This window comes from Saimiri boliviensis, chromosome 12, assembly GCF_048565385.1.
Source record: "Saimiri boliviensis isolate mSaiBol1 chromosome 12, mSaiBol1.pri, whole genome shotgun sequence".
Classification (NCBI taxonomy): domain Eukaryota; kingdom Metazoa; phylum Chordata; class Mammalia; order Primates; family Cebidae; genus Saimiri; species Saimiri boliviensis.
Window position 1 is genome coordinate 37310103 of NC_133460.1, and position 222955 is coordinate 37533057.

At 43.4% G+C, this 222955-nt stretch overlaps 2 long non-coding RNA genes across 3 annotated transcripts; both read right to left on the reverse strand.

Moving 5' to 3' along the window:
- Nucleotides 1-46095: 46095 nt before the first annotated feature.
- Nucleotides 46096-53925, reverse strand: LOC141580714 (uncharacterized). The gene is made up of 3 exons (XR_012513006.1): nucleotides 53827-53925; nucleotides 51750-52628; nucleotides 46096-47621 (listed from the first exon to the last, which is right to left on the reverse strand). It is a non-coding gene; the product is annotated as an uncharacterized LOC141580714 (long non-coding RNA).
- Nucleotides 53926-56945: 3020 nt separating this feature from the next.
- On the reverse strand, nucleotides 56946-201976 carry LOC141580715 (uncharacterized). 2 transcript variants are annotated; one of them, XR_012513007.1, is made up of 4 exons: nucleotides 201800-201976; nucleotides 167505-167588; nucleotides 58884-59096; nucleotides 56946-57385 (listed from the first exon to the last, which is right to left on the reverse strand). It is a non-coding gene; the product is annotated as an uncharacterized LOC141580715 (long non-coding RNA). The 2 variants fall into 2 exon arrangements; XR_012513008.1 differs by lacking the exons at nucleotides 56946-57385; nucleotides 58884-59096 and adding an exon at nucleotides 165668-167127.
- Between the last annotated feature and the right edge of the window lie 20979 nt (nucleotides 201977-222955).

Consider the following 222955-nt stretch of genomic DNA (forward strand, 5'->3'; position numbering starts at 1 on the left):
AAAGTGGGGAAGGGAATTAGGTTATATTTCTAAGGTGGTCTGTTTCCTATCCAGGTAATCTAGCTGCCCCTGATCCCACTACGGAACTCCCCGCAAACCAAGGTCTATTAGACCATTTTCACACTGCTGATAAACACATACCCGAGTCTGGTGAGAAAAAGAGGTTTAACTGGACTTACAGTGGCACCTGGCTGTGAAGGCCTCAGAATCATGGCAAGAGGTGAAAGGCACTTCTTATGTGGCCGTGGCAAGAGAAAATGAGTGAGATGCAAAAGCAGAAACCCCTGATACAACCATCAGATCATGTGAGACTTATTCATATCATGAGAACAGCAAGGGGAAGACCAGCTCCCATGATTCAATTACCTTCCCCTGGGTCCCTCCGACAACACATGGGAATTCTGGGAGATACAATTCAAGTTGAGATTTGGGTGGGGGCACAGCCAAACCATATCACCAGGCTTTCTCCTCCAGACTGAAACTAATGTTGGCATCTACTCCATCCATTCTTCTCCTACCAGAGCTCATACTTCCATGGAGACTTCATGGACTTGGAAGTCAGCAACACCTGAGTTCAAATCCTAGCAGTGGGGTTAGGGCTTCCACGTATGAACTGGGGTGAGGGCTGGGGGCTAAGGCTTCCACATAAGAATTTTTCAGGGACACTAACATTGATTCCTTAACACTCTCTGAGTCTGTCTTCATCAAAATTATTTCAGTTACAAGTGACAAAAAACTCGGATCAAAGACTGGATTATGCGTGAAACCCAATGTGTGGATCAACAAACTGAAAAGTCCAGTCTGCTGCTCATTAGCTGTGTGACATTACACAAGGCACTTATCCTCTCTGTCTCAGTCAGTTCAAGCTGCCATAACAAAATACCATAAACTGTATGGCTTAACAGTTATGGAGCCTAAAAATCTGAGATCAAGGTGCAAAAGTGAGCTTGGTGAGGGCTCTCTTCATATCTTACAGACAGCCACCTTCTCACTGTGTCCTGACATGGTGTAGAGAGAAAGTTCCAGTCTCTTCCTCTTCCTGTGAGGACACTAATCTCATTGTTTGGGCTCCACCCTCATGATACCATCTCAATCTAATTACCTCCCAAAGGCCCCACCTCCAAAAACCATCACTCTGGGCGCTAGGGCTTCCACATATTAATTTTTCAGGGACACTAACATTGATTCCTTAACACTCTCTGAATCTGTCTTCATCAAGATTCTTTCAGTTACAAGTGACAGATAATCCAAATCAAAGACTGGATTAAGCATGAAACAGAATGTGTTGATCAACAAACTGAAAATTCCAGGAATATCCAGGTATTGGGCATGCCTGGATTCAGAGGCTCACATGATAATGACTGACACCATCCTCTCTTTTTGCACCTCTGTTTCCTTGGTGTTGTTTTATTCTCAGGTAGGCAAAGACAGCCCTGTCTCCTCTAGGCTCATTCTGCTTTCTTAGGCCCTCTAAGTCAGAAAAGGCACATTCCTAAATCTCCAACAAAAGTCCCAAGTCTGGCTCTCATTGGCTTCCTATGTCCATCCCTGAACCAATCACAGTGGCCAGTGGGGTAGATTATTTAGATTAGTCAGTTCTCAGGCACAAGAGTCAGGGAGGATCAGTCCCACATGAGGTTTATTAGGCTATTCTCACATTGCTATATTTAAAAAAACCTGACACTGGGAAATTTATAAAAGGTTTAATTAGCTCACAGTTCTGCAGGTAGTACAGGAAGCGTAACACCAGCATCGACTTCTGGGGAGGCCTCAGAAAACTTCTAATCACGGCGAAAGGCAAAGAGGGAACTTGAAGTTCACATGGCAAGAGGAGGAGCACAAGAGAAGTGGGGAGGTGCTACACACTTCAACAACTAAATCTCACAAAAACTCGCTCACTATCGTGAGGACAGCACCAAGGGGATGGAGCTAAACCATCATGAGACACCTGCCCCCATGTTCCAATCACCTCCCACCAGGCCCCACCTCCAGCATTGGGGGTTACATTTCAATACGAGATTTGGGCAGGAACACAAATCCTAACTACATGATGAGCTGTATGCTAATAACAAAAGAAGGGGTAGGGAGAATGTTGGATAAGGAAAAACAACAGTGCCCCAATACCCACTAAAGGGCTTCAATTTCTTCATCTACAAAATGGGGAAATAATACCAAACTTTTAGAACTGCTGTGAAAACAGAAATAATATGTGAATGGCACTGGCTAGGACTAAATTGCTTATCACACACACATACACATATCCCTATATTGCAATATTCCAATTCCATAAGGATCTGCCCTTGACCTTGCTTTCCCCTACCCAAAAATACAGTGCCTGTGGTAACCCACAGTAAAACTGATCAGTTGAAAGCATTGTTCAGGCACGCTGGTCCTCCTGAGGTGAGATGTTAATTAATGAGACCTCAGCAAGGTTGAATAGCTCTTCCAAAGGGACATCTTCAGGATCTCCCTAGAGGAGAAAGCAAAGCCCCCTAAATGCCTTGAATGAGGGAGCCACTAGGTTCTCAGGAATGCCCCCATTGAAATGCAAATTGCCTAGGAAAGGCCTTATCTTAAATACCAGCTAACAGCTCAGTTATCACTTAGCACAGCAGCCGGGATTATCTGGAATGGGGCCTCATACAGACTCTGGAAGGGAGAGGAAAAGGAAGACATGAGGTGATCAACAGAGGAAGGAAAGACTGCCTAACTTCTGATTTTAGTTTTTCCTGGGGCATTGTTTCCACATACCTCCCTCCCAAATGTGAGCTAACGAGCCACTTAAAAGAATAATAGCAGCTGCAATTTGAAGACCATTGTATGTGTACCAGGCTCAGTGCTGGGCACTTAACAAGCGTGATTTTATCTAATACCAGCTCCCACTATATCACAGTTGTTTGCCTTTTTTTTTCTGGAGACAGTCTTGCTATGCCAGCCAGACTGAAGTGCAGGGACATGATCTCAGCTCACTGCAACCTCTGCCTCCTAGGTTCAAGCAATTCTCCTGTCTCAGCCTCACAAGTAGCTGGGATTACAGGTGCACACCACCATGCCCAGCTAATTTTTGTATTTTTAATAGAGATGGGGTTTCACCATGTTGGCCAGACTGGTCTCGAAATCCTCACCTCAAGTGATCCATCCACCTCAGCCTCCCAAAGTGCTGGGATTAGAGGCGTGAGCCACTGCACCCAGCCAGCTGTTTGTTCTTGAGCAAGTTACATTAGCTCAATGAAACCCCACTTCTTTTTTCAGCCAAAACATGTAACAATCAGGGCCTGACATGTATTGAGTATTTACCATATACCAGATGTGGTTTTTGTATATATTAGCTCATTTAAACTTCATAATATCTTTATGAAATACTATTATTATTTCTATTTTACAAATGAGAATACTGAGATTCAGAGATAAGAAATTTGCCCAAGGTCACAGAGCCAGGAACGCACAGAGTCTAGATTTGAATCCAAGCAAAGCCAAAGCCCTTAGCCTTGACACTGTCTCCTAACACAGAACTTAGCAAACAGTAAATGCAAAATAACATTAGCTATTACTGCTATTTCTCTGTGATAATGAGAAGATATTAATAAGAAGATGATATTGGGAGGCCGAGGTAGGTAGATCATGAGGCCAGGAGATCAAGACCATCCTGGCCAACGTGGTGAAACCCCATCTCTACTAAAAATACAAAAATTTAGCAGGGCGTGGTGGCATGCACCTGTAGTCCCAACTTTTTGGGAGACTGAGGCAGGTGAATTGCTTGAACCTAGGAGGCAGAAGTTGCAGTGATGCAGTGAGCCAAGATCATGCCACTGCACTCCAGCCTGGGTGACAGAGCCAGACTTCATCTCAAAAAAAGAAAAAAAAAGATATTAATAATAGCACCACCATTACTGGAATATTCAAAGAAGGCGTTTTCATTTTGGGAAACAAAAATAATAAACTATCATGTACTATCTACATCTGTATAACTTAGAGGTATTTAAAAACAAGTAACAGAAACCTATCCTAACACAGGCAAACAAGAACTAAATATTTATTGAAAGGATATTTGGAAGGTCACAGAAATGAAAGGGACTTTGAAAGCAGAGACTCATGAAAAGCCTCAAAAGTAAATGGCTTTGCTTCAATCACCTCTGCCCTTGTGTAGCTCAGCTTAAGAATCAGATTCCCGCCTTCTGGGATGGATCCAAGACGTCAGATTAGGAGCAGCTCAGGATTGCAGCTGCCAGTGAAAACATGGAAGGTGGGTGGACGCTGCATTTACAGACAGATTTTTATTGCCCACAGACCCGGAGATTCCCAGGCACAGGAGCCCCATGGGCTGCCAGCGCTGCTGTTTTTTGGCCAGCGCCCTGGCGCAGTGGGTCTCTGCACAAAATACACGTGTCTGGGCCCTTTTAAGCTGGCGATTGGAGCTCCTGGGAGACAGAGTCACCCATTCAACTGATGAAAAGGGGGATTGAAACAAGGAGCCAGACCAGGAGATTCCCAGACAAAAAAAAAACCCACGAATCTCATCGCAGTTGTTTCAGCCGGTGCAGTGGGTCACCACACAGGAAATCACACATATCCCGGCACCTTTTCAACAGGCGACTGGAACACCTGGGAGACAGTCGCCCATTCAACTGAAAAAAAAAAAAAGGGGGGGGGTCTCAGGCAGGGAGCCAAATGATCAGGCTCAGCTGGTCCCACCTCCACACAAAAAAAACAGCAATCAGAAACACTCTGAATTGAGAGTTTCACAGAAAGCACAACTGAACCTGGGACGGTCCAGCTCGGTGAGGGAGGGGCATCAGCCATTGCCAAGGCAGTCCACCACTATGGAGGCAGTCCGCCATTGCTCAGGCAGTCCACAATTGCCAAGGCAGCCCGCCATTACAGAGAGAGTCTGCCATTACAGAGGTGGACCACCATCGCCGAGGCAGTTCTAACTACACCCATATAAATAGAGCTGCAGGGAAGTTCACATGACAGCTGGGCAGAGCCCACAGCAGCTCAGCAAAGCCTCTGCAGGCAGACAGTGACTAGACTGCCTTCTGTCCGGACAGAGCAGCCCTGAAAAAAGGAAGCAGCATGACAGAAACTTATAAATAAAGCCCTAACTCCCTGGGACAGAGCATCAGGGAAAAAGAAAAGGGGGAGTTATGCTTTCCACTGCAGCAGACTTAAACATACCTGCCCAGCAGCTCTGAATGAACAGAGCTCATAGCTCAGCACTTGAGCTCCTACGAAGGACAGACTGTCTCCTCAAGCAGCTCCTTGACCCGTATATCCAAAGAGTTACCTCATAAAGGAGAGATCAGACTGACATTGGGCAGGTATCCTTCTGGAACAAAGATAACAGAAGAAACTGGCAGCAACCCTTACTGTTCTGCAGCTGCTACAGGTGACGCCCAGGCAAGCAGTGCCTAGATTGGACCTCAGCAGTCGTACAGCAGAGAGGCCTGAATGTAAAAAGGAAAACTAAGAAACAGAAAGAAATAACTTCATCATCGACAAACTGAACGTCCACTCAGAGACCTCATCTGAAAGTCAACAACTACAAAGACGACAGGTGGATAAATCCACAAAGATGGGAAGAAACCAACATAAAACAGCATGAAAACACCCAAAACTAGATGTCCCTCCTCCTACAAGGGATCACAACTCCTCACCAGCAAGGGAACAAGGCTGGATGGAGAATCCTGTAATGACTTGACAGAAACAGGCTTCAGAAGGTAGGTAGTAAGAAATTTCTCTGAGCTAAAAGAACATGTTCTAAGCCAATGCAAAGAAACTAAGAACCTTGAAAACTGATTTAATGAAATGTTAACAAGAATAAACAATGTAGAGAGGATTATAGGTGAATTGATGGAGTTGAAAAAAACCCAAGAACTTCACGAAGCATACACAAGTTTCAACAGCCGAATTGACCAAGCAGAAGAAATGATATCAGAGGTCAAAGATCAACTCAATGAAATAAAACGAGAAGGCAACACTAGAGAAAAAAGGGTAAAAAGGAATGAACAAAGTCTCCAAGAAATATGGGACTATGTGAAAAGACCTAATCTATGTTTGATAGGTGTACCAGAATGTGATGGAGAGAATGAATCCAAGCTGGAAAATACTCTTCAGGATATTATCCAGGAAAACTTCCCCAACCTAGCAAGGCAGGCCATTATTCAAGTCCAAGAAATAGAGAGAACACCACAAAGATATTCCTCAAGAAGAGCAACCCCAAGGCACATAATCGTCAGATTCACCGGGTTGAAATGAAGGAGAAAATGCTAAGGGCAGCCAGAGAGAAAGATCGAGTTACCCACCAAGGGAAGCCCATCAGACTCATAGCAGATTTCTCAGCAGAAACCCTACAAGCCAGAAGAGAGTGGGGGCCAATATTCAACATCCTTAAAGAAAAGAACTTTCAACCCAGAATTTCATATCCAGACAAACTAAGCTTCATAAGCGAAGGAGAAATAAAATCCTTTACAAATAAGCAATTACTCAGAGATTTCATTACCACCAGGCCTGCTTTACAAGAGCTCCTGAAAGAAGCACTAAACATAGAAAGGAACAACCAGTACCAGCCACTCCAAAAACATACCAAATGGTAAAGAACATTGACACCATGCAGAAACTGCACCAACTAATGGGCCAAACAGCCAGCTAGCATCAAAATGGCAAGATCAGATTCACACTTAACAATATTAACCCTCAAAGTAAATGGGCTAAACACCCCAATCAAAAGACACAGACTGGCAAAGTGGATAAAAAGCCAAAACCCACTGGTGTGCTGTATCCAGGAAACCCATCTCACATGCAAGGATACACAAAGGCTCAAAATAAAGGGATGGAGGAAGATTTACCAAGCAAATGGAGAGCAAACAAAAAAGGAGTTGCAATTCTCATCTCTGATAAAACAGACTTTAAAGCAACAACGATCACAAGAGACAAAGAAGGACATTACATAATGGTAAAAGGATCAATGCAACAAGAAGAGCTAATGATCCTAAATATATACACACCTAATACAAGAAGACCCAGATACATAAAGCAAGTTCTTAATGACTTACAAAGAGACTTAGACTCCCACACAACAATAGTGGAAGACTTCAACACCCCATTGTCAATATTAGACAGATAAATAAGACAGAAAATTAACAGGGATATCCAGGACTTGAACTCAGACCTGGAACAAGCAAACCTAATAGACATTTACAGAACTCTCCACCGCAAATCCACAAAATATACATTCTTCTCAGCACCACATCAGACCTACTCTAAAACTGACCACATAAATCACTCCTCAGCAAATGCAAAACAACGGAAATCATAGCAAACAGTCTCTCAGACCACAGTGCAATCAAGTTAGAACTCAGATTTCAGAAACTAACTCAGAACTGCACAGCTTCATTAAAACTGAACAACTGGCTCTTGAATGTTGACTGGATAAACAATGAATTGAAGGCAGAAATAAAGATGTTTTTCAAAATCAACGAGAATGAAGATGCAACATACCAGAATCTCTGGGACACATCTAAAGCAATGTCTAGAGGAAAATACATAGCAATGTATGCCCAAATGAGAAGCAAGGAGAAATCTAAAATCGATACCCTATCATCAAAATTGAAATAGAGGAGCAAGATCAAAAAGACCCAAAAGCTAGCAGAAGACAAGAAATAACTAAGATCAGAGCAGAACTGAAGGAGATAGAGACACAAAAAATCCTTCAAAAAATTAATAAATCCAGGAGCTGGTTTTTTGAAAAGATCAACAAAATAGACCACTAGTCAGATTAATAAGAAAGAAAAGAGAGAATAATCAAATAGATGCAATAAAAAAATGATAAAGGGGATATCACCACAGATTCCACAAAAATACAAATCATCATCACAGATTATTACAAACAACTCTATACACATACACTAGTAAACCTGGAAGAAATGAATAAATTCCTGGACACGTGCATCCTCCCAAGCCTAAACCAGGAAGAAGTCGAAACCCTGAATAGACCAATAGCAAGGGCTGAAGTTGAGGCAGCATTTAATAGCCTACCAACCAAAAAAAGTCCAGGTCCAGATGGGTTCACAGCAGAATTCTACCAGACATACAAAGAGGAGCTGGTACCATTCCTTCTGAAACTATTCCAAATAATCCAAAAAGAGGGAATCCTTCCCAAATCATTTTATGAGACTAACATCATCCTGATACCAAAACCTGGCAGAGACTCAGTAAGAAAAGAAAACTTCAGGCCAATATCCATGATGAACATAGATGCAAAAATCATCAATAAAATACTGGCAAGCCCATTGCAACAGCACATCAAAAAGCTTATCCCCCATGATCAAGTAGGCGTCATCCTGGAGATGCAAGGCTGGTTCAACATATGCAAATCTATAAATATAATTCACCACATAAACAGAACCAAAGACAAAAACCACATGATTAACTCAATTGATCAGAGAAGGCCTTTGACAAAATTCAACAGCCCTTTACGCTAAAAACCCTCCATAAACTAGGTATTGATGGAATGCATCTCAAAATAATAAAGGCTATTTATGACAACCCAACAGCCAATACCATACTGAATGGGCAAAAACTGGAAGCATTCCCTTTGAAATCTGGCACTAGACAAGGATGCCCTCTCTCACCACTCCTATTCAGTACAGTATTGGAAATTCTAGCCAGAGTAATCAGGCAAGAAAAAGAAACAAAGCATATTCAGTTAGGAAAGGAGGAAGTCCAACTGTCTCTATTTGCAGACAACATGATTGTATATTTAGAAGACCCCATCATCTCAGCCCAAAATCTCCTGAAACTGATAAGCAACTTCAGCAAAGTCTCAGGATACAAAATCAATGTGCAAAAATCACAAGCATTCCTATACACCAATAACAGACTTAAAGAGAGCCAAATCAAGAGCAAACTGCCATTCACAATTGCTACAAAGAGAATAAAATACCTAGAAATAAAACTAACAAGGTATGTAAAGGACCTCTTCAAGGAGAACTACAAATCACTGCTCAACAAAATAAGAGAGGACATAAACAGATGGAAAAACATTTCATCCTCATGGTTAGGAAGAATCAATATCATGAAAATGGCCATACTGCCCAAAGTAATTTACAGATTCAATGTTATCCACATCAAGCTACCTATGACCTTCTTCACAGAACTGGACAAAAAAAACACCTTAAATTTCATATGGAACCAAAAGAGAGCCGCATAGCCAAATTAATTCTAAGCAGAAAGAACAAAGCTAGAGGCATCACACTACCGGACTTCAAACTATACTACAAGGCTACAGTAATCAAAACAGCATGGTACCGGTACCAAAACAGAGATATAGACCAATGGAACAGAACAGAGGCCTTGGAGGCAACACCACACATCTACAACCATCTTACCTTTGACAAACCTCACAAAAACTAGCAATGGGGAAAGGATTCCCTGTTTAATAAATGGTGTTGGGAAAACTGGCTAGCCATGTGAAGATGGCAGAAACTGGATCCCTTCCTGACACCTTACACTAAAATTAACTCCAGATGGATTAAAGACTTCAACATAAGACCTAACACCATAAAAACCCTAGAATAAAATCTAGGCAAAACCAATCAGGACATAGGCATAGGCAAGGACTTCATGACCAAAACACCAAAGGCATTGGCAACAAAGGCCAAAATAGACAAATGGGACCTAATCAAACTCCACAGCTTCTACACAGAAAAGGAAACAGTTATTAGAGTGAATCGGCAACCAACAGAATGGTTGCAATCTACCCGTCTGACAAAGGGCTGATATCCAGAATCGACAAAGAACTAAAACGGATGTACAAGAAGAAAACGAACAAGCCCATTCAAAAGTGGGTGAAGGATATGAACAGACACTTTACAAAAAAAGACATACATGAGGCCAACAAACATATGAAAAAATGCTCATCATCACTGGTCATTAGAGAAATGCAAATCAAAACTACATTGAGATACCATCTCACGCCAGTTAGAATGGCGATCATTAAAAAATCTGGAGACGACAGATGCTGGAGAGGATGTGGAGAAATAGGAACACTTTTACACTGTTGGTGGGAGTGTAAATTAGTTCAACCATTGTGGAAGACAGTGTGGCGATTCCTCAAGGACCTAGGAATAGAAATTCCAATTTGACCCAGCAATCCCATTACTGGGTATATATCCAAAGGATTTTAAATCGTTCTACTATAAGGACACATGCACAAGAATGTTCATTGCAGCACTGTTTACAATAGCAAAGAACTGGAACCAACCCAATTGCCCATCGATGATAGACTGGACAGGGAAAATGTGGCACATATACACCATGGAATACTATGCAGCCATAAAAAACGATGAGTTCGTGTCCTTTGTAGGGACATGGATGAACCTGGAAACCATCATTCTCAGCAAACTGACACAAGAACAGAAAATCAAACACTGCATGTTCTCACTCATAGGTGGGTGTTAAACAATGAGAACACATGGACACAGGGAGGGGAGCATCACACACTGGGGTCTGTTGTGGGGAAACAGGGGAGGGACAGTGAGGGGTGGGGAGTTGGGGAGAGATAGCATGGGGAGAAATGCCAGATATATGTGATGGGGAGGAAGGCAGCAAATCACACTACCATCTGTGTACCTATGCAACGATCTTGCATGTTCTTCACATGTACCCCAAAACCTAAAATGCAATTAAAAAAAAAAAAGAATCAGATTCCCAGGAAAGAGAGAGCTTGGATTTACCAGTTTAGATTGCAGACCCAGCTCTGCAGCCTGGGGTAGAGTTTCATAGATGGCAGCCCCAGAGTCATGCTGCATAGGTGAGGGGCAGTTCACCAAATGAAGTGACACTGAGCAAACAGAAACAACCAGTGACAAATCTATATACTCCCCCAGCACCAGGACTCCTTCTAAAAATACCAAAGCCCACCGAGAGGGAACCTCCTCATCTAAGCTTTGAGATCTTTCACCAGATCTTCCAGCCAGGCACAAAGGACTCAAATCACAGCAGTAATGTTATACTCAGTCAAGAGCTTGAAGTGCCTCTGAACCTTCTTGAGATTCAAGGCCAGAGCTGGATAAGGACCTTCAAGGTGCTTAAGAGGCTTCCCAAGGTGCAGCACCCAGAAGAAAATGCTAACTGGATTTATGGGGCACATTATTGATAAACCCAACGATCGTGTGTCAGAATTCATACTGAAGCAAATGGCACTAAAGTCGTTGTATTAATTAGATAGACCCTGAACCTGATTTATGTGTTATGTGCAAATTGCTCCCAGGAGCACCCAGGATGACAGCTCTCAACTACCTCTTCTGACTTTGCCATTTGCCTCCTTCCTCCTCTGTGTCTGAAAGAATTCACTATTCAGTACAGCCTTTGCAATGGCATCACAGCCTGTTACGACTGTGCTAAAAGGCTGGACCTACAGGTACACCAGGGACAAAATCACACCCAGGACTATTGCCTTTGAAATGGGACACGGTCACCACTGGACATTGTTAAAATACGTTGGAAGGAGGTATCATTTCCTCTGCCTTTACATGAAAGCTGCTTTCAAGATGTAACAAGTTACTTATTTATGTGTTTATTCTTCTAACACTCATTAGTGATCCAAGAGAAACAAACAGTCTGCTAGGCATTATGGTGACAAAAAATATGTAAGATTGTAGCTTTTACCCTTGAGGCTCTCACAGTCTAGTGGGGATTGAGCATACTAGAAAATGTACTAAAGTAGGAGTGAAAAGACAGGTTCGTATCGTAACTACTGCTTAGCTATCCATTCAAATTTCAGCATATCACAAAACCTCTCTGATCCTCAGTTACCTTACCTGAAAGACACAGATGAGAGTAAATCTGTATCTTCACTAGAGAGAAAAAGAATTGCATTCTGTATTAAAAGGCCATTAGGAAGCTCAAAGAATCTACAGAACACAGATTGTGCAATGCATAACACTATGAAGTCAGTATGATTCCCGCATTTGTGTTCACTATCATACCTTTCTTAAGCATCAATTATTTGCAGGCTCAGGGCAAAGACTTTAGGTCTGAATCCACTACAATGCTTCAGAGTGCAAATAAAAGACATTGTTACTCAAACTAACTAAATTGGTTGGGCACAATGGTTCACACTAGGAATCCCAGTGCTTCAGGAGGCTGAGGCAGGAGGATTGCTCAAGCTCAGGAATTCCAGACCAGCCCAGGCAACAAAATGAGACACCTGTCTCTACAAAATAAAAATTTTAAATGACCTGGGCATGGTGATGTGTGCCTGTAGTCCCAGCCACTCAGGAGGCTGAGGCAGGAGGAGCACTTGAGCCCAAGAGTTCAAAGCTGCAGTCAGCTATGATGGTACCACTGCACTCAAGCCTGGGTGACACAGCAAGACTGTCTTGAAAGACAAACCAGAAACAAGAGTGACTAAATCAAAAAGTGCATTACTTGTTTTAACATAATAGAAAGTTGAAAGGGGAAGGGGGTTTCATTGGTTGACACGGCAGCTCAAGGCTGGCATCAGAAACCCAGAATTTCTCTGCTCATGGTACCCTGTCTCCACTTGCACAATGTGAGCTTCATCCTAAGGCTGATCCCCTCACCAATATAAGGTGGCTGCCAGCAGAAACTGGGGCACCAAACCTTTAACTCCTATAGAGTGAAGGATGAAAACTGATGTCCTTCTCCAGAAGCAGTCATCAAGTCCCTCCTAGCATTTCATTGGCCCAGATTGGCATGGGTTCACCCATCCCTGAGCCAATCATTGACAAGGGGGATGGGCTTCCCATAACTGGTGTGGGTAAACCACAGGAGAGGAATAGATGTGTGGAGTCCCTGGTGCTTCCTGTCCTCAAGGAGTTTACATTCTAAAGACGAAAAAACAGAAGTGTCTTTGAAAATGGGATGCTTGGAAGGATAGATTTTCTTTTCAATTTTTCTTAATCTGTACACCCAGTCTCTGTAGAAAAGTGTATTTTGTTGGGAAATGGTGTGGCTGTTTGACAAATTTATTAGGACTTCACTAGAGAAGAAAAGGAACTGCATTCCGAGTGCTTTTGTGTGCCAGTCACAGTATTCATTACTAGTTTGTGATGTCATTTTGTCTTCTCATCACACCTAGAATACCAGTAGGATAAGCATTATTCCCACTGTATAATTTTGAGAAATGTGTTCAAGGTGACACAGTTAATGGTGGAGTCAGACCAGAACCCACATGAGAATGATTCTACAACCACGTTACTTCCAGAAAATCATGACAACTCATAAAGACATTTAGAGAGTATCTCTTTTTATTTTTCACCCAGTTATAATAGCTACAAGAACGACAATAAGTACATGGTAACAACTATATCTATATATAACTATAGTTATATACAGTTGCTATATATTTAAAACTATAAACTTATATGTAGTTCTATAACTATATATGGTTTTATACATTGTTAGATATATAATTATATAACTATAGTTGTTTATATACTTACATATATATACTTTTTATATATTTATATATATACAATTATATAACTAAATATATATACACATATATAATTATATATACATATATAGTTGTGTATATAACTATATAGTTATATGTAGTTATATAACTATATAAGGTCTTATGTATAGATATACAATTATATAACTATACATAACTACAAAATTATGTATCTATATATAGTTATAGTTATATATCTATGTCTAGTTACACAGTTAGGCTATAATTATATAACACCATATACTTATATAGTTAGATATATAGTTATGGTTATATAACTATATGTCGTTAGATATATAGTTATGGTTATATAACTATATGTCGTTAGATAGTTATGGTTATATAACTATGTGCAGTTAGATAGTTACGGTTATATAACTATGTGTAGTTAGATAGATAGTTACGGTTATATAACTATGTGTAGTTAGATAGATAGTTACGGTTATATAACTATGTGTAGTTAGCTAGATAGTTACGGTTATATAACTATGTGTAGTTAGATAGATAGTTACGGTTATATAACTATGTGTAGTTAGATAGATAGTTACGGTTATATAACTATGTGTAGTTAGATAGATAGTTACGGTTATATAACTATGTGTAGTTAGATAGATAGTTACGGTTATATAACTATGTGTAGTTAGATAGATAGTTACGGTTATATAACTATGTGTAGTTAGATAGATAGTTACGGTTATATAACTATGTGTAGTTAGATAGATAGTTACGGTTATATAACTATGTGTAGTTAGATAGATAGTTACGGTTATATAACTATGTGTAGTTAGATAGTTACGGTTATATAACTATGTGTAGTTAGTTACGGTTATATAACTATGTGTAGTTAGATAGTTACGGTTATATAACTATGTGTAGTTAGATAGTTACGGTTATATAACTATATGTAGTTAGATAGTTACGGTTATATAACTATGTGTAGTTAGATAGTTACGGTTATATAACTATGTGTAGTTAGATAGTTAAGGTTATATAACTATGTGTAGTTAGATAGTTACGGTTATATAACTATGTGTAGTTAGATAGTTGCGGTTATATAACTATGTGTGGTTAGATATATAGTTATATAACTACATATAGATATATAGTTATAGGTATATAACTACAGTTAGATATACAGTTGTATAACTATAGTCAGATATATAGTTGTATAACTATATATAGTCAGATATATCTGACTATATAGTTATATAACTATAGTTATATATATAGTTATATAACTATAGTCATATATATAGTTATAGTTATATAACTATATATAGTCAGATATATAGTTATAGTTATATAACTATAGTCAGATAGTTATATAACTATATATAGTTATATATCTATATATATCTATAGTCATATAACTATAGTTAGTTAGATAACTATGTAGTTATATAACTATAGTTAGATATATAGTTATATAACTATAGTTAGATATATAGTTATTTAACTATAGTTAGATATATAGTTATATAACTATAGTTAAATACATGGTTATATATGTAGTTATATAACTATATATAGTTAGATAATAGTTATGATTATATAACTATAGTTATACAGCTATAGTTCTGTAACTATATATAGATATAGTTCTGTAACTATATATAGTTGCTATCATGCTTACATATACATATAGCTGTATTATTTTTTAAACAGTTATACATATAACATATCTAGGAATTAACCTAAAAATGAATGCATAGAATGTCATGGAGAAAAGCAAACTCTTATAAAGACCACTTTTAAAAACCTGAGTAACTTAAGACAAACACTGTGTTCTTGAATAGAATAACCTGACATTGTAAGAATATTACTTTTTCCTGACATTAATCCATGGATTTAATGCAGTTCTAATCAAGATTCCAGCACACTTTGAGAACTCTGACAAACTAATAGTAAAATGTATATAAATATATAAAAAGCAGGAATATCTAAGGTAATTTTGAGAAATGAAGGAAAAGGATTCATTATACTGAATATCATGACCTATTACCAAGCCATAGTAATTTCAAAAACTGTGGTACAGACAGCAACAGCTCAAGAGACCAATGAAGCAATACAGAGATTCCAGAAACATCCCCACATACATAGGAGACATGGTGTCTTAACTCAGTTGGGAAAGAATGAATAACTTGTTAGGTTTGGGGGAGGATGGTTTACTGTATGAGAAGGATTAAATTGGATTTTTTCCTTTACATCTGAATGTGAAGGGTAGATCATAAAAGTAATCAAACAAAATTTAGAAAATAGTTTTGCAACTTTAGAATTGAGCAGGATCTTGAGCAAGATTTAAAAGAACAAGCCGTAACGGGAAAAGATGAAGCATTTGACTAGATTTCAATTGAGGTTTCTGCTCAGAAAAGGACATCATCTACACGTTTAACACACTGGTAGACTGTGAGAAGATTATCTTCAGTGTCTAAAATGAAACTAGCATTAACATGGAGAGAAATTCCTAAAAAATAGCAAGAAAATCTCAGGAAACCCAACTGAAAAAATAGGCAAAGCCTACGAAAATAAAATTAATAGAAGAGGAAACACTAATGGCTAATAAGCATATGAAGAGATACTCAACATCGGTAATAATCAGAGAAAAGCAAATTAAAACAATGATATGCCACTTTACAGCCATCAGATGGGTAAAAATTACAAAGTCAGAGAACATTAAGTGCTAGTAAGAAGTGTAAACTGAGCAGCCATTCTAAGTAACAATTTCTCAGTATTCAGTGCAATTAAGTATTCATCTACCCAACAATCACCTATCTGGATATATATGTACAGTAGAGAAATTTGCACAAGGCCGTAACAACACGAGCATTAGAAAGTCTGCCACAGTTTTGCTTGTGACAGCACAGACTTTGATGTTCCGATACAATAACCACTCAAGGAATGGATAAGCAAATTGTACTTTATGCATACATTGACTTTAGGCCACTGTTGGGATTTAATTAGGTTTATACAGAGCAACATGAAGGGATTTCAAAAATACGGTGTTGAGTGGGGGGAAAGAAGGTTTTTGGCCCCAAACTTTTTATGTAAAGTAATCAGAAACACATTTTAAAACTCTTTTACCAACTATTTAGACATATCTAAATAAACAAAAGGAAAACTGGGAAATGTATATTACATATATTAGAAAGTGCTTATGGTGTGGGAGAAGAGTTAAAGGGAGAGCTGGGGACAGAGGAGAAAACAAAATCAAGAGAAATAAAAATATGAGGAGCTTGCTCAGACCAGTGAACTAAGGAATATGAATAAATGTGCCCTGTGCCACAGAAGTAGCAAGCTTGCTCCACTCAAAAGCTGGGAAATTGCTTTACATGCATTATGTGATTCAATTCTTACAATTAGATTATGAGGCAAGTATTATTTTTCATCCCATTTTACAGTTATGAAAACTAAGTCTCAGAGAGGGTAAGGAACTTTCCCAAGGCCACAAAGCAGGTCAGTAATAGGAAGCAGATTTGAACTAGGGCTATGTAACTCTTACCAACACACTCTACCACCTCTGTTCAAAAAACTCTACTCATGTTCAATGTGGTGTCATGTAACAAAGTGCAAGTGCATTAAATTATTTCCCTCACATCTGAGTTTTCTTGGAATCTAAGATGTTCGCTGATACAGACTTATTTTTAGCTGACTAGCAACACCTGACCAAGCAAAACAACAACTCGAGCTCAACAATTTCACAGCTTTTAATGAAACACAAAGCCTAAACAAAAACTGTGTCTTGCAGCCCATCTTTTCGTATGATACAGCAACTCATACCATAGACCATCTATTCCTGGATAAGTTGCATAGGTTTTCAATGCCAAGCATACAGTTATATAAGAGCCAAAGTCTATATAAACTTGATATTATATTTTGCTTCACTTTAACAAAAACCTCAAGCAAATTTGCCTTCCAAAATTATAGTAAAAAAAAAACTGCAGTCTTGGAATTTCCTGAGAACCAAGTGCTGGCAGCCTGAAACAACACCCGGCACATTATATATGCTTGGTAAATGTTAAGCAGAAGGGTAGATGGATCGATAGATGAATAGGTGGGTGTGTGGATGGATGAATGGATAAATACGTAGGTGGATGGATGGATGAGTGGGTGTATGAATGGTGGGTAGATGGGTAAATTGGTGGATGGATGGTGGGTGGGTAAAGGGATGGATGGATAAATGGATGGATGGGTCAAGTGGATGGGATAGTGGATAGATTGGTGAGTGGATGGATGGATGGATGAAGGATAGATGGATTGATGGGTAGATAACTGATGGATGGTGGATAGATTGGTGAGTGGATGGATGGATGAAGGATAGATGGATAGATAACTGATAGATGGATGGTGGATAGATTTGTGAGCAGATGGATGGGTGGATGGATGGGTGGGTGTATGGATGGTGGATAGATGGGCGAATAGATGGATGAATGGATGGACAATAGATGAGTAGGCTGATGGACAGATGGACGGATGGATGGATGACAGATAGGCAGGTAGATGGACAGATGTATTAATAGATAAATGGGCAGAGAAGTGAATGGATGGATGACAAATGGGGTGGATAGGTGGGTGAATAGATGAATGAATGGATGGACAACAGATGAGTAGGCTGACGGACAGAAGGATGGATAGATGACAGATGAACAGGTAGATGGACAGATGTATTCATGGATAAGTGGGCAGATGAGTGAATGGATGGATGACAAATGGGTGGATAGGTGGATAGATGGGAGGTTGGGTGAAAATGTGGGTGAATTATATGTACTCTTGTCTTCATGGCTGGGAATTTCAACTAGTAACCTAGATTCTTCCATGAGTATGTCAGGGTGATTATCATATTTCACCCTCTCACCCTCCCCCATTAAAAAAACACTTTTGAAAAATTTAGTGCTGCTTTAAGCTGGTATTTTCTCTTAACTTTTAGGAAACTTATTAATCTGCCAATGACTACTCCAAAAGTACAAGAAGCCCGGAGGATGACAGCAGTGTGACGGAGGCCAAAAACTATCCTAGAGACCCAAAGACCTTGGAAACTGCCTCTTGTTCTTTGTTGCCTTGCATTTTTGCTTGGTCTTGGTGTTGGGAGGAAAGACAAAGAGAAAACTCATCATTAGCTTAACAGAATGTCAACGCTTTCAGATAGAGTGAGCTACACCAGACCCTTGGCTGGGCTCCATGTTCTTAAATGCCCCAGGAAATGTGCTTCCTTGAGGTGCTCTTTAGAGATGTCAGTCCATCTAGCAGGGTCCCAGCTGCTGCCTCTACTTACCTACCTCACTGCCTCTTTCTACACATTGAGCTCAACTGCCTCCCTCTACAGTGCTCCTTGCACTGGGCAAAGTCTCCGGGATTCCGTACCAAATTTGTTCATGACATAGACAAGGACTCAGACCAGAAACCAAGAAGTGAAAAATTGCAGCTCCGATTCCTAAAATAATCAGTTCAATTTCCACAAAACATTTCCCCACTGGATCGTTTTCACTTGAGCTTTGTCCAGTGCCTTTAAACAATGTTCTGCCTGCTTGCAAGTTATAAGGAGCTCGAATACAGATGCAGTAACAGAGATGTAGCTTTCTTTCATAATAATGCATGTGCTTTTTTCTGCATGGTAGCCCAGCCTAGCAGGGAGTTCATTAAGAAAAGTGGTAAATTGCTTCCGTGTTTCCACATAAACCACCTATGTTGAAATGCAGAAAAATACCCAAAACCCCCCTCTTTAGCTTAGATAATATTTTTCCTCCATTCTCAACTGAAGGAGGAAATTTCAGGATTATAGGATTATATTTCATGAATTCTAGTTCCTGGCCTTAAGTAATTTGCTTAACTTTCTTAAGCCTAAATTTGTTCATGTGTAAAATGGAAAGAAAACACTCACCTTCTGACATTGTTATAAAGATCCTTTAATTCTGTAAAGAGTTTTTGAGAAACTGCTCTAGGCAGGTTCTAAAGTGAAGATTGGAGATCCAGACATAACACAGAGTGCATGAGATCAGGAAGCTCACAGGTGAGAGGAATGCGCAGACCAGCAAGACAATACAGCAGGTGCACTACTCACCACAGCAGAGACACAGACTCAACCTAGATGCCTACCAACAAGACAATACGACCAGCGCACTGCTCACAATAGCAGAGACACCTAGATGCCCATCAACAGGACAATACATACAGTAAGTGCACTATGTACAAGAGCAGAGACATGGAATCAACCTAGATGCCCATCAGCCGTGGACTGGATAAAGAAAACCTGGTACATATACACCATGGAATGTGACACAGCAGTAAAAAAAGAATGACACTGTATCCTTTGCAGCAACATAGATGGAGCTAGACACCGTTCTAAGCCAATTAACACATAAACACAAAACAAAATACCACATGCTCTTTTTCTTTTTTTAAGATGGAGTCTCGCTCTGTTGTCTAAGCTGGAGTGCAGTGGTACAATCTTGGCCCACTGCAACCTCCACCTCCTGGGTTCAAGTGATTCTCCTGCCTCAGCCTCCCAAGCAGCTGGGATTAGAGCCACCACACCTGGCTAATTTTTGTATTTTTGTAGAGACAGGATTTCACCATGTTGGCCAGGCTGGTGTCAAAACTTCTGACCTCAGGTGATCCACCCACCTCAGCCTCCCAAAGTGCTGGGATTACAGGCGTGAGCCACCACACCCGGCCTTAATACTGCATGTTCTAACTTATAAGTGGGAGCCAGACATTCAGTACACACGAACACAAACAAAGGAACAATGGACACTGGGGCTTGCTTGAGGATGGAGGGTGGGAGAAGGGCGAAGCCAGGTATCACGCCGATGACGTGTGCGACAAGATTATCTGTGCACCAAACCTCTGCAAGGTGCCATTTACCCATGGAACAAACCTGCGCATGCACTGTTTGAATGGAAAATAAAAGTTGGAAAGGAAAAAAGAAATACAAGCGCTAATGTCGGAGGTAAGAAAATTAGATTCAGAGTCATTGAGACCTGAATTGAAATCTTGCTTTTGCTATTTCCTCTTTGTATGATACAGGGAATATAAGCTAGAGCCTCAGCTTCTATATGGAGGTAATAACGCCTTTCTCTTGTTTTTATTAAGATTAAATTAGATATTGCCTGGTAAGGCACTTAACACAGTGTCTTGCCCATAAAAAGCCTTAATGTTATGGAAAACACAAGATGACGTGACACAAATGACCAAGCACAATGTCTGACAAGCAGTTGGAGCACAGGAGCACTGTGAATGTTAGACCATATCCCTGCCCACATCATCTCTTCCCCCACAAATCAGTTCCCTACTTAATTCAGGTAGGGCAAGGCAAGAGGTAGAAATGGACGGAGGCCAGGCACGGTGGCTCATGCCTGTAATCCCAGCACTTTGGGAGGTGGAGGCAGGCGGATCACCTGAGGTCAGGAGTTCGAGACCAGCCTGACCAACATGGAGAAACCCAGCCTTTACTAAAAAAACAAAATTAGCCAGGCACAGTGGCCCATGCCTATAATCCCAGCTACTTGGGAGGTTGAGGCAGGAGAATTGCTTGAACCCAGGAGGTGGAGGTTGCAGGGAGGTGGAGGTTGCAGTGAGCTGAGATCGCGCCATTGCACTCCAGCCTGGGCAACAAGAGCGAAACTCAATCTCAAAAAAAAAAAAGAGAGAGAGAGACACAAAAAAAAAGAAAAGAAAAAAATAGACCTGAGATCTTAGAGATGCAAAGTTGGGAGAAAATTCCAGTAGCTGACTGCCTGCAAATCGCACGCTGGTCTCTCTCTGGTGCAGAGAGAAGTATTCTTGCATTCATAAGGCTCTACTGATCTACTGCTACAAGGTAGGGGGAGGACAAGGCAGAGCAGGGGCAAATGCCATATCCTCAGAGCATGGATATAGGGCAATCATGATGAATGCTAGAAATGAGACTCTTTGGCAGGATTGGGCTGAGACCCTCTGAAGAACTATGGCCTGCAGCACTTACTCCAGCCTCAACACAGTGGCAAAGGGAGAGGACTAACATTTTATCATGGACATAGGCATTGCTGGTGCTGACCACACTCTTCCATCCATGAGACTTAACTGAAACTTGGAAAACACAAGTATTTAGGACTCTTGGAGGTAAGTGCCAGAAACCCAAGTTAAACGGACTCAGGAAAAAAGTAAAAATATATTAGCCTGCCTAATTTAAGGGCAAGACTTCAGGCATTGCTAGACACTGGTATCCAAGGGACACGATCAGAAATCTCCCTTCCTTTCTCAGCCGTTTTCCTGTTTTGACTTCCTTCAAGAATGCCCTTTTAGCCGGGCACGGTGGCTCAAGCCTGTAATCCCAGCACTTTGGGAGGCTGAGGCGGGTGGATCACGAGGTTGAGAGATCGAGACCATCCTAGTCAACATGGTGAAACCCCGTCTCTACTAAAAATACAAAAAAATTAGCTGGGCATGGTGGCACGTGCCTGTAATCCCAGCTACTCAGGAGGCTGAGGCAGGAGAATTGCCTGAACCCAGGAGGCGGAGGTTGCGGTGAGCCGAGATCGCGCCATTGCACTCCAGCCTGGGTAACAAGAGCGAAACTCCGTCTCAAAAAAAAAAAAAAAAAAAGAATGCCCTTTTTTGGCCAGGCATGGTGGCTCACACCTGTAATCCCAACACTTTGGGAGGCTTAAGAGGGAGGATCACTTGAGCCCAAAAGGTTGAGATTAAACTGGGTAACACAGTGAAACCCCATCTCTACAGAAAAATTTTTTAAAAAATTAGCTGGTGGTGGCTCAAGCCTGTAATCCCAGCACTTTGGGAGGCCAAGGCGGGTGGATCGCGAGGTCAAGAGATCGAGACCATCCCGGTCAACATGGTGAAACCCCATCTCTACTAAAAATACAAAAAATTAGCTGGGCATGGTGGCGTGTGCCTGTAATCCCAGCTACTCAGGAGGCTGAGGCAGGAGAATTGCCTGAACCCAGAAGGCAGAGGTTGCGGTGAGCAGAGATCGCTCCATTGCACTCCAGCCTGGGTAACAAGAGCGAAACTTCGTCTCCAAAAAAAAAAAAAGTTAGCTGGGCATGGTGTCACATGCTTGTGGTCCCAACTACTTGGGAGGCTGACGAGGGAGGACTGCTTGAGCATGGGAGGTCGAGGCTGCAGTGAGCTATGATCACACCGCTGTACTCCAGCCTGGGTGACAGAGCAAGACCCTGTGTCAAAAAAAAGAAAAATTTTTTTTTTTAGTTAGCCAGCCATGATAGCACATACCTGTAGCTCTAGTACACAGGGTGCTAAGGCAGGAGGATCTCTGTAGCCTAGGAGTTTGAGGTTGCCGTGAGCCATGATCATACCACAGCACTCCAGCCTGGGTGACAGAGTGAGACCTTGTGTCAGAAAAAATAAAAATAAACATTAAAATAAAAAACCTTTCCCTGGAAAGCAAAGATAACCAAGAGTAAGTTTATGTCTCGTTCTTTCAGGAATTCCAATCAAAAAACAAAAAATTATCTTTCCCAATAGTTATAGCAAATGTCTCAGAATTCTCATTGGTTTTGTTTGGCCCATTCTGATGCTTTTGACTGGTCAGGTCTGGGCCTTTTGCCCACCCTTAGCACCAGGAATAAAGCAGGCCCATCTGAGCCACCTGCCCTGGAGGAAGGGGAAGGGAAGGGTAGATCATCCTAGGAAAATAGGGGTGTTATTATTCAGAGATGATTAACTCGCGGACAGATAAGAACTCCAGGTATCAGCGACACTTCCCTACCACTCTTTTTCTAGGCATCCACAGCACATCTGAAGATGTATTTAGAAGCTAACCAATCTCAGATGATTTCAGCAGGGGTAAAGAAGAGAAACAGACTCAGAAACGCCATTACAACAGTGAATTATGTCAAATTTATCACCCTGATTGATCACGCAGCATTAACCTGAAGAACACCGAGCCAAGTTTTTTTGACAAATGTGAGGCGAGGTTTCCAAAAACCTAGCAGATATGACTGTGACTTACAAAATGGAAAAAGTAAACAAACACAATTTGATATGATTGAATAAAAGATTTGTTGCCACCACTTCTCCTGGGAAACTCGGCACATTTTCTTTCCACTGACAGTTATTATCTCTACCTTTATTGAACAAATACACCCGGAGCACAGCTGCTGAGGATCAGTAGAGAAAATCATTCTTTTATTAATAAGACTGTTATTAGCAGGGAAAAAAAAAATCCATGTTTGAGAGTTTGCACTGAAGTTACAGGCCATTTTGAAGAAATATGGCTGACTAGTGCCAACATTATTTCAGGCAATTTCATGATCAAATGTCTTATTAGGTTGTTTAAAATTTTTATAGAGACTGTAAATCAGAACTATTTTCTATTTGCCCTAAATATTGAGGTGCTACAGGGAAAGCAGATCAAATTAAAGGGTATTGTGCACATTTTTTACTGGGAACTCCCAGGGATGTAAATCATTTCACTTACAGCATGGAGCTCCTTAGTAAACATGCTTGTGGAAACGATGTTCCAAGCCCCTCCAGCACTCTCATTAAAGTGATGATTTGGGTTGCAATAGCAGTGTCAAGTTCTTCCCATGTTCAATTGGGGACCATGTGGCAAGACCCTAAAGCTTCCCCAGAGATCCTACAGGAATAAGTTTTGAGTCACCCTATTCCATTATTTCAGCCTGAAATAACACCATGGGACAAGAATCAGAAGACAGAGGAGCAGATAAACGTGTGTAGACATGCTGGAAGGAATCTTTCTTTTTAGGAACAGGGTCAATATCTATTAAACTTCAAGATATATATCTCTTGGCCTGGCAGTTTCTGTATTTGAGATTTAACCTACTGATATACCCATGCATGTGAATAAAGTATCTTGCTGCATGTAACAGGATATTTAATGTAACCTTGATTATAGTGGCAAATGCTGGGAAACAAGCCAAATATCTTTCAATATGGCACTGATTAAATAAATTACGGCACAGTCTCACAGTGAAAAACAAATGCAGTCATTAAACAGGATGAAATGGGTCTAGATAAATTGAAATAGGACTACCTCTAAGTCATGTTGTTAAATAGGAAAAAAGAAAGTGCAGAGGAACAAGCATAGTATGATACCATTTTATATTTTTTAACATATGCAAATGTGGTTGTGCCCACACAGAATACCTCTGGAAATAAAGGCAATATTTCCCTTAATGGATAAAAACAGGGACCAGCCTTATTTTCACCGTTACATCTTTTGGGACCGCTTTTTATTATGTGTGCATATGTAATTTTCAAAATAAATTTTGTATAAAAAAGGAAATATGGCTCCTTGCAATAAATCTAACAAGAAAGACAGAAGATTTGTTGAAGAAAATAATAAAACTCTTTAGACATACATGAGCATTGTTGAAAAATGGAGAAATACATTATTTTTTGGGTGGTATGATAAGCTGGATATTGTTCTCGACTCTTCATCCCCTCCCTTAACAGAATTATACATCCTTGCACCTTTGCAACTTTCCCACTGTGTGTGGAATGCACATCCTGACCCACTGATGTCAGTCTTGCTAGTGCCACGAGTGTTTATAAATATGATGCAAGTCCAGGCTTTCTATGTGCCTCTGTGGCCTGGTTTGGTCGCTTGCACTCCTGCCATCCACCCTGAGAAGTGCAAACCTTAGGGAGCCATTGGTCCCAGAATAAAAAAATATATAGTGCAGACCAGGACCAACCCACAGCCTGGAGTCAAGCCAGGCCAACAGAGCCCAGCAGAACCACAGCATATGCAGACCTGTGAAAGAAAAATAATGTGTTGTTACAAGCAAGATTTTGGGGGAATGTTTGTTATGCAACTTTATTGTAGCAATATCTGACAGATACATACAGGAAAACTACATTATTTCCTTTGGCTCTATTCCACCTCTACTAGGAAAACGTTCCTGATAAATCTGACTCCACACCAGACTGTGATCTCTTCAATGACAGGAGCTGGGTATTATTCATCCCTGTATTCCTCAGCTTCTTCACAGGGCCTGACAGAATTTCAACAACATAAAAAATTATTTCCCGACTATTGTCTGTAAAGTAGCCACTTCCACCCAACAGTTAATCTCTGCCAGATCACAGTTTATTTACGTCAGACCATGCATAGCCATCAGTAATCATCCTTCTATTCTGTTATATTATGTCTCCCTCACAACAGCGTAAACTTCCTACAAGAAATGAATCAATGAAGGGGGGAGAAATGAATGTACGACTTTCTTACTGATCTGTATAAGTACTCATACATTTTTTTTCTGCCATTCTCTTCAAACTTCTCAGTCTGCCTTTCAAAAGCCGGTCCCAAATGGTTTCCAGTTTGATCACCCACTGTTTCCCTGAGGCAATCATATGTAGTTATTCACCATTGCCCACCCATTACCCACACTTTTCCTTTCTCTGCAACATTAGCACCGCGTTCCCTACATCATGGATACCCTTCTCTACTATCCCTGCTTATTTAAATCCTGACCATCTGTATTATTTTGCAATAGGTTCAGCTATTAGTAACTGCAAAACTCAAAACAGCAAAGGCCTAGGCAAAAGTTTATTCATTTCTGTTGTTTAGTAAACGTAGAGGTATCAGAATAGAACTGGAAAGGTAATCTGTGGATTTAGAGAAACAAGATCCTCCTAGCTTATTTCTCTGCCATGAGAGTCTTCCATTCCTAAACCTACTTCATGATCCAAGACAGCTGCTGGAGCTCCAGCTATTACATTCTCATCCCAGGCAACAGAAAGGAAGACAAGTGGAAGGAGAACATGACTTCTCCCTGGAATGAAATTCCCCAGAAATCACACATACCGTTTTTGTATATGGAAACTTTAGTCACATGGAATCACTCAGCTGAAAAGGAAATTGTACTTATTTTGCTAGGTCACAAACCACTACTCAGCAGCTTTAAACAATAAGCATTTATTTAGCACATGATTCTGCAGGCTGGCAGTTTGGGCTGGGTTCAGCTGGGCAATTGTTATGCTCCTGATTGGGCCCATCTCAGGTACCAGCAGTTAGCTGCCTGGTTGGTTGGGTGCTGACTGGTTCTTAACTGGGCTGTCTCCTCTCCATGTGGTAGCCCATCATCCCAAAGGCTAGCTGGGGCTGGTTCACATGGTGGTTGAACAGGATCCCAAGAGATTGAATGGAAGTGTGCAAGTTATCTTGAGATCCAGGCTCACAACTGGCACGCTGTCACCTCCATCACATTGTATTAGCCATTACAAGTCACAAGACTGGTCTGGATTCAAGGGTGGGGAAATAGACTCTAAATAGGAGAAGCTACAATGTCACACTGCAAAGCGGTATGACTATAAAAAGGGGAACAATTGTGGCCATTGTTGCAATCACTATTTCACAGAACTATAGTCTTAACTGAGGGACAGCTTGCATTTTCTGTGACACCAACTTATACGTATATATTATACACACACACACATATATGCACATATATATAATTGCATTTTAGGTTTTAGGATACATGTGAAGAACATGCAAGAATGTTGCATAGGTACACACATGGCAGTGTGATTTGCTGCCTTCCTCCCCATCACATATATCTGGCATTTCTCCCCATGTTATCCCTCCCCAACTCCCCACCCCCCACTGTCCCTCTCCTAGTTCCCCCCGCCCACAGACCCCAGTGTGTGATGCTCCCCTCCCTGCATCCATGTGTTCTCACTGTTCAACACCCACCTATGAGTGAGAACATGTGGTGTTTGATTTTCTGTTCTTGTGTCAGTTTGCCGAGAATGATGGTTTCCAGATTCATCCAGGTCCCTACAAAGGACAAGAACTCATCATTTTTTATGGCTGCATAGTATTCCATGGTGTATATGTGCCACATTTTCCATGTCCAGTCTATCCTCGATGGGCATTTGGGTTGGTTCTAAGTCTTTGGTATTGCCAACAGTGCTGCAATGAACATTCGTGCCAACTTTTAAAGCCCAGTCCAAAATGCAGTCTCTCCTCCCAGAAGCCTTCCTTGACTATTGAGCTAGAATTCTAACCACCAAATATTTTTACCCATTTGCTTTGTGGCCTTTGCACGGCTAAACACAGAGAGAAACTGTCCTATCAATGACGGTTCAGGATAATAGAAAGTGAGCCTTTTGCCAGCCTCAGCAGCCACCAAGAACTTAGACCCCGTCTTCACCAACATACAAACATATCTGTTGAAACAACAGCCCTTTTAATTTAAAAGTAATAGATCCCCTGTTTCAGTGGCTAGGGTATGAAACTGTTACTTTTGCTTTCAGCAAACCCACAAGAGGCACAAAGAATCCACATGCCCCAAAGGTAAGATGTCAAATACTGAAATCTGGAAGGAATCCCTTAGCATCCAGAGCATGAATAGATATATAAATTCTTCATCAGAGAGGGTGTCAGAACTAGTCCATGCGTACATTGGCATTTTTTTTCTCCCTTTGTAATTTTTTATCCTCTCAATATGACTGGAATATAAATCAATAGCCTAGAGTCCTCCTGGTTAATGAGGTTCTCATTTGGGAGGTTGCAGCCTAGGAGGCTATTAAAAAGAGAAAAAAAGGCTTCTAAAACATTTCCTGCCAGCTCCTGAGAACTGGGATGGAAGGAGAGGACAGGGGTGACAGCACAAAACAGGACCATTAGGGGAAGAGATTCTGCAAAAGAGGAAGAATTCTTGGTCCGCATCCCTGGCAGAGGATCCATGAAGTCCGAAGCGCAAAAGAAAACCCCTGGGAAGAAAGGAGGAGAGGCAGGAGAGCCTTCCACTGATCCAAACAGGCCACTGCTGTCCAAAGGGAGGTGGGAGGGCACAATCCCTGCCTGCGGATGCTTCCGAAATGTTTATGACAAAATACCAGGACATTAAAAGTTGGAGGAGGGGTGGTCCTGGCATCTTCCCTTAACTCATACAAGAATAATAAGAGCTTGCATTTGTTGAGTGATCACTGTGTACTGGTCCATATAAAGCTTGCCTTTTTTTCTTTTTTTTTTTTTTTTTGGACTGAATTTCATTCTTGTTGCTCAGGCTGGAGTGCAATGGCACAATCTTGGCTCACTGCAATCTCCACTTCCTGGGTTCGGTGATTCTCGGCCTCAGCCTCCCGAGTAGCTGGGATTACAGGCACATGCCAACACACCCAGCTAATTTTTGTATTTTTAGTAGAGACAGGGTTTTGCCATGTTGACCAAGCTGGTCTCGAACTACTGACCTCAGGAGATCTGCCTGTCTCGGCCTCTCAAAGTGCTGAAATTACAGGCATGAGCCACCATGCCTGGCTAAAGCATTTTTTAAATTTTTTTAAAGTTGTATATATTTAGGGGGTATAGGTGCAGATTTCTTACCTGCATACATTGTATCATGATGAGGTGTAGGCTTTTAGTGTACCTATCACCCAAATAGAGAACACTGTACCCAAAAGGTCATTTTTCCACCCTCACTGCCCTCCTACCTTCCCACCTTTTATAGTCTCCAGTGTCTGTCATTTTGCTCTGTATGTCTGTGTGTACCCAGTGTTTAGCTCCCACTTATAAATGAGCACATGCAGTATTCAACTTTCTGAGTTATTTCACGTAGGATAACGGCCTTCAGTTCTATCCATGGTGCTGCAAAAGACATAGTTTCATTGTATATGCATTAATTACCTCAATTATCTCAATTTATCTTCTCCACAAGGCCATGAGGCTGGAGCTATTATTAACCCCATCTTCACAATGAGCCTGGTGATGCTCACACTTTTCCTGAGGCCACTTGGTTATTAAGTGGAACAGGTAGAGTTCAGATCAGTTTCTCTGACTGCATAGGCCTAACTTTTGGACCTCTGCACCATCCTAGTCGTTGACACCATGATAGAGTATAAGAGGAGATGTTTCAGAGCCTACCATAGAATCCTCTATCTTCAAGATTACCCACGGGATGAGGCCATTAATAGACACAGTCTCTTTCATTAAAGAGCTCCTGAACTTTATGAAAAGACAGCTGAGCGCTTACAAGTAAGAATGAAGCAACAACCACCATAATAAATTGACTCATTGTGCTGTGTTAGGTACTATGTTAACTATCTAGATTATCTCACTTACTGCACTGATGTAACAAGTATTGTCCCCATTTCACACATGAGAAAATAGAAGCTCGAGAAGGTGTGTCACATGGCCAGGATCTCACAGTCAAGGAGTAACAGAGCTAGAATTCAAACCCAGGTCTGAGAGCAAAGAGCAGGCTCTCTGCTTATCATTCTGAGGTGGGCAACCTCCTTAAGTGGGCAACTTGGTTCACTCATTGCTTCATTCGCCCTTCAGATATAAACTATTACTCACTGTGTTTGAAAAAAAATTTTAATTTCTGAAATTGAAGTGGGGGACTAGAAAGAAACTCATTCTATTTTTGTCTGACTGAAAGACACAAACCTTCCATTTGTAAAAAAAATGCAGTAACTGTAAAGCACAATAATGCTAAGGGCAACAAAATGAGATATACCTGTCATCATTTTTTATAAGCTAATTTCAGAATTGACAGCCATATGCCATTCAACAGCAGTGAGCCAGTAAGTCCAGCCCATGCTGAGGGAGGGGATGACACAAGGCCATGAATACCAGGAGACAGGGATCACTGCGGTCACTCCTAGAGGTTGCTTGCCACATTGTACCTTTCATAAGGCCACAAATACCTTTCGGTCATCCTATCACCTAATCCGTTACCATGCAATCCCCTTTCTCACGGAAAATCATAGTGTAAATTGAGTTCTCCATCATTCTCAAGAATATGGAATCAAGGGAAGGCCCTGGTTTTCAAGCTTTTTGATGACAAGGGTTTCTTCAAATAAAATCTTCCTCAAGGTGAACGGATATACTTACTGTGTTGTATTATAAAACAGAATACTTCTCAAAATGAAAAAACAGAAAAGAATGACTGATACACACGATAGCATAGATGAATAACCAAAGCATTATTCTAAGCAAAAGAAGCCAGCAGTACATAGTGTACGAGTTCATTCACACGAAACTCCTCAAAAGACACATCTAACGTATTGGGATAGAAAGTAGTTCAGTGGGCCAGGCACAGTGTCTCGTGCCTGTAATCCCCAAAATTTGGGAGGCCAAGCCTGGTGGATTGCTGGAGCCCAGGAGTTCGAGACCACCCTGGAAAACATGGAGAAACCCCATCTCTACAAAAAATACAATTTAGCCAGGCATGGTGATGCATGCCTGTAGTTCCAGCTACTCGGGAGGCTGAGGTGGGAGGATTGCTTGAGCCCAGGAGGCAGAGGCTGCAGTGAGCAGGAGTCATGCCACTGCACTTTAGGCTCCACGAGAGACTGAGACAGGACAGGGAAGGGGGAGTGGGGGAGGGGAGGAAAGGAAAGAGGGAAGCAGAGGAAGGAAAAAAGGCAAGGGGAGGAAAGAAAAATTGAAAGAGAAGGAAAGGAAAAAGGGAAAGGAAGCAAAGGAAGGTGCAGTGATTGCCTGGGGTTGGGGTGGAGATTAAGGATTAACTGGGAAAAGAAACAAGGAGTCCTGTCCAGCTCTTAATGAATCCCCACTGTTGGAGGTGGGGCCTGGTGGGATGTGTTTGGATCACGGGGGCAGATCTCCCATGAATGATCCAGCACCATCCCTTTGGTGGTGTTCTTGTGATAAGGAGTTTACACAACACGATCATTTACAAGCGTGTGGCACCTCTCCCGCGACTGATGTTCCTCCTCCCCCTTGCCTTCCACCACGATTACAAGCTTGGGGCCTCCCTAGAAGCTGATGCTGGAGCTAGGCTTCCTGTACAGCCTGCAGAACCATGAGCCAAATAAACCTCTTTTCTTATAAATTACCCAGTCTCAGCTAATTCTTTATAGCAATGCAAGAACAGTCCGATACATCATCATGAAAACTTCTCTGCCTAAGACCTGCAGGGATAGACATGTCCTATCAGGCCCTCCTCAGCCCAACTTCTAACACCCACCGAAAACCCTGAAAAACGAGAACCAAGCGAATGTCCTGAACATCCTCTGATGGCTGTGAAAAGATACTGCACTTCAACTGTTGTTAATACCTGATAACTCATTAAAACCAGACCAACTATTGACAAGCAGCAGGCTTCTTTCACACTCAAAACATACCAGCTCCATTCTGAAATGATGGCTAAATTAACCCCAGAGAAGCAGCCAATAATGTCTTCCAAACACCCTGTTCACTCTTCGTGTGAATAAGCACCTTCTTCATCAGCTGCCTTGGATAAATAAATGAATGGGTTATACATGTTCCTGTACTTGATATGTAAGCCTTTCTGTAGAATATGATAACAACATAAATAATAAAGATGGCCACTGCTTACTGAATTACTTACTGTATGTTGTCTTTTACACAGCATATAACACTGTATGCTGTGGCCTCTGTGTATGCTAGAGTTATAATCCTAACCCTAAGCCCATTTAACTTTATCAATGTAATAAGAAAACGGGATACAAAGAGTGTAATCTAGTCACCCAACATCATGCAGCTAGTGTGGTGTCTAAAGTGTGTTTGTTCCAAGCCCCAGGTTTAGAGTGAGACTAACAGGACCTGACCGTCAGGAAAAATGAATAAACAGATAAGAACTTTACTACTGAGATGCCCCAGGATAATTTGTACAAGTCTCCAAAGCCTAGCACACTGCCTGGCACATAGCAGGTGCTCAATAAAATCTTGTGCCATGAAGAAAACCAGAACTCTTTATGGACTGTTTTGTGGGTACAGAATATGACCCCTGGACCAAGTGTCATGATGTGACTAGAGTAAGCAGACTTGTTTTCTACCCCACAGGTAGTCAAATGGGGAGTGCTGGCATCAAAAATACATCGATGTATATAAGATAATCCACCTTTCAAAGGAGGCTGAATGGCAGCTCAAAGACACAGAAAGAACCGAGGGCAAGCTTACGCAACCTATGGTCCAGGACAGCTTTGAATGGGGCCCAATACAAATCCATCAACTTTCTTAGCTCATCGGCTGTCGTCAGTGTTAGCATATTCTATGTGTGGCCAAAGACAATTCTTCCTCCAATGTGGCTCAGGCAAGCCAAAAGATTAGATACCCCTGATCTAGGGAAAAAGCATATTTTCTCCCCAGTGTCACAAAGGGATGTCATAACAAAATATTCTAAAATCAGAAATGACCAAGAAAAATTGGGCAACTATCCAAAATGAAATAAAGTTCATTCATAAAATTATGAAGTATTAGTCATGGTTTTATTCTCCAGCCATATAGCATCACTGCATCAACAACACAGAAACAAAGTTCTTGGGAAATGAAAAATGGATACCTTCAATCAATCACGGCATAACCAGGAAATGGAATGCTTTGAAGCTATTAAAAAGTGTAATTGGCCAAGTGCAGTGGCTCATGCCTATAATCCCAGCACCATGGGAAGCCGAGACAGGCAGATCACTTGACCCTAGGAGTTCAAGACCAGCCTGGCCAACATCCCAAAACCCTGTCTCTACTAAAAATACAAAGAATTAGCCAGGCGTGGTGGTGCATGCCTGTGGTCCCCGCTACTCCAGAGGCTGAAGGAAGAGGATCACTTGAACCTGGGAGGCAGAGGTTTCAGTGAGCCAAGATCACACCAGTACACTCCAACCTGACCACCAGAGCAAGACTTTGTCTCAAAAAAAAAAAAAAAGGAAACTGTGTAATCAACACATATTTAAGGAGGTTTTTTAATTTTTTTTTGAGACTATTTGCTCTTGTTGCCCAGGCTGGAGTACAATGACGCCATCTCCACTCACTGCAACCTCTGCCTCCTGGGTTCAAGCGATTCTCCTGCCTCAGCCTCCAGAGTAGCAGGGATTACAGGCACCGACCACCATGCCCGACTAATTTTGTCTTTTTAGTAGAGACGGGGTTTCTCCATGTTGATTAGGCTGGTCTCGAACTCCTGACCTCAGGTGATCCACCCGCCTTAAGGAGTTTCAATAACTAAATGAATAAAGTCAGCAATGAAACAGAAGATGAAGTATAATCCCACTTTGCATAAAGTATAAACTGTTTAGGAAAAGAATCTGGAAGAATGTGGAAAAGAGAAATGTGTACAGTTTTTTCTAGATGGTGAGCTTATAGGTGATTTTTAATTTTTCTTTTCTTTTTTTATTATACTTTAAGTTTTCGGGTACATGTGCAGAAGGTGCAGGTTTGTTACACAGGTGTACACGTGCCATGGTGGTTTGCTGCCTCCATCGCCCCGTCATCTACGTTGGCGTGTCTGTGTTTTGAATTTTCATATAGCAAATGTGAATTGATTGTTGAATCAAAACTAAGTAAAACCTGTTGTCGTGGTGGCGTTTAAACAGAGGACTAGGGAGCAGTCACAGCCTAAAGTGGACCCAGGAGAGGAACAAGAAGCTGGAAATTCAACCAGGTTTGGCAATTAACAAAGGATCTGAGAGAATTTCGGTGGCAATTATAAACTGTTAAAAAATGAAAGAGGCGCTTCTCAAACCTTACACTACTATGGTTCACGATAACACCTCCCAAAACTGTCATAATTATTTTTCAATATGTCAATGAAGCAAATGTCATTTCTAGCTATCTAAAAATGTCTCACTGCCTGATACCTAGTAGAATAAAACAGCCACAGTTTGTCTACCGTTTTCAGTTTCTGTATCATTTCAGCAGCCTGGGAAGAACTTTCTTACTTTATCAGCTCTTGGGTAGCTTTCTAACTAGACAATTACATAACACCAAAGATTCTATCATGGAAAAGGAATAGGTCTAGAAGTCAACAGAGGCAGCCCAGCTCTGCCATCCAGGCTGTGTGACCTTGGGCAAGTCCCTCCGCCATGGTCTCAGCAGGTTGATCTATGGAGCCCAGGCAACAGGATTCTCTCCCCCAGGAATTTCAAACTTAGAATCCCAGTGGAAAATGAGACACATGAATGACAGAACTCAAGAAAGGTAGGGGCTGGGTGCTGTGGCTCACGTCTCTGATCCTAGAAATTAGGGAGGCCAAGGCAGGAGGACGGCACGAGGCCAAGAGTTCAAGACCAACCTGGGCAACATAGCGAGACCCTGTATCTACAAAAAAAAAAAAAAAAAAAAAATGGAAAAATTAGCCAGGCATGGTGGCATGTGCCTGTAGCCTCAGCTACTCGGGAGGCTGTGGTGGCAGGATCGCATGAGCCCAGGAGGTCAAGGATGCAGTGCACTGTGATGGTGCCGTTAGACTCTAGTCTGGGTGACAGAGTAAAACCCTGCCTCTAAAAAAAATAAAAATAAAAACAAAGCTATATTAGTATTTTCCTATGTAAATTCCTCTCATTCAGTGAGAGCACCTGTTATCCTAACAATCAAGAATTTATTTTCCTTACATTAATCAGTCACTTTCTATTGCATGAAACCAGCCAACGCTTAGCTACTGTGGCTCAGACAGAAGGAAGTCCTCCCTGCCGGCATGAAAGGAATTGGTCAGTCAGGCAAAGGAGTTTGACCCACAGGGAAAAGCTGTCACAAAGAGTGACTGTCATCCTTGGGCTAAAAAGCAGGGACCCAATGGGGCAAGCTGTCACATTCAATAAGGATTCTCGGTCAGCCCAACCACGCTCTCTGAGCATCCAGGCGCAAATTCCCACAGGGCGAGGCAGCAGAGAGGAGCAACAGTGAGCATGATGGGTTATCTGTCTCCCAGCTCCCCACAGCCCACTGACCACACTCACCTGAAGACCCAGCCTCACCCAGGGCACCAACCTCTTGCATCTGTAAGTTTTTGCAGCTGCCATTGGAATCTCTCTAATACATTGCTTCCCAACTGGGAACCATTTTTCTCCCCAAGAAACATCTGACAATGTCTGTGAACATTTTCGGTCATCACAAATTGGGAATGCGAGCTGGGAAGGGTGGCTCGTGCCTGTAATCCTAGCACTTTTGGAGGCCAAGGCAGGTGGATCACTTGAGGTCAGGAGGTCGACACCAGCCTGGTCAACATGGCAAAACCATGTCTCTACAAAAAGTACAAAAATTAGCATGTGTGCTGGCGGGCACCTGTAATCCCAGCTCCTCAGGAGACCGAGGCAGGAGAATTGCTTGAACCCAGAAAGCAGAAGCTGCAGTGAGCCGAGACCATGACACTGCACTCCAGCCTGGGTGACAGAGTGAAATTCCATCTCAAAAAAAGGGGTGGGGAACTCAGTATGACTGGCATCTAATTGGTAGAAACAATCATTTCTTACTGCAATTGTAAAAACTTGCCATGAATCCAGCTGTTTCATTTTTATTTTTTTACATTGAGACGGGGTCTTGCCCTGACACTCGGGCTGTAGTGCAGCGGCACCATCACAGCTCACTGCAGCCTTGACCTCTTAGGCTCAAGCCATCGTCCCATCTTAGCCTCCTGAGCTGCTGGGACTAGAGATGAATGCCACCACACCCAGCTAATTTTGTTTTTAGACATGCGGCCCAAGCTAGTCTCTAACTCCAAAACACTCTCTAACGTTTTTTAAAAGTTGTTTAAAGTTTGCAAGTGTTGTTCAGCCCAAGTAAGTAACAGAATTTCTGTTTCCCTAAAAAGTTTGATAACAGAAAGAAGCAGTCATTTATTAGAGTTGACATGTTTCTTGTGACTTCTAAATTTGGGGCTTTATGTGTTTGAAAGTTACTCAGAAGGGGAAAAAATGAACTCCTCAAACTCTGGGACAGAAAACAGGGAGTAAAAGCAGAGAAGAGCTGTCACCAACTCAGTGCCTCTTACCTGCCCATTTACTGTTTCTTCTTCCTGGGGGCAAAAGTCTTTAGAAAGGAGAAAGGGAATTAATGTTGATTTTACATGCCCCAAAAGACAAACATTGGGCTGTATGCCTTACATATATGACACTTCCAGGATGGTGTCATCATTCCCATTTTAACACGAGTGGTAAAGTGAATGGAGACAGCCAAGAGATATAATATAACTTCTCTAATGAAATAAACCAGGAGGCAGCAAGCGATTTCTGTAAAGCATCAGTTAGTAAATGTTTTAGGCTCTGTTGACCATGTGGTCTCTGTTGCCATCACTTAACTCTTCCCTTGTAGGGCAAAAGCAGCCATTGATAGTATGTAAATGAACAGATGTATGAGGCTGTTCCAATAAAACTTTATTTACAAAAATAGGCAGAGACCAGATTTGGCCCTGGAGCTATAGTTTACTGCCCCACGAGATACATTTTTTTAATTCCCAAAATAGCCTTTATCAGCAAATATTTCCCAAGCACTTACTATATGTGAGTGTAGAACTGAACAGCCCAAAACTACAAAGATGAATAAGGAAACCAGTAAGAGGCCAAGGGCGGCGGCTCACACCTGCAATCCCAGCACTTTGGGAGGCCAAGGTTGGTGGATCACCTGAGGTCAGGAGTTCAAGACCAGCCTAGCCAACATGGCGAAACCCCACCTCTACTAAAAATACAAAAATTAGCCAGGCGTAGTGGCAGACACCTGTAATCCCAGCTACTCAGGAGGCTGAGGCAGGAGAATTGCTTGAACCCAGGAGGCAGAAGTTGCACTGAACCGAGATCACGCCACTGCACTCCAGCCTAGGTGACAGAGCAAGACTCTGTCTCAAAATAAAACAAAACAAAAAACCCAGAAACCGGCCGGGCACGGTGGCTCAAGCCTGTAATCCTAGCACTTTGGGAGGCTGAGGCGGGTGGATCACGAGGTCGAGAGATCGAGACCATCCTGGTCAACATGGTGAAACCCCGTCTCTACTAAAAATACAAAAAACTAGCTGGGCATGGTGGCGCGTGCCTGTAATCCCAGCTACTCAGGAGGCTGAGGCAGGAGAATTGCCTGAACCCAGGAGGCGGAGGTTGTGGTGAGCCGAGATCGCGCCATTGCACTCCAGCCTGGGTAACAAGAGCGAAACTCCGTCTCAAAAAAAAAAAAAAAAAAAAAAAAAACCCAGAAGCCTATAAAAAAAAAAAAAAAGTTCAAATTCCACCACCCAGAAACAGCCACCATAAACACTTGGTATTTATCACGAATGATTTTTTTAAAACTCTGTAAACATATATTTTTAAGACAAAAATAAGATTATTGCATACATAATTTTTATGACCTGATTTCAAAATATATCCAAGACTTCTTTCTCTGTCACCAACTGTAAATGTAGATTTGACATTTAATATTTCATGACTATGCACTGATTTGCTGAATGACTCCCTATTGACAGACAGTGAGACTGTCTTCCTCTTACCACCAATAGCATTTCCCCTGCTTCCTCCTCTGCCCCCTTCTCCCACTCCCCACCTCCCACCCACTTTCTGGCATACCTTCCATTGTGGGTGGGGATACAAATCAGTACAGTCTTTCTAAAAACAGTTTAACAATGTGACCCAAAAATTCTAAGACAAGAAGGCAAAGATAGAGATGTAAAGATGTTCTTGGTAGCATTGTTTAGAATGATGAAAAAGGGAAGATAGCCTCACTGTCCATCCACCGGGAGTCACTTCACAAACCTGACTCTATGCAAGTCATTGCTTAGTTGTTCAATGTTAAATTTAAAATTTACATGGATAGTTAGTGACAAAGAAGTCCTGGATCTATTTTGAAATCAAGTCAGAAAAATTATGTGTACAAAAATCTTATTTTTATGTTAAAAATATGTTTATGGAGATTTAAAATAACTATTCGTGACAAATATCAAGTGTTTATGGTGGTTGCTTTTGGGTGGTAGAATTTGAACTACTTTTACTGGCTTCTTATTAGTCTTTGTAGCTTCTGTGCTGTTCAGTTCTACACTGACACATAGTAGGTGCTGGGGAAGTATTTGCTGATAAAGTGGAAAAAAAAAACACTATAGCATCAGGGGTTTCATGTGGATATAAGGAGGGTATTTTACCATGATGGCTGGCAAACACAGGAAAAGATCATTAAAGTCACATCTGGAATCAACTTCTCCGAAAGTATTTTTTTAAAGAATAGAATTATCTTATGATCTTGAAATGAGAAAGGTTTTTCTCAGATGTCACAAATCTAGGAGACCAAAACAAAACAAAACAAAATAAACCATTTGATTACATAAGTTTTTTTAAAAACAGAGCTGCAGAACCAAAACCACCCTAAACAAAGTCAAAATACAAATGAAAAACCAGGAAATAATTTTTGTGACGCACGGCATGAAAAATGGCTAATTGCCCTCATGTATAAAAATCAATAACCAGAAGAGCAGACTAATAGAAAAAGAGACAAAAGGTAAGAACAGTTTGTAAGAAAAGATAAGAACAGTTTGTAAGAAAAGAAATACAAGTGATATGAAACCATGCTCTGTACCATTCAGAGTAAGAGAAATGCAAATTAAAACTATGCTGAGATATCAATTTCCACCTATTAGATGGCAAAATTAAAAAGAACTCAATAATCCACAGTGGTTAATGCAACTATGAGAACTCAAACATTCCCTGAGGGATGGGGGTAAATGTGTTACAACCTCTATGGAGAGGAGTATAGCATTTGACCCAGCTATTACACTTTTAGAAGTCCATTCCACAGACATAGTTGCACATGAGCAAATTGCACTGTATCAGATTATTGATTACAGTTTCTTTTATAATAGCAAAAGAGTAGAAATAACCCAAACATCCACTAGTGGAAGACCACTTAAACAAATTATAGGGGACTATATGAAGTACTCTGCCACCGCAGAAAAGAGAGTAAGTTAACTATGTACTTATAAGGAAAGATCTCCAAGATATATATTTAAGAGAAAGGTGAAAAAGCATATATATATATAATATACACACAAGTCATCTCTCTTTTTTATATGAAAAACACCAACTTTTTTGTTATTTCTGTTATTTGCTATATTATACATATACACGTCATCTCCCTCGTTTTATATATATGTATATATATACACACCATATACACACACACATTTTGCTTATGTATGCATAGAATATCTCTAGAAGAATACCAAAGAAATACGTTCATTTGTTGCTTCAGAGATAAAGGTCAGGGGAAGGTGGTGAATGGAAAAAGACATTTCACTGCTTACCTTCTTTTGTATTTTTTGAAGTTTGGACCGTTAAAAAGTAATACCTATTCAAAACATTAATGGATCAGGTAAGGTGGCTCACTCTGGTAATCCCAGTACTTTGGGAGGCTGAGGCAGGCTGATCACTTGAGGTCAGGGGTTCAAGACCAGCCTGGCCAACATGGTAAAACCCTATCTCTACTAAGAATACAAAAATTATCTCAGCATGGTGGTATATGCCTGTAATGCCAACTACTTGGGAGGCTGAGGTATGAGAATCACTTGAACCTGGGAGGCAGAGGTTGCAGTCAGCTGAGATTGTGCCACTGCACTCCAGCCCAGGCAACCAGAGTGAGACTCTGTCTCAAAGAGAAAAAACAAACCAACATTACCAGAGGATCCTTCCAACTTCATAGCTTCCTACACACAGTTTCCACTGCTGGACATGATCTGGTATTGACTTACCCACACACACACCCCTCCTGGAAATATTTTATCTTTCAGACCTCTGCACAAATGTCACTTCCTCTGGAAGTCTGCCCTGATCACCTCCTCCACAGAAAGGGAGCTAGGTTATACCCATTCATGGTACCCTGTGGGATTTATCACAATTGGTGTCAATTAACAATTATTTAACATCTGTCTCCCTTACTGGAGGTACCAAAGGGACAGACACATCTGTCAATGAACCCCAACCACCAAGTCCAACATATGCCACATAAGACATGCATCTCAGAGACTTTCTTCCTTTGGAAGGGAGAGAAGAAAATAGGTAGAAATAACCACAGTTATCACACTCTAAGCATGAGCCAGACAGCGGTCTATGTGTTATATGCAGATCAGCACATTTAATTCTCACAACAGGGTGGTGAGCCTTTCACAGATGAGAAAACAGAAGCTCAGGGAGACCAAGCAACCTACCCAAGATCCCCAGGCAGAGGCATGATTCAAACCAGGCAGGCCGCTTCCAGAGCCTGTGTTCTTGGCTCCTGGAAGGGAAGACAGAAGAAAGGGAAGCAGAGGTGAGAGGGAAGGAGAGGAGAGAGGAAAGGAGAGAGGACACTGCGCAATAGCAGGAGGAAGCATTTTCCTGCTGTCTCCAGTTCAGGATCTCACAAGACCAGCAAGCCTTCTAGTTTTCGGGAAGTTATAAGAATACCACCATATTAGTCCATTTTCGTACTGCTGTTAAAAAAAAAAAAAAAAAAAAAAAAAAAAAAAAAACTGCCTGAGACTGTGTAATTTATAAAGGAAAGAGGTTTAATGACTCACAGTTCGGCCTGGCTGGGGAGGCCTCGGGAAACTCATAACCATGGGAGAAGGCGAAGGGGAAAGCAAGGCATCTTCCTCACGAGGCAGCAGGAAGGAGAAACGCTAAGCAAAGAGGGAAGAGCGCCTTATAAAACCATCAGATCTCACGAGAACTCACTAGCACGAAAACAGCATGGGCGAAACTGCCCCATGATGCAATTATCTCCACCTGGTCTCTCCCTTGACACGTGGGGTTTATAGGGAATGTAATTCAAGATGAGATTTGGGTGTGGACACAAAGCCTAATTATATCAACCATTAATGGGGATTCCGTAATGTATGTGAAACACTTGCAGACTGACAAGATTGGGCCTCAACGAAGAGACAGCAGACTTGAAATATGACAGCTGTCTTATCTAAAGAAGCAGGTAACATGCATTGTAGATAAATACACTATCTGATGTGGGTTAATAGGCTTCATTGAATTAACGATGACAAATAATTACAGCAACAAGCAACAGCAGCAGGGACTCTAATTGAGGATAATTCAAGCACACAGCAAGATCGGAAGTTTCGACTTCAGGACTGTGGAAACTTCCCTGAGACTGGAGATTTATTATTTCTATTATTTTAAATCAACAATAACCACCACTAGCAAGGTGCAGTGGCTCACGCCTGTATTCCCAGCACTTCGGGAGGCTGGGGCGGGCAGATCACTTGAAGTCAGGAGTTCAAGACCAGCCTAGTCTCTTTAGTAGAGATGATTAAACCCTGTCTCCACCAAAAAATACAAAAATCAGCTGAGCGTTGTGGCAGGTGCCTGATATTCCAGCTACTGGGGAGGCTGAGTCAGGAGAATCGCTTGAACCTGGGAGGCGGAGGTGGCAGTGGGCTAAGATCTTGCCACTGCACTCCAGCCTGGATGACAGAGCAAGAATCCATCTCAAAAACAAAAATAACAGCAGTATCCATATCTACCATGGCACATCTGAGCTCTCTGCTAGTCAATGGGAAGTTATCTATAGGATGGGATTTCCTTACTTTTGTTAATAAGAGAAATGGAAGGGAATGGGAAATCAGAGAAGCAGAGGCATTCATTTTTGCCATTTTCTTCTCACATACACTTGGTTCCTCATCCTAAAAGTTTGGACAGGATGCTGAAAAGAATAAGAGAATGGGGATTTCATTCAGGTAATCACAATAGCAATAATAATCATCATTTATTGAATCTTTACCTCCAGACAGGCTCTAAAGTAAGTACTATTTACACCTTAGCCCATTGAATTCCCAAAATAATTTTGTAGAGTGGGAACAGATGTGTTTGCCCATTTTATGGGTAAGACAACTGAGGCTTTGAGAAGTAAAGTAATTTGCCCAAGCTGGGAAAATGCAGTTAAGAAATAAAAGCATTAGAATAATGCCCAGGAAGGGGTCACTTCTGAAGGAGGAGATGGATTAATGAACAACCAAGCAGGTAGGCCTATATGTAATTTGTTGATGAGCATGAATTTATTTAATTAAATACGGATCTACAGGATACCTGTCACAGGCCCACTGCAAGGTCCTTGTTGGCAGATGCTTTTTTCCAAAAGTGGCCATAATGATATCTCCCATACCACGTTTCTCATAATGTGACCTGTTATTTGTCATGTTGAGTGATAAAGTCTATGATCCCTCCCCTTTTAACCTTAGAAACTGCTTCAATCATTAAGTTTACAGCAGAAAAGATGGTATTTGACTTCCAGGGGCTAGAGCATAAAAATCACATGCGCTTCCTCCTTCCTTTCTTGAGCCACTCATGATTGGATCCCAGCTACCATGTTGTGCGGAAATCCAACTAACCCCTCTGAAGAGACCACCTGGGGAGGCCACATGCAGGCATTTTGGCTAACTGGCTAGCTGAGGTCCCACCTAACAGTGACTGTGAAATATAGGCATGTGACAGATGATATCTCTAGATGCCTTTAGTCCCCAGCCATCAAGTCACCCTCAACTTTTGAGTTTTCCCAGCTGAGTCCCCAGACATGAAACAGAACAAGTCACCCCCTCTGGGCTGATTTGTGGCCTATAGGATCTGCGAGTGTAATAAAATTGTCGTTTATGGCACTAAATATTGGTGTCATTTGTTACCCTGTAATAGCAACTGGAAGAGCCCTCATATGTTTTTAATACAAAAAAAGTGTGTGAAACAGGACCTGCCCATCTGGCTAATTTGGAAAACAAGACTTCTATAACAATGTTATCAAAAAAATAACGTATCTTACAGTAGCCAAAAGGTGAAAATAATCCAAATGTCCATCAGCAGATAAACAAACAAAATGTGGTCTATCCATACAATGGAATGTTATTCATCCATAAAAGGATATGAAGTCCTGACACATTCTACAACAGAAATGTTGTAGAAATTAGAAAACACTGTGTTTTGTGAAGGAACCCAGACACAAAAGGCCACATATTGTATGATTCCATGTATGCGAAATACCCAGAATGGGCAAATCCATAGAGACAGAAAGTAAATCAGTGGTTGCCAGAGGCTGGGGGACAGGAGTGAAGGAGTGGCTGCTTAATGGTGGAAGGTCTGGGGTTGGGGGCTGATGAAAATATACTAGGACTAGACAGTGGTGATAGTTGAAAAATCTTGAGAATACACTACAACCTCTAAATTATACACTTTTAAATGGTGAGTTTTATAAGACATGAATTATATCCCAATGTTAAAAAAAAAAAAAGCAGTGTGCCATATTAGGACCTTCTGTGAGAATGGAAATGCATCAGCTTTGGGGTCAAGTAGATCTCAGTTGCTGTCCAGGGACTGCCAGTGTCTAATTGTGTGAACTTGGGCAAGTTTCTCCATCCCCCAAGGGCTCAGATTATCCATCTGATCTGTGAAATGGGAATAAGACTCATTTTGCAAGGCTGCTGTCAGGAGTAATAATTGTCTTTATCAAAGACGGTAACAGAAACTCACTCAAGCAGCATAAGCCAAAATAAGCATTTTACGAAAGGAATCAGGGACATTTTACAGAAGCCCAGGTCACTAAGAACAATTTGGCCATATGAGAAGCTTGAACCAGTAATTTAAAATCTATCAAAAGCCAAGGTTGATACTCTTTCTGGCACATATACAGTGAATAGAGAAATTTCTCTCAAATTATTCATTTGTGGAAAATCAAGATTTGGCATTGCATTTTAAAGTTAATCCATTCGAGTCACTTACTTATTTGCAAAATAACATTTTGGTAAAGGAGAATTTATTTGAATATCAAATAAGAAAAGGCTCAATACCCTAGCTGGTAGAACTGGGAAACAGTTAATGATCACAAGCTTGGAACACAAAATCAACCTCCTGTAACAAATTTAGTTTATGACTTTAAAAGGACAAATGGACTCTTCTGCAATAAACATTCAAACAAATACAGTTTCCAATAATAAATGTTTTTAAATCTCAAGGTCATAATAAATCAGTCATAGGGACTCTTAAGCTTTCTTATAGTATAGGAAAGTGCTTTCCTATTTTACAATCAAAATTAGAAGGAAACTAGACCCTATGTTGACAAGACAAAAATTTACACACAGACTTTAACTTAGTTCTTTAGGGTAGCCATTGACCTTCTTTATTTGTCTGAAGGAGTGATTCTCAGCTCTAGCTACACATTGAAATCACTGAGTACCTTTTTAAAAAATACCAATGTCACCGACTAGGCAAAGTGGCTCATATCTGCAATCCCAGCACTTCGGGATGCTAAGGCACGTGGATCATTTGAGCCCAGGAATTCAAGACCAGCCTGGGCAACACAGTGAGACCCTGTCTCTCCAAAAATATACAAAAAATTAGCCAGGCATGGTGGCACATGCCTGTAGTCCCAGCTACTTGGGAGGCTGAGGACAGACGGTTGTAACCTTGTATTTCTCATGTTGAGTGATGAACTCTATGATCCCTCCCCCTTGAACCTTAGCAACTGCCTCAATCATTAAGATCACAGCAGAAAAGATGCTATTTGACTTCCAGACCTAGAGCATAAAAATCACATGCACTTCCTCTTTGCTTTCTTGAGCCACTCACTCTTGCACGCCAGCCACCACGTAGTGAGGAAGTCCAAGTACCCCACGTGGAATGAACACCTGGGGAGGCCACAGGCATACATCTTGGCTAACTGGCTAGCTGAGGACCCAGCTAATAGTAAGTGTTAGAAGGATCACTTGAGCCTGGGAGGTCAAGGCTGCAGCCAGCCATGATCGTGCCACCGCACTCCATCCAGCCTGGGCAACAGAGTGACCCTGTCTCAAAAAATCAAATTAAAAACAAATAAAATACCAATGTCCCGATCCCACCCACAAAGTCTGATTTAATCCGTATGAAGTAGGGCCTGGCACGTTTGACGAACAGGCAAGGAGGCAAGAGTGGCTGCAGCAGAGTAAGCCATCGCGAGAGGGGCAGGAGGTGAGGCTAGGCCATGTGTGTGTTCTGGCATGCTAATGTGAGGGCTTGGGATTTTCATCTAAAGAAATGGTGAGCTATTACAGGGGCCACTGGGCTGCAAGTAGCAAAAACCAACTCAAATCAGTCCAAGTGAAACTGGGAAGTTACTGGCTCTTCTAAGTCCGGATAGAGCTGATCTAAAGCTCAACACTGCACTGTGTCTCTCTCTTTCTCTTCCCCCTTTCAATGGCCCTCTCCCTCTCCCTCTCAGGGATGTTCCATCTTTTGGCTCGTTCTCCCTATAGACAAGATTTCTCTTCATGGTATACGAGACAGCCCCTGGCAGTCCCTGACTCATTCACTTCTTTCAGCCCCATTATTTCAAAAGCCAAGATGCTGTCTCTCACAGTTCTGTATTAAAGAAAAAACAAACTTGGCCGGGCGCGGTGGCTCAAGCCTGTAATCCCAGCACTTTGGGAGGCCGAGGCGGGTGGATCACGAGGTCAAGAGATCGAGACCATCCTGGTTAACATAGTGAAACCCCGTCTCTACTAAAAATACAAAAAAAAAAAAAAAAAAGAAAGAAAGAAAGAAAAACAAACCTGAGTAGGTGGTTGGCTCAGTTAAGGTCAGATGCCCACAGCTGGACCAATCCACATGGCCAGGATATTAGCGAATTCTGACTGGCCTGGTCATTTGCCCAGTCCTGCTGTGGGAGTGAGGGAGAAGGCAGGATGCTGGGATTGGAAATTCTCAGGACTGACCTGAGTAAAAGAAAGTGGAAAGGGTGGAAACTCCCTAAGAAAGTGGAGATGCTTTCCTGGCACGGTGACTCATGCCTGTAATCCCAACATTTTGGGAGGATGAGGCGGGTGGATCATCTGGGGTCAGGAGTTCAAGACCAGCCTGACCAACATGGAGAAACCCTTTCTCTACTAAAAATATAAAAATTTAGCGGGTGTAGTGGCAGGCACCTGTAGTCCCAGCTACTCAGAAGGCTGAGGCAGGAGAGTCGCTTGATCCTGGGAGGTGGAGGTTGCAGTGAGCCAAGATTGTACCACTGCACTCCAGCCTGGGCAACAAGAGTGAAACTGTCTCAAAAAAGAAAAGAGCCAGGCGTGGTGGCTCACGCCTGTAATCCCAGCACTTTGGGAGGCTGAAGCAGGCAAATCACGAGATCAAGATATCTAGACCATCCTCGCCAACATGGTGAAATCCCGTCTCTTCTAAAAAATACAAAAATTAGCTGCGCATGGTGGCATGTGCCTGTATTCCCAGCTACTCAGGAGGCTGAGGCAGGAGAATCAGTAGAACCCAGGAGGCGGAGGTTGCGGTGAGCCTAGATCAAGCCACTGCACTCCAGCCTGGCAATAGAGTGAGGCTCCATCTCAAAAAAAAACAAAAAGGCAAGGAAAAGAAAAGAAAGTGGAGATATTCAACAGTCAAAACAACGCAGGCATAGTGGTGTGAAATTCTACTCATGCTTTGCTCATTTGATTCACCCCTGTGTGATGGGCCTTAGAGGACGGGTAACATTTTTTTTTCTTTATCCTCATTCTGCTACTAACTCAGGGCAGACCAGATAGAACACTTCGAGCTCCAGAGAACCTTCTCTTCCTCTCTTCTCTCTTCACTCCTCCTCCTTCTCTCTCTCACCCCACTTTATTCTCCTCTCTTTGAAGATTGCCTTTCTGAGCTAAAAGCAGAACTACCATTTAACCCAGCACTATTGCTGGGTATATACCCAGAGGAATACAAAACATTCTACCGCAAAGACACATGCACGTGAATGTTCATTGCAGCACTGTTCACAATTGCTAAGACATGGAATCAACTTAAATCAACATCAGAGACAGACTGGATAAAGAAAATGTGGTATATATATATACCACGGAATATTACCCAGCCATAAAAAATCAAGATCATGTCTTTTGTGGGAACACAGATGGACCTAGAGGCTATTATTCTCAGCAAACTAACGCAGGAACAGAAAACCAAATAGCATATGTTCTCACTTATGAGAGCTAAATGATAAGAACTCATGAGCAGAAAGTAGAAAATAACTGGTGTCTACTTGAGCAGGGAGGGTGGGAGGAGGAAGAGGAGCAGAAAAGATAACTATTGGGGAATTAGGTGATGTAATGAAATGTACAACAAACCTCTGAGACACATCTTTATGTAACAAACCTTCCCATGTACCCTCAAATCTAAAATAAAAATTATATAAATAATTAAAAATTTAAAAAGCTCACCTTTCCTGCTTTTCTGCTTTTCTCTCCAATGAACAGTCAAAGAAAGATGGTTTCCCATAACGTTTTTTTAACCTCAAAGTTCTAAGTCAACAAAGCAGAGAGTGGTCACTCAAGAAGGCTTGACATCATTTCCCTGTCTACACATCCAATCCTGAATGACAAATATCGGTGTCCAATTTCAAAATTCCAGGAGAAGCTTGACGATTGTCCTGCCTTGCTTCAGGGAATCAAGGTTCCAAGGTCATATGGTCCACTGTTTTTTCATCACAGGTATAAAGCAAACTCTGAGAAAGTAGCCAGAGAAACATACAGCTCTAATGAGTCATCAATGACAGAGTGGATAAAGAAAATGTGGTGTATATATATACCATGGAATATTATGCAGCCATAAAATGCAGCTGGTGAATAGTATATACTAACTAACTGCAGGCCAGAGGCCAGGCTAAAAGCTTTTTCATGTATTCATTCATTCATTCATTCTTTCTCTCTCTTTCTTTCTTTTTGAGACAGATTCTCACTCTGTCACTATGCTGGAGTGCAGTGGCGTGATCTTAACTCACTGCAACCTCCACCTACTGGGTTCAAGTGATTCTCCTGCCTCAGCCTCCAGAGTAGATGGAATTACAGGCATGTGCCACCACACCTGGCTAATTTTTGTATTTTTAGTAGAGATGGGATTTCACCATGTTGGTCAGGCTGGTTTCAAACTCCTGACCGCATGATCCACCCGCCTCCAACTCCCAGAGTGCTGGGATTACAGGCATGAGCCACCACACCTGGCCTCATGCATTATTTCATTGGTGCATCATAATCATAATACTTAGGTATTCTATTATTATCCCCATTTTATAGATGAGGCAGTCAAGACTAGGGAGGCCAAGTGAACTTGTTCAAGATCACACAACTAAAAAGATTTTCTGAATAAATGGCACTTGTTCTTTTTTTTTTTTTTTTTAAGAGACAGGCACTTGCTATGTTGCCTAGACTGGTCTCGAACTCCTGGACCCAAGCAAAGTGTTGGATTTACAGGTGTGAGCCACCACACCCGACCTCAAGAGCACTTGTTCTTAACCACCATGCTGTGATTCTCCCTGCAAAAAAATAGGAGGCTAAGGTAATGCTCTCAGCTGTGTGAACACACTGGGCTACCTTACTTTACATGAGGAATGACACCGAAAGGAGCAAATCCAAAGCTAGTGATAAAGAAGAAAGCAGCCCCTGACCACTGGGAACTGGCCTGGCACTGACAGGTAAATCTTGGTGCTTTCCTAAACATAAACAATTTCACAGAGGATCCATGTTAGAAAAAGCCACTCTGTAGCCATGATGACTTGGAACAGAAAGAAGACTCCCTAATGACCTGTGAACACAGACAAAACATGAACATTGTCCAAGCCACAAAATACCACACATGACCCTCTCCTGGTGAATGCGAGTGACGGGCGTTCTTCACCAGTCATAGTTTTAGCCTCGCTCTAGTCTGCTTTTCCTCCCTTCCTAGTAGATAAAACGCATTGAGATGTTCAGTAGTAAAACAGCCTCTCTTTCAGGCTACACCCAAGCCCATTCACATCCCAGCTTGCTTGGACTCTCCCCAAAATCACACAACCAAAGTCCAAATCCTATAACAAGTCCTTTCTAACATGTTCCATGGTTCCCCATGTGTGTCCTCCCTTGCTGCAATGAACATGAAACACAACTTGTTCAATATGAGTGTGTTCCTGGAGGTCTTTGGCTGGAAGGCATCAACACTGTCTACTTCTGCTTGTCAGGGGCCTGCTGTGATGGACTCAAGGCTGCTCTCTCTCCCTGGACCAAAGAGGTTGAAAACCAAAGTCCTTGGTCCTAGAGGGCAGCGCAATCCAAACAGATTCCAGTAACCGGAGACATTCAATAACCCTTCCCTCCACACATACACACATAAGGAAAGTAGAGAGGGCCATTTCTGCATCTTGCTCTAGAGCAGAGTGACCCCAACACTATCGAAGGGACAGAACGCAGTGAGATGGACCCAGGTGCCACACCTAGATCCTGCTTGAAGTTGCTCCAATTCTTTTCCTACCCCAAAGTTCTTCTCTGTTGCTCTGAGCTGCACAATTGTGGACCCATAACAATTGAATAGCTGAGAAAAAAAAATAAAAAAACCTAAAGGGTCAATTTCATACTTCCTCTAAGACCATGGTGAAGTTCAAGTTTTCCATAAATGTAACAAACCTTCACAGACTGAAAAGAAAATGGTTTTCTCAACCACTTGTCCTCAATCTAGTTGCATGGAGCTGACTCAGCATCTCAGGGAGGTAAAAATCAAGGATCATTGTTTTTTAAAGCACCCCTAAGTGACTCTCATGTGCAACCAGGGTTGAGAATCACTAGTTGTTCAACTGATCATCACTGAGCATGCACTGGGTTCCATGAGCTGTGTTGTATGCTGGAGACGCTCTGGCAAATAACACAGATGCAATTCCTGTCCTTGAGAGTCTACACTCTAGGGGGAAAGAAAAGCAACTAATAAACAAATAAACGTCTAATTATACATTGTGGTAAGTGCAATGAAGAAGATGTAGCGTGCCGGGGTGCAGAACAACAGGCGGACCTCTTCAGGTAAGAAAGGAATTAAAGGCTTCACTAAAGAGGTGAAATGAAGCTGAGTGTAGAGGAGTAAGAGGGAGTGAGCATTGAGGAAGGGAAGTAAGACTGTTCTAAAGGCTTGGTGGGGTGGCTCACACATGTAATCCCACCACACTGGGAAACCAAGGCAGGAGTATTGCCTAAGCCCGGAATTTGAGACCAGCCTGGGCAACACAGCAAAACCCTGTCTGTACAAAAAGAAAAAGATAAAAAAGCTGGGAGTGGTGGCACATGCCTGTAGTCCCAGCTACTCAGGAGGCTGAGGAGGGAGGGTTGCTTTAGCCCAGGGAGGTTGAGGCTGCAGTGAGCTATAATTGCACCACTGCACTCCAGCGTGAGTGATAGAGGATGACCCTGTCTCAAAACAAGAAAAGAAAATGGTCTAGGCAGAAAAAAACATACAAAGGCCCTGAGCTGGGAAAGTGTGTGCAAAGAAGTGAAAGGAGGCTGCCAGGGCTCAGGTGAGCCAGGAGCAGTGTGCAGGCATCTGCTTCCTCGAGCTGCCACACAAACTGCCACTGGCTGAGTGGCCTAAAGTGATCGAAATGTATTTTCTTGCAGTTCAAAGGCCAGAAGTTGAAGATCAAGGTGTCAGCAGGGTTGTTTCCTTCTGAGAGCTGCAGGAGAAGGATCTGTTCTGGCTGCTCTCCTTGGATTGCAGAATGCCGACTTCTCCCTGTGTCTTCACGTGGTCTTCCTTCCGCAGCTGTCTGTGTATGCCTTTCTTATGAGGATGCCAGTCATACCGGATTAAGGCCCAGTCAAACGAAAACATTTTAACATAATTACCTCCATAGAGGCCCTATCTCCACAGAAGGTAACATTTGGAAGGAAACAATGAGGGTTGGGACTTGGAATTTGGAGGGGGTTAGGTTGAGGGATACACAATTCAGCCCACGACATCATAGTAAAGGGATTTGGAACTTTTTAAAAGTGGAATGGGATTGGCGGGTTTTAAATGAGATGGCACATCTGATTTAAATGAATGCTCTGAGCTGGGTGCAGTGGTTCATGCCTTAATGCCGCACTTTGGGAGGCCGAGGTGAGTGGATCACTTAAGGCCAGGAGTTCGAGACCAGCCTGGCCAACATGGTGAAACCTTGTCTCCTCTAAACATATAAAAATTAGCTGGGCATGGTGGCGGACACCTGGAATCCCAGGTACTCAGGAGGCTGAGGCATGAGAGTAGTTCGAATCTGGAAGGTGGAGATTGCAGTGAGCCAAGATCGTGCCACTGCACTCCAGCCTGGTGACAGAGCAAATGCTCTGGCTATTTACTGTGCTGGTGGCAGACTGGAGGAAAAGATGAGTGGGAGAGTGAGACCTCTGAGCGACTTACTTATGTTCAGATGGCAGTCCTCTCCTTTACTTGTTATGTGACCCCAGGCATGTTATGTGACCTTTTCTGAGACTCAGTCTCCCCATCTGTAAAACTCGAATAATTATAGTACCCCACACACAAATTTGTTGAGAGAATTAATGAGTCATCCACATTTAGTATATACGAAATGCAAATGCTAGATAAATGTTAAATATTATTATATTTTTAGCCATCTTGGAAAGAGACAGCAGTGCCTGTGACAGGATGCCTCTGCGTGGCTCCCAATCCTCTCATCTTCTCGTATTTACGGCCTTGTGGAATCCCCTCCCTAGAGTGTGGGCTGAACCTAGTGACTTGCTTCTAAGAAATAAAACTGGCAAAAGTGGTGGGATGTCACTTCCAATATCAGGTGGCTGCCATAACACAATACCACAGACTGGAGGATTAAACAACAGGCACTTACTTTCTCACAGTTCTGGACGGTGGAAGTCCAAGATCAAGGTCGGACAGCAGGGTTGGTAGGACAGATTGGTTTCTGGTGAGGGCTCTCTTCCTGGCTTGCAGACGGCCACCTTCTTACTGTGTTCTCACATGGTCTTTCCCACCATGTTTCTTCCTCTTCTTGTAAGGACACAGGTCCCGTCAGATTAGCGCCCCACCCTTACAACCTGGTTTAAGTATCTCCAAAAGGGCCCTATCTCCAAATACAGTCACGTTAGGAGTTAGAACTTTAACATGTGGATTTGGGAGATGGGGAAGATGGCTGCAATTCTGTCCATAACCATTAAAAAAAACCTGTGAGTTCTGTCTTCTTTCTCTACATAGATACAGATAGACAGATAGATATAGATACAGGCATGTAGATATCTTCTCATATGCTTGCTTTGATGAAACAAGCTTCCCTGTTGTCAGGGAGAACCATCTAGCAGGAAACTGAGGGCAGCTTCTGGCCAGCAGCCAGCTATGAACACAGGCCCTCAGCCCAACAGTTCTCAAGGAACTGAATCCTGCCAACAACCACATGAGCCTAGAAGTGGAGCCTCCCGACATTGAATCTTGAAGTAACTACAGCCTTTTGGGTACCGTGATGGCAGCCTGCAAGAGACTCTGAGTAGAGGATCCGGTCAAGCTGTGCCTGGATGCCTGACCCCTAGAAACTGCATGTTGTTTTAAGCTACTAAGTTTTGGGGTGCTTTGTTATGCCATAATCGAAAACAAACACATTAGCTAGACACAGGGCAGCATGCACCTGTAGTCCCAGCTACTTAGGAGGCTGAGGCAGGAGAATCTCTTGAACCCAGGATTTCGAGGTAAGCCTGGGCAGCAAGGTGAGACCCCACTGCTATTAAAAAAAAAGAGAGAAAGAAAGGTAGGCAGCGAGGCAAGCAGGCACAAAGGAAGCGGAGGGGGAGGGAGGGGAAGGAAATGGAGGGGAAAGAGAGGGAGGGAAAGGAAGAGAGGGGAGGGAGAGGAAAAGAAGGGGAAGGAGAGGGAAAGGAGAAGAAGGAGAGGGGAAGGAGGGGGAGGAGAGGGGAAGGAGGGGGAGGAGAGGGGAAGGAGGGGGAGGAGAGGGGAAGGAGGGGGGGAGAGAAAGGAGGGGGAGGAGAGGGGAAGGAGCGGGAGGAGAGGGAAAGGAGGGGGAGGAGAGGAAAAGGAGGGGAGGAGAGTAAAAGGAGAAGGAGAGGGAAAGGAGAGGGAGGAGAGGGAAAGGAGGGGGAGGAGAGGGAAAGGAGGGGGAGGAGAGGGAAAGGAGGGGGAGGAGAGGGAAAGGAGGGGGAGGAGAGGGAAAGGAGGGGGAGGAGAGGGAAAGGAGGGGGAGGAGAGGGAAAGGAGGGGGAGGAGAGGGAAAGGAGGGGGAGGAGAGGGAAAGAAGGGGGAGGAAAAGGAAAGGGGGGGAGGAGAGGGAAAGAAGGGGGAGGAGAGGGAAAGAAGGGGAGGAGAAGGAAAGGAGAAGGAGAGGGAAAGGAGGGGGAGGAGAGGGAAAGGAGGGGAGGAGAGGGGAAGGAGGGGGAGGAGAGGGGAAGGAGGGGGAGGAGAGGGGAAGGAGGGGGAGGAGAGGGGAAGGAGGGGGAGGAGAGGGGAAGGAGGGGGAGGAGAGGGGAAGGAGGGGGAGGAGAGGGGAAGGAGGGGGAGGAGAGGGGAAGGAGGGGGAGGAGAGGGGAAGGAGGGGGAGGAGAGGGGAAGGAGGGGGAGGAGAGGGGAAGGAGGGGGAGGAGAGGGGAAGGAGGGGGAGGAGAGGGGAAGGAGGGGGAGGAGAGGGAAAAGGAGAAGGAGAGGGAAAGGAGGGGGAGGAGAGGGAAAGGAGGGGGAGGAGAGGGAAAGGAGGGGGAGGAGAGGGAAAAGGAGAAGGAGAGGGAAAGGAGGGGGAGGAGAGGGAAAGGAGGGGAAGCGGAAGGGGAAGGGGAAGGGAAGGGAAGGGAAGGGAAAGAGAGAAAAAAGAAGAAGAAAAGTGAGTAATTTGCCCGAATTCACACAGTAAATGGTAGAGCCAAGAAAAATAAAATAAAAAATGATAACAGGTCAGGCATGTTGACTCTCACCTGTAATTCCAGGACCTTGGGAGGCCAAGGCAGGAGGATCTCAGGAGGATCTCATGTCCAGGAGTTTGAGACCAACCTGGACAACATAAGGAGACCCCCATCTCTGAAAAAAAAAAAAAAAACATTTAAAGATTAGCAAGGCATGGTGGCATGCACCTGTAGTCCCAGCTACCTGGGAGGCTGAGGTGGGAGGATCGCTGGAGCCTAGGAGGTCAAGGCTACAATGAGCTATGATCATGCCACTTGCACACCAGCCTGGGCAACAGAGTGCGACCCTGTCTCAAATGAAAAAAAGAAAAGAAAAGAAAAGAAAAAAATGATAATAATAATAATAGGGAAGGACAAAAACAAAGAATCCTACCAGGTCTCTTGGATTCCAGAACTAGCAAGAAAAAAATCACGAAACCAAAGCAAACTACTCCTGTCCCAAAACAAGAATAAATAATCCACAGATCATAAAATCAGGGACTCTGGAGCACATACATTAATATAACTATATGTCCCTTAGAATAAAGTTCTATCAAAGCTTAATAACCAAACAAATTAGCTATTGGCATTATTTTGCCTCCACTAAAACCCTGAGCAGTAGCAGAAATACAGATCCACAGTTCTAAAAACCTTATCACGAGGGCTCCTTTCATAAGAGCAGGTGGCTGTGATTTTCTTCTTTCTTGTTCCCTTTTTTCTATCCTTTGGGGAGCCATCTGTAAGTGTTTGGTTTCGAGATTCAAAAACAAACCCCGTGACTTCGAACAATGGGTTAAAAGGGTTGTACAGATGTGAACTGAACAGAGAAACAAGTTACAGAAAAACATTACAAAAGAAATTTCTTCAGGCCATTTTCTTAGGAAACTTCACACTGCAAATTAATCCTTCCACCTGAAGTCCCATCTTCTAACATTTTACATGTGTATATGTGTTTTACATCGTTGTTGAATTGCTGTCATATTCAGTATGTCTTGGTACTTCAATGCCTCCAGTTCCTTCTCCAAAAAAAAAAAAAAGAAGAAGAAGAGATGGCGCCATCGTACTCCAGCCTGGGTAACAAGAGCGAAACTCCATCTCAAAACAAAACAAAACAAAACAAAAAAGTGCTTATCTCAGTATCTGGGCTGCTTGAATGACAGCACTGTTATTTATCATATTATCATTCATTCATTCAACAAACACCTAGGTAGCAGCATGAGAGCCAATTTTTCATCAATTCATGGTTCTAAAGTGGAGGACCCAGAATCTCTATGTATAGCAGCAGCAACCTAGCTAGAAACAGAAGACGAGACTCTCGTCTGGAAGCGGTGACGGGGAAGGGCAGCTGACAGATGCTTAAGGAGGCTTAAACCATCCTGCTGCTGCTGTTGCTTGGTCTTTTCAGAAAAGAAAAGCACTGGTTGGGTGCCCTGGCTCACATCTGTAATCCCCACACTCTGAGAGGCTAAGGCAGGAGGATCCCTTGAGGCCAGAGTTTGAGATCAGCCTAGGCAACACAGTAAAACCTTGAGTCTAAAAAAAAAGTGTTTTGTTTTTTTTTTTCTCAAATTAGCCAGGTGTGGTAGAGTGTACCTATAGTCCTAACTACTTGGGAGGCTGAGGTCAGAGGATCACTTGAGCCTAGGAGTCCAAGGCTGCAGTAAGGTGGAATCATGCCACGGCACTCCAGCCTGGGTGACAGTGCAACGCTTTACCTCTAAAAAATAGAAGGAGGCCGGGCGCGGTGGCTCACTCCTGTAATCCCAGCACTTTGGGAGGCCGAGGCGGGTGGATCATGAGGTCAAGAGATCGAGACCATCCTGGTGAAACCCCGTCTCTACTAAAAATACAAAAAATTAGCTGGGCATGGTGGCGCGTGCCTGTAATTCCAGCTACTCGGGAGGCTGAGGCAGGAGAACTGCCTGAACCCAGGAGGTGGAGGTTGCAGTGAGCCGAGATCGCGCCATTGCACTCCAGCCTGGGTAACAAGAGCGAAACTCCATCTCAAAAAATAAACCAACAAACAAAAAAAAAAAATAGAAGGAAAAAAGTAAAGACGAGCACTGTTATCACTATTCAACTGATAAGAAAGTTTAGGCTGGCATAGCTCCAGGGACTTAGGGTATGGAAAATCAGACCCCCTAAAAAGGCACCGAGCTGCCTTGGGGCAGAGACTTTGCCTGAAGGATTTAACCCTCTATCTCCAAGGCACAGATACAGTGCCCCATACACAGCAGGTCTTACACAGGTTCCCCAGGAGCAAAGCCTGAAACAGGGACTTATGCCCTGATTTATTGAGGGAGTGCCCTTGCTAACAGAAAGGGGTTCCATTCTAGACCCGAAGACAGCATTCTTCGATCTCACGCAAGAAAGAATTCAGGGCAAGTCCACAGAAGAAAGTGAACGTAAGTTTATTTAAGAAGTAAAGGACTAAAACAATGATTACTCCATAGGCAGAGCAGTCCCAAGGGCTGCTAGTTGGCTATTTTTATGGTTATTTCTTAATCATATGCTAAACCAGAGATAGATTATTCATGAGTTTTCTAGCAAAAAGGCCAGGAATTCCTGGAACAGAGGGCTCCTCTTTCTCTTAGACCACATAGGGTTAATTTCTGGATGTCGCCATGGCATTTGTAAACTGTTATGGCACTGGTGGGAGTGTCTTTTAGCACGCTAATGCATAATTAATTAGCATATGAGTAGTGAGGATGACCAGAAGTCACTTTTGTCACCATCTTGGTTTTGGTGGGTTCCGCAGGCTTCTTTATTGCATCTTATCAGCAGGATTATTTATTTATTTTATTTTTTATTTTTTTAATTTTATTTATTTATTTATTTATTTATTTATTTTTTGAGACGGAGTTTCGCTCTTGTTACCCAGGCTGGAGTGCAATGGCGCGATCTCGGCTCACTGCAACCTCCGCCTCCCGGGTTCAGGCAATTCTGCCTCAGCCTCCTGAGTAGCCGGGATTACAGGCACGTGCCACCATGCCCAGCTAATTTTTTGTATTTTTAGTAGAGACGGGGTTTCACCATGTTGACCAGGATGGTCTCGATCTCTTGACCTCGTGATCCACCCGCCTCAGCCTCCCAAAGTGCTGGGATTACAGGCGTGAGCCACCGCACCCGGCTATTTATTAAGTTTTGAGATGGAGTCTCACTCTGCCGCCCAAGCTACAGTGCAAGTGGTGTGATCTCTGCTCACTGCAACCTCAGCCTCCCTCATTTGAGCAATTCTCGTGCCTCAGCCTCCCAAGGAGCTGGGATTACAGGTACCTACCACCACCCCCAGCTAATTTTTGTATTTTTAGTAGAGACAGAGTTTTGCCATGCTGGTCATGCTAGTCCCGAACTCTTGACCTCAGGTGATCCACCCACCTCAGCCTCAAAGTGCTGGGATTACAGCTGCGAGCCACCGCTCTCGGCCATCAGCAGGGTCTTTATGACTTGTATCTTTTCCTGCTGACCCCCAACCTCATCCTGTGACTACGAATACCAGACTTCCTGGGAATGCAGCCCAGCAGATCTCAGCTTCATTTCACCCAACCCATGTTCAAGATGGAGTCACTCTTGTTTGAACGCCTTTGACACCCTGAGGAGAAAAGGAGTCAGGGAAGTGAGAAAGAAAAGGAAAGTGTATCGATTCAGCAGAAGCCTAGCCTCAGACCCACTCCAGAAGGAGCTCTGGGGCATGAAGCCATCACAGAGTTATCCAGCCTGTAACTAGGGGCCAGCTTTACGGATGGCCTCTCCACTGGCGGTGAGCTGCCCTTGGGGATGATGCAAAGTGTGACTTCCCAGGCATCCCTCAGCACCATCAACTGAGCACAATTCCCTGACAGCTGCCTTAGACTCCTAAATGGGATCCAGGTGGGAAACCAGTAGTATCCAGGACAATGCTCAATAAATATTTGTTGGATGAATGACTCATAACTAGAGCACAATTCTCCTACTCTCTCTGTATCTCTTCTCTATACCCAAGAGAGGACTTTCAACCCACAAACATTTCACAGTCATCATCTCTAATTCAGAAAGCTTCCCCAGCACAACTAAACAGCCTGGCAAGAGTCACAACGGACTGTGTTTGGTTACCACTTCGAAGGAGGAAGGACACGCTGTTGAGGTGTTTTTTTTTTTTTTTTTTTTTGGAGACCGAGTTTCGCTCTTGTTACCCAGGCTGGAGTGCAATGGCGCAATCTCGGCTCACCGCAACCTCCGCCTCCTGGGTTCAGGCAATTCTCCTGCCTCAGCCTCCTGAGTAACTGGGATTACAGGCACGTGCCATCATGCCCAGCTAATTTTTTTGTATTTTTAGTAGAGACAGGGTTTCACCATGTTTACCAGGATGGTCTCGATCTCTCGACCTCGTGATCCACCCGCCTCAGCCTCCCAAAGTGCTGTTGAGGTTTTAAGCTACGGACTAATACCTTCACCCATCATCCAAGGCCGCCACAAATTAACAGTTGCATGGGGTTTTTGTCTGACAGCTGGGCAAAGCCAATGCGTGTCAAGGGACATGAGACATAACATAAAAAGGCCACTTGAATTTCATCTCCTGGAGAGGGCATTTGCTTCTCACGTTCTTGGACCGCCCCTGGGTGGAGAACTCAGCCAAGGGACTAATATACCTTTTACACCAAATCGGTATTAAAGCCGGAATGTGTAGGATAATCATTCCTGGCAAGAGGAATCAAGCCAGGTCTTTCCACCTTTTTTGTTTTAATTACACCCATTTTCCATCCAGCTCTCAAGTGCCCTGCCATTCTGATAAAGTTGCTAGCCGCCCCCACAACCACCACTCTGTCCTTCCTCTTCTCCATCTCACAAACGAAAGCAGCCCATACAAGGGAAAGAGGATTTGGCAAGAGAAGGGTTACAATGTAATCCTTTCCCAAAGGAGAACTCCATCCCCTCTCCACCCTGCTGCCAGAGTAAGCCTCTGCTAAAATGAAAACCCTTCAATCTTTGGACAACATACGCAATCTTTCATAGGGCTCACAAGATTTGATGTAAGAGGGTTTACACCTGCTCTCCCTCCAGCCTGCCACAGGATCTTTGCATATGCTGATCCCTTGGTGGAATGCACTCACCTCCAGCTACTCCTTCAGCTCAGAGCTTAAATGTTGTATCTTCAGCTCCCTGTCTCACTCAGATCTGCTCTGGTTGTCACAGCACGTTTTCTTCATGGCATATCACAGATCGTTACTATAGTTTTGTGTCGGTGTTCTCCAACGCTGGTGCACCAGAAGAAAGCTCTTATTTTGATGGTTATCACGTAGCTATCTGCACTTTCCAATTAGTTTCTGGAGTGGAGGGAATAAAGGATGCACGCTCTCATTTTAGAGATGAGGAAATTGAACTGGGTAGGAAACAATATTTATCTGAGGTCACGTGGTTTGTTGGTAAATGGGTTTTTTTTTTTTTTTTTTAAGACAAATTTGGCTATTTTCTCCTGAAATACTCAGCCCTTTTGCAAACAGCCTGTGTTACTCCCACCTCAGCTGTAGGGACTGCTGTCTTCCTGATTCACTGCTGGCCAGGGAGGAGTGTCCTAGGATTCAGTGAAGAACCACATAGAAACCTCATAAGGAGGCTGGACACAGTGGCTCATACCTGTAATCCCTGCATTTTGGGAGGCTGAGGTGGGTGGATTACCTGATGTCAGGAGTTAGAGACCAGCGTGGCCAACATGGCGAAACCTTGTCTCTACCAAAAATACAAAAAAATTAGCTGGGCATGGTGGCACGTGCCTGTAGTCCCAGCTACTCGGGAGGCTGACGCTGGAGAATCGCTTGAACTCAGGAGGGGAAGGTTGCAGTGAGACAAGATCATACCACTATACTCCAGACTAGGTAACAGAGCGAGATGCTGTCTCCAAAAAAAAAATAAATAAATAGACACTGTGGAACCAGAGTCACTGGCTTCAAATCCTGGGTATGTCCCCAGACATAGAATGATGGGCAAATCATACAAGGCCACTGGGGCTCCGTTTCCATATACGTAAGCTGAAGATAAGAATACCTAGCTCAGAGTAGTTTGAGAATTGAAAGATTTAAGATCCCTAAAAGGGACCAGGTGTGGTGGCTCACACCTGTAATCCCAACACTTTGGAAGTCTGAGGCGGGCGGATTACTTGGGGCCAGGAGTTCAAGACCAGCCTCGGCAACATGGCGAAACTCCACCTCTAAAATGTACAAAAATTAGCCAAGTGTGGTGGTGTGTGCCTGCAGTCCCCGCTACCCAAGGGGGCTGAGGTGGGAAGATCACTTGAGCCCAGGAGGTAGAGGTTGCAGTGAGTTGAGATTGTGCCACTCCACTGTAGCCTGGGCAACAGAGTGAGACCCTATCACACACACACAAAAAGGGCATGTAAAGGGGGTAGGACAATGCCTGGCTCGTAGTAAGCCCTCAATTAAAAGTAAATTATTGGCCAGGCATGGGGCTCATGCCTGTAATCCTAGCACTTTGGGAAGCTGAGATGGGTGGATCACTTGAGGTCAGGAGTTCAAGACCAACCTGGCCAACAAGGTGAAACCCGATCTCTACTAAAAATGCAAAAAGTTAGCTGGGTGTGGTGGCAGGTGCCTGTAATCCCATGTACTCGGGAAGCTGAGGCAGGAGAATCACTTGAACTCAGGAGGTGGAGGTTACAGTGAGCCGAGATCGCACCACTGCACTCAGCCTGGGCAACAACAGTGAAACGACATCTTAAAAAATGGTAAATTATTGCTGTTATTATTATCTCGTTTCTTTCAAGTAATTCCCTTTTTCTTTAAGTTTGCCCAGAATAGGTTTCTATTGCTTGAAGCCAAAAAATCCTAATGATATACCTGCCTTTTCCTTTTGAACAGAGAAGGCGTGGTTAGCCAAGTAAAAATGAGATTCCTGGGGGCAGTGGTTTTTATCAGACAGAGAAGGGTCCCACTGAACGTTAGCAGGAGCAACAGAGAGGCTCTGAGGAAAGGAGGAAGGACAGGACACGGGGTTGCTCCTGCAAGGAGAGGAGAGACGCCCTCCCCATCCTCTCGTGGAGCAGGAAACACCGGTTCGCTCAGTCATGCTCCTGGGCTGTGGGGGAAGTGCAGCCACGCTGCCCACTGCAATCCCCTGGGCAGCTGCATCCAGCCCTAAAGATCCTCACTCCATTGGTCTGGGAGTGACACACCGAGCACAGGGACTTTTTTTTAAGTGTCCAGGTGGCTCAAAGGTGCCACCAAGATAGAGAGCCTCCACCTAGGATGAAAGAACTGAAAGATCATCCCTCCTGCATTCCCCTTGCCTTTGCAGCGGGGACTTCCCACACTAATGAGCATATGCATCCTCCTGTCAAAATGAAGATGCTGGGCCAGGCACAGTGGCTCACATCTGTAATCCCAATATTTTGTGAGTCCAAGGTGGAGGATCGTATAAGGCCAGGAGTTCAAGACCAGTCTGAGCAATACAGCAAGATCCTCATCTCTAAAAAAAAAAATTTTTTATTAGCTGGGCAGGTGGGGCACAGTGGCTCATGCCTGTAATCTCAGCACTTTGGGAGGCTGAGGCAGGTGGATTACCTAAGGTCAGGAGTTCAAGACCAGCCTAGCCAACATGGTGAAACCCTGTCTCTATTAAAAATACAAAAATGAGTCGGGCATGGTAGCATGTGCCTGTAATCCCAGCTACTTGGGAGGCTGAGGCAGGAGAACCACGTGAACCCAGGAGGCGAAGATCACACCACTGCACTCCAGTCTGGGCGACAGAGCGAGACACTCTCTTCAAAAAAAAAAAAAAAAAAAAAAAATAGCTGGGTATGTTGGTGTGTACCTGTGGTCCCAGCTACCCAGGAGGCTGAGGTGGGAGGATTGCTTAAGCCCAGGAGTTCAAGGTTGCAGTGAGACGTGATTGCAACCCTGCACTCCAGCCTGGGTGACAGGGTGAAACCCTATCTCAGAAAAACTTTTTAAAGACAAAAACCAAAAGTCAAAATGCAGATTCTGATTCTGTATGTCCAGAAAGGGGCCTGAGCCTCTGCCTTTCTTACGTGCCCCCAGCTGGTACTGGTGCTGCCAGCCCAGGCACCACGCTTTGGGTAGCAGGTGTCTAGCAGAGTGCAGTGGCTCCAGGGCTCCTAAGCACAAAAGCCACTCACGCATCGTCCTCACAGGGCCAGGCTCCAATGCAGGACAGATGCTGCTTTGGGTCAGTTTGCTCAGAACATCTGGGCCTTCCTACGATGAGAGGTCACCCCCTGTCTCCCCACTCGGATGGCAGAAGGTGTTCCCAGGGACACAGAAGGAACCATACCGTCACTCAGGGCCACCCCAGTTGCTCCCTCAGCCCCTGATCAAGTCAGTCTGAGACCCCCCTGAGTCAAGTCTCTCCCACTTATCCCTCCTTGTCCAAACCCCAACCCCTGTGCACTGAGTATCCTCTCAAAATAAACCCGATGATCGCCCCCTGCCTCCACTTCCTGTTGCACCTGAGGCAATTATTACTTGTCATAAACAAGAACAGCCAGCTGTGCGTAGCTTTCGGCTCGCTGTTCTTAATACGCCTTATAATCATTTGGCTCGGAGGAGAATTCTCCAGCCCCACAATGGTTCTGCACAGCCAATCACAGTGAAGTCCTGGGCCGTGCGTTGATAATACAATCTGACACTGTCAGTCAGAGGGAATCAAGACTCTTGCTGCAGGGAGGAGGGAGAGAGGAAGACGAAGGGAGGGGCGGAGAGAGAGAGGGTGTGTGTGCCCCTTCCCCCTCTGAAAGTGCAGGTGCCTGCAGAGTCTCCCAGGAGCCTGTCCCTGCAGAGGCCTTGACAAATGTCAATGGACAGGACAAGATTTCTCCTTCTCCAAGACCTGTAGGTCCCCTCCTACCCCAGCTATACTCACACTCATTTCTTGTTTATGTGTCTCTCAAGCTCCATTCGGAGAGAATGGAGATGTCTTCTTGGACTAAATTAAAGTTGAAGCCAAGAGGACCAAGTTGGAGGGTGCTTGGAGGAACAGGTAGGTCCTCTCTGGCAGCCAACCTGCAAGGTGACCGCAGCTATTCCCGCCTTCAGGTACTCAGCCCCTTTTGTGACATCCCCTACCACGCGCAGACCAGGGCTGGTCTGCATCGTGAATAGAATATGGTTGTGCGCTCGCTCTCGCTCTCGCTCTAGCTCTCTCTCCCTTGGAAACCAGCTGCCATGTTGCAGAGACATTCAGGCAGCCAATGGCAAGCTCACTTGGGGAGGAACAGCCCCCATGTGAATGAGCTTGGGAGCAGAGTCTCCTCTGGTTGAGTCCTGATGTGACAGCTGCTCCGGCCCACAGCCCGACTGCAGCCTGATGAGAGGTCCTGAGCCAGAACCACCCAGCTAAGCTGCTCCTGGATTCCTGACCCACAGAAGCTGTGACATCACAGGTGTTTATTGTTTTCAGTTACTACATTTGGGGTAATTTTTTTACACAACAGTAGATGATGACTACACTATCCCAAATCAATCCACACATTTGGTGTTCCCACCAGCATGGGATGTGTCTTTCATTTTTTTGACACAGGGTCTCGCTGTGTAACATAGGCTGGATGTAGTAAGTAGCACAATTACAACTCACTGCAACCTCAATCTCCTGGCTCAAGCAATCTTCCCAGCTCAGCCTCCCCAGTCGCTGGGACCACACCTGGCTAATTTTTTTATTTTTGTAGAGACTAGGTCTCACTGTGTTGTCCAGGTTGGTCTCAACCCCCTGGGCTCAAGCAGTACTCCCACCTAGGCCTCTGAACATGCTGGAATTACAGGCATGAGCCAATGTGTGCAGCAAGTATGGGGTCTTTCTATGGCAAGGGGCCAGTCACTATGAGAGAGAAAAATCATAATATTAATAATACTAATAAGCTGGTAATGGTGGCTCACGCCTGTAGTCCCACCTACTCAGGAGGCTAAGGTGGGAGGATTGCTTGACCCCAAGAGGCTGAGGCTGCAGTGAGCCTTAACCACACCACTTCACTCTAGCCTGGCAAACACAGCAAGACTCTGTCCCAAATAACAATAATAATAGCTAACATTTAAATAAGCCTTACTTGGACCCAGGCACATTGCATTGTTCTAAGCACATTGCATGCATGAACTCATTTAATCCTATATTCAAATATTATTAGTATTCCTGTCATGCTCATCAGCCAGAAGCCACCAGAAACATACCCGTAGCTGAACAGAAATGGGTTTAGTAACTTCTTGCAACAAGGGAGCTCACACACCATGGGGAGTGGGAGGTGTGTCCCAGTAAGGGTGTGCTGGGGGGCTTGGTATAGGATTCTGGTTAGTTGGCAGAAAGCAGTGTTAATTCTGTGGCTGGGCATCACCATAATTTTTATGTAGGAGGCAGGAGGAATAGAGTGGGGCTAAAGCTGTCATTGGTAAAGCAGCAGTAATGGCATGTGTCAGTCAGAAGAAGGGGATGTGTTTGCCCATTTTTGTGGTTTGCCCACTGCGCATGCGTTTGTGTTCAGGTGTGATTCGTTATAGAGTGTCTTATTTTTGTCTTGTTTCATCATGATCAGCATGACATCTTCCAATACAACCTTTCTCTGAAATTGCTTAAGTAGGAAATACCACAGCCTAGCAGTAGTACCAGGCCAGATACTAGCTGACAACAATCAAGACTGGGCCCCCGGCCGGGCGCCGTGGCTCACGCCTGTAATCCCAGCACTTTGGGAGCTCAAGGTGGGCGGATCACTTGAGGTCGGGAGCTCAAGACCAGCCTGGCCAACATGGTGAAACCTCATCTCTACTAAAAATGCAAAAATTAGCTGGGTATGGGGGTGCACGCCTGTAATCCCAGCTACCCAGGGGGCTGAGGCACGAGATTCGCTTGAACTCAGGAGGTGGAGGTTGCAGTAAGCCAAGATCATGCCACTACACTCCAGCCTGGGCAACAGAGCCAGACTCTGTCTCAAATATAATGTTAAAAAGACTGGACTTTTTTTTTCTTATCCCCACTTTACAGATGGAAAATCTGAGGCCAAGATAAGCTCGGTAGTTATGTTGCCAAGCCTGGATGGAACTGCAGAGTTCCTCAAACTGTCTGTGTTGCGGCACTAGCTTTGCTCTGTTTTCTTTCATTTGCCAATCCATCGTGGGCCAGTACTTTCATAAAATACAATAAAAATGAATTGCTGTGATAATGATCATACATTTAGATGTTTTAGCAATGTTAAATTGCTATCAAAGCTTCTAAACAGGTACTGTCAAGTTCTATATTATTTGGTCTCAGACAAGGACAGTTCTCAGGCCATTACTGACCACAGACCACACTTTGGGCGGCTTTAGAAGTTGTCTGATGAAGAGTTTTTCAGTCCAGGCATGGTGGCTCACACCTCTAATCTCAGCACTTTGGGAGGCCAAGGCGGGCAGATCACTTGAGGTCAGGTGTTCGAGACCAGCCTGGCCAACATGGTGAAAACCCATCTCTACTAAAAATGCCAAAATTAGCCATATGTGGTGGCAGGTGTCTGTAATCCCAGCTACTTGGGAGGCTGGAGAATCGCTTGAACCTGGGACACGGAGGTTGCTGTGAGCCAAGATTATGCCACTGCACTATAGCCTGAGTGATGGAGTAAGACTCCATCCAAAAAAAAAAAAAAAAAAAAAGAGTTTTCCAAACTTCATGCATTTATCTTCATTTTTATCATTTCCATGTAGCACCTCTACTATTGCTTACTTAATACTATCTTTAAATATCCTCATCCCATGTCAACTAGCACCCATTAGGATGGCCACAGTTAAAAAGAACAGAAAATAACAAGTGTTGGCAAGGATGTGTAGAATTGGAACTTTTGTGCAGAGTTGGTGGGAATGAAGATGGTACAGCTGCTACAGAAAATGGTGTGGAAACTCCTCAAAAAGTTAAAAATACAAATATCATATGATCCAGCAATTCCATTTCTGGGATTTCAAATTTCCAAAAATTTGAAAGTGGGATTTTAAAGAAATATTTGCACACGTATGTTCATTGTGGTGTTATTCACAGTAATCAAGAAATAAAAGCAACCCAAATGCCCACTGACAGATGAAAAAATAATGAAAATCTGATATCTAGGTACAATGGAATGTTATTCAGTCTTTAAAAAGAGGGAAATTCAGCCAGGGTCTAACCCGCTATGGCTCATGCTTGTAATCCCAGCACTTTGGGAGGCCGAGGCGGGCAGATCACCTGAGGTCAGGAGTTTGAGACAAGCCTGATCAACATAGAGAAACCTCATCTCTAGTAAACATACACACACACAAAACAAAAATTAGCCAGGCATGGTGGCACATGCCTGTAATCCCAGCTACTCGAAGGACTGAGGCAGGAGAATCACTTGAACCAGGGAGGTGGAGGCTGCAGTGAGCCAAGATTGTGCCATTGCACTCCAGCCTGGGCAACAAGAGCAAAACTCCATCTGAAAAATAAAGAAAAAAAGAGGGAAATTCAGCCAGGCACAGTGGCTCACGTCTGTAATTCCAGCATTTTGGGAGGCTGAGGCAGGCCAGTTGCTGGAGCTCAGGAGTTTGAGACCAGCGTGAGCAACATGGCAAGACCTTGTCTCTACAAAAAAAAAAAAAAAAAAAAAAAAAGTCCAAAAAAAACCAGGCATGGTAGTGTGTACCTATGGTACCAGCTACTCGGGAAGCTGAGGTGGGAGTATCATTTGAGCCAGGGGAGCAGAGGTTGCAGTGAACCGAGATGATGCTACTGCCCTCCAGCCTGGGTAACAGAGACCCTGTCTTAAAGAGAGAGAGAGAGAGAGAGAGAGAGAGAGAGAGAGAGAAATCCTGTAGCGTGCTGCCTCATAGACAAAACTCAAGGACTTTACATGATAAGCCAGGCACAAAAGGACGAATACCAAACAATTCTGCTTATATGAGGTATCTAAAGTAGTCAAACTCCTAAAAACAGAAAGTAGAATTGTGGTTACCAAGGGCTGGAGGTATTTAGTGTTTAATGGGTATACAGCAGGCATCCCCAGACTTTTTACACAGGGGGCCAGTTCACTGTCCCTCAGACCGTTGGAGGGCCGCCACATACTGTGCTCCTCTCACTGACCACCAATGAAAGAGGTGCCCCTTCCTGAAGTGCAGCAGGGGGGCCGGATAAATGGCCTCAGGGGGCCGCATGTGGCCCGCAGGCTGTAGTTTGGGGACGCCTAGTATAGAGTTCCCATTTTGCAAGATGAAATACTTCTGTAGATCTGTTGTACAACAATGTGAATATACGTAACACAACTGAACTGTATACTATAAAATGGTGAAGATGGTAAGTACAATGCCATGTGCTTTTCAGCATAATTATAAAAAGAAGAAAGTCCTCATAATAACCTATATTATGTATTAAGATGGCTAGTTGTATATGTTTTCTTTTTTTTTATATAAGAGATGGGGTCTCACTATGTTGCCCAGGCTGGTCTGGAACTCCTGGGCTCAAGCAAACCTCCCACCTCAGCTTCCCAAAGTCCCGGGATTACAGGTATGAGCCATCACCCCCAGCCGAGTTCTATATATTTTCTTACTTGCATTAACATAAAGGTATAATTGTTAAATAAGAAAATGGGTTTTTCCATGCACGACTGAAAATCATTTTGTATAAATATTGATCTTTGAAACTCGTATTTCTTCAATGCCTAGCATCTGAGGCCTGACAAGAGGAGGGGCTTAGAATCACTCCCAGGCTTCAAGGAGCTTGCAATTAAACTGAAAAGTTAAAACATTCTCCCACTGCAAAGAAGGCAGGAAAAGCTTAAAAGAAATCTGTATGTTCCTTGAAGGTCAGCTTTGTGTGTTCAGTGCTCTCTCCCAAGTTCCTAGCACATGCCTTGCCCACAGTGGGGTCTCAGCAGATACTTGCTGAATTCTATCAAATTAATAGAAATACTAAATAGGCCCAGCACAGTGGCTCATGCCTGTAATCCCAGCACTTTGAGAGGCCAAGGCAGGTGGACTGTTTGAGCTCAGAAGTTTGAGACCAGCCTGGGCAACATGGTGAAACCCCATCTCTACAAAAAATTACAAATATTAGTTGAGCATGGTGACTCACACCTGCAGTCTCCGCTACTCAGTGGGCTGAGGCGGGAGGATTGCTTGGGCCCAGAAAGCAGAGGTTGCAGCAAGCTCTGATTGTGCCACTGCACTCCAGCCTGGGTGACAATGAGACTTTGTCTCAAAAAAAAAAAAAAAAGAGACAGAGAGAAATACTAAATAACCAACACAAAGCAACGAGGTACCAGGCCAGAGCTCCCAACTTGAGTTTTGTGGATAGGAATTAGGATACAGACATCTCTGGAGGGCCATTATTCTGCTGGCCACAGCTAGGCTCTGTGGTTCCTGTTCTACAGACAAGGAAACTGAGATACATTGAGGTGAAATAACTCACCCAAATTCACCCAGCTCCTAACTGGTGGAGCTTGGATACAGAGAGAGTCTGGCTCCAGAGTCCATGCTTCGAACCCAGCAGATGTGAGATCACTTAGCACACAACACTGAATTTCCTCTGAGACCCTGATCTTGCCAATGAGCATATGTTTTTAGGAACATTTAATCCTGTGGTTGTCAGGGGATTTCTGCACATGAATGTTAAGCGGTGAATTCACTGTTCCTTCCGATGCTAAGTTAGCGTTTGCCTCCTAAAAGGTGGAAACAGTGGGCTTGTCCTTGGTTCAGTCTGTTTATTCTTAGACTCAGTTAGTTACTCACTGAATTAACCCCATGCTGGATCCTGACCTATTCTTGGTACCAGGCATGGTGGAGCACGCATGTAATCCCAACTATTCAGGAGGCTGAGGCAGAAGCATTGCTTGAACCCAGGAGGCAGAGGTTGCTGTGAGCAGAGATCGCGCCACTGCATTCCAACCTGGGTGACAGAGCAAGATTCCGTCTCAAAAAAAAAAAAAAAAAAAAAAAAAAATGTATTAGGTAGGCCAGGGAGTGATGGCTTATGCCTATAATCCCAGCACTTCGGGAGGCCAAAGCAGGTGAATCATGAGGTCAGAAGATCAAGACCATCCTGGCTAACATGGTGAAACCCCATCTGTACTGAAAATAAAAAAATTAACTAGGCGAGGTGGCATATGCCTGTAGTCCCAGCTACTCGAGAGGCTGAGGCAGGAGAATCACTTGAACCCAGAAGGCAGAGGTTGCAGGGACCTGAGATCATGCCACTGCGTTCCAGCCTGAGTGACAGAGTGAGATTCCATCTCAAAAAAAAAAAAAAAAAAAAAAATTATTAGGCAGGGCCAGGAGTGGTGGCTCATGCCTATAATCTCAGCTGAGGCATGTAGATCACTTGGGGCTAAGAGTTCGAGACCATCCTGGCCATATGGCAAAACCCTGTCTCTACTGAAAATACAAAAATGAGCGAGATGTTGTGGCATGCACCTGTAATCCCAGCTACTAGGGAGGCTGAGGCACGAGAACCACTTGAACCCAGGGGGCAGAGGTTGCATGAGCCGATATGATGCCACCGCACTGCAGCCTGGGTGACAGAGCTTATTACAGCACTATTTACAATAGTGGAACCAACCAGTGACTTTGAACCAACCCAAATGCCCATCAGTCATAGACTGGATAAAGAAACTGGCACATATACACCATGAAATACTATGCAGCCGTAAAAAGAATGAGTTCATGTCCTTTGCAGGGACATGGATGAAGCTGAAAACTATCATTCCCAGCCAACTAATACAGGAACAGAAACCAAACGCCACATGTTCTCACTCATACGTGGGAGTTGAACAACGAGAACACATGGACACAGGGAGGGGAACATCACACACCAGGGCCTGTTGTGGGGTGGGGGGCAGGGGAGGGAGAGCATTAGAACAAATATCTAATGCATGCAGGGCTTAAAACCTAAATGACAGGTTGATGGGTGCAGCAAACCACCATGGCACTTGTATACATATGTAACAAACCTGCACATTCTGCACATGTGTTCCAGAACTTAAAGTAAGATAAAAATAAAAAAGAAGTAAAAAACGTATCAGGCAGTAAGTAATCTGAACAGTGACTGGACAGTTGATGTTCTAAGGAATCATCGTTAATGTTTTGGGTGCCCTGACGGTATTGTGCCTATGTGTTTAAGAGTTTATCTTTTCAAGATACACATTGTAATATTTACAGATAAAATTTTAATGACTGGAATTGGCTTCAAAATAATCTATGTGGGGAAAACAGGTAGAGGTATAAGCAAAACCGGGCATGAGTGGCCACTGTCAACGCCAGGTAGTGAGTCCTGAGAATTCATCATGCTATTCTTCTGCTTTCATATACCTTTGGAATTTCCCATCATAAAATTGTTTGCAAGGTATATTTTTTAAAATCTCCTCTGTTAGCTAATCCTTCTCTTGAACCACATTCTTCAAATGTTCTCCTGTGGCTCCTAAGTTATAAAGAGCTCATAAGTTATAAAGAATCTGTGACATTTAGCAGTCACAGACTTGAAATCTCATGTTTTTCATGCTGGCATTCCCTCTGGTTTCATTTCTGCAAGTCTCAGCAAAATACTTTGTGTACCCACCTAATTATCACAGTCCTTAAGGCAGGTAGCCCTGGGCCCAGTCTTCTTCCTGTTGTTGAGATGTTTCCTGCACCTGAAATGCTTTTCTGCAGAACTGCTCATGGCTGGGCCTCCCCTCCCTTCTGCTCAATCGACCCTGCCCAGAGGGACCTCCACTGACCACCCAAGATAAGCAGACATTCCAGTGTCCCTCTGTGGCAATGCCTCAGAACACTGTCACTATCTGAGATGATTCCGTTCATCTATTCATCTGCTTTATTTTCTCTTTGTTGACGTACCACTCTCTCATTCTCCCCTTTATAATGTATTCCCCAGGAGGACAGAGACCTTGCCTGTTCATTGCTGCAGACTCAGAAGGTAACACAGTAGCAGGCACAGCACAGAATGAGGGAATAAATGAAATGAATGCCATAGCTGTGTGCATAGCTCCATAGACCTAGAAAATCAACTGCATTCTTACTACGAGGCATATACACAACCATGTATCTGGATCACATGTTTGTAGTCTTTCTCACCAATTCAGGAACCAATGGAACTGCACATCCCAGGCCAACAGAGCACTATAGCCCATTTCTTTTCAGAGAAGAGTAGCTCCCTATGAACTTTCATTGGACACCTGAGCTCTTGACTCACCGTAATTGATCACAGGAGGGTCTCTGTGCAAATCAGAGATGGTGGGACTCATGATGTCTGTGGTCACAAATCCAAATGCGCTACTCAATTATTTAGAAGGCCCTCAATACTCACCTAACTAACCCTACACCAGGGGCTAATCAAAGCACCGGGTTCTCCACTGAAAGCTGTGAGTCAGACTGCCCTATTGGAAAAGAAGGGTATGCATAAGACGTCACTCTGTATCTCAGCTTCATCAGCTATGGGCTGGAAAATGGTTATAGTGTCCTGGAGACTAGTGAACCTGGGATTGAATCTTTTTGCTTCTTCTTTATTAGCTGTGTGACCTTAGCTAAGTGATACCATTTCTGTGCTCCTCAGTGTCATTTATAAAATGGGAACAGCAATAATGCTATCTACCTTGTAGATTTGTTGTGAGAATTAAATGAGATGATATAAATAAATATTTCCTCTAGTGCCTGGCATAAAGTAAACATAATACAATTTATCTATTGCTGCTACTGCTACCACTGTCTTCTGATCTTGGGAAAGGCACTTAATTCCTCCAATTCTCAGAAGACTATTGTCTAACAAGAAATAACAGTGTCCTAGATCCACAGAAAGTCTGATGCCTCTCTCACCTACTTTCTTTGGTTGTCTGCTCAGATATCTTTTGCAAAGAGATCTTCCCTGACCAGTGTCCCCTTCTCACATAAAATAGCCCACACTCTCTCCATCTCATTACTCAGCTCGGTTTTTTCTCCTAGGATGTATCCGCCTGATTTCTACTTACCTGTTTAATGTCTGTCTTCCTTATCAGAAGGTCAGCTCTAAGAGTGAAGAGGCTTTGTTCATCATTGTGTTCCCTGCCTATTCCAGGGATCCAGAAGAATGTCTGGCATATAAAGACACATGATGAATATCTCTTGTGAAATGAATGAACGAATGAATGAGAGTGAAATTAGGTAACAGGATCATAACTAGCCAGTCCCTGAATTTCTGTTCAACAGACATTTCCTTTCTTCCTTCCTTCCTTCCTCCCTCCCTCCTTCCTTCCTTCTCTCCTTCTTTCCTTTCTTTCCTTCTAAGGCCAGAAAAAAGAACAGTAAGTGAGAGAGAAATGCCCATCGGCCTCTTTTTCCCCTGTTTCTCCTTTAAGGATGGATCATGCAAACAATCAAAACAAAAATGCAGCAACAGGTGCCAGGAAGTCAGGTGCATCCTTCATTCCCAGTCAGTCTTTCCTGGTTCTGAAATGTTTGCAGGAGCAAAGGGCCCCTGAGGCTCAGTGCTTTAAAAGAGCCCAGGCAGGATATGGACAGCTGCTCTGTAACTCCAATAAACGATGTCTGGCTAACCTTACATAGGGCACTGAGGGTTAGGGTTGTGCAGCTTTTGGGCGTCTCTGAAGAAGAAAATCAATGGGTTTGATGTATGGCCCCATTTATGGCACCTGAATCAGAACATCCATTATCAGTTCAGCTGCCATCAAACCTCTCCTAATAGAAAAATACAAGCCATCTCTGAGGCTTGAAAACCTCTTTACGAAGCCAATGGTCAAAGAGTAGAACCATCTTTTTCAACAGCAGCCAGTGAAGACGATCACACACCACTCCCTCATTCTCCCCTTTATAATGTATTCACCAGGAAGACAGGGACCTTGCCTGTTCATGTTCATGTCACTCCCCTGTGGACAACCCTCCCCTGGCTTCTGATTGCACTAGGAATAAAGTTCAAATTCCTCTCCAAGGATCCCACCAGGTCAGCACAGCCCGGCCTCACGTGTCTCTCCATCTCAGACCATCCTCCTGTCTTGCTCCACCCCAGCTGCATTCATCTTCTCTGTGTTCCCAGGAATGTGCCACCACACCTGCCTAATTTTTTCTTTTTTTCTTGGTGGAGACAGATTCTCAACATGTTGCTAAGGCTGATCTCAAATTCCTGATCTCAAGCGATCCTCCTGCCTCAGCCTCTCAAAGTGCAAGGACTGAAGGCATGAGCCCCTGTGCCCAGCTGGGTTTCATTTTTCTCTGAAGATGGATGGTGGTGACGGTTGCCTAACAATATGAATGCACTTAAATACACTTAAAAGTGGTTCCCATGGTAAATATTATATTATTTTTGTTTTACCACAAAAAAAATGTGTTTAAAAAAAGGAAGAAATTCTGAAACATGTTATAACATGGATGAAACTTAAAGATGTTATGCTAAGTGAAATCAGCCAGTCACAAAAGGACAGAGATCATATGATTCCACTTACATGAAGTACCTAAAGCAGCTGAATTCATAGAGAAAGAGAATAGAACAGTGGCTGCCCAGGGATGGGGGAATGGAGGGATGGGGAATTGGTGTTTAATGAGGACAGAGTTTCAGTTTGAGGTGATGAAAAAGTTCTGAAGATGGATGGTGGTGATGGTGGCACAACAATGTGAATATACTTAATGCCGCTTAATTGTACACTTAAAACTGTACACTTAGAATGGTTAAAATGTTAAGTTTTATATTACCTGTATTTTTGTAACAATAAAAAAAAAAATCACACTACCCCAGGCTGGGCACGGTGGCTCACACCTGTAATGCCAGCACTTTGGGAGGCAGAGGAAGGTGGGTCACTTAAGGCCAGGAGTTCAAGACCAGCCTGACCAACAGGACAAAACCCTGACTCGACTAAAAATATTTTAAGAAGCTAGTCAGATGTGGTGATGCACACCTTTACTCCCAGCTAACCAGGAGGCTGAAGCAGGAGAACTGCTTGATCCCAGGAGGCAGAAGTTACAGTGAGCTGAGATAGCGTCACTGCACGCCAGTCTGGACAACAGAGTGAGAGCCTCTGTCTCAAAAAAATTTTTTACATCATACTACCCAGCCTGGGCAAGATAGTGAGACCCGTCTCCACAAAAAAATAAAACAATTAGCTGAACGTGTGCTACTCTCACCTACTCAGGAGTTTGAGGTGGGAGGATTGCTGGAGCATGGGAGGCAAAGGTGGCAGTGAGCTGAGATTGTGCCATTGCACTCCAGCCTGGGCAACAGAGTGAGATCTTATCTCAAAAATAAAAATCACAATATAAAAACAATGTTAAGAAGAGGAGTGTAGAGTATTGTCCCCAAGGCATGAGATAAATTAGCTCATTGATTCACTTTCTTTGTCTTGGGCGATCTCTGAGCCTCACCTAGTAAGAGTTGATATTTATGCCAGGCACCATTTTAAGCACTTCACCAGTATTTCCTTCATTTAATCCTCTCTACTATCCTACAAGATGGGGAGCCTAATAATCCCCATTTAACGGATGAGAAAACAGAGGCCCAGAGAGGTTTAGTGATTCAACCCGCAAGTCTGACTCCAGAGTCTAGGCGTTTTTCCAGACCACTTTCCCACAAGACTTGACCTCACCCTTTGATTTTCAAAACAGGTTCCTCAGATCCACAGGTCAACAAAAAATATTCTAAATTATCAGGAATGTATAAGTCAGATTAAGGAGAATAAACTGTATTCACCCCATCTTTGTTGAAAAGTGGCTTCAAGGCCTGCAGGCTACATTGCTTAACACAGGTGTACTAAGTTAAAGTTCAGCAAACTTCTGTAAAATTCCATCAAAATTAATATTTGAGGCTTTAGGGGCAGGCGGTGTATGTTGCAACTACTTGACTCTGCTGTTGTAGCACAGAAGCAGTCATAGATGAGAAGTAAATGAATGGCCATGACTGTGTGCCAATAAAACTTTATTTACAACTACAGGCATCGAGTTTGGTGGCTCCACAAAAGGTTAAACATAGAATTGCCGTATGACCCAGCAATTCCACTCTTAGATATGGGCCCAAAAAAATTACAAATAAAAGTTCAAACAAAAACTTGTACACAAATGTTCACAGCAGCCCTATTTATAGTAGCTAAAAGGTGGTGAGAAGCCAAAGATCAATCAACTGAAGAATGGATGCACAAAATGTGGCGTATGCATCCAGTGGAATAGTATTCAGCCATAAACAGAAAGTATGGACACATGCTGCCGTGTGGATAAAGAACAATATGCTAAGTGAAAGAAGCAGACACAAAAGGCCATGTAGACCAAGCACAGTGGCTCCTGCCTGTAATCCTAGCACTTGGGGAGGCTGAGGCAGGCAGATCACCTGAGGTCAGGAGTTCAAGACCCACCTGGGCAAAATGATGAAACCTCGTCTCTGTTAAAAATACAAAAATTAGCTAGGCATGGTGACATGCACCCATCATGCCAGCTACTCAGGAGGCTGAGGCAGGAGAATCAGTTGAACTTGGGAGGTGGAGGTTGCAGTGAGCCAAGATTGCGCCACTGCACTACAGCCTGGACAACAGAGCAAGACGCCGTCATAAATAAATAACTAAGTAAGACACGGTGCAGTGGCTCACGCCTGTAATCCCAGCACTTTGAGAGGTCGAGGCGGGCGGATCATGAGGTCAAGAGATTGAGACCATCCTAACCAACAGAGTGAAACCCCATCTCTACTAAAAATACAAAAATTAGCTGGACGTGGTGGCATGTGCCTGTGGTCCCAGCTATTCGGGAGGCTGAGGCAGGAGAATCGCTTGAACCCACAAGGTGGAGGTTGCAGGGAGCCGAGATGGCGCCACTACGCTCCAGCCTGGTGACAGAGCAAGACTCCATCTCAAAATTAAATAAATAAATAGTCACATATTGTATGACTCCATTTGTATAAAATATCCAGAATAGGCAAATCCTTAAACACAGACTGTAGCTTGGTGGATGCCAAGGACTGAGAAGAAAATGAAGAACAATGCTCAAGAGTTGCAGGCTTTTCTTTTGGAGTGATGCAAATGTTTTGGAACTAGGTAGACGTGATGGTTGTAGAACACTGGAAAAGTGGCTGGGTGTGGTGGCACACACCTACAGTCCCAGCATTTTGGAAGGCCGAGGCAGGTGGATTGTTTGAGCTGAGATGTTCAAGATCAGCCTGGGCAACATGGTAAAACCTTGACTCTACAAAATAAAAAATACAAAAATTTGTTGAGAGTGGTGGTACGTGCCTGTAGCTCCAGCTACTTGGGAGGCTAAGGTGGGAGGATATCGCTTGAGACCAGGATGTTCAGGCTGCAGTGAGCCGAGATCACACTACTGCATTCCAGCCTGGGTGACAGAGTGAGATTGTCTCAAAAAAAGAGGAAGAAGTGAATGTCCTAGATGCTACTGAATTCATACACTGTATTAAAAACATACACTGAATTACATGTTTTTAAATGGTTAACTTTATGTTGCGTGACTTTTCTCTCAATTTTAAAAAATGTTTAAAATGAAAACAGATGGCTGATTGTTTTTGGCACACAGGCCAAAGTTTGTTACCCCCTATTCTAAGCTAATCAGCCATGAAGGAAAGAAACAGAAGCATACTATGACCTATGTGCGAAATATTCAAAGCCATTCATTTACCAGTGCTTGGTGAGGAAGCGTGTATCTTATACAGTCTTATACCTCCCTGAAATTAACATCTGGCACCACCCTTGGACCTGGGAAGGCAGGAAAGCTCCTAGGACTTGGTGCCCACACTGAGCCCCGAATCAGGGAGGAGAGGGCATTTCATTTACAGCACATGCTACAGTTTGAGATGAGGTAGCACAATCTCTCTGCAACACCAAAACAAGTTTAATATGATGGGACTGCAGAAGGAGGTGGAGTGAGGAGAGATAAGCCAGGATGAAGAAAAAAGGGTCACAGCATTAGGACATGATAAGAAATTTGGATTTTATGCTGAGGGTGATGGGAACCTATCAAGGTTTTTCAGCAAAGGCATTGGAAAGCCAGACTTGCTTTTTAGAAACATGATTCTCAGTGTGTCCAGATGATAGATTGGGAGAGAAAGATGCTAGAAACCAGGAGAGGTTTTGCAGAAAATCCTGAATGGCTTACGGTGCACAAATAAAGCTTCAAGACAATTCAGAAACGTTGGCCTACGGCAGGAGGTTCACTTGAACCCAAGAGTTTGAGGCTACAGTGAGCCATGATTGCACCAATGCACTTCAGGCTGGATGACAGAGCAAGACCCTGCCTCTAAAAAAATTTTTTTTAATTAAAAATTTTTTTAAATGGCCTGTTGAAGGTTTTCCACCTCTGAGAGACTCCTCTTTCAAACAGAAGAATAAAGAAACTTCTTTATAAAAAAAAAAAAAAAAAAAAAAAAACCAGCAACAACATCATAAGGAGTCAAGCTGCCAGACTTAGAAGAAATTGAGCAGAGCAAACATGGCAAGGAAACATGGCAAGGAAATAAAACATAAAATGAGAATCTATTTTGTACTTTTTTTTTTTTTTTGAGATGAAATCTTGCTCTTCTTGCCCAGGCTGGAGTGCAGTGGCACAATCTCGGTTCACTACAACCTCCACCTTCTGGGTTCAAGCGATTCTCCTGCCTCAGCCTCCCAAGTAGCTGGGATTATGGGCGCCTGCCACCACATCCAGCTAATTTTTGTATTTTTAGTAGAGACAGGGTTTCACCATGTTGGCCAGGCTGGTCTCAAACTCCTGACCTCGTGATCCACCCGCCTCGGCCTCCCAAAGTGTTAGGACTACAGGTGTGAGCCACCGGCTCTTTTTCACTTTTAACTGAGGCCAATAGATAGAAAAGAGCTTACCATTTTCCATGAATAACATCTGATGCACAGAATAATGCTAATTATTATTATTACTTATGTTAATAATGATATTCAATTGAACTGCATAAATAGAGGATGCCTTGGGGGGCAAAGATGGTCTAAGGAATTTCATTATCAAAATTTCATTTGCAGCCCATAGTCTCCTTAATATCACCAGTTAATATTCTCTCCCTACACAAATGTGGACGGAAGAGGTTGGCAAAATACAGAAGTACCACTTATCACAGGAAACAGAGGAGAATAAACAGGATAAAAGGACTGGGGTTATGTTTGTGATTATTATCATAATAAAATGCTCCTGAGGAACGATTTGGCAAAACTCACCTGCACCATATGGCTGGCAGATTAGGAGCTTCAAGACAATCACAAAATTACAACAAGTCTTTAAGTTCAGTTGCTGAATTTAAACATGAGGAAGATGCTTATTTTGCTCCAGTAACCAACACGTGGCAGGTCTTGTATTCTGGGTGTCGGGGATTTGGTTTTGGTTTCGTTTTTTCATTTGCTTGGTTTTGATTGTATGTTTGCTTGACATGCCAGCATTTAATTCTGTAACCAGGTTTTCTCTGTCTCGTTCACAATCTTTTTCAAATATATACCTGAGGGCACTGGATTCCTGGTGCCGCTGAGGCAGTGACTTACAGGAGTTAAAAGCGTGAGCTTTGGAGTCTGAGGGATGTGTTCAGATTCTGACTCATCCATTAGCCAGCGATGGCCTTAATCGCTGCGTGCTTCCATTTCCTCATCTACAAAATGGGTATGATAGGACCATCTAACCTTACAGAATTTTAAAGGATAATTGTGCTGAGACAATTTAGCCTGGCACTTGACATACATTTCAGTAAGTGGCAGTTATTAAGGAATTATTATGCTGCATCCCTTCCCCTGCCCACAGGAGACATTGACAAATAACCCAGTCTAAATGAGATCCTGCACCTAAACCACTGGCTTTCAATAAGTATGTTTTTTCTAGATGAATGAATACACGATCCTGGCAACTATTCCGGTCACTTCAAATCCTCGCCCAGCTTTTAGAACCATCTTACTTTCACTAGCGTAAATGATAAGTGGGGGGCACTGTGTGTCAATCACATAAGTCCCATGTCTCTCTCTCTCTCTCTCTCTCTCACACACACACACACACACACACAGAGAGAGAGAGAGAGAGAGAGAGAGAGAGAGAGAGAGAATCCCTGCCATGGGACAAAGATGTAACAGAGCCTCAGACCATTAACCTGGAGAGCAGGGGCCAGAGGAAGGGAAAATTTCAATCATTTTCTGAGTGTGCTCTAGGAAAACAATTTTAAAATATAGATAGTAAAGAATTCTTTGGGGTATTGGGGCAACAGTAAACATTGACAATCATTACTAATAATAACCATCATAATAACCACCACCCAGCAAGTGTTTACTATACGCCAGGTATTTCTTTGGCTTAGTGCTTTAAATATATTATGTCAGTGCTATCAGGTCTCTATCTATGTTATTCTCTAACTTATTTTAAGGAGATAGAAGCCTAGAGATGATGAGTAATTTTCTCAGATCACCCGACGGGGTGTCTGGTTCTGAAAACCCAAATACTTAACCACTAGGCTATATCCCCTCTCAGGTAAATAGAGACCTTTAGACAAACATCATAAGCATATCACCTATATTAGTTCCCTAGGACTTCTACAAAAACAAAGACCACAAATTAGGTGACTTAAACAACAAAAGTGTATTGTCTCATGATTCTAGAGGTTAGAAGTCTGAGATCAAAGTGCTGGCAGAGTAGGTTCCTTAAGTGGTGAGGAAGCACCTGTCCCATGCCTCTCTCATAGCTTTGGTGCTTTGTTGGCAGTTTGGGTCATTTCTTGGCTTCCAGACCTCTGTCTTCATCTTCACGTGGAGTTCTTTTGTGTGTGTCTATCTTCAAATACCCTCTTTTAATGAAGACAACAATCATATTGAATTAGGGGCCCAGCCTACTCCAGTACGACCTCATCTTAATGATGAGGTCAGTTTGGCTCCATTTTATTATTGGTTCAGTTTTATTTTTCTGTTCATAGAAAACAGGAATCAAACCTATAATTAATCATATCCCCAAGAAACCTGTTTTCAAATAAGGTCACTGAGGTACTGGGGTACTGAGTGTTTGAATTTCAATATATAAATTTGGGGCAGATACAATTCAACCCGTAACCTCACCCAAAAATCATTTGTCTCTGCTGGCTATTCCTCCATCTTCCAACGCAGGGGCACAGGAGAGGGGGCAGGGAGGGGGCCAGGGTCTCCACACACTCAGACGCTACAAGATGTAACTCTTCATTCCAAACCCCACGGTGCCATTTGTCCTACATGAGAAAGGAGAATTGAAAAGGGATACAGTGCAAAAGATGTCAAACCCAAGATAAATGTTGCCTCAGAGGCAATGACTTCCAGAGATTTGGAGTCGTAAGTGTTTGAAAAATAGACACATGAGGAACAAAGGTTGAGTTTTGTGAAATCATTGATAACCCCCAAGACAACACCTAGCTTTCTCCCATGGTTATAAATGGGGGGATTTGAAATGGAACTTCTATTGTGTGGCTTTCAAAGCCCACGATGGCCCAGGAGTAGTGAATCATTTCTAAGGTAAAGCACTTCCTCTGAACCCAGGGGAAGCAGAAGTAGGCAGATAAAAAATGGCAATGCAGAAGGCAGATTTGTGAACAACCTGAAATGTGAACATTGCTTTTTTTATATTCCTTAAGATGGACCATTCCCACGGCCCATGTGGGAGTAAGAGTGTAAGATTAAACACCAAAAATAAAATCTCTTAGCATTTCCCAAATTCATATAGGAAATGTCACATAGGCCCCTCCCCGGTAAACAACAGACATGATGTAAAATGTAGATTCCTTTGTCTAGCAATGAACATAAGCAAATGAACATTTGTTCATTCTTTCAACAATTGCCTCCTGAGTGATTGTCATATGCTGGGCACTGTCCCAGGTGCTGAAAATAAATATCTCAAGTAGGGTTTACAGATTAGGTGGATACCAAACTCTGAATAATTAACTCATAGCTCTACAGGGGAATTCAGGGCAGTCATTTATACAGACAGATGAATGGAAAGGGAGATAAAGTGTGTGTCCTGTATTTCTACTATGTGTCATCTAAGGAATTCCTCACAGTATCCTTTCAAGATGGTGTCTTTCCTGCAAACCAGTATTGTTCATCTCATTGTTACCATTTCATAGCAGTCCACAGTGACTGAGCCCCTCCTCTTTTGGTCTAGCATGTATACCACTAGGAACTATCTTTTTGCTTTTGAGCTTCTCCTATCTAGCGGAAGACAAAGTTATTCAAGGAAGAAGATATCTCCTTGCCTTGGGCAAACGGTCTTGAAGAAACCAAAGATGTATGAAAAGACTATTTCCAATAACAAAAGGAATAAGATCAGGAAATATTTTGGATCTTACTATACGACCTAAGCATATACCCTGGAGAAAATTTTTTTAAGTACTCAAACAAATACTTGCACATGAATGTTCCTGGTTGCTCTATTCACAATAGCCAAAAAATGGTAACAGCTCAAATCTGAGCCTTCCTCCTCCAGATTTCTTCTTATGGCCAGCAGCCTTTGTGCAGTGCACAAACTGAACATCTGAGGGTAACATAAATGGAAGACTGGATAAATACACTGTAGTATAGTATACACATGTAATTAAATATTACTCAGCCATAAGAAGAAGTTAAGTGCTAATATATGCTACAATGGGGATGAAACTAAAAAACATTGTAAGTGTAAGAAGCTAATAAGCCAGACACAAAAGATTGTATACTGTATAATTCCATGTATATGGAATATCCAGAATAGGTATATCCACAAATACAGAAAGCATGTTGGTGGCTGCCAGGGACTGGGGAAAGAGAGGAATGAGGAGTAAATGTTTAATGGATACAGGTTTTTATTTGGGAGTAATGAAGGTATTTTGGAAAAAGGCAGAGGTGGTCATACAACACTGTGAATGTACTAAATGCCACTAATTTGTTCACCTTAAAATGATTAATTTCATTACATGAATTCAACCTCTATAACACAGGACACTTCAAAAAATGGAACTTCCATAAATATTTGTAGAATGAATGAACAACAAACAAAGGAATGTATGTGGTCCCGGAGAGCAGCTGATATTAAAAGGTGGTCTACGACTTTGTAAGTGGAGACCGTATTGGTGAGAAGGGTCTAAAATGATTCTTAGTGGCCTTGGCTCAGTTTTATTATTCTGTTCATGGAGAACAGGAATCAAAGCCCAGGGTTCTATCAGGGGGGAAAAAAATCCTCCTGTCTTGGAATTTTCAGAACCTAGTGTCTTCCTACATAGCAAAAGACATTTCCGACTGCCAGGAAGGAATAAAACCAGTGGGAGTTAGTCCCATCTGCCTGCAGAGAGGCAGGAACATTATCTGTCTAAATTCTTCTTCATCAGAAAGTCTTATGGCTGGGGGGCCCTTCCCAGCTCTCACTGTGACCTAGCCTTAGGACCACATTAAAGAGCATTACCATGCCACAGAGAAGAGAAGGGGTGGAAGGGAGGAGGCTGGCTGCCAGACTGAAACAAAATTAAAAATAAAGCTCCCCTGATTAAATTCATAATTATTGTGAAGCTGTGAAATCTTATTTTAAACCTCCGGCTCCCTTCTTTGTCCAGAGTACAGGCTGCCTGCTTCTGAATCCCTATTTTGCTTTATGGACAATTTCTTTTTAGCATTCTGAGCATTTAACCTTGAAAAATAGTGTTGTTTTGCTGCCGTATTTTCTGATTGTTAGTCTCCAGGCATCTCCATGGCATCTTTATAAATCTGCAGGAGCTGGTAAATATTTCTTGCCGACCAGCAGCTGAAATCTGAAAATACCAGCTCACTTTTTAGCTGTCAGGCAATTAATGTAATTCAAAGGAAATGAAAGGTATGGGCAACTGGGACTGCTTTTAATAACAGGAGGGTTCCTGGCTCAGGCTTAGAAATGCAAGAGAGAAGAATCAATAAAAGACTAACAGAAAGGGTAGAGGAGGGCATGGAGTTCTCTAGAAACATTTTGTCAGCATCCTGGCAATGCTGCAAATCTGTGCCAAGAGAAACTGATAAATGCAGCTACCAATGATCGCTTGGAGATGAGTCAACCTTCGAGGCCTGGATCAGGGCATGCACTGGCATAAAGGGTGCCTTTGTGTTAAATGGGACAAGGTACCTCATCTGGATAGGTGAATTAGGAGAAAGTGCTCCCTGAATGTGCATGCAGCCCCACGCAAGGCACATAGCTTGGTGGGCAGAGTGGTGGTACCGGATTGCAGCCTTCTTCCTCCAGATTTCTTCTTATGGCCAGCAGCCTTTGTGCAGTGCACAAACTGAGCACCTGTGTGTAACATCCCTCTCCAGATCACTTCCCACTTCCCTGTTCCTTGGATGATATTGGTTTTCCATTCTTCCCTGCTAAGTCAGGAATCAACTACATAAGCTTTGGACCCCAAAGGTAGTTTAAGTACAGTTAAATCCATAGGAGGAGTTAGAATATGGAGGAGGGGAAGAGTGGAGCTCCCACATATGCTAATGCTATTTCATTTCTCAAAGCCAACAGGCTAGAAGAGCAAAAAGTCTTTCCTTATAGTGAGGTATAGACTCGTCAGTAAAGAAATACAATTTTCCAAGCATGGGTATGATAATTCTGTCAATATCTGTCACCTTTAATATGCTTTTATTTTTTTAGATGGAGTCTCGCTCTGGTGCCTACGCTGAAGTGCAGTGGTGTGATCTCGGTTCACTGCAACCTCCACCTCCTGAGTTCAAGTGATTCTCCTGCCTCCCAAGTAGCTGGGATTACAGGTGTGTACCACTACACCCAGCTAATTTTTATATTTTTAGTAGAAACGGGGTTTCACTATGTTGGCCAGGCTGGTCTTGAACTCCTGACCTCAGGTGATCCTCCAGCCTCAGCCTCCCAAAGTGCTGGGATTACAGGCATGAGCCACCACATCCAGTTCATATACTTCTTACACGGCAGTCAAGACTACACAATGCATACAGCACCAATCATATTCTACTTTATATAAATGGTGCTTTTCCTGACCACATGGATTACAATGTCATTGCTGCCCCCTGGAGTTGTGCAATATGAAAACCTTGAGACCCACGGGCAGTGCATCGGGGAGGCTTACAGAGTATGTTGGGGCACATGAATGAACCTCCCTCCCAAGAAAAAAAGCAAGATTTCAAAACCCAGTTATCAAAATAAATGCAAAATCATCAGATGTATTTTCATATATCAACAAATATCTAGCCAACAAAAATGTCCATCTATAATGATATTTTAAAATCAAATATCTAGGAATAAATCTAACAAAATACGCTTCATGGAAAACCCTAAGATATTACTGATTAAAATGTTTAAATACCTAAGTAAGTGAAGGGATAAACCAAGGTCCTGGAGTGGGGGACCCTGACTGCATACCGTAGTAGCACTGTAGCAATATTAATTCTGTGCAGATTTGATCTACAGATTTAACACAATTCCACTCAAATTCCCAGCCTGTGTTGTTTGTCTGTTTTAGAAATTAAGAGGCTGATTTTTAAATTTGTATGTAAAGGCAGAGTCAAGACTAGCCAAGACAATCTTAGAGCACAACAAAGTAGGAGGTAATGCTCATCGGGTATTAAGACTTATTACAATGATAGACATTAAGAAAGTGGTATTGCTGGTCAGGTACAGTGGCTCACGCCTGTAATCCCAGCACTTTGGGAGGCCGAGGCAGGCAGATCACCTGAGGCAGGAGTTCAAGACCAGCCTGGCCAATAAGGTAAGACCCTGTCTCTCCTAAAAATGCAAAAATTAGCTGGCCATGGTGGCGGATGCCTGTAATCCCAGCTACTCAGGAGGCTGAGGCAGGAGAATCGCTTGAACCTGGGAGGTGGAGGTTGCAGTGAGTCAAGATCTAGCCTGGGCAACAGAGAGAGACAGTCTCAAGAAAAAGAAAGTGGTATTGGCTTGAAAACAGATAAACAAATGGAAGATAATTGAGTCCAGAAACAGACTTTTACATCCATGAACATGTGATTTATGATAAAATGGCGGAACAGTGAAGAATTAAGTCTTTTCAATAAATGGTGCTGGGTCAACTGGATAATCACATGGTTAAAAAACAAAACTTGACCGTTTCTCCACATCATACCTGAAAATAAATCCCAAATGATTTGTAAGTTTAAATGTAGAAGGTAAAATAAGTTTCCAGAAGATAATATAGGAGAATATCTATCTTCATTATTTTAAGTATGAAAAGATTTCTTGGACAGGCCACAGATAGTACTAATTATAAAACAAACAACTGATAAACTTTTAATTGTAAAATTAAACTTTTAAAATTGAGAATGTCTGTGTATATGTTAAAAAAAAAAACACTATTACAAAAGTGAAAAGGGCTGGGCATGGTGACTCCTGCCTGTAATCCCAGCTACCTGGGAGGCTGAGGTGGGAGAATTGCTGAGGAGTTTGAGGCCAGCCTGGGAAACATAGCAAGACCCTCATCTCTACAAAAACAGAAGCTAAAAATTAGCCAGGTGCCGTGGCACATGCCTGTAGTTCCAGCTACTTAGGAGGCTGAGGTGGGAGGATTGCTTGAGCCCAGGAGTTCAAGGCTACAGTGAGCTATGATCACACCACTACATTCTGGCTTAGATGACAGAGCAAGAACCCTTCTCTTATTTAAAAAAAAAAAAAAAAGTGAAAAGGTAAGCCTCATAGTGAGAGGAGACAATTGCAGTATGTAAATTAAAAGGTACTCATACCAGAGTACAAAAGAATTTCTAAATCAACACAAAAACAGGAAAAAAAAACTACAGAAAAAATGAACAAAAGACTTCAACAGACAACAGGTCCTTCACAAAACAAGGATATCTAAATTGCCAGCAGGCAGATAAAAAGGTGGTCAACCCACATGGACACAGGGAGGGGAGCATCACATACGGGGGTCTGTGGGGGGGATCTAGGGGAGGGACAGCAGGGGATGGGGAGTTGGGGAGGGATAACATGGGGAGAAATGCCAGATATAAGTGATGGGGAGGAAGGCGGCAAACCACATTGCTATGTATGTACCTATGCAACAATCTTGCATGTTCTTCACATGTACCCCAAAACCTAAAACGCAATAATATATATATATTTTTAAAAGGTGTTCAACCTCAATAGTCTTCGGTAAATGCAAAATCAAATCATTATCAGATACCACTACATACCCACTAGGATGGCTAAAATTTTTAAAAGACTAACACTATCAAGCACCGATAACAATGTAGAGGAACTGATACTCCCATTACACTGTTAGTGGGAGTTGAAATTAATACAAGCACTTTAGAAAACTGCTTAGCAGAATCTACCACATTTGAACATATGCTAATTCTATGACTCAGAAATTTGTATCCTAGATGTATATCCAACTATCTTTACATATAGCCAAAAATCAAATATAAAATTGTCCATAGCAACACTTTGTAATAGTCAAAAACTGGAAATAACACAAATGTACAAAAATAAAGTGAAAAATTAAATGGGAGTATAGTCAGGTGATGGAATAGAATACTACACAGCAGTGAAAACTGACTAACTATGACTACATGCAACTACTTGGATGAATCTCATAACCACGTACAGAATAAGCAAGGACAAGTTGATTCACATTCCTTGATTTCGTTCATATTGTTTTTAAAGTGGTAAAAACTAATCTCTGTGTTAAAACTCAGCATAGTAGCCAAAAGAACTCTGGTTTAAAAAAATAAGAAAAAATTTTAAAAAATAACTCAGTACGTAAGTTCATTTTTGAGAAAAGAGGACACTATGGCATTTTTGAGATGCTGGTTATGCAAGTATGTTCATATTGTGATGATATAGTGAGCCATATCCTTACAGCCTGTGCACTTGTCTTTAAATAGATTATATTTTACTTAAGTGCTTTTTAAAAAGTTATTTAAACCCATTTCAAAGGCCATGTCTGGGAAGCCTTCCCAGAACACACAGATAGATTTAATTACTCCCTCATTGATATCTTGGACTTATTTAAGTTGTTATACTTTGAACAGTCTATCATAATTTGTTTTCTTCCCTGTTACACACGAAATTCTTCAGAGCAATATGGACATTTCTCGGGATGTTTGTTTGCATTGTTTTTTGCCCATGTATCATACATTTGCCCATTCTAAGAGAGCCCTAGTTTTTCCCTGAGAATTCATTCTTCTACATATATGGTCTGTGTGATCTGAGTGAGGCTCTGTTCCTAGTCACACAGGTAGAGGAGGCGACCCAGGTCCAAGACAATCATGTAATATATTAGTCCATTCTCACATTGCTGCAAAGAAACACCCGAGGCTAGGTAATTCATAAAGAAAAGAAGTTAAGTTGGCTCAGAGTTCTGCAGGCTGTACAGGAGGCATAGCAGCTTCTGCTTCTGGGGACGTCTCAGGAAACATTCAACCATGGCGGAAGGGGAAGGGGAAGCTGGCATGTCTTATGTGGCCAGATATAGAGGAAGGGTAGGAAGGTGCACACACTTTAAAATGACCAGATCTCACAATAACTCACTTACTCTCATGAGAGCAGCACCAAGGAGATGGTGCTAAATCATTCATGAAGGACTATCCCCATGATCCAATCACCTGCCCGCTGGCTCCACCTGCAACGTTGGGATTAGAGCTGAACATGAGATCTGGGTGGGGCAGAGATCCAAACCATACCACATGACCTAAACTGATCTAATCAGACTGAAATTCATTCTGGATTAGAATCAATTTCAGGATTTTTGTGGAAAACACCAAGCTACAGATGTTCATCTTTCACTAAGCATGAAACTAAAGAATGAGGTTTTAGGAGCTACTGTCAGGCACCTTGAAACCATGAGAAAGAGTCTTCCTGAAAATGGAGCCATCACCGAGCAAAGGTCAGGACAGAAAGCTCCAAGAGAAACCATACTTGTTTGGTCAACTGTGTTTCACAAATATGTGAAGTGGCCAGGCACAGTGGCTCATGCGTGTAATGCCAGCACTTTGGGTGGTCACGGCAGGAAGATCACTTGAGGCCAGGAGTTCAAAACCAGCCTGGCCAACATGGCAAAACCACATCTCTACTAAAAATACAAAAAGTAGCTGGATGTGGTGATATGCACCTGTAGTCCCAGTTACTTGGGAGGCTGAGGTTGAAGGATTGCTTGAACCTGGGAGGTAGAGGTTGCAGTGAGTTGAAGCCACGTCACTGCACTCCAGTCTAGGTGACAGAGCAAGACTCTGTCTCAAAACAAAAATAAAAACAAAAACAAATGTGAGAGGCAATTTAGTAGGGAAAGGATTGTCTTTTCAAAACTGGTGTTGAACTGGGTAACTACTTGCAAAAACTCAAGAAATAAACCTCAATACAAACCTTACATAAAAATTATTCTAACTAGATTATAGAGCTAAATGTAAACCTAAAACTATAAAACCTCTAGAAGAAAACATAAAATAAAATTTTTATGATCGTGATTTAGGCAAAGATTTCTTAGTTAGAACATGAAAAGCATCATCCATAAAAGAGAGAATTGATAAGTTGGACTTCATCAACATTTTACACAACTTTTGCTCCTTAAAAGACACTGTTAAGATATTAAAATGCAAACCACATTTTAAAACTGCAAGCCACTGGGATAAAAGTATTTGCAAAATATATATCTGATAAAAAATTTGCATCCAGAATACATTTTTTAAAACTCTCAAAGCCCAATAATAAATCAGTGATGCAATTTTTATCTAATGTTATGTTACTTTATGTCTCTGGAGCTCTATGTTCACTTACATATTTTAGATTTTTTTTTAACAAGTTCAACTTTTATTTTAGATTCGAGGGTATATGTGCAGGTTTGTTACATGGGTAACTTGTTTAATGCTGAGGTTGAAGGTACAACTGATCCCATCACCAAAGTAGTAAGCATAGTACCCAATAGTTTTCCAACACTCACCTTCCTCCCTCCCCCACCCAGCAGTCCCCAGTGTTTATTGTTGCCATCTTTATGTCCATAACTACCCAATGTTTAATTCTTACATATAAGTGAGAACATGTGATATTTGGTCTTCAGTTCCTGCATTAATTTGCTTAGCATAATGACCTTCAGCTACATCCATGTTGTTGTAAAGGACATGACTTCATTCTTTTTTATGGGTGTATAGGTTTTCTAAAAAATATGAAAAAATGCTCATCATCACTGGTCATTAGAGAAATGCAAATCAAAACTACATTGAGATAAAATCTCACGCCAGTTAGAATGGTTATCATTAAAAAATCTGGAGACAACAGATGCTGGAGAGGATGGGGAGAAACCGGAACACTTTTACACTGTCGGTGGGAGTGTAAATTAGTTCAACCATTGTGGAAGACAGTGTGGTGATTCCTCAATGACCTAAAAATAGAAATCCCATTTGACCCAGCAATCCCATTACTGGGTATATATCCAAAGGATTATAAATCATTCTACTATAAGGACACATGCACATGAATGTTCATTGCAGCACTGTTTACAATAGCAAAGACTTGGAACTAACCCAAATGCTCATCAATGATAGACTGGACAGGGAAAATGTGACACATATACACTATGGAATACTATGCAGCCATCAAAAATGATGAGTTTGTGTCCTTTGTAGGGACATGGATGAACCTGGAAACCAGCATTCTCAGCAAACTGACACAAGAACAGAAAATCAAACACCACATGGTCTCACTCATAGGTGGGTGTTGAACAATGAGAACACATGGACACAGGGAGGGGAGCATCACACAGTGGGGTCTGTGGGGGGGAAATAGGGGAGGGACAGTGGCGGGTAGGGAGTTGGGGAGAGATAGCATGGGGAGAAATGCCAGATATAGGTGATGGGGAGGAAGGCAGCACATCACACTGCCATGTGTGCACCTATGCAACAATCTTGCATGTTCTTCACATGTACCCCAAAACCTAAAATGCAATAAAAAATTTTTGAAAAATAAATAAATTAATTAATTAATTAATTAAAAAGTAGGCATCATTATCTAGTTACTGTTATTTCTATTTGCTCAAACAACTTATGAGGTTTCTAAGAATAACATTGTCAAAATAGGTAAGTACACAATTAACAAAATATGAAAAGATTTGCACAGACACTTTCCTAAGGGGGACAGAGAGTTAGCATGTAAACACGTAAAGATGATTGGCATCATTAGTTATCAGGAAAATGCAAATTAAGAGTACATTAAGATAGAACCACACATCTATTAGAATAGCTAAAATAAACCTTAAAAAGTGAGTGATACCAAGTACTGATAAGAATAGGGAAAAACTTCTATTTTTATTTTATTTTATTTTATTTTTAGTAGAGATGGGGTTTCACTGTGTTGACCAGGCTTGTCTTGAACTCCTGGCCTCAAGTGATCCACCCTCCTCTACCTCTCAAAGTGCTGAGATTACAGGGGTGAGCCACCATGCCCAGTCCTGGTACATCCCATTTTAGAAAACAACTTGTTAGTTTCTTATAAAATTAAACACAGATCTACTGTATGACTAAGCAACTTCCCTATAGGTGTTTACCAGAACAATGAAAACTTACATTCACACACACACAAATAAAAAACCTATGCACAAATGTTTCCAGTAGTTTTATTCATGGTTGCCAAAAATGGTAACAAATCAAATGTCCTGCAGTTAGTTGATAGGAAATGAGAGATTCAATGATGCAATGAATCTCATAGGCAGGATAGTGAAGTAACAGAGGCCAGACTCGTAATCTTATGAGTACATCTAAACTACATAATCCCACTTAAAAGATATTCTGAAATATATCTAGGTACTGAAAAGAGATGAAAGGTTGTCAGGGGCTAAGGGCAGCAGGAGAAACTGACTACAAAGGAGCAAGAAAAAACCTGGGGAGTAGGAAGAGCGGAAGTGTTCTGCATCCTGATGACGTTGGTGGGTACATGACTGCACATTTGTCAGAACTCACTAAACTGCATGCCAAAAGGGTACCATACACAAGTTATGTCTCAATAACCTTAACCAAAAAAAACAAACAAATAAAATACTCCGCTTAAGCCCTGAACCCACCCACACCTGAAGTGAAACTTACTCTTGGAGTTTTCAGCTGTGTAAGCTCATAAGTTCTCTCTTTTCTTAAGCCACTTGAGTTGGATTTTCTGTTGCTTGTCACTAAGAGTCCCAGTTGTTGGATGGGCCCAATGTTACAGCCCAGAATCTAGATTTAATGAGGATGAATGGTCTCACTACAGTTTAAACTTCTCAGAAACCAAACACGGTTTGTAGTTAGGAAGAGCAACAGTATGATACATGCACACATTATCCCTCCTCATTGGCCCATAATAGTCAATAATCACCCATCCTTCACAGTGAATACAGCTTGAGACCTTTTTTTTTTTTTTTTTGGTGACGGAGTCTCCCTCTGTCACCAGGCTGCAGTGTGTGATCTCAGCTCACTGCAATCTCCGCTTCCCAGGTTCAAGCAATTCTCCTGCCTCAGCCTCCCATGCACTGACTACAGGTGCACGTCACCAGGCTAATTTTTGTATTTTTAGTAGAGACAGGGTTTGACCATGTTGGCCAGGATGGTCTCAATCTCTTTACCTCGTGATCTGCTCGCCTCGGCCTCCCAAAGTGCTGGGATTACAGTCGTGAGCCACCGCACCCAGCCAGAGACCTTCTTAACAAAGCAGTGCACTTGCTCTCATTACTACTTCACTTAAATCATTACTTCTCTCTTCCTGTAGCAGGTAGACTCTAAGATGTCCCCCAGCCATCCCTTCCTCTTCATCTTCATCTTCATATCTTTGCATGGTTCTCTCCTTTTTGTATGGACAGGATCTATGACCTACTTCTAATGAATAGAATACTGCAACAGTGATGGGCTGTCACTTTCATAATTAGGTTATGTAAGATTGTAACTTCCATCAGACTAGCAGACTCTATTGTCTTCTTGGCTTGCATGGTTTGATTAAGCAAGCTGACATATTGGACAGGCCTCCATGGCAAGGAATTGAAGATGGCCTCCACCCAACAGCCAGCTAAGAACTGAGGTCCTTAGTACAACAACCCTTGAGGAACTGAACCCTATCAACAGCCACGGGAACTTGGAAGGGGGTCCATCCCCAGTAGAACCTTCAGATGAAACCTCAGCCAGATTGACACCTTAATTGCAGCCTTACGCAAAGACTCTGACACAGAACACCCAACTAAATTGTGCCTACATTTTTGATCATGGAAATTGTGAGACAATAAATGTGTTTTGTGTTAAGCTGCTAAGTCTGGGTGCAATTATTATGTAGTAATAGATTACTAATACACAATCAATTGCAAAAGATGTAGGTAACTATGCACCTCACAGAGAAAATGTTTCCTGGCATTTTCTTGACTGTACACTTACCTGACAATGATTCAGTCTCACTCTGCTAACCTCCCTGCAGCCTCTAAGTTTTGCCCTAATTAGCCATGGACTGATTGTTCTCAAATGAAAGCAAGCCATTTTCAAGCACATTTTCTTTTCTTTCTGCTTATTTTTTGATGCCCTAATAAAGCAAGCTAATCTCTGGAAGCTAAGTGGGTAAGTTTCATCTTATAGATTAAAATTAATTGAGTTGCATGGAGAGATAAAAGCTTGCCCTTGTATTTGGATTTTTCTGGCAAGTTGTACCAGGAATCCCATGGTAACCAATACCACTTCACAAAATTACTCCCTTGATCCCACTGTTCATATAGAAAAATTTCCATCTCTATTTTCTCTCTGTAAAACAACTATAAATAAAAAGAAGCTGAGGTTGCTGGGACGGAAAGGTAAGGCTAGTTTTTGCCTAATCATCCTCATTACTTCATATACCACAGCTCTTTCCTCTGTCTACTTCTTCCCATTGAGCAACTGACTAACAGCTTCTTTTCAGGTAGAAGAGCATTTATTGCTCTGGTATTTCCCTTTAACACTTCAGCTGGGGATATCATAGAGCAGGGATTTGCAACTACAACTCATGGGCAAAATCTGGCCCACCATATAAATAAAGTTTTATTGAAACACAGCCACATCCATTCATTTGCTGTCTATGGCTGCTTTCATACTATAATGGCAGAGTTGAGTGGTGGTTACAGAGACAGACGGCCTATAAAACCTAAAATATTTACTGTCAGGCCCTTTGCAGAAAGCATTTGCTGATCCTTGTCATAAAAAAACAATTTGAGGACGGGCACAGTGGCTCATGCCTATAATCCCAGCACTTTGGGAGGCCGAGGTGGGTGGATCATGAGGTCAAGACATCGAGACCATCCTGGTCAACATGGTAAAATCCTGTCTCTACTAAAAATACAAAAATTAGTCAGGCATGGTGGCGCGTGCCTGTAATCCCAGCTACTCAGGAGGCTGAGGCAGGAGAATTGCCTGAACCCAGGAGGCGGAGGTTGCGGTGAGCTGAGATCACGCCATTGCACTCCAGCCTGAGTAACAAGAGCAAAACTCCATCCCAAAAAAAAAAAAAAAAAAAAATTTGAGCCAGGCATGGTGGCTCAAGCCTGTAATCCCAGCACTTTGGGAGGCCGAGGCGGGTGGATCACGAGGTCAAGAGATCAAGGCCATCCTGGTCAATATGGTGAAACCCCGTCTCTACTAAAAATACAAAAATTAGCTGGGCATGGTGGCGCATGCCTGTTATCCCAGCTACCCAGGAGGCTGAGGCAGGAGACTTGCCTGAACCCAGGAGGCAGAGGCTGCGGTGAGCCGAGATCGCGCCACTGCACTCCAGCCTGGGTAACAAGAGCAAAACTCCGTCTAAAAAAAAAAAAAAAAAAAAAATTGAGAAGCTTCAGAGAGTGAGTATCACTTGGCTGCAGGGCATTGCAAGGAACATGAACAGGGATCAGGAGAAGTATGTTCTAGGTCTAGCCCTACGTAACCCTGCATTAGTCAGTTTACCCATCAAAATCCAAGTGAGTGGAGTAGATCAAGTTTCTTCTGGTTTTGAGTAGTGTGTCAACTTAAACAGCCTGGGGTGGTTTATTCATGTGAATAGCCCAACTATTTTCATGTGAAATATTATTTTGTTTTTCTTTTCTTGGCTTGCCATGCTAGACAGCTTAAACATGATATTACCAATCTAAAGTCTAAATTCACCTTATAAGTTCCCACGGCTGTCTTATTGTCTTCAAAGAAAATAAGGACTAATCCCCAATTGATTGGGTTTTAAGACTAAATAGGGCATTAACATTTAGTACAAATGAACCAGAAAAGAGAAGGGAGTTTGCGTTGAGTAACTTTAATTATAATCATCATCATCATCGTCACATATATAGCACCTAAAATGTGCCAGGAACTGTTATAAGTGCTTTAAATATTTTAGTTCCTTTATACTCTCACAAACACCTTATGAAATAGGTACTATTATAATCCCATTTTACAGGTAGGGAAACTGAGATACAGAGATGTTAAGTTACTTATCCAAGGTCATAAAGCCAGTAAGTATCAAAGCGAGGATTCAAACCCCATGCAGTCTGGCTCCAGAGTTCTTTCTATTAACTGACATCCAATAAAAAAGAAAGAACATTCTTGACCTTGACAACCTGTCTTTAGCCAAAGCAAGAGAAAGGGAGCAGTTTTCTATCTGCCCCACCCCATCCAGTCTAAAAAGGTATTCCTCAGGATGGTGGGAAGAAGAGCAGTTGAGAAAGAGATGCAAGAGTTAGGAATTATGGCTGAACCATAAGCATCTTCTCTTAGATTCATGTTTCTTGAGCTCAGCCTCCCATTTGCAAGGGGCGGTTTTCACATATTCCACAGCTGTGTGGCCTGCAGATGGTCTCAGTCAAGAGACTCCGTCAGCTGTCTATCCAGCAAGTGTCCACCTATGCCCAAAACTTTGCTCAGTCTGTCTGAACCAAATGTAGAAACAGTCGCTGGATAGTTACAGGGTAGGGGTAGGGGTGAAAGCCTCTAAACTATTTCTGGAAGGTCGAAGGGAGACAGTTCAAGGGCACACTCTTCCAAGATGGGCCACTGGTCTATGCATCCCTAGAACCTCAGCAAAAATGAGACTTTACTGCAGAACACTGAGGAATATAAGAAACTCGAGGGCCGAGCGCAGTGGCTCAAGCCTGTAATCCCAGCACTTCGGGAGGCCGAGGCGGGTGGATCACGAGGTCAAGAGATCGAGACCATCCTGGTCAACCTGGTGAAACCCTGTCTCTACTAAAAATACTAAAAATTAGCTGGGCATGGTGGCGCGTGCCTGTAATCCCAGCTACTCAGGAGGCTGAGGCAGGAGAATTGCCTGAACCCAGGAGGCAGAGGTTGCGGTGAGCTGAGATTGCGCCATTGCACTCCAGCCTGGGTAACAAGAGCGAAACTCCGTCTCAAAAAAATAAAAGAAACTCGAGTCGTGAATTATAAGTTTTGGGGACTTCAGCAACAGGAATGCATTCTTACAGTGTTCAGTGAGCATCTACTGTGTGCTGAGCACTGTGTGAATGCTGGAAATGCTGAGATGACTAAGACTTTTGTAATTCCCAAAATATCAATGCTCCCTCACCCCTAAGCCTTTGCACAGCTTTGTCTCTCTTCCTGGAGTTCCTTCCCCTGACTCCTTCATCTGGCCAAATCCTCACAGTCATGACATTTCTGGGCATTGCCTCTTTGAGGCGGGTTAGGGGGGGTTTCCTGACCCCCACCGTGACACTGGAATTGTGGACACTTGCTAGCCTTATATTCTTTTGTGAGTTATATTTTTCTCCTTAGCTCAGGCTTTTCAACAGTAAAATGGGAATCCTCACAGATGCATCTAAGGTCATTTAGGAGACTAAATGAACGCATTATGTAAGGTTTTAGCTCAGTGTCTCATTCTTTAATTGCTCCTACACTGTCTTGAGATCTCCCTTCCAGACCAAGGGCTATGTCTAATTCATTTCTGTATCCACAGATCCTATCACAGGGTCTGACACTTAATACATGTTTGATGAAGGAAGAGAGAAAGAGATGCTACTCTTGACTCAAACTCCGTAGTATAAAGGGAAATATGGATATGTACCCAAAGAACTGGAGCCCAATATGAAAAATGCTATAAAAGAAACATTAAAAAGAGCCTCACCGAATCAAAGAAGAAAGGGGTACCGATGGCTGGCGATCTTGGGAAATATTTCACAAAGGTAATAGCTGGCTGAGAAGTAAGAGCTTGCCAAGCATAGCAGCAGGCAGATTAGAGCATTCCAGGGAAGGAGAATTGTACACTTGATTCCCAAGCACAAGGATTACATTCCTACGGGGAGTGGTAGGTTGAAAGAAAATAAATAAGTGAAAGAGATAGAAGTGTTCAAGGAATATACATCATTAACATGAATATGAATTACAGGGACAAAAATAACATATGCAAATATATGACTACTTTACCTTTAGTAAATAACAGGGGAAAATGTGGGGAACAAAAAGAGGGCATCAGTGATTTTTATATGTCTTAAATTAGCAGCAATCAGTACCATACAACCCATTTTCTATCTACCGCCGCAAGACGGCAGGAAATTTTTCAGGCTCTCCCTCCGTTTAATCTGCAATAAGAAGCTCACAAATTTGTTTTGCTTTGTTGCAAATAACATGTGTGCTAAGAGGCATTTTTCCTCACTATAACTGTACAGCCAACTAAGTGGGCCTTTTCTGATTTTACGACTTGAATATGTTAACATGCACCCCGCAGGGTCCACCTTGTATCCCAGAAACAGCAAGATTGTAGAGCCCTATTCATCTGATATCTTTAATAGCTGCTGACATTTATTAAGTGTTTAAGATGTGCCAGGGCCGGGCATGGTGGCTCACTCCTGTAATCCCAGCACTTGGGGCTGAGGCAGGCAGATCACCTTAGGTCAGGAGTTCGAGACCAGCTTGGCCAACATGGAGAAATCCCATCTCTACTAAAAATAGAGAATTGGCTAGGTGTGGTGGCGGGTGCCTACAATCCCAGCTACTAAGGAGGCTGAGACAGGGGAATAGTTTGAACCCAGGAGGCAGAGGTCATGATGAGCCGAGATCAAGCCATTGCACTTCAGCAGAGGCAACAAGAGCAAACCTCTATGTTAAAAATAAAAAAATAAAAATAAATAAAAATAAATAAAAATAAATAAAGATGTGCCAGGCATGCTGCTACATATCTTTGAACTCTTCCAGCCTATAATCGTAGAGCCTCCCTGTGAAAATCCAAACAGCTTGAGAATGCCCCCTACTCTGGCATTTTTCTTCAGATGACCAATGAGGAAACTGAGGATCAGAAACATGTATTTATCCTAGGCCAGCCCACTAGCAAGTGGTAGAAGCAGCATTTGAACTCAGGGATGCCTGATTCCAGAGGAAGAGACTTCAATCATAAAGCTATGTTGCCAATTCCACTTGGTCCAGATGGGTAGCTCTGTCTCCAATCTCTCCTCAATACTCAGATTCTAGAGCGTTAGCTATCCAGGTGATAACTGCAGGCCGCTGAATACCTGGGGCGCTCAGCACCTGTGGCACACACAGGGTTCAGGAACCTCCTGCTATAGACAGGGGTTTCAGTGCCAAAGCTCGCTCAGGCATTGGCTTGTTTTCCCTCTCCAAGGCTCACTGTAGAAATTTCTGCTCCTACTTCACTATCCTCCCGCCTCCCTTTTCCATTCAAAACCTCCAATTTCCTCTTCTCCAGTTACACCCAGCAGAGGGGGTCACATTTACCACCTTCGTTATTTACCTCCTCTTCTTCCAAGAAAACATTTAGTGACTTTGTTTTTTATTTGTTTGTTTGTTTTGTTTTGAGACAGAGTCTCACTCTGTTGCCAGGCTAGAGTGCAGTGGCCTGATCTCCACTCAATGGATCCTCCACTTTCCAGGTTCATGTGATTCTCCTGCCTCACCCTCTCGAGTAGCTGAGACTACAGGCGCACGCCACCATGCCTAGCTAATTTCTGTATTTTTAATAGAGACGGGGATTCACCATGTTGGCCAGGATGGTCTCGATCTCTTGATGTCATGATCCACTGGCTTCAGCCTCCCAAAGTGCTGGGATTTTACAGGCATGAGCCACCACACCCAGCCACCTCTGTTATTTTATGATATGGATATTGATGTCTATTGTGGCCTAAGAGAAGGAGAGTTGCAATAATCTCTGGGTGCTGTCATGTAGTTGACCCACTTAATAACAGCATTTTTAAGCAATTACTGTGTCTGAACTGTGCTTGGTGCTTTGTCGGCATTAGCACATGGAACTCTCCTAACTACTGTAGGCTGTAGGTATTCTTACAGCCCCATTTTACAGGTGAGGAAACTCAGGCACAGTCACACAGCAAGCAAAAGGCAAGGAGGGAAAGGTAGCAGAGCAATTGGAGACCACGAATAAAACAACGCTATTCTCTCCTGCAATTTGGGGCTGAGCACATAGCCTCTGCTTCAGCAGATCTTCTAACCACGAGCCAGCCTTGGGGATACAGGCCACTCTCATTCATTGCTAGTGGAATCGCAAATGGCTACTATCACCATGGAGGACAATTTGGCGATATCTATCAGAATTACACATGTGTACAAGTTGACCCAGAAATTCCATTTCTAGAAATTTATCTTAAACATATGTAAAAGCATATGCTTGTACCTCATGCAAGTACAAGTTTATTCATTGGAAAGTGTTTGGCCTAAGAAATAGTTAGAAAAAATCCAATGTCCCTCTATAGCAGATTGGTTAGACAAAGTATGGTACAACCTAAAACAGGTAGTATAGGGCTGGAAATAAAGAATGAGGGAGCTCTCTATGCGCTGATTTGGAATAATCTCCAGGATATGTTGGAAAATGAGAAACAACACCAAAAGACACAAGGCTCAAAACTGTGTGAAATGAGTCAAAATTAGTATTTGCTGATATATACAAAGAAACCCTGAACAGGTACATAAAAATGATCATGATGTCAGTGATTAATTCTGGGGGCGATGCACTATAGGCCGAAAGAGAGAGAGAGAAGGAAGGGTTTTCACTGTTATTTTTTGTTTTTCACTTTTTAATTTTTGAGCCATGTGAATGTATTATCTGTATTCCAAAAATACAGGCCAGGTACAGTGGCTCATGCCTGTAATCCCAGAATTTTAGGAGGCCATGGCAGGAGGATTGCTTCAGGTCAGGAGTTTGAGACTAGCCTAGGCAACATAACAAGACCCCGTCTCTACAAAAAAATTTAAAAATTAGCCAGTCATGCTGATAGGTGCCTATGGTCCTAGCTACTCAGGAGGCTGAGGTGGGAGGACTGCTCGAGCTCAGGAGTTCAAGGCTGCAGTAAGCTATGACTGTACCACTAAACTCCTGCCAGGATCATAAGCAAGATCCTGTCTTTTCAATGAATGAATGAATGAATGAAAATGTTTTCACAAAAGGAAGTCAATCTGAGTTTCACCAATTAAAAAAAGGGTATCAGCCAGGTGCAGTGGCTCATACCTGTAATCCCAGCACTTTGGGAGGTTGAGGTGGGTGGATCAGAAGGTGAAGAGATCAAGACCATCTTGGCCAACATGGTGAAACCCCATCTCTAAAAAAACAAAAAGTAAAAACAGGTATCAAGAGATTCAATATTTCTGCATCAGATTTTACACCTCTCCCAATCACAATACCCATTCTTAAGTGGAAAACTAGAGCTAAATCCTCCAAAAACTTTTAGCAAAGGGAACATGGTTATATTCCTATTTCATATAGCAGATGCTTTTAAGTACCTTCGCAATGCCCTCCAAATGCTGATAATACTGAAATGCAAGGGACTACATTAATAGCAGGTGCATCTTAATAATTGATGATCTGTTTGCTTAACACTCAGTTATTACTTGAGGTAAGAAGTCTCTAGTGCAAAATATTCTCTGCTAATAGCCCAAATAAAATTGATCACGTGAGCTGAGTGGTTTGTTTTTCACTTTTCCTATTCAAACACCACCATGTGTGCTGAGTTTTTTATCTGTAGATAAGAATATTTCAGAATATGTATCTGGCAAAAACTGTTAGGAAAACAATGCTTGCATCCTCAAATAAAATGGAAAAGCCTACCACCACTTGACTCAGCAAAGTCTCAACCCTTAGGATTAGTCACGCAATAATCAAGTCAGCAGTGAGGAAACAACATTTAGACGAGAAATACAGAGAGAAGTTTTCACAGGCATCCTAAGGAATGGTTTATGGATTCCGAGATGCTATCCAAGTATTTCAGTCCTGAACCTCTTCCTGAACCTCTCTCTATGCACATACATCTGCAAGGCCACCCTTTTTTTTTTTTTTTTTCTTTTTTGAGCCAGAGTTTCGCTCTTGTTACCCAGGCTGGAGTGCAATGGCGCGATCTCAGCTCACTGCAACCTCCGCCTCCTGCCTCAGCCTCCCAAGTAGCTGGGACTATAGGCATGCGCCACCATGCCCAGCTAATGTTTGTATTTTTAATAGAGATGGAGTTTCACCATGTTGACCAGGATGATCTCGATCTCTTGACCTCATGATCCACTCGCCTCGGCCTCCCAAAGTGCTGGGATTACAGGCATGTGCCACCGTGCCTGGCAAGATCACCCTTAGACCTGAGCAACAGGGACTCCTGTCCTGGGCCACTCAGTCACCTGGGACCTGACCTATCACCGACAAAACACATCAGTTACTCTAACCATCCACCCTAATGCATAACACCATTCAGGCCCTGGAGAAGCACTGCCCCCCAGATCTCACTCTCTGTCCTCAAAACAAAAGGCAACTGTGCCCAACACCTTGAAGGTTTGTGTGCAGTTCGACAGCCTACAGGAGAGATGGGCACGCTCTGGTGTGCAGGGGTCACGAAAGCACTTAGGAAAGAGAAAGGACAAATTAACTAATGTGTCAAATCCTTCCTATCAAATAGAATAGGTGCAGTAGATCCTTGCAGAGCAGAATATCATTTTTCCATAGTGCTGACTGCCTGTTTCTTGTTTCTCTTTGTCTTCGAATTTCTGGAATCAGTATGGCATTATTGACAGTTGCATATCACAGCCATGGAAGATGTTGCAGTATAAACAATTCATGGCCAGGTGTGGTGGCTCATGCCTGTAATCCTAGGAATTTGGGAGGCCGAGGCTGGAGGATCACTTGAGATTAGGAGTTCAAGAACCGTTTGGGCAACATGGTGTAATCCCATCTCTACAAAAAATGCAAAAATTAGCCAGACGTGGCGGTGCACACCTATAGTCTCAGCTACTCAGGAGGCTGAGGTAGGAGGCCTGATTGAGCCCAGGAGGTTAAGGCTGCAATGAGCCATGACTGTGCCACTGCACTTCAGCCTTGACAAAATGATGCCATTTCAAAAAAAAATTACTCTTAATTATGTATATTCATAAATCTGGCCATAACACTGACCGACTCTCGAAACTGACAACTGAATAGACTTAGAAAATTAGAATTGTGAATAGTTTTTCAATAAAAATATGTAATGAGATCTAAACAGAATTTTGAAAATTAAATTTCAACTTTCATTTGTTAAAATGTTTAATATTTAATTGTTAATACTAACATAATTTTTATTGTGCCTTAATTGTAATAAATAATTTCAAATACCTAAAGAAAAAATAATGTTTTGGAAATATATATGAAAAATAACTTGAATTTTGGCCGGGCGCGGTGGCTCAAGCCTGTAATCCCAGCAGTTTGGGAGGCGAGGCGGGTGGATCACAAGGTCGAGAGATCGAGACCAACCCGGTCAACATGGTGAAACCCCGTCTCTACTAAAAATACAAAAAATTAGCTGGGTATGGTGGCACGTGCCTGTAATCCCAGCTACTCAGGAGGCTGAGGCAGGAGAATTGCCTGAACCCAGGAGGCGGAGGTTGCGGTGAGCCGAGATCGCGCCATTGCACTCCAGCCTGGGTAACAAGAGCGAAACTCCGTCTCAAAAAAAAAAAAAGAAAAGAAAAGAAAAAGAAAAATAACTTCAATTTTTCCATTTTATCTTTACTATAATATACTTTCTTGGAGAAAATATGTCCAAATGGTTTTAATCCAATTACATTTTATTTTATAATCGCTAAATCATTGCTGTTGATAGAAGCAAATTGGTGAAACTCTTAGTCATAAAAACATCATCAGCCAGGCACAGTGGCGCACACCTGTGATCCCAGCACTTTGGGAGCCCAAGGCAGGTGGATAACTTGAGGTCAGGAATTCAAGACCAGCCTGGCCAACATGGTGAAACCCCCATCTCTACTAAAAATACGAAACTTAGCTGGGCATGGTGACATGCACCTGTAATTCCAGCTACTCTGGACTCTGAAGCAGGAGAGACATTTGAACCTGAGAGGCAGAGGTTGCAGTGAGCTGAGATCATGCCAGCCTGGGTGACAGAGTAAGACTCAGTCTCAAAAAAAAATTAGTGACCGCTCAAATTAAGGCCAGAAAAGGAAATTTTATGAAATACCTAATTTATGAATTATATGTATCTTTCTTTCACTCATCCAAACATTGCCTGCCAGTCCACCAACAGAATATCCAAAAATAATAATTGAGCAGTGTTTGATATTATATCGACTTCCAGTAATGTAAAACCTTAGCTCTCTTACATGTTTTAATCTTGTCATATGGAGGTTTGCCAAGGTAGGAGGATATGACATATATTGGTTTATGCTTAAATGTGTAAACATACAGTAGGCAAGCCTCCATTTGTCCTTTTCTCTCTTTTTTCTTTTTCTTTTTTTTTTTGTTTTTTTTGTTTGTTTGTTTTTGTTTTTTGTTCTTTCTTTTTTGTTTTGAGATAGGGTCTTGCTGTGTCATACAGGCTGGACTGCAGAGGTGCAATTCGGCTCAGTGTAGCCTCAACCTCCCAGGCTCAAGAGATCCTCCCACCTCAACCTCCCAAGTATCAGGGACCACAGGCATGTGCCACCATGCCCAGCTAATTCTGTTTATTTTTTGTAGAGTCAAGGTCTCACTTTGTTACCCAGGCTGGTCTTGAACTCCTGGGCTCAAGCGATCCTCCCACCTCAACCTCCCAAAGTGCTAGGATTACAGGCGTGAGCCACCACACCTGGACAGATTGTGTACTTTAAATAAGTAAATTGCATGGTATGTAAATTACATCACAATGCTGTAGAAAAAAGAGAGAGAGAGAGAGAGAAAGAAAAAAAATCTGCAGAAGAAGCAAGAATAATCAAATGATTTTGTCTTTGTCATTGGGGGGACCCCCAATCTTTGTCCTTGGCCTCCTCCCCTGCTGGCTCCCTGCCTCCTGATGTCAGAACCCCAAATCCTAGGAAGAGGGGCAAAAACTCCACTCTATCCTCACCACAATTTAACAGAGAATTAACCTGAAATATGTGTGTGAACATTAAACCTAGCCCAGCACATCATCTCCCGCAGATTAGAAAGAGCCAGCGAAAATGAAATATTGTTCTCTAAGCTAATATGTAATCTTCATAGACACCATCTTATTAAAGTTTGAGAAGCCATGCCTTTAGGATAAGCCCACCTATCGATTTATGGGCCTGGCTGGAGTTCCTGCTATTAGGTCTCTCATATTTGTTTTGCTTCCTGTCTTTATGCCGGCACTGTGTACCTCCACTTCCCCTCTCCCCAAGCTGGTCCCCTGTAATTCTCTAAAATCTCCCTGCTTGGATTAGGGGTGGGGACCGCTTTCCCTGCCAACGTTAGACCTATGTGTATTAAAGGAGCCATGCGCTTGGATTTGATGGAAGTGGCGGCTTAGACACATAAGCTTCCCATATACAGATGAATAATCACAGATAAAAACTACTTTCAAATATGATTAGGTTCTAACGGAGACAGACAGAGGCCAGAGGGAGCGCAGCTCTCAAAGAGCAAGGAGCTACCGGCATCGGAACCCCAGAATAGGTGATTAAGGCCTCTACAAGAAACGCTGGGACTTTGCTAGGGAAAATATTACAGTGATTTGCAGCATCCTCTGCCCCTCCTCTCTTTCCTCCGGCCACTGTCTTCCTGTCCCAAAGCTTTGTGCTATTTCTTTCTATGGGCTGTCGTTTGCCTCTGGGAACAGGACAGCTCTTCCCGCTGTGACTTGTCGGCTCTTTAATCCAGGCCGCCTGTCACTGAAACGCACGTGGAAATCCAGCAGGGTTTTTATTTGCCATGCTTTCTTCTCACGGACGATAAGCTTGTGTTTCTTTACTGACAGGCACGCTTGTGGCCGGTGTCCTCACTGTCTCCCAGCCCCGTGATAACAGCTAAGATGGGAGAATTATGTACCAGCTGCATCAAGCCCTTTCAACATATTAGCTTCGAAAACCTTCATCATACTGACATGAGCTAGAAACTATCATTATCCCATTTTACAGATGGGGAAATGAAGCCACAGAGAGGGGAAGGAGCTGCCCAAGTGTCGTACAGCTAAGGAGTAGCAAAAACTGGGATCTAAACCCACACATCCTGTCCCTCGGAGGCCCAATCCTTAACCATGAAACAATAGAGTCTCTCCAGAATAATGACCACGTCTTGCATGTCAACTACACCCCAGGCTCTGTTCTAAGAGATCTGTCGCATTAATACATGAATCCTCTCAAAAAGTTGATGAGGTAGATATATTTAGTATCCCTATTTTACAGATGAGGATACTGAGATTCCCTGAGAAGAGCAGGGATTTTGCATTGTCTGCCTCTATTCTGTTTCTGGAGTGGTGCACAGCAGGTCCTTAATACATACTTGTCAAATAATAGAGTGACTGTTCCTCCTGCCAACCACTGTCCTTTTCAGAGGAACTTCTTAGAACATGTATTCATAGCTAAACTGTTTTGGGGAAAGATTCGAGGCATGTAGAGTTCTAACTCTGACTCTGTTGCTTACCAGCTGTGTGAATTTGAGGAAGTCACTCAACCTCTCTGGGCCTCACCTTGCTCAGTTTAGACCAGGGATAACAATAAAGCCCTCATCAAAGTGCTGGAGTGAGGCTTCAGTGAGATAGAGCAGGTAAGGTGGTTAGCATCTGCATGGCACGGAACAGGTATTTAAGAAATGCTGGCTGCCTTTACTGTTACTACCATCAGAGCTATCGTTCACCACTGCTGCAGGCCAAAATGAGTTTTAAAGAGATGAGAAAATACAATAAGGGGAAATAAGGGAACTAAGTTCTTGAAATTCTGAAGTGGTGCTAGGGTTCCCATCCTTCTGGTTTTCCCACCTAATCAGCTGCCTTTCCCAATCCTAGGTCTATCTTCTCTATCTAAGGGACCTTATGCCCTCTTGTGATTTAATCATCTACAGACCAATAACTCCCAACTATCTCCAGGCTCGTACACCCTACACCTGCCTACTCCACGTCACCAAGATGTCTAACAGGCATCTCACACAGGGCATGTATCCAGCATAGTGCGGTTGTTGAGGCTTCTCCCAGAAGCTGAGGCCTCTGAGGGTCTTCCCCCAACACGGCTCCCACCCACATATTATTCAGCCTCGAGACCTGGGAGTCAGCCTCGACTCTCCTCTTTCCCTCCCATCCACACACAAGTCAAACTCTGAGAGTTCCACCTTCGAAAGAATATCCCGAACCACTTCTCACTCCTGCTGATACCACATCCTTTCTTACATCGGATGACTTTGGAAGTCCCCTCACTGGTCTTCCTCCTTCCACTGTGATCACCCCATTGCCAACCTGCTCCCCGACACACTAGCAAGCAGAAACATGTTCAAGTAGAAAGCACATCTCATCTCCCCTCCATTCCAGACTGTCATGCTTTCCCACCACACTTAGGATAAAACCCTAACTCCTCATCAGGATCTACGAAGCCCAACATGACCTGGGTCTATCATCTCTGACCACTCTCCTCCTCTCCAGCCACCAAGATCTTCTTGCTGTTTCGGAAGCAAACCACGGGGACTTTGCACTGTCCACTCCCTCTACCTGCAACACCCTTCCCCGCCCTTTCTTCCTGGTGGCTTCACCTCATCATTCTTCTCTCTACTCAGTTGTTCTTTCTTGGGAAAGATGATTCTTACATGGATCAATTATTATTTGAAACAAAGTCTCACTCTGTCACCCAGGCTAGAGCACAGCATGATGATCTTGGCTTACTGCAACCTCCACCCGCTGGGCTCAAGCGATCCTCCCGCCTCAGCCTCCTGAGTAGCTGGAACCACAGGTGTGCACCACCATGCCCACCTAATTTTTTTTTTTTTAAGTAAAGATAGGGGTTTCACCATGTTGCCCAGGCCAGTCATGAATCAATTATTACAGTGGAGCTGGAAACATGATTTTTATTATTATTTTTTTTTTTTAGGGACAGGGTCTCTTTGTTGCCCAAGCCATAGTGCAGTGGCATGATCACAGTTCACTGCAGGCTCAGCCTCCCCAGGCTCAAGCAATCCTCCCACCTCAGCCTCCCAAGTAGCTGGGACTACAGGTGTGCACTACTATGCCTGGATAACATTTTTTAGTAGTAGTAGACATGAGGGTCTCACTGTGTTTCTCAGGCTGGCCTTGAGCTTCTAGGGGCAAGTGACCCATCCATTGCAGTCTCCCAAAGTGCTGGGATTAGAGGGAAAAGCCACCACTCCTAGCCATGACTTTTAATTCTCCCAATCCCTGTACAAGGATTAGTTAGCTCCCTAACAACGAACTTTTCTCCTTCACTTCTCCCTTTCTCTTTAGAAAAACTATGGACTCATGGTTTTTATTCTCCAGTCTGCAACATTCAGTTACATCCTTCTTTTTTTTTTTTTTTTTTTGAGACGGAGTTGCGCTCTTGTTACCCAGGCTGGAGTGCACTGGCGCGATCTCGGCTCACCGCAACCTCCGCCTCCTGGGTTCAGGCAATTCTCCTGTCTCAGCCTCCTGAGTAGCTGGGATTACAGGCACGTGCCACCATGCCTGGCTAATTTTTAGTATTTTTAGTAGAGACAGAGTTTCACCATGTTGACCAGGATGGTCTCGATCTCTTGACCTCATAATCCCCCCACCTTGGCTTCCCAAAGTGGTGGGATTACCTTCTTTTTTTTTTTTTTTTGAGGCCAAGTCTCACTCTGTTGCCCAAGTTGGAGTGCAATCACGGCTCACTGCAACCTCTGCCTGCCGGGTTCAAGCGATTCTCCTGCCTCAGCCTTCTGAGTGGTTGGGACTACAGGCGCGCACCACCACGCCTGGCTAATTTTTGAATTTTAACAGAGATGGGGTTTCACCATGTTGGCCAGGATGGTCTCGATCTATTGACCTCATGATTTGCCTGCGCAGGCCTCCCCAAGTGCTGGGATGACAAGTCTGAGCCACTGCACCTGGCCCAGTTACATACTTTTTGCCAATGCCCAAATTTCCCCTAATTTAGCCTGACCGCTCTATTTAAAAGAGTAGCCCCTAGACTCCGACTCAGTCATTCTGCATCCCAGGACCCCATTTAATTCTTTCTCATGGAACACATCATTATTTCTAAAATGATATTTTTCATTTACTTCTTTATTATCTGTCTCTCGACAAATAGGGTATAACATTCATGTGGCCAAAGATATTGTCAGTCTCACTCACTGTGATATTCCCAGAATCCAGAATCATGCCTGTTACAGAGCAGGAATTCAACAAATGTGAAGCAAAACTAAGATGAAACCAGGAATCACACCCCTAGATCAGAGACTGGCCAACTATATCCCACAGCCCCAATCTGGCCTGTCCCCTATTGTAATTTTTTTTTTTTTTTTTAATGAAGTCTCGCTCTGTCACCCAGGCTGGGGTGCACTGGCACGATCTCAGCTCACTGCAACCTCCATCTCCTGGATTCAAGCGATTCTCCTGCCTCTGCTTCCTGAGTAGCTGGGATTACAGGGGCGTGCTACCAGGCCCAGCTAATTTTTGCACTGTTAATAGAAACGGGGTTTCACTATGCTGGCCAGGCTGGTCTCAAACTCCTGACCTCAAGTGATCTGCCCTCCTCAGCCTTCCAAAGTGCTGGGATGTCAGGCGTGAGCCACGACACCTGTACTGTGGTAAATAAATCTGCATTGGCACACAGCTCTGACCATTCACTTAGGTATTTTCCTTGGTTGCTTTCACTACCACAGCCAACTTGAATAGTTCCATGGGAGAATGTATGGCCCGCAAAGCTAAAAATATTTATTATCTGTCCATTTCCAGAAAAAGTTTGCCAAGATCTAGATCTAGATCATTCCCAGTGCTAAATAGGACTGACCCTTCAGGATATCATTAGCACAGGGTCCCACTGGAGCCATTTGACTAGTCATTATTCATACATTTATTCAACTGATATTTATTGAGCACCTATTATGTGCTGGGCACTATGCTAGGTGTTTTGCATATTTATAGGGATGAACAAAATTAGGCAGGCTTCCTGCACTTACGGAAGCTTCTAGGGGATGGGGAAACTAATATAAAAACCACATTAAAAAATTTAAAATTTCAGGTGTGATGAGCCCGTATGAAGAGAGTCTTATGTGGTGCTTTGAGAAACTTTGACTGAGGTATTTTACCCAAACTGGGATGGGGAGGACAGTCTAGGAAGACATCCTTCAGAACAGGACCCCTAGTGAACACTTCTGGTGAGTGAGGCAGACAGTGATGTGTTCCAGGCAAGGACAGGACAGAGGGAGCACAGTGCACTCTGTGCACTGAAAGATGGCCAGCATGGCTGAACTGCAACAGGAAAGAGGAGAATGTCCAGGATGACTCTGGGGAGACAGCCAGGGCCACAAAATGCAGGGCCTTGCAGGCCGCCTAAGAGCAGAGGCATGATGTCCAGCTCCCAGGGCAGGTGATGCTTGAGTGGAGGCTCAAATGATGAGAAAGAGCCAGGCAAAGGAAGACCACAGAGAGGCATGTTTCAGATAGAGGGAGAAGCCTGCATATTACGCACTAATTCCAGAGGGGAAATGTACCTTTGCAATGGAGAGGTCTGGTGTTACGTCTTTAGCCAAGGGCTCAATCCTGGCATCATCAAATGGAGGGCAAAGAAATGTGTGTTTCCTGGCATGATGTAATGTGAACGATATGGCATCACCTTGAAGGATTCTTGCCAGAAATGTTTCACCCCAATCAAATCAAGCCTCTGAAACTCATTTTCAGGACAGAAGAATTACAGGGGACAGAGGAACAACTTCAACTGACACCAAGAGGAAACTGTGGACAAATCCAGATGTGGGACATTCTACAAGACATCTGGCTGAGATTTTTCAAAAGTCAACACCACATGCTTCAACTTCAGAAGGAAGGATTTTAAGTCATTTTCATTTAAAAGAGGAAGTGGGTTAGGAGTTACCTTGTAAGCCAAATCTGACGCACTGCCTGTTTTTGTGAATAATGTTTTATTGGAATACATCCGTGTTCACTTGTTTACATACTGTCCATGGCTGCTCTTGCATGAAAACAGCAGAGTTAAGCGACTGCAACAGAGATGGTATGGCCCACAAAGCCAAAAATATTTGCTACCTGGCCCTTTCTAGAAAATGATTACCAAACTTTGTTAAAGATTAAGACTAAAAACACCTAGTGACCAGATGCAACGTGTAAGCATTGATTATATCTGGGTTCAAGAAGAAAGCTACACAAATATTTTTGGGCCAACTAGGAGAGTATGAATATGGACTATATATTAAATAATATTAGGCTCTATCGTTCATTGTTTAGGTGTGAAATGATATTATGATTATGCAGTAAAAGTTACTGTTCCTAGACGATACACACTATTATTTAGGAGTGAAGTGCCATATAATCTACTTCAAGATGGTTATATACATACACATGTATGCATACACAGAAGGTGGCATCCTCAGTTACCCCTCAACTCATGTAATATTTCTAAAATATGATGTGCACACTGCTGAGGCTTCCTGGGCCATTTTTAGGTAACGGAAGACAGTTTTCATTTTATTTTTATTTTTATTTTTTGCATTTACTAAAACCAAAGGAAACTTTAATATTAGGCTAGGCTCGATGGTTCAAATCTGTTTTTTTGTTTTGGTTTGGTTTGGTTTGGTTTGTTTTTTTTGTTTTTTTTAGAGATGGGGTTTCACCATGTTGGCCAGGCTAGTCTTGAACTCCTGACCTCAGGTGATCCACTCACCTCGACCTCCCAAAGAGCTGGGATTACAGGTGTGAGCCACCACGCCCAGCCGTTGGCTCACACCTGTAATCCCAGCATTTTGGGAGGCCAAGGTGGGCAGATCATTTGAGGTCAGTTGTTCAAGAGCAGCCTAGCCAACATGGTGAAACTCCATCTCTACTAAAAATACCAAAAAAAAAAAAAAAAAAAAATTTTAAAAAGGCCTGGGTTCGGTGGCTCACACCTGTAACCCCAGCACTTTGGGAGGCCAAGGTGGGCAGATCATGAAGTCAGGAGTTTAAGACCTACCCGGCCAATATGGTGAAATGCCATCTCTACTAAAAATACAAAAATTAGCCGGGTATGGTGGCATGCGCCTGTAGTCCCAGCTGCTCAGGAAGTGAAGGCAGCATGGAAGAATCACCTGAACCTGAGAGGCACAGGTTGCAGTGAGCTGAGATCATGCCACTACACTCCAGCCTGGGTGGCAGAATGAGACTCTATCTCAAAAAAAAAAAAAAAAAAAAAAAAAAAAAAAAAAAAAAAAAAAAAGCCAGGCGTAGTAGCGCACACCTGTAATCTTAGGTACTTGGGAGGCTGAGGCAGGTGAATCACTTGAACCTGGGAGGCGGAGGTTGCAGTGAGCCAAGATGGTGCCACTGCACTCCAGCCTGAGTGGCAGAGCGAGACTCTGTCTCAATAAATAAATAAATAAAAATAAAAGCAAAAAAAAACCCACCTTTATTATTAACTGCTAAACAAGTAGATTTTAAATGTCTTCAATCCTCCAAAAATTAGTATGTGAGGTAATGAATTTGGTCTTCTTAACTTTTAAGTTCAGAGCTACAAGTGCAGGTCTGTTACCTAGGTAAACTTGTTTCATGGGTGTTTGCTGTACAGACTATTTCATCACCCAGTACCTAGCACACATTAGCTATTTCTCCTGACCCTCTCCCTCCTCCCAGCCTCCACCCTCTGAAAGGGTGTGTCATTCCCTTCTATGTGTCCATGTGCGCTCATCATTTAGCTCCCACAGATAAGTGAGAACATGCAACAGCTTTCACTTTAATAGTTACGTATTTATTCTTCTGATTACTTTCCACTTCCGATAAGAGATACTGACTTCCCGCTTACTGTAGAAATATAAAGTCTTCACTTCAAATAAATGTATTTAAGTTTAAAGCAATATGAGGCAACTAAAAAGAGAAATATGAAGCAGACATATGAAGTGGGTACACAAGCAACAAATTCAGAAAGGCTGAATTTGGAAAACCACTTTGCCTTCAAAGCACTGATCACAGTCCACGATTACCTTGGGTTTTTGTTTGTTTGTTTGTTTTTTAGAGACAGGCTCTTACTCTGTCACCCAGGCTGGAGTACAGTAGTGTAATCATAGTTCACTGCAGCCTCAACCTCCTGGGCTCAAGCAATCTTCCCACCTCAGTCTTCCTAGCTGGGACTTCAGGGATATGCCACCACCATGCCTGGCTAATGTTTTCTGTTTTGTAGAGAGGGTGTCTCTCTGTGTTGCTCAGGCTGGTCTCAAACTCCGGGCCTCGAGCTATCCTCCCACCTCCACCTCCCACAGTGCTGGGATTACAAGCATGAGCCACCACACCCAGCCAAAGATTACCTTGTTTTAATAAACAAAAACAACACCTGTTTACAGTCCATTCTTCTCTCATTAGATTGTAAGCTCTAAAAACAACAGAGGCTCCTTGATGCTCTCATGTGATATCACAGACCAGCACAGTGCCCAGCACACAACAGGCAACCAATACGTGTCTGAAGGAAAAGTGATGAAAGTACCATCCTCAACCAGAATCCCTACCGTCAGATCAAGTAACAACTATTCACAGGTAGTGTGGGCATTGCTCATTTCCCTTCAACCACAGCATATATTATGACACGTGATTCCCGAAACACAGTATTATCCTAATAAGCATGCATATTTTAACATTTCTAAATAAAAGTTCAAGGTGGCTTGGTGGGGCAGCTCATGCCTATAATCCCAGCACTTTGAGAGGCTGATCACTTGAGCTCAGAAGTTCAAGATCAGCCTAGGCAACATGGTGAAGCTTCATTTTTATTTAAAACTACAAAAATCTTAGCAGGGTGTGGTGGCTTGTGCCTGTAGTCCCTGCTACTCAGGAGGCTGAGGTGGGAGGATCGCTTGAGCCTGGGAGGCTGAAGTTGTGATGAGCTGAGATCGTGCCACTGCACTCCAGCCTGGACGACAGAGCTAGACTGTGCCTCAAAAAAAAATAAAATAAATAAAAAAATAATCAAGCTGACAAATTACTAAATGAGACAAGGGGACTCTGTGAGACTTTCTACATAAAGACGTTTGCAGATTCAAAAAAAAAGCACTTTGTCTAAGGCTACCTGGCTGCATTTCTGAATGAGAGGTTATGGTTCCTGCATTTTTCTTTTAGGAAATGCAGTCTCTGCATATGTAGAGAACCCATCCTTGCCTATCGCTCCTGGGGCAGCCCAAGATTCCAGGGAGAGCTACAACAAGTCTACTGCTGACTTCGAGGTCAGACTCTCCCAGGTAAACGCAGACCGCTAGGAAAGAGGGCACTGCCGGTGGATTTCACGTTTCTTCTGGCATCATCATGAGCCTAGAGACCCAGATTGCTTCCAACACTCCATTCTTTTAAATTTCATTTTCTCTTATATTTTCTTTACCAATGCAAACTTTTGAAGAAGATACATATTGCTTTGGGGAGGTTTATAACAGCTGCAAAGATCTCTATTAACCATCCTTTATCAGTGAGATAAAGACCAGCTGTTTCACTAATTGCCCTTAACTGCTTGGGCTTGGTTATTAATGAATGCCCTCGCCTTGAGTTCAAACAGCTTAATTAGCTAAAGTTAAGTGTTCCCAATAAATTTACTAACCTATGATAAGCTTTCCTTTAATAGGAAATGTGCAGTTCTTAATTAAATAGAATAATTTACAACTCCACATCTATTATAAGTAATGGTTGCCCAGTTACCATGTTACCTAATTAGGTGATAGTGAAGTTCCTCCAAAGGGGAACGGAGGGTACAGCTGAACATGCCCTTGGACAAACCAATTTGTTAGCAGCTCATCAGGAGTGGAGCTATGGGCAGACCATGGCACCGGAATCTGGATCAGAATATCCTCCCTGCCATGCAGAAGGCTCCTGCTGCCTCATCTGTAAAATGGGAACCTAACTCCCTGAGGGGATTCTGGGGAGTAGATTGGATAGCATTTGCAATCATTTAAATGAAGAATTAAAAGACAAGTTAAGACCCCCTTTTAATAGCTCTAGGGGCTGGGCGTGCTGTATCATGCCTGTAATCCCAGCACTTTGGAAGGCTGAGGCAGGAGGATCACTTGAAGCCAGGAGTTTGAGACCAGCCTGCGTAACAGTGAGACCACATCTCTGGAAAGTTAAGAATCATCTGGCAGTGGTGGCGCACACCTGTAGTCCTAGCTACTCAGGAGGCTGAGGCAGAAGGATTGCTTGAGACCAGAAGATCAAGGCCTGGGGACAGAGACCCTGTCTCTTCTACACACACGGGCACACACACACACACACACACACACACACACACACTCACTCACTCACACATACCTCTAGGGTCACGTTTATTTTATTTTTTTTTAGAGACATGGTTTCGCTCTGTTACTCAGGCTGACATGCAGTGGCATGATCTCAGCTCACTGCAGCCTCAACCTCCCAGAGTCAAGCCATCCTCCTGCCTTAGCCCCCCAAGAAACTGGGGCTATAGGCATGTGCCACCATGCTCAGTTAATTTTTTGTATTTTTCATAAAGGCGGGGTTTTGCCATGTTGCCCAGGCTGGTCTGGAACTTCTGAGCTCAGGCAATTCATCCGCCTCAACCTCCCAAAGTGCTGGGATACAGGTGGGAGCCACCACACCCAGTGGGTCACATTTATATAGGCAAAATTATTCCAAAAGATTAGTCTGGATAACACACACAAAAACAAACTGCTCTAGCATAATCTGGAGAAAGCGCCCAGCAAACCCAGATTGGGGAACTTTCTACAGGATATCTGGCCAGTGCACCTCAACTGTCAAAGCCATAAAAAATAGGCCAGGTGTGGTGGCTCACACCTGTAATCCCAGCACTTTGAGAGGCCAAAGTAGGCAAATCACCTGAGGTCAGGTGTTCAAGACTAGTCTGGCCAACATGGCAAAACACTGTCTCTACCAAAAAAAAAAAAAAAACAACAATTAGCCGGGCATGGTGGTGCGTGCCTGTAATCCCAGCTACTCAGAGGCTGAGGCAGGAGAATTGCTTGAACCTGGGAGCAGAGGTTGCAGTGAGCTAAGATTGTACCACTGCACTCCAGCCTGGGTGACAGAGCAAGACACCATCTCAATTAAAAAAAAAAAAAAAAAAGGCCATAAAAAATAATGAAAAACTGTCACAGACCAGAGACGACTGAGGATTCAAACCAACAAAATGCAATGTAGCACCCTGGATTGGATGCTAAAACAGAAAGGGAACAGGAATGGAAAAATCGGTAAAAGCCACATAAAGTCTAGAGGTTAGTTATGAGCAATGCACCGGTGCTCATCTCTGAGTTTAAACAAAAGTACCATGGTGACATAAGGTGTTTGAAGAGCAGGAAACTGTGGTGGGGGTCAGGGATGATTTAGCAATCGGGCTAAGCAGGTCATACTTTGAATTTTGCCATAGTTGAGGACTGTATACTTAATCCAAGCAGAGTGATTTCAATAGCTCATCTGAAAGGATACTAGCTGTTAATTTAGTTGGCTTTTATTATCTGTCTAATGTATAAAACCTTATTAGACCTAGAAGAATGAAAATTATTTGCTCAAAGTCATACCAATGGCCAGACACAGTGGCTCACATCTGTAATCCCAGCACTTTGGGAAGCTGAGGCAGGAGGATCACTTGAGCCCAGGAATTCAAGATCAGCCTGGTCAACATAGAGAGACCCAGTCACTACATAAAATACAAAAATACAAAAAAAAAAAAAATGCCAGATTTGGTGGTGCATGCCTGTAGTCCCAATTGCTCAAGAGGCTGAGGTAGGAGGATTAATTGAGCCCAGGAGGTCGAGACTGCAGTGAGCCATGATTGCACCACTGCATTCCAGCCTGGGAAACAGAGTGAGACCCTGTCTCAAAAAAATAAATAAATAAATAATAAAATCACATCACCATTATGAGTATCATTTACACATCATAAATTCCACAATCACACATTTGGGCAGAGCCCTGAACTTTTTCAAAAAAGCTTTTGCATCATCCAGTGAAATTATCACACAAGCTGTATTAGTCCATTTTCATACTGCTATAAAGCATGGCCCAAGACTGGGTAATTTATAAAGGAAAGAGGTTTAATTGACTCACAGTTCAGCATGGCTGGGAAGGCCTCAGAAAGCTTACAATCATGACGGAAAGCAAAAAGGAAGCAAGGCACCTTCTTCACAAGGTGGCAGGAAGGAAAAGTGCTGAGCCAAGCAGGGAAATAGCCCCTTATAAAGCCATCAGATCTCGTGAGAACTCACTCACTATCATGAGAACAGCATGGAGGAAACCACGCCCATGATTGAATTACCTCCACCTGGTCTCTCCCTTGACACGTGCGGATTATGGGGATTACAATTCAAGATGAGATTTGGGTGGGGGCACAAAGCCTGACCATATTACAAGCCCTGGGACAACAATAAGATAGGAATTTTGATCTCCATTTCTCTGATGAAGCCCAGGTAATTTGGGTTCTTTTTCTTTTTCTTTTTTGGCTCAATCCTCTCTCCCTCCACATCAGACTACCCTTCCTCCCTCTGTTAACCCTCATGGACAATTTTGAATATAGCCTTCCAAATTTGTCTCTATACTCATATAATCACATACCAATACATGTATTTACACACTCTATACAATACATAGCCATTTGTCATTTTATGCACACTTCCGCAGTTCCCATTTCCTCATTCTGCAATATGCCATGGAAATCCCTCCAAGGCATCTGGTATTGCTCTAATTCATCGTTTTTTTAATAGCGGCAGAAAATTCCATGGTGTGGATGTCCTGTAATTTATTCAATCATTAACGTGCATTCACTCGCTTCTCCGTCTTTGGCTACCGCAAACAGTGCTGCAATACACATCCTTTCTACAAACGTCCTTATGTACTGTGGCTTTTATGTCTATGAGATAGAGTCCCAGCGTGGGAATTATTGAGTCAAAGAGTATATGTATTCATCTTCATCTATTTTTAAAAGAGCAAAGCAAGAGAATAGAATAGTGGATACCTCTGGAGAACCGCAAAGAAGGCAAAGAAAATGGACTAGAGAGAAGCCTGCAGGTGGTTTCAACAGCATTGGTGATGATGCCATTCTTAGGTTGGAAGTGGCTTCATTTTATTATTATTCTATGTAATTTACATGTATGCTATTACCTGTATTATTTGCTACATATCAGTGCTACATATAGTTTCCAAAAATCTCTATATTTTATTTTAATAAATGTGGCCAACACAACTGAAATAATTCTCATCTCCCTCAACAATATAAGTGAGATTGGTCTTTCCCATTTTTTTTCCCAGCCTGAGAGGGACATCTCACTGTTACTTTAATTTACATTTCTCTGACACTGGTGAGTTTGATCATCTTTAATAAATTTGTCATTCATTCCAATGAATATAAGTGACATTTAAAATTATCTACAAACATTTTCTCCTTAAGCAAAAAGGGGAAGGCTGATATTCAGCCCTTTTCATCTTACCCCTCTAAAAGATGAAGCTCAGAGTTTTTAAATGCCACAAAAACAACAGAAAAATAATTAACATGAATTGGTTCTCTTTTCTCTAAAATTCAAGATGCCATGACATCAAGATACTTGATGACATGCATTCCTCTTGGGGAAATCCCCAACTGGGACTTCAAATCCCCTAAATCTCTAGGCACAAATGTTTCTTTCCTGTGAGAATCAGTGAGACCAGGAGATCATGGCCCTTTGCGAGGTGAGTGTGTCTTTTGCAGAATAAGAGTCTGCCTGGCCGCACTGTAGGAGAGCGTGGAACCTTGCCCCTATCTAGCCTGGCTAGTCTACCCTACCTTTCTTTCTTCCCTCCTTTATAGGTCCTTACCCTGATCTGTAAGTTGACATTTTCACAAAACTGGAATCAAGCTCAACTCCTATCTCTGCATCTTCCTTTTCTCACTTTATAGCACATCATGGACGTGTCTTTGGAAAAATACCCAGAGACCTCATTTGTTTTTAATAGCCACATAACATCGCATAGTATAGCTATATCAAATTTTATCCTGTCATTTGCTGTTGATGGACATTCAGGTCGCTTCCAATATGTTCCGGTTTTCATCGTTACAAACAGCGTGGTAATATATTTTCTTGCGTGTGCATCTTTTATCATTCTAGGTCAGATTCTTCCCCCTTCAACTACATATATTTAACCTTTTCACCGTATCTTCTTTTATATCAAATGTCATCGACTGTTTTTTCGCTTGGTTGGCTGGTTGGTTGATTGGGTTTCTTTGGGCAAAACTTAAGGGGCTGAGAATGAAAAGGGGAACTTCACTGTAGTTCCAGGTTCTTTGTCTTCCACGTAACAATTGCTTGTAATTTTATAGTTAGAATGTAATTTGTAGAGTTTCCCCTCCTTCTGATCAACTGATTTAGTTACTCTTTTTCTTCCCTCCTGAAATTAGCTATTACAGAGCCATAATATAATTTTTTAAATTTCAAATTCTCTTGGAACAATTGATTTCTTGTTGCTATTTGTAGGCAAGAAGTTGAATCTGATATGAACCCTGCCTGAGATTAATTTACAGTGTTATAGAAGGATTATGACATACATAAATGAGTACAATTTTAAAAAGGTAAATATCACAGTATAAATACCACCTCATGGAATTCAGAGATAAGGGAGATCTCATTTTAGACAGAGAGATAGAAAGGCAGCTGGAAAGACTTGGCTTTCGAGTTAGTTAGGCCTGGGGGCACTCGTCCAATTTTGATATATGGAAATAGGTGGAAGGAAAAGAATTAGAGAAGAACGGAGCAACAATGTATCTTTATGTGATATTATGATTTATAATAAGAAATATACATGTCTTTATCTCCAGTTCCTGGCAGATACTGCCTAAATCCCTTGCAATTTCCTGAGCAGTAGGGATGCTAGGAGCATCTTCTGTTCTAATACTCGGTCTTTAACCTTGGTTCCTGCCACAAGGCTCCTAATCCCTTGAAATTACCTGAGTGATGGGACCATCTTCTGTTCTAATATGGGAACTCTCAGTGGGGCTTCTGGGTGGGGGCTGGTCACCAGAAAGACCAAGCTAGGAACAGAAGCTTGAAACGTCCAGCCCCACTCCCATCCTCTGGGAAGGGGAAAGAGGCTGGAAATTGACTTACTAATCGATCATGCCTATGAGATAAAGTCTCCACAAAAATCAAGGGACTTGAGGAGCTTCTGGTTTCTGAACACAAGGGGAGTGTCTCATCCATAAAGGGTGTATTAGTCTGTTCTTACACTGCTAAGAAAGACATGCCCCTAACTGGGTAATTTATAAAGGAAAGAGGTTTAATTGACTCACAATTCCACCTAGTTGGGAGGCCTCACAATCATGGTGGAAGGCAAAGAAAGAGCAAAGGCATGTCTTACATGGTGGCAGGCAGGAGAGCTTGTGCAGGCAAACGCCCTTTTATAAAACCATCATATCTCATGAGACTTATTCCCTATCACAAAAATAGCATGAGAAAAACTTGCCCCCATGATTCAATTACTTCCCACTGGGTCCCTCTCACAACATGTGGGGATTATGGGAGCTAGAATTCATGATGAGATTTGGGTGGGGACACAGACACACTATATCAGAGGGCATGGACTCTCCATATCCCCTATCCCCATACCTTGCCCTGTGCCTCATCTTATTCATCTGGCTGTTCATCTGTATCATTTGTAATATCCTTTATAATAAATGAGTAAACATTAAGTATGGTGCTTTCCTGAGTTCTGTGAGCCACTCTAGCAAATGATTAGGGAGAGAGTAGTGGGAAACTTCCAATTTGTAGCCCATTGGTCAATTCCAGAGGCCCAGCCTTGCTATTGGCATCTGAGATGGGAGTAGTTTTGTGGGACTGAGTCCTTATCTTGTGGGATCTGATTCTAACTCCAGGTAGATAATGTCAGAATTGAACCAAATTAGAGGATACCTGGTTATTGTCCATGGGAGTACTGACACGTGAGGAAAACCCCAACCATATGGTCACAGAAATGCATTGAGTTGTATAAGTGTGGTAGGAGAACACAGTCAATTTGCTTTTTATTTTTTTCCTATTACACACATTCCTTTTTAAATCTCTGGCCAGGAATAAAATCAAGTAACCCAGAATTACAAATATTCATTGCTTATGGACCACTGCTGTTGAAACGCATGCAGGGTAGGATATAATCCGTGAACACATCACAAATGCATTCATGTCTTCATTTTCTGAGCCATCAGTCAATTCATAATGACAGGGAGATAAAATAAGGCATGATTCTGCTGGGTGCAGTGGCTCATACCCATAATCCCAGCACTTTGGGAAACTGAGGCAGGAGGCTCACTTGAGTCCGAGAGTATGAGACCAGCCTGAGCAAGATGGTGAAACCCTGTCTCTACAAAAACACAAAAATTAGTGGGGTATGGGGACGCATGCCTGTAGTCTCAACTACTCTGGAGGCTGAAGTGGGAGAATCCCTTGAGCTCAGGAGGAGGAGGTTGCAGTGAACTGAGATTGTGCCACTGCATTCCACCTGGGCAAAAGAGTGAGACCCCATGTCAAACAATAATAATAATAATAATAAAGCATGACTCATTTTCCTGGTCTAGCTAGTTCATGATATTACACAAAAGTAAAATTAGTGGCAATATTAAAATATATAAGAAAAATGCCAAAACTGATTTTAGTGAACTTCATTCATTCAATAAATACTAGATAGTTTAGGTATGAGAGGCAACATGGTGAGAGAGACAGCAAAACCACCACCCAGAATGAGGTTTATAGCCCAATGGGGAGCATTGGAAACTTTATAGAGCAATAAAAATAAAGTTTGTCACCACATCCCAGCCTTCACGTCTCACCAAGCTCCTTGGAGAAATGGCTGTTTGTAGGTTTGGGACAGAGAAAATGCAAGATGAGCCTATAGCATCTTGTAGTGACAAAGAATAAAGACGTACTTTAAAAAAAGGAGGGGATGGGCCAGGCGTGGTGGCTTATGCCTGTCATCCCAGCATTTTGGGAGGCCAAGGTGGGCAGATCACTTGAAGTCAGGAGCTCCAGATCAGCCTAGTCTCTTTAGTAGAGATGGTGAAACCCTATCTCTACTAAAAATACAAAAATTAGCAGGGTGTGATGGCAGGCACCTGTAATCCTAGCTACTTGGGAGACTGAGGCAGGAGAATCGCTTGAACTTGGGAAGCGGAGTTTGCAGTGAGCCAAGATCTTACCACTGCACTCCAGCCTGGGCAACAGAGTGAGATTCTGTCCCCCTCCCCCAGCAAAAAAAAAAAAAAAAAAAAAACAGTGGACAGCTTATCACAGGAATGCAAGACCCAATCTGAAAAACTCACTATGGTTAAAATAGAACAATCTGAGCAACAAAATAAATAACACAGTAGTGGATTAAAACCCAAAGTATAAAATAAATGATTGGTTGAATAAATAAATATACTGGGGTAAAAGAGACAAATCTTCCTAACAGAGAAGAATTCCAAATATCTGTAGACACCCACACTTACCAACTCCACTCCTTTTGAGTGTCAGTGGGTCTCAGTAACTGGCTTCCAATAAATATGGAATACAGCTTGAGTCGAGAAAAAGGAAATACACCCAGCTGTGGTGGCTCATGTCTGTAATCCCAGCACCTTGAGAGGCTGAGGCAGAGGACAGCTTGAATCCAGGGGTTTTAGACCAGCCTGGGCAACATAGCAAGACCTTGTCTCTACAAAAAGTAAAAATTTAAAAATTATCTGGGCATACTGGTGTGCACCTACAGTCCTAACTTCTCGGCAGGCAGAGGAGGGAGGATTGCTTGAGCCCACAAGGTCGAGGCTGCAGCGCAGAAGGGCTTCCAGCCAAGGCCTTCTTGGCTCTTCTTTCCCTGGGATGGGAGGCCAGGGGAGGCAGAAATAACTGGATCATGTTGCTAAAATCATACCACTGTACTCTACCCTGGGTGACAGAGTGAGACCATGTCTCATAAAAAAAGAAGGAAGGAAGGAAGGAAGGAAGGAGGGAGGGAGGCAGGGAAGGAGGGAGGGAGGGAGGGAAGTAAAAGAAAGAAAGAAAGGAAGACAGAAAGAAAGAGAAAGAAAGAGAGAGAGATGAAGGAAGAAAGGAAGTAAGGAAGGAAGAAGGGAGGGAAGAAGGGAAGAAAGGAAGGGAGGGAGGGAGGGAGGGAGGGAGGGAGGGAGGAAGGAAGGAGAGGCCTGGCAGACACTGCTTTAACTCCACAAAGTCAACATCAGTGATAGGCCATGTTGATAGCATGTACCTCTGTCCAATTCCTCCCAAAAATCCATGATCCCAGTCCAAATCATGAGGAAAATCTTTACACAACACAAACTGAGCAACATTCAGCAAAATACCTGACCAGTACTCCTTAGAATGGTCAAGTTTGGCTGGGTGCAGTGGCTCATACCTGTAAGTCCAGCACTTTGGGAGGCTGAGGGGGGCGGATCAAGAGGTCAGGAGTTAAGATCAGCCAACATGGTGAAACTCCGTCTCTCCTAAAAATACAAAAATAATCCGGGCATGGTGGCGTGCACCTGTAATCCCAGCTACCCAGGAGGCTGAGGCAGGAAAATCACGTGAACCTGAGAGGCGAAGGTTGCAGTGAGCCAAGACCATGCCATTGCATTCCAGCCTGGATGACAGAGTGGGACTCTGTCTCAAAAAAGAAAAATAGTCAAGTTTATGAAAAACAAGGGAAGACTGAGAAGCTGTCACAGACTAGAGGAGGCTAAGGAGGCATGAGACTAAATGCAACAGGATCTCCTGCACAGGGTCCCAGAACAGAAAAAGGGCATTCATGGAAAAACTAGAAAAATAAGGTATGGAATTTTGTATAAAAAAACAAAAATAAAGTTGAGTAGGTGCTATTTTTTAAAAGTACCAGGTAACAACAACAAAAAAAAAAAAAAAAAAGAAAAGAAAAAAGTACCAGGAGAATTGTCTCTACTAAAAATGCAAATAATAAAAGTTAATTATTTTTATTATTTTCTATATATTGTGTTTTTAATTTTAAAAAAATAAGCTGTGTACTATATGCCCATTAAGGCTGGGCACGGTGGCTCACACCTGTAATCCCAGCACTTTGGGAGGCCAAGGTAGGCAGATCACTTGAGGTCAGGAGTTCAAGATCAGCCTGGACAATGTGACAAAACCCCATCTCTACTAAAACTACAAAAATTAGCTGGGCCTGGTGGCATGATGGCATGGTGGAGGCTGAGGGGTGAGAATCACTTGAATCTGGGAGGCAGAGGTTGCAGTAAGCAGAGATCACGCCACTGCACTGCAGTCTGGGCTGCAAAGCAAGGCTCTGTCTCAAAAATAATAATAATAAATAATAAATAAATAAACCAATCAGATCAGTTAAATAATACAGAAAGCTACACAGACAAACTTAATTCTTCCCATGCCCACAACTATTCTCTAGCCAGTCCTCTTCTAGATTGTGTTCTTTTCTACAATCTCTTTGTGTTTATATGAGAAATACAGAATATATATATGGGGGGTTTCCTCTTTTTTCATCTTTTAACTAAAAAGTATTATCTTACTACTCATTGCTCTGCAACTGGCTTCTTTCGTGCGAAAGTATATTTTAACACTGTATCATAAATATCTGCCCAGAACAATGTATATAAATTGAACCTGCTCTTTCTTTAAATCAACTTTGCTGGGATACAATTTACATAGAATATAATGCACCCATTTGAAGCAGCACTTATTATGTATGCACAAATGTGTAGACCCAGATAATCAACAGCACAGAACTTATTATTTTAAAATCAATGTCATTAATCATCTTGCCAAGTCCACTGATTCTTCTTTCCTTGGGGGAGGAGGCCAAGGAAGGAAGAAATAACTGGAGAATTTTGAGAAATGACCACTCCAAAACATGCTCCTCACATCCCAGGTGCATATTCCTAGAAAATTCTGATTTCCTGGAAAAATCCTCCATGTTTGGCATAGTGCTGGAGCCACGTGATTTTAGAAAGGTCTGAGAGAGGCATTTAGGCAGAGACTCAGCTGGGGAGATCATTGGAGGGCCCTGCACCAACAGAGTGACACTCAGAGCTGAGGAGATATAGTAGCAGGGCCTGCTGAGTTAAACAGAAGCCAGAGACATTACCTTCTAGAGGCTCCCTCCACCACTCTCCATGGGCAAGTCAGCTAGATGCCCAGAAACAAGACAAAGTACTACACTGCCCAGGACCACACTGCCCAGAATTTACTTTTAAAGATGCCAAGGAAGGGGCTGGTTGTGGTGGTTCATGCCTGTGATCCCAGCACTCTGGGAGGTCAAGGTAGGCAGATCACTTGAGGTCAGAAGTTCAAGACCAGCCTGGCCAACACAGTGAAACCCTGTCTCTACTAAAAATACCAAAATTACCCACAGTCAATATCATACTGAATGGGCAAAAACTGGAAGCATTCCCTTTGAAATCTGGCACTAGACAAGGATGCCCTCTCTCACCACTCCTATTCAATATAGTATTGGAAGTTCTAGCCAGAGCAATCAGGCAAGAAAAAGAAATAAAGTGTATTCAGTTAGGAAAGGAGGAAGTCAAATTGTCTCCATTTGCAGATGACATAATTGCATATTTAGAAGACCCTATCGTCTCAGCCCAAAATCTCCTGAAACTGATAAGCAGCTTCAGCAGTCACAGGATAAAAAAATCAACGTGCAGATATCAGAAGCATTCCTATACACCAGTAACAGACTTAAAGAGAATCAAATCAGGAACGAACTGCCATTCACAATTCCTACAAAGAGAATAAAATACCTAGGAATACAACTAACAAGGAACGTTAAGGACCACTTCAAGGAGAACTAAAAACCGCTCCTCAATGAAATAAGAGAGGACACAAACAGATGGAGAAACAGTCCATGCTCATGGTTAGGAAGAATCAATATTGTGAAAATGGCCATACTGCCCAAAGTAGTTTACAGATTCAGCACTATCCTCATCAAGATACCTATGACCCTCTTCACAGAACTGGAAAAACCATCTTAAACTTCACATGGAATCAAAAGAGAGCCCGCATAGCCAAGTCAATTCTAAGCAAAAAGAACAAAGGTAGAGGCATCACACTACCTGACTTCAAACTATACTACAAGGCTACAGTAATCAAAACAGCATGGTACTGGTACCAAAACAGAGATATAGACCAATGGAACAGAACAGAGGCCTCGGAGGCAACACCACACATCTACAACCATCTGATCTTTGACAAACCTGACAAAAACAATCAATGGGAAAAGGATTCCCAGTTTAATAAACGGTGTTGGAAAAACTGGCTAGCCATGTGCAAAAAGCAGAAAGTGGACCCCTTCCTGACACCTTACACTAAAATTAACTTAAAGACTTAAAATGGATTAAAGACTTAAACATAAGGCGTACCACCATAAAAATGCTAGAAGAAAACCTAGGCAAAACCCTTTAGGACATAGGCATAGGCAAGGACTTCATGACTAAAACACCAAAAGCATTGGCAACAAAAGCCAAAATAGACAAATGGGACCTAATTAAACTCCAGAGCTTCTGCACAGCAAAGAAAAAAAAAAACAACAAAAAACAATCATTAGAGTGAACTGGCAACCAACAGAATGGGAAAAAGAAATTTGCAATCTACCCATCTGACAAAGGACTTATATCCAAAATCTACAGAGAACTAAAACAGATTTACAAGAAGAAAACAAACTCATTCAAAAGTGGGCAAAGGATATGAACAGATACTTTTCAAAAGAAGACATATATGAGGCCAACAAACATATGAAAAAATGCTCATCATTACTGGTCATTAGAGGAATGCAAATCAAAACTACATTGAGATACCATCTCACACCAGTTAAAATGGCGATCATTAAAAAATCTAGAGACAACAGATGCTGGAAAGGATATGGAGAAATAGGAACACTTTTACACTGTTGGTGGAAGTGTAAATTAGTTCAACCATTGTGGAAGACAGTGTGGTGATTCCTCAAGGACCTAGAAATAGAAATTCCATTTGACCCAGCAACCCCATTACTGGGCATATATCCAGAGGATTATAAATCATTCTATTATAAAGACACCTGCACACATATGTTCATTGCAGCACTGTTTACAATAGCAAAGACTTGGAACCAACACAAATGCCCATTGATGATAGACTGGACAGGGAAAATATGGTACATATACACCATGGAATATTATGCAGACATAAAAAATGATGAGTTCGTGTCCTTTGTAGGGACATGGATGAACCTGCAAACCATCATTCTCAGCAAACTGACACAAAAACAGAAAATCCAACAATGCATATTCTCACTCATAGGCAGGTGTTGAACAATGAAAACAGAGGGACACAGGGAAGCGAGCATCACACACTGAGGTCTGTGCAGGGGGGCTAAGGGAGGGACAGTGGGGGATAGGGAGTTGGGGAGGGATAACATGGGGAGTGATGCCAGATATAGGTGATGGGGATGGAGGCAGCAAATCACATTGCCATGTGTGTACCTATGCAACAATCCTGCATGTTCTTCACATGTACCCCAGAATCTAAAATGCAATTTTATATATATATAAAGAAAGAAGCAAAGCATTGTGGATATTAGTTGTCCCTCAGTATCCACAGGGGATTGGTTTCAAGATTCCCTATGGTTACCGAAATTCATGTATGCCCAAGTGTTTTTATAAAAACTATCATAGTATGTGCAAATAACCTATGCACATCCTCTTACAGTATCCTTTAAATCATCTCTAGATCACTCATAATACCTAATACAATGTAAATGCTATATAAATAGTTGTTATACTGTTTTTTTATTGTTGTATTGTTATTTTTAATTTTTATACTTTTTTTTTTTTTTTAGTATTTTGATCCATGGTAGATATGGAGCCCACAGATACAAAAGGCCCACTGTGCTGGCTTCATTTTTGTTACTCATGCATCAGAGTCAGTCAGCTTCTTCAGGGCAGTCTTCTCTCAATTCCCAGCAGTTTCTACAGCAGGGCTTTTGGTGACAGACATGGCTTTTATGGTTGGCTCTGTCATTCTAAGTAGTTGTTAATTTTAAGCAAATTACAGTTAAATAACTCTCTGATCCCTGGTTTTCTTATCTGTAAAATTAAACTAATAATAATATCCACCTTACAAGGTTGTTGTGTTAATAAAATGAGACAACGCAAAAACATAAAATAAAATTAGCCAGGCACGATGGTACACACCTGTAATCCCAGATACTTGGGAGTTTGAGGCTTGCTTGAGAATTGCTTGAACCCGGGAAGTGGAGGCTGCAGTGAGCCAAGACTGTGCCACTGCACTCCAGCCTGGGTAACAGAGCACCCTGCCTCAATCAACCAATAAATAAAATAAAATAAAATACACCAAGGAGAAAGTGTAAACCACAGGCCTCTTCCCAAGCTCTCCCTTGAGCCCAGGCAGCATCTTTAGAAGCAAGCCAGAAAAGGAGGGAATAGCCCCACAAGAGAGTTGAATGTTTAAACCAGCTGAATATTTACCTGAAAAGGATTGTTTTATGGGAGGAAAATGGAACCACTGAAAACTTTAAGAGACTGAGACATCTCTAATTGGCAAGTTTAGCCATTTTCCTTGTTCCTCAGCAGGACAGGGACTTCTCGAAATTTGATTTGTTTAGATCAGCACTTTGCAATAGAATTATAATGTAAGCCACATATATACTTTCAAATTTTCTAGTTGCCACATTTAAAAAAGCAAAAGCTGGCCAGGCATGGTGGCTCACGCCTATAATTCTAACACTTTGGGAAGCCAAGGTGGATAGATCACTTGAGATCAGGAGTTCCAGACCAGCCTGGCCAACATGATGAAACATTGTCTCTACTGAAAATACAAAAATTAGCCAAGCATGGTGGTATGCACCAGTAATCCCAGCTACTCAGGAGGCTGAGGCAGGAGAATCACTTAAACCCGAGATGCAGAGGTTGCAGATTGCCGGGATCGCGCCCTGGCACTCCAGCCTGGGCAACAGAGCGAGACCCATCTCTAAATAAATAAATACAATAAAAAAGCAAAAACTATAGGACCCAGCAATCCTGCTTCTAGATATATACCCAAGAGAAATCAAAACACATATCCACACTAAAATTTGTACATGCTCGTTCACATCAGGACTATTCCTCAGAGTCAAAAAGAGGAAACAAACCAAATGTTCATCAACAAAATGTAGTATATAATAGAATATTATTCAGTAGTCAAAAAGAATGAAGTACCTACCTATGTTACAATAGGGATGAACCTTGAAAACATTATGCTAAATGAGAGAGAACAGATGCCAAAGAACAAATATTACAATATATATTACATATCTGTGAAATGTTCAGAACAGGCAAATCCGTGAAGACAAAGATTAGTGTTTGCTTAAGGCTGGAAGAGCTGGGGAAAAATGAGAACTGAGCAGCATATGGGGCTTTTTTGGGAGATGATAATAATGTTCTAAAATTGATTGTGGTGATAATTACACAACTCTTCAAATATACTAAAAATGATCAAATTGTACATTTTCAATGGCATGTGAATATCTCAATGGAACTATAATTTTGAAAAGCAAAATGATACATACAGCATTAATTTATAATATCTTAAGTCAATGTATTTAAAACATTACTTCAACATATTATTAATAATTTTAAATTGTTTTTGAGATATTTACATTCTTTTCTTAAAATGCAGTGTGCATTTTACACTTGCAATGCATCTCAACTCAGATGCTAAATTGTCATTGGAAATACTTGCTATACAGTTAGATTTCATAAAATTTACCACTGAAAGAGTAAATTCATACACACGAGTTGTTCCAAAAATATTTTAAAGTTTTCCAACAGCTGAATTGAGTCGCTGTTGTGAGGTAGTATATAGATATAGCTGTAGATATAAATGGTTAAATATAGTTATTCAGTACAAATACTCGGAGTATGATAGGTTAAAATTTAACTTCTATTGTAAAACTGGAGGTCATTACATGAAGTGAAATAAGCCAGGCACAGAAAGACAAATATCACATGTTCTTATTCATATGCAGGAGCTGAAAAGTTGATCTCATGGAGGTAGAGAGTAGAGTAATAGATACCCAAGGCTGGGAAGAGTGTGGGGGTGGGGGTAATAAAGAGAGGTTGGTTAATGGGTACAAACATACAGTTAGATTGAAAAAAACCAGTCCTGAAGTTCAACAGCATGGTAGGATGACTATAGTTAACAATGTATTCTGTATTTCAAAATGGCTGGAAGAAAGGATTTGAGATGCTCCCAAAACATAGGAATGATAAATGCTCAAGATAATGGATATCCTAAATACCCTGGTTTGGTCATTACACATACTAGGCATGTAACAAAATATCACATGTCCCATAAATATATACAAATATTATGTATCCATTTTAAAAATTAATCTCTACTATATACACCACAAACAATATTCCTCATATGGCCTCAAAGCCCTACAACCAGGCATGGTGGTGTGTACCTGTCATCCCAGCTACTCAGGAGGCACCTTCTGCCCTCACCTTCCTCTCTAATCTCATATCGTATCACTCTCCTTTTTTTCCCACAATGCTCCAGCCACACTGGTCTTTCTACTCTTCATTCACTCCTGCCCCAGGGCCTTTGCAGAACACTTTCCACCAAGATCTTCTCATACTTGGTTTCTTCCCATCATTGCAGTCTCTGCTCAGAAGTCACCTCCTCATAGAGCTCCCTCTCTTGTTCAGTGTGGCCTCCATCCCTCACTCTCTAATCCATTATTTACTCTTTTTTGCTATTGTTGTTGCATGTATTGCCAGTCAAGTTTATCACACTGTCTCCTTGTGGTTACATCTTTGGCAAGAATATTGCACAGGCATTGCTGTGACACTCTGAAGTGCTTTTATGAAGAAGCATGTATGATCAGCTTGATTACGCAGCTAAGGTGGGGCCTGCACATTTCTCCATTCTGAAGCTGCCTTACTATGAAACAAGTGATCTGTGGGGAAATATTTCAAGACTGGTACCATATCATTCCCAAAAATATTCCATATTCCATCTTATTCTGTTTCCCAGGCTTAGGAGCAGTGGCACAATCACAACTAACTGCAGCCTCAAACTCCTGGGCTTAAGGATCCTCCTGCCTCAGCCCTCCAAGGTCATGGGACTATAGGTACACACCATCAAGCCCAGCTAATTCTTTTTTTATTTTTTTGTAGACAAGGTCTTGCTATGTTGCCCAGGCTGGTCTTGAACTCCTGGCCTCCAGTGATCCTCCTGCCTCAGCCTCCCAAAGCACTGGGATTACAGGCATAAGTCACTGCACCCAGCACGAATGTGAGTTTCTAAGCCTAATTCCTTCTACATTTATTAGTTGATATTCTTTAGTAAATAATCTCATTCCCATCTCTCTCCCTTATCTTTTTCTTTAATATCAGTGTAAATTCAGGGATTCTGTGTTATTTTCCATTTCTTTCATTATTAATTTTGATGCTTAGATTATCCCAGATTCGAAAAGCCCAATTTTAATATTTTGAACCAGATTTTGTAGTAGGAGTCCCTTCAGGCTGGCTCCTAAATCATTGTGGCATACCCCTGTCATTTTTTCTTAGCATTCCATACATTCTGATGAAAACATATATTTTAGGCATACCTTGTACCTTTCCTGGTCCAGCCCTGAAATCAGCCCTTTCTCCAAAGAGCTCTGGTAACTTTTAATGAACAATAGTATTTAAGAACCAAGATCTGAGCATTAGGAGTGCCCATTCCTACTGGCACGCCATGCATCAAGGAAACGAACACACTCATAACAAACAGGGCATGGGAAGTCAGGTGCAGGCAGCTGTGACATCAACAGGATTCAATATTGGAATTAAGTCTTATTCTCCAAGTGGAGAAGGCATTTGTTGGTTTTCATTGCCCAGCATTGAATCATTCTTCTGGTAACAGCACCCCTTTTTCCTTTTGGGGAATTACCCCTTCCTTCTGTGAAGAGGCATGGCGAACTATAAATTCAGGTATCCTGAACCTCTCTCCATATCCAAAAGGTAGGCACTATTTTTCTAAATCAGACAGGTGCCTGATTTAGGGATAGAGGGAGACAGGTATAACAAGGGGCTTTGACTGCCTATCTAGAACTGACAAATCCAAGTGCCCTTCAAGGTGAAACTGAACAAACTTTCCGAAGGTTTGTTGGCTTCTCATTTGGCACAAGGCTTTACCTCACACAGCTTAAATCTTCCCTGTCTTTGTAGAAAAATTCCAACACAATAAAGCCCATCTTGAATTTCTTTCCCAAGGATTGGTTGTTTCGTTCATCCTTTCCACTTCACAGAATTCAGTTGTTTTGACAAATGTCTAGATGGCTAGCAATACATTTTCATCTCCTTCAGAATTCTCATGACAGATACGCTGCTTGTAAATCTGCGAGAGTTTTTTTCCTGAGGAAAATCTTCTAAAACTTAGCTCCCCTTGTGCCAATCCCCACAGGGTTTCTTTATTTGCCTGCTTGCTTGTTTAGTGGGAAGAAAAAAAAAGCCTGAAATCCTAATAGTCACACCTTCAGAATGCATAAGCTCTGCCTACCTTTCATTTTTCTTTCCTTGAATTTTTTCCCCCCTTTAAGTCCTTGTTTTCCTAACATACATGGGCGTTAGGCAAAGTGGCAGATATGGGTGAACAGATGGAAGAGAGGGAAGAGAGGGAAGGGAAGGTGAGGGAGGGAAAGGAGGGGAGGGGAGGAGAGAAGGAAGGAGAAAGGGAGGGAGGGAGAGAAAAATAAAAGAAAAATTCTTACACTTCCCAATGCTTCATAATGTAAAAACACAATAAAATATTTTGCATCAAAATCTTCAATAAATGTAATCCCAGCACTTTGGGAGGCCGAGGCGGGTGGATCACGAGGTCAAGAGATCGAGACCATCCTGGTCAACATGGTGAAACCCCGTCTCTACTAAAAATACAAAACATTAGCTGGGCATGGTGGCACGTGCCTATAATCCCAGCTACTCAGGAGGCTGAGGCAGGAGAATTGCCTGAACCCAGGAGGCGGAGGTTGTGGTGAGCCGAGATCGCGCCATTGCACTCCAGCCTGGGTAACAAGAGCGAAACTCCATCTCAAAAAAAAAAAAAAAAAAAAAAAAAAAATCTTCAATAAAATACTGGCAAGTTGATTTCAACAGCACATCAAAAAGCTTATCCACCATGATCAAGTAGGCTTCATCTTGGGGATGCAAGGCTGGTTCAACATACAAAAGTCTATAAACGTAATTCACCACATAAACAGAACCAAAGACAAAAACCACAGGATTATCTCAATTGATGCAGAGAAGGCCTTTGACAAAATTCAACAGCTCTTTATGCTAAAAACCTACAATAAACTAGGTATTGACAATGTATCTCAAAATAATAAAAGCTATTTACGACAAACCAACATCCAATATCATACTGAATGGGCAAAAACCGGAAGCATTCCCTTTGAAATCTGGCACTAGACAAGGATGCCCTCTCTCATCACTCCTAAGGATGCCCTCTCTCATCACTCCTATTCAATAGAGTATTAGAAGTTCTAGCCAGAGCAATCAGGCAAGAAAAAGAAATAAAGGGTATTCAAATAGGAAAGAAGGAAGTCAAATTGTCTCTATTTGCAGATGACATGATTGTATATCTAGGAGACCCCATCGTCTCAGCCCAAAATCTCCTAAAACTGATAAGAAAATTCAGCAAAGTCTCAGGATACAAAATCAATGTGCAAAAATCACAAGCATTCCTATACACCAATAACAGACTTAAAGAGAGCCACATCAAGAATGAACTGCCATTCACACTTGCCACAAAGAGAATAAAATACCTAGGAATACAGCTAACAAGAAACGTTAAGGACCTCTTAAAGAAGAACTACAAGCCACTGCTCAACGAAATAAGAGAGGACACAAACAGGTGGAGAAACATTCCATGTTCATGGTTAGGAAGAATCGATATTGTGAAAATGGCCATACTGTCCAAAGTAATTTACAGATTCAATGCTATCCCCATCAAGCTACCAATGACCTTCTTCACAGAACTGGAAAAAAAAACACCTTAAACTTCATATGGAACCAAAAGAGAGCCCGCATAGCCAAATCAATTCTAAGCAAGAAGAACAAAGTGGGAGGCATCACACTACTGGACTTCAAACTATACTACAAGGCTACAGTAATCAAAACAGCATGGTACTGGTACCAAAACAGAGATGTAGACCAATGGAACAGAACAGAGGCCTCAGAGGCAACACAACATATCTACAACCATCTGATCTTTGACAAACCTGACAAAAACAAGCAATGGGGAAAGGATTCCCTGTTTAATAAATGGTGTTGGGAAAACTGGCTAGCCATGTGCAGAAAGCAAAAACTGGACCCCTTCCTGACACCTTACACTAAAATTAACACCAGATGGATTAAGGACTTCAACATAAGACCTAACACTATAAAAACCCTAGAAGAAAATCTAGGCAAAACCATTCAGGACATAGGCATAGGCAAGGACTTCATGACCAAAACACCAAAAGCATTGGCAACAAAAGCCAAAATAGACAAATGGGACCTCATCAAACTCCACAGCTTCTGCACAGCAAAAGAAACAGTCATTAGAGTGAATCGGTGTCCAACAGAATGGAAAAAAATTTTTTGCATCTGACAAAGGGCTGATAACCAGAATCTACAAAGAACAAAAACAGATTTACAAGAAAAAAAAATGAACAAGCCCATTCAAAATTGGGCAAAGGATATGAACAGACACTTTACAAAAGAAGACATACATGAGGCCAACAAACATGAAAAATGCTCATCATCACTGGTCATTAGAGAAATGCAAATCAAAACCACATTGAGATACCATCTCACGCCAGTTAGAATGTGATCATTAAAAAATCTGGAGACAACAGATGCTGGAGAGGATGTGGAGAAACAAGAACACTTTTACACTGTTGGTGGGAGTGTAAATTAGTTCAACCATTGTGGAAGACAGTGTGGCGATTCCTCAAGGACCTAGAAATAGAAATTCCATTTGACCCAGCAATCCCATTACTGGCTATATATCCAAAGGATTATAAATTGTTCTACTACAAGGACACGTGCACAAGAATGTTCATTGCAGCACTGTTTACAATAGCAAAGACCTGGAACCAACCCAAATGCCCATCGATGACAGACTGGACAGGGAAAATGTGGCACATATACACCATGGAATACTATGCAGACATAAAAAACGATGAGTTCATGTCCTTTGCAGGGACATGGATGAACCTGGAAACCATCATTCTCAGCAAACTGACACAAGAGCAGAAAATCAAATACCACATGTTCTCATTCACAGGCAGGTGTTGAACAATGAGAACACATAGACACAGGGAGGGGAACACTACACACTGGGGTCTGTTGGGGGGAAATAGGGGAGGGACAGTGGCGGGTGGGGAGTTGGGGAGAGATAGCATGGGGAGAAATACCAGATATAGGTGATGGGGAGGAAGGCAGCAAATCACACTGCCACGTGTGTACCTATGCAACAATCTTGTACCTTCTTCACATATACCCCAAAACCTAAAATGCAATTAAAAAAAAGATTAAAAAAAATATTTTGCATCTTTCAATGCATGGGTTTTTTGAGTCACCCAATACTCTGCCATTGGACTTGTTCATATCTAAAGGAGTTAATAATAATGCCTTGTCAGGGTCGCCCCACATTGGGCATCATGTCGGGGTCACCACCTGCTGGGGTCCATCCCACAGTTGCATGACAGATGAATATATGCACTCAGACACAAATTTCCAGTGATTGAGTGGGCTGAGGGGTTGTGAGCCACTCACAGAGAGAGATCGCAGCTACACGACACTGACTAGTTCACCCCCTCCCCATTTATTCAGTATAGATTTAATAACAGGGGCTTTAAGTTGACACACTTGTAGAAAAAGATTAAAGGCCAGGTTCTGATCCCAAAGGAAACACCATTACAGGGTAATCTACCTTGTCGACCTACCCCTGAGAGAGCCATCGGCTCAAAGGTTAGTTTTAAGACCACATGAGTAAACAAGCTAGCTAGGCAGCTACTCTCATTTCTTTGTCTCTACTCTAATTTATTTAACTAAGGGGACAAGGCTGAGTGAATTCCCACAATGCCTTTGTTCTGGGGAACAGGAAGACACAGAGAGGAAAAACGATGTATGCCACTTGTCTCTAAATGAGTCAACAGGGAATTTGAACTCAATATCAGCTTTGGGAATAAACGTGATAAACGTGGTTATTTCAGGGTTACGGGAGATACCAACAAGCAAAGTCTAAGGGTTTCTTTGCCTGCCCTCCCCTTATAAATCTGAATTTCCAGGACAAGATAGATGGAAGTTGAGTACTGGGTAATGAGTTCAGCTATGTATGGAAAGAAATAAAACAGCACGGGGAGGAGAGGTTCTTTAAAAGTTATAATCGGTTTTTCTAAAGTTTGGAGCAATAGATGACCGACCAAGGGTCTTGCTTAATTTCCGGCTCAGTATAGGCTCTTCTGCTCATCAAACATTTACTGAGGGTCAGTGTAACCTGGGAAGGCAAAAATAATCCAGCTCTCAAGTTTTTGCTTATAAACAAGCAAGGGAAATGACTACCTATTCCCTCACCAATGTAATAGTTTACACTTGTGTTATGCAATGTTTATAACCAACGGTATGCCACAAACTCTTCTAGGTGGACTGCCAAGTTTGGGTCCTTGTGCAAATGTTATTGTTTGGGTTTCTTTCCTACAGCTGCGGGTACTTACTGTGAGTGAGGGTTGTATGACTTCTGTCGAGTTGCATGGGTCATGTGAGACTGTAGGAGGTGGAGTCTAGTTGAGACAATTAAATACGAGTGTAGCAAAACATCAAGAGTGCTACCAGAAAACAGACCAGGTTTCCTAGATTATTGCTACTCCACGTGATAACTACAGCATGGGTATGGCCTGGGAGTTTGAGGAAAATGCAGACTCAATCTCCAGTCCTGCCTCAGACCTACTGAATCAGAATCTGCACTTTAACAAGGTCCACGGTGATTTGTATGCACGTAAAAAGGCAGGCAGTGGCTTCCAGTCTAGAAGCCCTTTCTCATACGGAAGCATAAAAGACCTTCGTCAGGGCATTAAACAACCCAATTGATATCCAAGGCTCAGTCAAATGATTTGAAGATAAAATGTAATATTTGTATTACATTAATATATAATAATATAAAAATAATATATATAAACGATAACGTCTTGCAGTGCCATCCTACAGTTTCTAACATGGGAGAGAACAGGCACACATTCAGACGGCTGCGAGTTACCGTTTACCCAGCACTCCCCTTCTATTATCCCCTTTGAGACTTGCCACAGCCCAGTGAGGCAAGTGACACAGGCTCTAGTGCCACATCCACTCTACAGGTGGAGAAACTGAGGTTCTCAGAGGTGAAGAACTTCCCCAAAGTCACACAACTCTAATGAGATCCCACTGGGACTTGAACACTGACTGCCTGGCCCAAGGAAACAGAGTTATTTTATAGCTGACTCTGAACCAGTTTATTTAAAAAGACCAGGATGGTTGTTTGACTGAAAAGAAATGGGGATGGAAGGATGAAGTGGGAGGATCACTTGAGGCCAGGAGTCCAAAACCAATCTGGGGCCGGGCACAGCGGCTCATGCCTGTAATCCCAGCACTCTGGGAGGCTGAGGCAGGCAGATCACGAGGTCAAGAGGTCGAGACCATCCTGGCCAACAGGGTGAAACCCCGTCTCTACTAAAAATACAAAATTAGCTGGGCAAGGTAGCACATGCCTGTAGTCCCAGCTACTTGGGAGGCTGAGGCAGGAGAATTGCTTGAACCCGGGAGGTGGAGGTTGCGGTGAACCAAGGTCGGGCCACTGCACTCCAGCCTAGCACCTGGTGACAGAGTGAGACTCTGTCCCCCCCCCCAAAAAAAAAAATCTAGGTAATATGACGAGACGCCATCTCTACAAAAAATAAAAATACAAAAAGCCAGGCATGGTGGCTTACAGCTGGGGTCCCAGCTACTTGCCAGGCTGAGGTAGGAGGATTGCTTAAGCCCAGGAGTTAAAGAGTGCAGTGAGGTAGGATTGTGCCAATGCTCCAGCCTGGGCAACAGGGCAAGACCCCATCTCTGGAGGGAAAAAGCAAGGGGAAGCAATGTTCTTAGCAGCACAATGACCTAAGCTGGTAAGAAAGCAGGATTTCTCTAATGGGAAGCTGGACAAAGTAGATAAGCTGACATAATTCAGGAAGCTTCAAATACCAGATCCTGAGTGTGGAGCTCCATGAAGAATCTACCTTCACATTCACCACCTTCCTAGGTACCCAGGGGGGAGATGAAGTCATCAGACCATCCCACCGAGACCTAGAAACCATCGAGGATAACATGCCTTCCTCAAATCTAGGACGAGTGTCTGCTTTTGGCAATAATGGAGGTTTTTTTCTCCTCAGCAGGGTGACTGAACTCTTTCTTTGTCTCCAGGAGGGACTGGGGAAAAAAAAAAAAACAAACAGATTTAGGGCTTCTTGCTGATATGAACCAACTTGAACGGGAAAACCCATTGTTCAGCCTTGTTTTCTCAGCCACCTGCTAACCTGATTGTGGTCACTTAGGAAGACGTTCCCCCACAGAGAAACTGAAGAGCTTTGCTTAAAGTAATCAACAGAGACCCTGGGGGCTCCTACAGACCTCAGGAGACGTTTTAGCAACTGTGCCTGGGAACGTTTTTCCTGTCGTCCTAATCACTCATCCTCACATTGTCTGTAAAACCCTGGAGCCTGGCGGGCTTCAGCAAAAGGGTCCACGTGGATTCTGTCCTCTGAGGCAAGACTGGAGGACCCACGGCAGGTACATCACCATTTTGTGGTGACTTGAACACTGACTGCAAGTGTAATACAGCTTCACCCTTTTCTCACCATCCTCCTGGGGCCACCAACTTTATGGGGAAGGCCAGGGTAGGGGAGCAAGAAGCAGAATTCCTGGGTTGATGCCCAATGAACTCAGTATGTCACTAGCTTATTTCAGCCCATCTTCAGGGCAAATTAGAAAACAAAAGTCCCAAGGGGCGTCTTGGCATTGATTACCTCACATCCAAGCATTGACAAGCTATGGTCAATGCATTACGCTACAAATAGTAATAATAACAAGCTGGGTATAGTGGCTCACGCCTGTAATTCCAGCACTTTGGAAGGCCGAGGTTGGGGATCACCTGAGGTCAGGGGTTCCAAACCAGCCTGGCCAACATGACAAAACCCCATCTCTACTAAAAATATAAAATTAGCCAGCCATAGTGGTACATGCCTGTAATCCTAGCTACTCAGGGGACTGAGGCAGGAGAATCGCTTAAACCTGGGAGGTGGAGGTTGCAGTGAGCCGAAATTGTGCCATTGCACGCCAGCCTGGGCAACAAAAGTGAAACTCTGTCTCAAAAACAACAATAATAATAAATATACTTTAAGAGTCCTGGACTTATAGAATTAGGGTTGGCCAGTGTCTTTCTCATACATAGAAGCAGACAATTTCTCGTCATTCCGTTCCCCCCACTCACCCCAAGATCAAATATGTCCTATGCTCATTTTTCAGAAAGCAGTGGTATCAGCAAAGCAGAAACCACTCTAGACATTTCAAACAAAGAAGGTTGCTATAAAGGTTTGGAGATGGATGGAAAAGCTACTGGAAAAGTGGGTGAGTCTGGCAAACAAAAAGAAGAGGTGATAACCAGAGATCACAAACTGCTAATGGGCTGAGTGCTGTGGTCCATGCCTATAATCCCAGTATTTTGGGGGGCCAAGGCAGGATTGCCTGAGCTCAGGAATTCAAGACCAGCCTGGGCAACATGGGGCAACCCTGTTTCTATAAAAATAATAACAATGAATTTTTTTAAAACAGCAAAAATTAAAAAAAAAAATTTTAAGCTGCTAATGCTCCTAGGGTGGAACCCATGGGCCTCCATCTAACATTGTGCCATTGAAGACACTGCTGATAAATCAGTTCTGGATGTATCAGAGGGACCACCTCCACCAGCGCTAGTGCTGCTGCTAGGTGCCGCCTCTGCCTGGAATACTGGACTCTGGAATCACCCCACCTCTGTTCCTGCTACAACTACAGAAATTTCCCTCAAACCTCCAGTTTGATCATGGCTGGGATTCGAGCCTGGTATTGTGATTCTAGAACTCACATTCTTCATCACTACTATAGGACAAACAGAAGATTTTAATCTCAGTATAACTGGTAGCTTCGAAGAGCTAAGAGTAGATAATGTATCCTGTAAATAAGAACAGTCTGACACGGAAAAGGAGCACACCTAGTTGCAACATGGTGCAATTTCAAAGTGAGAACAGAGTATTCTAAAAAGTTCCCAAGAGGGAAAAAAAAAAAAAAAAAAAAAAAAAACCTCACTGAGGGATGGAATATCAGATCGGTATCATATTTCTCATTGGTAACATTGGATGCTAGAAGGCAACAAAGGCATTTTCAACTCAGAGACTTTCTGAAAGAACGTACTTTTTGTTGTTGTTGTTTTGTTTTTATTTTTGAGATGGAATCTTGCTCTGTCATCCAGGCTGGAGTGCAGTGGCACAATCTCAGCTCACTGCAGCCTCCACCTCCTCGGTTTAAGTGATTTTCCTGCCTCAGCCTCCCAAAAAGCTGGGTTTACAGGCATGTTGTGCCCAGCTAATTTTTGTATTTTTAATATAGATGGGGTTTTGCCATGTTGGCCAGGTTGGTCTCGAGCTCCTGACCCCAGGTGATCTGCCAGCCTCAGCCTCCCAAAGTGCTAGGATTACAGGTGTGAGCCACCACGCCTCACCAGAAGGAGTGTACTTTGAAAAAAAAGGCAAAAATTAAAATATTTTTCAATAATATCCTGAAAGGGGAGTAGGGAAGGTGGGAAAGGGTTGAAAAACTACCTATTGTGTACTACGTTCATAGTTTGGGTGATGGGTTCAACAGAAGCTAAAACCCCAGCATTACATAATATACCCGCATAACAAACCTGCACATGTACTCCCTGAATCTACAATAAAAAATAAATAAACACATAAATAATATTCTGAAACTAAAGCTCCAGATCATTTCTACCTAGGAAGTAGCAGCAGATAGCTAAGGCAGAGAAGTGAAAACACGCTGCTTGTTCTCTTGCTCCGGATGAAAATCCTAATTAACTCTGTACTTTCAAAGAATATTATGTTTCATAATGCGTTTAAAATGTCAACGATAATTGCCAAAGAGACAGAACTAGCATGCATTACTTCCAAACTACTGCCAAAAAAAAAAAAAAAAAAAAAAAAGGAAAACTTAACCAATGTAACAGAAAAGAAAAAGAACAAATTTAAAAACAGGGTAAATAAATATTTCTCAAAAGAAAACATGCGAATGGACAAGAGGGATATGAAAAAAATATCCAACATCACTAATCACGAGGAAAATGCAAAGCAAAACCAGTATGAAGTATTTGATCCCAGGTAAAATGGCTATTACCAACAAGACAAAAAACATGCTGGTGAGAACATGAAGAAAGGGCAACACTAGTGCACTGATGGTAGGATTGTACATTAGTAAAGCCACTGTGGGAAACAGTACAGAGATTTCTCAGAAAACTAACAATAGATCTACTATATAACCCAGCAATCCGACTGCTGGGTGTGTGTGTGTGTGTGTGTGTGTGTGTGTGTGTGTATTTTTTTAAGGAAATCAATATGTAGAAAAAATACCTGCACATCCATGTTTCCTGTAGCACTGATCACAGTAGCCAGCATATGGAATCAAACTAAGTGTTCATCAATAAATGAAGAAAGAAAATGTAGTATATATATACAATGGAATATCAGCCATAAAAAAAGAATGAAATTCTGTCATTTGCAGTAATAACAATGAAACTGGAGGACATTAGGTAAAATAAGCCAGGCATAGAAATATAAATATTGCGTGTTCTCAATCATATGCAGGACCTTAAAAAGTTGATCTCATGAAAGTAGAGTAGAAGTATGGTTACCGGAGGGCAGGAGGGGCAGGTGAGGGGTGAAGAGAGGTTGGTTAATGGGTACGAAAATACAGTTAGATAGAAGCAAAAAGTTCTAGAGTTCAATAGCACAGCAGGGTGACTACAGTTAACAATAACTTATAGTATACACACAAATAGCCAGAATAGAATATTTGAAATGCTCCCAACACAAAGAAATGATAAATGTTTGAGGTGATGGATATCCTAATTGCCCTGATTTGATAAGTACCCATTGTATGAATGTATCAGTATATCACATGTACCTCATAACTATGTACAATTATTATGCATCAATTTTTAAAACATGGTAAATTGGAATTTGAAATATCAGGAATAAATTCAAACATCAATAAGCACAATAAACATAAATGGGCTAAATTTCCCTAATAAAAGACAATGCCTTTCAGTTGGGGGTGCTTCTTTAAAAAAAAAAAAAACAATTAAATACTGTAGATAAGACTATGTAATACAATAAACAAGTCAACATAGAAACATTGAAAACAAAAACGTATATCACAAAAAGTTTAACTAAAAGAAAGCAGGAGGTGCAAAAGAAAAGTAAAAACAAATCTCCCTATAATCATTACCTGGTTGTCACTCCACAAAGAGAAGCAGGCATAAAATTGGTACATGGGAGTTGGAAAGATAAGTCAGTTAAGCATTTAAGAGACAAATTTTTAAATTTCATATGGTGGTGATGGTGGTGGTGGTGGTGGTGGTGGTGGTGGTGGTGGTGGTAGTGGTGGTGAGTCTGTGGGTGGTGGAACACGTCCATGGCCAAATCTAGAGAGTAGCAGCAGCCATCAATGTCTGCTATTAGTCTCCTGTGGATTTTAGATCTAACATAAAGATTGCATATGACTCATTCTGCAGGGCTGACCAGAAGTGACAATCTAAAAGTCTTCACTCCTAAAGTGGATGCATCTCTGTCTTCTGAGAAACCTAGATCACAGAACATGAGCCATAGATAGGCATAAAACCTGGAGGTATAAAACCTTCAGGCCTTTGTTTATGCTGTTTTATCTGCTTAGATGACCTCCCACTGTACTCATTTCCACCTGTCAAAATCCTCCTTATCCTTTAAGACCATCTTGTTTATGAAGCTGAACTTTACTCCTACCACCAGAGAAGTTTCCCACAGCATTCATTTTGTATCTCTCTTCATATGTTTACTGTACTCTATATTATGGATTGCTTAATATTTCTGTTTATCTCTTTATATAAGCTCTTTAAAGATGCATACGTAAGTCAGCTATTGCTGTGTAACAAACAACTAACATTTCAGTTGTTTACAATGACAAACACTTTTGAAAACTCACAGATCAGTAGGATGACTGCAATTTAACTGATCTAGGCAAGGATCAGACGAGCAGGTCTACTTATTGCTGTGGGAAACCTGCGCTTAGCTGTAGGCTGTGTAAGCCACCACACTCAGCCAGGAATGAACTGTGAACATACACAACAACATAGTTATCTCACCATAAGTAAAAGAAGCCAAATGAGAAGACCACGTATTGTGTGATTGTGTTTATATGAAATGTCCAGAATAGATAAATTTACAGAGACACACAGGCCCAGGCACAGCTGTCACCTAAAGCTACAGATGGGAATAGGGATTGACTGCAAATCAGCACCAGGGGTCATTTTGGACACCACAGAAAATTTCTAAGACTATATTGTAGTAATAATGGCACAACTTTTAAAATTTACTAAAAATCTTAGCTGGGCATGGTAGCCCATGCCTATAATCTTAGCTACTCAGGAGACTAAGGTAAGAGGATTGCTTAAGTCCTGGAGTTCAAGGCTACAGTGAGCTATGATCATGCCACTGCCCTCCAGCCTCGCCAACAGAGGAACACCCTGTCTCTTTACAAAATAAAGATGGATACAAGATGGCCGAAAAGGAACATTCCATGCTCATGGTTAGGAAGAATCAATATCGTGAAAATGGCCATACTTCCCAAAGTAATAGATTCAACACTATTACCATCAAGCTACCTATCTTCACAGAACTGGAAAAAAAAAAAAAAAAAACACCCTAAACTTCATATGGAACCAAAAGAGAGCCTGCATAGCCGAGTCAATTCTAAGCAAAAAGAACAAAGCTGGAGGCCTCACACTGCCTGACTTCAAACTATACTACAAGGCTACAGTAAGCAAAACAGCATGGTACTGGTACCAAAACAGAGATATAGATCAATAGAACAGAACAGAGGCCTTGGAGCTTTGGAACACCACACATCTACAACCATCTGATCTTTGACAAACCTGACAAAAACAAGCAATGGGGAAAGGATTCCCTGTTTAATAAATGGTGTTGGGAAAACTGGCTAGCCATGTGCAGAAAGCAGAAACTGGACCCCTTCCTGACACCTTACACTAAAATTAACCCCAGATGGATTAAAGACTTAAACATAAGACCTAACACCATAAAAACCCTAGAAGAAAACCTAGGCAAAACCATTCAGGACATAGGCATTGGCAAGGACTTCATGACTAAAACACTAAAAGCATTGGCAACAAAAGCCAAAATAGACAAATGGGACCTAATCAAACTCCTCAGCTTCTGCACAGCAAAAGAAACAGTCATTAGAGTGAATCGGCAACTAACAGAATGGAAAACAATTTTTGCAATCTACCCATCTGACAAAGGACTTATATCCAGAATTTACAAAGAACTAAAACAGATTTACAAGAACTAAACAGATTTCCAAAAAAAAAAAAAAAACCATTCAAAAGTGGGCAAAGGATATGAACAGACACTTTTCAAAAGAAGACAAACCAAAAAATGTTCATCATCACTGGTCATTAGAGAAATGCAAATCAAAACTACATTGAGATACCATCTCACGCCAGTCAGAATGGCAGTTATTAAAAAATCTGGAGACAACAGATGCTGGAGAGGAAGTGGAGAAATAGGAACACTTTTACACTGTTGGTGGGAGTGTAAATCAGTTCAACCATTGTGGAAGACAGTGTGGCGATTCCTCAAGGACCTAGAAATAGAAATTCCATTTGACCCAGCAATCCCATTACTGGCTATATATCCAAAGGATTATGAATTGTTCTATTATAAAGAAACATACACACGTATGTTCATTGTGGCACTGTTTACAATAGCAAAGACTTGGAACCAACCCAAATGCCCATCGATGATAGACTGGACAGGGAAAATGTGGCACATATACACCGTGGAATACTATGCAGCCATCAAAAACCACGAGTTCGTGTCCTTTGTAGGGACATGGATGAACCTGGAAACCATCATTCTCAGCAAACTGACACAAGAGCAGAAAATCAAACACCACATGTTCTCACTCATAGGTGGGTGTTGAACAATGAGAACACATGGACACAGGGAGGGGAGCATCACACACTGGGGTCTGTTGTCGGGGAATAGGGGAGGGACAGTCAGGGGTAGGGAGTTGGGGAGGGATAACATGGGGAGAAATGCCAGATATAGGTGATGGGGATGGAGGCAGCAAACCACACTGCCATGTGTGTACCTATGCAACAATCCTGCATGTTCTTTACATGTACCCCAGAACCTAAAGTGCAATTTTATATATATATATATATATATATATATATATATATATATATATATATAATTAAATAAAATAAGTAGCTCATGCCTGTAATCCCAGCACTTTGGGAGGACGAGGTGGGTGGATCACCTGAGGTCAGTAGTCTGCGACCAGTCTGGCCAACATGGCGAAACCCCATCTCTACTAAAAATACAAAAATTAGCCTGGCAAGGTGGCGCATCCCTGTAGTCCCACCTACTCAGGAGGCTGAGGCAGGAGAATGGCTTGAACCCATGAGGCGGAGGTTGCGGTGAGCCCAGAGTGCGCCACTGCACTCCTAGCCTGGGTGACAGAATGAGATTCCCTCTCAAAAAAATAAATAAAATAAAATAAAATAAAGCTAAATAAATTTACTACAAATCATTGGGATATATATCCAAATGGATGAATTTTAATAAATTAAAGAAGCATCTGTGTTCAGAACTTGGCTCTTCCACTAGTATCCATGTGCCTTGAGCAACTTACACAGTCACAGAACATCTGTGAGCCTCAGTTTCTCCATCTGCAAAATGGAGATAAAACAGAGAACTGTTGAAGAGTGGATGAGATAATGCAGGTTGTGTGCACAAAACAGGGCTTGAGAGTTGTCTAAGGAGTCCTCAGGGACTCTCCAGCACCCCACGCTTTTAGGGAAATCATTTTCACCCAAGTCCCTCCCAAGTCCAGGGTCCAACCCCTGTTTTTATTTATGTTGCTGGTTCCTATATTCCCTTAGGAATCTGTTGTTCTCTGCCTTGTCCCAAAGTCCCTGGTACAAGAATAGGTTTTATTTTTATTTTTATTTTTTTGAGGTGGAGTCTTGCTCTGTCACCCAGGCTGGAGTGCAGTGGTACAACCTCAGCTCACTGCAACCTCTGCTTCCTGGGTTCAAGCAATTATCCTGTCTCAGCTTCCCAAGTAGCTGGGATAACAGACATCTGCCACCACGCCCAGCTAATTTTTTTTATTTTTAGCAGAGACAGGGTTTCACCATGTTGGCCAGGCTGGTCTTGAGCTCCTGACCTCAGGCGATTCACCCACCTCAGCCTCCCAAAGTGCTGGATTATAGGCATGAGCCAATGCACCCAGCCTCCCTGATCCAAGAATTAGACATTTTGTAGGCCAGGATAAGAGTATGCCAATTTCGTCAATTCACAGCTCCAGAACTTGAGGCATTTCCAGGATACTGTACAGAGATGAGAGCCCCTGACCAAATAAACACATTACCTTTCCACTTTGTATTTTACTTCTCTTTCTTAACAAGAGTAACAACAACAACAGGAAAAAACCTTGGGTTGGCGATTCTGGGCTGCCTAGGGCTGACAGATTCTATAAGCAAGTCCCAGAAAACATCTCAGCCTTAGCCATGAACCTTCAGGGAACCAGCCGCCAGTGAGAAGGTGATTCACTCTGATGATAGCTTCCTGATGAGGGCCTGAACCAGCTGGAGGGTTGGTCAATTTACCACTTCACGGAAGACTCAATAAAAGCCACAAATAAAAGGACACGTGGGTGTGAGTGCACTTCACAGTGTCAGGAGGCCCCAGGACGCACAGAACACAAGACTGATAATTGTGATTGGGCTCAAGGTTTACCACCTACGCAGTGAAATGTACAGACCCCATATGCCCGGGCTGCTTGTCGCCCAATGGAAATAGATTGAGCCCATGGACAAGGGGAGCCATTTCTCAGATTCCTCAGGCCTTGGCTGTGCCAGTAGTGCGGGGTGAGGAATGGCTGCCTTCTCTAATAAAATAAATCGTGGTGCATCCAAGGTTGACCCTGGATAAGGACACTTCTGGGAGTACACAAGAGATGCCCCCCCTTCCAAACTGCCTGCCCCTCCACCATTCAACCCCAGAGCTGAGTGCTTTAAATTCTTCTCATCACTTTAAAATAGGTCTCATGTTGTGCTTTCATTCACTCATCTAACAACACCACTATGCTTACCAACATTACTAAAGCTGATTCGGAGTTCACTTCCTCTCCTGAAATAATACAAACTTCAAGGCATTCTGTGATAGTGAGAGTTACACGAAACAGTTGAAAAAGAAAAAAACAGCTTAGCACCTGTGGGCACACAGTTATGCTCCATAAACTGTAGCTATATAATTTCCGACTATTAAAACCTTTTCTTGGTTTTCCATGGTACCTCACACCTGTAATCTCAGGACTTTGAGAGGCCAAGGCAGGAAGACTGCTTGAACCCAAGAGTTTGAGACCATCCTAGACAACATAGCAAGACCCCAGCTCTACCAAAAAGAAAAAAAAAAATCACGTTTTTATTTTTTGACACAGTCTCACTTTGTCATCCAGGCTGGGGTGCAGTGGTGTGATCTCAGTTTGTTGTAACCTTTGACTCCTGGGTTCAAGCAATCCTCCCACCTCAGCCTCCCAAGCAGCTGGGACTACAGGCTCACGCCACCACACCTGGCTAAATTTTACATTTTTTGTAGAGACAGAGATTCACCATGTTGGCCAGGCTGGTCTTGAACCCCTGACTTCAGGTGATCCACACGCCTTGGCCTCCCAAAGTACTGGGATTATAGGCATGAGCCACCTTGCCCAGCCTAAAAAATAACCTTTCCTCATGAAAGGATTTAAAATTCACACAGCACTGTCTGTAATAACAAAATGAATAGTAATAAGTATTACCATTATTTACCTATTTTATGCCATACACTAAATGCTCTGAGGCCTTTCAGAGAATGTAAAGATGCTAAATATATCCAGAGAGTATATGGTAAGTGCCAAGTATCTAATATGGCAAGATACATTAAGAAGATAGAAGTGGCTGGGCGCAGTGGCTCACACCTATAATCCCAGCACTTTGGGAGGCCGAGGCAGGCAGGTCACAAGTTCAGGAGTTTGAGAGCAGCCTGGCCAACATGGTGAAACCCCATCTCTACTAAGAATACAATAATTAGCTGAGCATGGTGGCGGGCACCTGTAGTCCCAGCTACTTGGGAGGCTGAGGCAGGAAAATCACTTGAACCCAGGAGGTAGAGGTTGCAGTGAGCCAAGATTGCACCACTGCACTCCAGCCTGGGCTACAGAGCTAGACTCCGCCTCAAAAAAAAAAAAAAGAAGATAGAAGTGACGGGAGATGTTATTCTTGATATGATGATCAGGAATCAGGAATGTCTCCCCAAATAAAGTAACATTTGAGGGGAGTCCTGAATGAAGTGAACAAGAGGGCCATGCAGATATCTTGGAGGAAAGACATTCCGGGTCAAGGAAACAGCACCTGCAAAGGCTGCAAGGTGGGATTGCATGCAGCATGTTTGAAAGCCAAACCTTCACCAGTGTGCATGAGCAGAGTGAGCAAAGCAGAGCAGGTGAGTGATGCCAGGCAAGGTAAATATCAGGAGCCAGCTCCTCCCAGGCCACAGTAAGGACTTTGGATTTTATGCTAAATGTGTTGGAAAAACCAGTGAAGGGTTTTCAGCTAAGTAACATCATCCAACTTACTCCCTTTAAAGATTGGCCAAGCACGCTGGCACATGCCTATAATCCCAGCCTTTGGGAGGTGGAGGCAGGAGGATTGTTTGAGCTCAGGAGTTCAAGATCAACCCGGCCAACGTGGCAAAACCCATCTTTACCAAAACAAAATAGCAATAAAGTAAAGAAAACAAAAACAAAAATTAGCTGCTGTTCCAGCTAATCAGGAGGCTGAGGTTCAAGAATCACCTGAACTCAGAAAAGGTGAGGCTGCAGTAAGCCATGACAGTGCTGCTGCACTCCAGCCTGGGTGACAGTGAGATCCCGTCTCCAAAAAAATAAAAATAAAAAAATAAAGATCATGCAGACTACTGCCTGAAGAGTAGATTATAAATGGGTGAAGGAGGAAGCAGGGAGAGCAGTTAAGAGACTACAGTAGTTGTCTAGGCAGGTGGGGGGAGCTGGGGTGGGGTGACGGGGCCCAGAGAAGAGTGGATGTATCCAGGCCATGCTTTAGAGGCAGGATCAGTAGAGGCAGCCAAAGCGTTAGATGAAGGGGGCGTGTGGGGCAGGAGGGAGGAAAAGAAAAACAATGGTGACTCCTAGCCCTTTGGTGGGCCTCCTGAGAGAAGGTTGGCCCTGTTAAATGAATGACAAACACAATAAGAAGCAGCTGAGGAAAAAATAGTAAAATAAAATATTAAGAGTCAGGACCAGGCACGGTGGCTCACGCCTGTAATCCCAGTACTTTGGGAGGCTGAAGCGGGTGGATCACCTGTGGTCAGGAGCTCGAGACCAGCCTGGCCAACATGGAGAAACCCAGGTCTATTAAAAATACAAAAATTAGCCAAGCATGGTGGCACACATCTGTAATCCCAGCTACTTAAGAGGCTGAGGCAGAAGAATTGCTTGGACGAGGGAGGTGGAGGTTGCAGTCAGCTGAGATCACGCCACTGCACTCCAGCCTGGGTGACAAACCAAGACTCCATCTCAAAAAAAAAAAAAACGAAGAGTCAGGTCGTGAAGCAAGCAGATGATAGAAAAAAAAAACAGTCAGGGTCATACCATAAACCTTATCAGCCGTCTATATCTCTATATGAATAACAACATCTTCTATTAATCATGGCTTTTTAATTCACAAGACTTTCATCTCCACTATATTATACTACTACATTATATAATATAGTCTAAAGAAAAGTTGCTTGTATAAATAGTATATATTACACAGTATTCTATATTATATATAGTTAATATAGTGTATATGTCATAATTTGTGTTACATGGTATATCATATAAACTATAGAATACTATATGATATAAAGTATATGTTATGTACACTATAAAATACAAACATGATTTGTATAAAATACAAAATATAGTTCGTATTTTATACAAATATATACTATATATACATGCAGTGTACATATGATACTGTATTATCATATTTTATAGTATACTATATAGTATACTATAAAATACTATATAGTAATCTCAAGCTGGGATTACTATACTATACTATATATAGTATATAGGGTATATTTTATGTATACCATATGTATATATAGTATACATTTATATTACACTATATAGTAAAAAAATACTATACTAAGCTACAGTATTTTTAACTATATAGTATGGTATGTTAGTGTACTATATGATTATATGATACTATAGTATTGTATTTTATAGTATAGTATATAGTATTTTATAGTATGTTATATAGTAAAAAAATGCTATCCTATACTATATAGTAAAAAAATACTATTTTATAGTATACTATAAAAATACTATATAGCATACGATAGAATATGATACTATAGTATACTACCCAATATAGTATGTATGTTATGTACACTATATGTATATATAGTATGTATTTGTATTTTATAGTATTTTATAGTATATGTTATATATATGTATATTTTATGTATACTATATGTATATATAGTATATATTTGTATTTTACAGTACTTATACTAGTAGCTGGGATTACAGTTTGGTGGCACATGCCTGTAATTCCAGCTACTTGGGATTACAGTATACTACTATATTTAATTCTCCCCACCAAAACCAACCCACAGAGTGTATTTTTTCATGGTCACCTTTCCACAGATAAGAAAATTGAGGGTCTGGCCGGGCACGGTGGCTCAAGCCTGTAATCCCAGCACTTTGGGAGGCCAAGGCGGGTGGATCACGAGGTCAAGAGATCGAGACCAGCCTGGTCAACAAGGCGAAACCCCGTCTCTACTAAAAATACAAAAAATTAGCTGGGCATGGTGGCATGTGCCTGTAATCCCAGCTACTCAGGAGGCTGAGGCAGGAGAATTGCCTGAACCCAGGAGGCGGAGGTTGCGGTGAGCAGAGATCGTGCCATTGCACTCCAGCCTGGGTTAACAAGAGCGAAACTCCGTCTCAAAAAAAAAAAAAAAAAAAAAAGAAAAAGAAAATTGAGGGTCTGATAGGTCAAGGACTTTGCCCAAGGTCACAAGGGTGATGAGGAACAAAGCTTGAGCTCTTCATCCACCACAAAGGGGCACCTGGATGGAGATGTTCCAACGCCAGTTACACCAGTTCAGCTACTGGAATCCAGGTGTTGCTTCTGTTAAGTCTATGGAAAGAAATGCCCAATTTTCCTGTGACTTTTCCCTTCTGAACTGTCTTGTCTGTAGTGAAAGAGATTTCCAATTTGGGTTTCTGTGCATTGATTATGTTGCAGAGTTAAACCCTCTTCCTAGGAGGAAAAAAAGGAAATTATTAAAACTGAGCCTGCAAAAGAAACAGCTAGTACACAGACAGCAAAGATGGAGTTGAAGCCTTCAAAGACAGAAATTATATAAATAGCAGCCTACATTTCTAAAACGTAGATTTCTCCTATCCAGGTTCTTCCAAAGCTCCAGATGCTTGAAGGAAAATACCTCTAAGTAGACGTTGGCTCTGACTTTCCCTCATTACCTATGCAAACTCGCCCCTCAAAGCTGCGCAATTCTCTTATCTTCCGCTATTCTCCATCACACAAGCTGCCTGGAGCCCACATTTCTTCACTGTGCATCTCTCTATATTGCACACAGAGTTTCCTAAAGCATTGCCCAGCACCTCTGATCTGTTAAGATGTCGTATATTCTGTGACACTGGCTAGAATAGGGAGACGGGGAGAGGGTAAGGAAGCAAATGAAAGCAAGAGCCTGAGTCTTGTCTACAGAGACCAGCAAAATGAGCATTTGCTCAGATGAGGTAGTAGAGGGTGTGCTTCACAAATGTCAAAGATGATGCAATGCCTCTTTCTAGGAGAACATCATAGTCTCTTGGAACTGGCTTCATTCTACCCCACCTATCCAAATAAAGAGTTACCAGCTCCTGGGAGTAAAAGAAATCAGGAACCAACACTTATTGAGCACCTACTGTATACCAAGCACAACACTTATTGAGCACCTACTATACACCAAGCATAATGCTTATTGAGCATCTACTGTGTCCCAGGCACACATTTCCCTAGCCCTTACAGCAACCCTTGAAGAGAGATAGTATTATTTCCTTCTACAGATGAGAGTAATAGGAGATTGTGGCCAGGTGCAGTGGCTCATGCCTATAATCCAGCACTTTCGGAGGCTCAGGTGGGAGAATTGCTTGAGGCCAGGAGTTCCACATCGGCCTGGGAAACATAGCAAGACCTCATCTCTACAAAAAATAAATAAATAATTAGCCAGGTATTGTTGCACACACTTTTAGTCCCAGATACTTGGGAGGTTGAGGTGTGAAAATGCTTCAGTCTGGAAGGTCAAGGCTGCAGTGAGCTATGATCAAGCCACTGCACTCCAGCCTGGGTGACAGCAAGACCCCATCTTTTTGAAAAAAAACTGAAAATAGTAATAGGAGATGGCTCACATTGCTATAAAGAAATACTCGAGTAATCCACTTGCCTCAGCCTCCCAAAGTGCTGGGATTACAGGAGTACGAGGCCAGACTGGCCAACAGAGCAAAACTCTGTCTCTACTAAAGATACAGAAAAAGTAGCCAGGCATGGTGGTGCATGCCTGTAATATCAGCTATTTGGGAGGCCGAGGCAGGAGAATTGCTTGAACCTGGGAGGCAGAGGTTGCAGTGAGCCAAGACCATGCCACTGCACTCCAGTCTGGGTGACAGAACAAGACTCTGTCTCACAAAAAAGAAAAAAGGAAAGAAAGCCTCAAGACTGGGTAATTTATTTTAAAAAGAAGTTTAATGGACTCACAGTTCTGCATGGCTGGGGAGGCCTCAGGAAATTTACACTCACGGGAGAAAAAGAGGTAGGCACCTCTTACATGGCGGCAAGCAAGAGAGAGTGAGCAAGAGCTGGGCAACTGCCCTATAAAAGCATCAGATCTCAGGAGCACTCAATCAGTATCATGAGAACTGCATGGGGGAAACTACCCCCATGATTCAATTACCTCCACCTGGTCTCTCCCTCCACACATGGAGATTATGGGGATTACAATTTCAGGTAAGATTCAGATGGGGACACCGGGCCAAAACATATCATGCTAGCAGGGATCTTGTCTGTCTCATTTGCTCATCTCAGCAGCAAAAGGCCTAGCACCTAGTAGGTGCTCAGAAAACATTTGGTGAATTACTGAATAAGGAAACTAAGAATCACAGATGTGTGGTGTATAGTATCGGTAAAGAACAAGGCATCAGAGTTGGGGTGACCTGGGTTGCAGCCCCAGCTTTGCTATTTATGTACTGCGTAATCTCTAAACTTCATTCACTAAATGAATGTAACAATGGTACCTATCTCCTGAAATCTGAGGGAGGATGAACTGAGATAACACGGACAGAAGTATTTAGAAACAAAGCCCTCAATAAATGGTAGCTATCTTTATTATAGTTTCAACACATGGCCAAGTCCACACTTGAATTAAATTTATGTTTGATGATGATGATGATGATTGATGATGATGATGATGATGATGATGATGATGAAGGAAGAGGAGGAGGTAGAGAAAGAAGATTGGGATTATCTCAGGAGTAAGTATCAATGGAAAAAAAGGTCCTGGCTTGAAAGCATGTGGAAGACTTGTTAGTAGATGGAAACAACCCAGTTGAGGCCAGTCATGACAGCTCACATGTGTAGTCTCAGCACTTTGGGAGGCCAAGGCAGGTGGATTGCTTGAGGCCAGGAGTTTGAGACCAGCCTGGCCAACATGACAGAACCCTGTGTCTACTAAAAGTACAAATAATAAAAACAAAAATTAGCTGGGTGTGATGGCACAAACGTGTAGTGTCAGCTACTTGGGAGGCTGAGGCATAAGAATTGCTTGAACCCAGGAGGCGGAGTTGCAGTGATCCAAGATCATGCTACTTCACTGCAGCCTGGGTAACAGAGAGGAGAAGGAAGGAAGGAGGGAGGGAGGGAAGGAGGGAAGGAAGGAAGGAAGGAAGGAAGGAAGGAAGGAAGGAGGGAGGGCAGGAGGAAGAAGGAAGGAAGGAAGGAAGGAGGGAGGGAGGGAGGCAGGGAGAGAGAAGAAGGAAGGAAGGAAGGAAGGAGGGAGGGAGGGAGGCAGAGAGAGAGGAAGAAGGAAGGAAGGAAGGAAGGACGGAAGGAAAGAGAAAGAAAGAAAAGAGAGAGAAAAAAGGAAGGAAGGAAGGAAAGGAGGGAAGGAAGGAAGAGAGGGAGAAAGAATGAAGAAGGAAAGATAGAAAGAAAGAAAAAAGAAAGAAAGGAAAAAAGAAAGAAAGGAAAGAAAGAAGAGAGGGAGGGTGGGATGGAGGGAGGGAGGGAAGGAAGGAAGGAGGGAAGGAAGGAAGCCAGTCAGTGCCCAATATATTCTGATTGAATTCTACCAGTCTCTGAAAGTGCTGCCACCTGTCTTGAACATTCCAGACTTCTTTTCCTACTCCAGCCAAGTGGAGTTAGATGTTATATTCTTCCTTCCACTCTCCAATTTGAACGTGCTTTTTCAACTTTTGCATTCAGTCCTTTAAGGTCACTCCACATTGACTGTATCCAAAATGTCTGGACTGAATGTTTCTCAGATCCAGTGGTTCTCAAAGTGTAGTTTTCAGACCAGCAGCACCAGCAGCAGCATCACCCAGGAACATATTAGACATACAAATCTTATTTCGGATATGGTGGCTCATGCCTGTAATCCCAACACTTTGAGAGGCCAAGGCAGGTGGATCGCTTGAGCCCGGGAGTTCAAGACCAGCCTGGGCAACATAGAGAGGCCAAGCTCTACCAAAAAAATACAAAAATTAGCTAGGTATATTAGCATATGCCTGTAGTCCCAGTTACTACGGAGGCTGAGTGGGGAGGACGGCTTGGGCCCAGGAGGTCGAGGATGCAGTGAGCCAAGATTGTACCACTGCGCTCCAGCCTGGGTGACAGAGTGAGACCCTGTCTCAAAAAAAAAATAAAATAAAAGAGGCAGAGCCCTAGACCTTACCCTAGACCTCCTGAACAAGAAACTCTGGGGGAAGGGATCCCAGTGAATCTGCATTTTAATAAGCCCTCCATGTGGTTCAGAGGCATTGAAAAGTTCTGAGAACTGCAGTTCTAGCAAAAAGGCAAACAGGGCAATCAAAAGCTGTTCTCTGCTTAGTCCCTGAGTGATTTCCTGGGTTTGTTCGTTTGTTTGTTTGTTTTTGAGATAGTCTCACTCTGTCATCCAGGCTGGAGTGCAGTGGCACGATCTCGGCTCACTGCTACCTCTGCCTCCTGGGTTCAAGCAATTCTCCTGTCTCTGCCTCCCAAATAGCTGGGACTAGAGGCATGTGCCATCACACCCAGCTAATTTTTTTATATTGTTAATAGAGACGGGGTTTCACCATATTGGCCAGACTGGTCCTAAACTCCTGATCTCGTAATCCACACACCTCAGCCTCCCAAAGTGCTGAGATTACAGGCGTGAGCCACTGCACCTGGTCTGGCTTCCTGGTTTTTAAGCGGGAAGAGTGAGATGAAAACAGGACTCCCTGGGGAACAAATGGCTTCTTCAACAAATTGTAATGGAATTTTACAGGAGAGGAGCAAGAAAACTGCTGCTAATTCATCAGCCAAAAAGCATGCAGTACCTACTATATTTCAGGTGCCGTGCTAAGTGCTGGGGAAACCATGATGAACAAGACACACGCCTCCAGCTCTCCAGGACTGAACACTGGGTGCCAACGGACTGCATTTCACACACATCAAACTAGCAAAGATGAAAAGTCTGACAAAACCAAATGCTGGAGAAACTGAAATTCTCATGTACTTCAGGTAAGAGTGTAAATTGCTACAACTGTTCTGCAGAGCGATTTGGTGAAATTGAGGCAAGTTGAAGATGGATAACCCCTACAGCCTAGCAATTCCACTCCTACGTACATACCCTAGACCAGGAGAAGCTCTATCAGTTTACACAAGGAGAAATGTACAGGAATATATACATATATTTGAGACAGAGTTTCACTCTTGTTGCCCAGGCTGGTGTGCAGAGGCACGATCTTGGCTCACTGCAACCTCCGCCTTCCAGTTTAAGCAATCCTCCTGCCTCAGCCTCCCAAGTAGCTGGGATTACAGGTATGCACCACCACGCCCGGCTAATTTCGTATTTTTAGTAGAGACGGAGTTTCTCCATGTTGGTCAGGCTGGTATCAAACACCTGACCTCAAGTGATCCACCCACCTCGGCCTCCCAAAGTGCTGGGATTACAGGGGTGAGCCAATGCGCCCTGCCTGTACAAGAGTATTTACTGCAGCACTGTATTTAATAGAAAATTACAAACAGGGCTGGGCGAAGTGGCTCACGCCTATAATCCCAGCACTTTGGGAGGTCGAGGGGGGTTGGATCACAAGGTCAGTAGTTCAAGACCAGTCTGGCCAAGATGGTGAAATCCCATCTCTACTAAAACTACAAAAGTTAGCCAGGTGCAGTGATAGGCGCCTGTAATCCCAGCTACTTGGGAAGCTGAGGCAAGAGAATTGCTTACACCTGGGAGGGCAAGGTTGTGGTAAGCAGAGATTGCATCACTGTACTCCATCAAAAAAGGAAGGAAGGAAGGAAGGAAGGAGGGAGGGAGGGAGGGAGGGATGGAGGGAGGGAAGGAAGGAAAAAAGGAAGAAAGGAAGGAAGGAAAAAAGGAAGAAAGGAAAAGAAGTCAGGTATGGTGGCTCATGCCTGTAATTCCAGCTTTGGGAGGCCAAGGAGGGTGGATTGCTTGAGCTCAGGAGTTTGAGACCAGCCTGGGCAATATGGCAAAACCCTGTCTTTATAAAAACTACAAATATTAGCCAGGCATGGTGGTGCAAGCCTGTTATAATCCCAGCTACTCAGGAAGGCTGAGACGGGGAGATTGTTTGAGCCTGGGGGGTCGAGGCTACAGTGAGCCATGATCACACCACTGCACTCCAGCCTCGGTGGCAGAAGGAAAAGAAAGAGAGGGAAGGGAAGAGAAAGGAAGGGAGGGGAAGGGAAGGAGGGATAGGGAAGGGGGGTGAGGGGGATGAGGTGGGTGTGGGTGGGGCAGGACAGGGCAGAAAAAAAGAGAAAACAGAAGAGGAAGGGGAAAGGGAGGGAGGGAAGGAGAACAACTGGGTTCAGTGGCTCTTGCCTGTAATCCCAGAACTTTGGGAGGCCAAAGTGGGTGGATCAGCAGAGGTCAGGAGTTCAAGACCAGCCTAGCCAACATGGCAAAACTTCATCTCTACTAAAAGTACAGAAATTATTTTTAGTAGAGTGTGGTGTACAGTGCCCACTGTAGTTACAGCTGCTCAAGAGGCTGACACTCAAGTATCACCTGAACATGGGAGATGGAGGTTGCATTGAGCCAAGATCATGCCATTGCCCTCCAGCCTGGGCAAAAAAAGGGTGAGAGTCCATCAGGAAGGAAGGAAGGAAGGAAGGAAGGAAGGAAGGAAGGAAGGAAGGAAGGAAGGAAGGAAGGGAGGAAGGAAGGAGGAAGGAAGGACAGATGGACGGAAGGAAGGGAGGGAGGGAAGAAGGGAGGGAGGGAGGGAAAGAAAGAGCATAAATGTCCATCTGCAGGAGAATAGATAGATTAATTATGATTGAGTTGTACAGTGGAATGCCAATAGTAACAAATTAACACTAACAGTAGTAGAAAATAAATGAAATACAACTTGTATCAACATTAATAAACTGCAATATCATAAAGAGAAACAAAAAAGCAAGTCATGAAAATAATACATACAGTGGTAGTCTATTAAAAGTGTTAAAATATGCAACATAATGTTATATGTTGATAATCGATAACATATATTGAATAAAAATACAAAAATAGGCATGAAATATAAGACACAACTGCAGAATAGAAGTCCATTTGGGAAGGGTGAAAGAGAGAAAGGAGCACGAGGTTAAGAGGGGTCCACAGGAAGACTTGATTGTCTTCCTTATGTTTTTAAACTGAGTAATGGGTAAATCAATCATCCCCTAACTATGGCAAGTGGGCCGCATGCGGGCCCCTGAGGCCATTTATCCGGCCCCCCGCCACACTTCAGGAAGGGGCCCCTCTTTCATTGGTGGTCAATGAGAGGAGCACAGTATGTGGCGGCCTCCAACAGTCTGAGGGACAGTGAACTGGCCCCCTGTGTAAAAAGTTTGGGGACACCTGGGGTTAATGGTTGTTCATTGTACTGCTTTTTTTTTTTTTCTCTAGGGCCTTCAGATAAGACACTGTGCTGGTCTTTATACTTTTTTGTGCCTGAAATAGTTCACAATAAAACATTATTTAGGTCACTGTTTTTTTCTTGTTTTTTCTGTTTTTTGTTTTTTTGGTTTTTCTTTTAAAGAAAACAGCACTAGAGAATAGAATTATTCTAAATTCTGTTATTCTAAATTACCCACTTTGAGTAATTAATGTAAAATTACAATGTGCAAAGCACTGCAAAGAGGGACTACAAGGTATTAGAAGAGGAGATCTGATGAATTATTCTTCCTCTATCTCAACCCTGCCCTTTAATCTGACTTCATAAAAGTCTTACTATTAATCACAGCTAATCATAAAAGTTATTTTAGGAGACTGATCCAAGATGGCCAATTAGGAGCTGCTCAGGATTGCAGCTCCCAGAAAAAGTATAGAGGAACTTCAGGGAAGTTCACATGGCAGCTGGGTGGAGCCCACAGCAGCTCAGCAAAGCCTCTGCAGGCAGACAGTGACTAGGCTGCCTCCTTGCTGGGCAGGGCAGCCCTGAAAAAAGGCAGCAGCACAACAGAAACTCATAAATAAAGCCCTAACTCCCCAAGACAGAGCACCTGTGGGGGGAAAAGGCATATATGAGTTCTGCTGTAGCAGACTTAAACGTACCTGCCCAGCACCTCTGAATGAACAATGGAGCTCACAACTCAGCACCTGAGCTCCTATAAGGGGCAGACTGTCTCCTCAAGCAGCTCCCTGAGCCCCATATATCCAAAGAGTCACCTCATAAAGGAAAGCTCAGACTGACATCTGGCAGGTATCCTTCTGGGACAAAGACAGCAGAAGAAGAAACTTGCAGCAACCGTTACTGTTCTGCAGCTGCCACAGGTAATCCCCAGGCAAGCAGGGCCTAGAGTGGACCTCCAGCAGTCCTACAGCAGAGGGGCCTGAATGTTAGAAGGAAAACTAAAAAACAGAAAGAAAATTAACTTCATCATCAACAAACTGGACGCCCACTCAGAGACCCAATCTGAAAGTGAACGACTACAAAGACAACAGGTGGATGAATCCACAAAGATGGGAAGAAAACAGCATAACAAAAATGAAAGCACCCAACACCAGAATACCTCTCCTCCTACAAGGGACCACAACTCCTCACCAGCAAGGGAACAAAGCTGGATGGATAATGAGTCTTATGAATTGACAGAAACAGGCTTCAGAAGGTGAGTAATAAGAAACCTCTCTGAGCTAAAAGAACATGTTCTAACCCAATGCAAACAAACTGAGAACCTGGAAAAAAGAGTTGATGAAATGCTAATGAGACTAAACAGCTTAGAGAGGAATATAAGTGAATTGATGGAGCTGAAAAACACAACACAAGAACTTTGCGAAGCATACTCAAGTTTCAAAAGCCGAATTGATCAAGCAGAAGAAAGGATATCAGAGGATGAAGATAAACTCAATGAAATAAAACGAGAAGGCAAGACTAGAGAAAAAAGGGTAAAAAGAAATGAACAAAGTCTCCAAGAAATATGGGAGTATGTGAAAAGACCTAATCTACATTTGATAGGTGTACCTGAATATGACAGAGAGAATGAACCCAAGCTGGAAAATACTCTTCAGGATATTATCCAGGAAAACTTCCCCAACCTAGCAAACCAGGCCAGTATTCAAGTCCAGGAAATACAGAGAACACCACAAAGATATTCCTCAAGAAAGAGCAACTCCAAGGCACATAATCATCAGATTCACCAGGGTTGAAATGAAGGAGAAAATGCTAAGGACAGCCAGAGAGAAAGGTCGGGTTACCCACAAAGGGAAGCCCACCGGACTCACAGCAGATATCTCAGCAGAAACATTACAAGCCAGTAGAGAGTGGGGGCCAATATTCAACATCCTTAAAGAAAAGAACTTTCAACCCTGAATTTCATATCCAGCCAAACTAAGCTTTATAAGTGAAGGAGAAATAAAATCCTTTACGAATAAGCAATTACTCAGAGGTTTCATCACCACCAGGCCTGCTTTACAAGAGCTCCTGAAAGAGGCACTAAACATAGAAAGGAACAACCAGTACCAGCCACTCCAAAAACATACCAAATGGTAAATAGCATCGACACAATGAAGAAACTGCATCAACTAACCAGGAAAACGGCCAGCTAGCATCAAAATGGCAGGATCAAATTCACACATAACAATATTAACCTTAAATGTACATGGGCTAAACACCCCAATCAAAAGACACAGATTGGCAAATTGGATAAAAAGTCAAAACCCATTGCTGTGCTGTATCCAGGAAACCCATCTCACATGCAAGGATACACAAAGGCTCAAAATAAAGGGATGGAGGAAGATTTACCAATTAAATGGAGAGCAAAAAAAAGTAGGAGATGCAATTCTCATCTCTGATAAAATAGATTTTAAACCAACAAAGATCAAAAGAGACAAAGAAGGACATTACATAATGATAAAAGGATCAAAGCAACAAGAAGAGCTAACGATCCTAAATATATATCACCCAATACAGGAGCACCCAGTTACATAAGGCAAGTTCTTAATGACTTACAAAGAGACTTAGACTCCCACACAATAACAGTGGGAGACTTTAACACCCCATTGTCAATATTAGGTCAACGAGACAGAAGATTAACAAGGATATCCAGGACATGAACTCAAACCTGGAACAAGCAAACCTAATAGACATTTGCAGAACTCTCCACCCCAAATCTACAAAATATACATTCTTCTCAGCGCCAAAACACACTTACTCTAAAACTGACCACATAATTGGAAGTAAATCACTCCTCAGCAAATGCAAAAGAACAGAAATCATAACAAACAGTATCTCAGACCACAGTGCAATCAAGTTAGAACTCAGATTTCAGAAACTAACTCAGAACTGCACAGCTTCATTGACACTGAACAACTGGCTCTTGAATGTTGACTGGATAAACAATGAAATGAAGGCAGAAACAAAGATGTTCTTCAAAACCAACAAGAAGGAAGACTCAACATACCAGAATCTCTGGGACACATTTAAAGCAGTGTCTAGAGGAAAATATATAGCAATGAATGCCCACATGAGAAGCAAGGAGAGCTCTAAAATCAACACCTTATCATCAAAATTGAAAGAGGTAGAGAAGCAAGATCAAAAAATCTCAAAACCTAGCAGAAGACAAGACATAACTAAGATCAGAGCAGAACTGAAGGAGATAGATACACAAAAAAAAACTTCAAAAAATCAATAAATCCAGGAACGAGTTTTTAAAAAAGATCAACAAAATAGACAGATCACTAGCCAGATTAATAAGAAAGAAAAGAGAGAATAATCAAATAGATGCAATAAAAAAACAATAAAGGTGATATCACCACAGATTCCACAGAAATAGAAAACATCATAGAGATTATTACAAACAACTCTATGCACATAACTAGTAAACTGGAAAGAAATGGATAAATTCCTTGACACTTGCATCCTCCCAAGCCTAAACCAGGAAGAAGTCAAAACTCTGAATAGATCAATAACAAGGGCTGAAATTGAGGCAGCAATTAAGAGCCTACCACCTAAAAAAAAGCCCAGGTCCAGATGGGTTCACAGCCGAATTCTACCAGACATACAAAGAGGAGCTGGTACCATTCCTTCTGAAACGATTCCAAACAATCCAAAAAGAGGGAATCCTTCCCAAATAATTTTATGAGACCAGCATCATCCTGATACCAAAATCTGGCAGAGACTCAGCAAGAAAAGAAAACTTCAGGCCAATATCCATGATGAATATAAATGCAAAAATCTTCAATAAAATACTGGCAAAGCGATTGCAATAGCACATCAAAAAGCTTATCCACCATGATCAAGTAGGCTTCATCCCGGGGAAGCAAGGCTGGTTCAACATACGCAAGTCTATAAACGTAATTCACCACATAAACAGAACCAAAGACTAAAACCACATGATTATATCTATTGATGCAGAGAAGGCCTTTGACAAAATTCAACAGTCCTTTATGCTAAAAACCCTCAATAAACTAGGTATTGATGGAACATATCTCAAAATAATAAAAGCTATTTATGACAAACCAACAGCCAATATCACAATGAATGGACAAAAACTGGAAGCATTCCCTTTGAAATCTGGCACTAGACAAGGATGCCCTCTCTCACCACTCCTATTTAATATAGTATTGGAAGTTCTAGCCAGAGTAATCAGGCAAGAAAAAAAAATAAAGGGTATTCAATTAGGAAAGGAGGAAGTCAAATTGTCTCTATTTGCAGACAACGTTATTGTATATTTAGAAGAACCATCGTCTCAGCGCAAAATCTCCTAAAACTGATAAGCAACTTCAGCAAAGTCTCAGGATACAAAATCAATGTGCAAAAATCACAAGCATTTCCATACACCAACAACAGACTTACAGAGAGCCAAATCAAGAATAAACTGCCATTCACAATTGCTACAAAGAGATAAAATACCTAGAAATACAACTAACAAGGAATGTAAAGGACCTCTTCAAGGAGAACTACAAACCACTGCTCAATGAAATAAGAGAGGACACAAACAGATGGAGAAACATTTCATGCTCGTGATTAGGAAGAATCAATATCATGAAAATGGCCATACTGCCCACAGTAATTTACAGATTCAACGTTATCCCCATCAAACTATCAATGACCTTCTTCACAGAACAGGAAAAAACCACCTTAAACTTCATATGGAACCAAAAGAGAGCCCACATAGCCAAGTCAATTCTAAGCAAAAAGAACAAAGCTGGAGGCATCACACTACCTGACTTCAAACTACACTACAAGGCTACAGTAATCACAACAGCATAGTACTGGTACCAAAACAGAGATATAGACCAATAGAACATAACAGAGGCCTTGGAGACAACACCACACATCTATAACCAACTGATCTTTGCAAACCTGACAAAAACAAGCAATGGGGAAAGGATTCCCTGTTTAATAAATGGTATTGGGAAAACTGGCTAGCCATGTGCAGAAAGCAGAAACTGGACCCCTTCCTGACACCTCACACTAAAATTAACTCCAGATGGATTAAGGACTTAAACAAAAGACCTAATATCATAAAAACCCTAGAAGAAAATCTATGCAAAACCATTCAGGACATAAGCATAGGCAAGGACTTCATGACCAAAACACCAAAAGCATTGGCAACAAAAGACAAAATAGACAAATGGGACCTAATCAAACTCCACAGCTTCTGTACAACAAAAGAAACAGTCATTAGAGTGAAATGGCAACCAACAGAATGAGAAAACATTTTTGCAATCTACCCATCTGACAAAGGGCTGATATCCAGAATCTACAAAGAACTAAGACAGATTTACAAGAAAAAACAAACAAGCCCATTCAAAAATGGGTGAAAGATATGAACAGACACTTTACAAAAGAAGACATACATGAGGCCAACAAACATACGAAAAAATGCACATCATCACTGGTCATTAGAGAAATGCAAATCAAAACCACATTGAGATACCACCTCACACAAGTTAGAATGGTGATCATTAAAAAATCTGGAGATGACAGATGCTGGAGAGGATATGGAGAAACAGGAACACTTTTACACTGTTGGTGGGAGTGTAAATTAGTTCAACCATTGTGGAAGACAGTGTGGCGATTCCTCAAGGACCTAGAAATAGAAATTCCATTTGACCCAGCAATCCCATTACTGGGTATATATCCAAAGGATTATAAACCGTTCTGCTATAAGGACACATGCACACGAATGTTCACTGCAGCACAGTTTACAATAGCAAAGACTTGGAACCAACTCAAATGCCCATCGATGATAGACTGAATAGGGAAAATGTGGCACATATATACCATGGAATATTATGCAGCCATCAAAAACGATGAGTTCGTGTTCTTTGTAGGGACATGGATCAACCTGGAAACCTTCATTCTCAGCAAACTGACAAAAGAACAGAAAATCAAACACCGCATGTTCTCACTCATAGGCAGGTGTTGAACAATGAGAACATATGGACACAGGTAGGGGAGCATCACACTCTGGGGTCTGTCGGGGGAAAATAGGAGTGGGACAGTGGCGGTTGGGGAGTTGGGGAGAAATATCATGGGGAAAAATGCCAGATATAGGTGATGGGGAGGACGGCAGCAAACCACACTGCCATGTGTGTACCTATGCAACAATCTTGCATGTTCTTCACATGTACCCCAAAACCTAAAACGCAAAAAAAAAAAGGACCTATCAAGTACTATGCTCACAATCTGGGTGGTGAGATGATTCATACACCAAACCTCAGCAACATACAATTTACCCATGTGACAAATATGCACATGTACCCCTGAACCTAAAATAAAAGTTGAGAAAAAAAATGTTATTTTAGGCTGGATGTGGTGGCTCCCACCTGTAATCCCAGCACTTTGGAAGGCCAAGGTGGGCAGATTGCTTGAGACCAGGAGTTCAAGCCCAGCTTGGGCAACATAGAGAAATTCATCTCTACTAAAAATACAGAAATTAGCTGGGCGTCGTGGCATGCACCTGTAATCCCAGCTACTCAGGCGACTGAGGCACAAAAATCACTTCAACCCAGAAGGTAGGGGTTGCCGTGAGCCAAGATAATGCTACTGTACTCCAGCCTGGGTGATAGAGTGACTCTGTCTCAAAAAAAAAAAAAAAAAAAAAAAAACTTATTTTAAAAAATTTATTTTTGCTTGTCTACATTTTTTAATTTTTCTATCTGTAAGATATGCCACTTACATATCAAAGTATCTAAAGGATATTTTTAAACAAGGCAGTCAAAATCAGCTAACAGAAGTTCGCATAGGATATCTCAATGTTGTATTTGTCTAGTATATGCTTATAAGTATAGCTAAATAAGGGGAGGGGAATTCTGAGAGGACTTACATTAAGAAGTCAACTTAAGACCTAACACCATAAAAACCCTAGAAGAAAACCTAGGCAATACCACGCAGGACATGGGCATGGGCAAGGAGGGCAAGGACTTCAGGACTAAAACACTAAAAGCAATGGCAACAAAAGCCAAAATAGACAAATGGAATCTAATTAAACTAAAGAGCTTCTGCACAGCAATAGAAACCATCATTAGAGTGAACTGGCAACCAATAGAATTTGAAAAAATTTTTGCAGTCTACCCATCTGATAAAGGTCTAATATCCAGAGTCTATAAAGAACTTAAACAAATTTATAAGAAGAAAAACAAACAACCCCATCAAAAAGTGGGTGAAGGATATGAACTGACACTTCTCAAAAGAAGATATTTACACACCAACAAACAAATGGAAAAAAGGCTCATCATCACTGGTCATTAGAGAAATGCAAATCAAAACCACATTGAGATACCATCTCATGCCAGTTAGAATGATGATCATTAAAAAATCAGAAAACAACAGATGCTGGAGAGGATGTGTGGAAATAGGAACGCTTTTGCACTGTTGGTGGGAGTGTACATTATTTCAACCATTGTGGAAGACAGTGTGGTGATTCCTCAAGAATGTAGAACCAGAAATACCACTTGACCCAGCAATCCCATTACTGGGTATATACCCAAAGAATTATAAATCATTCTATTATGAAGACAAATGCACACATGTTTATTGTGGCACTGTTTCCAATAGTGAAGACTTGGAACCAACTAAATGCCCATCAATGATTGACTGGATAAAGAAAATGTAGCACATACACACCATGGAATACTATGCAGCCATAAAAAAGGATGAGTTCATGTCCTTTGCAGGGACATGGATAAATCTGGAAACCATCATTCTCAGCAAACTGACACAAGAACAGAAAGCCAAACATTGCACGTTCTCACTCATAAGTGGGTGTTGAACAAGGAGAACACATGGACACAGAGAGGGAACATCACATACCAGGGCCTGTCAGGGGTTGGGGGGCTAGGGGAGGGATAGCAGGGGGTGGGGGGCTAGGGGAGGGACAGCATTAGGAGAAATACCTAATGTAGATGACAGGGTGATGGACACAGCAAACCACCATGGCACATGTATACCTGTGTAACAAACCTGCATGTTCTGCACATGTACCACAGAACTTAAGTATAATAAAAAAAAAAAAAAAAAAAAAAAAACCTGCACGTTCTGCACATGTACCCTAGAGCTTAAAGCATAATAATAAAAAAATCTTTTTAAGTCAACAGTCATTATTTCTGGATGGTTGAAGTATTGGAAATTTGTTATTTGCTTCTTATGTAGCAACTTCCATTGTTTTCATCAATTCGTTTTCTTCTCCTCTTTCATCTGGAACAGAATCACCATTTGCTGTGGGGAACCTGTTTTAAGTAGACCTATTTTAAGAATCAAGTTTCTTGATTTCACCCAGCCTGGCCATTGGCTCACTAATCTGGCCAATCAGAACACCTCGTCGCCAACCACAGGGATGGGCTCAAGGATGCACACGTGATACATGCTCAGCCAATCAAGTCCCTCCCTGAGACTTTCCTCTCTGAGCAGTGGGAAGAGACTCTTCCTTTCTAATACCATTGTTCAGTTGATGGAGATTAATCTGGAATTGACAGCGTCTACCTTTTTTGGCATCTGGAGAAGGCCTATTAATGAAATAGAGACTGAGAGATCAAGCAAGACAGCATTCTGCTAATAGCATTTGAGCTGTGGATACAGCTATGTCTGATCCGCCTCTGTGACATCCTTGTTCTGTGGGCCGATATATTCTCTTGAATAATCTAAACCAGTTTGCAATTGATTTCTGACACTCTCAGCTGATTGAGTTCTGACTTCTTATATTTTTTCTTTTAGCTTGACTATATTCATGCTCATGAGTTCCGATTTTTACGCTTCCATTTTGTTCCCATCTATTTTCTACGTTTTCCACAATGAGCTTTTATCACATGTAAAACCTGTCTCAGCCTCTCTTTTTTTAAACGATAAAAGAAATGGCAGATTGGCATTTGTCTGCAGAGGGCTGGCTAACAGACACTTTTCACCTAAGGCATAAGTTGGGCCTGCCTAATCTGGGGGATACCATGAGTTGCCTCTGGCTCCATGATTTATCTGGCTCCTCTGAGGCCTCCAGGCCTGACTCATTGCTTCCAAACTAAAGACTTTACTCTCCCAAATCAAGAATACTGCCAAAGACACCTTTGCCAGCACCACCCCCCATCCCCTACCCATTGGCCCCTGCTTTAAAGTTGTAATTCGCATAGAGCTGGGTGTCTTTTTCCCTGTGGGAGAAAAGTGGAACAGAGTGTGGGTGGCCTTAACAAGGAGCTAAGGAAGCTTATGTAAGTAGCATTATTATATATGATTATATCGCTGAGATAAGAGAAACTCATTCCTGCCTGGGTGTTTTACTGATCATATTGTTTTAGGCTTAAGTAGAATAAAATGATGAAGAAAAGCCATGAGGGCCTCCAGCGGCCCAAAGTCGTTCTTGCTCCTTCTCTCAACCCCAAAATAACATCAATGCTTACTCAGCCTTATTATGTTCCAGACACTATTCTAAACTCCTTCTGTATACTAAACCCTCATTGCAATTTCATGAGGAGAGAATCCTCATTATCCCATTTTACAGATGGAAATACTGAGTTACCCAGAGATTTCATAATTTGCCCAAGATCTCATTGCTGGAAAGTTGGAGAGCCAAGATCCCAACCCATGCTATCCAATTCCAATATCCACATTCAAAACCTCTCAGAAAAGGCAACACTGAAGCTGTGCACAAAACCAAATTTCAACCAGCCAGATCTCTCCATTTAGTCACACAACAGATCAATTAATGGGTTTGGGGGTGGTAAGAAAATCAACATAACTGGGGTTTTGGGGGTGGTTTTTATTCTTTTTTATTTTATTTCTTTATTTTGGGACAGAGTCCAAAATCCTATTTATTTTATTTCTTTTTTTTTTTTTTTTTTAGATCACACTCAGGCTGGAGTGCATGTGACAATCTCACCCTACTGCAGCCTCAACCTCCTGAGTTCAAGCGATTCTCCTGCCTCGGCCTCCTGAGTAGCTGGGACTACAGGCATGGGCCACCACACCCAGCTAATTTTTGTATTTTTACTAGAGATGGGGTTTTGCCACATTAGCCAGGCTTGTCTGAAACTCCTGGCCTCAAGCAATCTTCCTACCTCAGTGTTTTTTTCTAATTAAATTGACTTTCTAACTCTTGAAATCCAGAATATAAGAAATTACTATAAACAAGCATTATGCTTATAAGGAAGAAGTTTTAAACTGAAAGGCCATAGACCAAATTCAGTGCACAGATGTGTTTGCTTTCGTTGGATTCAGTTTTTATTTTTCAAACCATTTTAGATGGGGCATGTACTCTCTAGTTTTCCATAGTCCCCACCACTCTCTAATGCCTTACACTTGGCCCACATCACTCATTTACAGGGAATCTGGCTGAATTAGCAGCCTCTGATATAGGGAATGGTTAATAACAAAAGAGAAGAAAACTTTCTTGTTGGCTTCAAAAAAATAATCAGGTAATCATAATAGTTAAAGTATGTTGAGTATTTATGCCAGATCTTGTGCAAGGTGCTTAACACGCCTTGTCTCATTCGATTGTAGTAACAATCCCATGCATGGCCATGAGAATGTACTGCCACTGACCTCCAGTTATGGGGAACATAATAGAGCAAGGGTCCAGCTGGATTTAAAATCCGTCACACCTAACAAAAAAAAAAAAAAAAAAAAAAAATCCGTCACACCTATCAATAGTGTAGGCAGCAGAGAAACTAAGGCAGGCTCATTCTTAGAAAACACACGGCCCTCTGACAACTGACTTTGGAAACCCCAGTTTTCTTTAGACTGCTCAGCATGGACACTTCACCAACCTTCTCCCTTCTCCCTTGAAGTCAGGATTCATCACTGACTCCTTTCACAAAAGTGTTACCCTTAACAAAATCCTTGCATGTTGAGTCTCAAAGCAAGGTCTGCTTCTTGGAGGACCCAGACTGACACAAGGGGCTTCCCAAAGGCCTCACAGCAAGCAATGATAGAACCAGGATTGGAACAGAGGCCACACGCCAGAACTCTGAACCACTACCTCAGACCATTCTTGTCGCTGGTTCTTATCTTCTCAAACTTCTTGGTCCAGAACACCAGAACAGCTGGAAATTTCCATCTGGATCTAAGAATGAACCAAAGGCAAAAGAGAGAGTTTTTTGTTTTTGTTGTTTTGGCTGGGTTAATAGCTTTATAACTTTTTTTTCCCTTAAATGGTGAGTCTCTCTCTGTCACCCAAGCTGGAGTACAGTGGTGCAATCTTGGCTTGCTGCAACCTGCACCTCTCTGGTTCAAGCAATCCTCCTGCCTCAACCTCCCAAATAGCTGAGATTACAGGCATATGCTACCACACCCAGCTAATTTTCATATTTTTCATAGAGATGAGGTTTCACCATGTTGGCCAGGCTGGTTTCCAACCCCTGACCTCAAGTGATCCACCCACCTCAGCCTCCCAAAGTGCTGGGATTACAAATGTGAGCCACCATGCCCAGCTCGATAGCCTTATAACCTTCTATGCCAAACATTGACACCTCAAAATATCTAGCAAAGACAAATATGAAACCCAGATAAAAATGGATGTTGACAATTCTGAAGACATTCCTATTTTTATTTTACCAACAATTTTAAAGCCAGCTAGTTTAGTAAAGATTTACTTAAGTCACATGAACTTGAAAATTGCTTGAACTTATTTACTTAACTTATGAGCATTCTTTTACTTATAAGTCAATTTAATAGGCACAACATATAACAGTAAATGTACATGCAAACAAACACATCTAGACATGTATACACACACACAAATGAAGATCTGGTCACTTTTACCTTGGAACTCTAGCCATGAGATAGCAATACAAGCTCACCAGTTTTACATGGTTACACTTGGTTTGCCCCAGTAGGTCATCCAGTGAAGGCTGGGACCCAAAATTCTGGGGCAAAGCAGTTTCCATGGCAGTTTGATTTTTAAAATTCCTAAGAACGCTGGGACCAAACAGCCCCAAAAGACAGCATCACAGGCTAACCAGGCCTGACCCTGCTTGGAACAGAAGCATAAAAGCCTGGATACATGCAACTCCATCCCACTTTCTCATTCAACAACAAACTCCAGATTCCAAGCAATACTGGGGACAAGCTATTGCAAAAGAATATCAAGCATTTCCTCCTTAGGTTATTGGGGTCAAATTGACACCAACGGTTGAGAATGCAGCTAAGCAGGGGATGAGGTAGCATAGATGGAGTTTTTCCCACTACTGTCTCCTGGCTGGCACACCAAAATATGTTACCAGTGGAGGATGTCCAGGTTCTTGGCAGTTTGAACAAAAAATCAGACAAGACATACAAAGAAAGCAATGAAAGAATGAATCAGGCTGGGCACGGTGGCTCATGCCTGTAATCCCAGCACTCTGGGAGGCAAGGCAGGTAGATCATGACGTCAGGAGTTCAAGACCAGCCTGGCCAAGATGGTGAAACCCTGTCTCTACTAAAAATGCAAAAATTAGCCGGGTGCAATGGTGGGCGCCTGTAATCCCAGCTACTCTGTAGCTAAGGCAGAAGAATCACTTGAACCCTGGAGGTAGAGGTTGCAATAAGCCAAGATTATGCCTCTGCACTCTAGGCTGGGTTACAGAGCAAGACTTCATCTCGAGAAAAAAAAAAAAAAGCACAGATTTATTGAAACAAAAGTACATTCCACAGAGTGGGAGTGGGCTCAAGTAAGCACCTCAAGAGTCAAGAGGGAGAGTTCTGAACGCCCAAAGCCAGGAACAATGTCCTAGATCCTAACAGTCTCCATGGCAATCAGGAAAATGCATTGGCTTCCCAGAGCCCAAGAAGGAAACACAGGTAACTGACAATGGGACATATGTCTATGATGCTCCTTCTCCAAAGTCCTGAAGAAGAGTCGGCCCCTCCCCCAGGACTGGGGCAACACAGGCCATGAGCAATAAAAGGGAGCACTTCACTAGGAGTCTGGGGATGCACTCAGCCTGACCCACAGAGATGAAGCAGCTAGCAGAATGAATAGTTTATAGCCCATGAAGTAGTTTCATGTCCACTATCATACTATCGGAACCTTTTTTTTTTTTATTGAGACAGAGTTTAGCTCTTATTGCCCACGCTGAAGTGCAGTGGTATGATCTCAGCTCACTGCAACCTCCACCTCCCAGGTTGAAACAATTCTCCTGCCTCAGCCTCCCAAGTAGCTGGGATTACAGGCACCCACCACCATGCCCAGCTAATTTTTTTGTACTTTTAGTAGAGACAGAGTTTCACCATGTTGGCCAGGCTGGTCTTGAATTTCTGGCCTCAAGTGATCCACCCACCTTGTCCTCCCAAAGTGCTGGGATTTCAGGTGTGAGCCACTGTGCCCAGCCGTACCATTGGATCCTTAAATGTAATCATTACATGTGTAAGGACTTTGCATTTTTTTTTTCTTTTTTTTTTCCCCTTAACAATACAAGAAAGCAGGAAAGAGTATCATCACATACACCAGAACCATTGAGCTCAAAAGCATAAGCAGAGTACAACTTATAAGGCTGGAACACTGAACTGGTTACACAAATTTTCTCACAAATAACAATTAGAAAAACTGGATGAATTAACAATAATCACAAAAATCCAAATGACACTAAAAACCTCTAAAAGTAGATAGAAATCAAAAAGAGTTTGCTCTTCTAGAATGCCTCTGGAAAGGGTTAAGAACTGTTAGTATGTGGCTTTCTCACATGTGGGAGCCTCTGACTCCCACAGCTATGGTGGCTGTAGAAAAAGGTGGCAGAAAAACCATAGCCTTACCAGCTAACAATGCTAGCGAAAATGAGTTAAGGGCTAGAAAATCAGTTGGAATTTAAAGGGGGGATATCCTAGTGGCAAGGGAACCACAAGAATAAGAGGTAAATTCTGATTATAAACACTGCCCAAATCTCTGCTGAAAAGCTAAATTATACATGTATAAGGGGAATATCAAGAGGAAGAACAAGTAGGCAGAGACCAGGGAGAATTCTACTTTTTTTTTTTTTTTTATAAAGAAGAGGAAGAAAGAGAAAGAGGAAGAGGGAGAGAGGATGGGGGTATTGCTTTATTGCCCAGGCTAGAATGCAGTCTAAATATGGGTATGCCTACAATTGTCCTCAATAATGGTGACATGAAAGAAAATGAGGGAAGAGAATAACAAACAAGGAGCCAACCAAGATTTCATTTAAACCTCTAAATTGATATGATGTGGTACTGATGAGAGTGTATATTTTGTATATTTAAAGTGGAGAGTTCTATAAATGTTAATTACATTTACTTGTTCCAGATCTGAGTTCAAGACCTAAATATCGTTGTTAATTTTCTGTCTCATTGATCTGTCTAATATTAATGTTGAAGTCTCCCACTATTATTATGTGGGAGTCTAAGTCTCTTTATAAGTCCTGTATGTCTAGGTATTCCTGTACTGGGTGCGTATATATTTAGGATCTTTAGCTCTTCTTGTTGTTGCATTGATCCTTTTATCATTATATAATGTCCTTCTTTGCTTCTTTTGATCTTTGTTGCTTAATTGTAACTTCTATTTTTTATTTATTTATTTTAGCTCTCTGTTTGGTTGGTAAATCTTTCTCCATCCCTTGTTTAGAGTCTTTGTGTATCCTTGAATGTGAGATGGATCTGGATGCAGCATACTGATGGGTTTTAGTTTTTTATTCAAATTGCCTGTCTTTGGATTGGGGGATTTAGTCAATTTAAATTTGGAATTAATAATAATATATGTGAGTTTAATACTGTCATTAGCTGGCTATTTTGTCCATTAGTTGATATAAATTCTTCATTATATTGATGCTCTTTTTGATAATTTTTTTAGAAAGGCTGATACTGTTTGTTCCTTTCATATGTGTAGTGGTTCTTTCAGAAGCTCTTGCAAAGCAGGCCTGGTGGTGATGAAATCTCTGAGTGCTTGCTTATTCACAAAAAACTTTATTTTTCCTTCGCATGTGAAGCTTAGCTTGGCTGGATGTGATATTCTGGGTTGAAAGTTCTTTTCTTTAAGGATGTTGAATATTGGCCCCCACTCTCTTCTGGCTTGTAGGGTTTCTGCTGAGAGATCTGCTGTGAGTCTGATAGGTTTCCCTTTGTGGGTAACCTGACCTTTCTCTCTGGCTGCCCTTAGTATTTTCTCCTTCATTTCAACCCTGGTAAATCTGACGATTATGTGCCTTGGAGTTGCTCTTCTTAAGGAATATCTCTGTGGTGTTCTCTGTATTACCTGGAGTTGAATATTATCCTGCCTTACTAGGCTGGGAAAATTTTCCTGAATAATGTCCTGAAGCGTATTTTCCAGCTTGGATTCATTCTCTTCGTCACATTCAGGTACACCTATCAAGCGTAGATTAGGTCTTTTCACATAGTCCCATATTTCTTGGAGACTTTGCTCGTTCCTTTTTATCCTTTTTTCTCTCGTCTTGTCTTCTTGTTTTATTTCAATGAGTTGATCTTCGACCTCTGATATCCTTTCTTCTGCTTGATCAATTCGGCTGTTAAAACTTGTGCATACTTCACGTAGTTCTCGTATTGTGTTTTTCAGCTCCATCAATTCACTTATTTTCCTCTCTAAATTTTGTATTCTTGTTGACATTTCGTCAAACCTTTTTTCAAAGTTCTTAGTTTCTTTAGATTGTGTTATAACAAGTTCTTTTAATTCACTGAAGTTTCTTATTATCCACGTTTTGAAGCCTGCTTCTGTAATTGGAACCCACTCGTTCTCCATCAAGCCTTGTTTCATTGCTGATGAGGAATTGGGATCCCCTGCTGAGGAAGAGGCGTTCTGATCTTGGGTATTCTCAGCCTTTTTTTTTTTTTTAAAAGCATTTGCGTCTTTCTTTTCACCCTTGAGAACTGAGATGAAATTCATGCATTAATCATTGCTTGGCCAGGTATGATGGCTCATGCCTGTAATCCCAGCACTTTGGGAGCCTAAGGCAGACAAATTGCTTGAGCCTAGGAGTTCGAGACCAGCCTGGGCAACCTGATGAAACCCTGTCTCTCCAAAAAGATACAAAAATTAGCCAGGCATGGTGAGATGTGCCTGTAGTCCCAGTTACTTGGGAGGCTGAGGTAGGGGGATCTCTTGAGCCGAGGAGGCAGAGGTTGCAGTGAGCCGAGACTGCACTACTGCACTCCAGCCTAGATGACAGAGGGAGACCCGTTCTCCAAATAATAAATAAACAAACAAACAAACAAACTTGGCAACACCATCTTTGGGTTTGCCAAGGGTGGGAGGAGAGTTGTAATTCGCATCATAGCAATCCCAACTCTTTCTTTTTCTCCTACTCACAGAAGCACATTCACAAGTAAGCAAAAAAGAGGGACGTTATCATGGACACCTTGATACGTTCATTCTAAGTAAATTGAGAAGCTCCTTTCCAGGAACAATTACCACCTACAAAATGCAGCTAGCAGAATGAATAGTTTATAGCCCATGAAGTAGTTTCATGTCCACTATCATACTATTGGGTTCTTTTTTTTTTTTTTTTTTTTTTGAGACAGAGTTTTGCTCTTATTGCCCACACTGAAGTGCAGTGGTATGGTCTCAGCTCACTGCCTCCCAATTGCATGTTGAAGCCAAGGTTGAGACTTTGACCCAGACCTCGTAGATACTCAGTGAATGAGGGTTAAATAAAGATATGAGCTGGGCGCGGTGGCTCAAGCCTGTAATCCCAGCACTTTGGGAGGCCAAGGTGGGTGGATCACGAGGTCAAGAGATCGAGACCATCCTGGTCAACATGGTGAAACCCCGTCTCTACTAAAAATACAAAAAATCAGCTGGGCCTGGTGGCACGTGCCTGTAATCCCAGCTACTCAGGAGGCTGAGGCAGGAGAATTGCCTGAACCCAGGAGGCGGAGGTTGCGGTGAGCTGAGATCGCGCCATTGCACTCCAGCTTGGGTAACAAGAGCGAAACTCTGTCTCAAAAATAAATAAATAAATAAATAAAGATATGAGCATCAGAAGAAGGGAGATGATAAAATATAGTGGGCTACTACTAGACTGTGGCCTAGAGCTGGTGGAGGTGTCGTGGGTTTATAAAGAACCTGGTGATATCAAATGCTGAGCTCACAGGACGCAAGGGAATCAAAGCTTAGGACAGCATCTCCCAAACTGCACTCACTCAAGAAGCACCATCTCCAGTAGTGTCATCTCTGAATTTCATCTATACTATTATTTACCCCATAAATTTATTTGAAAGCAACTCATTTTTTAAGTCTCTGGCCATATCACCCTGAACATGCCTGACCAAATCTGAAAGCAATTCATTTTTAAAAACTTTACATGCATTTATTGAAAATGAAAGCTCCGTAACATATCTTTAAATGGAAAACCAATACCATTTGTCATAAATTGTAGGCAACCATTTTAAAAATACAGTGAGGATCTCCCAAAAAATTACATTTTCGCAACAGTTCGGAATGCTCTAAGCTTTTTTTTTTTTTTCCTAGACAGAGTCTTGCTCTGTCACCCAGGCTGGAGTGCAGTGGCATGATCTCAGCTAACTGAAACCTCTACCTCCTAGGTTCAAGAAATTCTCCTGCCTCAGCCTCCCAAGTAGCTGGGATTACAGGCATGTGCCACCACGACCAGCTCATTTCTTTATTTTTAGTAGAGATGGGTTTCATCATATTGGCCAGGATAGTCTCGAAGTCCTGACTTCAAGTGATACACCTGCCTCGGCATCCCAAAGTGCCGAGATTTACAGGCATGAATCATTGCACCCAGCCTGCTCTAAACTTTGAGGCCTGCTCTCTGGTTGCAATCAATCAATCAATGTTAGAGACATACTAGTATCAAATTGAACTATTCTTTTTGGTGTAAGCCAATTAAAAGGGAACTAAAATGAGATTGACAGTTTCACTTCAAAATGCATCCCAGACAAGAGCTCCTCTTAACCTTGGCAGGGATACCACCTTAGTGCAAGTCCCCGTTCTCTCTCTCCTAGCTTTTGGCTACTTAAAGTATGATCCAAGATCAGCAGCACTGGCATCACCTGGGAGCTAGCCAGAGATGCAGAATCCAGACACAGACTTCAGGGGCAGGAGGCTGGTTTTAACCACCCCTGCATGAAATTCTCATGCATGGTTAAAATTGAGAAGAACTGTCCTAGATTACAACAGCCTACTAAGGGGTCTATGTGATTCTATTCTGGCCTCTACCCTGCATCCACCAACATGTTTGAGGTAGGAGGCACGACTCAACTCCAGAGGTGGGGCTCAGACACCAGACCAAACTGAAGACTAGCTAAAACACGGCTGGGGTGGAAGCAGCTTTCCATCAGACACGCCCATCAGTTTGGCATGTCAGTTAACCACTGCCATGGCAACACACAGAAGTTACTGCCCCTTTCCACAGCCATGACCCAACAACCTGGAAGTTACCACTTTTTTCCTAGAAATGTCTGCATAAATTGCCCCTTAATTTGCATGTCATTAAAAGTGGATATAAATACAAATGCAGAACTGCCTCTGAGCTGCTATTCTGCATACACTGCCTAGGGGGTAGCCCTTCCCTGAGTAAATTTGCAAATGTTGGAGTATGAGGCCGGCGATAGTGATTATAAAAATATTTACTATTGGTTGGGTGTGGTGGCTCACGACTGTAATCCTAGCACTTTGGGAGGCCAAGGCTGGTGGATCACCTGAGGTCGGGAGTTCAAGACCAGCCTGGCCAACATGTGAAACCCTGGGTCTACTAAAAATACCAAATACTAATAATAACAATAATCCAGGCATGGTGGCAGCTTCCTGTAATCCCAGCTACTCAGGAGGCTGGGGCAAAAGAATTGCTTGAACCCAGGAGGTGGAGACTGAAGTGAGCTGAGATCATGCCATTGCACCCCAGCCTGGGTGACAAGAGCAAAACCTCTGTCTCAAAAGAAAAAGTGTCTAAAACCATCACACACCCTAGAATTCTTCCCTGGATGAAGCCAAGAACCCTCCCAAGCTAAGCCCCAACTTTGGGGTTCACTTGTCCTGCATCACCTTCTCCACACAGCAGCCAGGGTGGTCTTTCTAAAAGCATAAATTATATCATGTTGCTTCCCTGCTTAACCTCCATAGGCTTTCACCGGATTTAAAATAAAATCCAAACTTACTCCTTTTTCTGCAAGGGCCAGGAGTTTCCCTCTCTGGAATCTACATCTTACCACATACTCCTTGGTGCTGTGCCCCAGACACTCCAGCCTTCTGTAAGTCCCTCACATTGCCCCAGGAACACTCCTGCCTCCGGGCCTTTGCAGTTATTGTTCTGTGCCTGGAAACCTACTCAGCCAGCATTCCCATCGTTCACTCCCTCATGAGTCTCTAACCAAATCCTTCTTCCTCAGAAGGGCCGACCCTGATCACCTCCATCACAAGGATGCCCCGCTTAGTGTGACCAGCTCATCCCAGTTCGTCCAGGGCTGCCCCAGCTTTCAAACTGAAAGCCCCAAGCAAATCGGGTGTTTGTCCATCCTGCAGTCCCCTCCATTCTCCACGATATTGCACCACTGTGTCCCCCATCGTGTAGCATCCATCTGTGCTTATTTGCTCTCCTGCTCCTTCACTAGAATCTGAACCCCACAAAGTGCAAGGAGTTCAAGATGTTCTGTTCACTGCTGTATTCCTGGCACCTAGAACAGTGCCTGGCACATAACTGGCACTTAATTCATATTATTGACAAAAATATCAGCAGAATGAGCATCGTGGCCTATTTAACCTGTTGCTTACAGTTTCATTGTTTCTACTATTTGGCAGCAATGCATAAAGCTCTCTCCAAGTTTAGAATTATTTCCTTGGGCTATCTCACCAAAAATTGATTTTCTGGGCCAATGTGGATGCCCATGTTTAAGGTTTTGCCACCCAGTGTCAAACTGTTTCCCAAAAGAGTCAGATTTCCAACTCCCACTGCCAGGGTTCCTGCACCTATTTCACTCCACCATGACCAAAGCCAGGATTCTCATTTTCAGAACCTTTATGAGGTGAAAATGTTCATTGTTTTCATTTGCATTTCTTTGATTACTAGTTAGGCTGAACTTTTCCCATGTGTTTAGCTAATTGCATTTTCTTTTTAGTGAGTTGACTGTTCACACCCCTTTGCTTGTTTTTCTACTCGGATTCAGGGACTTGTCCTAGTGATTTGTTAGAGTTCTTTGAAGCATAACTGCCTTTCCTTTCCCTTCATACAACGAAGACTTCATTCTGCACATTTTCTGGTCTCTGGACAACTGTGTCCCTTCCGTACTTTCTTATACCTTTCTACATGTTTACACCTCATTTTGCACTGCTCGTTTCACTTGTTTCGTCTAGTTTTGTTTCTTTGTTTTTTTGTTTGTTTGTTTGTTTGGGGTGTTTTTTTGTTGTTGTTTGTTATGCTTCGTTTTGTTTCAGACAGAGTCTCGCTCTGTCACCCAGGCCTAAGTGCAGTGACACGATCTCGGCTCACTAAACCTCTGCCTCACGGGTTCAGGCGATTCTCCTGCCTCAGCCTCCCAACTAGGTGGGACTACAGGTGCCCACCACCACGCCTGGCTAATTTTTTGTATTTTTAGTAGAGACAGGGTTTCACCATGTTAGCAAGATGGTCTCAATCTCCTGACCTCATGATCTGCCCGCCTCAGCCTCCTAAAGTGCTGGGATTACAAGCGTGAGCCACCACACCCAGCCTCTTTTAGTTTTGTTTTTTTTTAAACACACACACACACACACACACACACACGCACACACACACACAAGGTCTTGCTCTGTCACCCAGGCTGGAGTGCCACCATCATAGTTCACTGCAACCTCAAACTGCTGGACACAAGCAATCTTCCCACCTCAGCCTCCCAAGTAGCTGGGACTACAGGTGGGTGCCACCACATCAGGCTAATTTTTTATCTTTATTTTTTGCAGAGATGGGGTCTCCCTACGTTGCCCAGCATGGTCTCAAACTCCTGGCCTCAAGTGATCCACCTGCCTCAGCCTCTAAAAGTGCGGGGATTACAGGCGTCAGCCACTGCACCTGGCCCAGAGTTCTTTTCATAGTCAGTTATTGAACGGATGCTTAGAGAAACCCCCTTATGGTTTTCCATCTCATTCAGAGGAAGACATTTTTCTCAAAGTCATCTATAAGGCCTTCCATGATCTCTGCCTTTCCCCCACCCATAGGACCTCTTTGACCTCAGTTCCTACCATTCTTCCCCTGGATCTCCCTGCTATGACCTTTCTGGCTTCCCTGCTGGTCCTCACGCATGTGCGTGCACACACACACACACACACACACACACACACACACTGCACTCTCTACTCTCAGCCTTTGCTTTAACGAAACTAGCCAGGCACAGTGGCTCACACCTAGAATCCCAGTATTCTGGGAGGCTGAGGTGGGTTGGTCACCTGAGGTCAGGAGTTCGAGACTAGTCTGGCCAACATGGTGAAACAACCTCTCTACTAAAAATACAAAAATATAAAACATTAGCACAAAGGCTTTCTCCCCAGGTGTCTACATGGTCTCCTCCATCACTTCCTTCAGGTCCCCACTCAAAAGTCATGTCAGTGAGTTCTGGGCAGGTGTGGTGGCTCATGCCTGTAATCCCAACACTTTGGGAGGCTGAGGCAGGAGGATCACTTGAGCCTAGGAGGTTGAGACCAGCCTGGGCAACATAGCACGACCCTGTCTCTACCAAAAAAAGAAAATAGTGAGGTGTGATGTCACACACCTGTAGTCCCAGCTATTCGGGAGGCTGAGCTGGGAAGTTTACTTGAGCCCACAGTTCAAGACTGCAGTGAGCTATGATTGCACCACTGCACTCCAGTCTGGGTGACAGAGGGAGACCCCGTCACTAAAAATAAATAAATAAATAAATAAATAAATAAGTTATTTCCTGGCCACCTTGTCTAAAATCTCTGTCCCTGTGGCAGACAGAATAATTCACAACTACCCCCTCCCCAAAAATGTCCACATGCTAATACCAGAACCTGTGAATGTTACATGTAAAAAGGAGGTTGCAGATGTGACTGAAGGAGTTTGAGATGAGGAGATTATCCTAGATTACCTATATGGCTCAATCTAATCACAAAGGCTCTTATAAAAGGGAGGCAAGATAGTCAGAGACTGAGGTGTGAGGCAGATCAGAACGACATAGGGCTATGAACCAAGGAATGCAGGAAGCCTCTAGAAACTAGAAAAGGCAAGGAAATGCTTTCTTCCCTAGAGCCGCCAGAAGAAATACAGCACACTGATTCATTTTAGAGTTCTGACCTCCAGAACTGTAAGATAATACATATGGGTTGTTTAAAGCCCCTAGATTCATGCTGTAATTTGTTTTAGCAGAAAAAAAACAAGGAAACTAATATCCTAACATCCTCTCACCCTCCTTCTCTGCTTTCTCTGTTTCTCCTTAGCTTTCATGACTCTCTACATTCCCATAATATTATCTATTTCTCTTCCTTTTTGACTTTTTCCAATAGAATCTCAGCTCCACAAGGACAGGAGCTTTTGCGTCTGCTTTGTTCACTGCTGTATCTCCAGCACCTTGGACAGTGCTTGGCACACATAGGTGCTCACTGAGCATGTGTTGAGTGAGTGGATAAAGGAAAAAGAAGGAAGGAACCTTTTGCTTCCTTTTTATTTTGAGATTGAGTCTTGCTCTGTCACCCAGGCTGGAATGCAGTGGCGTGATCTCAGCTCACTGCAACCTCCACTTCCTGGGTTCAAGCGATTCTCCTGCCTTAGCCTCCCAAGTAGCTGGGACTACAGGTGCCTGTCACCATGCCCAGCTAATTTTTAATTAGTGGAGTGTGAGAGTGCATGCCTGTAGTCCCAGCTACTCGGGAGGCTGAGGCAAGAGGATCACTTGAGCCCAGAAGATTGAGGCTGCAGTAAACTCTGATTGTGCAACTGTACTCCAGCCTGGGCAAGAGAGTTTAAAAGACCCTGTCTTTTAAAAAGGAGAGAACAAGCCAGGTGCGGAGGCTCATGCCTATAATCCCAGCACTTTGGGAGGCTGAGGTGGGTGGATCACCTGAGGTCAGGAGTTCGAGACTAGCCTGGTCAATATAGTGAAAATCCATCTCTACTAAAAATACAAAAATTAGCTGAGCATGGTGCCATGTGCCTGTAATCCCAGCTACCTGGGAGGCTGAGGCAGGAGAATCACTCGAACCCGAGAGGTAGAGGTGGCAGTGAGCCAAAATTGTGCCACTGCACTCCAGCCTGGGCAACAAGAGCAAGACTCCATCTCAAAATATAAATAAATAAAAATAAAAAAGGAGAGAACTGAACTGACATTTACTGAATACCTATTGTGCGGCAGCCCTGAACTTCAGATGTTCAACCTCATTGGAATTTTTGCAACTAGTCTGCAAGGTGGGCATTATCACGAACCCCTGCTCCACTGTCCTGAACTGCCCTTCCCTGACTAGGGAAGCCAGTTTCCCTACTGGGAGCTGGAGAATGGCTAACAGAGACCCTTTGGGAAAACCCTGCTACTAATTTCAGTTACCTTCAAAGACATCCACCTGGAAGGCTGTCTGCAGGTTCTTCCTCCTCATTTTTCTTGTCCCTTACTTTCTCCTTTCCCTCCCACTCTCTCTTCCTCCCTTCCTCTCTGTTCTTCTCTCCCTTGCCCTCTCCTTCCCCCTTCCCATCCTTTCCCAGAAAATCCTGGAGCCCCTTCTCTAGTCTGTTGAGATTCTGCCAAAGCCTTGTCTCAGGGATTTTTTAACACAGGAAAATCTGTTTTTCCCCCACAGGAACGGGTGATGGCAGATGGCTGCACAGATCCACTCAGAAAAGGGGAGGGCTACCTCCCACAGCCCCGCCATGTCTAGACTACGGCTTCCTGAGACATGAATAATCAGAGGAACTCAGCAATGGAAATCCCAGAAAAATCCAGCTAATAACTTCAGCATTCAAGACGTTCTTGCAGAAGATGAAAACAGAGCCCTTGACTCGTCCAAATACCATGGCAGAAAGTCTAAAACACTGGGTTCACAGGGCCAGGCATGGTGGCTCACAACTGTCATCCCAACATTTCGGGAGACAGACGTGGGAGGATCACTTTACCACAGGAGTTTGAGGCCAGCTAGGCAATATGGTGGGACTCCCATCTCTACAAAAAAAATCAAAAAATTAGCCACGCATGGTTGTGTGCACCTGTGGTCCCAGCTCCTCAGGAGGCTGAGGCAGGAGAAATACTTGAGCCTAGGAGGTCGAGGCTGCAGTGAGCTATGATCACACCACTGCATCTTAGCCTGGGCGACAGAGCAAGACCCTGTCACATATATATACATACATATATATATGTTAAACTAACATATATATGTTAAAGCAAGTATATAAATATAAGTATATATATATATACTTAAACATATATATGTTATATATATTATATATACTTTAACATATACATATTAACATATATACTTACTTTAGTAACATATATATAAGCAACATATATATACATATATATGTTAAAGTAAGTCGTGCTTTTATTCTAACTGTGCTGTCAGCTGATCTGACGGAGCCCACCCAGATTGAGAGTGGGTCTGCCTCTCCCAGTCCATTGACTCAGATGTTAATCTCCTTTGGCAACACCCTCATAGACATATCCAGAATCAATACTTTTGCATTCTTCAATCCAATCAAGTTGATACTCAATGCTAACCATCACACAGCCCCATCCCCCATGCTCAGAGCTTTGCAGATTCTGAATAAGTATTGGTAATATATACACGTCTATCTTTTTCTTTTTTCTTTCCCTTTTTTTTTCAGGCGGAGTTTCACTCTTATTGTCCAGGCTGGAGTGCAATGGCGTCATCTCGGCTCACTGCAACCTTCACCTCCTGGGTTCAAGCAATTCTTCTGCCTCAGCCTCCCAAATAGCTGGGATTACAGGCGCGTGCCACCACACCTGGCTAATTTATTATTTTTAGTAGAGACAGGGTTTATCCATGTTGGTCAGGCTGGTTTCAAATTCCTGACGTCAGGTGATCTGCCCGCCTTGGCCTTCCAAAGTGCTGGGATTACAGGTGTGAGCCACCATGCCCAGCCGACATCCATCTGTTTCTTTAAATACATATAATGATGCTGCACTACCTCCAGACCAGTGAGAACTGATGTGTTGCTTCCTAGGTGCCAGGGCTGGGAAGAGGGAGAGGCAAGCTAGACATTCTCCTTGGGAGCAAAATTTAAGGGAGCACCAAAAACTCAGCCATCAAGATAAATAATACTTTGATGCAATATGTTTAAAAGCAAAAATGTATGTAAAAAAATGCAAAATTAATGCAAAAATACCCTGGATAAAGAAATATCAAAATCTTAAAGACATGACTGGTATTACTAACTTTTCCTTTGGCCCCTGGCACCACAGTGCCTGGCATCATTGAAGTGCTTTTAAAACACAAACTCGCCGGGCGCGGTGGCTCAAGCCTGTAATCCCAGCACTTTGGGAGGCCGAGGCGGGTGGATCACGAGGTCAAGAGATCGAGACTATCCTGGTCAACATGGTGAAACCCCGTCTCTACTAAAAATACTAAAAATTAGCTGGGCATGGTGGTGTGTGCCTGTAATCCCAGCTACTCAGGAGGCTGAGGCAGGAGAATTGCCTGAACCCAGGAGGCGGAGGTTGCGGTGAGCCGAGAGCGCGCCATTGCACTCTAGCCTGGGTAACAAGAGCGAAACTCCGTCTCAAAAAAAAAAAAAAAAAAAAAAAAACACAAACTCAATCAATCCTTTTTTCTCATCTTCTTTCAGGAAAGAAGGGTCTCCCTATGTCACCCAGGTTAGAGTACAGTGGCTCACTGCAGCCTCAAACTCCTGAGCTAAGTAATCCTTTCACCTCAGCCTCCTGAGGAGCTGGAACTATAGGTGTATGCCACCGTTCCCAGTTAATGTTTTTTTTAATTTTTTTAGGGATAGAATCTGACTATGTTGCCCAGGCTGATCTCAAACTCCTGACCTCAAGTGATTCTCCTGCCTTAACCTCCCAAAGTGCTGGAATCACAGATATGAGGCACTGTGCCCACCCATTCAATCCTCACAAAGAGGTTGTGACATAGCATTTTCTTCAAATGAGGAAAGGGAGGCCCAGGGAAGTGAGATAACTTGCCCAAGGTCATTCAGCTCATATAGGGCAGAGCTTGGACTTGAACCCAAGCAGTCTTCGTTCAGAGTGCAGCTTCCTAACCACTATCCTGTGGCTGTGTGTGATATACCTCTGCCCAAAGGGTCTTGTGTCATTACATCCTAGACTCTGGACCAAAGCTTTGCTGTTCAAGCAGTACCTTCATCCTCTCATTCAAATTGCAGACATACAGGGTCCCCTGCCATGCTCCAGGCCCTTGGCTGGACTCTGCCGACAGAGAAATAGCTACAAAATAGCATCTGTTGATAGACACACCGGCGTCTCACATGACAAGAATAGAACTCCCGCCAGCAGCTCTCAGATACCTGGACAAGTGGTCTGTGAGGCTAGAGGAGTACATGACTAATTCTGCTTTAGCCAGGAGGTCACTTGAAATTCAGAGGAGCTTTCCGGCTTCCCCATTCTGTGACAACTGACGCGCCTTTGATGAGTAAGAGGTTGTCAGCCAGAGAAGACAAAACAGTGCTGTCCCCTTTTGACAAAGACAGAAACTCAGCTCCAAGGCACACCACTTAATGTCCCTCGAGTGACACCGTGACGACCTCCCGTGTTTACTTCCAGTTCACTTCGGGTGGCCAAATGGCCCTCAACTCTTTGATCTAGACCCTGAATGAGCAGCATGAAATGATGCTTAAGAGCACTGAGTCAGAGAGCGCTGAACCCAGTCCAGACTCAGCACTTTTTAAACTGGGTGACCTGAAGCAAGCCACATCGTCTCTCTGAGCCTGTTTCTTCATTAGTAAAATGGGAACAGGGATGCCAACGCCTCAATCGTTGTGAGGATTAAATAAAATAAAGGACATAGCACAGTTCCAGAGAAATGGGAAGCACTCGATATGCGGTAAATACACATTTACCACAAATATACAAAAACCCATTAGTTTCAAAAATGGGTTGCAAGCCAGGCATGGTGGCTATAGTTCCAGCTCCTCAGGAGGCTGAAGAGGGAGGATGGCTTGAGCCCAGAAGCTTGAGTCCAGCCTAGGCAACATGACAAGACATCATCTCAACCAAAAGAAAGAAAGAAATGGGTTTCAATGTAACCTATACTTACAAAATAGTCCAGCCACTCAGTCACTTGACAAGAAAGTGAAATTGCCAGTTGGACGTAAGGAGCAGTAAGCTTATTGAGAAAATTCAAGCACAAATATGGCATTCACCTGAAAAGCTAGGTCAGCTGACACTGCACATTAGAATCACCCGTGTGCACTCCTGGAGGAGGTTCAACTGCATTATTTTGTAAAGTTTTCCCAGGTGATTCCATAGGCAGCCAGGGATGAGAGCGCCCCACAGGATGGGAGGAAAGTGATTACTTTAGGGCAGAGGTTCTGACAGAGGGCAGGAGCCGGTAACGACCTGGTAACAGATTTATGGGTGTCCACTTGAATGAATGCTCATTCACAATATCTTCCCGCTTCATGCATTTTCTTTTTTTTTGAGACAGAGTCTTGCTCTGTCACCCAGGCTGCAGTGCAGTGGTGTGATCTTGGCTCACTGTAACCTCTGCCTTCCAGGTTCAAGCAATTCTCCCAGTAGACTGAACAATCAATGCACCTCCAGAGGTTCTGAGGATCTTGACAAGAAGGCCTCTGGTTCTGGGATGGCCAGACTCTGCAGGGATAAACCCTTCCGAGTAGGTGGGATTACAGGCACCTGCCAGCATGCCCCGCTAACTTATATATATTTTTAGTAGAGACGGGGTTTCACCATGTTGGCCAAGCTGGTCTCAAACTCTTCCCAAAGTGCTGGGATTAAAGATGTGAGCCACTGTGCCCGACCTGTTTTATGCATTTTCTATGTGAATATTCTGTATCATCATCTTAGGTTTTCATTATGGAGAATTTGAAACATATGCTAAGTGAACATATTAGTATACTATACCTACATGAGTCACGACACAGTTCCCCAAACCATCAACTCACAGTCAGTCATGCTGTGTTCACACGCCCAGGCTTTGTCCAGCTCCACCAGTATTTTAAAACAAATGCCACCATGAAATCATTTCATCTCTAAGTATTTTCATGTGTAACTCTAAAAGAAAAGGGCCTTTTTTTTTTTTTTTTTTTTGAGACAGTTTCATTCTTGTTGCTCAGACTGGAGTGCAATAAAGAGATCTTGGCTCACTCCAACCTCTGCCTCCCAAGTTCAAATGATTCTCCTGATTCAGCCTCCTGAATAGCTGGAATTACAGGATCCGGCCACCACCATGCCTGGCTAATTTTGTATTTTTAATAGAGATGAGGTTTCAGCATGTTGGCCAGGCTGGTCTCCAACTCCTGACCTCAGGTGATCCACCCACCTTAGCCTCCCAAAGTGCTGAGATTACAAGTATGAGCCACCACGCCTGGCCAAAAGGGCTTTTTTTTTTTTTTTTTAATAAAACCTCCCTATCAATTAGGAAATGAATCATTAATATCAGTAAATATTCAACAAATGTTCAAATTTCAAATTATCTCATTGATAGCTTTTTAACTTTCTAAGATTTAACTAAGGTCTGCATATTGGCAATTGACTTCTTTGTCTTTGTTTTGTTTTGTTACTATTTTTTTTCTTTTTTTTAAGACGGGGTTTCACCATGTTGGTCAGGCTGGTCTTGAACTCCAGACCTCAGGTGATCCGCCTGCCTTGGCCTCCAAAGTGCTTGGATTACAGGCGTGAGCCACTGCACCCAGCTGACTTCTTTGTCTTCTAAGTCTCATATGTATGCTCAATTTCAGGGCTTCTCACACATTAATGTGCATATGAATTCCTGATGGTCTGGTTAAAACACAGATTCTAACTGAGTAGGTCTGGGGTGGAGCTGGAGTCCTGCGTCTCTGATACACTCCCAGCAGAAGATGATGCTGTGATACTGGTGCATGGACCATACCCTGAATAGCATAACTCTACTTCACAATAAATAAAAATCTTTTATTTTTTTTGAGGCTGAGTCTCATTCTCTTTCCCAAGTTGGATTGCAGTGGCACGATCTCAGCTCACTGCAACCTCTGCCTCCTGGATGCAAGTGATTGCCGTGCCTCAGCCTTCTGAGTAGCTGGGATTACAGACATGCGCCATGACCAGCTAATTTTGCATTTTTAGTAGAGACAGATGTTTCCCCACTGTTGGGCAGGCTGGTCTTGAACTGCTGACCTCAAGTGATCTGCCTGCCTCGGCCTCCCAAAGTGCTGAGATTACAGGAGTAAGACCTCCCCTTCCCATGAACTGCAGTTGCTAATCACACCTGCTGTAGGTGTTGAAATGTCCAAGGCAACACCTGACCCGCAAAAATTGGTACCTGACACCTGGCCACCCAAGAGTTTATCTCTGCAGGGTCTGGCCATCCCAAAACCAGAGGCTTTCTTGTCAAGATCCTCAGACCCTCTGGAGGTGCATTGATTTGTTCAGTTTCTGGCAGGCAGAGAGAATCACAAGCTGCAGAAATAAGGCAGTTACCTTTTCTTGCAGTTATAGGTTTAATTAAAAAGCCCCATGCTGCCAGATTCCAACCACCCTCCACTGAACTGCGAGACCTATTGATTGCCTAGCCTTCCCTGCAAGACACAGCAGAGAGAAGACTTTATCTTCTTTTAATCAGACCTGCTTCCCTCCGGTCTGGCTCCGACAGGGCTGCTGAGTTCTTGGATAGCACACATCCAAGGCTCCGCCTTCCAGCAGCCCCAAATACAGTGGGTAGAGCCAGCATCAGTCACAGCGAGCCGTGATCTGTGCCTGGAGCATAGCAGGAGAGACGGCATCATCATCATCATCATCATCATCATCATCATCATCATCACCATCACCATGGCCAGCACAAATGGAACATATGCCATGTCCCAGGCACTGAGCTGATACTTCAAATACACTCCCTCATCTTATGCATCAACATTTTTCATTTCTGTCTGTATTATTCCCTAAGTGCCCTATTTAATGCCCCTGCACCAGGCAAGTGTTCCCTTTCACATCACCTGTACTATTGTCTTCATGGCCCTTAGCATGATCTGAAACCATTATTTACTTATCTGCCTCATTATTCATTGTCTCTACTCCTGGACTGTAAACTCCAGAGGGGCAAGGAATTTGCCCTTCTCATTCGGTCCAGCATCCTGGCACCTAAAACACCTCTGAGCACATCCAAAGTTCTCCATAAATGTGTGTTGAATGCAATTTGTCACATTTACTCTTTCCAGCACCCTACGAGCTCACCGTGCTACACTCATTTTACAGTTGAAAAAAACTGAGACTCAGGAAAGAAAAGCAGTTTACCCAAATGTACCCACACAGGAAGCTATAGCAGAGAGATAGAAAGCTATGTCTAGCCCGGGATGGTGGCACATGCCTGTAATCCCAGCACGTTGGGAGTCTGAGGCAGAAGGACCACCGGAGTTCAGGAGTTGGAGATCAGCCTGGACAACACAGCGAGACTTCGTCTCTACAAAATGAAAAATGTTTAAAAAGGTGAGAAAACAGTAGGGCACAGTGGCTCACGCCTGTAATCCCAGCACTTTGGGAGGCCAAGGCAGGCAGGTCAGCTGAGGTCAGAAGTTTGAGACTAGCCTGGCCAACATAGTGAAACCATGTGCATCTCCACTAAAAATGCACAAATTAGCTGGGCGTGGTAGCACCTGCCTGTAGTCTCCGCTACCCGGGAGGCTGAATCAGGAGAATTGCTTGAACCCGGAGACGGAGGTTGCAGTGAGCTGAGATCGCACCACTGCACTCCAGCCTGAGCGACAGAGCAAGCGACAGAGCAAGACTCCATCTCAAAAAAAAAAAGCCCACAAAAAAGAACCTCAAGTTTATACAATTCTAGCAAATGCCAGTAACCTGGGGTCAACGAACTCAGAAGAAAAAAACAGACCTAATTTTACTAACATGGAACTGGAATGTCGCAACAATGTCGCAACAAACTGCAGTTGTGTCAACAGAACCTGAACTTTGTCACCAACAGGAATAATACTTTCAGGTCCTGTTGCATTTGTTGCGAAGATGTTGGAATATCATTTACGCTCATCACCGCTTTAAATTACAATTGTAATAATATTGCCGATCCACCACCAGACCTCCTTATTTGGTGTGTTAATAAAGAGGCATGGGTATTGCTTTATCACCGTTTGGCTTTGTAATATTTTGATAGCTGTATTTCCGTACAATCAGTTGCCTTTGAAATCCTTTGGATTTCTTATTTAAAACATTGCTCTGAGAAGGGTAATAGGCTTCCCCAGATACCAGCCGGGTCCACGGTGCAGAAAATATTCAGGACAGGGCTCTAGAGCCCAGGCTCAGTCCACAGGCTGCAAATAACATAGGGCTCAGACAGAAGAGAAACATGAAAAGGAACCCCAGGCAAGTTTCCAGTTCTCCTTCCTCCAAGGGTGGGGATGCTGAGGCTCCATGCGGGGATGTGACCTGGGAGGACACACTCCAAGGTGGAGCCTGCATCTGAACTGGACTCCGAACGGTCCCATTAGCAGCCCAGCACCTTTTCAGCGGCACCATGCTGCCACCTAAGGACACAAAACGTTCCAAGCCCAGAAGTTTGTGGCCTGTGGCCCACGGTGCTGGGCGACTTGGAGGCAGTTTGTGCCGTGGAGAAGGCTCCAGTTCACCAACCTGCGGTGACACGCAGCCACTTGTTCACACAAAACAGTCATTACTTGCACACACACGGCCAGCAGGATGTAAACCTGTTCAGTCACCCTGAAAGGCAGTTGGGCAGAGCCTGATAAAACACGGAGTTGGGTTCCTCTTTTGGCCCAGTCATTCCAACGCCAGCATCCCCAGGGCACACCCCAGAACAGCAGCTCTCAACACTGAATGCACATTCAGAAGCACCCTAGAGCTTCTGAAACTGCTGATGCTTACCCTGAACCATCCAATTAAGAATGTGGAGGCTGGACAAGGTGGCTCACGCCTCTAATCCCAGCACTTGGAGAGGCCAAGGCAGGCGGATCACCTGAGGTCAAGAGTTCAAGACCTGCCTGGCCTACAGGATGAAACCCCGTCTCTACTGAAACTACAAACGTTATCCAGGTACGGTGGCATGTGCCTGTAATCCCAGGAACTTGGGAGGCTGAGGCAGGAGAATTGCTTGAACCCGGGAGACGGAGGTTGCAGTGAGCTGAGATCGCACCACTACACTCCAGCCTGGGCAACAGAGCATGACTCTGTCTCAAAAAATAAAAATAAAAAAAATTGGGGAGAAGGCGAAGCATTGGTATGATTGTAAAAAAAACAAAAACAAAAACCTTCCAGGTAATTCTGTCTGCAGCCAGGTTAAGAACTACTGGCCTCAGGAAACACTTCACGAAAGTACACAGAGGCCTATGCAGTACACGCACCGAAATGCTATTTATAACAGCAAAGCAGTAGACACAACACCAATGCCCAACAACCCAGAAATAGCTTGAGAAAACAAAAGGCAATTAATAACACAGTGAGATGCTATGCAGAAGCCAAGAGGAAATAACTAGCTCTCTATATATCAGTGAGGATTGGTCTCAGAAACAGTGCTGAGTGAAAAATAATCAAGTCGCCAGCCTGACCAACATGGTGAAACCCCGTCTCTACTCAAAATACAAAAATCAGCTGGGCATGGTGGCGCAAGCCTGTAATCCCAGCTATTCAGGAGGCTGAGGCAGGAGAACTGTTTGAACCCGAGAGACAGAGGTTGCAGTGAGCCGAGATCGTGCCACTGCACTCCAGCCAGGGCAACAAAGAGAGACTCCGTCTCAAAAAAAAAAAAAAAAAAAAAAATCAAGTTGCAAACTATATACAGAGCACGCTACATCTTGAGGTTTTTAGAACAAAACTAAAGGTGCATAGGAATGGATGTGGAAGTATTCAAAGGTCCTTAAGGATAATACCATGTTCATAAAAGCAACAAAGACTGGCTGAGCATGGGGGCTCATGCCTATAGTCCCAGCACTTTGGGAGGCCAAAATAGAAGGATCACTTGAGGCCAAGAGTTCAAAACCAGCCTGGCCAAGATGGTGAAACCCTGTCTCTACTAAAAATACAAAAAAAAAAAAAAAATTAGCCAGGCATGGTGGCATGTGCCTGTAATCACAGCTACTCAGGAAGCTGAGGCAGAAGAATCACTTGAACCTGTGAGGCAGAGGCTGCAGTAAGCCAAGATCACACCACTGCACTCCAGCCTGGGAGACTGAGTGAAACTCTGTCTCGAAAAAATAAAATAAAATAAAAAATAAAAGCAACAAGGGGCAGGAACTAGATCTGATCACTAAAAGGACTTGAGTTTGTCTTTGCTTTTGTTTTTGTTTTGAGATAGCATCTCACTCTGTTGCCCAGGCTGGAGTGCAGTGGTGTGATCACAGCTCAATGCAGCGTCGAGCTCCTGGGCTCCAGCAATCCTTCCACCTCAGCCTCCCAAGTAGCTGGGACTAGAGGCAGGCACCACTACACCTGGCCCAGTTTTGCATTTTTTTAAAAAAAAAAAAGCAATATATATGTATTTTATACAAGCAATTAAAATGTATTCTAAACATTAGTATATTTAAAAATATCTCAGTGCTTTCTATGTATTATTGTACTAGGCTCAGGAGCCATGAACTGGAATAGAAGACAAGAAAGATACAGTCCAGAGGAGGATAAAGACAATGCTCCCAGATACACCATTTTCCGTCCATTATGAGAAACAGCTGTGGAAGATCTAAGAAGTAGCTCCTAGGCTGGGCATAGTGGCTCATGCCTGTAATCACAGCACTTTGGAAGGCTGAGGGGAGCCAATCACTTGAGCCCAGGAGTTCAAGACCAGTCTGCATAACATGGCAAAACCTCCAACTCTACAAAAAATACAAAAAATTAGCTGGGCACAGTGGCATGCACCTGTGGTCCCAGCTCCTCAGGAGGCTAGGGTGGGAGGATCACTTGAGCCCAGGAGGTTGAGGCTCTGTCTCAAAAAGAAAGAGAGAGAGAGAGAGGAAGACGAAAGAGGATGAGGAGAAGGAAAGGGAGGGAAGGAAAGAGGGAAACGAAGAGGGAGAGGAGAGAGAAAGGAAGGAAGGAAGGAAGGAAAGGAGGGAGGGAGGGAGGGAGGGAGGGGGGAAGGAAGGGAGGGGGGAAGAAAGCATCCCATTCAAAGGAAATAAGGTCAAAACCCTAGAGTGAAAAATGAGGGCAGCAGCCCCATGGCATTCTTATGTCACTGGTCATTCATTTTGGCTGGAGGAAATGGTGAACAGTGAGGCTGAGAAGTAGGCAGGGGCCGGATGGCTGTGGGATCTCTTGAGCCATGTTAAGGATTTTGGCATTGATCCTCAAGGCAATGGGACCACTGAGGTGTGTTATGCAGGGAACTGTCACCATCACATGCATCCTCCTGGGTAGAGGGAAAGGGAAGGGAATAAGAGAGGGAACAGAAGCCAAGCGGCTTCTGTGGTCACCAGGTGAAAGCAGGAGGTGGCTGTGGGAGTGGAAAGAAGTGGACAGGGCTGGGAGATGCTTTGGAGGCAAAACTGATGCACTTGGCGACAGCTTCAAAGTGAGGAGTAAGTAAGGAGTCCAAGAAGATATCCCTTCAGCTAGGTACCTCTGGCCCCCAGGGCACCAGCCAGACCCCTGGCGGTCCAAGCCCAGGTCTGTATCCCTCCAGATTGTCTGAGGTCCAAAACAAAACTCTAGCTAAAGAATGAAGCTTCCACATGCCTGTAATCCCAGCACGTTGGGAATCCAAGGCGGGAGGATCGCTTGAGCTCAGGAGTGTGAAAATAGCCTGGGCGACACAGTGAAACTCCCGTCTCTACAAAAAATTAAAAAATTAGCCAGGCATGGTAGCACAGGCCTGTAGTCCCACCTACCTGGGAAGATGAGATAGAAGGATAGTTTGAGCCTGAGAGGTCAAGGCTAGAGTGAGCCATGATCACGCCACTGCACTCCAACCCTGCAGTGAGACAGACTGAGACCCTGTCTCAACAAAAAAAGAATGAGCTTTGCGGTCGGGTGCAGTGGCTCACACCTGCACTCTCCACTACTTGACAGACCGAGGTGGAAGGATCACTTAAGCCCAGGAGTTTGAGACCAGCCTGGGCAACAGAGGGAGACCTAATCTATTAAAAAAAAAAAAAAAAAAAAAAAAAGTTAAAGGGATGGAGCCTTTTCGGTAATGAGGGTCGTCTGAGATTCGGCACATCTCAGAACAAAAATCAAAATGACACCCTTGGCTCACCGCATCCAAGTCTCTTGTGCCCCAAAACTCATTATCCTGTTACAGTACCCAGTGACAATTAGTGGGAAACTGTATGGACAGCTCCTGGTTGGTTGTAACGCCCTTGACACAGAGCATCGTGAACCAATTACTCTGAGTACATCAAGGCTAACACCACGACACTCTGTCCCCCAGGAAGATGCCACCTTCTTTCTACACACACTTCTTTGTTCCCAGTGAATAAATTGGGAGCTGTGTGTTTACAGGGACACGGCTATTTTCATTCGTGACTGCAGACGCAGTTCCGCTCACCCTGTGAGCAGTGAGTCACAGTTCATTCCCACAGGGATGAGATTTAGCTGGGATGAAGGACCCCAACCTCCCCAGGCATCAGCCCCAGACACTGCCCAAGGAGTGGACTGTCTTACGCTGGATCGCGGGGATCCACAAAGCCAGGGCTCCTCAGAACTGGGCTCCCAACATAGTCTAGGGAGTGAACCCTCATCCTTCATTCAGGAGCAAATACTGAATGCCTGTTTCAGAAACCCTCATCCACGTGGAGGAGGGAGATAAACAGGAAATAGAAATATGTAGTATGAAGATGACCGGCTGAGCATGGTTGCTCACGCCTGTAATCCAAGCACTTTGGAGGCCAAGGCAGGCGGATCACCTGAGGTCTGAAGTTCAAGACCAGCCTGACCAACATGGTGAAACCCCGTCTTTAAAAAAAAAAAAAAAAAAAGATGATCATCCCGATTATCAGCAGCAGCAGCATCAGAAGGTCTGCACGGCTGTACAGACATGAACAGACATTCCTGGGAGGGGATGAGAGAGACAGAGCATTGCAAATGTAAATGGCATCATCAGGGATGTCTTGATGAAAAGGTCACATTTGAGAAAAGGTGCAGTGGCTCTTGCCTGTAATTGCAGCACTTTGGGAGGCTGAGGCAGGCAGATCGCTTGAGGTCAGGAGTTCAAAACTAGGCTGGCCAACATGGTGAAATCCTGTCTCTACTAAAAACAAAAATTAGTGGCACACACGGTGGCACGCACTTGTAACCCCAGCTACTCCAGAGGCTGAGGCAGGAGCATCATTTGAACCCAAGAGACAGAAGTTGCAATGAGGCAAGATCACGACACTGCACTCCAGCCTGGGCAACAGAGTGAGACTCCATCTCAGAAACAAACAAGCAAAAAAGCACAGATAGAGAGAAGCCTGAAGGCAGTAAGGGAGCAAGTCATGGGGATGTCTGTGGCGAGCACAGGAGAGAGCAAGGGCAAGAGTCCTGGGGCAGGAGTGGCCAACGTGTTGGAGCCACAGCCAAGGGACCAGTACGGCTGGGGAAGAATGAGGGAGGCAGGAGCAACAGGAGGCGAGGTCAGAGAGGCCACAGGGCGGGGCAGCGGGGGAGGGAGGGCGGAGGGCCTGGGACCTTTGAGGCCACTGAGAAAACTTTGGCTTTGACTCTGAAAGAATTTTAAAAATCAGCCACGCAAGGTGGCTCCTGCCTGTAATCCCAGCATTTTGGGAGGCCAAGAGGATTGCTTGAGGACAGCAGTTCAAGACCAGCCTGGTTAAGTCCCCATCTCTACACAACTTTTTGTTTTAACTTAACCAGGCATAGTAGCTTGTGCCTGTAGTCCCAGCTACTCAAGAGGCTGAGGCAGGAGGATTGCTTGAGTCTGGGAGGTCAAAGTCACAGTGAGCTATGATCATGCCACTGCACTCCAGCCTGGGTGATAGAGCAAGAGACCCTGTCTCAAAAGAAGAAATCATTCCACCTGTTATTGCTCCTGATGAAGATGATCATGATGACAGTTGTGATGAGCTTTGTCTTATGCCAGTCCAACATCTCATCTCTTCCTCTTTTACCCTGGTGGCTCCTCTGGGAGTTCTCCATTATGAACACCCCAATGAGGGGCTAGTGGCCTCCGTTTCCGTTAGGAAACACTAAGTGGGTGAGGCACGGTGGCTCACGCCTGTAATCCCAGCACTTTGGGAGGCCGAGGCGGGCGGATCACTTGAGGTCAGGAGTTCAAGACTAGACTGGCCAGCATGGTGAAACCCCATCTCTACTAAAAATACAAAAATTAGCTGAGCATGGTGGCGTGCGTCTGTAATCCCAGCTATTCAGGAGGCTGAGGCAGGAGAATTGCTTGAATCCAGGAGGCGGAGTTTGCAGTGAGTCGAGATGGTGCCACTGCACTCCAGCCTGGAGACAGAGTGAGAATCTGTCTCAAAAAAAAAAAGGAAGCCCGAAGTGGCCAGGTCTCCCTCCCTGCACCCCAGCCTGAAGGTCACGTGGGTTGGTTGGACTAATGAGCTGCCCTCCTCAGACTCTGCATCATAAGCGGTGACACCAGCAAGGGGCCTCAGGAGGTCCTATCCACACGGTGGCCATGGGGGCTTTAGGACTAGACTGCTCCTGCCAGGGGCCTTTTCTGTGACTGCTGCAGCTCAGATCCTTAGAGCCTCCTTGGCCCCCCACCCATTTCTCCAGCCTGGATCCACCAGCTTCCTGGCGGCTTTGTGTATCCCTGGAGTTTTCCAGTAATTTCCCTTTTCACTCAAGGCAAAACCAAGTTTTCTTTTTCATTATCTTTTTCTTTCTTTCTTTCTGAGATGAAGTTTTACTCTGTCTGTCACCCAGGCTGGTGTATAATGGTGCAATCTCAGCTCACCACAAACTCTGCCTCCTGGGTTCAAGTGATTCTCCTGCCTCAGCCTCCCGAGTAGCTGGGATTATAGGCGCGTGCCACCACACCCAGTTAATTTTTGTAGTTTTAGTAGAGATGGGGTTTCACCATGTTGGCCAGGCTAGTCTTGAACTCCTGACCTCAGGTCATCTACCCACCTTGGCCTTCCAAAGTGCTGGGATTACCGACATGAGCCACTGTGCCTGGCCTGCAGCCTAATTTTCTGTTGCTTACAACCAAGAGCTGCTATTGATGTAACGAAGCAGACAGACAAGCAGGTGCTAATGACAGCTCCCAAATCCAGCTGTTTGGCCAGACTGCTCTGCTGGGCTCCAGGCATGGGCATCCACCTGCTAACTCCACGTCTCCCCCAAAGCTTAGATTTCTCATGTTCAACGTGTCTGCCATACTGTTGATACTCCCTTCTCAATCAATGGGAACCCCATTCTTTAAGGTGCTAAAGCCAAAAACCAGCTGAGCACGGTGGCTGACGCCTGTAATCCCAACACTTTGGGAGGCCGGGGTGAGCGAATCACCTGAGGTCAGGAGCCTGAGGCCAGCCTGGCCAACATGGCAAAAACCCGTCTCTACTAAAAATACAAAAATTAGCCAGGTGTGGTGGTGCATGCCTGTAATCTCAGCTACTCAGGAGGCTGAAGCACAGAAATCGCTTAAATCTGGGAAGTGGAGATTGCAGTGAGCCGAGATCACGCCACTGCACTCCAGTCTGGGCGACACAGGAAAATTCAGTCTCAAAATTAATTAATTAATTAATTAACCAATATAGACACGCATACATCCTGTTGGTTCCCTTTCTCTGGAGAACCCTAATACACCACTCCTCTGCTCGAATTCCTGCTGGCTCCCCTCTTACCCAGAAAAAAGGCCAAAATCCTTCTCACAGCCTTCAAAGGCCCTGAGAACCCTGCGTCACCCATCATTACTTCTATGACTTCATCCCCTACAATCTTCTCCCTTCCTCACTGGGCTCCAGGCACAGTGGCACTCACTCTGTTTCTTAACACCCCACGTATGCTCTGGCCTAAGGGTCTTTGCACTGACTGTCCCCTCTGCCTGGAATTCTCCTCCCCCAGAGATCTACACGGCTGGTTGCCTAATTCCTTCCAATCTTTATTCAACAGTCAGCTTCTCAATGAGCCCTTCTCAGGCCACCCTTTCTGAAATATTAATCACTCCACCCCAACACTGAATAGTATGTTTTTCCTGTTTTCTGTTTAGCATGCTCTGTGTTGATCTTATCTGTCTCATTTACTTCCTGTCTCTTTTTTATTTTATTTTATTTTATTTTATTTGAGATAGAGTTTCGCTTTGTCACCAGGCTGGAGTGCAGTGGCTCTATCTCAGCTCACTGTAACCTCTGCCTCCCAGGTTCAAGCGATTCTCCTGCCTCGGCCTCCCAAGTAGCTGGGATTACAGATGCCTGCCACCACACCTGGCTAATTTTTGTCTTTTTAGTAGAGACAGGGTTTCACCATGTTGGCCAGGATGGTCTCCCAACTCCTGACCTCAGGTGATCAGACTGCCTCGGCCTCCCAAAGTGCTTGGATTACAGGCATGAGCCACCTCACCAGGCTACTTCCTGTCTCTTCCACCAGGAAGCGAGCTCCTCAAACCAAAGACTGGGGTTTGTTTGATTCCAGCTGTATCCCCAGAGTCACGCCTGGCACAAACTTACCACTCCATAAACATGTGTTGAATTTAGCCATCCATCCATTGACTCATTTATTGCACACCTACTCTGGGCTCGGCACCCTAGTAATTGTACAACACCCCAGCAAGGGAGGTCTTACCATCTCTAGCTTAGATGAAGAAACTGAAACTCAAAGAGAATGGTGCTACTTCGGGCTATCCACTCAGAAGTTGTCACAGCCCGGAGCGACACTGGCGTAGCTCCAAACCACTCCGTCTTTTGTCTTGTTCTCTCATTGTTTGTAAAGATGGAGTCTCGTGATGTTGCCCAGGCTGGTCTCAAACTCCTAGGCTGAAGTAATCCACCAAAGTGACCTTCCCAAGTACCGGGATTACAGGTGTAACCTCCTCACCTAGACGACTTTTTTTTTTTTTTTTTTTTTTGAGATGGAGTCTTGCTCTGTCACCTAGGCTGGAGTACAGTGGCTCAATCTCTGCTCACGGCAACCTCCGTCTCCTGGGTTCAAACAAATCTCCTGCCTCAGCCTCCCGAGTAGCTGGGATTACAGGCACACGCCACCATACCTGGCTAATTTTTGTATTTGTAGTAGAGACAAGGTTTCACCATGTAGGCCAGGCTGGTCTTGAACTCCTGACCTCATGATCCACCCACCTCAGCCTCCCAAAATGCTGAGATTACAAGCGTGAGCCACGGCACCCAGCCCTGCTAACTTTTTTATGTTTTGTAGAGACAGAGGTCTCGCTATGTTGCCCAGGCTGGTCTTGAACTCCTGGCCTCTAGTGATCCACTCACCCCAGCTTCCCAAAGTGCTGGGATTACAGGCATGAGCCACCATGCCTGACCTGGCTTTCTTTCTTTCTGTGTAGTACCGTGAAGTGGGTCCTGACCTGAGATGGAGTCCTGCTGGCGCTAACCGGCTACGAGGCCCCAGCTGTCACACTCTGTTCTTTGGGAAAACAGGACACAGTGGCCAAACCACCGCCGCATCCCCTTCTCACCATATCACAACAACCTGGTACCATCCTGTGGCTGTTCATCAGCTCAACTCAGGGTGCTCTGACCCACTCCACATGAATGTAAAGCCTTTCTCTCTGGGGAATATCACTCAGATTCTTGACTTTTCACTGCAAATCCCTGCTTCCTTTGCAAATTCTGCATTTCTCTCTGTTTTAAAAAGAAAAACAAGGCCGGGCACGGTGGCTCAAGCCTGTAATCCCAGCACTTTGGGAGGCCAAGGCGGGTGGATCACAAGGTCGAGAGATCGAGACCATCCTGGTCAACATGGTGAAACCCCGTCTCTACTAAAAATACAAAAAATTAGCTGGGCATGGTGGCGCATGCCTGTAATCCCAGCTACTCGGGAGGCTGAGGCAGGAGAATTGCCTGAACCCAGGAGGCGGAGGTTGCAGTGAGCTGAGATCGCGCCATTGCACTCCAGCCTGGGTAACAAGAGCGAAACTCCGTCTCAAAAAAAAAAAAAAACAAAAAAAAAAAAAAAAAGAAAAACATGGCTGGGCACGGTGGCTCACGCCTGTAATCCCAACACTTTCGGAGGCCAAGGTGGGCAGATCACGGGGTCAGGAGATCAAGACCATCCTGACCAACATGCTGAAACCCTGTCTCTATTAAAATGCAGAAAATTAGCCAGACGTGGTGGCGCGTGCCTGTAGTCCCAGCTACTCAGGTGGCTGAGGCAGGGGAATTGCTTGAACCCAGGAAGCAGAGGTTGCAGTGAGCCGAGATGGTGCCACTACACACTTCAGCCTAGGTGACAGAGTGAGGCTCCTTCTGAAAAAAAAAGAAAGAAAGAAAAGAAAGAAGGAAAGACCGACCGACCTGACCTCCTTCTGGTTTTCAGTTGAAAGAGAAATTGCTGGTACTTTCCAACTACTGACCAAAATCTAGAGTTTCCTGTGGTCCCACGTAAACATCACTTCCCCTGTCCCACCTCCCCCACCTGCTCCTTCATACAGCTGGCAGATGGGCACCCACAGCCAGGGTCCTCTCTCCCAGTCAGCTTGGATCCGCATCTCAGTTTGCTGGTAGTCCCTGCCACTTCCTCACCCCAAAACCCCGTGGGACCCAGGACCAGCTTGCAGCCCCGTGAATCAGGCTCCTCTCTCTGCAGTGCTCCTCTCCCACTATTTCTCTTCTACACCGAGTATGTGAGGCTGGGTGAATCCTGTTCAGAAAAGAGCCCAGCACCAGGTCAGACACATATGGGTTCAATTCTCAGCTCTGACTTAGCTGTGTGGCCTCAGGCAAGACAATTAACCTCTCTGAGCTGCCCTTTTTTTTTTTTTTTTTTTTTTTTTTTGAGACAGAGTCTTGCTGTCGCCAGGCTGGAGTGCAGTGAAGAGATCTCCACTCACTGCAACCTCTGCCTCCTGGGTTAAAGCAATTCTCCTGCCTCAGTCTACTGAGTAGCTAGGATTACAGGCACCTGCCACCACATCCAGCTACGTTTCGTATTTTTAGAAGAGATGGGGTTTCATCATGTCAGCCAGGCTGGTCTGGAACTCCTGACTTTGTGATCTGCCCGCCTTGTCCTCCCAAAGTGCTGGGATTACAGTCATCAACCACCGAGCCCGACCTCTGAGCTGCCTTTTCAAACCCCAACTCCATTTTCATGTCTGGGTCTCATATTTGATAGCCTAATGGGCCATTTAAAAAACCCTCATTGCCCTTAATCAGACCTCAAAATTCCTAGATTTTACACAGCAGACGAGGGCAGATAAACAGCCTTCACCTTTTCCCCAAGCCTTGTTGAAAGAGGGCTGCTAACAGGCTCCAGAGCCTGTGGGTAGGTCCTTTAACACCTGATCTACACTAATCCAGGGAGGAAGAGAGAAGCAAAGAGCTATTGTCTTTCTGACGCACCATCCTCAAGCCAGCCTGCCTCAGAGGCATGGAAGAAAAAGGAAGCACAGCTGGGGCAAGGTGGCTCACGCCTGTAATCCCAGCACTTTGGAAGGCAGAGGCGGGCTGATCGCAAGGTCAGGAGTTCGAGACCAGCCTGGCCAACATGGTAAAACCCCGTCTCTACTAAAAATACAAAAATTAGCCAGATGTGGTGAAGGGCGCCTGTTATCCCAGCTACTTGGGAGGCTGAGGCAAGAGAATTGCTTGAACCCAGGAGATGGAGGTTGCAGTGAGCAGAGATCACACCATTGCATTCCAGCCTAGGCAACAGGGTGAGACTTCGTCTCAAATAAATAATAATAATAAAAAGGGAAAGGAAGCACAGCTCGGGCGTGTTGGCTTATAACTATAATCCCAGCACTTTGGGAGGCTGAGGCAGGTGGATCACCTGAGGTCAGGAGTTCGAGACCAGCCTGGCCAACATGGTGAAACCTCATCTCTACTAAAAATACAAAATGAGCCGGGCCTGGTGGTGCACACCTGCAATCCCAGCTACTCAAAGGCTGAGGCAGGAGGATCTGTGGAACCCAGGAGGCGGAGGCTGCAGTAAGCTGGAGATCATGCTACTGCACCCCAGCCTGGGCAACAGAGTGAGACTCCCTCAAAAAGAAAGAGAGAGAGAGAGAAAGAGAGAGAAGAAGGAAAAGGAAAGGAAGCACATTTGCCTGAGATCATAGACCTCTCATTCTGTATCAACAAAGGCAAACTGACCCAGCCCAGAGGGTTGCAGAAAGCGTCCAAAGGAAGCCGAGGAGCTGCAAGCAAAGGGAGTGTGAAGGCGGCGTGCGTGCCAGGACCTGGAGGTCAAGAAGGTACCTACTTCCTGAGAGGTGGATCCATTTCCAAGGCTGCAGAACCCTTGTCATGGTGACAGCCTCCCACATCTGTGTCCCGCCCCCCCCCCCGCCCCGCCTCTCCCGAGTGCCAGACCTAGCTCCATGGATGTGTAACTTGGCGTCCGGCCACTCAACCTGCCAATTCCTGACATCTTTTCTTTCCCAAACTGTTCTTTCTCCCCCATTTTCCCACTTTCGCAGGTCAAACATCTGACTTCGGAGCCCATGGGTTCAATCGCCCCACATCAATTTCCAAGAGGTCAAAGAATCCCCCGTCCCCAAGGATAGGGCTGACATAACAGAGGGAGAAATACGATGCCCTGGAGGGAGGAGGGGGGAGATGGGTGAGCAGAGAGCGCGTTCCCTCCCAGGACACCTCCCAAAAACTTTCTTGGAGTCTGCTAAACTCACATAGGTCTAGTGTGACTACTGTGAATAAATGTTTTTGTGGTTGTTACTGCTGTAAAAATTAATTCAAATTTAAAAAACATCCATTGACGAGTATAGTTTGTAGACTAAGGAGTGGAAATAATCATAGTCATTTTTTTTTGAGACAAGTGTCTTGCTGTGTCGCTCAGGCTGGAGTACAGTGGCGCCATCTTGGCTCACTGCAAACTCCGCCTCCCAAATTCAAGTGATTCTCCCACCTCAGCCTCCCGAGCAGCTGGGATTACAGGCATGTACCACCACACATGGCTAATTTTTATAATTTTTAGAAGAGACGGGATTTTGCCATGTTGGCCAGCCTGGTCTCAAACTCCTGACCTCAGGTGATCCACCTGCCTCGGCCTACCAAAGTGCTGGGATTACAGGCATGAGCCACCATGCCTGGTCAATAATAACAAATTTTAAAAATATGATATGCTGCAGGTCAGAAATATCTTATTAGGAGCCAGAGCTCTAGAGGCAGGAAAGTCAGAAGTTGGCAGAAATTCCAGCAAGGACCTGAGACCGCCTCAGGAATGGGGTAGAGGAGGAGGAGGAGGAAGGACATTGGGGGAAATTCTATTGAAATCATAAGAGGCAAAATGGGCCCCAGATGACATCTGCTTTGCACAGAAGTAAAGGAGCAAGGAACAATATTGGGAATGGGATGCGAGTAATGGGAACTCCAGGCAGGTCCAGAAATCTGCACTACCAGCTGGAGAGAGAAAAGCAACCTTGACACTCAACAAAAGGCAGTGCGGCTTATTCTGTGTGTGCATAGATGCATGCGTGTGATATCTATCAGTGTGCATGCATGTGTGTGCAGAGATAGGTGTGTATGTGTGTGCATTTGGCGCAGGTGCTTAAAAGCATTTGTTGCATGGATGGGTGGATTGGTGGATGGATGGATGGAAGAACACATTGATGGATGGGTAAGTGGATGGATGGATGCGAGGATGGGTGGATGGGTAGGTGGATAGGTGGATGGGTGGGTGGATGTGTGGATGGGTAGATGGATAGATGGGTGTTTGGATGGATGTGTGGATGGGTAGATGGTTAGAGGATGGGTGGGTGGGTGAATGGAGGGCAGGTGGATGGGTGGGTGGATGTATGGATGGGTACATGGATGGGTGGTTGGATGGATGTGTGGATGGGTAGATGGGTGGGTGAATGGAGGGTAGGTGGGCAGGTAGGTGAACAGATGGAGGGTAGTTGGGTAGGTAGCTGGATGGGTGGATGGAGAGATAGACGGATGAAGTACACCAACTATTCCTGTCCTCCAGCCCTCAAGTCAACTCTCTTTTGCCTCAAGAGTGGCAACACTCCCGCTTTCCTTCCTCCTCCCTCCCGCGCCCCCCTCTTCTGGACCCCAGCTCATCTGGGCTTGCGCTCAGGGACCAATACTGCAGGCCATGTGCAGTCCTACCCTGCCACCTACAGGCAGTTCTGTGGTACTGCAGAGAAGAGCCCCCATTTGACTTGGAGTCAGGGCAGCGTCAGAATCTCACCTGATTCGGAAGAGAAACCGCAGCACTCGCAGTGTTTGGCGGGGACTCGTCAAAGCCCACGGGGAACTGGGGTCTGGTTTCGGCTTCGACTCTTCCTTCAAAGGATGAACACATTGGGCTAGTTCTGGTACTCAGAGCCCAGAACTGTTAGGTAGGGAACGCAGGCACATCGGGGAGAGCAGGGGAGGGAAGGAAGGGGAGGGGAGGAAGGGGAGGGGAGGGGAAGGAAGGGGAGGGAGGGAAGAAGGAAGGGGAGGGAAGGAAGGGGAGGGGAGGAAGGGGAGGGGAGGGAAGGAAGGGGAGGGAAGGAAGAGGGAAGGGGAGGGAAGGAAGGGGAGGGGAGGGGAAGGGAGAGAGAAGGGGAGGGAAGAAGGGAAGGAAGGGGAGGGGAGAGGAGGGAAGGAGAGGGAGCGACCAGGACACGCGAAAGAGCACTCACCTGGAGGACACGTCCCCACTCCCCTTTCACCCCAGACCGCCCGTGCAACCTGGAGTCCCTCAATTCTCCCCTCTCTAGACCTCATTTTGTTCAACTGAAACACAGGCCAGAAGATTCAAAGGCCGAGATGGGTGGATTACCTGAGGCCAAGACCGGAGGATCACTTAAGGTCGGAAGTTCAAGAGCAACCTGACCAACATGGTGAAACCTCGTCTCTACTAAAAAATGCAAAAATTAGCTGGTTGTGGTGGCAGGAGCCTGTAATCCCAGCTACTCGAGGGGCTAAGCCATGAGAATTGCTTGAACCTGAGAGGCGGAGGTTGCAGTGAGCCGAGATCACAACACCACACTTTAGACTGTGAAACAGAACGAGTCTCAGTCTCAAAAAAGTAAAAATATTCAGGAAGGCTGGGCACAGTGGCTCATGCCTCTAATCCCAGCACTTTGGCAGGCTGGGACAGGAGGATTGCTTGAGGCCAGAAGTTCAAGACTAGCGTGAGCAAAATAGCAAGGCCCTGTCTCTGTAAAATACATATATATATATATATATATATATATATATATATATACACACATATTTTTTAAATCGAGAACAAAAAGAATCTGTACTAAACACAGACTTTTTTCTTGTCATGATTCCCTAAACAATACAGTATAGCAACTATTTACACGGCATTTACATTGTATTTGTTTTTATGAGCAATCTAGAGATAATCTATACAGGAGGGCCAGGCGTGGTGACTCACACCTGTAATCCCAGCACTTTGGGAGGCCGAGGTGGGTGGATCACTTGAGGTCAGGACTTCAAGACCAGCGTGACCAACATGGTGAAACCTCGTCTGTACTAAAAATACAAAAGTAGCCCAGTGTCGTGGCACATGCCAGTAGTTCCAGCTACTCAAGATGCTGAGGCATGAGAATCACTTGAACCTGGCTGAGGCAGAGGTTGAAGTAAGCCCAGATCGTGCTACTGCACTCCACTCTGGGTGACAGAGTGAGACTCCATCTCAAAAAAATAATAATAAATAAAAAAAAAGTATACAGGAGGATATGCATAGTTAAATGCAAGGACTACATCATTTTATATGTATGACCTGAGCACATATGGGGTTGGTATCCATGGGAAGTCCTGAAACCAATCCCCCATGGGTACCAAGGGATGACTCTATTCAGAAACTCTCCGAAAGAAAAAAGAGTTGTGGAGAGTTGAGGGAGGGGAATATCACACACTGGGGCCTGTTGGGGGGTGAGGGGTTGGGGAGGTTAGGGAGGGATAACACAAGGAGAAATACCTAATATGGTTTGACAGGGGGTTGGATGCAGCGAACCACCATGGCATGTGTATACCTATGTAACAATCCTGCACGATCTGCAAATGTGCCCCAGAACTTAAAGTATAATAATAACAACAACAACAAAAGGAATAGTACAGCACAAAAATAAAATAAAATAAAATTCTCAACTCTAAAAAAAAAAAAAGAAGAAAAGAAAAAGAATTGAATAAACTGGTCTTAGAAAACACAGAAGCCTGGAGAGCTTAGAATATCCCAAGCGGAAGAACCCAGGAAGTTTCTCAGGGTTTCCACCTCCTGACCTAAAGGCAAATTTCTACAGTGAAGCTGATCGGCCCAGCCTGGATTGTGTGGCCACCTTAGAGGTGGAATCCTGTTACTGGCAGATGTCAAATAAAGGCTGGTATCCCCCAAAAGTGGGTGCTAAACTGCCCAAAGCAAGTGTACAAGTAACATGCATGTTAGCTTGAGTTAGTCATTCCATGTTGTATACGTACATCAAAATATCAGGTATGCCATAAATATATATAATTTTTATTTGTAAGAAAAAAGTAAAATGGGTCTCTTGTAGACAGAATATAATTGGATCTTGCTTTCGCAACCCATTCAGCTTGTATATCTAGCCATCCCCATTTCACAGGCGAGAAAACTGAGTCTCAGAGGAGTTTGATAGTTTGATATGGGTGGTGTGTCAGATTCTTGTTAGCTGGCAAGAGAAACATTCTCAGGTTACATTATGAGAGCAGGAAGGCCACAGTCTCACCACCCAATCGGAGCTGACAGAGGCTAGAACATCTTCAGGTTACACTGGACACTGACAGCAGCTCTGTAAGTCATGGGACCATCCTAGCTCTGTCCTCTGGGCTACACCATGATGGTGACTCTGTATCTCTGGGTCTTGGCCTATTCCTCTGCTATCTCCATGCTACTCTCTGTCTCATAGTTTCTGCTGACTTGTGGCTTTTGCCAAGACTCCAGCTCCTGCTGACTCATAATTCTTGTCAATTCAATGGCTCCTATTCACCCATAGCTTCTGCTGACTCAAAGTTTCCTCTTATAACTTTTCTTTTGTGTGTCTGTTTCTGTCCCCAGTACTGACTACTAATCCTCTCTCTGTGTCTCATACTCAGATTCTCCAAAAGAAAGCGTCTGAATTTTCCAGTTAGTCCCCAGTATCCCTATTTGTTGGATTTTTCACCTCAGATTCGGTGTCCATTCCTGTCCAGTTAGCTGAATCCTGGGGTCATGAATTGCAAAATAAGGTTGATCAGTGTAAATAACCTCCCAGAAGGGGCAGCAATGCAGATGTAATGGTATCCTTCAAACCAAGTAGGACCAAAATTTTGAGTCCAGGTTCTCTGGTTGCAAGTATTTCCCACCTGAGTACCCAGGTTGCCCTATTCCACGGGATCAAAACATAACTAACACTGAGTGTCAGGCACCATTCTAGTCTTACACTAGTTAAGACTATCTCAACTAATCCTGACCCCAGTCCCAGGAGGTGGCCTCTTTGATTGTGCCCACTTCACAGAAATATAAACTCGTTTAGAAAAGGTAAATAAGAGGCTCAAAGTTATACTCCAACTAAGTAAATTATCTATCAATAATAAGTATAAATGGATTAAATTCCCCAATTAGAAGACATAGAGTAGATGAATAGGTTGAAAAAACAAGATCCAACTATACTCTGTCTACAAGAGACTCTTTACTTTTTATCACAAATAAAAATTATGTATATTTATGGTATACTTGATTTTTTGATATATATATACACTGTAGAATGACTAAATCAAGTGAATTAACATACATGTTAACTTGTATATATATCATTTTTCTAGTTAGAACACTTTTACTAACTAGTCACGATGATATACAATAGATATCTTTTTTTCCCCTGGCTAACTGAAATTTTGCATCTTTTGACCAACGTCTCTCCAACCCTCTCACACACACCCTCATCTTGCTTCTGGCAGCCACCATTCTACTCTCTATTTCAATGAATTCATCTTTTTTAGATTCTACATGTAAGTAAGATAAGTGGTATTTGTCTTTCTGTGCCTCATTTATTTTGCTTAACATAATGTTTTCCAGGTTAATCCATGTTGTCACCAATAACAGCATTTCCTTCCTTTTTTAAGGAAAAATTCATTTTATGGAAATGGGTTAAGGCTGAAGAGTATATATTCTACATTTGTGTATGTATATCACACTTTACTCATCCACTGATGGACACTTAGGTTGATTCTATACCTTGTCTATTGTTAATAATATTGCAATAAACATGGGAGTGCAGATATCTCTTCAACACATTGACTTCGTTTTCTTTTTAATTTATTTATTTGGTTTTTTTGTTTGTTTGATTTGAGATGGAGTCTTACTGTATCACCAGGCTGGAGTGCAGTGGCAATATCTTGGCTCACTGCAACCTCCATCTCCTAGGTTCAAGCAATTCTCCTGCCTCAGCCTCCCAAGTAGCTGGGACTACAGGCATGCACCACCATCCCCAGCTAATCTTTTGTATTTTTAGTAGAGATGGGATTTCATAATGTTGGCCAGTATGATGTCAATCTCTTGACTTCATGATCCACCCTCCTCAGCCTCCCAAATTGCTGGGATTACAGGTATGAGCCACCCTCCTGGCCTTTTTTTTTTTTTTTTTTTGAGATAGAGTTGCCCAAGCTGAAGTGTAGTGGCAGGATCTCAGCTCACTGCAACTTCCATCTCCCAGGTTCAAGTGTTTATCCTGCCTCAGCCTCCTGAGTAGCTGGGATTACAGGTGTACATCACCACACCCAGCTAAGTTTTGTATTTTTAGTAAAGTCAGAGTTTGGCCGTGTTAGCCAGGCTGGTCTCAAACTCCAGACCTGAGGTGATCTGCCCAGCTTGGCCTTCCAAGTACTGGAAATACAGGCATGAGCCATTGTTCCCGGCCTTTCATTCCTTTAAATACGTAGTCATTAATAGCATGGCTGGATCATACAGATGTTCTATTTTTAGTTTTTTGAGGAATCTTCATATTAATATAATGATCTTTCATAATCGTTATACTAATTTACATTCCTACCAATAGTGTACAAGTGTCCCCTTTATCTTCATATCCTTGCCAACACTTGTTATTCCTTGTCTTTCTGATAGTAGCCATTCTAACAGGTCTGAAGGAGACAATGAAATTGTCTCTTCACTCTACTGATTGTTTCCTGTGCTGTGCAGAAGCTGTTTAATTTGTTGTAATCCCATTTGTCTATTTTCACTTTTGTTGCTGTGCTTTTGTGGTCATATCCAAAGAAACCATTGCCCAGATCAATGTATTAGAGGTTTTTCCCTATGTTTTATTCTAGTAGTTTTATAGCTTCTGGTCATATGTTTAAGTCTTTAATACATATTAAACTAGTTTTTGTGTATGGTGTAAGGTCTAATTTCATCCTTCTATATGTGGAGATCCAGTAGTCCCAACATCATTTATTGAGGAGACTTCCTTTCCCTATTGAGTGTTGTTGGCATCTTTGTCAAAAACTAATAGACTATAGATGCATGGATTTATTTTTGGGCTCCCTATTCTGTCTTATTGGTCTACTTGTATGTTTTTATGCCATTATCATGCTATTTTAACTACTATAGCTCTGTAGTGTATTTTGAAGTCAGGTGGTGTGATGCCTCCAGCATTTTTTTTTTTTTTTTTTTTTTTCTGCTCAAGATTGCCTTGGCTATTCAGGGTCTTTTGTGGTTCTATACCAATTTGATTATTTTTTTCAATTTCTGTGAAAAATGCTGTTAGACTTTTTATAGAGATTACATTAAATCCATAGATCACTTTGGGAATTACAAACATTTTAACATATTAACTCTTTCAATCCATGAACATGGAACATTTTTTCCATTTGTTTGTGTGTTCTGAAATTTCTTTCATCAGTGTTTCATTGCTTTCAGTGTACAGATCTTTCACCTCCTTAGTTAAATTTATTCCTGAGTATTTTTTTTTCAGCGATTGTAAATGGGATTGTTTTCTTGATTTCTTTTTTAGATAGTTGCAACAAAAGCAAAAACAGACCACAAAGAAAACAATCAACAGAGCAAAAAGCAACCTAAAGAACAGGAGAAAATATCTGCAGATTGTGTGTCTAACATGGGGTTGATATCCAAAATATATAAGCAACTCAAACAACTCAATAACAAGAAAACAAATAACTCAATTTAAAAATGGACAAAAGGCCTGCATAGACATTTTTCCAAAGAAGGCATGTAAATGGCCAATTGGTATATGAAAAGATACTCAGCATTACTAATTATCAGTAACATGCAAATCAAAATCACAGTGAGATATCACCTCACACCTGTTAGAATGGCTGCTGTCAAAAGGACGAATAATAACAAGTGTTGGTGAGAATGTGGAGAAAAGGGAGTCTGATATGGTTTGGATATATGTCCCTACCTATATCTCATGTTCAATCACAATCTCCAGTGTTGGAGGTAGGGCCTGGTGGGAGGTGACTGGATCATGGGGGAGGAGTTCTCATGAATGCTTTAGCACCATTTCCCCCTTAGTACTAGAAAGTAACGGAGTTCTCACAAGTCCTGGCTGTTTAAAAGGAAGATTGCACCTCCCTTCTCTCTCTCTCTCTTCCTCCTGCTTCCAGCCATGTGAAGTGCTGCTCCCCCTTCACCGACCACCATGAATATAAGTGTTCTGAGGCCTCCTCAGAACCCAAGCAGATTTTGCCATGCTTCCTGCACAGCCTGCAGAATCATGAGCCAATTAAACTTCTTTTCTTCTGTTTTGAAATGGAGTCTCACTCTGTCGCCAGGCTGGAGTGCAGTGGTGCAGTCTCAGCTCACTGCAACCTCTGCCTCCCAGGTTCAAGTGATTCTACTGCCTCAGCCTCCCAAGTAGCTGGGAATACATGTGTGTATCACTACACCCAGCCAATTTGGTATTTTTAGTAGAGACAGGATTTCTCCATATTGGTTAGTCTGGTCTCCAACTCCCAACCTCAGGTGATCCACCCACCTCGACCTCCCACAGTGCTGGGATTATAGGCATGAGCCATCATGCCCCACGTAAACTTATTTTGTTTGTAAATTACCCATTTTAGGTATTATTTACAGCAGCGTGAGAATGGACTCATGCAGAGCCCTTGTACACTGTGGCAATGTAAATTAGTACAACCATTATGGAAAGCAGAGTAGAATGTAACGATGGCTATTTTCTTTTTCTTTTTTTTTTCTTTTTTTTTTAGAGAGAGAGTCTCACTCTGTCACCCAGGCTGAAGTGCAATGGCACGATCTCAGCTCACTGCAACCTCTACCTCCCTGGTTCAAGCTGTTCTTGTGCCTCAGCCTCCTGAGTAGTTTGGATTACAGTCACATGTCTCCACACCTAGCTAATTTTTTTTTCTTTGAGATGGGGTCTCAATTTTGTCACCCAGACTAGAGTGCAATGGCATGATCTCGGCTCGCTGCAACCTCTGCCTCTTGGGTTCAAGTGATTCTCTTGCCTCAGCTTCCTGAGTAGCTGGGATAACAGACATGTGCCACCATGACTGGCTAAATTTCATATTTTTAGTAGAGACAAGGTTTCACCATGTTGGCCAGGCTGGTCTCGAACTCCTGACCTCAGGTGATCCACCCACCTTGGCCTCCCAAAGTACTGGGATTACAGGTGTGAGCCACCGCATTTGGCCCAGGATGGCTATTTTTTAAAAAACAAAAGATAAATGCTGGCCAGGAAGTGGAGATCTTTCACTGTAGTTTTGACAAAAAAAAGTGTTGTTGTTTGTGTTGTTGTTTGTTTTTTCCCTGGGCCCCGCGCGCCGTCCTGTTACCTTCACATTTTGTCTCCACTGATCCCAGGCCCGAGACCTACTAGAGCTGCAGCTGTGCCTGTATCCAAAGCCAACAGACTGGAGGGCAGAACGAGGAAGCGGGCTCAGCCCACAGCTGGTGAACATTACGATTTACCTCTAGGCCAGGTACAGTGGCTCACGCCTGTAATCCCAACACTTTGGGAGGCCAAGGCAGGTGGATCACCTGAGGCCAGGAGTTCGAGATCAGCCTGGCCAACACGGTGATACCTCATCTCTACTAAAAATATTTTTAAAATTAGCTGGGCATGGTGGCCTGTGCCTGTAGTCCCAGCTACTTGGGAAGCTGAGGCAGGAGAATTGCTTGAACCTGGGAGGCAGAGGTTGCAGTGAGCGGAGATCATGCCACTGCACTCCAGCCTGAGCGACAGAGCGAGACTCTGTCTCTTTAAAAAAAAAAAAAAAAAAAAAAAAAAAAAGATTCCTCTCTAGGTTGCAAAGCCAAAGTCTCCTGACTGCCATTGAGAAGACCCTAATCCATGAATGAGGGGCTTTAGCTTCCTTCATAGCCAGACGAGGATGGAGGAAACGGAACATAGGAGAGGGACCAGCTACCCAGAGAAGCCAGAAAACCCTCTGCCAGGGAAAATCCCACTTGTAGATATAAGAGGATTATTTGGCTGTGAAATTTGCTTAATAATTGAATGGAAAACTTATTTTGATTCCCAAGGAAAAAGCCAGACATTAAGTAATGTAAATTCCTGTTCAGCCAGGAGCCAAATAAGCAGAACATGTGAATTACTAGCGTCCTCCCCAATGCCAGACCCACATTCTATTTCACTGGAAAGAAAAAAAAGAAAAAGAATTCTCTGACATCGGGATTTTTCTCTAACCGGCAAACTGTCAGAATGGGTTGGGGAGGGAAATGGTCACATTTTACCATCCTCCTCTTTCTCTATGTGTATATGCCACGGCCCCTCAGAATCACTTACAGAGGATTCATCATATCCCTTGTGTCCTTCGGTGAACCACTGGGATCCTCCAAGGGCTAGCGGAGGAGTGGCTCCCGACCCAGCAATGCCATGAATGAGTGAGTGATCAATGCCCCAGTAAGGGGAAACCATCAAGGAACAGAGAATGAGCCTGGCATTGTCGCTCACGCCTGTAATCTCAGCACGTTGGGAGGCCAAGGTGTGTGGATCACCTGAGGTCAGGAGTTCGAGACCAGCCTGGCCAACATGGTGAAACCCCATCTCTACTAAATATAAAAAAATTAGCCTGGCCTGGTGGCAGGTGCCTGCAATCCCAGCTACTCGAGAGGCTGAGACAGGAGAATCGCTTGAATCTGGGAAGCGGAGGTTGCAGGGAGCCAAGATGGCGCCACTGCACTCCAGCCTGGATAACAAGAGTGAAACTTCATCTCAAAAATATAAAACCAGGCGTTGGGGGGTGATTAAAAAAATAAAACCGGAGAATGGGGTCGGCTCACCGAGCCACGTGTGGAAGTGGGCCAGGGAAGGATGAGAGATGGCTTGAGCAAATTTTACCTTTCACAAAATGTTTAGATTTGTTCCAAGTAAATATCCAAGAGTTCAACAAATAGTTGCAAAACATGACATTCCCCACTCTCCTTTAAAAGTGTCTGATTAAGCCCGAGCGCAGTGGCTCATGCCTGTAATCCCAGCACTTTGGGAGGCTGAGGCGGGTGGATCATGAGGTCAGGAGATCAAGATCATCCTAGCTAACACGGTGAAACCCCATCTCTACTAAAAATATAAAAAATCAGCCAGGCATAGTGGCACACGCCTATAGTTCCAGCTACTTGGGAGGCTGAGGCAGGAGAATCACTTGAATCCAGGAGGCGGAGGTTGCAATGAACCGAGATGGTGCCACTGCACTCCAGCCTGGTGACAGAGCGAGACTCTGTCTCAAAAGAACAAAAAAAGTGATTGATTAGCCAGGCACAGTGACTCATGCCTGTAATCTCAGCCCTTTGGGAGGCTGAGGCAGAAGGATCACTTGAGTCCGGAGTTTGAGACCCGCTTAGGCAAGATGGTGAGACCCCATCTCTACCAAAAAATTTTTTAAAAAATTAGCTGGGCATGGTGATGCACACTGTGGTTCCAGCTACACAAGAGGCTGAGGGAGGCTGAGGTAGGAGGATCACTTGAGCCCAGGAGGTCGAGGCTACAGTGAGCTGTGTTTCTACCACTGCATTCCTGCCTGGGTGACAAAGTGAGAACCTGTCTCAAAAAAATGTTTTTAATAAAAAACAGAGTGACTGATTATACAAGCACGTGGGATATTAGAGAGGTGGGTACAGTCCCACTTGTATGTTTGGGCTCTGGTACTGACAGCAGCTGTTAGGATTTTGTGAACACGCATCCTGTGCCAGACACTGAACTCAACACTTAGCGAGTCACGTGGTTAATCCTCATGGTGAGCCCATGAAGACAATGCAATGATTAAGACAGTGGCCAGGGTTTCAGTCTGCCCAAACACTAGCCACGCGATCAAGTGACTTGACTTCCCTATGCCTCAGTTTCCTCTTCTGTAACATAGGTATAAAAATGGTGTCCATGTTGTAAAACCGCTATGAAAATTAGATGAGTTATACGAACAATATCCGGAACATAGTATGTGCCATAGAAGGAAGGCGTCATCTTTATCATCATCATCATCACAGGCGAGATAACTGAAGCTCAGAGAAGAAGGCTACACTGTTTCCCCACAGTCCCAGTTGGCTCTCAGACTCATGCTCAAGCTCCTTTTCTTCCCCACATTCTGCCGCACATGGTTGCTGCATTCTTCAAGTCCCCGTCCTTTGGATGCCTTGGGAAGCGGGAACATCACCTCTTCGCTCTGCTTTGGGAACCATCGTGAGGGAAGGATAGCAGGCGTGGACCTCCTATCCCTAGGGACCTACCCACCACCTGCAATGCAACGAGGCACTCCTGGGAACTCTCTCCAGCTTCCACTTACCATACTGTGTGCTTTTCTAAGAGGACGCAGACATGCAACCCCATCCCACAGCAGCCCACAACTTTAACAACAGAAGAGAATGTATCAACCAGCGGTTTCTCGGTGTCTTTCACTACACCTGGGCCCACTAATTCAGAACACATGCTCATCCACTAAGCCCCAAAGAGAAGATTCTTTTTTTTTTTCTGTTCCTTTTTTACTCTGTGCCTCTGCTTACCCAAAGACAATACTGTTATTCTTTTTTTATTTTTTTAAAGATGGAAAAAAAAGCAAAACAAAGTCTCTCACCCAGGTGGAGTGCAGTGGCGCCATCTCAGCTCACTGCAGCCTCGGCATCCCTGGGCTGAAGTGATTCTCCTGCCTGAGCCTCTCGAGTAGCTGGGATTACAGGCATGTGCCACCACACCTGGCTAATTTTTGTTTTTTGGGTTTTCCAAGTTTTGCTCTTGTCAACCAGGCTGGAGTGCAATGGCATGACCTCGGCTCACTGCAACCTCCGCCTCCTGGGTTCAAACAATTCTCCTGCCTCAGCCTCCCGAGTAGCTGGGAATACAGGCGTGCACCACCATACCTGGCTAAATTTTTTTGTATTATTAGTAGAGACAGGTTTTCACCATGTTGGCCAGACTAGTCTGGAACTCCTGACCTCAGGTGATCCACCCGCCTCGGCATCTTGAAGTGCTACAATTACAGGCAGGAGCCACCACACCTCACCTAATTTTTGTATTTTTAGTAGAGACAGGGTTTCACCCTGTTGCCAGGCTGGTCTCGAACTCCCAACTTCAGGTGATCCACTCACCTTGGCCTCCCAAAGTGCTGGGATTACAGGTATGAACCACCATGCCCAGCAAAAACTGTTCTTCTTAGTGAAGAAAGGAGACGGGAGAAAGATATCCATTAACTCAAGATGATTTTGGTTTGCTCTTCCTCTATGCCGTTCTTCCTATTCCTGCAAACCCCAACACAATGAGGAAAAATAATAAAATTAAATTTTGACTGCTAGAAAGATCTCAGCCAATATAAAAGCATTGTGGATGCATTCATTCACTCTAAAACTTTCTTTCTTTCTTTTTTTTTTTTTTTTATAAAGACAGGGTTTCCCCGTGTTGGTCAGGCTGGTCTTGAACTCCCAACCTCAGGTGATCTGCCCACCTTGGCCTCCAAAGTGCTTGGATTACAGGTGTGAGCCACCACGTCTGGCCTCTAAAACTTTCCTGAAGGCCTAGTAAGTGCCAGACACTGTGCCGAGTTCAGGACTCCACCTCTGCTCATAGAGCCCTTGTGATACAACAAAGGCTTCTCGTTCTCTGAGGGTTTCCTACTCATGTGATTTGAATTAACAATAGTAATAACTCAACATTTCATTGGCCCACTCCCCTGTTGGCTCTCAAGGGTCTACAACTTCTGCAAAGTGCTCTCTCCTTAGGACTTTGTCCAGGGTTTCCTTCAGCTCTTTAAGTATATTTAAGACAGTCTATTCAAAGTCATTGTTGGCTGGGCACGGTGGCTCACGCCTATAATCCCAGCACTTTGGGAGGCCGAGGCAGGCAGATCACTGGAGGCCAGGAGTTGAAGACCAGCCTGGCCAACACCGTGAAAACCTGTCTCCACTAAAAATACAAAAATTAGCTGGGCATGGTGGTGGGCATCTGTAATCCTAGTTACTTAGGAGGTTGAGGCTACGAACCTGGGAGACAGAGGTTGCAGTGAGCCAAGATTGCACCACTGCACAGCAGCTTGGGTGACAGAGTGAGACTCCATCTCGAAACAAAAAAGTGATTGTCTAGCCTGGCATTGTGGTGCACACTTGTAGTTCCAGCTACTCAGGAGGCTGAAGCAGGAGGATCACTTGAGCCCACGAGGTAGAGGCTGCAGTGAGCTGACTGCATCACTGTACTCCAGCCTGGGCAACAGAGGGAGACCCTGTCTCTAAAAAAAAAATTAAATAAGCAGATAGAAAGAAAGTCATTGCTAGTAAGACCAATAGCTGGGCTGTCACGTGGACAGTATCTAGCAATTTCTTTTTTGCCACAAATGAGTAGACCTTCGTTATTTCGTTGCATGGTGTGAGGGTTTTTGTTATTTTCAATTTATGGCAACACTGAAAATCAGATTCTCCTCGTTGCTCTCTATCGTGGATTGCCACGGTTTGCTTGTTTGGTAAACATTCCAAACTATTTTTGTAAAGGCTATATTTGTTGCCAATAAAGTTTCTGTCTGTTTGTTTGTTTGTTTTCTGAGACGGAGTTTCGCTCTTGTTACCCAGGCTGTGGTGCAATGGCGCAATCTCAGCTCACCAAAACCTCTTCCTCTGGAATTCAAGTGATTCTCCTGCCTCAACCTCCCGAATAGCTGGGATTACAGGTATATGCCACCATGCCTAGCTAATTTTGTATCTTTAGTAAGAGATGAGGTTTCTCCATGTTGGTCAGGCTGGTCTCAAACTCCCGACCTCAGGTGATCCTCCTGCCTCCGCCTCCCAAAGTGCTGGGATTACAGGCACCAGCCACTGCACCCGGCCCTAGGTTTCTGTTCTTTTTGCTTGTTGGTTAGCTGGTATTTTGAGGGCTACCTAAAATGGCTGAAGCCAACAAATAAAGAGGAATACAAGGAAAGAAGGAAGAAAGGAGAGAGAGAGAGAAAGAAGGCAGGCAGAAGAAAGGAGAGAGGGAGGAAGAAAGGAGGTAAGGAGGGAGGGGAAGGAGGGATGGAGGAAGGAAGGAAGCGAGGGAATGAGGGACGGAGGGAGAAAACACTATCCTAGTCTCTGCAAATTCGATCTGTTTGGGGTACTCTCCCAACCCTTAACCAAGCCGTTTACACACCGCCTTAGCTTTTACTTCCTGCTTGCACAGAGCCTAAGGCCACCAAGAGATGAAAGCCCAGGGTCTTCTCATGCCTTTTCTTTTGTTTGCTTGTTTTTGTTTTGTTTTGAGACAGAGTCTCACTCTGTCACCCAGGCTAGAAAGCAGTGGCTCAATGTCCGCTTACTGCAACCTCCGCCTCCCAGGTAAAGCGATTCTTCTGTCTCAGGCTCCCTGAGTAGCTGGGATTACAGGTGTGCGCCACCACACCTGGTTAATTTTTGTATTTTTAGTAGAGATGGGTTTTCACCACATTGGCCAGGATGGTCTCAAACTCCTGACCTCAGGCGATCCACCCTCCTTGGCCTCCCAAAATTTCTTAGGCCTTTTCTGAGCATGCAACTCACCATGGGCCTGCACACAGCTTTCTTGATTTCCTAGTTTATGTGGAAGCTTTTAAAAGCCTCTGCGGACACACATGACTTTTTCCAAACTTTTCCTTCCCAGGAGGCCTGGTCTGTCTATTGCTTGTCCCAGGTGTTGTCCCCTGCCCCAGGGTATTGAGGCCAGTACCTGTGTCTTTCAGTGCCTTTGTCTAAAGCCAACTGGGAAGCCACCCCGGCCCTGAAAATGCCCTCGGTAAAAAAGCTCAGAAGCCTTTCTGCGAGTCCTTGAGGAAGTTATCAGACAGGTGGAGACCTACAAACATAATTTTTTTTTTTTTTGAGATGGAGTCTTGCTCTGTCACCCAGCCTAGAGTGCAACGGCACGATCTTGGCTCACTGCAACCTCTGCCTCCTAGGTTCAAGTGATTCTCCTGTCTCAGTCTCCCAAGTAGCATGTACCACCATGCCTAACTAATTTTTTTTTTTTTTTTTTTTTTTTTTTGAGACAGAGTTTTACTCTTGTTACCCAGGCTGGAGTGCAATGGTGCAATCTCGGCTCACTGCAACCTCCGCCTCCTGGGTTCAGGCAATTCTCCTGCCTCAGCCTCCTGAGTAGCTGGGATTACAGGCACGTGCCACCATGCCCAGCTAATTTTTTGTATTTTTAGTAGAGACGGGGTTTCACCATGTTGACCAGGATGATCTCGATCTCTTGACCTTGTGATCTACCCGCCTCGGCCTCCCAAAGTGCTGGGATTACAGGCGTGAGTCACCGCGCCCGGCCAATTTTTTTTTTGTATTTTTAGTAGAGACAGGGTTTCACCATGTTGGCCAGGCTGGTTTCAGACTCCTGACCTCATGATTTGCCTACCTCAGCCTCCCAAAATGCTAGGATTACAGGCATGAGCCACCGCACCGGGCCCACAACCACAGTTCTTTGAGAATTAATTAAGTGCACTCCCTCAGCGCTAGCAACCAGCCTCAGAAGTACAGGCTGACACCCTCATGTTCCCTACTGATCTGGAGTTGGGAGGATGTTAGGCAAATGCCATCATACTCTTAGAGCAAAACAGAGTCGTCTGTGTGTGTGTGTGTGTGTGTGTGTGACAGAGTTTCACTCTTTTGCCCAGGCTGGAGTGAAGTGGTGTGAGATCGGCTCACCGCAACCTCCACCTCCCATGTTCAAGCAATTCTCCTGCCTCAGCCTCCCAAGTAGCTGGGATTACAGGCATGTGCCACCATGCCCAACTAATTTTTGTATTTTTAGTAGAGACAAGGTTTCACCATGTTGGCCAGGCTGGTCTCGAACTCCTGACCTCAGGTGACCCACCGGTCTTGGCCTCCCAAAGGGCTGGGATTACAGGCGTGAGCCACCGCGCCCGCCCTCAGAGCTTTCTTTCTCCAAGTTTTCCCTTAGTAGTATTAAGTTTGTTTGTTTCCCTTTTTGAAAACTGGGTGTAGAGGCCCACGCCTGTAATCCCAGCACTTTGGGAAGCTGAGGCAGGTGGATCACTTGGGCTCAGGAGTTCAAGACCAGCCTGGGCAATATGATAAAACCCCATTAAAAAATTAGTCAGAGGCCGGGCGCGGTGGCTCAAGCCTGTAATCCCAGCACTTTGGGAGGCCGAGGCGGGTGGATCACGAGGTCAAGAGATCGAGACCATCCTGGTCAACATGGTGAAACCCCATGTCTCTACTAAAAATACAAAAAATTAGCTGGGCATGGTGGCGCATGCCCGTAATCCCAGCTACTCAGGAGGCTGAGGCAGGAGAATTGCCTGAACCCAGGAGGCGGAGGTTGCGGTGAGCCGAGATCACGCCATTGCACTCCAGCCTGGGTAACAAGAGTGAAACTCCGTCTCAAGAAAAAAAAAAAAAAAAATTAGTCGGGTGTGGTGGCTTGCACCCGTGATCCCACCTACTCTGAGGCTGAGGTGGGAGGTCAAGGCTGCAGTGAGCTGAGATTGCACCATAGCACTACAGTCTTGGAGACAGCATGAGACCCCATCTCAAAAAAATAAAATAAAATGAAATAAAAGGCAAGATCCCAGAGTACTTCGAAATTTGATTCTGACCATTTTTGACAGCTCATTAGTTGTGTTGGGGGAGGGATGGACCCTGGAATTTCCTCCTCTACCATTTTGGGCCACACAGTACCTCTGAAGCACTCCTTTGCGTCTGGGGGTGGAATTCCTACATTGTCTCTATAGATCCCCTAGGTGGAGGCCAGAACTTTTTTTCCCCATCTCCCTTGTGGCCAGTAACCTCATTAGTTCCTAGCAAGATTGCTCTTCGTCTCACAAACATTTTATTTTTCTATATTTTTTAACTTTTTTTTTTTTTGTAGAGAGGGGTTTCACCATGTTGACCAGGATGGTCTCGATCTCTTGATCTGGTGATCCACCCGTCTTGGCCTCCCAAAGTGCTGGGATTATAGGAATGAGCCACTGCGCCCAGCCCATATTATTTTTTTTAATAGTTTTTTGTTTTGTTTTGTTTTGTTTTGTTTTTGAGGTGGAGTTTTGCTCTTAACGCCCAGGCTGGAGTGTGTGCAATGGCTCGATCTCAGCTAACTGCAATCTCCACCTCCCGACTTCAAGGGATTCTCCTGCATCAGCCCTCCCAAGTAGCTGGGATTACAGGCGTGCACCATCATGCCTAGCAAATTTTCATATTTCTCTTTTTTCTTTTTTTTTGAAATTTTTTTTTTTTTTTTTTTTTTTTTTTTTTTTGAAGACGGGGTTTCACCATGTTGGTCAGGCTGGTCTTTAACTCCCAACCTCAGGTGATCCGCCCGCCTTGGCCTCCAAAGTGCTTGGATTACAGGTGTGAGCCACCACGCCCGACCGATTCTTGCATAACAAGTATCATTTCTCAGAAGTGCTGAGAGTCCGTTTTTCTATTTCTCCTCATGTTCCAAATTATGCCTCCAGACATACTCATGAGTTAGAGAGTAATATGGGTCAGGCATGTTAGTTCATGCCAATAATCCCAGCACTTTGGGAGGTTGAGGACAGAGGATCACTTGAGGCCGGGAATTCAAGACCAGCCTGAGCAACATAATGAGACCCCCATCTCTACAAAAAATTTAAAAGTTTGTTTAAATAAAAATAATAAAACATTTTAAAAGAGGCCAATATAGCTACTCACTGTAGCTGAGGAACATTTAGCCATTTAAACAATTCATATCACTCTCTAATTTGTATATAAGATCTAGACACAGAATGTATGATGCAGTATCAGTCCTTTAGATGAGCATTTAGACTGACATTGAATATTAGAACTGGGAAAAGTTATTTAATAACAATATGCAATAAGATTTAAGTTTTAAAAATATTACATTTTTCAGCTTTTCTTTCTTTTTCTTTGAGACAGTACCTCGCTCTGTCGCCCAGGCTGGAGTGCATTGGTGCAATCACACCTCACTGCAGCCTCAACCTCCTCAGGCTCAGGTGATCCTCCCACCTCAGTGGAGCAGTGGGGCCTACAGGTGTGCACCACTATGCCTGGCTAATTTTTGTATTTTTTGTAGAGATGGTATTTCATCATGTTGCCCAAGCTGGTCTCGAACTCCTGGGCTCAAGTGATCCGTCCACCTCAGCCTCCCAAAGTAGTAGGATTATAGGCATGAGCCACTGTGCCACCCAATTTTCAGCCTGAAGCACTTTTTATTTAAAACTTTGTAAAAATACAAAAAAAAAAATAGCCGGGCATGGTGGCGGGCACATGTAGTCCCAGCCTCCCGAGTAGCTTGGATTAGAGGCGCCTGCCACCACACCCATAATTTTTGTATATTTTGTAGAGACGGGGTTTTACCATGTTGGCCAGGCCAGTCTCAAACTCCTGACCTCAGATGATCCACTTGCCTCGACCTCCCTAAGTGCTGGGATGATAGGTATGAGCCATCACACCCAGCTGTATTATGCTTTGAAAGGCATGCTTTTCCATGGCCATGAGAGCCAGGGATTTTTTTTATTTAAAGCACAGCGCCATGCCCTTGGAGAGGTTAGATGCTGGGGATACACAGGTGACTAAGAGGGCACTTGCTGTAGGGAGGCTCAGCCCATTAGGGATTAACAGGTTCCAAAAAGGGCCCTGACTGCTTGTTTGTGCACCCTTGGGTCCCAAGTGCCTAACATTGCCTGGACGCTGTAGACATCTAATAAACACTGGATAAGAAGACCAGGAGAATGCATGACGGAACACGCTAAGGGCCAGGAGAGTAGGCTAGGGTTTAAAAGCATTCAAATGCTGACTTGACCACTTCCCAGCCTATTGGACAATTCTGTGCCTCACTTTTTTTCATCTGAACAACTGGAGCTGGGCCACGAGTAGTGGTTTACGCCTGCAATCTCAGGACTTTGGGAGGCTAAGAGGGGCAGATTACCTGAGGTCAGGAGTTCAAGACCAGCCTGGCTAACATGGTGAAACCCTGTCTCTTCTAAAAATACAGAAAAATTAGCTAGGCGTAGTGGTATGTGCTGGTAGTCCGAGCTACTCAGGAGGCTGAAGCATGAGAATCACTTGAACCACGGGGGTGGAGGTTGCAGTGAGATCACACCACTGCATTCCAGCCTGGGTGACAGAACGAGACTTTGTCTCAAAAAAACTGGAGCTGGTAATAGTACCCATGATGCAGAACTGTAAAGATCAAATAATGTTATGTTAACACTCTTAGCTCCATGTCTGGCAAGCAGTAAAAACCATTAGTTTCTTTAAGACAGTCACGCTTTTAGGAGAAAGATAAAGTATAACACACGTTCCTTTTGGAGAAAGATAAATGGAAGTGATGACTCCTGGGAACATCTTTGGAGAGAAATAAGGCATTCCGGATGGGATGAACCATGAATGAAGGCTGAAGTGGAGCATGTATGGAGTCCACTGAGGATCTGGGATTGGCAAGTATGTCTTTGGCAACTACAGGTAAGACTGAAAGGTTAAAAAGCTTAGGTCTCCCAGAGCTTGCTTTCTCCCTGGCCAGGAACTGAAAGTGAACTTCCTAACCTGGGGTGAAGTCGTCTGCTCAGATGTTGGTCCAGACCTAGATTCCAACTCTGCCTTGCCCAGAGACTCTGCTCCTTCACCCGGCACTCTTTACCCTGAGGTGAGACAATAGCCTCTAAGTGAGGACACCTGGCATGCACCAGTACAGATGCGTTGCTGAATGTAGAGGTCCCTGGCAGTGGTTCCTTGGTATTTTGAATGACAAATTTCTTTCAGCCTTTGTCAAAGGCTCTATGGGAAGTCTCACCAGAAAAATGCACAGGTGGTTAAGTTTTGCACGTATTGCCCAACAGTGCACGATATCCCTGACACCTGTGGCTCCGAGGTGAGACCTGGATAGGTGTTGGAAGTCCCTTTTACTATGCCGAAAATGCCATCGAGGTGGGACTGAATGATCCAGATGCTATCACCCTCCCCCAACCCCAGGGTCTCTGCCTGGCAGCAGAGCAGTATGCTGGGAGGAGGCAGGGATCACCCCACAGAGGAAATACTTGTTTCTAAGCCAAGACATCCTGCCAGCAGGAACCTAAACTGTCTTCAGATCCGCAAGCCCTGGGGTCTAGTCCCACACCCTGGGTCTTATTATAAAGCCACTTAAAGAATCTGAGAAACTTGGGCTAAGGTCATCTGCTTCCTTGCCAACATAAAGAACACGTGAAATCCACCAACCACACCTGACTCACTTTCCCTATCGTATTTCTCCAACTCCTGAACACTTCAAAGGACACAGGATCCCCACAAAATGGTGACAACAAATGGAGCCATTTCCACATCCTATTTTATTTTTGAAGTCAGTGTCCAGAAACTGACATTTGACTCAATCAACATGTAATTGACTAAGGTATCCCTAGGTGCCAGGCTAGCAGGCTAGGGACCAGAGACACAATGGTAAACAAGTCACAGCCCTGTGACCCTACAGCTTATACCCTTGGCAAAAGAAAATCCTTCCGGACTTTTACCCATGCCTGTGACTGTCATGTGCCAAGTGTGCTTTACACAATCTCATTTTTCCCTCAACTTGGGGATAGATTTTCCATCATTCCCATTACAGATAGGGACGTTGAGGGATACTGAGTGGTAAAGGAAACCTGAATTCCGGTGCTGGACCCCCAAACCCATGTTAATTACTCACAGCCTCCCAAACATTAAAGGCCCCAAACATGCCTCTCAACTCACTTCTCACAAATGCAAGCTGTTACCTGCCCCATCTCCAGGGCCATTCTGTAACGTTCGTAGCTACTTCCCACATCTCACAGAGGCTGACCCATGCCCCTTAGTAAGGTAGCTTCTTTCCCCATTCTGTATACAACCTGGCTAGCCAAGGGCAGAGCAGAGACTGGGGGCAGGCCCAACTGCTGGGTCAGTACTCACTACCTCCTCAGTCATCAACAGTGCTCACCACTTCAATGGGCACCTGCAAGTGGCACCAGACCCTCTTGGAACAATCCCTAAGTCTGGGCACAGTGGCTCACACCTGCAATCCCAGCACTTCTGGAGGCCGAGGTGGGTGGATTACCTGAGATCAGGAGCTCAAGACCAGCCTGGCCAACATGGTGATCACCATCTCTACTCAAAGTCCAAAAATTAGCTGGACGTGGTGGCACACACCTGTAATCCCAGCTACTCAGGAAGTTGAGGCACAAGAATCACTTGAGGCCGGGCGCGGTGGCTCACGCCTGTAATCCCAGCACTTTGGACCGAGACCATCCTGGCCAACATGGTGAAATCCCGTCTCTACTAAAAATACAAAAAAATTAGCTGGGCATGGTGGCGCGCCACGCCTGTGGTCCCAGCTACTCGGGAGGCTGAGGCAGGAGAATTGCTTTAACCCGGGAGGCGGAGGTTGCAGTGAGCCGAGGTCGCACCACTGCACTCCAGCCTGGTGCCTGGTGACACAGTAAGACTGTCTCAAGAAAAAAGAAAAAAAATCGCTTGAACCCAGGAGGCAGAGGTTGTAGTGACCTGAAAGCAGCCACTGCACTCCAGCACAGGCAACAGAGCAAGACTGTCTTTGCCTGTAATCCCAGCACTTTGGGAGATTGTCAGCACGCGGGCAGATCAGCCTGTAATCCCAGCACTTTGGGCAGATTGTCAGCACTTGAGGCCAGGAGTTCAAGACAAGCCCAGGCAAGACAGCGAAACCCCATCTCTACTAGAAGATAGAAATTAGCCGGGTGTGGCAATACACACCTGTAATCCCAGCTACTCGGGCAGCTGAGAGGCAGACAATCATTTAAACCTGAGAGGCAGAGGTTGCAGTGAGCTAAGATCGCACCACTGCACCCCATCAGCCTGCGGAACAGAGTGAGGCTCCATCTCAAAAAAAAAAAACTAAAATATTTAGTGTCAAGTACCTGGTTTTGGTAGACGGCAGGAGTAACTGTTTCCTTATGCATATTGGTTTCATAAGAACGTTTTCCCCCAGGGCGCTCCTCTAGAAAGCAGTCATAC